The sequence below is a fragment of the Pongo pygmaeus genome, chromosome 6 (genome assembly GCF_028885625.2).
Source record: "Pongo pygmaeus isolate AG05252 chromosome 6, NHGRI_mPonPyg2-v2.0_pri, whole genome shotgun sequence".
Taxonomy (NCBI): Eukaryota; Metazoa; Chordata; class Mammalia; order Primates; family Hominidae; genus Pongo; species Pongo pygmaeus.
The window spans coordinates 136,106,996-136,318,761 of NC_072379.2; the positions used below are offsets into that span (position 1 = coordinate 136,106,996).

Here is a 211,766-nt window from a genome sequence, read left to right on the forward strand (position 1 = left end):
CAGTGGCTCTGGAAGTCACAAACTATGCCTCCCAAATCTTCAAGCCAGTAAGGCTATGGTTTGCTCTGAGTTCTTGTTACCTCCTTCTAAGGCAGCTGGAATTGCCCTCAGACAAAAAGCCATTTACCTGTGAATATCACTTGATGTAGTACATTTTTTTTTCACAGTTGACGCCTCTCTTGTTCCTGCCTGCTTTTATGCTATGCTTGCCTTTTAATAGTTAGATAAAATATTTTGTCAAGAATTTATACTTGTTTCCTGCAGGTGTATTAGTATGATTTAAGCTACTTCCTCATTATTGGAAATAGAATATCTAATACATATTAAAAATTTACATTTAGAAAATAAATATCATGTTACTATCAAGCTAAAATGATTAAATTATTTATCACTGCATCAGTTCTCAACATATGATCCCTAAAATAAGATATGTAAAGGAATGTTAAATTAAAACAAACAAAAAAGTCTTGAACTAAATTGTTTAAAAAGTGTCCTATGACACAAAATTAAACAGCTGTTTTAATACAATTATTTTCCTTACAGTTATCCTTTTGACATAAAAATTGTTTTATAAACTCAAACAAGTGCTATAAAATAGTAATCATTTCTGACTTTGGTAACTTGGTATTTTACCTTTTGGGATTATTATTCTATGGAAATCTTTTTGTGGAATTAATAGCCTGTAGAATAATATTTTTAAAAATGTTTTCTATTTCCATCCCCTAAGAGAACCATACTCTAATATTTTATATACTTTATAAATATGCATATTCTAAAGTCAAATGCATATTTAATACATTTATTGGTGATGCTATTTTTGTGTATAGTTTATGTACATTTTTGTATGTTAAAATGAACATATGCTAAAATTGTATTTAACTCATTAATCATTTAATGAGGAAATTAGGAGGATGACAAACCTGACTCAAAGAAACATAATAAACAGAATATATATCATATACATTCAGGGAAAGCAAAAATGAATAATGCTGAAATAAGATTACGCAACTAAATCCCAAACTAGTTCATCTTACAGATAGAAAATGTAAAACCTTTAGATTTATCTTCTTTTATGGAAAAAATCATTGCCATGTAATTAGCTTCCTACAAATTAACATCTAACTCTAAAGAGTTGTAATTTGTTTGCTGCTAATCAGTGGCAAGTCCAGCAAAAGCATATGTCCTTAGAGCAAGTAAATTCTTAAGCAAGTTTATTAGCATAGCATGACAATGAAGGTCATGCTGTCATCCTTTTTCCTTATTTCTAAGTTTACAATAATTTTTCTTAACAGTCCTTCCTAATGATTAAAAAGCAATCTCTAAGTGGTATTTAATTTATATAAATGGTATTAGAATATAAATGTTTGAAATCATTTATTTTTTCCTTTCAACATTATCTTTCTTTTGCATTAGATGGATAGACAGATGACAGATCGATCTTGTTTTATACTACTGCATGGTATCACATAGTGTGCTTTCACCAGGTGCAGAGCTATAATCTTGGAGCAGGGAAGAGTTTGATGTGACGGAAAAATAAGGTCAAGGGAGAGAAATCCGTAAGACAAGGCTGGTAAGGTCAACTAGGGACATTTTGTAAAGGTCACATGTATAAGTAAAAGTAATATTGTTGTTGAGGTTATACTATGTTACTGGACAAAGGACAGGAAGTGCACTAAACTAATCTCAAGGAAATAATTAAATGACATAAAGATACTCACATAATGTTACTCATAATGTTTTATGCAACAGTGAAAACTTGAAAAATAAGTCAGTGCTAAATATAGGCAGATGATCATGTAACTGAGAGTAGTATTTCAACTAGTTGATATCTTATTCATCAAAAATTACATCGCAAAGAGCTGCAACAGTATACAACAGTATGGGAAACAAAAAAATATATAACCTTAAAATATAATGATCAATTATAATGGTACATTTTAAAAAGCTTAAACACGTTATATTCTCAAGAATTTTACTTACAGAAAAATGTACAAACGGACTTGACACTACATGCAAGAGTCAAATCAAGTGCTGATAAGCTCAAAAATATTTAATTTTCTTTTTTGTTATGTTATGTAATACTGTGAATATACATGCTTAAGATTTAATCCAAATAATCTTCAATTACCTAAGAAATAGCAGATAATAATAAAATTTTAAAGTACAACTTATTATTTAAAATGTGTCATACTTTAACTGGGCATTTAAATGCAAGTCTGTGTTTTGCAAAAATTGAAGTTGGGCTCCTAATAGCCATGATCTTTAGACATGAGTCAACAAAAATTCTGATTAAAGACAGAATGAGCATGGTTAATTTGGACCCTGGCATGTGTAATAGCAGCGAATTGCCATAGTAGGGCATTTCTATAATCAGAAGGATTTTCCAGGTATGGCTTCTCCTTTACATATTTACATTGACTCCAAACCAAAATATGAAGAGTAAAAGGCCCATCGCATTGCTTACACAAGCTCACAGGTGGCTTAGTTCCAACTCTGCTGATTATGTCAATTAGGGCTCCAATAAAACTATTTTAGCCATTCCAACTCATAATCAAACAGTGAAAATATTTTAAAATCTGTACATTATTGGCATAATTAATAAAAATAAATAGTTATTTTCAATCTCACTGCATATAAAGTGTAACTTATCTTAGAGTTATAGAAAACTGAGATATACAGGCTATTTGATAATCAATCATGAAGTTCATCCCTTCCACCCACTCTGCCTTAAATTTAGAGCTGGATAAACTAAGTGCCCTACTCTATGAAGGGCTTTTCAAAAGATTGGTATCTCAGAAATCAAGTACATCAGTTTCTTATTTTGTACTATCTTCACCTTGGAAATACCTTGGTGCTTTTTCTCATCACTTATCCAAGAAATTATTTTCCAGATTCAAATTACAAATCACATTTGTGATTCTTTCTGTCTGGAAAACAATGCTGTCAAGTGCTAAATTAAATTATGTACACATCAGCAAAACACCTCGAGTTCTGTTGATTTGTGGTACTATACCACATATCTCTACCTCTTATGTTCTTCTGTTTTTCTGCTTTAAATGCGTGGAATTCTTGACCCTCTCCTGTCCTTTTCCTCTCTCCAACTTCATATTCTGGCTCATCTAGGAAATCTTACCAATCTGAGCCAGAAAGATTATCCAGTCAGAGATTACAGGAAGTTTAGCATATGCGTACCTGGTCAAAATGTAGTAAAAAGATTGGATTCCAATCTCCCACTGGCAGCAAGCAAAAAAAATGGATAAAATACACAAAATGATGTTTTGAAAAAAACTAGACATCAGGCAGCAAAGGACAGTTTCCAGAGAAATGGAACAAATATTGTGAACCCAGTGATTGCACATATTACTACCTTGAAAGAATTCCCAGGCACAGAGAGGAGGAACACAGAAAAATCCTAACAGACTTGCTGAGTTGAGAAAGCAGAACTCAGAATCTAGGAAGATTTTTCAGGACAGAGTAACAGAGAAAAGAGAGTGGTACAGAGGTAACACTGGAAATCTACAGAGGGTCCCCCTGGACTATTCAACTGAATACTGATCAACACATGCATGTGATAAAATAACTGAGACCAAGGAAAGAACCACTGTAAAGCACTTAAAAGCATAAGAGGTGAGAGTGTTCAGTGTTCATACAGGGCAGAGAATAGTGCTTGTTCCTTCCAGACAGGCTGAAAAATTATTATTTATAAACCATTGTGTAGCATACATGAAGGTACTTTTCTCATTAAGGAAAAGTAGTTTGAGCATTGCTCTGGTCTCATTTAAAAAATTGTAAAGGTTGGGTAGGCGCGGTGGCTCACGCCTGTAATCCCAGCACTTTGGGAGGTTGAGGCAGGTGGATCATGAGGTCAAGAGATCAAGACCATCCCGGCCAACATGGGGAAACCCATCTCTACTAAAAATACAGAAATTAGCTGGGCATGGTGGCACGTGCCTGTAGTCCCAGCTACTCGAGAGGCTAAGGCAGGAGAATCACTTGAACCCGGGAGGCAGAGGTTGCAGTGAGCCGAGATCACGCCACTGCACTCCAGCCTGGGCGACAGAGTGAGTCTCCGTACAAAAAAAAATCATAAAGGTTATAACCAAAAGGATCAAACTATCTCCAAGCAACTTAACTGCATTCCAGAACAAAGTTAAATATTAATAATATTTATGAAAACACCAAAATACCTAGCACCCAATAAGGTAAAATTCTCAACGTTTTCCTCCAACCAAAAAATACCAGGCATGCAAAAAAAAACTAGGAAATATGACATAGAGCAAGGATATAAATCAATTAATTGAAACAAAAACAGAGCTCAAGCAGACGTTAGAATTAACAGACTAGTACATTAAAAGAGTTATTATCACTACTACTAGCATTATTATTAAACTACTTATTAGAGATAAAAACTACAATGTGTTCACAAATTTTCAGACATAGAAGACAGCAAAAACCCCAAATCAAAATCTTAAAGATGAAAACTACAATGTATGAGTGAAAAACACACTGGGTAAGATTAAAAGATTAGACATGGGGATGGGCCAAAATGGCTGACTACAAGCAGCTGGTATGCACCATTCTCATAGAGAGAAATAGAAGGGGTGAGTAAATACAGTACTTTCAACTGAAACATCCAGGTACATGCATTGGAATGCATCAAGCAAACAATTCTACCCACAGAGAACAAAGAAAAGCAAGGCAAAATGACCACCTACCCAGGAGTAACATGGAGCCAGGAGAGCCTCCCTGCCTAGGGAAGTGGTGAGTGAGTGAGCAATCCCAGGGACACACGCTTCTCCCATGGATTTTTGCAACCCTTGGGTCAGGAGATCCCCTCATGAACCCACTCCACCGGACCTGCAATCTGACAGGTGAGCTATGTGGAGTTTTGGCTGAGCAGCTAATCAGGCACATGCAGAGCCCCAGAAGCTGTACATATTCAGGCTTCCCAACAAAAGTGGATGCAACTCCAGCAAAGCAGGGTTAGACCCCTGTGCTTACCCTTAGGCAAGGGGTTGAATCCAGGGGGTTGAGCAGCAAGGATCTGCAGGTCCTGCTTCCACAACATTTCACAGGATAAGACCCACTGACTTGCAACTCCAGCCAGCTACTGGTGTGGCAGCATTACACTTCCCTGAGATGGAGCTCCTATCCATAACCATTGTTGCCTCTGGTGCAGCCACCCTATGTAAAAAGTGGCCAGACTGCCTTGTTACACAGGACCCCTATCTATTCCTCCACACTCAGTGGGAACTCCCAACCAGGGTATCTAGCCACCCACACCAGTATTTTCCAGCTGGCAGCAGTTTCAGACTTCCCTGGGATGAAGCTCCAGAGGGAGGGGTGGGACACCATCTTTGCTCTTTTGCAGCCTTCACTGTTGATACCTTCAGGTGTTGGAAAATCCAAGGTGACTACAAAGTGGAATGGACCCCCAGCATACTGTAGCACCCCTAAGAAAGTGACCAGACTGTTATGTGGGATACCCATCCAGTACCCTCTCACTGGGCAGCAAAATGGAAAGGAAAGATAGTTATCAACCAATACAAAAACACACTTAAGTACACAGACCATTGACACTATAAAACAACCACACAAACAACACAATGACAGGATCAAATCAATATATATCAACACTAACCTTGAAAGTTGGCCAGGCTGATCTCAAACTCCTGACCTCAGGAGATCTGTCTGCCTCAGCCTCCCAAAGTGCCGGGATTACAGGCGTGCGCCACTGCACCTGGCTTTATGTATGTATGTATTTACTTATTTATTTATGAGATGGAGTTTTGCTCTTGTCACCCAGGCTGGAGTGCAATGGCAATGGTGCGATATCGGCTCACTGCAACCTCTGCCTCCTGGGTTCAAGTGATTCTCCTGCCTCAGCCTCCCAAGTAGCTGGGATTACAGGTGCCTGCCACCACGACCAGCTAATTTTGTGTATTTTTAGTAGAGACGGGGTTTCGCCATGTTGGTCAGGCTGGTCTTGAATGAATGTGTTTTCTTCACATTCTTGTTCCAATGGAAACCTGGCTATTCCCCAAGGGCAGTGCTTACTCTGCATTCCTCAATTACTAGTTTATGTGTCTCTCAACTCATGGACCTCTCTGTACTGCCATTTCTTCTCTCGTCTCCATCAGAAACTCAGCTCTAATCAGTAATAGTTGCATACACATGTAATCCTAGGTACTCAGGAGGCTGAGGTGGGAGGATCACTTGAGCCCAGGAGTTCACTGTTACAGTGAGCTATGATCACAACTCTGCACTGCAGCCTAGGCCACGGAACAAGATTCTGTCTCAAAAACAAAACAGAACAGAACAAAACAAAAAACCCACAAAAAACCCAACCCAGTGCTTTTGAAATATACATCACTAAACTACTGTGTATTGCTCATTCTTATTATTTGGTTTCTTGTCTAATCACATTTATTCACTTACAGTTTTAGTACCCTGAATATTCCTGAGGAATATAAAGAGGCAATAATTTTAGCCACAGACATCCTGGTTATATAGAATTGCTCCTGTGTAGAATAAAAATATATATGCTCTTTTTAGTTGAGAGGAAAATATGAAAATCTCATTTTATATAGCCTCGATTAGAGGGCAATATGTAAGACAAAGAATTCTGTTAGAAAGGAAAGTGTCACCCTGGACTTAGAAATCTTTTTTCATAGATGGTGTGTCCTGTGTTAGGTCTTACTTGGAAGAAAATTGAAGTAAAAAACAGCTTTAAGTAGCTGAGTAATTAGGATTAATTAGTAGCTGTTGAAAATAAATCCCTTAAGACTAAATTTCATTGAAGCCCTGTACCCTCAGCGAGACTTCCTTTCTTGATTGTTTTTTCCATTTAATATAAAATTTAAAAGATGCCCATATTGTCAGGTTGTTTTTAGTCATCAGACTGTCTTTAATAGCCTCTGATGTTATAAAACTGGAGTCATGAAATTGTTTCGCAGGAAATAGTGATAATTCTTTCAATAAACATCTGCTATTCTTATAAATATAAAAAAAAAAGAAAGTAAACATGCTAAATGGCCCATTTAAAAGCCACAGAGTGGCAAGCTAGACAAAAAAAAAAAAAAAACAAAAAAACAAGACCCAGTGGTATTCTGTCTTCAAGAGATCCATCTCACATTCAATGATACTCATAGGCTCAAAATAAAGGGATGGAGGAAAACCTACCACGCAAATGGAAATCAGCAAAAGCAGGAGTTGCAATCCTAATTTCAGACAAAATAGACTTTAAACCAGCAAAGATAAAAAAAAAAGACAAAAAAGAACATTACATAATGGTAAAGGATTCAATTCAATGAGAAGATCTAACTATCCTAAATATACATGCACCCAACAAAGGAGCAACCAGATTCATAGAGCAAGCTCTTAGAGGCCTACAAAGATAATTAGATGCCCACATGGTAATAGTGGGAGACTTCAACACTCCATTGCCAGTATTAAACAGATCAGAGGCAGAAAATTAACAAAGATATTCAGTACCTGAATTCAACATTGGACAAAATGGATCTGATAGACTACTGCAGAACCCTCCACCAAAAAAAAAACAAAAAAACAAAACAACAACAACAAAAAAAAGATTATGCTTTCTTTTCATCCTCACATGGCACATACTCTGAAATCAACCACACAATCAGACATAAAACAACCCTGAGCCAATGCAAAATAACTGAAATCATACCAAACACACCCTTGGACCACAACACAATAAAAATAGAAATCAAGACTTAAAAATTGCTCAAAACCATGCAACTACATGGAAATTAAACAACGTGCTCCTAAATGACTTTTGTGCAAATAATAAAATTGAGCCCAAAATCAACAAGTTCTTAGAAACTAATGAGAACAAAGATATAACATACCAGAATCTCTGGGACACAGATAAGGCAGTGTTAAGAGAAAAAATTATAGCACTAAATGCTCACATCAAAAAGTCAGAAAGATCTCAAATTAACAACTTAACATCACAACTAGAGCAAATCAACTCCAAAGCTAGCAGAAGACAAGAAATAACCAAAATCCGAGCTGAACTGAAGGAGCTCAAGATATGAAAAACCATTCAAATGAATCCGGGAGTTATTTTTTTAAAATATTAATCAGATAGATAGGGTGCTAGCTAGACTAATAAATAAGAAAAGAGATAAGATCTAAATAAACGACAAATGGGATGTTACCACTGATACCACAGAGATACAAACAACCATCAGATAATGCTATGAACACATCTATACACACAAACTAGAAAACCTAGAAGAGATGGTTAAGTTCCTAGACACATAAACACTCCCAAGACTGAACCAAGAAGAAATTGACTCCCTGAACATACCAATAATGAGCTCTGAAATTAAATCAGTAATAAATACCTAACAATGAAAAAAAAAGCCCAGTAAAAGATGTAGTCACAGCTGAATTCTACCAGATACACAAAGAAGAACTGGTACCATTCCTACTGAAACTATTCCAAAAATTGAGAAGTAGGGACTCCTCTCCAACTCATTCTATGAGGCCAGCCTCATCCTGAAACCAAAACCTGGCAGAGACACAACAAAAAGAAATTTTCAGGCCAATATTTTTTAGGAACATTGATGCAAAAAGACTCAACAAAATGCTGGCAAACTGAATCCAGTAGCATATCAAAAAGCTAATCCACCACAATCAAGTAGGCTTTATCCCTGTGATAGAAGGTTGGTTCAACATATGAAAATCAATAAATGTGATCTATCACATAAACAGAACTAAAGACAAAGACCACATGATTATCTCAAGAGATGCAAAAAAGGCTTTTGATAAAATTCAACATCCCTTCATTTTAAAAACTCTTTATAATCTAGGTATTGAATGAACATACCTCAAAATAATAAGAGCCATCTGTGACAAATCCACAGCCAACATCATGCTGAATGGGCAAAAGCTGGAAATATTCCCCTTGAAAACTGGCACAAGAGAAGGATGCCCTCTCTCACTACTTCTATTCCATATAGTAAGTCCTGGCCAGAACAATCAGGCAAGAGAAAAAACTAAAGGACATCCAAAGAGAAAGATAGAAACTCAAACTATTGCTGTTTGCAGATGACATGATTCTATATTTAGAAAATCTCATAGTGTTCACCCAAAAGCTCCTTCAGCTGATAAACAACTGCAGCAAAGTTTCAGGATACAAAATCAACATTCTCAAATCAGTAGCATCCCTATACACCAACAACAGCCAAACCAAGAGCCTAATCAGGAACACAATCCTATTCAGAATTGCCACAAAAAGAATAAAATTTCTAGAAATATGGGTAATCAGGGAGGTAAAAGATCTCTACAGCGAGCACTGCTCAAAATAATCAGAGATGACACAAACAAATGGAAAAGCATTCCATTCTTATGGATCAGAAGAATTAATATCATTAAAATGGCTATACTGACCAAAGCAATTTACAGATTCAATGCCATTCCTCTCAAACTACCAATGATATTCTTCACAGAACTAGAAAAAAATATTTTAAAATTCATATGGAACCAAAAAAAAAAAGAGCCTGAATAATCAAAGCAATACTAAGCAAAAAGAACAAATCTGGAGTCATCATGTTACCCAACTTCAAACTATGCTACAAGGCTACAGTATAGTACTGGTACAAACACAGACGAGTGTAACAGAATAGAGAGACCAAAAATAAGGCCACATACCTACAATCATCTGATCTTCAACAAAGCTCACAAAAACAAGCAACGGGGAAAGGACTTTATTCAATAAATGTTTCTAGGATAACTGACAAACCATATACAGAAGATTGAAACTAGACCCCTTCCTTTCACCATATACAAAAATTAACTCAAGATGGATTAAAGACTTAGATGTAAAACCTAAAACTATGAAAACCCCATAAAAAAGTCTAGGAAATACCACTCTGAACATCAGCCTTGGGAAACAATATATGACTAAGTCCTCAAAAGCAACTGTAACAAAAACAAAAACTGGCAAATGCAGTCTAAACCGAAGAGCTTTCACAGCAAAAGAAACTATCACGATTAAACAAAAAACCTACAGAATGAGAGAAAATATTCACAAACTATGCATTTGACAAAGGTCTAATATCTAGAAACTATAGGGAACTTAAATAATTCAACAAGAAAAACAATATTTTAAAAATGGGCAAAGTACATGAACAGACATGTCTCAAAAGAAGGCATACATGCAGCCAACAAGTATGAAAAAAATGCTCAACATCACTAATCATTGGAGAAATGCAAATCAAAACCACAGTGAAATACCATCTCACACATAAGTCAGAATGGCTACTATAAAAAAGTTAAAAAAAATAGCAGATGCTGGTGGGGTTGTAGAGAAAAGGGAATACTTATATACTGCTGATTAGGATGTAAATTAGTTCAGCCACTGTGCAAAGAAGTATGGAGATTTCTCAAAGAACTTAAAACAGAACCACCATTTGACCCAGCAATACCACCACTGAGTATATACTCAAAGGAAAATAAATTGTTCTACCAAAAAGACATATGCACTCATATGTTCCTTGCAACACTGTTCACAACAGCAAAGACATGGAATCCACCTAGATGCCCATCAAGAGTGAACTGGATAAATAAAATGTGGTACATACACCATGCAATACTACACAGCCATTAAAAAAAAAAATCACCTCCTTTGCAGCAACATGGCTGCAGCTGGCAGCTATTGTCCACAGTAAACTAATGCCAGAACGAAAACCAAATACCACATGTTTTCACTTACCAGCAGGAGCTAAACATTGAGTGCAAATGGACATAAAGATGGGTACGAGAGACACTGGAAATGACTTGAGGAGGGGGTAGGAGAGGGGCATGGCTTGAAAAACTACCTATCAAGTACTGTGCTCACTACCTTGGTGATGGGATAATTTGTAACAGCATCAAGCAATTTACCCATGTAACAAATCTGAACATGTATCTCCTAAGTCTAAAATAACAGTCAAAAAATGGGGAAAAAAAGAATGACAATGCAGTGTTTGGCTTAGTATATGACTAGAAGAGCACAAACATCAGGAAGGGAGAAATTGGAATGTATTACTATAATATTCTTACACAACACATGAATATTATTTGAAAATAGATTGTGTTAAATCATAGACACAAACTATGGACACTAAAAATGCAAAATAAATTATAGCTAATAAACCAATTAAAGAGATAAAATGGAATAATACAAATATTCATATAATCCACTCAAAGTCAAGAAAAAATGGAAAGTAAGCAAAGATCAGATGGAATAAATAGAAAACAAATAGTAGGATAATAGTCTTTAAAAATCTAATCTTATAAATAATTACATTAAATATAAATGGTGTAACTCTGCCAATTCAAAGGCAGTAACTTTCGAATGGAACAAAAAGCAAGACCCAATTATATTCTTTCTGCAAAAAACAATGCACTTCAAATAAAAGACAAAAATAAAATAAGTAAATGAATGTAAAGACTATGCCATGCTATCTCTAATAAAATGAAAGTTACACTGGTTATATAAATATAGAAAGTATATTTCAGATCAAAGAATATTACCAGGGAAGAAGAGAAAAAGAAGGTTTTACATAATGTTAAAGGTATAATTTTATGAATTGGACCTCACAATCCCAAATATTCGTGTACCTAATAATGCAACTTTAAAGTACATAATATAAAAACTGATCAAACAGGAAGAAATAGACAAATCTAGAAGTACTGTCGGATATTTCAGTATCCCCCTATAATTGACATTAAATGCACACAGAAAATTATTAAGGATCTACAGAACTTGAACAGTGCTACCAACCTACTTAACCTAATTGAGCTATAAAACACACTACCAGAAACGGAAGAATACACATTCTTTCTGAAACCACAGAGAACATTTACAAAGATGGACTATATTCTATCCATAAAGTTTAAAGGGCTAATGTATACAATGACATCTGATAACAAGAAAATTAAATTAGAAATCAATAACAGTCAGATATTTGAAAAATCCTCAAATTTTGGAAACTAAATAATTCATAGATAAAACAAGAAATTGAGAGAGGGTCAAAAATATTTAATAAAATAAAAATTAAAATACAATGTACCAAAATTTGTAAGATGCCACTAAAGCAGTACTTATTAATGAGAGGAGAATTTAGGGCATTAAATACTATAAAGGTACCAAATTAATGACTTCACCTTTATTTTAAGAAACTAGAAAAAGAAGAGCAAATTAAACTCAAATTTGTGGTAGAAAGGAAAGAATAAGTACTGGAGTGACAATCAATAAAATAGAAAAGACAAAAGCAAAAAATAAATGAAGCCAAAAATTCGTTCTTAGAATGAGTAATAAATGTGATAAACATTCAGTCATACTTATTAGGGAAAAAAAGGGAGAAAACATAAGTTAGAAATATCATGAATTAGAAGTGACATCATTGAAGAGTCTACAGATACTAAAAGAATGATAAGAAAATATATTTTTACAACCTTAACACCATACATTCAGTTACCTAGATACAATGAACAAATAAATTTCTTGAAAGTCACAAAGTATAAGTGCTCACTGATAAGTGAATACATAAATAAATAATGTTAATATATTGATATCAATTTATTAAGTTAGATTTGTAGGGGAAAAAAAAACTTCTCACAAGAAAAACTTCAGATACAGATAGCTTCACTGGAGAAGAAAATCAAACATTTCAAATAAATAATACCCATTATACACCAACTCTTGAAGAAAATTTAAATAAAAGAAATGCTTCCTGCCTTAGTCTGCTTTGATTGCTGTATAAAAATACCAAGACTGAATGGCTTAAACAACAGAAATTTATTTCTCAGAGTTCTGAAGGCTAGGTAGTCTAAGGTTAAGATGTGAGTAATATAGGATTCATTCTGAGTTCTCTTCTCTTGAGTCATAAGTAGTTGCCATCTCTGTGTGCCCACAAGACCTCTGGACACACAGAAAGGAAGAGAAGAAAGAAAGCAAATTCCCCCATGTGTTTTCTTATAAGGGCACTGATCCTATCATGAGGGTGCTAATCCTTCTGACCTCACTCTGACCTTAATTACCTCCCTACAGCCCCATCTGTAAATACCATCACACTGGGAGTTAGGACTTCAACAAATAAATTTTGTGAGAACACAAAAGTTCAATTCATATCACTTTCCAACTCATTCTATAAAAATAACATTACCCTGATCCTAAAACCAGTTTAAGACATTACAGGAAAAGCACAGACCAATATCCCTCATGAGTGTAAATACTAAAAATCTAAAGAAACTTCAAGAAAATTGAGCTCAATGACATATTTTTAAAAAGACAATACATCATGATCAAGTGGAATTTATCCTGGGAATGCAAGACTGGTTTATCAGAGGATCTGTCAATGCAAATCACCATATTAATAAGCCAAAAAAAAAACAAACAAAAAACCAAGTTACATATAATAATTTCCATGCAGAAATACTTTTGACCAAATTCAACTTCCATTTCTTTTTTGTTGTTGTTGTTGTTGTTGTTTTTATTTTGAGAGAGTGTCTCACTTTGTCACCCAGGCTGGAGTGCAGTAGTGTGAATACGGCTCACTGAAGTCTCAACTTCTGGGGCTCACATTATCCTCCTGCCTCAGCCTACCAAATCAACATCCATTTCTTAAGTATTTGATAACACAACGTATTAAATTGAGTAATAATTTAATTGTACATTAAAAATAACTAAGAGTATAATTGGATTGTTTGTAACACAAAGTATAAATGCTTGAGGGGATGGATAGCAAGTTTTCCATGATGTGATTATTATACATTGCATGCCTCTACCAAAATATCTCACGTACTCCATAAATATATAAACCTACTGAGTACCCAGAAAAAAATTAAAAATAAAATTTTAAACTTTCAGCAAATTAGAATTAGAATAGAACTTCTGTAACTTAATAAAGGGCATGTGTGAAAAACTTACAAGTAATAGTTCTACGTTATGACTTTGGATCTGATTACAGGCCTGTATTCCATTACAAAATCCATCTAACTGCATGCTTAAAATCAGTAAATTTTGTTTTATATAAATGATATTTCAGTGGATCTGGTGAAAAGTTACATTATAAAATCTCTCATGTAGAATATTATTTTACCTTGCACGCTACTAATCATTATCAGAACATCACCTATAAATTTTTATTGAAAGGGGCTTCTCATCCCCTCCACCACACACAAACTACTCCATTTTAAAACACAAATCATGACAAATCATTCCTTTCATCAAGAAAAATGGTGTCTATGTAACTTATTCCCAAGAGTTGTAATGTATTTTCTTCAGTGATATCTTCCTGCCAACAATTCATCATATTTTGTTTTCAGACCTTTCACAACGATATAAATTTTATGTATCAAAAATATTATAACAACCCATTTCTATGTATGTGTCAAATCTTTCCTCCTAATTATTTTATTTCTTCCATTTAATAAACAAATGCCCCTGGTTATTACAATTTGCTTTTCCCCTGGAGAGTTTTATACACTTTATTTGCACTGCCTCACCAAAATGATTAACAAGAATATCTTATCATTATTATTATAGTGTCCCCAGGCAGAACCTGAAGTCTTGCTGAAACTAAAAGCTGGCAGAAGCTATTGATATTTTTATACAGTTCCAGGTAAGACAATAGAGAGAGGTTAGCATAAAGAGCTGAAGCTATTTGGGCTTCTTAATGCAACATAGATGAAAAGAGTCAAGAATGTAGTCCCAGCGTACCAAAAAAATAAAAACAAGAAAATTAGAGCAGGTGATAGAAAACCCAGGGTCAGAACAAAACTGACAATTAAAGGTTGCAGATAACTGCAAACCAAGAATCAGAGACTTGAGAGCAATGTCAACAAATGTAGAGGAATTTGAGACTAATACATCAGTGAATTACTGGGATCTTCAGAATCAAAACAAAAATGAAATAGGAAGCATTCACAAGGTTTAAACTTGAAAAAGTATGCCTGGATCAAAGAACCTATTTGCAGATAATTACCCCCAAGTTTCTGTCTACAATCACTAACTTTAATCAAATGCTCCTCCGATATGCCCGTACTCACATAGGTCTTATTCTTCTGGCCCTGGAATACTTTGGACCAGAAAACAGATTAATGCAATGAAGGGAGGAGAATCAGAACAAACAGTTTAATTAAAATAACATTTTTAGCTGAATTCTCAAGGTATTTACGTCTAAACCAGATATCTTTCTCTCCTTTTTTTTTTTTTTTAGACAGAGTCTCACTCTGTCACCCAGGCTGGAGGACAGTGGCACGATTTCAGCTCATTGCAGCCTCTGCCTTCCCAGTTCAAGTGATTCTTGTAGCCTCCTGAGTAGCTGGGATTATAGGCATGTGCCACCATGGCCAGCTAATTTTTTTTTTTTTTTTTTTTTTTTTTAGTAGAGACAGGGTTTTACCATGTTGGCCAAGATGGTCTTGAACTTCTGACTTCAAGTGATCCACTCTCCTTGGCCTCCCAAAGTGCTGGGATTACAGCCGTGAGCCACCACGCCCAGCCCCAGATAGCTTTCTTACTTGAAATTTTTGTTTCTATCTATGCTTTGGCTTTTCTTACCATTTTGATGTGTTCTTGGTATCACCTTGAAAAGCCCTGTTACTGGTTTCTCCTTTCTCATCCCGATTCAGCTCCATGGATAGCAGACTAGAGTCGTAGCCTACATAAGAATGTGGCTATAATTTTGCATTTCCTTGGCTTCTCACTCTGCCCAGTCTTTATTTCACAGTAGCAGCAATCACATATTGACAAGACGTATTGTTTAGAAGACTTTTCTAAAACTTACAGAAAGTGCTTGCTAGAAGTATGTCTTGGATTATAATATCATTATTAATACAGCAATAGTGTTTAAAGAGTATTCCAGGATTCCAATGAATGTATTTTAGGCAACAGAGTTAAGAGCTCTTGTCCAACTGGGCTTGTTGAACTGTATCTCTAGTCATCATTGTCCCGTTTGTTCTTAATAGAGTTATCACTCGAATGAAATGAAATTCTGAGCAAAATAAAATAATTTGAGTTAGGTCAGGAAGAGAAGTTCTGATTTGAGAAAGATACATAGAGTTCAGAAAAGCTGAGAGAATCTAGAGAATCTCTGGGTTCTTTGTTCTTCCCCCTCACCACACAATATACACAGAAATTTACCCTTAAAATTTCATCTCTCACTTTTTTCTTATCATTAATATTTTTTTCCTATTTCACCATTTTCCTGAATTCTGTTTATATTTAGTCTACTACAGAATTTATTGCCTACTAGGTTGTAATTTAGAAGGACATTTCCTTGCAGATATATTCTGGAAGATGTCACTATCAGCAGCAGAAATTCAGCTGTTCTGACCAATAAGAAACATTCCGTTGGTCTTTGCACAAGAATGTGCCCACTTGGACTGTTTAATGAATTGTAGGTCTCACAAATTGCAGCCACTGTGTCTAAGGAATGTGCTTTCTCATTAAACAAAATATATTATTTCTAGGCCTCCGCCACACTCAAAACATACTCAATTTTCTTAATGACTCTGTAAGACAAGGTTTAGATAATACAGAAGGCATGGATATAGTATGATACTGAGGTCATAACAAATATTCAAAGTGACTCATGGAGTGTTAGCCACAGGGATTTGCCTCCTCTCTGAGGGATTTTGTTTTTGTAGGTTCACTCATAAAGATTAAAAGAAATAGGCAATGGGATAGTGAACTGGAAAATATATTTGAAGAGATAATTCGATTTCTATCCAGTGGCAAAAAAAAAAAAAAAAAAAAAAAAAAAAAAAAAAAAAAAAAAACCAGCTAGGACATCATAATACTGTCTCTGCCTTTTAATTCTCTAAGTGAAACGAGACTATCATGTAATAAATCTACTTTAAAGTGATTCTTTTAAAGGTAAAAAGTTGAAGGTAACCACACAGAAGAAAGTATTTTAACCTTATGAGTAATAATCTAAAATGGTTTTTGCATTTATGTCTAAAATAAATGCATTGCCGGAGCAATCTGACCAAGCAAATTCCTGTTACTGATGGGCAGAGCTGGGGTTCCTGTTGTAAGCCTGATGTGGCTGTCTTCCTCTCCCTGTTCCATTTCTAGAAGTTGTAATGTTAAGATGCCACAATGCCTGCTGATGGTACTAGACAGAGCATTGCAGATGTTCTTTGAATACAACAAGTCCTGCCTGCCTCATATACCCGTGAGAATAGCTGCAGAATGGAGGCCATGATTAGAGGATGGAATTCAATGACCATTATTCCCGCTTATGTTATTAATTAGAAACATTCTACACATAAACAAGAGTTTCAGAGAAGCCTGTTATTAATGTAACAAAGAGATCTTTACAGTATCTGCCATTTACACACACAGGGTTCTCAGTGATTCCCAGAAATTGTTAGTAACAGTAAAATCAAGTTGTTTAGAGTGCATGGCCAGATTTTTCTCATTTCCCAATCTCTGTGCAGAGCATGCTGGAATGAGTTATTGAGATAAACTCTAAGAATAGAAATACTATTAATGCATGCATGTGTAAAGTGCTTAACAGCTTGCAAAACACATAAATACCTGCTACCTCATTAATCTTCACAACCATAAGAGATATGTTACTGATATTATTGCCATTTTACAAAGAAGAAAAAAAAGGAGGTTTGGGAAGCATAAATAACTTTATAGGATCACATGGCTATTAAAAAGTGGAGTTGGAGCTACCATTTATATTTTTGATTGCAAGTGTAGGGGAGTATCTACACTGAACTAAAAAATGACCAGCTAGCTCCAAAATAGAAAATACCTATAATTAGGCATGGTCCTCTCAAACACAGCAAGTTATCTTTGCTGAACACTAGATGTACATTCCAGGCATAGAAGCAGAGAGGGCATTGGTGGAATTTGGTGCCTCTCCAAGCAGTGCTCCTTAGAATGCGATTCACATATTGGGTTGGTCTGCTGTTCGTAACTGGTCTCAAAGGAGATAAGTACCAACATGGAGAGTAAGCATTCGAAATGTGGCATGGCAACTTCACAGAGTAAATCTGTATCTGCTGAATGACAAAAAATTGGAGTTTATATTTTGAATGTCCTCTTAAAAAGTTTTACAAATTTTGTATTCATTTATGTTTATTGTATTTTACAAAAGGAGCAACCCACAACAAATTGTGGGAAGAAAATGGTTCCTCTCCCAGTTTTGCATGCATGAGAAGCTCCACTTCAGGGGAGACTCACCTTGCCAAGCTAGAGAGTGCATCTGTGTTCAAATTCCTCAGGGCATCCTTAACAAGCTGCGTTCCACTCTACTGAATTGGCTTCCCGTGGCTTCTCTCTGAAGAGCCCCTACATATCGTTTTCTGAGGAAACCGGAGTTTACACCAACATATCCTTCAAGGTCTGTAATGACCACTTCGGAAGAGTGGTTGCATTAGTTTTCTCTTGCTGTGTAAAAAGTTAGCCCAAACTCACTGGCTTAAAACAACACCTATCTATTACCTTACAGTTTTTGCAGGTCAGAAGGCAGGGCACACATAACTGAGTCCCCTGCTCAAGGCCTCACAAGTTTGAAATTGACATGTTGGTAGGACTGCATTTTCATCTGGAGTTCAAGGTGCTCTTCCAACTCAGGTAGGTTGCTGGCAGAAATCAATTTCTTGTGGTTGTAGGACGGAAGCCCCTGCTTTCTTGCTGTCAGCCAAGGAGTGCCCTCAGCTCCTAGAAGCTGCCTCAGGTCTTAGCCACTTGGAGCTCACCAGAGGCAGTTCACCACATTTGTTTTCTTCTAAAGGAGTGGGAGAGAGATTCCAGTGTGTGACCTTCTTTTAAAAGGGTTACCTGATCAGGTTAGGCCCACCCAGGACAATCTCCCTTTTGATTAGCTCAAAGCCAACTGATTAATAGCCTAATCAATGGCCTAGTATCCTGTTATGTTCATTGGTCCCAACAACAGTGAAGCCGAGAAGATTACACCTGGCATGTATGTTCAGATGAGAATTTAGGGTGCATTTTAGAATTCTCACTAGCACAGAGGTCAACACTTGATAAAAAGACACAAGGAAAATGCATTGCTCTATGGACTTGTCTTGCTACTCTCTTTAAAAAGTTTGTCTGGTAATACTATTAATTAAAATGTGTTACATTTCATTTATGTTGAACTTCAGTGATTCCATTCCAGACTCTTCCCTCAGTTTCAGATAAGGAAGAATAATCTCTCTTAAGAGGTGTTTTGATCTTAAAATACCAAAACAACAGAGTCTTTAGAGCCTTCATGCATCAAATTCAGACTCATCAATGTTTTCTACTGTGGCACTGCCAGATTGCTGGAATTATACTCATTACATCCAGTAGTTATGGGACTATGGGACTGTAAATGGGATAGAGCACATAATCTTAGGATGAGGTCAGGAGAAGTCAGACTTTGAAACTAACAAAATGGACACATAGCACAATGCATGACAGCATCTGTAACACTTCTTGGAGTGAAGTCTTTTAGATAATTTACTTTGGAAACTAAGGCACCAAAAACCAAGATAAAACGAAACAAACTACAATCTTAGAAATTATAATCGTTCTGTCACTAGGTAATGTTATAACAGGAGGTTTGAACATGAATAAAAAATGCTGGAGAAGAAGTCATCAAAAATTAGAATTTTGCAGTCTCTAGTACTATTTAAAGACAATGAAACAAAACCATTGACTTAAAAAAAAGAAAGCAATACCTGTGGTGGTTACATACAATATGAAGGAGTATCACTGAAGCTTAATAACTTTTCTCTTAATACCATTCAATTCTGTTCATTAGCAATAGGCACTAACATTTATATGGTACTTTCAAAAAGAATATTTCATGTTTTTATAGACACACTTCAATTTATTCTACGCTTAAAGTGTCAAAACCACCTTCTCATGATGGTTTGTTTTGTCAAGTAGATTGTCTAAGTTAAAAAGAAACAAAACAGACAAATAAAAAAAGCAAGCAAGAAAGGTACTGTATGCAATAGTTAGAACCCTTTGGTGCTACAACGAACAAATTTCTTCTAACTAAATTAAAGTGGCATTCACTAAAAGGATGACAAAGGACAATTCTTAATAACACATATAAATATCACACACAGATTTAAACACATGGAAGATTTTATGTAACTCATTAATTAATAAGAGAAATCATAGATGCTATAACTATTTCAAAAAGGCACTCAAAGTATCACACACTCAGTCTTATTAGAAATGCTGAAACATTTACAATGGATGCAAAAACTAATAAAACTGTTTCATATTTAATATCCACAGATTGATAATCAATTGCATTCCACCAGACATAATCTGGATTTCTATGGACAGGAATCATTTGCATTGCTATTGGATTTCTACAGGTTAACTTCTTGTCAGCATTGTGAAATAGCCTAGTTAAAAACAGAATAAAATGAAGGCAGACACGTCTATAGGATCAGACAATCCTTGGAGGTTTCAGCATTTCACTGAAATGATATCCAGCAATCTCTTTTGCCCATTTCAAAATCTTGCCCATGTATATAGAAAGATTTCCTAGACAACAAGTAAAGGATTCAGCAAGACTCCAGGAACAGGCCTGGACTGGCATGCATTATTGAATTTAAAATATATTTTGCCTCCACTTTGGCTTTTTACATGCTTGCTCTCTCTTGCTGAGTACTTATTCTCTCTCTTTCCAAATCCAAATAGTGGATAATGGTAAGGAACTAATTACTCTCAAGTTTATATGTGATATGTTGAAAAGCCCAGCCAACGTTTCTAATTTTTACGTTACAGTGATGCAACCCAATCTTGAGGGTACAGTTACTCTTAAATGAACAGAATACACTAAATTTTTGACCTGAGCAGCATAATCTGGACTTCTTTGTGCTCTACCAAAGAATAACTACTTAGTGAGGCCCACAGAGAAAGAAGGAGGTGAATCAGTTAACATTAACATCAGTGGAGACAATCATATTATCCTCTCAGCCATGGCAAAGGGCTGGAGGTGAGGAGGCTATTATAAACTAACTTTTACCAGTTTAGTGATCTTATATAGATTAAAAGTTGCAATTATCTGCCCTTTTGTGGGGTATAAATACTAAACTTAGAACTTCTAACTTTCAAATTAATGTATCTTTTTACTCAACCTTTCCTTTCCTAAAGACAGGCTTCCTGCTCCAGATTTGCTAACAGAAGGGGACACTGTGGGAACATCTTGATAATTGAGACATCGTTAGTCTAATTACTTATATCACACCCCTGCTTCACCTTCACCCTCCCCCATTTCTTGGAGAAGCATCTGCTAAATGTCAGTAGTTAAGATGTGTCAGACAGAATCCAGAACTGCATAGTTTAGTTTGCTGGGAGGTAGCCAGAGAGGAGAAGAGGAAGAAAAATATTTCTTTCTTTCAAATTCTTTTTTCAGTTGTTATGCTGATTGTTTTACAAAAGAGAAGAGTCCAACAAAAATCTAAAGATAGGATAATTTTGTGCCTGTGTGAGTATGCATGAGCACATTGGGGTGTGTGTGTGTGTGTGTGTGAGAGAGAAAGAGAGAGAGAGAGATTTGCCAGTCAGGCAAGAGTAAAGGTATACACACATGCGGGAAAAGGCATGACATCATTGGCATGATTCATTTGGTTGTTAATGATTTAATGGCTCTTTAAATAGGATGGAGAGTGGAACATATATAAAACTCAGCATACCACTTATACCCTGATGGATCAGACCTTAAAATATAGCTATTGAACCAGACGCCATCCATTTCTAGGTCTGACTACCTGGGGATGATAGCTATTACTAGCTGTTGATGGTCAAAATTATATATATTGTATATAAAATGCAGAGGTAATAAAAAATTACTTTTCTTCAAACACCACCACCTCATTTTCTAAGTAATGATGTCATCTATAATCACTAAGTATACTTATTCAATTCCACAGAGTGGTGGTTCTCAACTTGGGGTACCCTTAGAAGACAGAATTCCATTTCAGACCTACTGCATCAGAATACTCAGAGGAGAAGCCCATTTTCAAAACCCCATAACATATTCTTATCTATACCAGGGTTTGAGAACCACTTTAGAGAAGGCCCCGGGTCTCTCTGAGCAGCCAGATCTAGAATATCAGTAGCCCTTACTAGGGAATGGACATGTACAGTACAGGATGGAGATATAAAATGGGAAGAAAACAGTAATAAATGTTTTTGGAAAATAAGTAATCATGAAAGCACAAGTCATTTAATAACTTGTTCATTATTGTATAGAAAGACCAAGGGAAAATATAAATATACACATGATTTATCCTCTACCTACTCTGACTTTTAGTTTAGACCACCATTAACACGTTTCTCCTCACCAGACTAAACACAGGGAACTCTGTATTCTCAATGAGGGTAGGGACCTTGCTGTGCTCTTTGCTGTATTTTCAGTTTGGGGCATGTAATATGGAGTTAAATATTTGTTGAACAAAAGAATTATGTACTCAGAATCAGAAATAATTTTGGATTGTAACTTCTTTGACTTAGACACAATTTTTTTATTTTTGTTCTGTTCTGTTTGGCTGTGAAAGCTTCACTATTCCAAGAAATGATTATGGCGCAAAAACCCTTCAGGCCTTGTCTACTTCATTCCATCACCAGGGACATAGAAGAGCTTTTACTACTCCACAATGCCATATGCCTCTGAAGTCAAATGTCCCTCTGTGTTCCCTAATGGGAAACAAATTTTTCCATTTGTTCCCCATTAAAATAGTATAAAATTTTTCATCAAATTCATATTCTTTGCTCCAATATCTAAATTTTGTTTTCAGGGCCAATAACAAAAACGAAAAAGTAAAATAAAGTGGACAGATGCACCTTGTTCCTGCTCCTTTCCCCTGAGCATAGCTCATTCATGTATATATGAATATACATATTCCCCTGAGCATATATCATTCATATATATACACAGATATATATGTATGTATGTTTATGTATGCCAGTGTGTGTGTGTGTGTGTGTGTGTGTTTGTTTGCTTGTTCCTTACTAGAAAGATGTTACTTTTGGCCATGAAATCACCCACTTCTTCTTCCAACTGTAGCAAAATTAACAAAAGTGGAACTTTTGCTCACTTCTCTTGTTTCTATAATTTACTATGCGGTTCAGGCCTTTGGTTGAAACTGCTTTGAATTATTAAAGGGAACAACATGTTTTCCTTTAACTGAACATTTTACAACATTTAATAAACCAAAATTACTCATTCATAGAAATATATTTATTGGACATCTCCTATGCTTCAGGCACTGGGGATACAAGTTGAATAAGGCACAGTCTCTGGACACTTTCTAGGGGAGAAGACATACAATCAATGTGTGTAAATCAAGGATTACCATGTGAAAACTATCCTGGTAGAAATATTGATATGGTTCCATGAGAGTACAGGAAAAGGATAACAAAACATGACTAGATCCTAAGGAAAGACTGCTTAGTAGAAGTGATGCTTGTACTGAAGCTTCGAAGACGCCAAAAAGCTACATGATAACTATGTGTTGGAAGGGAGTAGAACACTCTTAAGGCAAATTGACAGTATTAGGTATGAAAGTGTGAAATATAGGAAGACATATTTGGGAAATTAGAGTCTGGTACAGTTGGAAAGCATACAGAAGTGTGGAGGGAGATTGCAATACGAGCAGTAGAATGAGATGGAGAATGTATGGCAATTGAACAGAAGTAAATAAACTGATGGGCAGAGAGTTCAGAAATAGACTCAAATATAACTTAGTATATGACAAAACTGTTAGTTCAAATATGAGAAAGGCAACTGACTTTTCAATAGTGGCTGGGGCAACTGGGTAGTCATCTAGGGCAAAAAAAAGAATAAACTGTAGCTCTATCTTACTTACAATAGCAAATTAAATTTCAGGTGACTCCAAATGCAAAAATCATAACATAAAGACTTCAGAAGAAAATATAGATAATGATTTTCTTATTAGTGGTGTCCTCTATAAGACATGACATCTAAGGTAAGAAAATATAAAGAAAAATGTTGAACATCCTGCCGTTTAAAAGAAGAGCAAGAAATTTTGAATGACATAAGTAGCTTAAAAAATTTTCTGGATATTAGCCCTTTGTCAGATGAGTAGGTTGCGAAAATTTTCTCCCATTTTGTAGGTTGCCTGTTCACTCTGATGGTAGTTTCTTTTGCTGTGCAGAAGCTCTTTAGTTTAATTAGATCCCATTTGTCAATTTTGGCTTTTGTTGCCATTGCTTTTGGTGTTTTAGACATGAAGTCCTTGCCCATGCCTATGTCCTGAATGGTAATGCCTAGGTTTTCTTCTAGGGTTTTTATGGTTTTAGGTCTAACATTTAAGTCTTTAATCCATCTTGAATTGATTTTTGTATAAGGTGTAAGGAAGGGATCCAGTTTCAGCTTTCTACATATGGCTAGCCAGTTTTCCCAGCACCATTTATTAAATAGGGAATCCTTTCCCCATTTCTTGTTTTTGTCAGGTTTGTCAAAGATCAGATACTTGTAGATATGTGGCATTATTTCTGATGGCTCTGTTCTGTTCCATTGATCTATATCTCTGTTTTGGTACCAGTACCATGCTGTTTTGGTTACTGTAGCCTTGTAGTATAGTTTGAAGTCAGGTAGTGTGATGCCTCCAGCTTTGTTCTTTTGGCTTAGGATTGACTTGGCGATGCGGGCTCTTTTTTGGTTCCATATGAACTTTAAAGTAGTTTTTTCCAGTTCTGTGAAGAAAGTCATTGGTAGCTTGATGGGGATGGCATTGAATCTGTAAATTACCTTGGGAAGGATGGCCATTTTCATGATATTGATTCTTCCTACCCATGAGCATGGAATGTTCTTCCATTTGTTTGTATCCTCTTTTATTTCCTTGAGCAGGGCTAATATCCAGAATCTACAATGAACTCCAACAAATTTACAAGAAAAAAACAAACAACCCCATCAAAAAGTGGGCGAAGGACATGAACAGACACTTCTCAAAAGAAGACATTTATGCAGCCAAAAAACACATGAAAAAATGCTCACCATCACTGGCCATCAGAGAAATGCAAATCAAAACCACAATGAGATACCATCTCACACCAGTTAGAATGGCAATCATTAAAAAGTCAGGAAACAACAGGTGCTGGAGAGGATGTGGAGAAATAGGAACACTTTTACACTGTTGGTGGGACTGTAAACTAGTTCAACCCTTGTGGAAGTCAGTGTGGCGATTCCTCAGGGATCTAGAACTAGAAATTCCATTTGACCCAGCCATCCCATTACTGGGTATATACCCAAAGGACTATAAATCATGCTGCTATAAAGACACATGCACACGTATGTTTATTGCGGCATTATTCACAATAGCAAAGACTTGGAACCAACCCAAATGTCCAACAATGATAGACTGGATTAAGAAAATGTGGCACATATACACCATGGAATACTATGCAGCCATAAAAAATGATGAGTTCACGTCCTTTGTAGGGACATGGATGAAATTGGAAATCATCATTCTCAGTAAACTATCGCAAGAACAAAAAACCAAACACTGCATATTCTCACTCATAGGTGGGAATTGAACAATGAGAACACATGGACACAGGAAGGGGAACATCACACTCTGGGGACTGTTGTGGGGTGGGGGGAGGGGGGAGGGATAGCATTGGGAGATATACCTAATGCTAGATGACGAGTTGGTGGGTGCAGCGCACCAGCATGGCACATGTATACATATGTAACTTACCTGCACATTGCGCACATGTACCATAAAACCTAAAGTATAATAATAATAATAATAATAATAAAAGAAAAAAAAAAAAAAAAAAAAAAAAAAAAAAAAAAAAATTTAAGGTGCTACTGACAAAATGGAAATATACACCTGCAATATAATTTTGATAACAGTGAATTTAGTAGTTACCTTTATTATCATTATTATTTTATAAATTTTTTTATCATTTATAGGCATCATTTAATTTAATCATTTCAATAACTCTGTATTCCTATTTTACAAATGAAAGATATATAAATCTCAGTAAGCTTGTTCAAAGTCCTAGAGCTAGTAATTCTTGCACTACAGTTTGCACTAAGCTTGGATTGATTCCAAAGCCTATGTACTTAAAAATTATAATACTAAATTATAAAAGGATAAATATCCATTTACACAAAAATTCCTATAATCAACGAAAACCAAAAAAAAGTATGTTAGAAAGAAAAATGGGTGAAGTATAAAACAGATGACACCTTCTCTTTCTCTCTCTTTTAACCCCTTATTACTCATACATTGCCATATACATAAAAATTGGCACTAAATAGTAAAAAAAAAAGAAAATATTTACTAATCAAAAACAAAACATAAAAATTAGAAACAAGATATTACTTTTTACCTATCAATTTGGCAAAGATTAAGAAAACTGATTTATCTACTTTGAAGATAAAGTGAGGGAAATATCCTCCCTGGTACTTTTAATGGGAGTATAAATATGCATAAACCTTTGAAAAGTATTTTGGAAACATTTACCAATGTTTTAGTTGTATATATCCTTTGACTCAGAAGTCACATACAGGTACATTTCCTCAATTGCTGATCAGATAAGCATGCAAATTTGCAGATAATATGCAGATAATTCATCAAATTCAAATTGTTTCAAGAACTAGAAACAATTTGAATGTCCAGCATTATGGAATTGGTTAAATAGAATGCAGTCATGTATCCTGGTTTTCCTAGGACAATTCCAGTTCATGGCTCTTGTTTCATGATGACTGTAAATAGGGTTCCCTTTCACTCTCAAGTTGTCTCATTTTGAAAATTAAAGTATAAGATCAGCTTATTTAAATATTTTAAACAATACATTTCTCTATGGTCATTGAAAATGACAATGTAAATCTCTATCATCTGACATTAAATGTCTTATGTAACATAGTTTTGAATTAAAAAGACAGTGTATAAAACAGGTTACAAAATATAACTACTATAGTTTTAAATATGTATAAATGTGTATGCACACTCATGTATTAGATATTTATTACTATCATAAATTAATAACTGATTGGTGGGCTTCAGGCAGTTTTTTATTATTCATATTTTTATAGTTTGAACTTTTACAATAAACATACGTCATAATAAATACAATGAAGCTGTTTTCATTTGAGAAGAAAAGTAGGTCATGAACATGCAGATATCTGGTAAATCAGATAATATTAAAAAAAAGTAAGTTAAACAAATTTCTTTGTGCCCATTAGATATTAAAGCAAACTCTTCAAGTTAAAATACATTTAGTTTCAATATAAAATATTATTTTTATGAAAAGGCACAGAAGCTTATTAAATTCAATAAAAGTTAATCTTATTACTAATATTTAGTAAAGAGATATATGATGGATGGATAGATAGATAAATAGGTAGAGGACAGTTCCAGAATTAAGCTACTAAGTATTTAGATAGATAAATAGATAGAGGACAGTTCCAGAATTAAAGCTAGCAAGCACTTCTTCCAGGAGCAGTTTGGCTTTTCCCCTGTAGACTCTGCCTAGGCTGGTGTACCCTGTGGAGCATCAAACATGTGTGAAGGGGCCAGCTGTGGCAGATGCTACTCCAGGATGACTTGAAAGTAGGGCATCCTTAACCCATCTGAAGAGGGAAAATAGTGGCACGCAACAGTCTGCATAAGGGTTTTTCAGACACCTTCACGTGAATGAGAAACCTGCCTCTAACAGGACCTCAGATGTCTGATAGAGCTATGTGACACCAAGATAAGTAATGATGTCTGCAAGGTGGTAGAATAGGATAGTCCAGTACTCAGCACTTCACAAAAATATCAATTCGAACAACTATCAACACAAAATAACACCTTCACAAGAGCTAAGAAAACCAAGTGAAAGATTACAGCATCTGGGTGTAACAAATAAATAAGAAAAGACTGATTGAAGGGAATAAAAACAGTTTCTCATTTCCCACATTATTCTTTCACTCATCCCAGGCAGCATGGCTCAGATGCCTATTGCATGGGAAAGGAGAATGAAATGAGAACCAGATTTTCCTCTTACCCCAACACAAGCCCCACCTCAGTAAAACTCAGTAATAGGCAGATCCCCACAGCCTCGTACTCCAGGCTGGTATCTGAAGACTTAGAATCCATCCAGGTCAGGCTCAAGCACCTGTAAATCTTCACTTCAGGCTGGCTCTTAACATATAGGCTCTAAATTCACTGCTACAAACCAGGTGACAGGCTAGCCTGGCCATTGATCACACCATATTGTGTGAACAGAATCTCTGAATAAGCTGACTGATGAAGGGTTTTCTCTACTGAAGGCAACCTGTAAACACTGGAATAAGTACCCACTTTTTCAGATGTACAGACAGTAATGCATGATCATAAGAATCATGAATGATCAACAAAATGTAACACCGTCAAAGAAACATAACAAACCATCAGTAACCAACTCTAAAAATGGAGATGTAGAGACTGCCTGACAAATAATTCAAAATAATCCTACTGAAAAAGCTCAATGAGCTGCAAGAGAATACATATAGAGAACTACATGACGTCAGAAAAACAATACATAAACAAAATGAGAAGTAAAACAAAGAGATAGAAATCATTAAATTCTGGAGCTAGAGAACACAATAGGTAAACTAGGAAATTCCATTAAGATCTTCAACAGTAGACTCTCAAAAAGAAAGAATCAATGAACTTGAGATAGGTCATTTGAAATTACTCAGTAAGAGGAACAAAAACTAAAAATAAAAAATAATGAAGAAACTATAAGACACTGTCAAGAGAAACTATATACATGTGTTGGGTATTTCAGAAAGAACATAGAAAGAGGCGGAAAGTGTATCTAAAGAAAACTTTCCAAATCTGGAGAAATTAATATCTGATTCCATGAGGCCCAGAGAACCCCAAATATATTAAAAGATATGTTCACCTAGACATAATCAAATTCTCAAAAGACATAGAGTTTTGAAATTTATTCATATATATACATATATATGCGTGTGTATATATGTATATGTAATATATTCAAAAACTCCTCCATAAACCCTGCTGCCCCTTCCCATGCCACTGCTGGAAGAGAAACCATGGTTAACAATTTTCTGCTTTTAAATAGCCTTTAAAAATAACCCAGTTAAAGGGAATTAAATGTGTACTAGTAAATTTCTGAAGCCACAGCTCTGCTGTAGATAGCATACTATAATATTAAAAACCTTTACCTTTGTCTCTAGCTGTAAGATGATAGGCAAGCTTCTTAACCTCTTGTGTAAAACAGAAATAATGGTGCTTTACCCTCAATGGTAATTAAAATGCATTATCAGTTGCTTAGCATAGCACATAAATAGCGGTTAACTTTACTAGACTCCTGAACTCCATGAGAGAAGACCCCCCTTTATTTTGTTTACTATTGTGTACTGGCAAGTGCCTGGCATATGATAGTACTGTCTCAAATTTTAGTTGACTGCTGAATGTAGAATTATTGACCTTAAAGTTGTGAATTCTATTTTGTAAGCTTTTAAGCCTTTTCCCTTTGTCAAGTGTAATTCTCCTCACAAAAGAAACTTTGAAAAAGAATGTTATTGATGACATGACTTGCCATATTCACCTAATGTGTTTTAATGGATTTTGGAGTATCAAAATGTATGTCCTCAATATCTTAATGTTATTTTCCTCTACTCAAAACTAGAAAAGGTCCTCATTTTCAGCTCAAATCCAGACTCTATTCTGGCATTGAAATTTCCATCATCAAGCTATACCAAACATGTCACTTAGACCTTTCAAAGTCTCAGCAGAAATTCCTGCTTTGAAGACCTCATTCTTATCACTCCTGGTGCACACCCATTTTCACTCCCTAGTAACCAAATGTGAATAGAGCTCTTGACCCATCCCTTCTCACAATCAGCCCCACCTTGAGGTCAGGGTCTTTATTAATCTCCATCAGACCATGAGACTCAAGGGCTGGCAGTTTGTCTTTTTCCATCATTGCATTCCCAACCTTGTACAGTGTCCTTCATGAAATACACATTTAATGAATGAAATCTTGGATTTTTTTTTTTTTTAGACGGAGTCTCCCTCTGTTGCCCAGGCTGGATTGCAGTGGTGCAATCTCAGCTTATTACAACCTCCACCTCCTGGGCTCCAGTGATTCTCCTGCCTCAGCCTCCCGAGTAGCTGATACTACAGGCATGCGCCACCATGCCCGGCTACTTTTTGTATTTTTAGTAGAGACAGGATTTCACCATATTGTCCAGGCTGGTCCCGAACTCCTGAACTCAAGCAATCCCCTTGCCTTGGCCTCCCGAAGTACTGGAATTAAAGGAGTAAGCTACTGCACCCGACTGAAATCTTGAATGGTTAACTTTGGTTTCCTATGTGTCTTTTTTCTAACGAGCCTCTAAACACCTGTAATATTTCTTTTGAATCTCCCATAACATCACTAAGATTCACAATAAATATTTATTCAGTTAAAAAACAGAAGGAATTATTTATTTTCTTGGAGCTTTACTTTTGGCATTTCAAAGACCAGTGTGAGACCAATTGCTAAACACCAACTGCTACTAAATCTTCTAAAACTGCTTTAAACTACCGCTGCCTTCTGTCGTTTAGCTGTAGAATAGCTGAGAATTACAGTAGCTTTAATGGGAAGAGATAGTGAAATAACAAGAACTTTTTCTAAAGTGTCTGAACTACCATAGCTTTTTGTCCTGTACTTACTGTCAGTGCTTTGAAAATGGGGACAAGAAGAAATTTAACTGGCAGAAGAAGGATGGAGCTGAATTTTCTTGTAATATTGGATGCTTGACTTCTGTTTTGTCCATACACCAGATTTTTTCATTTATTTTATAGAAAATAGATGTAAGAAAGTATTAATATGGAAGAATATACAGAAACAAAGCCAAAGTAAAGGCTTGGGGTTTGCCTGTCTTTTATTACATTATTTTTACAATTTAAACTTGTTTTCCTGACAACTTTTAAATGGAAAAAGACTGAAGGACAGCTGTAAAAGTCACTAGTTCTACAAATCAGAAATACATCTGTGCTCCATAAAACATCTGTCTTTTAAAGTTTTATCTTGAAATTTTGATATTTAGTTCTATTATTTATAATTAAAAGAAATAACATCTTCAAGTATTTTGATGGTAAATAGTATATTTTAAAATATAAATCAAGTAAGGTCATAGCTTTGAATAAGCAAAAATTCTCATCATAATGCAAATGTTAAAATTACTTTCAAAACTAAACATAAAAAAACTAAAAAGTTCATCTTATAGCAATAAACTTGTATCTGGATTACTTGATATCTAACTTAGCCTAGTTGTAATACTAAACAATCCACTTTTTCTTTTGATGACAGTGTTTAACATTCTTTCACTCATACTGAAATCAAAAACATCACTGATATAGTCATATCCACTCTACTATATCCATCTTTGCTCTAAAATTTTATGATCATATAGTTCTATTGAACAAATGGCTTTATTGCTACCTATGGTTCTTTGCTCAGTGTAAAAAGAAAAAATATAACTTGCATTATAACATTTATACCCTGTGAGTCCTAGCTGATATATGGTACATATACAAATGTCTATACTCAATGTTTCTACTTGCAAGATGAATGAGCAGTAAACATAGATGTTGCATGACTCGTTTAACCAGAAACGTCAAAAACTGACAAGCAGAAGGCTGACATCAACCTCCATAATGAAAAATCATGATTATTTAATCAATCGTTGTCAGCTTTTTAATGCTTAATTGCTGTGATTCCTTTCTCTTTCTAAATAAATATTCACTTTTATACCTAATTGATACTCATAATTTGGTATTCAAACCTAAAATGATCCTTAAGATTGCAAAAGCTCTAGGCCCCTTGAAACCTGGATTCTTTCTTGTGAGCAGTGATTGCCTTCATTTCTACTAATATGTTTATGAGATCATGAGAAACAGTGTACACATTCACAACACAGTAAAACTGAAACCACAGATTTTTCCCACTGTTCTTGTAATTAATGAAACATATGACTTGTTACAAACTGCCACAAAATTACTAGAAAGAATACAAGATTTTCTGAGTAATCTGAGACAACGTTAATACGCTGTCACCTTGTTTACCCCCTTGAATCAATAATCCCCAGAAAGTGAGTCAAAAATTTCCTTATCTCATGAGTACTTTGTTTCCAGGCTATTTGACTGTCATTCACCATCTTATCTGGCCAAGATCTCTCTTTCAGCTAGTGGGATACAATTTCCAGAAAACAATTAATCTGGATGTAAGGGGAATATGGATGACATATTTTGAGGAATCTTCAAGAGCATCAGGAACAGCCCTGGCATTGGGGTGTTCAGAGTGCACTTGATCCATTAGAGCAGAGAATCTAAACCCAGGGGAACCAGAGATCTATAGTATACAAGATCATATAAGACTGTATGCAAAATTTGGAATGCACATTAGTGAGTACTTCGTTTGTTTTTTCATTGAGATAACTGAGATCCAAAAAGTTTATGAACCTCCAATATGGAAAACAAACACACACAAGAACATAAGCTACAGTAGACAAGTTATAGTAAGATAGTAAGGAGGTAGTAAGATAAGGAGGTAGAGTCTAAGATAAGGAGGTAGAGTCTAAGGAGGTAGTAAGATAAGGAGGTAGAGTCTAAGGCCAAAACATCCTGGGTTATGATCCTGGCTCTCCCACTTACCAGCCATGTGGTATCCAAAGGTTACTGGGACTCCTTATTCCTAAATTTTCTTATCTGTAAAATAGGGAAAATATTAGTATCTACCTAATAGGGCTTTTGGGAGGATCAAATGAATGAAAATATGTAAAGTCTTGGAACAATGCCTAGAATATGGTGAACGCTATGTATATGTTAGCTATTATTATTATAAAATTCCGTTAGGCACTTGGAACAGAGTTTGAAACTTCAGGCTTCCAACTATGAAGCAAAAAAAAAAAAAAAAAAAAAAAAAAAAATGCCTTTTAGAGATAAGATAGAGAGAAGGCATTTTGTACCTGGAAAAAAAATGTGTCTGGAAAATAACTCTTATTTCTTTTTTTTTTTTTTGAGACGGAGTCTCGCTCTATCCCCTAGGCTTGAGTGCAGTGGTGCGATCTCGGCTCACTGCAAGCTCCGCCTCCCGGGTTCACGCCATTCTCCCGCCTCAGCCTCCTGAGTAGCTGGGACTACAGGCGCCCGCCAAGACGCCCGGCTAATTTTTTGTATTTTTAGTAGAGACGGGGTTTCACGGTGTTAGCCAGGATGGTCTCGGTCTCCTGACCTCGTGATCCGCCCGTCTCGGCCTCCCAAAGTGCTGGGATTACGGGCGTGAGCCACGGCGCCCGGCCTAATAACTCTTATTTCTAGAAGAAGGAATGGAAAATTTAAATATCTACTATTGCATGGAGTCTATAAAAATATTGAGGTTTTTAAAAGTGGATTTCAACTTAGAGAATTTTATAGAAAGAGTAACCTCTACAAATTTATGTGCATCCTGAAACACACACACACACAACTACAAAGCAGTCTACTTCTCTGAAATTAAATAAAAATACTTTTATGAAACAAGTAAGAAAACCAAAAAGAGAGCAAAGGCTAGTTCAAGGATATAACAAGGTACAATGGATGAGAGACACGTGGGATAAGAAATAATTTCATAGAAATTGAAAACACAGCTGAAAAGACAAATATCAATCTTCTTTGGCAGCAATAAGAAGCAGAATTGGCATTGTAGAATATTGAGTTGGTGACATACTGGTCAAACTTGACAAGTTGCGCATAAGCCAGAGGGAAAGAGAAAACAATGAAGAACACAACAGATAATGAGAAGAAATAAGAAAAATGCAAACTAAGGATAACAGTTGTTCCTCAATATGCAAAAAAGAATGGAGTCTAAAACAATAATAAAAAAACACAATTGCTATTTCCTTAGCTAAAAATCAAACAAACAATTAGAAAAATATAAATGTGTCTGGGTGTGGTGCCTCACACCTGTAATCCTAGCACTTTGGGAGGCAGAGGTGGGTAGATCACCTGAGGTCAGGAGTTTGAGACCAGCCTGGCCAACATGGTGAAACCCCATCTCTACTAAAAATACAAAAATTAGCAGGGTGTGGCAGCGGGCACCTATAATCCCAGCTACTCTGGAGGCTGAGGCAGGAGAATCGCTTGAATCCGGGGAGGCAGAGGTAGCAGTGAGCCGAGATCACACCACTGCACTCCAGCCTGCACTGCACTGCACTGCACACCACTTTCACTCCAGGGTGAAAGAGTGAAACTCCGTTTCAAAAAAAAAAAAAAAGAAAGAAAAGAAAAACATAAATGTTCTCTATGGAGAACGCTATGGAGGTTCCTCAAAACAACTAAAAATAGAACTATCATGTGATCCAGGATTCTCACTTCTAGGTATATATCCCCCCCAAAATAAAATCAATATATTGAAGAGATATCTGCACTCTCATGTTCATTGCAGCACTTTCACAATAGCCAAGATTTGGAATCAACTTAAGTGTCCATCGACAGATGAATGATAAACAAAATACAGTCTTTATCCACAATGGACTATTGTTCAGCAATAAAAAGAATAAAATCCTGTTATTTGCAAAAACATGGATGAGACTAGAGGATATTGTGTGAAGTGAAAAAAAGCCAGGCACAGAAACACACACTTCACATGTTCTCACTTATTTGTGGGAGCTAAAAATTAAAACAATTGAACTCATGGAGATAGAGAGTAGAATGATAGTTACCAAAGACTGGGAAGGGTAGTAGGGGAAAAGGACTCGGGGAGTGGGGATGATTACTGGGTGCAAAACTAAAGTTATAGTATTTGGTAGCACAACTGAGTGACTGCAGTCAACAGTAATTTACTACATATTTATAAATACCTAAAAGAGTAGAATTGTAATGTTCCTATCACAAAGAAATGATAAATACTTGAGGCGATGGTTGCCCCAATTACCCTGATGTGATTTTTACACACTGTATGCCTATATCAAAACATCACATGTACCACGTAAATATATATACCTACTATGTACCCATAATAACTAAAAATAAAACATTAAAAAAATGTAAAAATGAAGGGGGATCATCACATGCCAGATTAACTCAGTGAAAAGAAATCCACACTTTAATCTATGTAACTTTTTTCTTTTAGTTACAGGGCAAAAGAGAAACTCCTATCCGTGCTCAAGGGAAAAAATAGTAACACACAAAACAGAAGGCGCCATCATGGGAGTTGACATCCCCACAACAAGGACTGATAGGTTCAGCGCAAGGAGCCCCAGAGCCAGGATATTGGTCTACCTGAGGCTGTTGGTCAAACTGTACAGGTTTCTGGTCAGAGGGAACAACTCCACATTCAACCAGGTTGTGCTGAAGAGGTTGTTTATGAGTCGCACCAACGGACCACCTCTGTCCCTTTACCGGATGATCCGTAAGATAAAGCTTCCTGACCGGGAAAACAGAAAGGCTGTGGCTGTGGGGACCATAACAGATGACGTACGGGTTCAGGAGGTGCCCAAACTGAAGGTGTGTGCACTGCGCATGACCAGTCGGGCCAGCAGCGGCATCCTCGGGGCTGGGGGCAAGATCCTCACTTTTGACCAGCTGGCCCCTGACGCCCCCAAAGGCTGTGGCACCGTCCTGCTCTCTGGTCCTCGCAAGGGCCGAGAGGTGTACCGGCATTTTGGCAAGGCACCGGGAACCCGGCACAGCCACACCAAACCATACATCCGCTCCAAGGGCCGGAAGTTCGAGCGCACCAGAGGCCGACTGGCCAGCCGAGGCTACAAAAACTATAGATCCTATCCTTTTATTAAAGATTTTGGATGATGAAATAAAAGAAAAGAAAAGAAAAAGAAAATATTAAAAATAGAAAATCTAGCTATGTTGAAAACAACAAAATCTGATTTTACTTGCACTACTGCTATAGTGTCAGGAAACAACAAAGCAAACTCAATAGCCATTTGAATGCAGTAAAACTGTGTATTCGGAAACCCCAGGTGAATTAACAGAAAATTTACTAGAGAAACAAGGAGAATTCAGAAACTAAAAGGGCTGTAGCATGTCTTCCCCAGGTTTATGCTGTTTTAGTTACATTATTCTGTAAACTGGTTAGTGCACCTACAGAATTATTCAATTTGGTTATGGTTTTTGTGTTAGCCACGGCTTAAAATTATCCAATTCCTCTTCGCACTACCCATCTCCTTTAGTCATATTAAGTAATGAAAATTAAGGAACATTTATTTACGAGTCCTTGGTATGTTGGCAAAGACTGATCATACAAAAAAAAAAACACCTCTTTTGCTCAAAAAATAAAAAAAGCTTTGATAAATTGCAAAATGCAGACATTATCATGCAATAAGCTTTGATAACTTAGAAAATAAACCTAGAAATTAAACCAAGATTGAAACAAAAATAACCAAAATATCTGGAAGGTAAATTACTGCACAGGAACTCTTGTAATACTTCAAGGATTCAAATGTAGACTGATAATATGAACTGTACAAAGAGAAAAATGTCCCTAACTGTTTCACGCTCAAGGGAATGTTTCCTTCTGGCCAGCCACCAACTTCCATACATCCTTCTCTTCTCAGGGATCAGATGGCTCTGCCGGGATGCCTTCCTTGTCTTTCTGCCAGCTTAGTGATTGATTATCTATCTTTATTACCAAGTCAATCTGTACACTGAATGTGGAATGGATTCAGCAGTCAAAGGAAGAAGTGGAAAAACAAGATATGATACGGCTTAGGTAAAAATCCGTTTTAAGCAGCAGCATCCTAAGTCTATAGCAATCCCACTTGGCTGTACAAAGAGGTGAGCTCTTGTTTTGCATGCAAATGCAGAGTGCTCTCAAATGCTAGAAATATGTTTTTTACAGAGAGAGATATCAGCAGCCAAGTCACCCTCTTCAAAAATATCCCCCCAAAACAATAAATTAAATGGTTACGTTAAGAGAAACAGATAATTTCCCTCTGTCCCTTCCAAAATGGAATGTTATGGTGTGGCCCCTATGACTGAACACCTAGAGGAGTAGCAGTCCGAGAGACAGGATAGGACTGGATACCCATATAACCTGGGAATAAAGCTAGAAAACTGGTTGTGTTTTTTCCAAAGAAGCGAAGCAGCTGTAGAATATTCAAGTCCAGTCAAAATCTAAGCTCAGAAATCAGCCAGGAAAATAAAACTGTATTAACGTCACATAACTAGAAAAAAACTGTTGGCAAAAGAGAAGATTTTAGATCTCCATTATAGGCCCAAAATGGCTGTTTCCTACTCCTAAGCAAACAGTGACATTTGGTCTATTAAGAAAAAATGTAGGCCTTGAGATAAAACAGGATGTAGGGAAGAATTTTTGCATTTTTGTTGTTCCTTCTACTTCTTTATGAATATGAGATGGGGAAACTTAAAGAGGAAGAGCCCAGGAAGGGTTTGGGGGAGAAAGAAATGTATGGAATGCCAGAATAAGATTTGGGAGAAGAGAATGTGTTGCAGGACGATAAATACTTTGAAGGTTTTCTGTTGTTTTCATTCTAAAGGGTGACATTCCAAATAAGAACAAAAATGAGCAATGGAGCTAAAGAAATCCTACCAGACAGGTAAACTGTGGCTATCGCAGGTGCTCTTCCTTTGTTCTGTTTTAGTGCTTCACGCTTATTCGTTAACACATTGTAATGTAATTGTTTGAAGGTGTGTGTCTATTTTCATTAGACTCAGAGACTCAGAGGCGGGTCACCTGCTTGTCTCTTCGTTGTGCAACTTCCTCATGAAAATTACTGGTCATAAATATTGTCATATGTATCCTCAAACCTCCAACTAACAGCAGAAATCCCCTGCAAGCTCTTAACTGAGACACCTTTGAATAGCTTCAGTGGCTATTCAAGTGGCCAAGAGCTCATTACCTATACAGATAATTTGGGTGATTTAATGGATTAACTCAACTACTCAATTGGGTAATTCAAATTATTACAATATACTAAACAAAATTCCCTTTCCTCCAGTGGTTTTATCACACAAAGCTAAATGGAATATACCTACTTTGCAGTGTCTCTTTAAAATCTAACTTCTGCTAGCATATATCCTCTTTGTCATCATTATTATAAACAATTTATAGATGCAGAAACTGAGGCTGAAAAACATTAAACGCCTTACCCAAGGTCAGATTGCCAGGGTTCATGGCTGTTCTGGGACTTAAACTCAGATCTCTTTTATTTCATAATTTATGAACATAAACACTATGCTGTCCTGAAAATAACTACATTTTCTTTAAAAGCATCTTTTTATAAGTGGCTTCGACAGCACTATAAATCTCAAAATTCTTTCTCCATATACCATTTAATTTGTCAGTTTCTCCCTCAAAATGTGGCCCTGAAATTAATACAATGTTGTCAGTTAAAGACAGAGTTCAGGGGGATTATCACCAAATTTGGTTTGGACCCCAGAAATCCATCTTAGTAAACTAAAATTGTGTGGGTGTTACCAAACTTGTATTTTGTGATAAACAAAAGTTTCAGATTATTTTTATATAAATTTCTTCAAAGAAAGGTCTTCCCAATCTAGTTATAAAATTTATTGTTCTAACTAAAATGCAAGATCATTTATCTTTGTTAAATGTCATCATTTTGTATTAAGCCTGCACAATCATTTTAAAATTTGATTGTGACATCTATCATATTAGCTAGCCTCCGAATTTTACGTCATCTGCAAATTTGATAACCATGTTTTCTAAGCATTAAGTCATGTCATTGCTATAATATTAAAAGGACAAGATAAATCAGAGAGGTTACAAATATTCTGTTAGAAATGCCCCTGAGTACAAAAAGAACTAAACTTGTCTGGAAAAATTGCTCAAATTTGTAGGACGGTAATCCAGACAATACTTCGCCATATTATTAACCAAGAAACAAGAGTAACCTTTAGTTAAATGCTGTGTAGAAATCATCATACCCTACATGTCAACCCTTTCAAAACAGAATAATTTGTTCTTACGTATTCTTAATTAATAAACCCATATTGGCTCCTGCTCACATCATCTTTTCTACAGGCTCAGAAAACACAGGGTTAATAATACACCCTGAAGTTTTCAGGGAGCAAATATCATGTGCTTGGGGATCTTGTTTCTGAGAAAGGAAAACACAGGTCTTTCAGTGGAAGATACAGTGAAAACACGCTAATATTCTTTGTGGTTCCACTTTTTTTGTTTGTTTGTTTGTTTTTGTTGTTGTTGTTTTGAGATGGAGTCTCTCTCTGTCACCCAGGCTGGAGTGCAGAGGCACGATCTCGGCTCACTGCAAGCTCCACCTCCCGGGTTCACGCCATTCTCCTGCCTCAGCCTCCCGAGTTGCTGGGACTACAGGCGCCCGCCACCACGCCTGGCTAATTTTTTGTATTTTTAGTAGAGACGGGGTTTCACCGTGTTAGCCAGGATGGTCTCAATCTCCTGACCTCGTGATCCGCCCATCTCGGCCTCCCAAAGTGCTGGGATTACAGGCGCGAGCCACCACGCCTGGCAGGTACCATGTTTTTTAGTATTACATGGTGGTCTTTCATTTTCGTCAACAGACACACCCTGACCATTTTATCAACTTCACAATAATGTGTGCCTATCTTTTATGTTTGAATATTTTGAAAGTTCTCATTGTGTTACACATGTACAATGTAAGGGTGTTATGAAACCAGAAGACCGACTATATAGAACTGGCATAGAAACAGTCTAAATTCCTTAATATTGCCAAAGCAAGTTGCCATTCAAAATACATCTTGTTATTTCAAACCTTCCTAATAATTTACTATACTGGCCTAATCTTCAAAAAGATAAACGCATCATCCTATAGTACTTTATTTTAAAATCTATCTCCTCTTACAATAAGGATTTTTTAAAAGTTTTCCAATCAAAATCGTAGATTTAACCCAATATTATATTTGAACTCTTATTCAGTGAGCCTTTGTTTCAGCAGGCAGATGTGTGTAAGTCCTCATTTTACATTTTATGATTTTTATTGATTTTGACCTTGCATGATTTAGCTATTTCAGTCTGTCTTTTGTTTCTTTTGAAATAGGAATTGGCCTTCTCTGAACCTTCTCTGGATCTCCAAGGTTTTGCACGTTTCTTAGGTATGTTAATTAGGCATTCTTGAAGTGTTGTCCCAGTGGGGATGACTTAGGTCATTTGAGTCTTCGCCATGCAATGGGAACGTGAATCTTACTGCAGTTCCGTCAGGTTCCACATGATGGTGGCCTTGTCTCCGCAAACCGGACTTCAGGTCCCTGTGTGCTAAGTTTATTGGCCTCAATTTCAAGCTCTGGTAATAAAGCAGCTGTCAACTTGCCAGAGCCCCTGTGAAACAGCTGGGATTCTCAACTTGGGCTACATCCAACACCTGTGGCTAAGATACAGGGATTGTGAGAGAGAGGACGCTTGCCGAAAAGCAATGGGACTGTCTGAACATTCTCAAATTCTAATTTACTCAAGCATGTTTGGTTTTGAGTTTTACTTTTCTGTAGAATATTTTCCTAAAACAATTCGAATGTTGGGGATGGAGGATTGAGGTGCATAGTGAAAATTTAAATAATGCTGTGTTCTATACTGTGCTTATTAGGCTTTACTTCTAATCATTTACCTGTCTCTAGAGCTGTGCTTTCCGATACAGCCAACAAGCCACATGTTGCTCCTGAATACTTAAGATCTAGTCTGAATTGAGATCAGCAGTAAGTGTAAAATACACATGGAATTTCAAAGATTAAATATGAAAAAGATTATGTAAAAATTATACTTTAATATGAAAACATAATACTCTAGATATATTGGGTTAAATATATTACTAAAATTTATTTCACCTGTTACTTGTTATTTTTTTTAAAGTGGCTACTAGAAATTTTTAAATTATAGGTTACTCTCTTTGGTGGCTCACATTATATTTCTGTTGAACTGAGCTGGTCTAGAAGACTTGATGATGTTCACTAAACACTGAGAGTTCTTGTATTCCTTTGCAATATTTTTCTCATGAAATCTCTCAATTCCTTAGTGTAGTTATCAGATGTACCCCAGAATCTGAATTTTCAGGAAGTGTTGGAGGATACATTTTAGAAGGCTCCCAAAGAAAGCTTCATGATTATAACTGATCATCAGAATTATATGGAGAAAGCATTATAATTTATTTATGATTCCCTCTACAGATATGTTGATTCAATAAATGTGGGTTGTTGATATTTTGCTCTGTGTTTTTCTTTCTCTTTTCCTTCCTCTCCTATAGCTTTACCAATAAAGTAGGAGTGATATCCATGTAGGGAAATACTCTGTTGCCTGAAGAAACTGATGCGAAAGGAACATGATTATTAGGGGGTTACCAAGAGATATGGGTTGTTCTGGTGTTTCAGAGTAGGGCGTGTTCAATTATTTAATCAGAACATGGACGTAAATGAAAAATGAATCAATTCACCCTATGGTGTGAGAGGTTGATATATAACTATGAAAATTACATGGAATTTCTTCTTAATATTTTATTACCCCATAATTAAAAATTACATATATTGGACACACTTTAGATTGGAGAGCCATCAAGCCTTTCCCTCCATTACTTAAATACATCTTGTCTATATTTTGAAGCTGATGATTCTTCATTTAACATGTTTTCTTAGGAAAGAGGCCCCTGAAGAAGTAAAATGCATGAATGTGAAGTAGCCAACAGATTTGATGGGGTAGTTGGGGCACTTCTAAGTATCGCCTGAAGAAGAGGTGCTGGAATTCATTAGAAAAAACAGAGTTTAATAGGAAAGTATAAATATTTAGCAGAACTAAATTGAAATTCTGCTAAATATTTATACTTTTCTATTAAACCTCTATAAATTGATTTATATTCAATTCAATTGATTGATATTGATTTATATATTGATCCAGTCATTACCTTACCTGGCCATTCACCATATGGGTGCCTACATATGTGTCAGATGTTAAGGATAAAGCAAAAAAAAAATTAAAACGGTCTCTGCCTCCATAGATGAGCAAGGTCTCTCACACAAAAAATGCTCTTTAACCAGAAGATTGCCAGATGAAGGACATTTAGAATACTGTCTTCACTGTTGAAATACATAGTTTTAAATCCAGAAAACAATATAATATAAAAAGCTAATAATAACTATGCTAACTAATACTTTTTAAACACCTACTAGCTATCACAAGTAGTGCTAATTGCTTTCCATAGATTATTTCTCAGGAATTGCTTAGGAGAGGTAATATTATTGTCACTATTTTTGCTTATAGAAAAACTTAGGTTCATTGAGGTTAAGTTCAAAGTCACACAAGAATTACAACAGCTTGGATGTTAATGCAAGTTTTCTTGTGACACTATTCCCAAATCCATTGAAGACTGTACAAAGAAAATACATTTGCTTGGCTTTATAAAAAGAAAACATATTAATCATCCAACATGGAGCCTCACCAAGGATCAGAGCAAAAGTTTCCTTACCTTGTGAGGTAATGGGATTGACATCACAAAGAATGAAAAAAAGAAATTATTGTCATTTTTTGCATGTATTTTTCAGGAGTTGAGTTACTTCCAAATTATAGGTCACAGAACCAAATACAACTTTACAATATATATGTGTCCCACAACTTTAATCTAAAGTCAAAAATGTGAAGTCAACAGCAAAGTTTTTATTATTCCACTCTTCCCTTTCTGTACCTCTATTCTGGTGTCAGTATTATTTTCTGTTTCAAGAAGGGAAAATCATACAATGCAGGCTGGTCCAGGAACCTTGGCAAGAAAGGCAAACGTATTCAGTACTGAATCCTGGTAAATAGACAAGGGTAGAACATTCTAGAACAAGTTTAATTGTAACAATCTCCAAGCTAAACTGACTATAATGTCTAAGACTGTAAGAGTGCACTCGATTGGGAGGACATTGGTTATTCCAAGCATAATTCATTGCATCATGTATATTCTTCAAACTCTGCTTCATAAACTGGGAGAGAACAAAGCAATTGCATGGAAGACAAATGTTCCCCAAGGGAATTACACTTTTTATTTTCAGTATACAATAGATATGGACAGGGTGATATTCTTTGACTATAGTGCTGGGCTTATATCTACTTTACTAATTGCAATGTGTACTTGTATAGTTAGACGTTTGCTCAATCAGTACGCCCACCCAACATCCCTGAATGACACAAAACCCCATTTGTTCTAAACCAATATTGTAAGTAACAAAATTGCATTTACAGCTACTAATTCCTGGCCCAAAGCCACATTGTTCTAGTTCAATTGTTCAAAGATATGTCCTGATATCATTATTTTTTTGTTTGAAATATTTGCTTGTTTTTGTTCTCTAGGTAATCACAATGTTCTATTCTGTTTAAAGACCTCAGGTTAAGACAATAAAGAAAAATATATTTTAAAGTTATTTAGGTAAAAACTAATTTTCTTTTTTTTCTTTTTTTTTGTTTTGTTTTGCTTTTGTTTTTGTTTTTGTTTTTGAGACGGAGTCTCACTCTGTCGCCCAGGCTGGAGTGCAGTGGCGCGATCTCGGCTCACTGCAAGCTATGCCTCCCAGGGTTCTTGCTATTCTCCTGCCTCAGCCTCCCGAGTAGCTGGGACTACAGATGCCTGCAACCACACCCGGCTAATTTTTTGTATTTTTAGTGGAGATGGGGTTTCACCATGTTAGCCAGGATGGTCTCAATCTCCTGATTTCATGATCTGCCCGCCTTGGGATAAAAACTAATTTTCTATTGCTTGAGGATCTACAGTTTACAGGGCAAACTGACCACATATATGGTCGAGCCTCATTCACAAACTCTGTGTGTGCGAATTTGTCTACTCCCTAAAATTTATTTGTGACCTGAAAATAAATAATTGCAGCACTTTCACAGTCATTCATAGATGTGCATGCTCAATGTAGTGAAAAGTTTGGGTGGCCCAACATAAAGTTCCCAACTGTGGTAGAAAAAGGTGATGCTTTGCTTTCATGTTTTATCTCTTCTAATAAAAACATGTCCTTTTTCACAGCATATTTAGAGCTACATTTTTCACCTGATTGAGTTTTTTCTTGGTGAATTCACTGTTTAAATGGTCCCCTAGTATAGTGCTGAACTGCTTGCTGTCTCGTGTTCTTAAGCACAAGAAGTTTTGATGTGCCTTCTGGAGAAAATATGTGTGTTAGATATTCTTTGTTCAAGCGTGAGCTGTAGTAATCATTGAATCTGAGTTCAATGTTAATGAATCACAATCCATATCGAAGAAGGTGTCTTTAAACAGAAACAAACATAAAACAAGGTTATTTATAGATTGATTGATGAAAATATTGTGAACAGAGGCTCACAGTAACGTGTCTCTATAATTCTTCTGGGAGCAATGGCTTAGTATCCACTAATTCAGTGTCGATGGCACCTTTACAGCACATAAATACCACAAATAATAAGAATTGGCTGCATGCATCTCTCTATAGAAATTTGTTTTAATATAACAGATAATTATATTTTTAAAAACACATCTAAGATTATATTGGAGGCTACTTCAGTTTCCTAATATTTAATCGATAAATAGTATTTTAAAAGAAAAAAGAAAACTACACAATAGCATTCCTCAGCATAATTTGATCAAGATTATGCTCAAACGTGGAGAGATGGAGTAAAGATAGTGGAACAGAAGGCTCCACCCGTTATCCCACCTAAAAGGACACCAATTTAACAGTTATCCAAATAAGCAAAGCACCTTCATAAGAATCAAAAATCAAATTGAAAGCAATATCTGCTTTTAACTTTGTATCACTGAAAAAGGCACTAAAGAGGTAGAAAAAACAGCCTTGAATCGCTGACACCACTCTACCACAACCCCTGGCAATTGCAGGTGGTGCCGAGTGTCTCTGGGTGCTGGGGGAGGGAGAGCACAGCAATGTGAGGCATTGAACTCAGTGCTATCATATTAATATTGGAGCAGAAAGGAAAACTGGATCAAATTCAGCTGACGCCCTCCCCAGGAGGGCACATTTAAATCAGCCTTAGCTAGAGGGGAATTGCTGATCCCAGGGGTCCAAACTTGAGTTACCACAAACCTTGCCACCAAGGGTGAAAGGGCTCTGGGTCTCTAAGTAAACTTAAAAGGCAGTACAGGTCACAAAGACTGCAACTCTTAGGTGAATCCTAGGTCTAAACTGGGCCCAGAGACAGTGGACTGGGGGTGAGGGGTGGGGGTACACGACCTACTGAGACACTAGCTAGGGCAACTAAGGGCATTCTGATGTCACCCCTCACCTAACCCTAGCTGCACAACTTGTGGCTCCAAAGAGACCCCATTCCTCTGCTTTAGAAGAGGAGAAGGAAGAGTGGGGAGGACTTTTTCTAGAATTTTGGGTACCAGATTAGCCACAGCAGGATAGGACAGCAGCCAGAGCTGTGAGGCTCCCGTTCTAAGCCCTAGCTCCAAGATGACATTTCTAGATACATCCTGGGCCGGAATAAAACCTACCACCTTGAAGGGAAGGACACAGTCTTGGCAATATCCATCACCTGCTAACTGAAGAGCCCTTGGGCCTTGAATTAAAAGCAGCAGTATCCAGGTTCTACACCAGGGGTCTTGGGTGCCTCTCTAAGACTTGCTGGCTTCAAGTACTGGGTCCATCACAGTGGGTAGAGCACCAAGCAGGTCTTTGAGGTAACTGATTCTAGGACTTGACTCTCGGATGGCATTTCTGGACTTGCCTTGGGCCAGAAGGGAGCCCACTACCCTGAAATGGAAATTAGACAATATACTTCTGAATGACTAGTGGGCCAATGAAGACATTAAGAAGGAAATTGAAAAATTTCTTGAAATAAATTATAATGAAAACATAACACACCAAAACTAGTGGGATACAACAAAAGCAGTACTAAAAATGAAGTTTATAGCTATAAGTGCCTACATTAAAAAAGAGGAGAAACTTCAAATAAAAATCTAACAATGCATATTAAAGAACTAGAAAAGCAAGAACAAACCAAATCCAAAATTAGTAGAAGAAAATAAATAATAAAGATGAGAGCAGAAATAAATGACATTAAAGTAAAGAAAACAATACAAAAGATCAAGGAAACAAAAAGCTGTTTTTTGAAAAGTTAAACACAATTGACAAAAATTTAACCAGACTGGCTAAGACAAAAAAGAGAGAAAATCCAAATAAATAAGATCATAAATGCAAAAAGAGACATTACAACTAATACTGGAGAAATTCAAAGGATCATTAGTAGCTACTATGAGCAACAATTTGCCAATAAATTGGAAAATCTAGGAGAAATAGACAAATTACTAAACACATACAGCCTACCAAGATTGAACCAGGAAGAAATCCAAAACCTGAACAGATCAATAACAAGTAAGTGAATTGAAGCCATAATAAAAAGTCTCCCAGTAAAGAAAAGCCCAGGACCTGATGGCTTTGCTGCTGAAGTCTACCAAACATTTAAAAAAGAACTAAAACCATTCCTACCCAAACTACTCTGAAAAATAGAGAAGGTAAATACTTCCAAACTCATTCTGCAAGGTCAGTATTACCTTGATACCAAAACCAGACAAATATACATCAAAAAAAGAAAAAATCCAAGCCAAGATATCTGAAGAATATTGATGCAAAAATCCTCAACAAAATATGAGCAAACCAAATTCAACAATACATCAGAAAGATCATTTATCATGACCAAGTGGAATTTGTCCCTGGGATGCAAGGATGGTTCAACATACACAAATCAAGCAATATGATACATCATATCAACAGAATGAAGGATAAAAACCATACGATTATTTCAATTAATGCTGAAAAAGCATTTGATAAAATACAACTTTCTTTCATCATAAAAACCCTAAAAAATAGATATAGAAGGAATGTACCTCAACATAATAAAAGCCATACATGTCAGAGCCACAGATGGTATCATACCAAGTAGGGAAAAAAATTGAAAGTCTTTCCTTTAAGATCTGCTACACGACAAGGATAACCACTGTCACTGCTGTTATTCAACATAGTACTGGAAGTCCCAGCTAAAGCAATAAGGCAAGAGAAAGAAAGAAAGAGTATCCTAATTGAAATGGAAAAAGTCAAATTATCCTTATTTGCAGACTATGAAATCTTTTATTTGAAAAAACCTAAAGACTTCAAGAAAAAAACTCTTTGAACTGATAAATTTAGCAATGTTGAAGAATATAAAATTAACATAGAAAAATCAGTAGCATTTCTATATGCCAACAGTAAACAATATGAAAAATAATTAAAAAGTAATCTTATTTACAATAGCCACACATGAGATTAAATATCTAACAAGTAACGTGACCAAAGAAGTAAAAGATCTCCACAATAAAAACTATAAAACACTAATGAAATAAATTGAAGAGGACACTAGAAAAGGAAAGATATTTCATGTTCATGGATTGGAAGAATAAACATTGTTAAAGTGTCCATACCACCCAAAGCAGTCTACAGATTCAATGCAGTCCTTATCAAAATATGACATTCTTCACAGAAATAGAAAAAAAATTCTAAAATTTTATGGAATGAAAAAGGACTCAGAATAGCCACAGCTATCCTAAGCACAAAAGCAAAACTGGAGGAATCACATTTCCTGACTTCAAATTATACTACGGAGCTATAGTAACTCAGACACCATGATACTGGCATATAAATGAACATATAGACCATTGGAACAGAGTAAAGAACCCCAAAATAAATCCACACACTTACAGTAAACTCATTTTTGACAAAGGTATCCAGAACATACACTGAGGAAAAGACAGTCTCTTCAATTAATGCTGCTAGACGTATGTTGATTGCAGCACTATTTGCAATAGCAAAGACATGGAACCAACCAAAATGCCCATTACTGATAGACTGGATAAAGAAAATGTGGTACATATACACCATGGAATACTATGCAGACATAAAAAGGAATGAGACTATGTTCTTTGCAGGGACATGGATGAAACTGGAAGCCATCATCCTCAGCAAACTAACACAGAAACAGAAAACCAAACAACTCATGTTCTCACTCATAAGTGGGAGTCGAACATTGAGAAGACACAGACACAGAGAGGGGAACAACACACACCAGGGCCTGTTGAGGCATAGGGAGTGAGGGGAGGGAACTTAGAGGACAGGTCAATAGGTTCCACAAACCACCATGGTACATGTATCCTCTGTAACAAATCTGCACGTTCTGCATACATATCCCAGTTTTTTTCTTTTTAAGAAGGAATAAAGAAAAAAAAATAGAGTTACCATATAAAAAATATTAAAAATGATGCTGGGAAAACTGGATGTCTATATGCAGAAGAATGAAACTATAAGCCTATCATTCATCATATTTGAAAATCGGTTAAAGACTTATATCTAAGATCTCAAACTATTAAACTACTACAAGAAAATATTGGGGAGCCGGCTGGGTGTAGTGGCTCATGCCTGTAATCCCAGCACTTTGGGAGGCCGAGACAGGTGGATCACCTGAGGTCAGGAGTTCGAGACCAGCCTGGCCAACATGGTGAAACCCTGTCTCTATTAAAAATACAAAAATTAGCCAGGCATGGTGGTGGGCACCTGTAATCCCTGCTACTCAGGAGGCTGAGGCAGGAGAATTGCTCGAACTCGGGAGGCGGAAGTTGCAGTGAACCGAGATCATGCCACTGCACTCCAGCCCTCCAGCCTGGGTGACAGAGAGAGACTCTGTCTAAAATAAATAAATTAATTAATTAATTAAAAAAGAAAGAAAGAATGAAAGGAAGGAAGAGAGAGAGAGAAAGTGAAAGAAAGAAAGAAAGAAAGAAAGAAAGAGAGAGAGAAAGAAAGAAAGAAAGAAAGAAAGAAAGAAAGAAAGAAAAAGAAAAAGAAAACATTGGGAAAACACTCTAAGACATTGGTCTGGGCAAAAAATTCTTAAGTAATACACCACGAGCACAGGCAATCAAAGCACAAATGAACAAATGTGATCACATCAAGTTAAAAAGATTGTACACCAAAGTATACAACCAACAAAGTGAAGAGACAACACACAGAATAGGATAAAATATTTGCAAACTACTCATCTGACAAGAGCTAATAACCAGAATATATAAGGTGCTTAGATAACGTTATAGCAAAAAAAAAAAAAAATCTAATAATCCCATTTTAGAAAATGGGCAAAAGATTTGAATAGACATTTCTCAAAAGAAAATATACAAATGGCAAACAGGCATATGGAAAGATATTCAAAATTATTGATCATCACACCAATAATTACTCACCATCTCAATTATTAATCACTGATTTGCAGAAATGCAAATCAAAACTACAATGAGATATCATCTCACCCCAGTTAAAATGGTTTATATCCAAAAGACAAGCAATAACAAGTATTGGCAAGGGTGTGGAGAAAAGAGAACTCTTGTACACTGTTGGCGAGAATATTGATTAGTACAACAATGGAGAACAGTTTGGAGGTTCCTCAAAAAACTAAAAATAAAGGTACCATGTGATCCAGCAATCCCACTGCTGGGTACATACCCAAAAGAAAGGAAATCAGTATATCAAAAATATCTGCCCTCTCATGTTTGTTGTAGCACTATCCACAATAGCTACAATTTGGAAGCAACCTAAGTGTCCATTAACAGATGAATGGATAAGGAAAATGTGATACATATACACAATGGAGTATTAATCAGCCATAAAAATGAATGAGATCCTGTCATTTGCAACAACATGGATGGGAACTGGAGGTCATCATATTAAGTGAGATAGGCCAGGCACAGAAAGACAAACATCGCATGTACTCACCTATTTCTGGGATCTAGAAATCAAAAGAATTGAACTCATGGATGTAGAGAGTAGAAGGATGGATACCAGAGACTGGGAAATGTAGTGAGGGTATGAGGGGGAAGTAAGGATGGCTAATGGGTAAAAAACAAAAATAGTTCAAAGGAATGAATACAACCCACTATCTGATACCACTACAGGGTGACTATAGTCAATAATAACTTAATTGTTACATTAATACATTAATAACTTAATTGTACATTTTTAAATAACAGAAGAGTGTAATTGGATTGTTTGTAACACAAAGGATAAGTGCTTGAAGGGATGGATGATACCCCATTCTCCATGATGTGATTATTTCACATTGCATGGGTGCATCAAAACATTTCATGTACCCCATAAATACATATACTCACTATGTACCCACAAAAATTAAAAATAAAAAAATTAAGAAACAAAAATAAGTATAAAAGTGACCACTAGAAAAAAAATGCAAACCTTCCTAGATGCCTTATTTTTCTTACAAATCAAAGAGGAAAGAATATATATCTTGTAGTAAAAGGAAGATAGCAAGTATAATACAAACAATTATAAAATGTATGGCAGACTGAGTCAAATCATATTAATCATACTAATAAATATGAATAGCTTAACTCACCTAGTAAAAAATTTTTCAATTTATTACACAAAACAAGAAATAACTGTATGCTGTATACGTTAAACAAAATGATTTAGAAAGACCAAAGATGAATGATATAATAGCAGTAGCAATGAGAAAATAAGGGGTGCAATGCTGAAATCAGAAAGTGTAGAATTTTAGCCGATGTACATCAGTTGTGACAGAGAGAGTACTTTTTAATGCTAAACACCACAAGTCACAATGAAGATATAATGCCTACAAATCTCTAGGCACTAAACAACATATCAACCACTTTCATGAAGCAAAAACTATAGGATATTCAATATGACATAATTAGAAATAAAATAATGAGAGGCTAATGTACCATTCTCAGTACAAAACAGAGCAATTGGTCAATAAATAAAAAGAAGACAGAAAAACTAAAGAACATAAACAACCTACATATGGATATGTATCAAAATGTACACCCTACAATACACAAATTCACAAAAATGATCAAACATAAAGTTCAAAATCAAAGTTCACAATAAAAAGTCAGAAAATTTTGTAAACTAGAGATATAGTACTCTCCTATCACAATTCAATAAAATCAAAAATTATTAACAAAAAATTTTAATCTCCTATTAAACAACTCTTTGGTGACAAGGGAAAACAAAAAGTACAGAATTTCTTTAAAAATAAATGACAAGAGAAACACTACCTATCAGAATTTATTGAATATATTTTAAGCCATGATCAGAAGAAAATTAAATACATAAAACACTTTTATTAGTAAAAATGAAAGAATATGTATAAATAAATAGTAGCTCAATAATCTAGTAAAGCAGCACACCAACATGGCACATGTATACATATGTAACAAACCTGCAAACTGTGCACATGTACGCCAGAACTTAAAGTATAATAAAAAAATATAAATAATAATAATAATAATCTAGTAAAGTTAAATAGCAGCTCAATAATCTAGTAAACTAACAACAAATTAAATCAGAAGAAAACATGAGAAACAAGGTTAAAAAAAGTTAAAAGCAAAAATTATTGTGATAGTAAAACAGTAAGCCAAGTCACATAAGTTATTTTTTAAAAAATAAATACAAATATAGGCAATTTATTAGCTAACTTGACCAAGAAGAAATGAGGAAAGAGCACAAATGAACAAATTCAGAAATTATAAGGAGGAAATATCCAGTGAAACAAGAAATTAAAAATTACCACAAAAATCTATTTTAATTTAAGCATTAACATGAGGTAATTTAAAAATTACCACAAGGCAATTAACACGCTTATCACCTTGTTTACCTATCATTTTTATGGTCAGACTTTTAAAATTAAGTGTCTTAGTTCTTTTAAAATATGTAATACATTATTATTGACCATGTTAATTAATTTGATTTAATCATCCCACAGTGTGCACATATATCTAAGCATCACATTGTACCTCACGAATGTATATACATATGATTTGTCAATTAAAAATAATATTAATTTTAAAAATTACCACAAGGGCCTATTCTATGCAAATATTTTGAACCTCAGATGAAACGGATAATTTCCTAAATAAATATATGTTTGCAAAATTGACTCCATTAGAGTACATGTGAACAAAGTGAGCACAAAAATCGACTCCATCAGATAGAGGAAGATTAAACAGACCAAAGTAGATAGAAGAAATCAGTAAAATTCTTGGAAAACTACTCAACTTTGTAGGCATTTTAGCACCTTGTTCAGATGAATTCACATAAAAATTCTACTAAAGCTTTCAATATTCTGTATAAATTTTTCCAGACTACTGAAAATGAAGACATTTTCTCAACTTTTTAATGAAGTTATGAAGTCAATCTAGTAAAGAGAATAAAAGTAAAGAAAATACAGATTAATTTATGAATTTCAATGCAAACATATAAAATAAAATATTTACAGATTCAGCACTACATTAAGAAAACCAAATCTGATTTGTTCCAGGAATGCAAGTTTGGCACAACATTAAGAAATTCATTAATATCATACAATGTAAAACATAGTCCTTGACATTTTCTAGAATATAGAGATGAAATTAGAACTAAAAGATGGAAATATGAGAGAAAAGTGAAAAGATATGAACTATACCACTCAAAATTTCCAAAATTTAACCATTGGGAATTCCCAGAGAAGAAAGCTGAGACAATCTCAGGAAGAAAAAATTCAAAAATTGTTTTGTTTTGTTTTGTTTTTTAAAATATCCCTGAGATGGAGAAAAAGACCTTAAGAACAGATATCGATAGATGAGAGATAGATAGATAATAGATAGATAGACAGATAGATAGATAGATAATGATGAAACAAATGAGACAGCATTTAAATCATGGGTGAATCTGTATAAAAGATGTATGGGAGTTTCTCATATTGTTCTTATCAATTTCTATAAGCCAAAATAAAAAGAAACAAAAAAATCATAGGGAAACACTAATTCCCACAATATGTGTATTTCTTTTAGAGAATATGTAAACAAATGAATAGTTCTGAGATATGATGTTTATGTAATTAAATAACATATAAAATTGTTTTTGCTATTTATTTAGAAATATTTTCTCTTTCAGTATTTTATTGACCCAAATTACAAAATATGTTACAAACACTTGAGTAATAAAAATATGCTCCACTTAAGAGATGCCTGAATTAGGAGAAAGATAAACACATGAACCAATATATATGGGTTAATATATAAGTCCTATGTTAGTGATGCTACAAAGTAACATGGGAAAATTTTACCAGAGGAGCAAATAGGAATTTTAAGAGAAGCATACTAATGCAATTTCATTAGAGTTAGAATGCAGAAATATTCTATGAGATCCCTATTCTTGAGTCAACCATGAACACTGAGGATAATGGAGGTTTGAGGTTGAAGTGAGAAGCTATTCTTTAATTATGTCTTGAAATGCTGACTCAAGTGACCTCACTAAGACATTTCATCATGGGTTTTCTTTTGTTTTGGTTTTTGTTTTTGTTTTTTGAGACAGAGTCTCACTCTGTTGCCCAGGCTGGAGTACAGTGGCACGATTTTGGCTCACTGCAACCTCCACCTCCTGGGTTCAAGTGATTCTCCTGCCTCAGCCTCCCGAGTAGCTGGGATTACAGGCGCACACCACTACACCTGGCTAATTTTTGTATTTTTGGTTAGAGATCGTGTTTCGCCATGTTCGCCAGGCTGGTATCAAACTCCTGACCTCAGGTGATCTGCCAGCCTCGGCCTCCCAAAGTGCTGGGATTACAGGTGTGAGCCACCACGTGCGGCCTTCATCACGGTTTTTGATAACCATCTGACTAGAATTGAAATTTTCCTATTCATCTTTGTTTCCAACTAATTTCTTTTCTTGACTTTTCCAGTTGTGTCAACCATCCAATTACTGAAGAACCCAGACTCTAGTGTTCATCACTTTTATGCCAGTTTTTAAAGTTAAGAAAATTGTACATTATTATAAGCAGGTAAGTTTACCTTAAGTAAGTAAGAAAGCTCCCCAAAAACACATTTTTGATGATGAGAGACATTGTATATTTTAAATCTTATAGAAATTACATTATTACCAAAAAATTCATGAAAAATGGATAACAATGATGAGGGAAAAGGGTGAATGATACCTGACACTGAAATTTGAGCCTGAATCCCTGGGGTATATTGGTACAATGATCACAGAAATGTATGTTGTTTTGAGAAAAACTACCATTAATGGTTCTCCCCTTATAGGCACTAAATTGTATAATGACACACTTTGGTTTATGATTTCTATGAAAACCGATAATTTAATGTAAATATTATAACTATAAATTAATCGTATTATTCAGTATGTATATATTATACAGAACTTAAGATGGTAGCAGAGAAGATATTAACCAGGAATGTTCTGAGGTTAAAATATCAGTGGCTGGCAAAGCTATTGCCAGAAGAAAGTTATCTAAACTGATAAACAGGACCATTTGTCAAATCAGTTGAGGAAGACAGAAAACAAAAAAAGATGAGTAGGACAGCCCATCACGCATACATGGGAGTTGTGTCTCCCAAAATAGATTGAGAGACCAAGAGCTGGGATGACTGTCTAAGCAAGTGGCTTCCCAAAGTGGATAAAATTTTTCAAGCAAGTAACTTCCCTGTGGAGGTAACTGCAGGAATAATTGCATCATGAAAATACGTAAGACGTCTTCCTCATCTGTCAACCTTATCTCAGAGCTTCCTTAACACATACTGCAATCTGAAGTAAATTCAATCTCTTGTTAGTACCAATCATCTTCTCTTTCTGTCTCCCCACTCTTCGATCTCAGAATGTGAAAGTCATGTTTACAATGCTTGTTAAAAGTCAGGTCATGATTTCCCAATACCCTATATTTCTTTTATAAACTCAAAACTACAGACAAAGTAAAAGCAACAAAATACTTATTTAAAATGTGCTGCAAGAACTTTGCACTTTATTTAGGTTTTTGTCTGATAAAGGTAAAATATGGTGGAATTTTATCATTCTTATACAGACAATGCATTTCTACTGAAATCAACCAAGACTCTAGTATTGGATTTTTTAGGAGTCTTTTGATATTCCTGGTTCATATTGAACTTGTTTTCATTTAAAATCCCTAGGATTTTAATTATTTATTTTTATATCAGTAGCTGTTCAAGCTAGTTGCTCTCCTATTTTGTACACGAGATTGATTTTTACACACCATAAAAGCTTTTCTATTTGTTTACAGTGTTCACTCACATAATTTCTTGCCTCTGACTACACTGCTAGGCAGTTTGCATTCCCACCTGCATTATTCTCTGACCTGATATCTCTTCCTTTTCACGCCACTGCTAGATCAATGTTTCTCAAAGTTCCACTTTGATCATGTCATTTACATGCTTAAAATTATTTGATAACATTCTACTGTTTAGTGCATGATATCCAAGCTCCTCAGTCCACAAGTCAAAACACTGCGCAATCTATCAAAATACTTTCTAATGCTATTTTCCATCTCTTCTCTGCATAATTCCGTGTTCCTGACAATGAGCTTGTATACGGAGCTAGTTTTTTTGCTTTATCAACATCTCTTTGCTCTTCTATTTTGGTTTTTTCTTTTGGCTATTTTTAATTCTTATATTGAGAAATAATTGTAAAACCTTAGAAAAGTTGCAAGAGTACTAAGAGCACTGATATAACACTTAACCCAGATTTAGCTATTGATATAACAATAGCTTTTCATTAATTAATTTTAATTAATTAAATACGGAAATTTAATTCTGTATTTACTTCTTCGTTTTGCTCCATATAACTGGCCCACCTTCTATTTAAAAAAAAATTAAAAAAGAAATGCTTTCTATTAAATAGAACTTTTATTTTTATATAATTTTAGATTCACATGAAGTTTTACAAAATTATCCAAGGAAGTTCCATGCACCACTTACCTTGGTTTACCCAATGGCAACATGTGCAAATCCATAGTAGAATAGAACAAACAACATATTGACATTAACAGTCAAAATGGAGAATATTTCTGTCACAACAAAGATCCCTCATGTTTCCCTTCTGTAATCTTGCCCAGTTACCATATGCTGCTATCCTTTCCATATCCATTCATGTTATAATCTGCTTTCTTTTTCTATAATTTTTGTCTTTTCTAGAATGAAATATAAATACACTTATATGGTATGTAAACTTTTGCCACTGGACATTTTCCCCCAGCATAACTCTCTGGAGATTCATGCAGGTTGTTGCAGGTAAAAATAGTTCATTATTCCTTATTGCTGAACAGTATTTTGTGCTGTGGGTACAACGATTTGTTTAACCATTCACCTGTTGAAGGACATCTGAATTGTTCCCAGTTACAAATGAAGCACCTATGAGCATTTACATACAGGTTTTTGTGTGAACCTAAATCTTCATTTCTGTCTAATAAATACCTAGAAATACAATTGCTGGATTGAATGATAGCTGCATGTCTAGTTTTTTAACCAGCTGCCTAATTGTTTTCCAGAGTGGCTGTAATATTTTAAATTTTCATCAACAACATATGAGTGACCCAGCTTCTCTGCATTCTTACTAGCATTTAGGATTACAACTATTTTTATTTTATCCATTCTGATATGTGCAGAGTGATATATCATTGTGTTTTTAATTCAAATTTCTCTAACGGCTAGTGATGTTGAATATTTTTATGTGCTTATGTCTCATCCTCTTAAGTGAAATGTCCATTCATTCATTTCTTTTTTTTTTTTTTTTTTTGTTGTTGTTGTTGTTGTTGTTGCAGGGGGAGGGGCGGAGTCTCGCTGTGTTGCCCAGGCTGGAGTGCAGTGGTGCGATCTCGGCTCACTGCAAGCTCCGCCTCCCGGGTTCACACCATTCTCCTGCCTCAGCCTCCCTAGTAGCTGGGACTACAGGCGCCCGCAACCACGCCTGGCTAATTTTTTTTTATTTTTAGTAGAGACGGGGGTTTCCCCGTGTTAGTCAGGATGGTTTTGATCCCCTGACCTCATGATCCACCCGCCTCGGCCTCCCAAAGTGCTGGGATTACAGGCGTGATCCACAAAGCCCGGCCCATTCATTTCTTTTGCCCGTTGCTAATCAGATAGTTTGTTTTTTGAGTGTTTACTTTTGAAAGTTCTTTATATAGTCTAGATATTAGAAATAGGATAAACACAAAGAAATTCAGACCCAGATATTATAACAAAATTGTCGAAAGTCAAAGAGAAAATCTTGAAAGCAACAAAAGAAAAATGACTTGTTACATGCAAGGAAGCCTAATAAAATTAACATCAGAAACAATGGAGAGCAAAAGGCAGTAGGAAAACAGATATAAAGTACTAAAATAAAAAATTGTCAATCAACAGTCTTATAGCTAGCAAAACTATCACAAATGAAAGCAAAATAAAGATAATCCTGGATAAACAACTGAGAGAATTAGTTTCTAGCAGGTGTATCTTTTAATAAATATTAATGGAAATTCTTCAAGCTGAAAGCACATGACGCCAGACAGTAATTCAAATACACAGAAAAAAACAGCACTGGTAAAGATGATTATGTAACTTAAAAGGCAGCATAAATGCAGAGGTCTCTTTTCATTTCTCTTTACTGATTCAAAAAGCAATTGCATAGAAGTACATATATATATTTGTATTGTGGAGAATATTACAAATAGAAATGTAATGTATTTGACAATAGCACAGAATTAGTTTGCAAGAACAAAGCTCTATGGAAGAAAGTAATAAAACCAAATGGTAATTTGAATCCACAAGACCAAATAAATAAAACAACAAATAGTAAATAAGAAGGCTGGTAGTAAAAAGCTTATACATATATACTTGCTCTTCTTCCTTGTTTTACCTTTCTTAAATGATATAAAATCGTACATAGTAATAGTTAAAGCAATATACTTTGGGGTTTGTAAACTATAAAGGTATGCTATACACAACAATAATATCACAAAAATTGTGAAAAGGGAATAGAGCTATATAGGAGTAATGCTTATATATCTAATTGGAATTAAGATACTATAAATCTGAGAGTAAATTCTGAGAAGCTAAGATGTATGTGATAAGCCCTAAAGTAACAATAAAGAAAATAACTTTTAAAATATAGCTTAAAGATCATTAAATAAATTTTAAAATTACACAATAAATATTCCCTTAGTGCGAAAGAAAGCAGGGAAGGAGGGATAGAGGAACAAAAAGTAAAACACATAGAAAATAAATAGTAAAATGAGAGACATAAATACAACTTTATCAATAACATTAAATGTGAATAGATTAAACAATCCAATGATAATACATATGTCTGATTAAAAACACAAAACCCGGCCAGGCGTGGTGGCTCACGCCTGTAATCCCAGCACTTTGGGAGGCCGAGGTGGGTGGATCACGAGGTCAGCAGATCGAGACCATCCCTGGCTAACACGGTGAAACCCCATCTCTACTAAAAATACAAAAAAAAAATAAAAAAATTAGCCAGGCATGGTTGCGGGCGCCTGTAGTCCCAGCTACTCGGGAGGCTGAGGCAGGAGAATAGTGTGAACCCGGGAGGCGGAGCTTGCCGAGATCAGGCCACTGCACTCCAGCCTGGGCGACAGAGCGAGACTCCGTCTCAAAAACAACAACAACAGCAAACAAAACCCAACTATACATTGCCTGCAGGAAACACATTTTCTGTCCAAAGATACAAAGATTTGAAAGCAAAAGGATGAAAATGTATGTAGTATAACCATACAAAGACCAATCATAGCAACCCTGAAGAGACCATACCAATATCAGAAAAACATAGATTTTCAAAAGCAAAGTGTTATTAGAGAAAAGAGATACTGTGTATAGCCATAAAAGGATCATCCATCAGGAAGATAAAACAATTATGAACACATACACGCTGCCCAACAGAGCTTCCAAATATATGAAGCAAAACTGACAGGACTGGAGGGAAAAATAAACAATTAACAGTAATACTCAGAAACTTCAATACCCTACTTTCAATAATGGATAGAAAAACTAGACAGAAAATGAATAAGGAAATAGAAGACTGAATAACGCTATGTACCAACTAACCCTAAACAAGATCTATAGAATATTTCTTTCGACAACAGCAGAACATCATCTTATGTGCACATAAGATAGACCTTCTCCAAGATAGACCTTCTACTAGGGCATAAAGCAAGCCTCAGTAAATTTAACAGCACTGAAATCATACAAAAATGTTCTCTTCACTCAATGGAATTAAATAAGAAATCAATATCAGAAAGAAATTCAGGGAATTTACAAATATGTGAAACTTAAATAACACTCCTGAATAACCAATGAGTCAAATAAATCGCAAGGAAAATTAGAAAATGCTCTTGAAAGAATGAAAATGAAAACACGTCATATCAAAACTTATGGGATAGAGCAAAAGCAGGGCTTGGAGGGAAATTTAAAATATCCACACCTATATCTTTTAAAAATCACATTTTCTATATGTTAATTTCTATATTGTAGGATTCCATTTATATAAAATATCCTGACTAGGCAAATCTACAGATAATAAATTAGATTAGTGATTATTCATGGTGGGGAGGGGAGGGATATTTGGGGTAATTGAGGAATGACTGCTAATAGGTATGTGCTTTCATGATTTTGGGGTGATGAAAATGGGGTTTTTTCGTTGTTGTTTGTTGGTTTTTTTGAGACAGCGTCTTACTGTCACCTAGGCTGGAGTGAAGTGGCGTGATCTCGTCTCACTGCAACCTTTGTCCCCGGGTTCAAGCGATTCTCTTGCCTCAACCTCCCGAGTAGCTGAGATTATAAGCACCCACCACCAGGCCTGGCTAATATTTGTATTTTTAGTAGAAACGGGCTTTCGCTATGTTGGCCAGGCTGCTCTCGAACTGACCTCAGATGATCTACCTGCCTCAGCCTCCTAAAGTGCTAGGATTACAGGCATGAGCCACCGCTCCTGGCAGTTGAAAATGTTCTAAAATGTGTTGTATTAGCAATTTCACAACCCTGTGAATATTTTTAAAAAAAACCCACAATATTGAATTATACACTTTAAATGAGTAAACTGTACAATTTTACTTATATTTTAATGAAGGTCTTATATATATAAAACAAATTGGGCATGTTTTTGTGAGTTTATTTCTGGGTTTTCTGTTCCATTGATCTATATGTCTATCTACCAATACTGTACAGTCCTGATTATTGTAGATAAATAATACATCTTGAAATTGGGTAGAGTGATTCTTCGCATTTTATTATCTTTTCCAGGAAAAAAAATAGCTATTCTAGTTTATTTGCCTTTCCATATAAGTATGAAGATAATCTTGCATATATCTACAAAAACTCTTGCAGGGAGTTTGATAGAAATTTCACTAAACCTGTATATCAATTCAAAAAGAATTAATATTTTTACTTTATTCAGTTGTCTATTCCATGAACACAGTATGTTTTTCTATTTATTTAGATCTTTTATTTTTTCATCATTATTTTACAGTTTGCAGCATGTCTTGTATATTCTCTGTTAGATTTACATCTAAGAATGAAATGAATCTAATAAAGATTTGTTGAATCAATCTAATAAAGATTTGCTTTATTTTTTGCATAATAAAGATATCAATCTAATAAAGATTTGCTGAGTCATTGCAAACAATATCATATTTTTAATTTGTGTACGTATGATGGTGTACGTGTATATATACATTATATATGTTTGCTGCTACTATATAGATATAATAAATTTGTGTATATTTATCTTGTATCCTGGGACATTCCTGGATCCACTTATTGGTTCTAGAACACTTATGGGACAGGTTGGGGTGCTTTGTTGCAGTCTTGCAAGCACACAAGTCTGGGCTTCTCAGTCCACATTTGCTGGTGTGGGTCAGGGGTGGGATCAGAGTGTTTTCAGTGGTGTTTGGCTGGAGTAAACCAGCTATTGTCTAAATGTTTTCTGTTTCATTAGGCTGTCCTGCTCCTGGTCCTTTGGCTATATAAAGCATACTTTTGCTCTCTTCCTTTCCTTTCCTGTCCTGTCCTGTCCCGTCCTGTCCTGTCCCGTCCCGTCCCGTCCTGTCCTGTCCTGTCATTTCCTTTCCTTTCCTTCTTTCCTTTTTTTGTCTGTACCCATCCTGGTTGTTGGCTTCTTCAGCTTCAAGTCTGGGATATACAAAAAAAAGAAAAATAGAAAACCCACAGAACTCACCACTGTGTTGTTCTTCAAGTCCTGAAATTTGGCTTCTCTCCACTTTTCAGGGTATTTTTACATTTGTTCTATGTATCATGTTCAGATTTGTTCAGTTTACTTAGCAGGAGGATTAGGGAAAAGTATATCTAATCCGTATTCCCTGAATTGGCTGCAACATATAAGGCTTTTTTAGAACACTGCTCATTCATTTATGTATCTCCTGAGACTTTTCATAGTACATGGCAGAGTTCACCAAGAGTGACAGAGACCATATGCTCTGAAATACCAAAATGTTTACCATTTTTTCCTTTATAGAAAGCAAATATCAATCCTACTTCATGCTATAGTTTTCATATGCATTACATATACATATATTATAGACTAAATAGACAATATTTTTTGTTGTTTTAAACAGAACATGCTTTTAAAATATGAAGAATAGTAGTCTTTTATATTCCCTCCAGTATTTATCATTTCCAGTGCTTTTTATTTCTTCCTGAAGGTCCAGATTTTGATCTGATATCATTCTACTTCATCCCAAAGTATTTTCTTTAGCATATCTTATGATGAAATTCTGTGGGAGACAAATTCATTCTGTGTTTCTATCTCTGTGGGGGGGGGTGTGTGTGTGTGTGCGCACGCGCGCGTGTGTGTATGTCTTTCTCTGTTTCTTTCTGTCTACCCACCACTTGGAAATGTTTAACTTTAATTCTTGAAGAACGTTTTTGCTCATAATAATATTCTGCGTCTTTTTTTCTGTCAGCATATTGAAAATGTTTTCCACTATCTTTTGGCCTTCATAAAGTCAGACAAGAAGCCAGTGGCTATTTGAATAGTTATTCCCTGGATATAACATGTTATTTTCCTTTGGCTGGTATCAAGGTGTTCTTTCTGTGTTGGGTTTCACTAGTTTTACTGTCATGTACTTAGTGATTTCATTCATCTGTATCTTGTTTGGGTTTGTTTACTAACCTTCTAAAATTAGAACAATAAATCACACAAAAATATATTTTACACTAAATAGCAAAATTTTACAGCAATTGAAACATTTTCCCTTCAGTCTTTTTTCTCTCTTCTCTTTCTAGAACTTCAATTACATATATGTTAGACTTTTGTTGTTATCCTACAGGTTTTGAGGTTGTTTTCAACCACTTTTTTCTTAACATTTTCAGCTTAGTTAATTGCTATTGATCTAGTATACTCTTTGCTCTATCTTCACTTTTTTGTTAATCCCATAGAGTAACATTTTTATTTTAATAATAGCATTTAAAAATTACATTTTCTAAAGTCTATTTCATTGTTAACCATGATTTCCTTTATAACCATGAGTTTAGTTATAATTGCTTTCAAATCTGTGTAGTGCTAATTCCAATATTTGAATATTCTTGTCTGTTGATGATCTTTTGTGAATGAGTAATTTTTTCCCTTCTTTGAATATTAAATAATTTAAACAATCTTTTTCTGGGCACTATAAGGGTTATGACTATATTCTGTAATATTCTCCCAATGAGTAGCTTTTTGTTCATATACTTTAGAAGCCAATTATCTTGATCAGACCCAAACTGCCAAGTCTTGCATGCCATTTGACATCTTAGTACAGTTATTTGACATTTTTGACGGGCTGTTTTGAGTCTACCAATATATGTGAGAGGCAAGTGTCCGTCAGATATCTGGGGAGAGATTTGTACAAATCTTGGGAATCACTCTCTTTGGTTCTCTCCTTTCTAACATTCTACCATTATTATCCATTGGCTGTGGTTTCCCTGAATTTCCTAATTTTAAACAACTGCTGCTTTTCCAACAGAGATTATGTCTTTCTGCATGGTGAAGACTGATATACCCAAAAGCTGAAAAGCATAAGAAATGAAGAACTAACCTGTGCCTTGTTTTTCTTTCAAATATTGAAGCGTTGACTTTCCTCCCAAACCTCTGTGTTGACTCTCAAATGCCTTCAAATAATTCTGTTTTGTCATCTGTTCTTGGCTTGTAGTTGTTATCTCATGCAGGGTTAGTCCTGTACAGGCTTGTTCAGCCATGACAGAAGTGGATTTCCTGCCCCATGCCATTTCTCATTTTGCAAATTTGTTTTCTCCTTTTTTTAAAGTTAGGTTGTTAGCTAGTGATTTGTCTATTTTGATTATTTTTAATAGAATATTAATTTGATTTAAAGTTTTTCTGTTCTCTACTCTTTTATTCTTTCATTTTTCTTCCTTGTGCTTTCCTTTGATTTCCTTTTCTTTATTAAATATTGATGCTTCATTTATTTTTACTTTTATTGCTATAATTCTACAATGTTATGCATTTTCCTTTGGTTATGGCTTTACAAGTTTCCCGTAGCTTCTGATATATAGGATTCTCATTGTCATTATTTTTGTAAATAAATTATGACATCTGTATTCTTTCCCTCAAGAGTTATTTAATAAAAAGTTGAATTTCTTACCTAGTGGGTACAGCATACATTATTTGAGTGATGTTTACACTAAAAGCCCAGAGTTCACCATTATGCAAATTATCCATGTAATAAAACTGCACTTGTATCCCCTAAGTCCATTAAAATAAAATTTAAAAAGAATGCTATAGCTACTTCTCACATTTATTGTTATAAGTGCGAGTGTTACAACAATATAAATGTTACTGTTGTAACATAAGTAAGTTATAAGTGTTAGTGTTATAACAATTATTCAGTTCCAAGTATTAAACATTTCTATTATGAAAAACAGTTGAATTTCCAAGTAGACAGATTTTTTTGATTATTGATTTTATATTTGACTTCTATTTGTGTTGCATTGCAATCACACGAAATATTTCCACTTTGCGAAAACTAACGATGATTCTTGATACACAGTCAATTTTTAGAAATGTTTCAGGTGTGTTTGAGAAAATATATTCTCTATCGTCAGAATGTAATGTTTGTTAAATGTCTGAAAAATTCTACTTTACTGACTGTGTTATTTAGATCATTTTTATATCCACATTAATTTTTGTCTACTTGGCTTCTTTTATATTGACAATGATGTGTTAAATCCCATATTATTAATGGGTTTTTAGAAATCCTTTTTGTCTCATGTTGTGTCAGTTTGATATTGCAGTTGTTCTATTATTTGGCACATAAGTATTCATAACCATTATGTCTGTGGTGTTTTGAAAAGTGACTTTTAGCATTGAATATATATTGTGGAGCGCAGTTTTTAGCATTTAAAATGTGTCAGACTTTGTCTTTTTAATACTTTTTAATGTTAATTCTACTTTGTTGTCAAGATTGAAAACTCTTATTATTTCCCTGTTTCTATCAAATCTTTGTTCACTCCTTTAGTACTAACATTTTGGAAATGCTATAATTTAAGTGTATCTCTTATATAGAACAGAGCTGAGTTTTGATTTGCATGCCAATTCTAGAATTGGGTTATAAAAACCATTTATTTTTATTGAAATTTCTGGTAAATTTGATCTAAATTTTGTCATATTATATTCTGTTATGATCAATGGGTGCATTGTGTTATATTTACTATGTTTCTTTCTGTATTTAATTTGTGCTGTTGGCAAAATAATTGCCCCCTCAAAGAGGTTTGCATCCTAATCCTCAGAACCTGTATACATGCTCCCTTACATGGCAAAAGGAACTTTGCAAACTTGATTAAGTCGAGGATCTTGAGACTGTGAGGTTATTCTAGATTAATTGGGTGGATTCAGGTTAATGACAAAGGTTCTTATAAGTGAAAGAGGGAGGCAGCAGCATCAGAGTCAGGAGAGGAGATGTGACAATGAAAGCAGAAGCTGGTGAAACAATTGCAGGAAAGAGGCCATAAGCCAAGGGCTGCAGGCATCACCTCGAAGCCAGAAAAGGCAAGGAACAGATAGTCCTATAGAGCCTCCACTGTATGGTTGAATGCATGTGTCCCCTCAAAATTCGTATGTTGGAACCTAAGACCCAATGTCATAGTTTTAAGAGGTAGGTCCCTTAGGAGGTGACTAACTCATGAGGGCTCCATGACTAACTAGTTCCCTTGAGTCCTTTTTGTCCTTGTCCCTTCTACCACGTACCACGTGAGAACACAGCAAGAGGCATCATCATGGAAGCAGAGACCAGCCCTCGCCAGACACTGAATCTGCCGGTGCCTTGTTTTTGGATGTCTCAGCCTCCAGAATTGCGAGAAAATAAATTTCTTTTTTTTTGTTTATTTGTTTGTTTGTTTGTTTGTTTTGAGACAAGGTCTCACTCTGTCACCCAGGCTGGAGTGCAGTGGCATGATCTTGGCTCACTGCAACCTCCGTCTTCGGGGTTCAAGCAATTCTCCTGACTCAGCCTCCCGAGTAGCTGGGATTACGGGCGCCTGCCACCATGCCCGGCTAATTTTTGTATTTTTAGTAGAGATGGGGTTTCACCATGTGGGCCAGGCTTGTCTCAAACTCCTGACCTCAGGTGATCCCCCTGCCTCGGCCTCCCAAAGTGCTGGGATTACAGGTATGAGCCACTGCACCCGGCCCAAATTTCTATTCTTTACAAGCCAACTAAGATACTCCAGAAAGGACACAGCACTGGTGACACTGTGATTTAAAATCAGTAAGACTGATTTGGGACCTCTGGAACTCCAAGTGAATAAACGTGTTGTTTTAAGCCACCAGTTTTGTGGGAATTTGCTGCAGCCATCATGGGAATCTAATACAAACGAGAAAACCTTTATCAAGAATTATTTCTGAAGCACATAGTTGTGTGGTTCCTTCTGTCTCTAGCTCCTGCCTCTGTATATACTTTGCTGTTCCATAGTGTTAGAATTTAGAACGTAAACTCAGCCGCATTTTGTCATCTATATTAATAGTACATACCTATACCCCTAAAAATCTATGCATATATGTATCTACGCAGTCAAAGCATTCATAATGGCAGTATAATTTGCTGAATACTGGGCTTATAAAGTGGAAGCAGGAGAGATTTACACTAGCAGAATAAGCAATAGTGAGGAAATCTTCAGATATCACCTTTCTAGTAAATGCACTTTTATTTATCCCCATCCCCTCTACATCATTCTGGTTTAAGATTTTCATTAATCTAATATTTACTATAATTTAAGATATGAGATGGGGATATAACTTTAACAGTCCCTTTTTTTTTCAGAATAGTAAATTGAGTTTCCCAGGACCACTTAATAATTACTCTTTTCCCCCAGCTATTCTGTTCTATACTTCATGGAACTAAATTATTTGTTTAGTTATTTGGGGCTGAAGCACATCAAAAGATGGAAAAGTAGAAAAGTATTTTTAACACTCTAGTTTCCCCAATTTCACGTTTTGGCAATGATGCAATGAAAGGAGAATAAGAGAAATTAATATTAGGACAAATGGATTGGGGAAAAAAGTGAATTTTTAGTAGGAACTGAAAAGACACAAATATAAACACTCCTAACTCTGGAGAAAAAAAAATATTGTGACTAAGACTGATTATAAATGGAATTTCTATATACCGAGATCAGCAGGGAGAAGAGAACATGAGTACATTTTGTTGTGTGAAGTACTTTCTGTTTTGTAACAAAAATCATGTTATGCGTTATTTTTTTTTCTTTTAAATAGCCTAAAAAAGAAAATGAAGAGAAAGGTCTAAATTTCAATTAAGCATGATTCTGATTTTCAGGTGTGAAGGTTTCTATTGGGAAAATGCAGATTTTATCATTCTAGACTCTGCAAGTGTCTTCTATATAAATGATTCATCTTCTGAATGAATTACTGGAATCTAGATTTCTACTTCAATAACATAACACTAATTATCACCATTTAAAAGAATCCTGGTGCTACCTGACTGCCACAGTCTCTTCTTTCTACCCCAGAAACCACATTACACCCTAAGATCCACTATGTATTAAAATCCCCTAGAATAAATTTACCCGGGTATTTTATCTGTTTTGTTCAGTGCTTTATCCTCAGGACCTAGAAAAGTGCCTAGTATGTGGTAGGTATAAACACACGAAAATAACAAATGGGAAAATTAATTAATCAAATTGATCCTTGAAAACTTGATTCTTTTTAGAATTGGACCTCACAATTAATACATGTTTGGATTTGGTCAAATCATAAGCCACCTTAGGGGTGTATGAAATACATTAGTGAGAGGAGTCTTGGCATATTGTTGTGACTCTTCTCTATAGGCCAAGTTTGGTGGTGAGACTTGTTGCTATCAGACTGGGTAGTCTGATTTCAATGAGGGCAATGTGGTTCCTGGGTGTCATGAGCCATATGGAGGCACTAATTTAGCCAAAACAAGAAATATATGAATCCTGGGATGAGAAGCAGAGGCAACATCAGTAATAGGAAGAGTTTTCTTGGCAGAAAATTTTGGTACTGGCTAGTTGATCCTGGTATCCCTAGAACTGATATACATGGACATCCTACTAAAGTTTTACTTAATTTGTGTAAATACAAAATCAGGTTTGGTGAAAAGACACTGACTACAATCACTACAATTACCAAATGAAGCTGAGAGTTTAACTGAACCACGGTTGCACAGACACCATTCTCAACTACTTCAGGTAAGGGGGTACCTCTTGCAGTAATGATATTATGGGGTTCAAAACAACCTGCAATTAACATTAAAAAGCAATTGCAGAAGAGAGATATTAGTGATATAGCAAAACTCCACCAGAATCTTTGTCTTGCACTTTCCTGCCTCCAGAACAATCAGTAATAAATATTTGTTGTTTAAGCCATTCAGTCTATGGAAATTTGTTACAACAGCCTGAGCTGACTAAGACAGCAATATAGGTCATGCTTTGTTCTTTGAGGCAGCCAAATGTGTCTGTGTGTGTGTGTGTGTGTGTGTGTGTGTGTGTGAGTGTGTATAGACACTCATTTGGCAATACGTTGAAATATTATTTAAATAAATAATAATTTACATAAATAAAATAGGACAGTTTGATTTGTGTTCTTGGATAAGAAAAATATGTAAGAGATTTTTCTGGAAAAATCTTGTATTAACCCAGAGGGCTAATACAAATTGCTGTGGATTTTATCCAACTAGTCAAGGTATTGATAGAAATAACATGTGTCATATTTTTTCACATTACCCAGATATTTTATTCCTTAATAATACTCACTATGCTTAGTTTGTATTGGGGATCACTAAAAACGAACCCATTATGCAACAGGATGGCAGAAGGAAAATAAGTCTTCCTTTGCTACATGTTCCGTATCTCTCCCCTATTGAATTTGCTTTCTCAAACTGATCTCTTAAGTAGCCAGAACATAGCCTAATACTGTGATGATAATGATACAATCCATTCACACGTTTTCTATGAACCTTTATGCAGTTCATATGAGTACTGTGAGGAGTGCCATTTCAGTCTTGAAGATTTTGCTTGATATGTAAGAACTCTTCTCTCCCTAATTATCTTGAAGTCTCTCTTTTCTCTCTATTCCCATAAAATATGAGAAGAGGCTTCTTTCAGCAGATTATTGAAGTTTGTTTCATAGGCCACTTACTGGGAATGAGATTTCCTTGTGATTTAAATTCGATGTGTTTCCTCACTTGCGTGTAATTCTATTCACCTCAACAGATATCAGAAAAAAGATGGAAATATTTCTATGAATATGTACTGTATTACCATAAAGTTGATGATATCGTAAATGATTTAATATAAAGTACTTTCTAGTCTGATAATTTTAATGACCTATATCAACTGTAGAAATTTCAAAAACAGTTACATAACATATCATTATTACTTGGAAAAAGCAGTCTGCACATGAGAAATCAACCTCTGGGGTAGCATTACATTGGCTCATATTCCGTGGCTCAAGAACTGACCCCGGCTAGCTCAAAGACTGAATTATCAGCAATTCATATTGACCACATATTGGCAGTGTGGGCTTACATTAACCATGTTGTAGAGCTGACTTAGGAAAATAATGATCTCCATGTATTAATTATGAAAATAACTGCATCTTGGGCTGTAACACTAACTTTGACATGGTATTGATTTTCTTCCTGTATGTGGTATGGATATATTCTCCTTGAAATCGGTGCTGGCGTGTCAGTAGATATGAATGTGGTAGGAGTTTGACTTAAGTGTCTCCCTCTCCTGCACCTCCTCATGCTTGCACTGCAGTGTGGACTACTGCAACTCCCCTTTCTGTGTCCTAGCCATCTTTCTCACCTCCCTCTCACACCCTCCTTGCTCCTAGTTCTAATTGGAACATCCCTGTAGGACAACATTGTGACATCAATCTTATGCCACTCAATTCCCTGATCTAACAGCCATGCTTCTTTGTCAGTTGCATTTGCATGAGACTTACTGAGCACTGACTTTGTAGGTTAACTTTCAGAAAGTAATCTATTTCTTTTTAAAATATACTTTCCAATTCTTGGAAACTATGTCCTTCAGAATCCAACTACTGACAATAGGTAATAAACAAATGTACCTAACTGAACAGATATTGAAATAGAAATTGAAATGTGGTAACTTAAAGTAAGCCTGAAAAGAGAAACAGTTATGAATTAGAAAGCAGAGTTCATGAAAGCCAATAAAGGAGCTGAGTTTAAGGTGGATGTCAAAGAAAACATTTTTATGACTCTTGTGAATGACATGATTTCCTTTTGAGAACCATAGACATATTACCAACACTAAACAGTAGACAGTAAAGTATAAAAAGTGATCAATACATGTTATAAACAATTTTCCCAAACTAGTGTCATTTTGTAATGAAAAAATGATATTGCAAGCAAGAATAATCACTTCGATATGAAATTAATTTTCTGTCTTATGTAGAGATTAATATCTACTTCCTCAGACTAAACTAACCTTATCCCACACATAGACAGAATCTGTGTGCTCCTTAATTAAAGTGTCATTGGTAACATGGTCCATGAGAGCCTGGGGGAATGTCTATGACTTCTGCTTTAGAGAAGAGAGATTCCCGCAAAGTAGAAGAATCTCAGCCACAAATAATGGTTGTTCAATATAAAAACAGGCATTAAAAGGAAAGGTAAAGAATATGGTCATTTATCTATTATCTCATTTAATATGTGAATATAATTTTTACTTTCTTCAGATGTTCTAGCATCCTCCAGACTTACATATCTCATAGACATAACCAAATACTTGGGGCAAGGGGCAAGTAATCCTCAATAGGCTTGAGTGTCTTCAATGCCAAACAACTCAGTTACCTAAGTTTCTTTCTTTCCTTCTTTCTTGCTTGCTTGCTTGCTTTCTGGCTTGCTTTTTTTCCTTCCTTCCTCTTTCTTTTTCTTCTTTTCTCTTTCTCTCCCTTCCTTTCTTTCCTTTTCTTTCTTACTCTTTCTTTTTCTTCCTTTTTCTTTTTCCTTCTTTCTTTTTTCTTTCTTCTTTCTTTTTCTTTTTCTTTCTTTCCTCTTTCCTTTCTTCCTTCTTTTTTGTCTTTTCTTTCTTTCTTCTTTCTTTCTCTTTTTCTTTCTTTCCTCCTTCCTTTCTTCCTTCCTTTTTTGTCTCTTTCTTTTCTTTCTTTCTTCTTTCTTTTCTTTTTCTTTCTTTCCTCTCTCCTTCCTTCCTTCCTCTCTCTCTTTCTTTTCTTTCCTTTTTCTTCTTTTATTTTCTTTTTTCCATTTTACTACCTAGCAACTAATCTCAAGAATTGGGATATTGTATATTTCAAGGAATCTGGGGTAGGAATAATCATACACTATAGGAAAAGAAACAATTTTAAAGTATCAATTAGTGTAAAGGTTATAAAAACTTCTGAAGTTTCTTTCCTTCCATATCATAAAAATGTTATTCCCATCATTAAAACAACTATTATTTGAGTGGAAGGAATCTTGGACCTTAGCTACTTTTCCTCAATCTAATAAAAGACTGCCATCTACAAGAGACAAAGATGTGTGGATAATAAGTTTATTTTCTATTTTTCTATGTGAATTGTATAAAATAATATTTTTTAAAGTCAAGTTTATATTCATAACTTAAGAAAATTTAAAAGTTTGACAACACCAAGCATTGACAAAATAAAGGAGTAATGGAAACTTCCATACTTTATCAATGAGGATGTAAATTTTATATGACAAATTTGCAAGAATTTCCTTGCTTCAGAATCTCAAGGGCCTGTCTTGTAATTCTTTCCTTAGAGTTTTCCACAGGGGCTTACTGCATCTTTTCTCACTCTAGACATACATTTGCACTGCCATAGCATCTGCAAGATTATAATGCCCAAGCTTCAGGGCCACGTGCATTACACCCTGGACCTGTTACTAAGCCCTTTTCTAATAAGTAGGGCTTAGATATATGGACCTGAACAGTAACTGCTAGGTGGAATATGCATATTTTCCATAACCCAAGAGGCGTACCATGTCTTTCTCTTTCTTTTTTTTTTTTTTTTTTTTTTTTTTTTGTGTGTGTGTGTGTGTGTGGTAGCAGATGCAAGATGAAATAATTTGTTTCACTTTAGAATGATCGATACCCTGGCAAGCCCCTTACTATTGGATCTTTAAAAACTTCACTGAAGTTGCAGTTTCTTGAATTTTCATAGGGTATATCTCCAACTTTCTGGAATATAAGTGTCTTAGGAGGTTTCCCACTTGCCAGCCACCTCTTGTTCATCCTGCCTAGTTTCCTCAATATCACTGATATAAAAGATTGGCTTGATATTCTATGGGATGCCCAGGGAGTCCAAATCTCCTTCAGACTATAACAGAGAATGGGAGAATTTATATAGTCCTGTGGCAAAACTATAAATGAATAGTATGTGTTCCACAAATCCAAACTGTTTCTAATTTGTTTCCTAATTGGAATCAAAAAGAACACTTTTGTCAAATCAGTGGCTGCCTGCAATATACATCGGCCTCATTCATCTGCTCTACAATGACCCTAGGTATGGCACTGCAGCTTCAATGTGGATTTCTTGCAGTCTACTACAATAATTGTTCAAAGTCCTTTTATTTTGCAGCAGGGAGTGGAGCAGACTGTCAAAATAAAGAGAGGTAGGAACCACTACCACATCCTTCAGGATTACAATGGTGGCAATACTCTTTATGATTCCCTTTGAGAATATAACTCTGGTTTTGATCAGCTGTATTGATGGTGGTGGGAGGGCAGTTTCAGAGGTTTCCTATGATAGTGTTTACTTGAGCCCAAGAATTCAATGTAGGGATTACTCCAACTGCTAAGGATATTCATTTTAACTCTCTGCTGTGGGACTCAGAAAATGACCTCTGGGTGGGTCTGCAGATGCAATGGCCCATCTGTGACACAGACTTTATCCAGGGCACCAGTTTTTACTTGTTCCTATAAGCCCCAACTCAAGCAAGGGGCCATGATGATGGTCATCCTTTTAAGTGCCCATAGATCCAATGGAGGAAAAACTAAAGGGATCATCCTGGTCTTTTCTTGCCACAGTGTTGCAAAGTATTTCCTTCAAGTGAGTCGAGCGGCCTGAACATGTTTTCAGTCATTGGGTTCCAAATATAAAAATTAGCTCAGATTTAGGAACTGAACAAGGAATCATAACTATTTTGAGGGACAAGTGCCCCCAGCTCTTCTATTCATAACTTTTTCTGGTTGTAGACATTCAGTGTCTCTGATATCACCTGGCTTACCTTACAATTTTGCTGCTAAGCACACCAGGTTCCATTAACCATTTCCTAAATTCTCTGAAGGTAGAGTCCAATTGGTTTCCCCTTGGGCTTTCCTCATCATTAGGTAATTGCATCCTTCTGGCTGTTGGCTTTTAAGCATGAGCGGTCACTGAATTTTGCAGTGAAGCTGGTTCCTCTTACCAGTGCATTCATGATGGCCTTGGTGAATGGCACGTCCCATGGGCCCAAAGCGTAACATGATCCTCTGTGGCTTGTCTGGTCTCACATACCATATTGATTTCAGCTTCGTACTTCTCTAAGCTTCTCAATATTTTTCTATATTATCTGTCTTGAAAACTCTGACGTTTTTGCTTCACTCATTGTGAACTGAATCCTTGCTTTCTACAGGATTCTTAGAGCCACTCTAACAGTGAGTTTGGTTCCTGGGATTCTTGCCAGGATGTTAAATCCTTTGTCCCAAGAAAGTTTCCGCAAGTCATTGAAATCTTGCTTATCCAGTATTACATCATGTTCCCCTTAGCAGAGTATCTGAGCAGTGCATTTTCTCAGCCACCATAGAGACACAGCACCATATAAAGATGGTGGTTTCAATTTATACACTATATCCCATGGTTGCCAAGCAAAATGCAGGATGCACAGTTAAGTTTACATTTTAGGTAATCAATGAATAATTTTTTATTTTATTATTATTATACTTTAAGTTTTAGGGTACATGTGCACAATGTGCAGGTTTGTTACATATGTATACATGTGCCATGTTCGTGTGCTGCACCCATTAACTCGTCATTTAGCATTAGGTATATCTCCAAATGCTATCCCTCCCTCCTCCCCCCACCCCACAACAGTCCCCAGAGTGTGATGTTCCCCTTCCTGTGTCCATGTGTTCTCATTGTTCAATTCCCATCTATGAGTGAGAACATGCAATGTTTGGTTTTTCGTCCTTGCGATAGTTTGCCGAGAATGATGGTTTCCAGTTTCATCCATGTCCCTACAACGGACATGAACTCATCATTTTTTATGGCTGCATAGTATTCCATGGTGTGTGTGTGCCACATTTTCTTAATCCAGTCTATCATTGTTGGACATTTGGGTTGGTTCCAAGTCTTTGCTATTGTGAATAGTGCCACAATAAACATATGTGTGCATGTGTCTTTATAGCAGCATGATTTATAAACCTTTGGGTATACACCCAGTAATGGGATGGCTGGGTCAAATGGTATTTCTAGTTCTAGATCCCTGAGGAATCGCCGCACTGACTTCCACAATGGTTGAACTAGTTTATAGTCCCACCAACAGTGTAAAAGCGTTCCTATTTCTCCACATCCTCTCCAGCACCTGTTGTTTCCTGACTTTTTAATGATCGCCATTCTAACTGGTGTGAGATGGTATCTCATTGTGGTTTTGATTTGCATTTCTCTGATGGCCAGTGATGGTGAGCATTTTTTCATGTGTTTTTTGGCTGCATAAATGTCTTCTTTTGAGAAGTGTCTGTTCATATCCTTCGCCCACTTTTTGATGGGGTTGTTTGGTTTTTTTTTTGAGTTCATTGTAGATTCTGGATATTAGCCCTTTGTCAGATGAGTAGGTTGTAAAAATTTTCTCCCATTTTGTAGGTTTCCTGTTCACTCTAATGGTACTTTCTTTTGCTGTGCAGAAGCTCTTGAGTTTAATAAGATCCCATTTGTCAATTTTGGCTTTTGTTGCCATTGCTTTTGGTGTTTTAGACATGAAGTCCTTGCCCATGCCTATGTCCTGAATGGTATTGCCTAGGTTTTCTTCTAGGGTTTTTATGGTTTTAGGTCTAACATGTAAGTCTTTAATCCATCTTGAATTAATTTTTGTATAAGGTGTAAGGAAGGGATCCAGTTTCAGCTTTCTACGTATGGCTAGCCAGCATCATCCTGATACCAAAGCCTGGCAGAGACACAACCAAAAAAGAGAATTTTAGACCAATATCCTTGATGAACATTGATGCAAAAATCCTCAATAAAATACTGGCAAACCAAATCCAGCAGCACATCAAAAAGCTTATCCACCATGATCAAGTGGGCTTCATCCCTGGGATGCAAGGCTGGTTCAATATACGCAAATCAATAAATGTAATCCAGCATAGAAACAGAACCAAAGACAAAAACCACATGATTATCTCAATAGATGCAGAAAAGGCCTTTGACAAAATTCAACAACGCTTCATGCTAAAAACTCTCAATAAATTAGGTATTGATGGGATGTATCTCAAAATAATAAGAGCTATCTATGACAAATCCACAGCCAGTATAATATTAAATAGGCAAAAACTGGAAGCATTCCCTTTGAAAACTGGCACAAGACAGGGATGCCCTCTCTCACCACTCCTATTCAACATAGTGTTGGAAGTGCTGGCCAGGGCAATTAGGCAGGAGAAGGAAATAATGGGTATTCAATTAGGAAAAGAGGAAGTCAAATTGTCCCTGTTTGCAGATGACATGACTGTATATCTAGAAAACCCCATTGTCTCAGCCCAAAATCTCCTTAAGCTGATAAGCAACTTCAGCAAAGTCTCAGGATACAAAATCAATGTACAAAAATCACAGGCATTCTTATACACCAATAAAAGACAAACAGAGAGCCAAATTATGAGTGAACTCCCATTCACAATTGCTTCAAAGAGAATCAAATACCTAGGACTCCAACTTACAAGGGGTATGAAGGACCTCTTCAAGGAGAACTACAAACCACTGCTCAAGGAAATAAAAGAGGATACAAACAAATGGAAGAACATTCCATGCTCATGGGTAGGAAGAATCAATATCGTGAAAATGGCCATACTGTCCAAGGTAATTTATAGATTCAATGCCATCCCCATCAAGCTACCAATGACTTTTGTCACAGAATTGGAAAAAACTACTTTAAAGTTCACATGGAACCAAAAAAGAGCCTGCATTGCCAAGTCAATCCTAAGCCAAAAGAACAAAGCTGGAGGCATCACGCTACCTGACTTCAAACTATACTACAAGGCTACAGTAACCAAAACAGCATGGTACTGCTACCAAAACAGAGATATAGATCAATGGAACAGAACAGAGCCCTCAGAAATAATGCCGCATATCTACAACCATCTGATCTTTGACAAACTTGAGAAAAACAAGCAATGGGGAAAGGATTCCCTATTTAATAAATGGTGCTGGGAAAACTCAATGAACAATTTTTTAGTATAAATATGTTCCATGCAACAATGAGGACATACTTATACTAAAACAGCCATTTGTTATTTATCTAACATTGAAATTCAACTGCGCATCTTGTATTTTATTTGCTAAACCTGGCACCTTAAATGTCGTAGAATTCTGTGCTAAAACTCCACAGGTATATTCCCTAAGTGTACACCTTAACTAAGCTTTTAAAAAGTGATTACAAGCTTCTATTGGATGAACAGCTTCAGACAATGGTATATATTTTAGGACTATTGAATCCTGTGGTGATTCACCCATTGTAGTGCCTGTTGTTTTTTGCTGAGAATTGTGTCCGTTTTTTGAGGCAATATTATAAGCATTGTCAATAAACCAGGAATTCTATGAGCCCTTGAATAATGAGGGTAGCAGAGAAGATAGATTCATATTTAAGATGTGAATCAGTGTGAACAGGGATGACTTGGCTGGATCTCGCAGAATGTCCCGCTCCAATCCGAGTTGGGTGCATACTTCAGGGCCACTGAATATATGTGTACACGAGGAATATTTTGGAAGAATATACATAAAAATATTAACATTATCTCAAGAAAATATTGAGGAGTTATCAGGTTTTTCCTAATATACTTTGATTTTGATAGATCCATTAAAAAGAAATGAATAAAAAAAGAGAAAGAAACAAGGGCAGAGCTTCCACTAAGAATCTAATTCTCATTTATAATTTGTAGGTAGTTTTTCTTTATCTTGTTTCCCTAGTCTCCAATCCTTGAATTAACCTAATAAAACAAATAATCATTGTTATTTTATTGTAAAATAATTCATGATTTTTGCCTTATCATTGAAGTGAAGACAATTCCTTTATATTTAAAAACTAGAATATAAACATGTTTATAACAAAGTACAAACAAAAAGTACAACAGAAAATATAATATGGCAAAATTCGTAGCTGCTATTAATGTATGCATTAAGGCATATTAATGTGGAAGTTACTGCACAGATACAATTGAAGGTTGATATTTGTACATATTACCTACTTAAGGGCATTGGAAGATACATTTTCTTATTCTGTGTTTTATAGCTGTTATTCAACCTAATAATTTATATGTGAATAGCAGAATGGAGTCCAGTGGTCTTGATTTAAATATGGTTAATTACTATAGTATATATTTACATAGCTTTGAGTTTATATAATTTTTATTTCACATAACGGTGGGTGGAAAAGCAACTCAGATGTTATTATTGATACAATTCCTATGTTCTTCTGTTGTGAGTGTCTTCGGACATGTTACTTAACCTCTCTGCATGTTAGTTTTCTTAACTATAAAATGAAGCTTTTATTAGCCCTCATATCTCAGAATTGTTATTAGAATTAAGGAGATAATCCACAATAAGTACTTATAACAGAATTTTGAATCTAGTAGGCACTCAATAAAGTTATTATTATTATTGTTTTCAAAGCGTTCTATATTTTTGAAATTTATTATAGAATTTGATTTATAGGAAAGGAAAAGTATTTTTAAATATTATTATTTACTGTTATTAATGTCCACTCACCAGAAGTTGTCACATCTGCAAATGTGCATAATATATAATTGTAACTAACTTTCTATATATTAAAAAGGTTGAACATGAGAAATGTTCAACTGAGAATTAAGAATTGAGAATTAAGCAATTAGATGGTAAAGTGTAAGAATTGTCAGATGGAGATTGGATTATGAAATCTAGCCTGAACAGAGATTTTAACATACCCTTTTAGAGCACAAAATTGTTGACAACTAAATTAATATATAACACAGAATAATGAGTATAAAGGAAACTGGCTAAAGAATTGGAAGAGCCTGTAATCCCAGCACTTTCGGAGGCCGAGGCAGGTGGATCACTTGAGGTCAGGAGTTCAAGACCAGCCTGGCCAACATGGCAAAACTCCATCTCTACTAAAAGTACAAAACTTAGCCAGTTATGGTGGCGCACACCTGTAGTCCTAGCTACTCAGGAGGCTGAGGCAGGATAATTGCTTGAACTCTGGAGGTGGAGGTTGCAGTGAGCTGAGATTGTGCCATTGTAAGCCAACCTGGGTGACAGTGGGAAACTCCATCTCAAAAAAAAAAAAAAAAAAAAAGAATTGGAACAAAACACTGTGGTTAATCTAGTGCAAAGAGGACAGAAGAACCAACAGCACTAAGGAGAAAAGAAAGTGGTATATTTGGAGCCTGGCATGGAAGACAGGCTAGTGTTTGGGGAAAAAAAGGCAGGCCCCTGTCTGAAAACGTAGTGAGTAGGACCACTACAGTGTGCAATTGACATAGATGCATTACACCTCTCTAGTCTTGCCTATGCTTGTGGCCTTCATTAGAACAGGGCTCTTAATTAATGGGTACCTGAAATGAATTTGGGGCACATAACTTAAGCAGCGGGGAGAAACATGCTTATTTTCACTCATCTCTAACTAAACTGAGATTCAACATTTTCTTCCATTGCAAAAGTGGATAATAAACCACGACGGTATTTTTTATTTTTTTCATACCTAGAAGTTGCAGATTATCTTGTTACAGTTTTCACAAATATATATAAAAGTACCATCTGTATGTATCACTACTTTCAGTAATTCTAGACCCTGTCATTTCATGTGTTAATAGTGAAGCAAAATATTTCCTTATCAAAAATTTGTTTTCTTAATATGGTGACAACTCTATTTCAATGTCATTGAAATAATTTATAATCCAATATAATTTAGCTCCAGCATTTAAAAACACTATTCTGTGGAAGGGTATGTAGGTTTCTCCAGACTGCCAAAGCGGGTCATGGAGCAAAAACTGCTCAGAACTCCTACGTTACAACTAGTAGTTTGGTTTTAGCAAGTCCCACCCCCTCTCTATCAAATTAGTTCTCCAAAAGTCTCCATTGAACTCCAGCTATTAATTAGTATTATGTATCTCTAGGATTCTTAGGTAAATGGTTCCTATTGTTGCATGTGTGGACAAGATTAATAATTTTTACATCTCTTTTTTCTGTTTTTCTTTACTCTCTCTTTTGTCCATTTTCATTCCATTAAAATAAATTCCCTATCTCAGCACACAACTGAAGATGAAGGAGATAAATTCAAGTAGTTAGGGAAGATTCAGAACAGCTTATATCTGGAAGTAGGGAGCTCTACAAAGGGATGAAAGTTGCCAAAAGGAAGGAAAAGAAAGGTAGGCTAGGAGGGAGGAGACGGAGTTTCAGACAGTACTGTAGGAGGAAAGACCAGCAGAGCAGACAGAACCCAGAACCCAGCACCTAGAAGATAGAGGAGTAGTAGCCAGAAGTTGCCCAGAAGCTGATATCAAGGAAGTCCAACAAGAAGTAAAATGTAACCCAGAGGACATGGCAGCAGGTATTTAAGATCAGGCAAAAATACAGCAGAGATATACCTTAAAACCTGGAGATAAAATTTGCATCACACAAGTCTGTCCAGAACTGGTAAGGGATTCAGAATAAACCTGCCCCTGAGCTGGTGACGGTACCTGAGGGGAGGAGAATTAAAAGAAAAAACAGAGTCCAGTCTTACAAGGATTAGAATACTGGGCTGAGTTTCAACCAGGGAGTAGGAGGTTGCAGTGAGCTGAGATCGTGCCTCTGCACTCTAGCCTGGTGACACAGCAAAACTCCGTCTCAAAAAAAAAAAAAAAAAAAAAGAATACTGGGCTGAATATAAGAAAGTTAATTAAAGACAGAGTAGAAAAGGGTAATAAGCTGGAAACTCTCTCAGGTATAACACATGACCCTAATTCTTATACCTGGGGCACAATGTGAGCATGACAGAAGTAAGACTGGCTTGATGCTGAATTTTCCATTAAATCAGATCATTTTAAATAACTGAGGAGAGGATGGTTCAAAAAGCTTATACTGTGACTGAGTCTTCTAGTCTGGGTGACCTGATTTATGTTAATGGGAATGGAGGGATATGGAAGCAGGACACCAGGAAGTTTATGACAACTTGTCAGCTCTCGAAATCGGCTTTACTCTCTGAGCAGTATCCACTTTGTATGACGTTAGGCCCCCAATGCATGAAGCAAAATGTGTTATTAAGTCAGATCTCCTTGGATCACAAAGAAAATAGTATGGCAACAGTGATGGAAGCAGAGAAAAAGCAATAATCGAGTGAGAAAATAATTGGGTAGCCAGAGGCAAAATCTATGACAAATCCAAATGGCTTTCATTATTTCTCAGTTGGAAAATTCCAATAACTTCCTAAATTGCCTTCCCATCTTAAGTGCTTCACTATTCCAATTTATATTATAAGCCACTTCCAGGCGACAGACTAAAATTCTTCAAGTGTAAGTACTGTCACTCACTTCAGTCTTAGTAGAAATACTAATAACTCTTCATTGCCTAATAAGCTCCTTTTCTTTGCATTCACATTTCTGTACAGGACAGACATTGACTCATGTCAATGTGTACTTTCTACTATTTCTTATTGTTCAATATTTTAATATTGAATATTTAAAATAATTTAATGTTTAATATGTTAATACTTCATTTTTAATATTTCATTTTTATTTCTACAAGTGTGCCTTTCTTTGAATAACTGCCCTACTTAATCCATTTCTGTCTGATTCTGATGGGCTGCTGATTGGTTTGGCTCTGTGTCCCCACCCAAATATCACCTTTATTGTAATAATCCCCACTTATTATGGGAGGGACCTGGTGGGAGGTAATTGAATCATGGGGGTGGGTTTTCCCATGCTGTTCTCATGATAGTGAATAAGTCTCATGAGATCTGATGGTTTCATAAAAGGGAGTTCCCCTGCACATGCTCTCTTGCCTTCTGCCATGTAAGAAGTGCCTTTGCTTCTCCTTTGCCTTCTGCCATGATTGTGAGGCCTCCCTAGCCATGTGGTGCGAGTCCATTAAACATCTTTCCTTTATGAATCACCCAGTCTCGGGTATGTCTTTATTAGCAGCGTGAGAAACAGACCAATACAGCTGGCAATATGAAGACCATCAAGTTTTGACAACAGAGGTGCCACACAGTCCAAGTTAGGCCAACCAGAGTTGCTTTCTCAGGAGGAATATCCCAAGAATGCAAAGACACACAGGGACCAAAACTGATTGGAACTGAGTCATGCGAAAAATTCTTGAGATGCTGAGATGCTCAAAGTACATGTGTCTTTTATCTTTCTCAATGTTCCTGATCTTCTATCCCTCCTTCGGCTCTCTACTCAATTCTGTGAGCCACCTAATATCCTTTTAGGAAAATTCTTTATACACACACACACACAAACTTCAGTTTGAGAATAGCAGTTTCTATTGCTTGCAGTCAAAAAATGCTGAATGCGAAAGCATAAGGGTGGAGAATGGAATTAATTATTGAGTTAATATGTCATAAAAAAGCCATAGGACTGATATTAATATTTTAAGCTGAGAAATTAAGAGGCTATTGATATATAGTGGAGAGCCGGTAAATAACGTTATTGACTGGACTGCCTGGGATACTAAGGGTAAAATTCTTCTGAACTAGTAGTTGTTGCAATAGATGGATAAACAAGAAAATGATGTGCTCAATGTTAAAATTTTCAACTTGAGGCATGGACTAAAATCTAGAGCCTTCCTGTCACCATGCCCTATGCCTTTCTTTTGACAGCTGTCATAGGATGGAGGTTGATGAAAACCAAACTCAGAAATGAATCATGTTGCTTGCTAAATTTGATAAGGTGAATTGACACATATCTTACATGAATCTTGAGGATAATAATGGGATATAAGCTGTTTAGGAGTTTTATTAGTAAGGATTTTAGGAACCAGAAAACCTGAACCACCAAACCTCTCATCAACATTCCTACTTTGCGTCCCTTGCATGAGGAAGGAGTGTCTCTCACAAGAAAAATAAAATGATTCCTCTAGCACCCAAACCTCGATGGGGCCTCATTTCTCATTGCTCTGATGATCTCTTCCTCCTTTTTTCCTTTGCTTTCTTTACTTCATTCACCAGCTCCTTGTTATTCCTGGAATTTGCTAGAAACTTCCATCTCACAGCTTTTGCACTCGCTGCCCTCATGGCTCTCTCTGCTTGAAATGTTCTTTTCCCCAGGTAACTGCATGAGTTGCTCCCTTGCCTCCGCCAGGCTTTTGATCACTGGCATTTGTCTGCTTCAGGAGGCCTTGCCTGGTTACTGCATTTAAAATTCCAACCCTTGCCCAACACTATGCATTACTCTTCACTGCTTTCTTTCTATTGTATTTACCACCATCCAACATACATTTTACTTTTTTGTATACTTTTTTCCAAAACTTGTCCTCTGATTAACTATACCTCCCAAGATTCACTTTCTTATGTAGTCACCTCTCCTAAAATCTAGGCTGGACCTGGGACTCGATTTAATTATTAAAATGTGGCAGAAATAGTGTGGGGTCAGTTCCTGGCCTAAACCTGAAGAAGGCTTGGTGGCTTCCAATTGTGTGCTTTAGAGAGTTCTATGCTGCCACATAAAATGGTTGGTTACCCTGGCATATAGACCATGGAGAGACAGATGATGCCATGTGGGAAGAGACTACATGGAGAAAGAAAGAGACCTAGCCATTCAGTATCCCACCCAAGTCCAATTTTCAACTATTTCCACAAAGAAGTTAGACATGTGATGGAGACCTCCCTGCCCCTCAAGCTGACATTTCATAAAGCAAAAGAACCACCACAAGAAGTCTGGTCAAACCACTGGGAGAATCAGGGAGTAATAAGATGATTGCTGTTTTAAACCATTAGGTGGTTTGTTATGCAGCAGTAGATAAACAAAGCATTACTGTCTTCTGTGTTCCCCACAGAAATGTAAATTCCATGAACACGGATTTTTGTCAATTTTGTTCTTTCCTGCATTCCCAGAATCTATAAAGTGCTGAGCATTTAATAAACATGTTGACTAAAGGAAAGCATGGATTAGTTAATGAATTTAAACTAGTAATAGTAGTCTATGGGGTGAAATGCATAATCAGAATTTGGAAAAGGAAATATACCCAAAGAGATTTTCAGGAATTAATCACCATAATCTATATAATTAACATAGAATTGTATTTGTTCAAGTAGATTTTGGAGAATGAAATTTCTAAGAGGATGGAATCTTATTTGGGATATGTTATAATTTCTTGATAAGGATGAATTCACCATAAAGTCTGAATTCAATTTTCTACCTCTAGTCAAGTTTCCTCATTTTTAATTGATGAAAACCGAACCCCAATATTACTAAAAAAAAAATACCTTAGATGGCCAGAGAGATTTAACCTCAATATAAAGGCAAGGCAGTCAAAGATTTCAGGCATGCTAGGTAAGAGCAATTATTCACATCTTGCCCATTCTTCTCCTGAGTACACCTCAGAATCTCTCCCTTCATCTCTGCTATGAGACAATAGAGTGATGATTCTCTAAATAAATCAGAACTTCCCTTATTGGTTATTCTTTTTTGGTCTGGAAAGCTTGAAATCTAGAATGCTAGAAATTCAACTGAAGTTTCCATCAAAATAAGCTCTTTTATCCTAGCTGGAAGTGGAGAAACTCTGCTAATCAGGCCAGGAGGGGGCAATTAATTCTGAGTTGATGCGGGCTTGTTAATCTTAAAAGCACACCACATGAGGAAGGATTTCTTTTTCTTGGTGGGCATGGTACTTCACTTTTACCCTAGACACAGAAAACACTAATGTTTTGACTCCATGTCACAATCTAATTCATCGGCTCCCTCAACATACCTCCAGATATTGTAAAGTTTTACAGCATTTACAGCAGCATGCTGCTATGACTTAAGTTGGAAAGAATAAATATTCTAGATTGGATTGGTAAGATAATGTGCAAATGGCAGGAGTTAAATCTTGCAAAAATAAAGAAGCGTGTTACAAATGAAGACTTTCACAATAGTCAACAGAACTTCATATTTATTTGGTTGGTGCAAAAGCAATTGCGGGTTTTGGTATTTCTCTTTTAAGTAATGGCAAAAGTAACACACCCAAAGTGAAGAACCATAGTAATTTGCTCTCCAGGACGAACATTATGATTCTGTTATAGATCTTTGATGCTTTCTTCCCCTAGATGAATACTGAAACGTCTTTATAAATTCTAAATATTTTGCTAGTAGGTCTTTTCTCATATACTTATGGCTACCCTTTTCAAAGAGCATTTTTGAAGTATGCTGATTTATGATTATGCATCTTCCTCATCTAATCTTCCTTAACTGTCATGAGGATCTTCATCCCCCTGCTGACCACAAGGTAAATCTAGGAGTATATCTGGTATTATACTCAGATGTAATATAAAGTTTGTAGGATTGGGTGTTAAAGAAGTATCTTCCTGCAATTCAGTTCCTTTAAATGGAAAAGTTTCATTTGTATATTCAAAGTTTGTGCTATCACCCACAATATCAGTCACCATAGTAAATTTTCCTGGGTACAATGAGTGGGGACTTGTGAAGATATCCCCTTCAAAATGAAGAACAAATTATGGACTTTACAAACCCTAACAATGGAAAGAAAGTACATTATCTCATAGGCCCCCTTGGATTTTGGAGGGAACATATGCAGTATTTGAGGTCTTAATTGCCCTACTTACCTGTATCTGAAAAGCTACACATTTGAATGAGTCCCAAATCAGAAGCAGGCACTCCAGTTGGTAAAAGTAGATTTTCCTCTTGTCTTGTGTGACCTGGCAGATCCAATGATTCTGCAAAGCTTGGAATCTAGAATGCTAGAAGTTCAACTGAAGTTTCCATCAAAATCAGCTCTTTTATCCTAGCAGGAAGTGGAGAAACTCTGCTAATCAGGCCAGGAGGGGGCAATTAGCTCTGAGTTGATGTGGGCTTGCTAATCTTAAAAGCACACCACATGAGGAAGGATTTCTTTTCCTTGGTAGGCATGGTACTTCACTTTTACCGGAAAGCCCCCAAAAAAGATAATTAGCAGAATATTTTAGAGTTTCAAAGTAAATCACACTCCTATGTCAGTCACAGTCCTAGCAGGTAATAGATGGCATGCTCAAATAAAGAGTTTAATCAAAGGGCTATTTATAAATGTGATGCCCAGAAACAGCAGTAACCAGGAGTGCTGTTTACTTCTTCTGTGCACAAAGAAGTGTAAGGAGGGAGAAGATACTAGAAATACATACTAGAAATACAATCAGGATGAGAGGGAGAGAGAGAGACAGAGAGAGAGAGAGAGAAGAGGAGGGGAGGGGAGGGGAGGGGAGGGGAGGGGAGGGGAGGGGAAGGGGGAGGGGGGAGGGGAGGGGAGGGGAGGGGAGGGGAGGGGAGGGGAGAGAAGGGAAGGGAAGGGAAGGGAAGGGAAGGGAAGGGAAGGGAAGGGAAGGGAAGGGAAGGGAAGGGAAGGGAAGAGAAGGGGAGAGAAGAGAGACTCTTCCCGATAGGTACCAAGAACTTAAGAGATACAGCTATGGAACCAAAGTTCTCTTCCCTCCGTTCTTCTGTTCCCTTGTGATACTCTTCACTTGCTAGAGCCAACGGGAAGTAGAGGGCAAGGGGGGCCCTTGATGAAATTCACCTGGGTCAGGGGACGTGGAAGCAGAATGTAGATGGTGCAGAGTGGATCTGTATGGGCAGATGGAAGGCATTTAACACCACCTCTCTAGTAACTATTCTCTTTTTGATGAATAACTCCAGATTGCTTTTAAGTCTAGAAACTGAATTACTATCCACAGGACATCAGATAATCATGTGATCTGACTTGGCCAGCATGATTTTGGCATATTATGAGCTCTCTGGCCATATTTAGGGTATGTCTAGCAACACCCATCCACTAGAAGAAATAAATAACATATATATATCTGGTCACAAGCAGACTTAGAAGGTTTAATAAGAGGAATGATCAATTCCTGCTGGACTGCTGTTCTCCTGTCTCCCACTTCTATGGCCCCTTTGGGGATTCCTTCTGCCCAATGGACAAGGAAAGAAAAACTCTAGGTTCTTGCCCACATAACTTGGTCTCACTAAGGATGATTCTGTAAAGCAGTGGAAAAGAAAGGTCCTTCCACTGGGCAGAGGTTGCACCAGTATATTTCTTTCCCTAAAGGAAAGGTGTCCTGAAATCAGTATCTACACCAATTCTTGCATAAGAGATAAAGTCTGACTAAATGTCAAGTGTCTGTAAGAAAAAACAACTCAAGTAGAGATTTTGATCCATATGTAGATAATAAATTAAATTTAATGGATTGTAACCAACTTTAAGAAAATGAAATACAAGAGAGGAAAAATGTCAGTGTACATAGCACATAGCATTGAGAAATATTATTTTCCAAAACTTGTATTTCATTAATCATTTTTGCATGTGTGTGTGTGTGTGTGTGTGTGTGTGTGTATGTCTGCATGTGTATGTTGTAGGGATGCTGCCTGTCAATGCCAAATTCAATTTTACATGATGGTAGAAAGTGTTGTAAAGAAACCAGCTTAAACTTTAAGTAAATCAGCTTAGCTATACTAAATAAATGTTGTATGCTGCTAACATATATAACTGCATCTTTTTCATATCTTTACTCTTAAAATGCCCCTTTTATCTTCCACCAAATCCAGTCCATCCTTCAAGGGAAATATCAACCCTGAATTCTTTATGAATTCTCTAACTACTCCAGCCCAGTGATTTCTTTGAAATTCTTGGGTCTTGTCCAATCTTAATAATTACTAACCTTATATTTCTATTATTTTACATTACAAATGCTTTCTTTTAATTTAAAAAAATCTTTGTATATTCAGGATCTACAAATAAGTGAGTTTGAAAGCTAGGAATTCTAAATTTTATTTGTTTTCTTCCCAGCATGCCTAACATTACATTATGAAGATAATTGTAATTAATTGAATATGTTGATTGTACCACTGAAATAATTAATAAACAGAAGGACTAGTCAGGCCCTTTTAGTATTTTTAACTTTATCTTACTTTTTAATGCTATAATATTATAATGTATCCAGCCTTATAGAAAGGTATTTTTCAAAATAGGGTGTATTATTACAAAATAATTTTCATAGGGAAGTTTCTCCATTTTGTAGGTTATATATGGACCTTCTATCTCTAAGATATTAAAAAATGTTCATTTTTCAATGGTATGGCATTAAAACAAAAATGCTAATTTACAAACAATGATGGTACATTTTTCTATTAGAGAAATTTTATTATGATAACTAATAATAATTTCTATCTGTTCTCAAAATGATCAATGCTTAGTAGTGCTCCTTCATATCGATTCAACATGTGAAACACAAGTGAGATAAAATGTAGGTTGAAAAAGGCAGAGATTGCTCATAATACCAGCAGTTGCTGATGTAGAAATAACAGATAATGCTTGAGTATATCTGACAACTCCAAGGATAAGGACAGCAAAGATTATTTTTTCTAAAAGGCCGGGAAAAAAATGTTTGCTTAATCCTGAAATTTAATTGTATATTTCTTTATAAAAGTCACCACGTGATACTATCCAATAGCTCAAAGAGTAGTATATACTTTATTCCATCTTCATTAAGAGACAAAATTTAAAAGAAGATACATTCTTTTTTTGTATGTTGGTGAAGGGTCTTGTTGCTAGTTTTGTTCTCCCTCAAATTGAGTTCAGGGTTATATCCTGGTGCAGTATTCATTCAATCCTATGATCCATGAGGAACACATGAGAAAATATTTACAACTACAACTGCCACGATAACAAAAAATAATAACCTGATATTCATGGTGACAGGAATAAGTCTTCAAGAGCAGCTTAATTTACATTTATCATGTTCTTTAAAAAATAGTGTGGTACCTTTTTTTTTAAACAGAAAGATTATCAGGCAAAAATGACTACCTTAAACGCATGCAATTTTTAGGATTTAGATGTCTAAAATTCGTGTCATTCATTGGAAATATTTCAATCTGTTGATTATTCACAGTAAGGGATGCATTCATGTAATTATCCAAGAATCTCATAAACAAAGATACTTGAAGCTTTGCCCTATGTTTGATGGATCTGACAATCAAACAATCAAAAAACGGAAAAAATTATTCTCTGTGATTATTTGTCTTATGTAAAATCTGTATCTCCACTAAGAGCAAGTTGAATGTGTGGATACAATCTCTATACGTTCTCTAAGTCATCCCAGGAGTTGAGGGATAGGATGGTCAAGATTTTTCATGTTTTCATTCGCTAATAAGGTATAATATGGCTTCCATGCACATTTTCAAAGAACAAAAGAAAATATTAAGTGACAATCTACATATAAACCCCTTTAGCCAACCCCATGAGTAACTTAATACAATCATTGTAATAGATACATGGGTAAGAAATACATCAATGTTCTGCCTGTTATGGTTTTGTTCTTTTTTAAAAAAAATCGCTTTACAAAAATTAAATGTTGGGAGCTAATTCTTTATTTTTCTTTTTAAATAATAATAGTTTTTAAAGTAGGTCTGCTTTTCTCATTCGTACTGAAATGCTTATGAATTACATTATTTTACTTGTGACCCCAACAGGATGACGCTTTTTTACTTTTGTTTCTCTGCTTAGAAGAACAAAGGATTGGGAAGAACAGAAATAGTAAAGGACAGGTGAGTTTCTAAGGGTAAGACATGTTTTCCTCTGATTAAAAATGCTCCATATCTTTTATTTCTGGTAGAATTACAGTCTGCAAGTTTTGAAACAGGCATTCCTTGCTGGATGCTTAGAATAACATTATGCCCTTTTCTTCTTATATTAATATATTCCAAGGCTCTTATCACTGTTTAAAAAGTGGTTTGAATGCTTTGATATTCTATATCCAAGGATATTGATCTGCCTTATTATTTTTGGAGAGGTTAATGAAAAGAAAGTCCCTTTGCTTCACTTTATTAGAAAACCCCATGACTCAATGTAGATAAAGTTCTAATTTTTATATTTGGAAACTATTTTTAAATAATTCAATTTGCAAAAGACAGTATTTTCTGTTTCCTTTTTCAGTGCTTTCTATAGCCTATTTACCTCTGTTCTTCACTTAAGGAAATTGTAGAATAATTAATTTAAGAGTTTCAGAATTATGGAGCCAATAGATGTTACAGAATCTGTATCTCTTATTCTTAAAGAAGTATCTGTCTCCTCAATGGAAAAGAACTATAGCCTTTTCTTTCTCAGTAAGATTTCTCACGGTCAAGCATAATTATTCCATTTTTTTCATATCCACATCTTCCCATCCACCCAATTTAGGAGAAATTCTCTTTAAAAATATTTAGAGCTTTAAACTCTGGTTGAGTTTCACTTCTACTAAGTTAACAAGATGTTAATATGTCATTCCAGGAATATATGAAGTCAAAATGTCTATCCAAGATCCTCTTCTTCACAACCTATATATAGGAGAATATGACAGCATTCATATATCCTGAATAAATTAGAAAGTCTAGATGGCAGATCATGGACTCCTTAGCCTCCATAATGGTGTGAGCCAATTCTTCAAAATAAATAAATATGTATATATCATTTTAACTTACAAAAAAAAAAAAAAGAAAGTCTATCAGAGAACAAGTGTGAGGGATACCAACTCTGAGCTGAATAAGGACACTTTCTCATCAGGGAAGATTTGTTTTTGCCTGCGTCTTGGTAAAGTTGCTTTTTACCCTCTCAATTATTGGACAGAAAGTTTGTCTTCCCCCTAAGGCCATTTAAAGGAACACAGACGACTTCTTTACATTTTCCTTCCCTTCTTCAAGGCTTAATGAACTTTAGGGTGAAGTGTATAAAGCCCAGAACAGAGAGCTTGCTCAAGAACACTGTGAAGTGCCCGATGACGATCTATTTTTTCCTATTTGTGAGAATCAGAGATTTGGAGAGCTTGTCCTTTCGCATTTATGTTTCAACACTTCAGTGTGACTTAACAAGATGTTTAAAGCTGAGACTGGGGTAGAATAATTCTTGAGACTTAAGGGATGTTGAATTTCACACTCTATATAAGGGAGCTTAGCATACCAATCTTTGCTTTAGGGGAGAATCAGGGAGCTATTCTAGGGTTTGCTAAGTATCATAGTTGACACAGCAGAGAAATCTTTCACTTTTGGTTTCCTGCCATGCCCTGTGAATAAAGGAGTATGCCAGTTACTTACAGGACTGTTTTTCCCTTGGGAGATTTAGTTCTAGTTCACCTTAACTCATTACTGATTCATGGGCTGCTGTTTTTGGCTAAATGTCTTAGAGGAGCAATGTTAGCTGAGAGGCTATCAAAATTTGCAACAGGCTCTTCCATCATCCCATCCCTTTGGAACTTCGCTGTCAAAAAATCCACTCAAAACGCTGCCTTTCTTTCTTCTCTTCCATCCGTCCCCATGAGTACTTTTTCCAATTAAGGTCAGCTTGTAAAAGGACTACATTTATTATTCATGTTTCTATCATTTGCACTTTACTAGGCACTCTTTTTATTAAGCACCAGTCCATAAAATGCCTGGAAGTTCATCCTTTTTTTCTATTCCCCACTGACAGTTGGCTTTGATGTAGAGGGGAGAAATGGATCTGCTCAACATTTCTAGCTCAAGTGGAGTCTTAGGCTAGATGGCAAAAGTAGTTTAGCTGCTAAGACCCTTTGGCTGCATCATTAGACCAGCATGTAATTATATATTTTATAGATAGCCCAGGGTAGACTGAAATCATCATGTCCCAAAACGGACTTAGCAATTATCTTGGTAGAAAGGTGTTTGTTTATTGAGTCTTATCACTTTAGAATTAAAGAGTCTGTCAAGAGAAATACTTTAAAGATAATCCCAGAGAATTTTCTATTATTCCCTGAATAATAGGAGAACAGACTTGTTTACTTAAAAATTGGGCTTAGAGGCCAACAGATAAGGAAGTTGTACAGATAGCCTTTGGCACTCATGGCATGTAACAAAGTGAAAATTTTTGGTTTATGGAAACTAAGCCCAAACTACCATTTTGCACATCATTACAGTGATCCTGATTTGGACTGGTGCTAGCCCAAATATATCCACTATAAGAGCATTTTCCTGCTCCACTAAACCCTAGACTATTGTGAAATTTTTTTTGAATTCAGTAGTACCGATTTAACCTATTAATTACTGATAGAAAATACAAAAAAAAAAAAAAAAAACTGTGTGAACTTTATGCCCAAGAGTGACTTAGCTAATTTGTATGACAATTTCTCTGTGCTAATAAGTTGACTGGGGGAGCATAAAAGACTAAAGGGGAGTAGGGTTACAAAATCACATTATTGAACACAAAAACAACTTTTTTTCAGCATCACCTTGATTTATTTTCCTAGTATTTCTTTCCTCAGATGGAAAAATAATTTCATCAAGAAAACAAATGCTTCCGCCAAAGTGAAAGAATTTTATGTTTTAATGCTTTTCTTTAAAAAAAAAAAAAAGTCAACACTGAACTAGAACATGCTCTGCTTCCCCACCCCCATTTTGCTGACTACATTTTAAAAAATCTATTGGCAGAAAACAAGATATTTTCTTCAAATAGAGTGATTATGTTTTATTGCTATTTTGTTTAGTATATATTTTTCTCAATTGGGAAAAAAGTCTAGGTGAAAAAAATTACCTAAGAAGAGAAGTAGTTTACATAGTCATAACATTTAAATTGCTGGCCAAAAAATGTAAAAAAAAATTTAATGTAAAATGTCACATAACTTCAAAAAACTTACCTCAACTGTCTATCATTTATCATGTACTATAAGTCAACTTCCTAAACAAGATTACAGTCCTTTATTATAAGCCCCTAGTGGTACTATAGTATACATTTAAAAAACGCTACTACAAAAATGTTCTTTTCTTTTTGTTCTTGCTTATTGTGCACTTAGCTATAGATAATTTTTGAATACAAAGCCTACGGTACATATAAATGCAATAGTTAACTGATCCTGTTTGCTGATGTCCTTTTTATGTTCCACAGGTGACATCTTTTAATCCAGCATCTTCTCCTGTTTCTTGCCTTCTTTTTTCTTCTTCTTAGATTCTGCTGTGATTACAAAAAAGAGAGAGAGAAAGAGAGAAAGAGAAAAATGTCAAGTTACTAAATTGCAGGGAAGAAATAGCCACATTTCTTATAATTGACCAGGAATGAAAAAATAAGATTGATACACAAGTTGCCTGCTCTTGGTAGTTCTCTTGGCAAATTGAGAAAAAACTATGTGTGTGTGCATGTGTGTGTGTGTGTGTGTGTCTGTCTGTCTGTCTGCTTTTGCCAAAAGAGTGTCTGTGAAAGTAGGCAGGAGGAACATAGCCTGCTTCTGTGTTAATTCTATAAATCCCTGTTATCTTACTGGTTGCCTTTGTTGGATAGGCAAGATACTGACTTGGGGTCCTGCTTAGAAAATAGAAATACAGCAGACATCTCTTAGTAAATTACCCAGGTCACTGCTCAATGGAAAGCTGTGAGAGCTCTGCTTGGCACCTCATTTCCCCCATTCCCTTTCCGTGGGACTCTTTAGTAATATATTTTCTGAGCAAACAATTCCAAAGTGGTTCCACTCCAGGTAGGCCCTCTGCTTATATATTTGGCCAGCTATCTATATAGGAAGAACCAGCTATAAACCATATGTACTCTCTCTGGAGCTTTGCCTACAGGAACTCCCAGTTTGGGGTAAAACAAATGGAATGTGTCAACATAGGCTGTAGGAAAGTAAAACATTGAGGATTTCAATCAAAAGACTCAATTCTTTTCCATTCAGCCATCTTTCCACTTCTCTTTTCCTAACAGGAGAATGCAATGTAGAATAGAACACATCTAATTTGGCTCCAAAGACAAAAATGGTCAGAATCACTGGGCTAGCAGGTGAGGGGATATTGATAAATATTTCTGAGTCACTTCTCCAATTTGGTCCATAGTAGTGGCAAAAATATACTGGTTAAGTACAGACTCTGGAGTCAGACTGCTGAAGTTTAAATCCAGGCCACATCATTAAGTTACTGTGAGACACTGAGAAAGTTAATTAATGTATTTGTTTCTTATATTATTCATCTTTAAATAGGCATATGAAAAGTACCATAGCATATGATAGTAACCATAGGGTTTATATCCAAATTAAACTTGTTCTATAAAATCTACTGAGAACAGAACATGATACAATAGCATGTGCTCAATTAAGGTTAGCATTTATCACTAGTGTGATAATAGAGCAAGAACAAGAAATCATTACCCTGTATAATTAAAATCCTTAATCATCATCAAGACATATTGATTGAGCAGGTCAATGAATGTGCTAAGCAACATAGGGTCACCGTGACAAAAACAATGACCAACAGGGATGAGGTCATTGTTCACTGGAGCATACAGCCTGTATCCAAGAGGACCATAAGACTTATGATGACAGAAGATACGATATGATGCCAACCAGAAATAATGTATATTTCTCAGCTCATACTTAAGTAGAGCTGGAAACTTTTCCATTTCTATGTACTATTTTCATGACCTCTTCAAGTAGGTTCCAAAGTCCATTACACACTAGTAGTACTTCTGTTCAATGTAATTGTCCTAATCTTGCTTTACTGAAACTTCAAGGGTACACCATATGCAATTGGGTCAGGAGTTTCTAAACCCAGGCTAAATTGTTGTCCATAATTGTATTCATTCCATTCATGCCTTCCCAAGTTTGCCCCATTTCTATACTAAAGAAATTTAACCTTTCACTCTCTCTAGTTTTGTTTGTTTTCTCAAATATCTTTCTTTCACCCTATGAGAGGTGTAATGACCAGAATTTCCAAGTGAAAGATACCTTTTAGGTGAAAGGAGACATTACGTGTAATTTCTGAAAAATTATTCAGTGTCTGAAAATGTAATAATTCCCAATTTTTGGTCAACATTTTAGGCAACAGCTATATATTAGGATGGCATCTTCAGAGAACAATGTAGGATTTCAACTACATTGAAAACCAGAGACCTAACTCTGGTTTTCCCTGTCTCAGTTTCCTCATGTCCCTTCCCGGAAAACTGTCAGGAACTTGTTATCTTCTAGGTCTCCAGTAGAGTGGATATCTAAGTAGCAATTTTCATATTTTGGCTAACATGTTCCTATTTCATACATAAGTCTGAGCAGATGACATACTAATCAGGTTCTTGTATAAAAGTTTCATAAAACTTAAAATTATTCTGAACATTGGACACTATTTTATCTGCTAATGTAAGGTTGTCCATTTCAAAGAACACTTTGGGAATAGGAACCTGTCACCAAATTCTTCTTGGTAAAGGCAAGAGCACATTCTTAGGTAACCCTGAACCTGACATTGGTGTTTTATTCATTAATTGACAACTTGCTAAATACCAGGAAATCAACCATTTGCTTATTAAATCTGCACAATGTCAATCAACTTATTCTTCTGACACAAGTGGCAAGTCATCATGGCACTGCCCGGACACCCTGCAGAACTTGAGTCCACTCTGGGCTCAATCTAAAGAGAAAAATGAAGAGTCTTCAGTAAAAAGTAGTGGAGGGAGGGAAGAATTCATATTTGCAATAAGGTCAGTTTAGTTGCTTACGTAACAAAGTGTTCAAATTTTTGTGAAAAAAAATCAGGTCAGTAATATTTCTTCCAATCAAAAGCAGTTTTTTGTGACTTTTATGTACATTCAACTGACAGACTAAATGAGCTTTGTCACTGCTTATCTCTGTGGCCTCAAAAACTTATTAACAACCTCTCGATCTTTACCTAGTATACATGAGGGGTTTAAAATAGTATCACAAAATCTATGACCTAGAAAGAACATGGTCCAACTCCCTTATGTAACAGATGAAGAAACTGAAACATTCACATTGCCCCTCTTTACTTCCATCTTCATACTTATGCTTATTTTAGTTCCCCAGGTACATCTTTTCTGTTTGTCTGTTTTTTCTCTCTAGTCTCTGGCCTTCAAATTCACTCTTCATTTCATCAACCCCACACTTCCACTACGACCTTTGTCTCATTAATGCCTCCCATCCTTCAGGTACCAGCATTGACATCACTTCTAGTTTGCTGACCTCTCAGTCTGAGTTAGAAGTTGTTTCTCTTTCCTGCTTTTGTTAGAGCACCTATCCCTAGCATTGTAATTGCCACCAAAATACAAGCTGTGAGAGGGTGCAGTTTCTACTCTCTGTTGTACCTCCAGCCCATGGCACAGGGCCTTGTGTATAAAAGCTGATTAGTAAAGCTTTAGTGAAAATAAATGGGTCCATAACATGGATCCACCCATCTTCCTTATGAAGGTTCTTTGAATTTTCTTTGCTTCTTTCCATCTTATCCTTTTCATATTATTTCCTCTTGGCCTGAGTGTTCCTTCTCCTACTACCCCAATTTGCACAGTCAGCACCTAGTCATCCTTAAAATCTTAGCCTCAGCTGCATTTTCTCAGGGAAGCCCTCCAAGAGCTCTCAGATAAGCAGATTCCATGCACAGACACTCTCATTGTGCCTCTCATTGATTTTTCCAAAATTAGAATTGAACTATTAATTTTGTCTCTAATTATTTAGTGTGTGTTTTTCCTTTCCTATGACAATAGAGACCCCACCTGTATTTTGCATCCGTATATTCTGTGTCTGGGACATAACGAGCACTCATGAAATACTTGTTGCATGCAGAGTGGATAAATGAATACTTGAATGGGAAATAGTTCAACCCATTACTATATAGAAAAGAGTATTTCTCAAGGAAAGTAAGGAGTGTAAATCCGATTAGAATCTTGACAAATTTCAGTCTATCTTTAAAGACAAATATTTTATGAAGAAGAAAGTTTACAAACATACGTATAAGAAATTTATCCAGGTTTCTTAACACTTTGTCTTTAGAATAGAGACCTGATTAAACTCTGTGGGTAAAACTGTCACAGTTTAGTTGCCTTTCAAGGTTAGAGTGAGAGAAATGTTTACAAAGAGATGTGGGTCACAAATTAGCCTGGAGCAGGGCTATAATTAGTTAAAGCCAAGTGCTTTTTTATTGAAGTCATATAGCGGCTACTCTAGAAGGTTCTGAGAGCCAATAGGATTCCTACCCTGATGTGAACAGTAGGGCACTTTAGTTCACATTGAACAGAGCCAAATCAAGAGAAGGAAGTACACATACACCACACATCAAATAACACCCTGGGCCACATGTTCCTTGTCCCTGCCTGGATTGAGGCTGCAAAGCAGAAATGGATGTAAACAGAGAATGAGCCATTGTCAACATGTGACAGTAAAGGGCACCTGCCTGAAAGGTGACTTGTTCTGTTCCTACCAGGACATCACTACACTGGAATCTCACAGCAGTGCCTTGGGTAGATTTTAACTTCCTGGGTTTTCAAACTTTCATCCTTTCTTTGGCCAGTTTTTGAGTTGATAGAGGATAGTACTCATAATAATTGGGATACAGAGATGAGAAAAAATAGTAGGTGTGTATTTTTGTAACTTTGTGGAGTTTTTTAAAAATATAACTACATTGTTTTAAGATATGTTTGAGAGTGTTCAGAAAGTCCTAAGGCTTTACTAAGAAAAAGTACTCTAGAAAGGATTCAGGCTTCTTATATTGCTATGAATCATAGGATCCAAAGGGCCACATTCACCATATTCTATCTAGAAAACTCAGAATTTATCCAAGGAAATTCTTTCAATGCATAACAACTCCTGATAAGAAAGAAGACAGACAGTGATATAGTTTGACTCTTTGTCCCCACCCAAATCTCACCTTGAATTGTAATCCCCATAATCCCCATGTGTCAAGGGCAGGACCAGATGGAGGTAATCGGATCATGGCGGCAATTTCCCCCATGCTATTCTCTGATAGTGAACGAGTCTTATGAGAGTTGATCATTTTCTAAGTGTCGGCATCTCCCCTGCTTGCACTCATTCTCTTTCCTGCCACCCTGTGAAGAGGTGCCTTCCACCATGATTGTATGTTTCCTGAGGTCTCACCAGCTTTGTGGAACTGTGAGGGAATTAAACCTCTTTTCTTTATAAATTACCCAGTTCTGGGCATTTCTTCATAGCAGCATGTGAATGGGCTAATACAGTAAATGCAGTGAGAAGAATGAGTAGAAATTAATATGAGCCATGTTACAATAAGTTCTGAGCCCATGTGTTTTTTTCTATGCTGAATAGAAAACAAAATCTTGATAAATGCTAATGTATTAAGTGACACCATGGCCTTTAGGTACAGTGAGACGATGAAAACATCATGAAGTTTTGTTAGAATCATACTAAGAACTAAGCCCTAATCTAGAGAATTGGTTCAAATAGATATTTGCCACTTACCAGCTCTGTGATCTTGTGCAAATCAATCATTCTGCCTCTGTTTCCTATAAACTGGGGATAATAAAACCTATATCCTCCTCAGAGTGCCATTGTTAGTATCATGTGAGATTACGTCCTCTGCAATCTCATCTCACCACTAATATTCAAAACACATTAATTTATTGATTCAGCAAATATACACTCCATCTCCACTGTTTTAGATGCTAGGGCATAAAGGTGAACAAGACAAAACTCTGCCTTCACACAGCTGACATTACAAACAACACTTTCAAGGTGGCTTTATGGGAAAGTCTTTCAAAATTGTAAAGTGCTTTAAAGTACATATTTATATTAAAGATCATGGGTATGTGGCAGCTATTTTTATGGTTTTGAGACCTAGTTTTCTTGTTGCTAATTTACTACTACAATCCAGAGACATGTGTTGTGAAAAACAGAGCAGCCACAAGGAGAATGAATTACTAGAAAGAAAGAGTATACCTACAGTAGATTTACCCTGAAGGAAAAGGAGGGTTTCTCCTCTCGGGGTTATTTCATTCTTCTTAAAAAATATTAATTACTTGTCTCATTTAAAAAGTATTACAGACTCATATAAAAACCAAAGAAACACACACACACACAGACATACAGATATATATATATACACATACACACACACACACACACACACAGAGAGAGAAATTACTCATAACTTCACAATGTTGAAACAACACTTTTAACAATGAGTTCTATTTATGTTTTCTTTCTATGACTTTACTTAGGAATATATGGACAGTTGTTATAGTATTTTATGCTAAAAATTCAATTGTATCTATTTTCCATGCCATTGCATATACTTTGAAACGTGACCAAGTAACATTCCTTTATATTATCCTACTCCATATATTTTGTAACCTTTCATCTTTTGTACATCAGTTCAATAGTTCTGACCTCTTGTTATTATAAAAAATGATGCAATGCTGATTTTGTTCACAAATCATTGAATGCTTAAATTTTGCCTTAGTATAGATTATTAGAAAAGGATGTACTGGATCCAACGGCAGGACTTTTTAAAAACTCTAGATATTTATTTTTTGAAAGGAAGTAGTAATTTAAATTCTTATCAGCAATTTATATGAGTCTGTCACAGCAAAGTTACTCTTGAAAGGCAAATAATCAAACAACAAGCATCATCTGTTTTCCATCTTTTCATAGGCCCTTTGGAAATAGAATTGCCATGTAGTTGGTATAAGTAAACATCAACTCTCCACTTTCAATATTAAGAAAATCTGGGAGAAATCAGATTAGAAGTGGACCTTAAGAGAAAGACATCTATTTAAAGATTTTTCAAAGACCTTAAGGGGGGATGTTTTTCAAGAAGTAAGAAAGTTGAGAATTCTGAAATAAGCTTATCTCATATTCTCAGTAAAAGGTCTTGCTTTGATTACTTATTTTCAGATGGCCTGCTGTGTACACAGAAAAACTAAAAAGGAAATTAGGAGATGAAATGATTTCAGATTGAGGGGAGCCAAGATTTTAACTAAAGTGACTCAGGCCCTGTTTGCTGCTGACTTAAAGTGTCTTTGGGTCATTAAAGCAGTGGGAGGAAGTATTGATTAGAATAGAAATACAAAATGTGCACCTTCTAAGAGATAGAATTCACTTTAGCTAAAAGAAGCTAAAGTCATTCAGAAATGCACATTGCAGAGGTCAAGAGAGACAGCTGAAAAGGAACAGCTGGAGGCATACCATCAAGACCACTGAAAGTTCACTTTTGGAGACTTGTTCAATAAATCACAAGGACTTATTACAGAAAAAGGATCATATCCCTGTCAAACGGTACTATCGCAATGTAAATATGTTCAAAAGCCTGGATATCACCAAGATCCTTTTAATGCTTTGTGAACCTATTTAAAGTAACTCACCTGTGCTTAAGAATTAACTGCCTAGTCATCTAGAACTACCTAATCCCTCGCCCCATGTCAGCTATGCCTCAGAACTGATAACAAGGCTTGTCGAATTGTGAACATACAGCTCAGTGATTCAGGAACTAAAATCCAGGTACTGGTTGGCTAGGCTGCCTAACATGGCACTATTCATTCAATTTCCAAATATTTCAGTTTAAATTTGAGTAGCATAAATTAAGTGGCAAAATACAGAAACATATTTCTGTTAAAAATCAAAAGTATAATCTTTTAAACATTTGCTTAATGTATTATTCACAGATATAGTTCAGTCCAATGCCTATGCAATAATTTTGTTGTTTCTTCTTTGATTTCCTATTTTGTAGCATCACTTGCTTCATTTCCTCTTTTGTGGACTCAATGCATTTACTTCTATGATATGTGTGGAAAACATGTGTACATGCATACTGCCCCTCAGTGCTACCCACATGCTGATACTTTGCTTCATCCACACCTCTTCTTTCTCTCACTGTCCACCTTCCTCTTCATTCATCAACTCTATTTCATAGCAATACCTTCTACTCCTGCTCAACTATCTGCTCTTCTGCACTCATTTGCTTTCTGATATCAAGTATATGTGAATAAAATATAGTACATATATTTGTGTCTAGATGCAGACTAAACACATCTAGACAATTTCAGGAACCTGTTTTGTCCCCACTCACTTTGGGAGGTGACTCAGCATTTAACTGCATCTCCTAAAAATAGAAAGTTTAGCTATGAAAGCACTAGTGAATAAAGTAGATTTAATAGAAGTTTTAGTGAAGATGAAATTACTTCATCAACCATGCAGAACAAAATTAATAAAAGTCCCCAACATGTCAGTTATTTTTCAAATCAACTCACCAGTTGCATCAGTAGACGAATCCATCTCCCTTCACCCAAACACTCCTCTCTACCATCTTTTCAAACTCTCCCCACTCCTGTCTCTCCATTTTCCCTTCTTTATAAGAAGGAATTGAGATATCTATAGCTTCTCCAAATCATAAAGGGCCCGTTTAGGATGCACTTTCTTTATACAGTAGAGTCAGGGGTGGGGGAATCAGCCACATGTGAACATGTTGGGATCAGTCCCTGATCTGACCCATACACACATGTATACCAAGTAGAAAATTGTCACTTAAACTCCTAGTTTTAGCTCAAAACATGTATACCGTCCTTATTTGTTATTTACAGACACACATACACATACACAGACAGAGAGAGAGAAAACCACAGATGTGGAATTAATGCTGAGTTTCTTTTGTTTAGCAAAAGCCTCTGCCCTTCCTCAATCCGTAGACCACTCTCAAGATTTTACACTTCTTGACAGTGACCATCCCACACCACAGATTTACCGACCTCTATACCTAAACACAAAAGAATGATTTATCTCTAATATGACATTTAAATATTTAAGAGCTTATTTCTGCAACAATGAGGAGCTTATTTCTGCAATATTGAGGGCAGAGGTAGAAAATTTGCCTTATTATAAACTATTGTAAATTAGAAATGAAATGTAGTATTATAAACAGTAGTAAGTAGTTCACACTTAGCTAATCATTAATTTCTATGATCATATCTAATGTTTACTCTAATATAATATAGCCAGTACCACTAGGAAATCAAATTATAATCTGTGAAAAAAGGGCAAAGTTTGAACTCCAGTATATTTAAAATTTTGGTAGGTACAGTCCCATAAATGTTTTTCCTATTCATTACCAAATAAATCTTTCTTTTGGTTCAAAAAATTATAGATATAGATATAGTTAAATAGAATCAGTTATTATGGCCTGCCTTGCATCCCTCCTGAAAATTCAAACTGAACTCCTAACCCTTGTATCTCAGAGTGAGAACATATTTTAGAGATAGAGTCTTTACAGAGGCAATTAAATTAAAATGAGGGCATTCAGATAGACCCTAATCCAATATGACTGGTGCATTTACAAGAGGAAATTTGAACACAGACACTTATAGTGAGGACACAAGGAAAAAACAGCTGTCTATAAACCAGGGAGAAGGGCCTCATAGGGCACCAACCCTGACAATACCTTGATCTCAGACTTTCAGACTCCAGAACTATGAGAAAATAAAGTTGTATTTAATCTACTGAGTCTATGGTACTTTGTCATGACAGCCCTAGCAGACTAATGCATCCATGAATTCGATTTCAGACTATATTTCATTTTTGTGTATCCTTCAGAGCATCCTCATTAGCTGTAGAGGTGAAAAATAGGATGTTAGTGTATTGTTATTTTTAAATTTGTCCTCCAGAATTAAATTAATTTTTAAATTTTAAGTCATTTAAATATGTAACTTAGGTGCTAAGCAATATAAGGTTTTATGCTCACCAGTGATTTCACAAATCTTACTGCATTAATTCTTTCACCCCCCTTCAAACATGTCCTCCCAGCTGTAAGCAGGTGAGCTATTCCCCACCACGTGACTTCTTCTGCCCCAAAAGACCAGCAATCTGTCTATAGCAGCAGCAGCAAAAGGTAGATCTGAAGATCTTTCTCTATACTTTACATATTTTTAGACAGCAGCCTTCAGAGCAGCTTAATTTATTACTTTTGTACATCTAGGTGAAGATCTGAAAATGTTTTTTTCTATTTTCTGTAAGAGTAAAAATAATTTTTGAAAGCCTAGCAAGAGAAAGGGCCATGAATGTGTTAACCTGCCATCAATATCTGTGGGCCTTGCCGCCTGCATGCACGAACACTAGGACGCTAGAACAATTTTACTTCCTTCTTGCTCTTTGGATTCCTGATGAGTTCTTCTACAAATATTGTTTACTCCTCTAGAAAAAGTCTTTATTATTTTATTTTCATGGCCTCTGTGCACTGAGCAACAACAAGCCTGCTCTGATTTCCCTGTAGGTTTGCATCAGTGAGAAGCAGAGCGGACTGGGAGTGTGCCAAGTGTCCCCACCAGCAGTTCCAGTTACCAGGACAGCCATCCCTCAAATCGTGGTGAAGCACCAGAATTGCTAGGAATCTCATAGCGGAGGGAAGACAATCATGAATCCAGGCCAGGGCCCAGCCTGGGAGAGCTCTGGGTTAACAAGTCACCTTGCTGTTCACCCTTACTCTCAAGGAACATAGCTGCTTTAAAGAACCCTAGATTGAAAATGCAGCACTAAGAGTGATCATTTGTTTTCAGAGTAATTTTTATACAAAGACAAGCTCAGGCCAGAAATTATCCAACAGGGCTCAAACAGTCATAAATAACTCTGAATATGCTTATATGAATGTTTAGGATTATCATGGAAACAAAAAACAAATTATTAATTGCTTTTAGAATACCTAAAGAGATCCGGCAGTGATCACTTGGTTTGGGAAGCACTGGTACAATGGAAAAAAACTCTGGAAACAGACTGTCCTGACTTCAAGTTCAAGTCTGATCATTCACTGTCTGGGTAACTTTGTGCAAGTTGCAACCTTAGTGTGTTATTTTGTAAAATACAAATAAAACTACTTTAGGCTGTCATGCGGTTTGAGTGAGACAATACAGGCTAACAGCTTAGTATAACGCCTGTCATATCATAAATACTCAATAAATAGGATATACTTTTACAATACTCAATAAATAACAACAGGTACAACTTAAAACACAAGCAGAAAGCCTCAATTCGGAAGTTAGAAGACAGAAATGCAAAAGCTTCAGGAAGCAAAAAGGAGGTCCCGAAACCCAATAACTAATACGCAGCCTTCCTTAGTACTAATTACTCTATAGCTGTTTTGTGAGTACACAGCTAATAACCCTCTGAGCATGGAATGTGCCCAGGGAGATGAAAGCAGACACACAGTTTGAAGTAAACCTACAAATATTTATAGCTGCTAGTTCTCACAGCTGCCCCAGCAATTAGGACCAAAAATTCTTCAATAAGGAGGGGAGTGAAACACACAAATGACTCTGATTCCAAGTGAGCTCACTGTGCCTTCAGTGATTTCTCTACACATTTTTGAAGCCAGTGTGAATGATGCAGCCTAGTGAGCTAGACCAGAACAATTTAGTTGGACACATCATTCATTCATTCAAGTCAGTATTCTTCCTTGAGTTTTCTCATGGGCTAGGGACTATAAGATGTAATTTTCAAAAGTGAATAAGATGTAGTGTACGAAGAGTTTGCCTGTTAGGAGAGGGAAACATGCCCTCGGTTCAGCATAATGGATGCCTTATCACAGGAGTGACACGTCCTCTCAGAGGAGACTGTGACTTAATATTTGGGAAGGGAAGTCTGGCAAGTTTTAACACTGATCCCTTTTCTAGTCATTGAGCAAAACAAGCTCTTTTTGACCTGAAGGACTTTGAACTTCCCCTTGTTTCGTTTAGAACACCAGTATGGCTAGCCCCTTCTCTCTCTTCCAAACCAAATTCAAAAGTTACCTTGTCCAAGAGGCTTTCCCCGATTACTCTATCTCACGTACTCCTTTCCCATCACTCTATCACTTGGTTCTGTCTAGTTTTTAAGGTCACTTATGCCAAGAGGCATTTACTGATTTAGTTATTATTTATTTCTCTTTTTCCTTCGTTGTCTACCCACCACCACCACCAGTAGAACACAGCAGTCAGAGGGAAGGAACCGTGTTTGTCTAATGTCACTAGCACTTAACATACTGTGTGCTCCATTGCAGGCTCTTAATAGATTTTATACAAACATGAATACATTAGAAACAATGCTAAAGGACTCTCCACTTCTCTGTCTCATAGCATTTGCCAGTCTATGTGGCACACTGGAATTTATCCCTCTGCGTCTCCTACTACACTGTAAGACCAGTAAGGTCATTAATTTATCCCTGGTGCTAATTAGAGTACATAGCACTTGCTCGCTAAAATATTTGCTGAAAGAACAGTATAAATGTATGAAAGAACAGAAGAAGGAAAACAGTTCCAGGTTTCAAGAACTACAGATGCAAAGAAAGGGACACATAAGAAATCATGGCCCAGTCTGCTGTCTCCTGGAGTTTGGGAGTTTGGTACGGCTGGGGCAGAGCTTGTAAGCAATGGCTAGAGAAAGGATCAGGCAAGTGTCCAGCCAGGAAGATACATGAGCAAGACAGCCTGCTAAGGAGTCAGGACGGGTCTAAAATTCATTCACTTTCTTAGGTAAGAAACTGAGATACCTGTATGGAATGACACAGAGGAAGGAGCTGTGCATGCTGCAGGAGCTCTAGAGTCGACTGCCTTGCATTTAAGTCCTCTGCATATTAGTGGTATAACCTTGTGTTAGGTATATGTATTAGTTCATTTTCACACTGCTATAAAGACATTACCTGAGACTGGGTAATATATAAACAAAAGAGGTTTAATTGACTCACAGTTCTGCATGGCTGGAGAGGTCTCAGGAAACTTACAATCATGGCTGAAGGCGAAGGGAAAACAAGGTACATTTTACATGGCAGCAGGAGAGACAGCAAGAGCAAGGAAATGCCACACACTTTAAAACCATCAACTCTCGTGAGAACTCACTCGCTATCAGGAGAACAGCAAGAGGAAAACCATCCCCATCATACAATCACCTCCCACCAGGTCCCTCCTTCAACACCTAGGAGTTACAATTGGAGATGAGATTTGTGTCGGGAAACAGAGCCATATCATTATCTAAATTCTCTATAGCCTCAGTTTCCTTGTATGTAAAAATATAATAGTAACTATTTCACAGAGTTTTGTGAATATTAAATGACAACCTGTGTGAGCAATGCACTAAACTTTACCCAAAACACACTAGGCTCTCCACAAATATAAACTATAATCACTATTGTTGTAATCACCATAATTCTCCTTTTGCCTGAAAAGGTGCTGAGGGTAAAACACCTACTTCAAGAAATTCATTTGGAAGAAAGGAAATAGTCTTTAAAATACTGCATATTACCAAGCACTCTTACTTATAGTGCTTCATTTTGCTTTATAACAATCCTATGGTATATTCACTGTCAACTCTAATTTAGAGAAGACAAAATAGGTATCATTCTACTAAGAAAAGGACAGAATTAGATCTCCCCACTTCTAGTACAGTATCACGGATGGAAAATAAAACATAGGTGTTGAAAGATGTTTTCACAAGCAGAATAAAAAAGAAATAAAAACTTGAGACCCAACGGAGTACAAGTGTTTTCCTCTGATCAAGGGGAACAGAATTCCCACAGGGTACCCCATGCTGCCTCTTCTGACCAAGTACAAGGGCAGTAATCATCAACCTCTTCAGGCGGCCTTCGAGGGGAGGGAGCCAGTCCCAGGCTAGACTGTGTGGGATTCTGCCCCCTCACCTCTCTCAACACAGTTAAAAGTCTCCCAGCCTAGCAAAGCCCATCCATACAGTGTTGCCATGCTCACTCCTGAGGGATGTCAGAGCCCAGAACATAGACAGAAATGTTGGGGGGAACTTCTTTTATCTTTAAAAGAACTAACAAAAGAATCTATTTAGCTGGGGAGAGAATTGAGAATGCTGGGAATATCACTTTCCTGACCCCTTTTTTCCCATTTAATAATCAGCTGCCAAAAGCTGTGTCCTGCACACAGTTGAGTCTTGCACTTAAACAGTTTCTGTTCTTTTGATCTTTAAAGATGAATTGTCAAACATAAGAGAGGGGTAGGCAGCTTTCCAAAAAAGAGCAGCAAGATGGCAAAACTTTTAGAAATAGCTGGGAAGAAAGAAAAAGAATTGAGGTTATCGAGAGCAGGAAAATTGAACAAGGATCTGGTAACAGCAGCGTGTGGCTTGGTATGGACAGCAGGAGGGACTGACATTCATTCCCTGACTCAACTGTAGCATAGACATCTCTCCCTGTGTACCCATCTCTGCCTGTCCCAGAAACAATCTGAGAATTCCCCTTTTCCAGATAAACTTGGTGGCTGGCTTATCTGTACTAAAAAGGGCTTCACAACACCCTTCATTTATGCATCTGATTTAAAAAGCAACAACTAATAATTGCCAGGTGAACAATAACCCAAGATACTAGAATGTTCCAAGATGATCATTAGGCAATATCACCTGTGGCCTGAAGAAACCTCTCAGCTCTCACTTGAGCCTCTCACACAAGCCCCAGCCCCTGCTTCAGCTTGGCTCTGCACTCCAGTGACAAATACCAGAAGCCTGCTCCATGGGCTGCACCATCCCCTGACCCACACAGACAGGACTGCCTATAGAGCCACAGCACCCCCACAGACGGGTCCATCCAGGCAGGGATGCTTGTTCTTGCCATCTTCTAATTCCATAGTGAGCCGTCATCTAAGGGGACCACTGAAAAACACGTGCAGCTTGGAGAAGAGTTATTTGACCTCTGAAGAGTTCTCTGTCGCCAGGCTAGAGTGCAGTGGCACGATCTTGACTCACTGCAACCTCTGCCTCCTGGGTTCCAGCGATTCTCCTGCCTCAGCCTCCCAAGTAGCTGGGACTACAGGCATGCACCACCACGCCCATCTAATTTTTGTATTTTTAGTAGAGATGGGGTTTCACCATGTTGGTCAGGATGGTCTCGATCTCTTGACCTTGTGATCCGCCCACCTCAGCCTCCCAAAGTGCTGGGATTACAGGTGTGAGCCACTGTGCCTGGCCTGCTCTGACAGTTTATACAAAGCCATTAGCAGAGACAGACTCTATTTTCCAACTTTCTTGTTTGCAGATCAATTATTCCCACAGAAAATAAAAAGTGACTGGTAATTCCAATGAGGAGAGACCCAACTCTCTGTACAATGGTGTACTCAACAGTTCTAATGTAAGATTACCCTTGGCAATTTTTTCCCCATGGAGTATCATCAATGCATCATCTAGCCCCACAGGAGAGAGGGGTAAGTCTAACGATACACCCCACCACATTCTGACATTCTTGCACACTGTGGTAGATTTTCTCACTACATGCCATGCAAGACCCTTGAAGCTTCCCTTCTTGTGTTTAGAGGTAGAATCTAGAGAGTTAAATACTCATTTTCCAGGCTCCTTCACAGCAGGATTTTCCATGTGACCAAATTTCTATTAAGCATACACGCTTAAATGAGATGTGGAGGTAGAAGTGACCAACTAGAAGCAGGCGCCAAACGTGGGGAGATTGGATAGTCCCTCAAGAAAGGGGGTAGAAGTGACTGGTTTTGAAGGGTCACCTGTGGCGGACTTTCCAGTGTTCAGTTCTAAGCACTATATGTGCTGAACAGACAGTAATTGCAGCAGAAAGGTTTCTGATAGATCACTGACATGTGGTGTGAGCAGATATTTCTCCCGGATCTGTTGACTTTAGCTGCATTATTCCTGGTCTTGCAGTATCCAAGCCAGATCTTTGGCCCTCCTGGAGATTCTTTGAACTATGTAATACCCCTGAATAGACCTCTTCTGCTTAACGAGCTAGAGTAGATCTCGCTGTATCTAAAAGCTTTTGACAGATACAATGTTTTAACTAATTTAATTAATCTATATTAATGAAACTCAATCTCTTTTCTTAAGAAATTAAAATCTCAAGTGTCTAACACAATTGTTCACCTATTTATCCCTGCCAGACTCTGGTAATCATTAAGCAAATTCTGCTACAATCTTTCAGTCAAGCAATGAACCTTTCCCAGGGTAATGCTGCCTCCATCTCTGGGAAAGCTAAATTCCAGATGTGCACATTTCAATTCTTATTTCTGCATAAGAGCATGAATATTCTCTCTGCTTCTTAGTATATAATATCAAAGTGGATAGCTAAAAGGTCTCTTCAGATTTCTTTTTATTATACTTTAAGTTCTAGGGTACATATGCACAACGTGCAGGTTTGTTACATATGCATACATGTGCCTTGTTGGTGTGCTGCACCCATTAACTCGTCGTTTACATTAGGTGTATCTCCTAATGCTATCCCTCCCCCTTCCCCCCACCCCACAACAGGCCCTGGTGTGTGATGTCCCCCTTCCTGTGTCCAAGTGTTCTCATTGTTCAATTCCCATCTATGAGTGAGAACATGCGATGTTTGGTTTTTTTGTCCTTACGATAGTTTGCTGAGAATGATCTCTTCAGATTAAGTGGGATTCCAACCCAAGAGAATCTTCAAACAGGGGTTTCCAACTTCATATCTAGTATCATCAAAATTGCAGACTGAGGCTAGAGTGTGGAATCTGTACAACATTGACATAGCAATAGGAAGGATTGCTTCTATACCTCAAGAAGTAATGCTGTTAGAATGGACTATGATGAATTTTAAGGCAATTTTTAACCAAACTCTGCAGGATATTTAGTAATTCCCTGGTGTTTGTATAGCAACTCTCGATATTAAGCCTCCTAACCAAGTCACTTAATCTTTTAGCCTTATTATTACCAATCAAATAGCAAAGATATTCTCCAGCCTTTCCGCAATTTAATGTTGGGTATTCACAGATTTGCCAACATCTTTATGTTTCATTCTAAAATGTAAAGAGTATGATTTTCACACTGAAACCAAGTGGTTTGCATATTAATCCATGGCCATTTCCCAAAACAAAAGTGGTCAGGAACTAAGTAAAGAAGTTCTCTAAAATGAAAAACAAACAAAAATCAAACAAACAAAACAGATCCTGATCATATGTTTGATTAGAATGATAAAGACAGGAAAAGAAGGCACTTTCTGACGATGAGCTGAGTGACTAGATTATACGTAATACAGTTATGCACCACATAGCAATGTTTCAACCAATGATGGACCACATATAGAACTGTGTTCCCATTAGGGTACAGTGGAGCTGAGGAATTCCTATCACTGATTAACATTGGAAGGCGACGCATTACTCACATGTCCGTGGTAATGCAGATGCAGATAAACTTACTGCACTGCTAGTCTTATAAAAGTGTAACACAGACAATTATGTATAGTCATAATACTTGACAGTGATAATAAATGACTATGTTACTGGTTTATGTATTTACTATACAATACTTTTAATCATTATTTTAGAGTGTATTCCTTCTTCTTACTAAAAAAATAAATTTAACTGTAAAACAGCTTCAGACAAGTCCTTCTGGAGGTATTCCAGGAGGAGGCATTGTGTTACTGTCCCTGAAGACCTTCCAGTGGGACAAGATGTGGAGGTGGAACACAGTGATGTTGATGATCCTGACCCTGTGTAGACCTAGGCTAATGTGTGTGTGTCTTAGTTTTAACAAAATGTTTTTAAAAATTAAAAACGCTTATGGAATAAAGATATAAGGAAAGAATATATTTGTTATAGCTATGCAATGTGTTTGAACTTTAAGTGTTACTTTAAAAGAGTCAAAAGTTAAAAAAAATTTAAAAGTTTATAAACTAAAATAGTTACCGTAAGCTAAGGTTCATTTATTGTTGGAGAAAGAAAAATATCTTCTCATAAATTTAGTGTAGCTTAAGTGTACAATGTTTATAGAGTCTATGGTATTGTACACTAATGTCCTACGCCTTCACATTCACTCACTGTTCGTTTAGTGACTCACCCAGAGCAACTTCCAGTCCTGCAAGCTCCATTCATGGTAAGTGCCCTACAGAGATGTACCATTTTTTCTTTTACATCATATTTTTACTATATCTTTTCAATAATTAGACATGTTTAGATACACAAATACCTATCATTGTGTTACAATAACCTACAGTATTCAGTACAGTAACATGCTGTATAGATTTGCAGCCTAGGAGCAATCAGCTATACCTTACAGCCTAAGAGCACAGTAGGCTACACATCTACACTTGCATAAGTGCACCCTATGATGTTCACACGAGAATGAAATCACCTAAGGATACATTTCTTAGAACATATCCCTGTTGTTTGCACCCTATGATGTTCACACGAGAATGAAATCACCTAAGGATACATTTCTTAGAACATATCCCTGTTGTTAAGTGACACATGACTGTAATTAAACTCATATTTTGAAAACTACTGATTTTCCTCATGACTGCAATGCCCTTTACTGATCACTATAAAAATTCCCTTTCCTATAATTCTCATGTTTGAAATAAGGCAGAAAAATGACATCAAAAGAGAACAAAACCTGGAACTGACTCCACTACCAGAAAACAAAATGGACATGGATAAGTCATTGATTTTCTCTGTCCTCATTTGTTATGTGGATATTAGATCAGACATTAGGCAAGGTCCCCAGAAGCTCAACCCTTTAAACCTTCTAGACATAAAGATTCATCTAATAAATATGACCAGCGCTGCACGGGTTTACAATACCAAGAAGCAGCATTGTGCAGTTGAAAAGGCAGTGGGTCTTTGGTATCAGTCTGACTTTAAATTTGAATCTGGTTGCACCGCTTGCAAGCTGTGAAACCTCAAGTGAGTTGCTTAACATTTCTAAGCCTATGCTTTTTCATATATAAAGTAGGATAAATAAAATGTATGCTTAAAGTTGCCTTAAGGCTTAAATTAAATGACTAGGAGCTCCTACCCCAGTGTCCAATTCAAAATTAGTGAGTTCCCTACTTCTCTTTATCTCCTTCACATATTGAATTAATGTAAGAAAAAATGTTGATGATGTACTCTTTCCTGAAGGAAGAAAATAATTTATAAATGCATCATTTTGAGAAAAGTTTAGTTAAATGACTACTGCAGCTTCCACCCAAAATAAAGGAAATCAGTATATTGAAAAAATGTCTGTACTCCTATGTTTGTTGCAGCACTGTTTATGATAGCTAAGATTTGGAAGCAACCTAAGTGGCCATCAACGGATGAACAGATAAAGAAAATGTGGTACAAATACATAAGGGAGTACAATTCAGCCATTAAAATGAATGAGATTCAGTCATTTGCAACAACATGGATAGAAATGGAGATCATTAGGTTAAGTAAAATAAGACAGGCACAGAAAGAGAAACATTGCATGTCCTCACTTATTTGTGGGATCTAAAATCAAAACAAACTCAAGGACATAGAGAGTAGAAGGATGGTTACCAGAGGCTAGGAAGGGTAGTGATGGGTGATTGGGATGGTTAATGGGTACAAAAAAATAGAAAGAATGAATAAGACCTACTATTTGATAGCACAACAGGGTGACTATATAGTCAATAATAAGTGTACATTTTAAAATAATGCAAAGAGTGTGATTAGGTTGTTTGTTACTCCAAGGATAAATGCTTGAGGGGATAGACAATGCATTCTCCATAATATGCTTATTTCATACTGCAGGCCTGTATCAAAACATCTCATGTACCCCATAAATATATACACCTACCATATATCCACAAAAATTAAAAAGAAAAAAGACAATGTTCATCTTCTCCTATTTCAAAGGAAATTAAAATCCATGGAGGTTAGTTCATACCCCTTTGTGATTTAGGTGAGAAATCAGCAGAATACAAAAGATAACATGAATTTAGAGTTAGACCAATCTTGGCACTGTCATTTATTAGAGATATACCCCCAGTCAAATAAATTAACCAGTGTTCCTCAGTTTCCTTTATAATTATACCCACCTGCAAGGATATATGGGACTTTATAAGTTACTATATGGAAAACACCTAGAGCAATGAATAGAGTAGAAACTGAATAATGATAATGATAGCATAGATTCCATTCATTACTATTTGCTTTCCCATTGATTAGTAGAATGTGAGCTATCTTGAAGTTAGAGACATGCAAAGGAAAAGCTATAATAACTATCCAAGTTTATTTGAGAAAAATAGTACAAAAATAAATACAACTTACATATGCCAGTCGTTACATTTCGGTTTAAACTAGGAAAAATATGCCATGGAATGTGTATGTGTGTGTGAGTGTGTCTGTGTCCCCTACAAAGATTTTATATCTGACACATCTCCCTGGTTCAACTCCTACAATAAGAATATTCTTTTTTCCAGGCACGGTGGCTCACACCTGTAATCCCAGCACTTTGGGAGGCCAAAGTAAGTGTATCATTTGAGGTCTGGAGTTCAAGACCAGCCTGACCAACATGATGAAATGCTGTCTCTACTAAAAAAGACAGAAAAATTAGCCGGGCGCCTGCCCATAATCCCAGCTACTCGGGAGGCCAAGGCAGGAGAATCACTTGAACCCAGGAGACGGAGATCGCAGTGGGCTGAGATCACCTCACTGCCCTCCAGCATGGGTGACAGAGTGAGACTCTGTATCAAAAAAAAGAGAAATCATTCTTTTTGCAGAGTGTCTCAGTGCCAAAACAGCATTTATAAAACTCTCCACTGCTGAGATGGAAAAGATTGGTTAGTTTTAACAAAGGTGTGTTATACACAAAGGGAAGGATGAATGTTAATGACCTGTAAATTGCATAACTGGTAGTTTGAAACATAGAATCACTCATAGTAATCACATTTTCAATTAATTATATCAATTAATTATATATCATAATTTATTTATGTATGAATATTACAGAATGTCTACCCACTTGAAATATTTTTAGTGTCATTTTTTCAAGCTGAAAGCCTGAAACAAACTTAACCTTCATTACATGTTATTAGATGAGATACTGTATAAAGGTGAAATATACACCAGTTCAGGTAAAAGGAAGACTTCACTTATTTCCTAAATATCCTTTAGGGTTCTCTCTTAATCATGTTCCCTGCTGTGTTCCATTTATCCCAAACTTTTCAACATTTTATGTGTTCACCCAGCCCCACCATCTTCCACCTAATCATGTCTCCACTTTTTCTCCCCTATTATTAAGTTGAATTTTCTCTTTCCCATAGGAAAGAACAGGATAGTGCACGTGTGTGTGTGTGTGTGTTACATGTGTATGCGTATGCGTATGTGTGTGGTCTCTTGTCAATGGATTCCATACTAGAGCAGTAGTTCTCAATTTTGGCTGCATCGTGAAACCTTCGGAGATGCATTTACAATTTTTAAACTACTGATGCTGATTGGGTTAGTCTGTGCTATACTTGGGCACTGGGAGTTTTGCAAGTTCCCACAGAATATTCTAATGTGAAGCCCAGGTTGAGCATCACTGTGCTAGAATGTGGAAGCTTCTTTAATTTCTTGTCCTTTCAATTCTGTATTTATGCTGAATGTTTTGGTTCCACAGCTGGATTAAAAATAAATTATTTTGACGACAGTAACTCTGAGTTCCGCCATTTTTGGAAATGTTTCACTTAGTAGATATGGCATTGATTTTGCTTAGATTTCTGTGGTTGCCTCTGGACAAATGACATTTGGGAAGTCGGCATAAGTACTCACTGCAATCACTCCAGCCCTGCTTCATGCCTTCCAAAAACCATATGACAATAGGCAGAGATTTCCGTGATCTGGAAAGGGCAGCCTGAACCCTAGATTCACCATCTGCTGGTCCAGCCTGTACCTGGCCATCCTGAAGTTGGAGATAACCATTTTTATGGACAACTCCAGCAGTGGCCAAAAAGCCAGCCCTGTGAAAAATAAAGTCCTTTCTGGCAACCAGAAGGAAACCAGCCAATCTTCCTCAGCTTCTGCAGATTTTTTTTTCTATTTTTATTTATTATGAGCATTTCTTACATGGTCATTTTTCTGAATCTCTCCTTACAATTTCTCTGGCAGTATGAATTTTCAGGACCACCTTAGAGTTAAAATACATGAGTAGAGGCCAAGAAGGTATTTGAATTTAGAGTTCATTGAGGCCCATTGTATTAGTTGGCTACAGCTGCTATAACAAAGTACCACAGAGTTGGTGGCTTAAACAACAGCAATTTATTTATTTACTGTCTTGCAGTTCTGGAAGTTACAAGCCTAAGATCAAGGCATCTGTAGGGCTGATTTCTTCTGAAAGTTCTCCCTGTGGCTTGTAGATGGCATTCTTCTCCCTCTGTCTTCACGCAGTCTTCTATGTATTTCTGTGTCCTAATTTCCCTTCTTATAAAGACACCAGCCACACTGGATTAGGGCCTACCCTTGTGACTGCATTTTATCTCAATTACCTCTTTAAAGACCCTGTCTCCAATACAGTGACATTGTGAGGTACTGGGGGTTAAAACTTCAGCATATGAATTTGGGAAAGCACAATTCAGACCATAACATCCATGATAAAAGAGTTTATTTCCCTCAGTTGGGATCCTTGTATGTATGAATTAATGGCCATAATGATTGTTTTTACCTTCTCCAGAAAGAGAGCAGAGCCTGACTTTCTGGGAGATACAGATCTCTGTCATTTAAAAATTCTGTGATGAATGTAGTTGGTAATCAAATTGAACTCAAAAAATACAAAGGCTCTGCAAAGAAATGCAGAACCCATTAAGTTATGCAGTGAATAAAGGGAAAATGTAAAATAATTTTCCTGATTTTGTGAAAACTGTATTTCAGATAATCTGGGAGAAGTTTGATTTAAAATTGTCTCCTTCATAAACATTCTGAGTTTGTTTTTCTTGTCAGGATACAGTTCCAATTAAGAGTTTGGAACATATGGTCATCACACAACTGTCTTTGCTGGCTTCTTTTGCTACGTTATTTGTTTGGGTTAGGAGACTGTACCAATCCCCTCATCTATGCAGAGGACTTCAGTTTGCACTCACAGACTGCCTGCTTCAAAGTATTTTTGTGATTCTCAGTGTAGGGGACTTTTTCAGTCACTCTCTTCAGGTAATTCACCTAATATTTCCTTCTGGAAAATGTGGGTTTTCCAGATCTTGCCTGAGTCCATCAATCCATTAAAATTGTGGTATAATGGCAAGGACTTACCTTGAGGTTTGGGCTTGGTCAGTTTGCCACAGGGCTTGGAGATGGTGACAGTCTTCTGGCATTCAGCATTGTGCAGGGCTCGCTTCAGACTTCCAGTTCTGGTCTTCAGGGCCGTGTTTAGGTCACATTCTCCCCAGGCCTGGAACTGGTATTTGCACTCCGCTAAAGGCAGGGTAGAACCAAACAGAAATCCTTGAAAGATCCTATTGTACTTCCAGGATAATAAAGGCACACTTTTGTTTGTAACATTTTTTATTGAAATAATTATAGATTCATGTGCAGCTATAAGAAATAATACAGAGTGTATGCATGTGTATTGAGTTCTGTTCAATTCTATCACATGTGTAGATGCATACAATCACCATCAATATACATCATTAATATACATTAATATACACTATTAATATGCAATCCCAATGCAACAGTGGGTCATTCTTTATAGTCATGGCCTAGCTACCTTCCTCCTTCCCCACCTCCTTAATCCCTGGCAACTCCTTTTCTGTTCTCTAGCTCTATCATTTTTCTAGCTTAAAAATGTTGCGTAAATGGAATTCTACAATATGTAAACTTCTGAGATTAGCTTTCTTTTTTATTTAGCATAATGTCCTGAAGATCCATCCAAGTCATGTGCATCAACAGTCTGTTTCTTCCTACTGCTGAGTAGTATTCCATGGTCCCAATGTACCCCCGTTTGTTTAACCATTCATCAGCTGAAGGACATCCGAGGTGTTACCAGCCTTGGGTTACTACAAATAGAACTGCTATATAAGTTCATGTATAGGTTTTTGTGGAAACATCAGTTTTCATTTCTCTGAGATAAATTACCAAGAAACTGCTGTGTTACATGGTAAATGCATGTTTCATTTTGTAAAAAACTGCAATACTCTTTTTCCACTGTGGCTGTACCACCTTACAATTTCCACTGGCAACATAGGAGGGATCTGGTTTCCCGGCACCCTCACTAGCATTTCGTCTTGTCACTATTTTTTATTCTAGCCACTTTGATAGATGTAGAGTGATATCTCATTACAGTTTCAATTTCTAGTTCCCTAATAAGGAAAAGATGCTGAATATATTTTCAGGAGTTCATTTGTTGCCTATGTATCCTCTTTAGTAAAATGTCTGTTAATGTTTTTTCCCCACTTTCTTATTGAACTGTTAGGTTTTGTTTGTTTCTTGTTGTTGTTGTTGTTTTGTTGTTTACTGTTGAGTTTGAGAGTTATTTAATATTCTCAATGTAAGTCTTTAAGATAGACCTTTTAAACTTCTTGTAAGTGGGTTTTTAAGGTGCCCATATACAATTTAAGACCAAATGTACCTGTTCTCCATCACACTTTTACAGAACTTATCTATCTCCATTCAAATAAAAAATACCCCAAAGATTACAGAGGGAGAAAAAGACACATATGTATACATCCATTATCCTTCCTCACTTGTCTATGGGCCACAGTGCATTTCCATAGAACACAGATAGGACATTTCAGGCATCATGTCCCACCATGGCTAAGAAAGACAAAAAGTCTGGATTGTGGAAGAAAGAGGTTATTTGAGGGTCCAATACTGGATATAAAGTTGAAAGTGTTGAGAGATCCTGTCTCAGATAGATAGATCAGGCCAGCATAAGACTGACTCCAGTCAGTGGGAGAAAGATTTATGAAACGTGGCTGTGAGCAGCCCTGCTGAACTCAGTAAGTGAATCTGTGAACCTGTGTGGAGGATGGGGAGGGATCAAATGAGAGAGAAGGTCTGAAAGTGACAGGGAGAAACATGGAGAAGGAGGAGAATAAATAAGAAAAGGGGAAAGGAAAAAATCAAAGGAACTTAAAAATAGAAGAAAAGAGAGAGAAGACAGATCAATTAACATTATTCAGAAGAATCAAGGATATATTTTATGTCCCTTTGGAAAGGCAGTGATTCCCAACCAGGAATGATTTTGACCACCAGGGGACATTTGGCCATAGATATTTGGAGACATTTTTAGTTTTCACATCTGGAGTGGGTGAGGAATGCTACCGGAAACTAGCGAGTAGAAGCCAGGGATGCTGCTAAATACCCTAAAATGCACAAGACAGCCTCCACAACAAATAATTGCCTGGCCTGAAATGGGACCAGTGTCAAAGTTGAGAAACACTGGGGTTGGGAAAGATGTCTGGTCACTTTGTGTCTGGTAAGATAAAGTTATTTAAAATAAAAAGTACTTATCCTTAAAAAGACATTTGGTGGAAAAATTTGAGAATTATCTCAGAGTAGGAGATTAACTCATTAGCATGAGGCTTACCTCCAAATTGCTTCTTCCAGTTGCAGGGGATCTTACATCTCTGGGTCTTCATGGTTTGCTTGCACTCAGCTCCAGTCCGAGTGCCCTCCCGCGTGCCCAGCCCACAGTCTCCACTGGTGGGCACACACACACTCCACTGCCATTCTCCACAGTCAGACTTCTTCACTTTTTTTTCTGAATGAAAGGAAGAAAACCTAATCAACATACAGAAAACTCCTTAACTTCCAGATATAACCAAGTTCATTCCTGAGCACCTTAATTGCAGGATCTGTGTTTTTTTAATCTGTATCCTTATTGTCTAATGAATAATAGAAACATGATGAATATTAACCAAATTATTGAACCAATGAATGATCAAGAGAAGAGAGAAAGAAAACTGAGAAAAAAGCTAAAACTAATGTTAATTAAACTCCCTCTTACTATGTGCCAGAGACTGTGCTAAGTGATTTAGTGGCATCTCCTTTTAGAAGCAAACATTTCTATAAAAGAAGAGATGGTCAAAAATAGTTCTCCTAAAAATGGAGAAAATATTCTATTAGAAATAACAGTTATCAGCTGGGCGAAGTGGCTCATGCCTGTAATCCCAGCACTTTGGGAGGTCGAAGCAGGCAGATCACAAGGTCAAAAGATCGAGACCATCCTGGCTAACATGGTGAAACCCCAACTCTACTAAAAATACAAAAATTAGCTGGGCGTGGTGGTGCATGCCTGCAACCCCAGCTACTCGGGAAGCTGAGGCAGGAGAATCACTTGAAACGGGATACAGAGGATACATTGAGTTGAGATCGCACCACTGTACTGCAGCCTGGTGACAGAGTGAGCAAATGAGCCATTTCAATGCAAGTTGTTATTCCTTTCTCTGTCTTGTAGAAGGAATGACATCATACAAATATGGTGGATCACAGATTTAAACAGACTGTCAGTTCCACAGCCTACTTATGACTTTGGGAGTGGCACAGAGAAGGTGCTTTATCTTCTCTGTGCCTCAGTTTCCTCCTCTGTAAATCTGAAATTAAGGAGAAAAACAAGTTGCAGTGCATTTTTTTTTTGAGGTAGAGAGGTAAATAATAAAGCACCTGATTACCGGTCAATGTTCTATACATAGTAGCTGCTAATTTGATCATTATATTAATGATCATCATCGTCATGCAATCCAGGACATACAATGGGAGAAAAATAAGACAGGATATTTCTTAGGTTCCTCTAAGTAATTATTTTTAAAAAGGGAAGATTGAAGGAATAGAGAAATAGGAAGGGAGAGAGGCAGAGTAGAAGAGAGGAAGGAAAAGCAGGTAATTAGGCTAGATGGACATTCATCAATGAGGCATCTTGCCTTCAGAACCCTACTGCTTACCTGGTTTCTCTTTCTTCCCTGCTTCAGCAGTATCCACAGCTGCCAGTATGAAAATGAATGCCAAGAAGGCAGCTGCAAATTTTCGACGCTGCTGCTGGTACTGTTGAGCCTGCATTCTAGGAATAAAGAGAGAAAGAGAAGAAGGTGGCATTAACCTAAGTCAGAGAGGAAGACTCATTGAACTCCTTGATGAAAAGGCTCCACTTTCCATTTCTGGAATGTTAGATTTCAGGAAGATTCATATCAATTATCTTGGGTAGAATTTTATCTATTCTCACCAACAGCCATTGAAATAAGTGCTCTTCTGCAATCAATCACGTATTCACTGACAAAACGCAACAGTTCTTCACTTAAGACTTCACAACCATTTGCTAAGTATGACTCAGAAATTATGGAAGCAAAAGAACTTTGAAGGCATGCATTTGAACACAGTCCTACTGTCTTGCTGATAGCATCACTTGGTAATATCGACAACTACAGCCATCTTCAAAATTCCTGACAATATTAGAAACAACCACAGCAATGATATTGCTGTACACAAGACCAATTTGAGTAGACATGATGAATGAATTACCTATACAAGTATATGTTTACCGTTTCTAATTAGATGCATACACAACAACCAACATCTCTGACCTTTTTAAAATCATTGTCATAATCATCACTATCATCTTATCATTATTCCATTATTTATTGATCTAATAAAGAGTGAATCCCAGAAGTAGAGCTAGCACACCTGTGATACATATCAAACACAATGATAAACTCACATGTGCTAAAAATCCTCTAATCTTAGGATATGGTGAAGTCTTTACACTCACTCATAATAGGAAATGCTCACATTTGATGTGAATCAGAAATCCCAAGATATCATTAGAAAGACTCTCCTAGAACTTGAAGCCACCTGTGACAGCCTAGTGTCAATATGGTCACTTGGCCAAAACACCCTTGAGAAAGTCTCAGTCCAAGCTCCAGGACGACCCACTTCCCAATGGCTACACCATATCATGGCTGCAGCAACTTGCCTGGCAGTTATTGAGCTCCATCTGCTGTGTTAGTGGTGTGTTATACTTCATGTAAAAATGGTTGTAATGACCTATGATCATAGGCTGATAATTTTTTTTCCAGAGGTAGTAATAGATTAGTTTAGGTGTTTTAACATTCTCTTTAGTGTGAACAATAAAACGTTTCATGTATATAAGGGGTTGAGATTATTCTGTTCTCTAATTTATTTTCCTCATTGAAAAATATCTATGAGATGATATCCTTGCCAGTGAATTTTTCTCCTTTTCTGTGGCATTGGATATGCTGTCTCTTATTAGTGTTTTTTTTATTTATTTATTTTTAATTTTACTTTAAGTTCCAGGATACATGTGCAGAATGTGCAGGTTTGTTACACAGGTATACATGTGCCATGATGGTTTGCTGCACCTATTGACTGGTCCTCTAAGTTCCTTCCCCTCACCCCGCACCCCTCAACAGGTCCTGGTGTGTGATGTTCCCCTCCCTGTGTCCATGTCTTCTCAATGTTCAACTCCCAGTTATGAGTGAGAACATGTGGTGTTTGGTTTCCTGTTCCTGTGTTAGTTTGCTGTGGACAATGGCTTCCAGCTTCACCCATGTCCCTGCAAAGGACATGATCTCATTCCTTGTTATGGTTGCCTAGTATTCCATGGTATATGTGTACCAAATTTTCTTTATCCAGTCTATCATTAATGGGCTTTTGGGTTGGTTCAATGACTTTGCTATTGTAATAGTGCTGCAATAAACATACGTGTGCCTGTGTCTTTATATTAAAATAATTCATATTCCTTTGGGTATATACTCAGTAATGGGATGGCTGGATCAAATGGTATTTCTGGTTCTAGATCCTTGAGGAATCACCACACTGTCTTCCACAATGGTTGAACTAATTTCCAGAATTTACAAGGAACTTAAACAAATTTATAAAAAAACAAAACAAAACAAACAACCCCATCAAAAAGTGGGCAAAGGATATGACAGACACTTTTCAAAAGACATTTCTGCAGCCAACAAACATGAAAAAAAGCTCAACATCACTGATCATTAGAGAAATGCAAATCAAAACCACAATGAGATACCATCTCACGCCAGTCAGAATGGCAATTATTAAAAAGTCAAGAAACAATAGATTCTGGCAAGACTGTGCAGAAATAAGAATGCATTTACACTGCTGGTGGGAATGTAAATTAGTGTTGTTTTTTAAAATTGATGACTTTGGATTCCAACATATGGATGAAGCATATTTCACTTATCAATTAAAATTAATATTTTGAACCTTTAGTTTTTTCCCTGAATCACAAGCCTAGATTAGCTACTCACCATCTCCAGCACTTTCTGCAATATAAGATAAGGTGCTTTGTTCTTCCTCCTGAGGCTAAATTCTTATTATATCAGATTGGTGCAAAAGTAATCATGGTTTTTGCCCTTAAAGTAAAAATCGCAGTTGCTTTTGCACCAACCTAATACCTCATGAATGGTCACACAGAAAAGTTTCTACTGATTCTGAGGCTTTTCCTGCGCTTTTAATTGGGTGTGAATGATAAAAGAAGCCAGTCTAGACTCACAGGTTTGCAAGTCTTTTCACAGTTCTTTGAGTTGGGCACTGGCACATCAGTGCTACTATATCTTTCATAATGTACTCGAATGTCATTTAAAATTATTAAGTGTAAAGTAAACCAAAGTGGAAGTCCTTGAGCTTTCTTTCCCCAGAGGCTGTCTGAAAGCCTTCTTTCTGCCGCTTTGGCAGAAACTTTTCATTTCAATTGTTTAAAAGGGCAAATTACTTTTTTGATTCAGAACTTTTAAATTACAATATATTTCTTTCCAAGTTAAAATTTACCTGCATTTTCAACAATTACTTACAAATATCAGAAGTATTTAGGTTATTGAGAATTAGATTACTGTGAGAATCTGGAAATTCCCATGGAGAACGCAGAACTCTTGAGAGAACTTTCTGCCCAAGCCATGGGATGCTCCTCCATAGTCCTATGATACATACAACAGGAAGAGAGGCCAGAAGCACCTCAGATCCCACTGGAGAAATATGATAACTTGGCAGAAATAGAAAGACTCTACCTTCCATAAATAATACAATAACACACATATACACACACATGCACACACAGAGTTATCCATGGCAAGGTGCTATCACTGGCAAGTTTTAACCTCAGCATTTCTAGTTTTATATTGTTAAACTCTTGTTTTCATCATTATTTTCAAAAAGATTTCTCTTAATCCAGTTCTATTCACTGATTTCAAGGAAAAAACACGCAGGCCAGAATTTCCAAATCAGATAAAATTTTTAGTATAGAATGGTCTACTAAACAAGTCATTATAACTGAAATATGAGCTGACTGGAAAGAAGGAAAGATAAGTACTGGATGGGAGTTGGAGAGAGAGTAGAATGGAAATACACTCTATCTGCCTCTAATGTTAATTTAGAATAATTCAGAATATTAAGAATTGAGTAAATGCTGGATTTCAGCACTTAAATCTTCCAAGAAAAAAATGCACACAAGTCCATGTGTACAGTGGGTCACCTGTGTACAATACGTGTTCAACAACAGCTTTGAATTGAAGAACATTGTTCTTCTCAACCTCTTCTCCCCTTCCTTCTATTTTGCTCATCATTCTACTTAAGCCTATATTTTGAGAGCTTAGATGTTTCTGGGTAGAGAAAATGAATAAAGGTTGTTTGAAAGAAGAGAGTAAGGAGTTTTAAAAATGCAATGATTAAATTTATCCAAAAATTCAGGTATGCCCAAAACAATACCCAACTGGCCTGCTGGTGCCTTGCTGTTGTAGTAAATAGTTGAGTAATTAGTATATGGACAGATAACAGTTCCCCTTGCTAGTGATATTTGCATAGTGGATTGTTTATTTGTCCTTAGCAGCAAGTGAGGGCAAAAGCTCTTCCTGTATGAAGTTTAACCCTACCTGTTCTCCAACAGACTGAGTGCCAAATGAGAGCAGAGGCAAAAACATTGATTCTAAGGAAGTGACCAGGATCGTGGCATATTTTTTTAATCTGGGGAAAATAAAATAGTGCAAGAATAAAGCCTTACTAAATTGACTCCATTCTTTTGAATAATTTACTTATTTCTCACCCCCTTTTTCTACTGCCATCATTCTTGTACTTGCCCTAATAGACTTAGCTGCATATTAACAATTAATTTGAAGACTACCATATTTGGGTGCTGGGTGCCTGGAAATTATTGTTATCTCAATGAAATCTGAAACTCAATGATTAAAAGACATTAAAGAAATCAACTTTAGGGGAATGTGTTTATCTATTAAATCTCAATCTCTTTTCTGGATAAATAGCTGATTAGGAAAAGAGAGCTCCCCTTTTCCTTAGTATTTTAAGGAGATCTAGAATTTTCAAGATGGTAATATCTAAATATTAGATGGTAATATCTAAATACAGGGAAAGGATGCTGGAAACTGTACTTTAGCGACCTATTTGGGGGATTAATACAGGATCTGGAGGCAAAAGCTTTGGCCTAAACTTCAGCTATACCACCTACTTTTTGAGTGTCCTTGAACAAATTACCAAATCACAGCGGATTGAACTGTTTTGACATCTGCAAAATGGGGGTGGTTGTAACAATTACTTGAGAGACTTTTCATGAAGATTACAAGATACAGACATAGAGATAACCAGAATATTAAGAAATATAGTATTAGTTGCTGAATAAAATTAGTGTACCCCTTTACTCTTATTACTTACTACAAAGAAGTGCTTTTTTATTGAAAAAAAAAAGCATTATGCTTTATCTAGTATTATCCAAAAGCAAAACAAAACAAACAAAAAGGGACAGAGAGAGAGACACGATTTAACTGAGACCAACTGAAGTTGTGTTCAGCCTTATCAGGACACAAATTAAATCTGCCTTTACTTCTTGGAAGCTTAATAAGAACTCAAGGACCTTCATCCCCGGTATTTCTTTTGAGTTCGCTGAAGTCAAGAGGTCCAATGTTGCAATGTTGATAATCAGGAAATATGTAAATGCAATTAAACTTGTATGAAATGAGAAAAAACATCTCACTTTGCAACTACATATTATACCCTTCATGTAATAAAACTATTACACCTCCCACTTTTTATTTAAAGTACCTAAGATTTTAAAATAGCTACTACTCATAACACTTTTGGCTAGTGAAAAATACCAGCAAAACATGGCATTAAACAGAGGAATGAAGAGTCATAATAAAAGATTGTCTCTGCCCTTTGTCAATACCTGGGGATGTGTAATTTACCAAAGAAGTGCTGGAAACAATCAGTTTTGAGAGTAGTCTCATATGACAGTAAATGATTTGTGATGCTTCTGCATTACTTGTTTCACGTTGCCAGATTGTTCTAGATATTGTGTGATTCAGTTGCATAAACTCTCGTGAAATAGTAATTTTCTGACCTCTTTATTGTAAAACAAAACACAAGTTATAGAAAAACCACACAAACCCACTAAAGAGCTTAGCAAATTATTGTAAGATTTTTCCAGTCACGTGAGAAGGCTTTACATGTTTCCCATCCCAATGACAGTCTCATCCCTCCAAAAGTAACTCATATAGTAATTATTTATTTGTATTATTTGAAGGTTTTATTCAAGGGTGCTTCCCTTGACTTGTCTAATTTTATTTTATTTTATTTTATTTTTAAACTGATACATCTTTCAATTTGCTTTTACTATACAGGGTTACCCTCCATCATTTTCTTTTTCTTGCTTTTTACTTTTACAAAACCCAGGCCACTTAATCATTAGTATCCCATATTCCAGATTTTGATGATTGCAAATTCATGGTGCAATTCAATATTCTCTTCAGCTGCAAATTGGCAGCTGGATGCAGAGGCTTAATCAGACTCAGGTGCTATCCCTTTGGTAAGAATGTAAATAACATTGCGTTCTTTCACCAGGAGCTACAAAATATTTGGGTTTTGCTCTTTTGTGATGTTAACAGCCATTGGTACTTAATAAGTATGGATGGGGGTTGCAAAATTGTGATATTCTCATTCTAGTCTTTCATTTTCATACAATGCTTAACATAATTCCATATAGAAATGTTTTCCTTCATCTAATATTTTGTTCAGCTGTTTAAAGTTCATAAAGATATATAGGATAAATGCTTGATTCTTTCCATTTATCTAGTTTTCAAGGTTATGAATTTGCTCTCCACTATCATTAAAATATGGCCAATCAGTTTTTCTTTTTTTAAGGTTATTATAAATTCATGCATTTATTCATATTTGATAGGTTTTAAGCCATCACATTCTTTTTATCTTTATTGAAGCTCTAATTGTCCCATCTTTGGCCTGTGTAAGCTTCACTAAATTAAGTTGTCTTGTGAATTATTTTAACACTAGCCTTATAACCTTTTATAAGTTCCATGCTCTCTGGTATATCAAGATTTTCCAGGTCTATCCTTCAAGAATCTTTGTTTGTTTATTTTGATAATAATAAATGATATTTTAAGACCAAAATCTGGGCACTAGGGATGCTCAGCTTCAATAAGTTTGTCTTTATTTCCAGCCCATTTTCTGTGAGCAGAGTGAGGAAAGGACAAAGGAAATGATAGAACTAAATATAAAATTAATGATTTGATTATCTTATATTACATAAACATTAGTCTTATGATAATAATATTAATACTAAACCCACCATTTACGAATTTTAAAAGCAGTTAAAATGATTTTACATAGGTGATCTCCTTTTGGCTCTCATTTTTATAGTTGCTTGACATCTATGTAATCAGACATTTTCGTTACATACTTACAGGGGCCAAGGGAAAATTTCCCCTTTGCCCTGTGAAGGTTACCTAAAAATCACTGAGAAAAGGTAAATAAATAGGAGAAATGGCATATAAATTTATTTGATCATATTTTTACATGACATGGGAGCATTCAGAACAAAGACCCAAAGATTCAGGAGAAAACTATCTATTTTTATGCCTAGGCTCAACAAAATATGGACAGCTGTGTAGAAGTATGATTACGCAAAAGGTATAATCTAGTGCTAACAACAAGTTGAATGATGAAACCCAGCAAAGACTGCGTGTTTAGAGTCTTCTTGTTCTCTCTCTGTGTACCTTTGCTTTCTCTGCATGTGGGGCAGCACTCTCTCTGGAATGGAGATCTTATGATTTATACTCAAACAAAGTAAGTCAGATAATTTCTTTATGGCCAGTTTTTACACAGAAAGGTGTAGGGAAGTTAGAGTAATATCTTTAGGTTCTATGGCTGGTTTTGGGGAAAAAGAGTTCTAGTTTCTACGACATGCCTTGTGGAAGAGTTTCTATGACTATTCAGAATCTATTTTACTTTCCCTTATAAATATAGTATTGTTTTAGCTGAGATGCCCAAGGGATTTTTTTCTGTAAAGTACAACAATTTTCCTGAAAAATAACTAGGTGTTTTTCATTTTGGTTAAATATTTTCAGACAGTAATGAGATCTTTGCTTTGCTTATTTTCAATATTTGTCATTTTATCTCAAATCCTTTTTATATTTTTTATTTAAAAGCAATTGCTTTTTTATCTTCAATTTATCTGAAGGTATTACTTGTGTTTATTCAATCTTGTGTCCCTTCTAATTTAGTCTTCATTTCTAAAATAGATTTCTTATAATTCTAATTCTTTCCTAGTTTTGTCATCTCATTGCTGAGTTTTCTAATTATAATTTGTGATGCTCTTTTACATTTTATATTGTTTTCTTAGTGTTTTCTAACTCATTTTGAAACAGTAGGTTACTGTAGCAGGAGGAGCTGCAGACAAAACCCTTCAGACACCAAGATAGTGAAGGGAGTGGCTTTAATCAGCTGGGAGCATCAGCAACCTAGCGTCTTAAAATCCGATCTCCTCAGGTGCTCAACTTCTGTCCCTTTTAACGGCTCACAACTCTAAGGGGATCCACGTGAGAGGGTCGTGATCAACTGAGCAAGCCAGGGGGTAAGTGACAGGGGCTGTGAGCACCGATGGTCAGAGTGAAACAGAACAGAACGGGAGGTTTCACAATGTCCTTCCATACAATGTCTGGAATCTGTAGATAACAACAGTTGCTAGGTCAGGGGTGGAATTTTAACTACCAGGCTTAGGTCAGGCAGGCCCAGGCCTGGTTTCAGATCTGGTTCCTTGGTTTCAGGTCTGGTTCCTAGGCGCTGGGCTACCTGCCTTTTTTTTCGCTTCTCTTTCCTTTTCTGAGTATAAAACAATATGAGAGGGTCTCTCTCATCCCTCATTTCCCCCCTTCAAGACTCTCACTTTTTATTAGTTGGAGTTCTCACTCTTATTTTTGCTACTTATGTCTTCTTGTGCAATAGATTGATAGTGATTCATAGAGTACACTTGTGCTGAAGCATTTTGGTGAACCAAGGTAGCGATGAAGCTTTTTATCATTTGAAGAAGTACAGGTAGCAAACAAGGGAGCAGTAAGCAGGTTCCTATTACTATTATAACTCTTATTATAAGAGTTTTAAATTTTCTTAGTGCTGGGAACCACCTTCTAAACATGGCTTCAGGGTCGAATCTGTGCTACACTTCTACAGGCACATGTGCCAGTTTTGTCATATTTTTAACTATGTCTTTAACTACTTGCCTTTGATTATCTATGTGTAGACAGTAATTAGTAAGGTTAAATTTCTTATAGACCTCTCTTTCAGCTGCTAGCAAGTAGTCGAGAGCCAATCTATTTTGATAGATAGCATTTCTTATCTGAGTTTCTTGCCGGGCCAGAATAGTCAAGTCTCGACCGGTTTTATTAGTGATGATTTCTAAAACAGCTTGCAACCATATGATTCAGTTGAGCATGTAAATGGGGGTCTGGTATCCCCATGAGACATCTTGTGCCTAAGTACCAGGCCTATAATATTGTATGATTCACTTAGGGGGCTATTCATTATTTTTCAATTTTTTTATAGCTATGCTTTTCTTTTTGCAGGAAGCATAGACAGGGAAGCCCAGGAGTTCACCTGTTTTTATGGGTAGTAGGAAGAAAGATGGTTTAATAGTGCCAATAACACAACTACCTGACCACTGGTCAGGCAGCTTAGCGTAGGTTCTATGTCCACATATCCAGTATAGCCTAGTGGGGGCTGTCCAGTCCCGGTGGGATTCTGGGTGGGCTTAAACGGTCTGCAACTTTGGAAATTTACTGAATGGATTTTTATCTGTGTGGTTTGAACTCCACCATGTAACTGTTTTTGTGGTACTATTACACAGTTTTTGTCCTAGGCAACTAAGTCATCCTACAGAATGAGTGAATTCTTTCCTTTTTCTAGCTATGCAATATTGTCCAACAATTGAGACTTTTAGAACCTAGAAATGATCAGGGTGATTCTTTAGGGTTGGGAATTCAACAGGAACTGGGTCTGTAGGCACTAATTCTCAGGCTTCTTATGGCCATTGATCTCCTGTTACAGTTCCTCCACAAACATAACATTTAGAGACTGCGCTACATACCTTGGATAGAATAGCATTATGCAAACAAGTTTCTTTTAGAGTCCTGGTACACTTATAATAACCATAAAATAATAGGACTGTAGCAATCTTTTATCCTACCTCAGTGACTTGATGTAGATACTGGGAACAGCTCTCAGTCTGAGGAAGGTCAGTTGAAGTCCTTACTGTGCAAGTCCAAATTTTAAGGAAAATGAGTCCCACGATGAGTTTCCTCATGCTTCAGCCATGCGTGGACCAGTCAGCTTCCGGGTGTGACTGGAGCAGGGCTTGTCGTCTTCTTCAGAGTCACTTTGCAAGGGTTGGTGAAGCTGCTCCCATTCACATACAGCTCTCAGTCTACTGATGTTTAAGGATGGTCTTGAAGGTTGGGCCCACTAGAATAAACTGAGTCCAATACCTCTACACAGTTATGTTCAACTGGGCTTTCTGATACCAGGAGTAAGGTGGCGGAGTTTAGGGTGTTGCAAACTTCAATGGTTATGCAGGGATTTTCACAGAGCAAGCTTTGGTATCTAGTTAGTCTAGTATTCATTAGCTAATGATGTCCTTTGGTATTTGTTAAAGTCACCACAGGATGGGGGGACTTTATGTTTAGGTTTTGCCTAAGAGTTAGCTTATCTCCTTCTTATGCTAACAGGGTCGTTGCTGCCAGGGCCCTCAGACATGGGGGCCAGGCTTTGGAAGCTCTGTCTAGTTGTTTTGAGAGATAGGCCACTGGCCTTGGCCAGGGCCTTACAGTCTGGGTTAAAACTCCAACTGCCATTTTTTTTTTTTGACACATAGAGTGTAAAAAGTTTTGTCAAGTCAGGTAGCCCCAGGGCTGGGGCGGACCTGAGTTTTTCTTTTAACTCATGAAAAGCTTGTTGCTGTTGGTTGTAATAGATGTAGTTTATCTAATTTATATTTTTATTAACTGTCACGTACTAAAATACTGACCTAAATCCTGTAGCTATTTGATTTCAAGCTTTAAATTGATCTGGTATTCCTCGTGGGACTCCAACTGCGTCTAAATGGACGTGAGAATAGAAAGACCTATAAGGGGCTTCTCTCGCTTTATGATGTCTTATTTTTTTTCTCCTTCTGGTTGATGAAATGCCAGGGTGAAAGGGATAGCCAATTGGACTAAAGTATAAGTGCCATCCAGTTATTTGGTAGAGTGCCCAGTAAAGGTCCACCACAATATCACCACACATCTGCTTGGGGATGAACAACGGCTGACTGATTGATAAGCTCGTGAAAATTCTTAAGCTCATCACATCCCTTCAGGTCTCCAAGGAATGCTAAGTTTCCTCCCTGTCGTGAGAGACACGAAGTGAACTTAGTGTTGGGAAACGGAGGTTGGATGGCCCTCGGGGGCTGACCCGCAGGATGCCAGACTTTGGGATATAGCAGAGAGAGCTTGGCAAGACTTATTAATCCAGGCTGTAGAATCCTGGAAAAGAGCTACCATGCAGCCCCTGCCTGGTGGACTGGAGGACCACATTAGTGGAAGGGGGACAATCAGGACCTCTGGCCTGCCATGTGCACAAGCATAACAATTGCTTTTGTTTAACATGCAGATGGAATGTTTGATCCGTTCCAACCAGGCATTTGCATCTTGGTATGCTGTCTTAATTGCCAAAGTTTGTTTTAACTTTTTAACTTTTACGATCTTCTTGTGAAATGAATGTTTCTTTTAGCACCTATTTTTATTAGTTTTTAGACCAAAGAAAGCCAAATACCATTTTACATTTAACAATGCTTTTTGTATGATTTTTATACTAGATAAGCTAAATTTTACCTTTATATTACTGTGTTATTAATGTTAAACTTAATTTTAATAAAACTTTGTAGACATATTTATCTAATTTTTAATGTTTGATCATAAGTAAGATTTTATAGACTCTTTTTAACCTTTTATAATTTTTGTTAAAGAGGAGATTGGTGCTTTAAGAAAAACCTGTTGCATTTTTACTTTAATGTCCAGTTCACAGAAAAACTGGATGATACCTTTTTAACTTTTGCTAATATGTTTACACACAGAATTTTCTTTACAATTAACGTTTTAAAACTTGCTTAAACTTTCAAAACAATGTTTTTTTTAACTTTTTAATGTAGGTAAAAATCCACATTCTTATGCCTCCTTATAATCCTTTTACCAAAGGTATATTTTACTTTCCTTATACACCTTGCACATAAACTGTTTCTTCAATAGTACTCAGGAGGCCTTATTACTTTTAAATTATACAACATTTTTTGCATAAATTTTTTAATAACATTTTTTTCTTTCACAACTTTAGCAGACAATTCTTCGACATGTCTCAACTTTCTGACTTACTACAAACATTTTTTTTAAAACAACCAGTTAATTTATTTCAGGACAAGAAATTACCATATAACACTCTTTTTACATAAATTCTGCCTCCCGTCTTTTTTTCCCTTTTTTTTTTTTGAAGATAACCATTCTTTTTTTTTTTTTTTTTAAAGCGAACTTTCTTTATGTCCATGGACTAGACTGTCTAAGGCCACAAGATTATAAGTTACTGTAATAAATGTTACACTGTTAACTTTTAGCAAACTTTACTTTTGTTGAAAACCTTGTAAGTTTGGGATTTCAATTATCCTTTGCTATTAATAAGACCTTGTTTAGTCTAAATTAACTTAGAATTGGTATAGATGCCCTTTTTTTTTTTTTTTTTTTTTTTCTGTTAGCAAAGCAGCTGCCGCTGCAGATTGAATGCATCTGGGCCATCCACAGGTTACTGGGTTTAGGATTTTCTGATAGGAAGGCCTCAATGCTTTCGGGATACGCCCTTGTTTACACTGACAACAAAGTGGTATTAGAGTGTTACAGGGTTACTGAGAATACCTTTAATTATCAATTATAGGTTTTAAATTTGCCTTGGCTTTTAAAGGAATCGGGTATATTTTTTTTTCTTAAACTTGTATATTTCTCTCTTTCTCTTGTTCTTTCTCTCTTTGACTTTCTGTCTCTCTCTCACTGACTTTCCTTTTGCCTCTGTCTCTTCCTCTCTTTCTGCCTCTTTCTCTTTTCTTGACTCCTTCTTTGTCTCTCTGTCTCTTCCTCTCTGTCTTTTCCTCTCTCTCTTTGCCTCTTTTTCTCTCTCTTTCCTGTCTTTCTCTCTGCTGGTCTTTCCTTGCCTCTGCCAGCTGCTTGCGCTGTTCTCTTAACTACTGTCGAGGGGAAGGGGATCTAAAACCAGCTGTAACTGTCTATGTATGGAAACTGGTCTGCGTGCCTTGGCTTACAGGTTACCTTGTGCCATACCTCTGAAACAAGGGACCTGTCTAGGCTTCCTTCTGATGGCCAACCCACCTCAAATGCTGGCCAGTCTATTTCACACAAAGTTCTAAGTTTTCCTGGTATCATAGTAACACCGTAATCTCCCTTAAATCCTTTCTTGAAATTTTTCAACATAGTTCCTAGTGGGGTGGGCTTACTTGGTACCTGACCCATGTCTCCTTGAGACAAAACACCACGCTCACACCACAAGCACACTACAAAACAAAGAACGGGTAAAAAGGGCACACACACACTTTTACAGTTTACGCCAAACCAGAATCAAAACCAAAATCAGAGTATCAAGAAATCCAAGCCAGGTCAAAACCAAAACCAAAGTATCAAACAATCTAAGTCAAGTTAAAAACAAAAACCAAAGTGCCAATACAGGCACACCGTGGGTGATCAGGCCACGCTTCCGCTCGAATGGAGTAGGCAAGTTCCCAAGATCAATCCTGTCCAGCAATTCAAACCAAGTCAAAACAAAAATAAAAACCAAAGAGCCCATAAAGGCACGCCGTGGGTGATCAGGCCACGCTTCCACTCAAATGAGTGGGCAAGTTCGAAAGACTAGTCTTACAAAGTTTTAGACGTCCGGACTCCAAGTGCCAAGTGCCAGTTCCCTCCCAGTGTTCAGCCACTGTGTTGATCCTCCACGGGGGCCTGCCACACACGGCTCTGGTGAGGCGTCCCACCGGGGCAAATGCCTACCCAGGAGCGCTCTCAGGATCCACATCGCTCCGGCTGGTTGGAGTCCCCCGCAGGGATGTTCCACAGGGCAGGCTAAAGTCACCTAAGGAGCTGCCTGGACCTTCCATTACTCACCTCGCTTGCCGATCAGGGAACCAAGAAATGTAGCAGGACCAGCCGCGGACAAAACCCTTCAGACACCAAGATAATGAAGGGAGTGGCTTTAATCAGCTGGGAGCATCAGCAGCCTAGCGTCTTAAAATCCGATCTCCTCAGGTGCTCAACTTCTGTCCCTTTTAAGGGCTCACAACTCTTAGGGGGTCCACGTGAGAGGGTCGTGATCGACTGAGCAAGCCAGGGGGTACGTGACAGGGGCTGTGAGCACCGATGGTCAGAGTGAAACAGAACAGAACGGGAGGTTTCACAATGTCCTTCCATACAATGTCTGGAATCTATAGATAACAACAGTTGCTAGGTCAGGGGTGGAATTTTAACTACCAGGCTTAGGTCAGGCAGGCCCAGGCCTGGTTTCAGATCTGGTTCCTTGGTTTCAGGTCTGGTTCCTAGGCGCTGGGCTACCTGCCTTTTGTATCACTTCTCTTTCCTTTTCTGAGTATAAAACAATATAAAACAATATGAGAGGGTCTCTCTTGTCTCTTATTTCCCCTTAATTCTTTCCTAGTTCTGTCACCTCATTGCTGAGTTTTCTAATTATAATTTGTGATGCTCTTTTATATTTTATATTGTTTTCTTAGTGTTTTCTAACTGATTTTGAAACAGTAGGTTACAAAGATTTTTGTTGTTCTGTTTCTTGAGCATATTCAGAAATTCTTGAATTGGCCATATAAATAATGGTCTTCCCCTTTTTCTGTTCATTCTCTCCTTTTAAGTTACTTTGTATGAGATTTGACCTCAATACATTTCTCTTGTTCATATTTATGTTCACATAGCTTTTCTAATTTCACAAAATCTGTTCTTCTGTTCTTTCATATGATGGTGGAAACATGGTATCTATCTTTCTGAGATTTTCAGGTTCTGTTCTCTTCTTTTATCTAGTCTTTCTCTTTCTCTTTTGTTTTTATTGTTGGTCTCTTGATCAATTTTGATTTTTTCACAGCAGTTTATCCTTACAGTGAGTTCCTGCCCCAGAAGGGAGTCCTGGTGGGTCAGCTTTTATTCTCACATTGGCTCACCATGATCTACGGTGCACTTGTGTGAGCTGTTTTGGGTTCTCCCCTGTCAGATCTGTCTGATGTTGCTTCTCCCTATCTTGTTTTGTTCAAATACGAATAGCATGCATGTCTTGTGGTTACTAGTGGTTTGCTCCTATCCACTTTTGCTGTCACGTTTGTCAGAGAAAAATTTATCCTGATTTTTGCTTTAAATCTTGACCATGGGTTTTGGTCTTGCTATCTGTCAAGCTGCTTCACCTTTTTTTTTTTTTTTTTTTTTTTGAGATGGAATCTCGCTCTGTTACCAGGCTGGAGTCCAGTGGCATGACCTCTGCTCACTGCAACCTCCACCTCCTAGGTTCAAGCGATTCTCCTGCCTCAGCCTCCCAAGTAGTTGGGATTACAAGTGCGCGCCACCCTGCCCAGCTAATTTTTGTATTCTTATTAGAGATGGGGTTTCGCCATGTTGGCCAGGGTGGTCTCGATCTCCTGACCTTGTGATCCTCCCACTTTTGCCTCCCAAAGTGCTGGGATTACAGGTGTGAGCCACCGCGCCCAGCTGCTCCATCTATTTTTATGTGAAGATTCAGGAAGTTTCCAAAACTATCCTGACACCTCTTTCCACCCCAAATTAACACATTATTTCATTAAACATTTTGGAGGCACCTACCCTATGCCAGCCACTGGGTGGTATTCTCAAGACACAACAGTGACAAGTGATAAGACAGATGTTTTGGCTTGTTCTCATGAAGCTTGCACTCCAATAAAGCATCAGTGACAAGTAAATAGCCAATTATAATTCACTGTCCTCTCATAAGAAGTACAGAATGTCATGAAGTACAAGGGAAGGGCAATTATTTTGCATTTCCCTTTTTTGATTGTCAATTAATTTTAAGACAGGGATTCAGTTAAGGCCAAAGATTTAACTTCCCTGAAGTTCTCTATAAAGTGAACAAAACCACTTACAGCTAGAAGTTCTTTTATAAGGTATTAGATATTAATAAATGTCCTGATTATTTTAGTCATATAGTCAAATGCTTGTCTTCTTATTCACCAGAAATAATTTTATTTTAGTTTAAGAAAGTACAGTATTCATTTAGTTAACAAATTTATTTATAGTACTTACCATATTCAAGGATCTGTTTTAAGCACTTTACAAATATTGACTCATGGTAATATTAAATGATATTTGGATCATTACAAATAGTGTATCCATTTACTAAATTGTTCAAAAACTTTGTAAGAGTTGCAGCCTTTGTGGCATACATTATTCTAGGCAATAAAAATAAGGAGTTGAACAACACAGACAAGATTCTTGACCACACGATGCTTATATTTAGTGGGCAAGCTAGAAAATAACATGGAAAAAAATAGACGAGTAAAGAGATTCATACACAAGGTAATTTCTGATTGTGGTAAATTTGTGACAAGAAAATTAAAAATGATATCATAAAGAGTGATCCAAGGAGGACTATTTAGGTAGGGGGTTATGGATGGCTTCATCCTATGGCTAAGAAAGAGCAAGTGAGGTAAGGTATCTCTACTGAAAATATTTTGCATCATGGACTCCAAATTATCACTTTTCCTTCCTCGTTATTCTCTTCTAAGACTAGAAGGCCTCCAAGATTTTAACATTCTGCTAGAATTCGGTAGTTAGCCATCCATTTCTCCTGATTGATATTGTTCTCCCCACTCTGCATCCACATAATCTTCCTAGCTTTGACCAACATCAAACAATTTCTCACTGTTATTGGCTCACTAGCAGGCAATCTGATCAAACCTGAAATCGTACCAATTCATAATCTGTATTAATATCCAATGTCATATAATTTCAGAATTAAAAACAAACAAATCAAGAAATGTTTACATTTCCCAAGAAAAATAATGACCCTTTTCAAATTTAAACATGATATCACAAAGTGTTCTTTTCCCATGTGTTCTGACTTGGTAATATAGTAGAAAATCCGTTTTGACTAAAAGCATGGAGGCTTATCACCTCTGCTCCCTATTAATCTTTACGAGGATGAGTAGGCTTCATGAAAACTGTCTTCTACTTCAAATTCATCTCTAATTACACAGAAGCACACAGGCATAAGAAAGAAACAAATAAATCAACCAAAACAAGTATTCGAAGGAAATACACTGGGTTTTCTCTTTATAATATAACTGTGATAGTAAAGGTATGTTTGTTCAATTATTCTGGGGAGCCCAATAAGTTCAAAGAGGACTTGGCTGTTTGTATTATTCCTTTACTGCTTTAATTTATTATAATTGAAAAAAGCTGGAGACTGACTTTGAGAATCATAGAATTGTTTAGTTTCCTCCTAATCCTTTTCATGTCTATCTGCTGCAACGTGGTATAGGGGAGCAAATAAGAGTTTTAGACCAAGTCAGAGCTGAGTGAGAATCCCAACTCTGGCTAGGGAATGTGAAGCAATACATTTACTTTCTCTGAAACTTATTTTTCTTAGCAATAGATGTGGATATAATATCTTCCCCACAAAGTTTTGGGATTAGAGATTACGTATGAAAATTAAGCAACACAGTTCCTGGCACACAGCAGACCCATAATATCTTTTCTCAATAAGCTTTTCTAACTTCAATTGCAGCCCTTTTGCCCCTTCATCTTTAATTATACAAAGTCAATAAATGGACACAGTGGATATAATTTCCCGATACCAGCATGCCAAACACTGAATGTTCCTTGGGTAAAAATGCAATCCAGTTCTTCTTTTTACCAGATTATTGTACTATCTTTGTAATTCATCTTCCTGTTGTCTTTCTTATTTTCTTCTAAACCACAATCTGCTGAGACCAAGATGTCTAGACTATCTAAAAGCTTTCCTTCTTGGAGGCACCTTTCAGTCTGTCTTTTCCACTCCTGCACCCGATCTATGTATCTTTAGCCAGAAAAAGGTACTTATAATTATTTAAACCCAAAAACATTTTAATCAACTGATCTTTTGCTCATGCTATCCTGTGTGATTAGAAATTCTTTCCCAATCCCCTTTCCTGGCAAATCCTTATCACTGTCCAAGGTTTAGCTCAAGGCTTTCACCCTCAGCAAAGCCTTTGCCAGGATAACAGTATCTCCATCTCTGGAGCACATTGTGCCACATCCATCCCACGGACCCTCCTCATTCACAACCCTGAATGTGAACGTGGCATATTATTGATTTCATAAAATGTGGCATATAAAACTGAAAAGGAAATGACATGAGCCATCCAGACCGTTATATTTAGTAACTATCATGTCTTTAAATCTCTTCAGTTTCTCTTATTTGATTACCAATGCTAGCAATTGACTTTCTTTTAAGGAGTTATTTCTCTCTAAAAAAACAAAACTAGAAATAAAATAAAGTCCCACATTATAATTGTAATACATAAAGGAAGTAGAGAATAACAAAGCTGTCCTGAAAGGTAGATACTGAAAGTCCACTATAGTTCCTTACTAGCTGTTTGATTGGTTCACATACACTAGCCAATAAGTAAATTCTCATCTGAGAAAAACTACCAGTAACACAAGTCATGGACGCTTGAGGTCCTATTAGTATAACTGACATTTAGAATACTGTCTACCGATGAAGTTCTATCAAAAGCCTTTGGATAATAATGTAATTTTCTGTGCAGGCATGTGTGATTGTGATTGTGTTTGTGTGTATATAATAGTGTGTGTGTGTATACACAAACACTTGTATTCATCTTCCTTCAGTAATCAATACATCCTTTAAGGGAGAGAACATTATCTCTCTGTTATTCATTTGTAAGGTTTAGAACAGTGTTGACACATAGATTTCATTTATATATTTGTTAAATAAATGAATAAAATAAAGAAGAAAAATGGCCTTGGTAGCCAATATAATAACTGACTGTGGTATCTAAAATAACACCCACCTACACATCTCTGTTCCCTTACTGGGCTTTACTTTTTCCTTAGCATGAATTAATGTTGGATGTTGTATTAGCCTGTTTTCACACTGCTATAAAGAACTGCCTGAGACTGGGTAATTTATAAAGGAAAAAGGTTTAACTCACTCACAATTCAGCATGGCTGGGGACGCTGCAGGAAATTTACCAACATGGCGGAAGTCGAAGGGACAAGGCAGCAGGAAGGAGAATGAACGCAGGAGGAACTACCAAATACTTATGAAACCATCAGATTTCATGAAAAATCAAGTAGAAGGACCATGTAAGCAAATGTGTGGAGGTGGCATTTATAAAATATTCAGTGACAAATGTGTAGAGTCTAGAGTACACAGTAACAAGGAACAGTGGATGGACCTCAAAAGAAGACAGTGGAAATAAGTTAATCCTGGGAGTTGTGAGGGGGAAAGGAATAGAGACAGAGTCATTAAGTAGTCTGGAGAAGAGACAAGGAAAGACCACGGAGAGGGGAAAAGGCTGTGAGTTGTATGAACATGACTAAAACCCTAAGTTACCACCAAGGGGTCAGCCGCCATATTCAAGAGTTCGTCAAGATATCCTTTGCATAGTTCTGTGGTTATTGTCCTGTTTTGTCTTTATTTTTATCAGTTTTGTGGGTGTTTTAGGTACTTCAGCGCACTTTTGCTTATTTGTTTATTACAAAAGTACTATAATTAGGAGTCCAGAATAAGCACTAAGGCCTCAAAATTTCAGAAGCACACACAAACACACACACACAAATAGCCTCTTATTTTCTTATTTTCATTTCATTATTTTTATCAACAGAGCACTAGTGTTTCCACAAGGAAGCACCAAAGGCTGCAGCAAGGCATTAAGAGGGGCCTGAGAAGGTGCCCTGACCTCCCTGCCACACCCAGTAGCGCCCCCTCCTTACCCCAGCTGTGCCTAGAGCAGCTCCTCCTTCACTACTCACTGACTTCCTTGTAAAAGTCCATTTGTCAAAAAAAGAAAATACATTTAAAGTCCACTGGTCTACCCAATACCAAGGTCTATCTAGTTAGGAGATACAATAGTGACACAGAACAGTATTTTTTTAATATACTTTAAGTTCTGGGGTACATGTGCAGAACATGCAGTTTTGTTACATAGGTACATATGTGCCATGCTGCTTTGCTGCACCCATCAACCTGTCACCTACATTAGGTATTTCTCCTAATGTTGTCCCTCCCCTAGGCCCCCACCCCCTGACAGGCCCTGGTGTGTGATGTTCCCCTCCCTGTGTCCATGTGTTCTCATCAGAACAGTATTTTTTTAAAAGATAGAATAGGAAAAATGCCTCACAGATGGTGATGTAAATATGAAATCTATTATTAGTATGAAAGATGCCTTGCTCATATTAGGTACTCAAAAAATATTTGTGAAATTATATTTAAAAATAGAAATTTTATAGTTAACTATTCTATACTTTGTAAAGTCTGAAATGATTTCATCTTGTCATCAAAGATCAAACACATAGCCTAACAAGTATGATTATAATCATGAAGAATTTATGATAGAAAATCATAAGGCATTGGAGGCCTATTTTAATATGGTGGAAAGAGAAAGGGTTTTGAAGTCAGAATTTTTCACACTGGCTTCATCACTTCTTATATGTAGGCAAAGTAGTCAATTTCTTTTACTGTCAGTATCCTCATCTATGGAAACACAGAGTTTTCATATGCACACTTATAATTTGTTTGAAGAGTACAGTGAGATAACATATAAAATGCCTGGCATCCTGTGAGACATGTATTCAGTTCTCCATCAATGGTAGCCCTTGTGGTTCTTTGAGGAAGAGAGGGGACGTGAAGAAGTGTATATCTCCCCCAAAAAATGTCAGAGTCAGCTTCGCACAGAAGGTGATAATGCCGCCTTTTAAGATGGTTTAGACTTTGATAAGTAAATCTAGAATGGAAAGCATTTCCAATGGAAGAAATAGAATAATCCAAAGTTTCAGGTGAGAAATCAAGAGACCAGTGTGAAGTATATAGGTCAGTTTTGTAATAAAAGAAGAAAGTATGGTATAGATGAGCTGAAGCCCCAGAATTATCATTAGTATCAGCAACTATTTCGTAGACCACCTACTATATGAAAGATAATATCCCAAGTTATGAGGGAGATACAGATGGGAATTATATGTGATATTAGAAACCCTACAAGATTACAGGCTCATTAAGAGGATTCAGACAATAAGATTATATACCACGTCTTTGTGCGAGATATAAAAATGCTGTAACTAAAAGCAAAGTGTTTATGATAATATTCTTGCCAAAATCTCTTGTGGGAAATTAAAAGGACACTTCTCAACTTTTGGCAGTAAATCTTTTTTAAAAAAAAAAAAAATTGTATTGGCAAACTGAATTAGGTTCTGAAGGCAAGACTCTCTAGTATTGGCAAGTTGCAAATAAATGCCCCATGTTGACTAAAAACACAAATCCATAATCGTTCAACCTAACTCAGTAAGAAACCACATTTAAAAATGTATAGATCTCAGCTTCAAATGAAAAGGTATTTCTGTCATGATTCTACCACATTTTCATACACTTCTGAAACAACTCAGTATAGCTTTCTTAGCTACTGACTTCAGATGGCATTTCTAATAACTGGTGGCTTTATTTGTTCAGATGAAGTGACTCAATTAAAAACATAATTAACAAAACAGCATGCAGGTTTTCAAATTTACTGCCGTACAACTAAGCAAATGAAGAGTGTCCCACATTATTATGTATTTGGGAGGAAGTAACAAATATCTACTGTGTGGCTGATCTTGGTTATGTGTGTGAGGCAGAAATGTTGCAGGTCAGCATCAAGCCCCAACTCAGAGAAAAACCTCTCCTACAAAGGTCAAACACCCAATGAAATTGTCCATCTGGGAAGTGAGAATTTTGAAGACAGACCTAAATTTGTTAACTGATCTGTTACAGACTATTAAATTTGTGCCAGAAAAAGAATTGATTATTGCAAGACAAGTTCCTGAACGACCCTAGAGACTCAGCTCTTCCTCCTTTCTCTATTGTAGTTCAAGGGCAACTGCAGAATGTGCTGCGAATGCAACATCCTGAGATAAAGAGAAACTATTAGAACAGTTCAGGCTCTGTTCTCATCCCTCTTAGAAGAGGATGTCCTGCAATGCTTTAGCTCGGAAATTCCAGTTACCCCAGATATAAAACCAGGGTGAAATGGGTTTTGAGGGCCCCTCAGCTGCAGTGTGATATGGGGCACATGTACACAAGACTTCACCTGCCTTGGGCAGTTTTCATGAGGTTGGGGACCTGCCTTGCCATTGATTCCAGGCTTCTATTGTCCCTTGCTGCCTATCTGTGAGTAATATAGTTGCTTTGCTTCACTTGTGTGAGTGTTTTGTTTCACCAGACTCATGCAAGTTAACTAATACTGGTGCATGGTATTGGTGAAGTCTTTAGAGTCCTCTCCTAGGATGTACACCAGTGCACAGTGAACTTGCTTCACAATTATTGCTTTTAACAGAAAAAAAAAAGATCACAAAAAATATTTACTCAGTAAAGTTTGATTGTGTCTGAAAAGCTGTACCAGTTTTCTCAGTCTGATACTTAGAAATATCAGAGCCTTAATGAAATAGTATTCTATTTACAGTTCAATGGAACCACTCAAAAAAACTACCAGAATTGATAAGTGAGTTTAGTAAAGGGTTACAGGATTCAAGGTGAGTACACATATATAAATTACACAACTATATGTTTACAAAATATGTATCTGTCAAATGAATTTTATCTATAACACATAAAGAATATTTACAACTCAATAGTCATAAGAACACTTAATAAAGACTATGGGCAAAAAAACTGGACACTTTATCAAAGAAGATACACAGATGGCAAATGAGCACATGAAAAGATGCCCAGCACTATTAGGAAAACTCTTCAATATGACACCACTATGGAGCCCACTCAACTAACCAAAATTTACAGACTGACCAAACCAAGTGTTGGCAAAAATGTGGAACTTTAACTCTCATACTTTACTGGTAGGACCATAAAATCATTGCAACCACTATTGAACACATTTTAGATTTTCCTTAAGGATATTAAAATACAGCTATCATACAACCCAGCCACTTTTCCCATGAAAAATGAAAACTTAGGTCTGCACTAAGGCATACACAAATGTTTATAGCAGCTTGCTTTATTTGTAATAGCCAAAAATGGTAATAACCAAAATGTCTATCAACAGGTAAATTGATGAATAAATTGTAGTATAGTCAAACAATGTTATCCCAAGCAAGAAAAAAAATTTTTTTGAGACAAGGTCTCACTCTGCCACCCAGGATGGAGTGCAGTGGCACAATCATGGCTCACTGCAGCCTTAACCTTCCAGGTTCAAACAATCCTCCCACCTCAGCCTCTCAAGTAGCTGGGACTACAGGCACATGTCACCACACTTGGCTAATTTTTCTATTTTTCATATAGATAAGGTACCACTATGCTGCTGAAGCTGGTCTCAAATTCCTGGGTTCAAGTGATCCTTCTGGCTAAGCCTCCCAAAGTGCTTGGATTGCAAGCATAAGCCACCATGCCCAGGCAAAAAATATGTATCTAGATAGATAGATAGATAGATAGATAGATAGATAGATAGATAGATAAATAGACAGACAGATAGATAGATGCAGTAGCATGTTGCATGATCTAAACTAAAATATTAAACACAAATTCATTTTTTAAAAAATGACTACTAATCAGAAAGCAAGATTGTCAAATTAGATAAACAAGCAAGACCCAATTGTATGCTATCTAGAAGAGATCTATTTTAAATATATATATTTTCTAAAAGGTTGAATCTGAAAGGATGGGAGAAGTTATTTCACAGAAATAGTCATGAGAAAGATGGTGTGGCTCTAACAGTATTAGTCAATTTCGACTTCAAAATAGAATTTACAAAATAAAGAGGGTTATTTTATAATTAGAGAGGTTTATATTGATCTGAAAAACATAACAATACCGAATGGATTTGCAAACAACAAACTTTCAAAATACAAGGATTAACTTGGCCGGGCAGGGTGGCTCACAACTGTAATCCCAGCACTTTGGGAGGCCAAAGCAGGTGGATCACTTGAGGTCGGAGCTTGAAACCAACCTAGCCAACATGGTGACACCCCATCTCTACTAAAATTACAAGAACTTAGCCGGGCATGGTGGCGCACACCTGTAATCCCAGCTACTCGGGAGGCAGAAGCAGGAGAATTGCTTGAACCTGGGAGGCAGAGGTTGCATTGAGCTGAGATCACACCATTGCACTCCAGCCTGGGTGACAAAGTGAGACTCCATCTCAAAACAATAACAATAATAATAATAAAATAAACAGATCAATCCAGAATCATAACCTGAAGTTTAAAAACAAACTGAGAAATTCACATGAGTAGAAAAAAGTCAGTATGAATGAACCTGACCTGTTACCAAAACCTGAAAACATATTACAAGAAATTATATACCAATATCCTAATAAACATAAACATTAAAATCTTTTAAAAATATTACTAAACCAAGTCCAACAAATACAAACCTAAAGCTAATAAATCATAGCTAGTGATGTTTACTCTAGGATGCAAGGTTGATTTAACAATTGAATGTCCATGTATTTTACCACTTTAATACAATACTGAAATAATGGAGAAAAACCGCATGGTCATCTAATCAGTCAGAGGAAAAATATTTGATCAAACTCAATACTATTTCCTGATGAAATTAAGATTCACTAAAATTAGAAAACTGCTGTATTAAATTTTCTTTCACATTGGAATTTAATAATTACCCAAGTATGTTCATAGAATTTAAGAAAAGCTTCCAGAGGAGCATAATTTTGAGTTTAGTCTAATATAGCAGATTAAGTTAGAAGAGGAAGGACCTTCAGGAAAAGATGTAGATTTGAGTAAGTGTGATCTATTTCAGACGTCAACAATTAGTTAAATATTGCTGGAGCATCCATGAGAAAAATTGGAAATAAGAAATAAGCTATAGAGGTAGAAAAGACTAAGCTTATGTTTCTTGCTTGTCATATACAAGGGTTACGTAAAAAATTTAGTGACGCTATATTTTAAGAAATATGGATCCATGAAGAATTTTGAACAAAGAAAGGCCACTATTAGATGTGAATTTCTGAAAGAACACTCAGCAGGCAATAAGCAGAGTGACTGGAGGTTGATGAGGCTAAAGCCAGAGGGGCTGACAGAGGGCCACTTGACATAGTACAGGTCAAACATTACAGACTTAAACTGTGACTTTGAAAAAAGTTGCTGAGAAGAAAATAAGTTAAATTTTTTAGGAGATAAACTTATTGGACTTATCAAATTAATTGAATATTTGATGAAAGGAGAAATCTAGGATATCTCCCAGATTTCTGATCCTCAATCCAGAGATAAATTGTCAACATACAGAATATGGGTTCATAAACGGCTCCCTAAGTAATGCATGCTATGAGCTATACTAAGGAAAATAGTCTAAGCATCTGACATATGTTAAATGTGATTTAATTCTTAGAAAATCTAATTACTTACGTTCTTTTACTCTCCCTACTTTTAATAGTAATAATTATGGCTTACATAAGTAAGTAAAGTTAAGGAAAGGTAGTAAAGTTCTGTTTGGATACATTTAATTTAAGATGCCAGTAGGACATCTGGGTTGAAATAGTTGGTAGATATGGCTCTGGAAGAGAGCTCTAGTCTGGAGATAGAAATTAAAGCATTGTTAAAATATATTTGAGTAAGTAGGAGGATTTAGTATTGCCCAAGGAGACTACCGAATAAGAAGACATAGAGTAAGGACTGAAGAAGTAAGCAAGAGGCGAGAATTTTAGTTATATAAGTGAATTAGGGGACTTAGGGGTAGCAGCCAGAGGAGAAATAAGACACAAGCAAAGAGAGCAAACAGAAACCATGCAAACTGGGGCTGTGCGTGGTGGCTCATGCCTGTAATCCCAGCAATTTGGGAGGCCGAGGCAGGTGGATCACTTGAGGCCAGGAGCTCAAGACCAGCCTGACCAACATGGCAAAACCCTGTCTCTACTAAAAATACAAAAAAAAAAAAAAAAAAAAATTGCTGAGTGTGGTGGCACGCGCCTGTAATCCCAGCTACTTGGGAGGCTGAGGCCCAAGAATCAGTTAAACTTGGGAGGCAGAGGCTGCAGTGAGCTGAGATCGTGCCACTGCACTCCAGCCTGGGCAACAGAGCATGGCTTTGTCTCAAAAAAAAAAAGGAAATTTTCAAAAAAATAAGAATGAAGACCAAGGCCAAATTCTTCAGAGAGGTGATCCCTAGGGATTAGCAATAAAAAGTCACTAATAACCTTAATGAGAGGAGTTTTAATGAAATTGTGAAGTTAAAATATCATATAGCCGTTCAGAAATAATCATTCATTTAAGATAACATTGGTTTAGAGACTATTTCTTGACTACTGGATAGCCTGTGTTATTCAGCCAAGTTATGTTAGAACAGCCTAATAAATATGCCACGTGACCTAATGAAAGTCTTCAAGAGCTCATAGAACATAAAGGAAAAGACTGTCCAATGTCAAGAAACCAAGTGCCAACTAAGGGGGCTGGTATCACTCAAAAGAAACTTAGAAATAGAATCCTATGTGATTGTTTCAGATTTTGGTTAAAGTGATAAAGCTTTTACTCATAAAAGAGTAAGAAATAAGAGACCATCTCATTGCTTTCATTTATGATTCAAGGAGCTCAAGGAACAAAATCAGCTACTGTGTGCTTTTATAAAGCTCTAAGGATGATATCTACACCTCTCTTCAGAACCTCTTGCTGTGCAAGGCTACTCTCAGGGCCAGTAGTGTGGGCCTCACCCAGGTGCTTGTTAGAAATGCAGACTCTCAAGCCTTACTCCAGCACTTTTGAATGAGAATTTCCATTTTGATGAGATTAAGATCCCCAGCTGAACTCTTATTTCTGCACATGAAAGTTTGAGAAACTCTTCTAAACCACAATTTCTTTAAGAATAAAAAAATTCAATGTTTGGTAATTAGTTGCTTGATGACTTATTTAATTTATTTATGGCCCAACTTCTTCAAATAAGTGTTTAAGACACTTTTAAAGATATATATGCACTCTAGAACAATTTAAAAGTAAAAAAATAAATAAATAAAGACCAAGGGAAATAAGAATAGGAACATTTAATAACCAATATGTATGAAAGACTTTGCCTGTGCTAAGAGCTTTATATCTTTTATTTTCACAATAACTTTAGAAAGTAACAATATTATTTCAGTTTTACAGGTGAGGAAAATGTGAGTTAGAGAATTTAAGTAACTTGCCTAAGATTACAAAGTGTTATAAACAGGGTTTGAACTCAGGCCTGCTTAACACCAAACTACACCTGTGCTCTCAATCACAAAATTAAACAGTAAGGTCAAAACATAAAACCTGTGTGTACTCAAATCTATTTATAATGACTTACTCTACATTTGGCTTTAAATGTTCTAGAAGCTCATGTGAATAGAAAATATCAGTGATTACAACATTCAGAAAGTCTGTATTTAATTTTCTGCCTGTCATAACATTAACTGCGTGGTAGAAGAGAGCTATCACTTTTGTTTTTAGAGAAGCTATGTATTCTTACAAAAGTATGAGCTATGTAAAACCTCAACAGAATGAAATGCATACCATGACAGTAAGGTCCTGTTTCTTAGCTAATGTGTATATACGATATATCCAGAGAGTTTTTAATATTGTAGCATAATCTTATACAAATAGATGACTTTAATTTATTATTTTTAAATAGAAGACTGATTATTATTCTGAACTAGAAAATGAGGAGGTAGGTGTACAAGCAGTAGCAGAGAAGCAGAACAGAGAGTCAGGAACTTGCTCCCTCATCATGTCCATCAGCCATGATAGTCAGAGCAGCCAGCCCCTTAGGCTTTTTGGAGGCCATTAAAAATATTTGAGATATAAAGAAAAAAAATGATGTAACTAAAACAAGAAAATACCAACAGTTGAATTAATAATGTGATTAAAAATGGGTACACAACAAAGCATCACATTAATAAAGTATGACATTTAACAATCAGAAAGTTTGCTATATTTAAAAGTCATCTTTAGATTAGATTTTCTCTCTTTGCAAGGATTTTTCAAAATACTTAGTGATGATCTAAAAATAAATTAATTGGAGGCAAATAATTTCCAAAAGCAAAATTGCAAATAATTTCTACTCCAGAAAATGTAGGTTTGTATGTGTGTGTATGGAGACATATGTATCTCCCACAAAAATATTAGAAGTCCTGGCCCTTAGCATAGGTACCAAAGTGAATGAGGATGAGGCTACTTGATTTCCAGAGCTCCTAGTTTCTCCGCTGTCTGTAATTTAGGTCGTGTGCTAGACTAGAGTGGAGCAGGAAATATCAAAGAGCCTGAAGGCTACCCCCTCCACTCCCACCTCCACTCCACAAATGATGTAAAATCCCATCCCACACAGTTCCCACACTGCTAGGAAGTGTCCACATGGGTACTAAGGCACAGCAAGGTAAAGATGAGATGTGTATTTTCTTCGTTTAGCTGGCAAAAAATAGGTTATTAATGCCTGGTTCCATACGAGGAACAAAACCCTAGAATAATCGAACAATTGCCCAGGAAGCCATTTGGATTGAAGTTAGCTACTCCTTCAAGAACGGAAGAGCTGAACTTGCCAGCTTTGATTTGCACGCCTTTCAGCTACTATTTCCAGCCGATTCAGTTCATACAACTCCAGCTTTCATTTAGGGCTGAGCTCATTGACTAAAAAAATAAAGAAGAACTGAAAAAAAGAAAAAAAACGAGAAAAGAAATCAAGGAAAGGCTTCATTGATTATTCAGAGTGTTGCTTTGGGAAAGAGAAAAATCTTGTTAGAAGCCTGGCAAACTTATTTCATTAGAGACCTAGTGACATCTTCCGAAACTAGAACATTACATGAGGTTAGTTTAAAACTTCAAGTGGCCTTATAGTTTGATAAGGATACCCATCCTCATCCACTCTGCTACATTATTTGCATTCTTCACCATACTTTTCGCAATGGTGTAAGATTTGCTACTAAAAAATATGCCAAAAGAAAGAAAGAAAGGTGACTTATTAGAAATTAGAAATGCTAAAATCAGGCACGGTGATTCTGATCACTCACTGTATCCTCTAAAAGCCCACTTTTCTTTTCTTCTAACATGGTCATTTGGACCTCATTTTCACCATCCTCCTCCCTCATACACATAGTCCTACTCAATCTCCTTCTACCTAATGATTTAATGCATGCAGTGTTGATAAATGAATGTGAAAATGAGCATCAGATTTTTTTTTTTTTTTTTTTTTTTTTTGAGACAGAGTCTCTGTCGCACAGGCTGGAGTGCAGTGGCGCGATCTCGGCTCACTGCAAGCTCCGCCTCCCAGGTTCACGCCATTCTCCTGCCTCAACCTCTCCGAGTAGCTGAGACTACAGGAGCCCGCCAACACACCCGGCTAATTTTTTGTATTTTTTAGTAGAGACAGGGTTTCACCGTGGTCTCGATCTCCCAACTTCGTGATCCGCCTGCCTCGGCCTCCCAAAGTGCTGGGATTACAAGCGTGAGCCACCGCGCCCGGCCGAGCATCAGATTTTATAATGGTATGTACGAATCGATTGCTTCCTGTCCCTTCAGGAAGACCCTTCCCGGTCTTCTGAAGTTCTGCACAGTTACCATGTCAAAAAGGAAGAGGTCTTTTATTTTTCTTTCTTTTTTTTAACTTTCTTTCCCTGGAAGCATCAAATGCTCCCGCTCACTGACCTCTCTCCTTCTCAGAAATAATTAGCCTAAAAGCTAAAACTACCATGGAAATTTATCAAAGAGTAACTAAAAGATCAAAATGGTTTGATCATGCCAAATAAACCTCATTTAGTTCTGTGAGAAAGTGGTTAATAATAGTGATGTTATTGCCATAGAGTATCTTGGTTTCAGGAAATTATTTGACAAATACCCTGAAAATATACCACTAAGATAATGGTGTTTTCGTTAGGCAATAATATTATGAGGTACATACACTGTTAGATGACTACATTCTGGAGAAGTCAACTTGGAGAGGTGGCTACAAGAAATTGATAGAAGATTCCCTCCTTCACTTAATAATTAGAATAAAAACATCAAAAGGATTCTAGTTCAAGCAGGAACATAAAATTGGAATAAATGTGGAATTACATTGGTGAGAGAATCAATATTAACTATATTCTCAATGAAGTAAATACTGACTTGAAATAAATTAACATCTAAGAATAACTTTAAAATCCTGCATTTGAATACATTTAAGTCAAAAACTTAAATAAATATTAGAAAGTAACTTGTTTCACATTGGTTCATAGGATACACTGACGGTATTACCTGACTACAAGTTTAATATATATATATAAATGATAAGTATACATAAAAAAGCAAAGCTAATGAGCAAATCAGTACATTCCATTTTTGAGAAGCTCAAATTGGTAGAAAGTTCTTCCTTATATTGAGCTGGATTCTATACACTAAATTTCACTTAATTTTTCTCAGTGAGAAATGAGGTTGAATTCCTAGCAACTCATACATAGATAATAGGATACAGAATTAACTCTAATTATAATATAATGTATCTGATGTGACTATGAAGCAGGAACTAACACTCAAATAGATTAGAGACTATTACCTTGCAGTTGCAAATTTTAACTGAATTTAAAGTAGTTGCTAACCTAAGCCAGGCGCGGTAGACCACGCCTGTAATCCCAGCACTTTGAGAGGCCAAGGTGGGCGGATCACCTGAGGTTAGGAGTTCGAGACCAGCCTGGCCAACATGGTAAAACCCCGTCTCTACTAAAAATACAAAAATTAGCCAGACATGGTGGCGTGTGCCTGTAGTCCCAGCTACTCAAGAGGCTGAGGCAGGAGAATCACTTTAACCTGGGAGGTGGAGGTTGCAGTGAACCGAGATGGCACGATTGCACTCCAGCCTAGGCAACAGAGTGAGACTCCATCTCAAAAATAAAAATAAAAATAAAGTAGTTGCTAACCTAGATCACAGTATTTCCTTTAGACCATATAATAACATCTTTGTTTAACTGGAGTGTAAATCCAGCAACTGCGTGTATCTAGAAATATGTGTCCTATATCCAGTAAAGTGCCTAGGCACATGGCAAATGGTGAATAAGTGAATGCATTTTAAAAGACTGACCAGCCAAACCCAATGAAACAATAGCATGTGGCTGATACTCTTAGAATATCAATCATTATCTTTTGAATTTTATGTATATTCTACAGTCTTGGTTATCTGGTTTTCACATACATAGGAAATAGAAGGAAGGAAAATAAATGCTACAGCCAAGTATATTGGTATCCAATCAAAATAAAAGAAAACATGAGGAAATTATTTTTTAAAACTCATATGCACCTAGTTTAGAGTCATTTAGGGTGGAGTCAAATAACTCCCAATAACTCAGTTTACCCTAATAGAAGCACCCACAGACTTCACAATATTGATATTAAGATAGATAAAGTCATTGAGGTATATTTATAAGGCATTATAAGGCATTTATAAGGCAATAGGGGAAAGTATTGCAATACGTTTTATAAGACTATACCTGCAAGGTTTGATAGTTAAAAAATTAGTACATAAAGGCATGAACCCTTAGCTCTCTAAAGAAACCCCACTATTCATGGTTACTTGCTCCCTCTGGTCTACTGTTTCATTACACTTTTAGAAAATCTCGATAGCAACTCATGTTACCAGCTTCCAGTAAGAGATCTTTCTTATGATCAATTCCTATTTTCACCTCAATTATCATAATAACCCAGAGGGGTAGAATAAGAACATCATATCCAACTTATGTATATGTAAACCAAATTAACACACATAAGAGTAAAACAGGAGAAAAGTGAGCCAGTCTATCCATCGAAGATAAATAATTTCCTTTTTACTTAATTATTCATTTAGACTGAACAAATTTATAGTGTGAATGCATAATAAATACCAGGTACCAGGCTGAGTGATGCAAATGTAGAGATAAGCACCTCGACTGGGAAAATACATAAATATTTGGAAGAATAGTTTCAGAATGAGTTAAAAATCAGAAGTTACCATATATATGGTACTAAACTTTCTTCTTCAAAGCATGTTTCCATACTTAGTTGGACTAAATAAGCCTTAACTACTTTTCAGCCCCCAACTGCTATGATTCTATCTTGCTCAATTCTACAAAATCACTGTGAGATAAACATGGCAGGCATTGTTAATTTGCAGTTAATGGACTATAAAATTGAAGATTTAATAGATTGCATAACTTACTCCCAACCACACAGATAGTTAATACCAAAGCCAGATAAGAACTTAACTTGATTTGAGTCCTAATTATTCTATTTATTATGTAAAAACTCTCATTCGTGCTTCATGAAAGTAATCATCAGCTATCCCATTTCATAGATTGAAATCTCTGTGCTATGTTTACAAAGCAGCACATTGAATAAACGAGGCTTGTTCCCCCAAATGATGTAATATTTGCTGTTTGGTTAGTAAAAAGTTTCTGCTGCCTCCTTTGGCATTTCACATGCACAATTTATGAAAGTAGTTGCTAACCTCTACTTATAGTGCTGCTTTCAAATAACTTCTATTTCCAGAGGACTTGTAAAAAGTAATTTAAGTGGCCCAAACCTGATCACTATGTATATTTAAAGCTTGTCAGCTATTGTTGGTATGACATGGAGTTCCTTTCTGCTTAGGGTCACCCAGGATGTGAAATAAGTAAGACAAAATATGCTTTTTTTTTTTCAGAGAATTTTAAAAAGGGAGTGACCTTAAATTGGTCCCTAAACTCCTAATCCAACAACCAGAATTTGTTTAGTTCTGTTATATACAAGATTCTGTGGACATATAAAATATACTATACGACCCTCATCCATAAAGAACCTAGACTAAAAACTTGAAGGTTTTCATGAACGTGTAACAGTGCCTATATTCAACATGACAAAATGTTCCATATAAAAGTCTTACAAATACATGATGATCTCACCTCAGTTTGAACTCTCTCTCTGATTACTTGATGACAATAAAAGATCTGATATTGTGTCAAGAAAGAATAAAGAAAAAAAAGGGCTTACATTGTATGTGCTCCAAAATGTCTATAGTACAGTTCATTCTGAAGCCGGGGGGGCGCTATTAGATGACTTATTTTCTTTAATAATGTTTTTTCCAGATCATAAAAGACATATATGATAATTACTTTCAACAGTTGAGTTCCCCTAGAAAACCAACCAGAAAAATCTATTGACTAAGCAAAGCTAATTTTATTAAACCTACCACAGCAGCAAAGAGGATAATCTTGACTACATCTTAGTGTCTCAGAAGGAATAGGTAAAATAGGATATTTCCAGGGCTGTGGGGTCAGGTCTCAAGTGGTATAAGTTGAATCTTTCAAAGCAGGGAACTGATTAGGATTCAGCAAAGTTCACATTATAATAGTTTAGTGAGGTGAAGGTCTTAAAGTGAGTCTTAATAAATGAATTGTTTAATAAACAAGCTGTTGCCCTGAATAATTTGCTCAGATGAGTTAATTGTTTGGATATATTGGCTTTCAAAAATTTTATGATGCAACAAAGTTCTGAATTGGTTATACTGCCTCATTTTCCTGGCCAAACATTTGGTAAAATAATGAGAGTAACTCAGGAGCTCTGCCTGGTTTTCATCTCAATTTTGTCCCTCAGTTCTCCGGAGACATGAAACACACCTTGCCCACCCAGTTTCCTAATATGTTAAATGCAATTTGTAATTATTGTTTATGCTTTAAAGGATATCTGACCACATTCCAGGAGCCTCCAATGAAAACAGCACAGATTTTTATCATCAGATGTAGTTACTGAATTTTATCTAAAGCTAAACGTGTTTTTTAAATTTAGCATTGGGACCTTACAATCAAAGAATAAATATTTGCATAGAGATGGAAAAAAAATTGCTTCTCAGTCTTTTGGCTAAGATCAAGTGTAGAGATGGAAAATAACATTTATTTGGGGGGAAGAAGCCTTTTATTTGAAGTTTGAAAACTTTCGACCTATTATTCCTCAAGAAAACTAAAGTTATACATAACGTATTCATTAATAATGATATTATTAGGGGAAAAGATTTTCAGTAAAAGTACAACAGGGGCAAAATCATACCTTCTGCTGGACGGTGGATTTAATTTTAAAACACCAGGAGAATATTTCAAATCAGATAATAACAAAAGCCTCCACACTGGATAATAATATAAACCTCCCCACTGAAATAATGTTAAGATTACTACTTATTTTGCACTTATATGCAGGTGCTATGGTAAGATGTGTTTATATGCACACATAGTCTTATTTAATAGTCGCAATCACCTTGCAAAGTAGGTAGTATTATTACCATTTACAGATGGAAAAGAGAATCAAACAGGTTCAGCATGTCACTCAACTCAGGAGAAGTGGTAAAAGCAAGATTCAAACGTGGTATATTTGACTTCTAAACATATTCTCAAGATTAATAAAAGAAGGGAAGATAGCTATTGTCATGAAATTAGAGCCTTGGTATTGAAATGTGATCTCTCAGCACCCTAGCACTTTATCTTTCAAATGACTTTTACACTGGAGGGTTTCTTTTTTATCAAAGGGAAAGAGCAGTCCTGTGAATCATTGGAAGAGAACTTTGGCTTTCAGGTGTGTGTTAGGCAGAATTAAAAGATACTCCCAAGAACACACGACTTCGCTTATCGATCGAGCAACCACGAATCCAAGTGTTGCTGTAAAGGGATTTCACAGATGACATTAAGGTTCCAAATCAGTCAACCTTAAAATAGGGATATTATCTAGGTGGCCCTGACCTAATTACATGAGGCCATTAAATCTGAGTCTTGCGGTCAGAGACAGAGAAACTCAGAAATTTCAACTGCGAGAGGGAGCTGGCCCAAGGAAATTCTGCTGGCTTTGAGATGGAAGGATCACGTGGCAAGGATGGTCTCTATGAGCTAAGTGGCCCACAGCTGACGGCAAGGAAAGAGGGACTTCATTCTTGCAACTGCAGCAAACTAAACATGGCTGATGATCTGAATCAGCTTGTAAGTTTGCTGTTCTGCAAAATTTCCAGAAAGAAGCACAGTTCAACCACCATCTTGATTTCAGTTTCAAGACCCTAATCAGAGAACTCAATCACATCATACCTGAACTTCTGATTTACATAACTGTGAGTTAATCATAAGAATTGTTTTAAGTCATTACATTTATAGCAATTTGTTATATGGTGTATTAGTCTATTTTCATGCTGCTGATAAAGACATACTGGAGACCAGGCAATTTACAAAACAAAGAGGTTTAATTGGACTTACAGTTCCACATGGCTGGGGAATCCTCATCATCATGGTGGAAGACAAGGAGGAGCAAATCACGTCCTACATGGACGGCAGCAGCCAAAAAGAGAGAGCTCCTACAGGGAAACTCCCCCTTTTAAAACTGTCAGATCTCTTGAGGCTTATTCACTATCATGAGAACAGCATGGGGAAGACCTGCCCCCATGATTCAATTACCTCCCACCAGGTCCCTCCCACAACATGTGGGAATTCAAGATGAGATTTTGGTGGGGACACAGCCAAACCACATCATATTGCAATAAAAACAAATGGTGTTCTAAATACTTTTAGGAAACAAGGGTTAACCTGTGATTAAGACTTTAATGGGTCTTCTGGTTAACTTGAAAATGAGCTTGCTTTATCTGTAAAAAATATGATAAATTTCCTGCAAACACATTTGCAAGAAAATATCAATAGTAGTAGGTTCATCAAATTCCTCTGATCATCTGATCATATGGAATTATAAATAAATAATGGTTATATTAATAATATGTAAGTAATGCTTTTGAGTGTCCAATGTATTACCACATTCATTGTATCACCTAGACCTTACTATAACCAAGTAGAGTAGACAAATTATTATTATTATCTCTTCTTATAGTGCAAGAAATAAATACACAGAACATGTGACTGACTCAAAACCAACTTCAAGAATTTAGAGGTGAGCTGGGGTGGCCAGTAGATGACATTCAAGGGCTTTTGACTTCCCTCAAAACCACATTTTATTTTCAGGGCTGACTTAAAATGTTTCAGCAAAACATGGGGTTATGTTCCGCTTTCCTATTCTCTTCCAATTTCAAAAAAATTAAAAATAACATATATTTTTACTTGAAATAAGTGTTTTTTACCCCACATCAAACGTTTCTCTTCATCACACAATGTGGAACATTTTAAAGATATTTTTTAAGCAATATTCAAACTGGTTTTGTAAAAGTTTGAACTATGGTTTCAAAATGATTGAAGCTGAATGATGAAAAATTGTCAGTAACCAATATGGGATTCATTAAATACATCTATAAAATATGACTAATAGTTTTGCACAAAAATTGTGATATATATTTATTCCCATAAGAAGTTGTTGATTCTGTCTGTATATTACAAACCCATTTTGTTTAAAAAAAGTACATATGTATAGACACACATTCACACACACACACATGCAATATGCCCATTTTTTGAAAGAAGTTATTTGTGGAATGTGGGGCATTTAAAAATACTTTTCAAAATTTTATACATTTTATAAATGCTATATTTTATACTACATATTTATTGTCAGAAAAAATGGCACTAAAGTCATTTTCATTTCACAAAATAATTTGATTGAAACTGTACATCAGTCTAGTTGTCTCAAAGCAACATTATAATTTTTTTTTCTTTTTTGCTTTTATTATTATTACTATAGACATATAACTGTACATATCCATCAGGTACAATGTGATATTTGTATACATGTATACAACAAATTATCAAATCAGGGTAATTAGCATATTTATTACCTTATTTTTCATTTCTTTATGTTGGGAACATTTAAAATCCACTCTTCTAGCTATTTGAAAATATACAATAAATTGCTAATTATAGTTACCCTATAGTGCTATAGAACACTCAAACTTATTCCTCCTATCTAGCTGTATTTTGTATTTCTTAGCCTACCTTTGGCTATCTCTTTCTTCCCCCTACCCTTTTCTGCTTCCAGTAAACACTATTCTGCTCTCTCCTTCTATGAGATTGATATTATTAAATATCCAAAAGTCTTTATGAAAGTTGAGAATTAAATGTAGAGCAGGGCTCACATCTTCATCAAATCTCTCTTTGTTCACATGAAGGCAGCTGGGCACCTGTACCTCACAGGCTGGGCATCTACAGCTTTAGTGACCACTGCCTATGGGTCTCTCATTGTCCTTGACCACCAGTATTGACTTGAGTATCAAGTGCCAGTTGACGTCCCCAATGACATCCCAGATGTGGTCAGACACTCAGAGTACCCAAGTGAGCCTGAGGCAACACTTATGTCCTCTGACGTAAGCGCTTCATATACTATGAAAATGCCATACTCTGAATTGAGTGTCCCATCTGAATTGCTGAAACATAAATTTCTAGCCAGAGGCAGTGAAATTAGAATGACTGTGGGTTCTTTCGACATACTTGAGAAGTAGATGTAACTTGGCTAGGGTTTCAACCCCTCACCTTTATTAGAATTAGATCCTTTGGCATCCTCCTCTAGTAACCCAATGGCATTCAGTCTCTGTGTTCCCTTGTGTCTGCAGAATAAAACTAGGATTCTGATAAAGTATGAGAAACCGTCAGTCTTTGCCTGCCCTGAACCAATAAAAATGCACATGAATTTTGCTACTTTATGTTCATTGCCACTGATGTAAACTATGGCCATACCTTGTTATTGGTGGGGGATTGGTTCCAGGAGCCCCGTGGAAACCAAAATCCATGAATGTTCAAGTCCCTGATATAAACCAGTATAGTATTTGCATATAACCCACACACATCGTCTGCATACTTTAATCATTTCTAGATTATTTATAATACTGATAGGATTTGGCCCTGTGTCCCCACACAAATCTCACCTTGAATTGTAGTAATTCCCATGTTATGGGAGGGACCTGGTGGGAGGTAAGTGAATCTTGGGGGAGGGTTTTTCCTGTGCTGTTCTCACGGTAGTGAATAAGTCTCATGAGATCTGATAGTTTTATAAAGGAGAGTTCCCCTGCATACGCCCTCCTGCCTGCCACCACGTAAGACGTCCCTTTGCTCTTCCTTCATCTTCTGCCATAATTGTGAGGCCTCTCCAGCCATGTGGAACTGTGAGTCCATTAAACCTCTTTCCTTTATAAATTACCCAGTCTCAGGTAAGTCTTTATTAGCAGCATGAGAACAGACTAATACAAATGCCTCATACAATGTGAACGCCATGTAAATGGCTGCTATACTGTATTGTTCAGGGAATAATGACAAGAACAAAAGACTGTACATGTTCAGTACAGATGCAACCGTCTGTTTTTCTCTCCTGAATATTTTCAATTCAGGGTTGGCTGAAATTCACCCACGTGGAACGCACAGAAAGGGAGGGCTGACTGTATTCCATTTAGGGTCAAGTGGGCGGGTGAGTTTTGCCATGTTGGTGGGGTCATTTTCCGAAAGGAAAAAAAGTAATCGAAATGTGAAATAACACAGTATTTTAGAAACTTGAAAAAGAAAATAACTGAATCTTTAGTCCTAACACCCTATCAGAATTGTTTTAATTTCTAATTACCTTCTATCCTTTACCCACATGCATATTCATTCATTTTTACATAGTTGCCATCTCATGACACTTACCATTTTGCATTCTTATCAAAATGTAACAAGCCACAAGGCTTTCCTTTACTCAAACCACTCCTGGTCTTCTAAATTGGTTACCATAAGTTGGGTCTTGTGATGGAGCTGAACACCTGAATTGGCTTAGGCCTAAAACTGCTCAACAGTGAAGCTGAGAGATGAAAGAGAAAAGGTAGAATCCATAAATAGATGGAGTGAAACTAGCTCCTACTTCCTGACTGAAGGGATGAGACACAGGTGATTGAAGCTAGTGTGTGTACATATGGGGGCAGCCATCCTTCCACCTCCCAAGCAGTATAACTATACTGAGGAAGAATTTAAAAAGCAAACACCCCTGAATACCTTTAAAAGTTATTCCTCATACAATTGACAAAGTTTCTGGGCTAGCATACTTGAAATGCTAGTAATTAGAGTGGAGTTACTTGTGCAGGGTGCTGAGGAAGACAGAAATATTTTATCTTGGAATGTGAAGCTGTGGATGATTCTACCATACTCAGCATCATAAAGATGGCAAACTCATGTCCTGACTTTACTTTTTTTAAAAATAGACTTTATTTCTAGCACAGTTTTAGGTTCACTGCAAAACAGAGTGGGAAATAGAGATTTCCTGTATACTCCCTGCCGCCGCACATGCATAACCTCCCCCATGATCAGCATCTCCCACCAGAGTGGTACATATGTTATAATTAATGAACTTTCGTTGACACATCATCACTCAAAGTCCATATTTACATTAGGGTTCATTCTTGGTGTCGCACATTCTATGGATTTGGACAAATGTAGAATGTATCCACCATTATAGCATCATACAGAGACGTTCCACTGCCCTAAAGACTGTCTGTGCTATGACCTCTCTTTTTAAATGGAATTATTTAAAATTGAAGGAAAAAAAGTTTTGATATATCGTGCAAGCAAAAAATGTTGACGGAGTATTACAAGTGTATCTTGAGTCTGTTCTTATACACGTATTTACAGAGTTTCACCGTCTTTTTCCCCTTTTATTTTACTTCCTAGAAAGGAATAATACTCATTTAGGAAAAATTTAGATATATAAAGGCTTCTATATTTTAGACCTTAGTTGCAAGCTGATTTCTTTTTATTATTGTTGTTGTTATTTTTTGCAGCTTAGCTGGATGGGGAGTTCTTCATTCTAGCCATAGCTCGGGTGTTGAATACAGTCTGCTTAGGTCCTTAGTAGGGCTGGTGATGGCCCATGAAGTGCCCTTGAACAAAATTTCAGAAGGCACCTCTTCCTCCAGGTGAACACAAGCCCACACAGGAGTACACTGGGCATCATACAGAGAAGTTCTCCCGACTCTCTCTCTGGCTTGGGCAGCCTTGTGCAGAGCACAATTTGCATCATGATGGACAATAGCCTTGGTCCTGACATTTAAGTTTCCTTTTAAAATTTAGACTCTGTCTGCTTTGCTTGGCAGTCAAGTATCTAGTCAAAAGCCAAATTAGAATCACCTACTCCCTACCAGGCCATCTCATGCCCCACCAAGAGAGTCTGGCCTGTTAGCAAGTTTCTCTGCCATCCACCTCAGCCACCAGAAAACAGGCCAACTTGCAGTTACTGAAAAGCCCAGTATATATTGTGTCTTGAACTCCCCTCAGTACTTCTAACTACGTATCCTTGTGGCATGTGTATTTGTACATTTGGAGAAATACGTAGAAGGCAAATGAAGATGTATGCCATTTCTATTAGCCAAATTATTTGAAATAGTAATAAAGATGGCTGTTTTAAGTGGGTGTGGGATTAGGTATGGGCGTCAGATATCACTGCTGTTTTGTTTTTCTTTTTTTATATAAAGTGGCTAACAGAATTTTAAGTTGGAACTCATGCTTTCAGAGAGTTTGGCAAACAATAAAAAAGAAATAAAATAACTTGCCCTGGGTCACCCATCTGGTGACTTATGTTGATGACAGAGTCAATCTTGTATCCCAACAATCTAGATCTCTCCTGTCTAACACAGTAGTCACTAGCCACTTGTGGCTATTAAGCCCATGAAATGTAAGTAGTCAGACTGGAAATGTACTATAAGTGTGAAGTACACATCAGATTTTAGAGATTCTATGAACAGAAAAAAATGTAAAAATATCTCAAACATACTTATTCATTCAATCAGTCATTACACGTAGAACAATGAGTAACACAGGCTCAGTCCTGGCCTTTGTGGAGCTTGAAGTATAGTAGATATTATTCAAAGTATTCTTTTTTTATTGCTTGGACTTTCATATGAATCTTTTGATTATATATCTGATATTGATTATATATCTGATATTCTCAAGGCAGACACCATTGTAGCTCTGCTGAAATATCGAGGACAGGGATGTGAGCTAGGAGTACCTTACCAATTGCTGCCTGGCCAAGATGAAATTTCTCGTCTGTTCTAGAGCCTCATTTTTAAATGAAATAGGCACTAGTCCCATGTGACTGGTGAATACTTAAAATGTGGCTAGTCCGAATGGAGACATGGTGTAAGTGTAAAATACACATTGAATTTCAAAAGCAGTATGAAAAAAATGAATATAAAGTATATCATTCACAAGTTTATATTGAGTTAGATGGCAAAAAATATTTTGTATATATTGGATAAAATAAAATAAATTGTTAGAATTAATTTCATCTGTTTATTTTTCCTTTTTTTCACGTGGTTTTAAAAAAATTAAGATTACGTATGTGGCTCACATTATATTTGTATTGGCCAGTACTTCATATACTAATTTTTTCCACTTCACCAGTGCCAATAAGTATGTTAAATGGAGCTTTGCCCTCCGGAAAGCTCTGGAGCAAACGGATGAAGAAACTTGAACCTAGCTAGGGAAGTGTCAGCTGCCTCAGCCCCTGCTCCCACCTCTTTTTCTGCTTGAAATGAAGCAGAAAAGAAGGGTCACTTGAAGGGTCACTAGTACCTTGACTGATTAGTGAACAAGATTCAAAAGCCTGGGTAGCATGATGCCTCAGAGAGGCAGTAGAGTTTAATTGGAAAATTTCATTCCTTTGGTCTCAGAGTTCTTTCTCACTTACTTAATGAAAATTCCAAAGCAAATCATCAGATCTTGCTGAATCTCCATCTCTTTAAGTATTAAAAGAATCTGTCCTCTATTTCAGGTAGAATTGTAGCAAGTGAGATAAACGTATGTGAAATTATCTGATAAGCTGTAAACCATATTGCCATTATCATCATTTATAATAATCATGATAATAAATACTTCTGTAAGCAATCAAGAAAAACTGTGAGAGGTAAAAGATCAAAATACCATACTCCTGGAGAAATTCCAAAACCAAGAAAAATTCAGGTAGACATATTAAAACACTAATGTATAAATAGAAAGGTTGACAAAGGAAGAAGAGAGTTAAGGGAATGGGAAACAAGAGTGAAGGCAGGAGAAAGAGTAGAGACAACTTGGTTTTGGAGCTCACATCTCTACCAATTGCCAGATGCCAGGAGATCACTTTGATATTATCTGCCATTCCAATGAATATTCCCTTCTAGGCTCTATTAAAAAACAACTGAATAAAAATAAAACCCTCACCCTATTTATATTGTGGCCAATTGTTTGGGGATTTCTGTGGTGGCAGGGGGTGGAGAGTAGAACTCTGATTTCACACTGCATAAGTTGAAGCTTGTTGAAACAGAGGGGACTCTGTATAATTTCTGGCTTAGCAATACCAGGCACCACACCACTTAGTCCATAATTGCACACTAGTGAAACACAGAGGCTCCATTATTTTTCTGAGGATCGGAGCTGATCCTAACATTCCTGGCTCTCCACCAAACCCCCCAAATCGAAGCAGATTGGATGGCCTAAGAAGTCCTATGTAGATATAGGTTATGCTTGTAGTTGTCTGGGAAGTTTGTTATAGTGTGGAAAGTGGAGCTATTTTATGCTTACTTGAATGCACAAAAGATTCAAAAAGTATTCCAAATCAGAGCTAATTTAAATCAGCAAATACATTTTCCAGTGTGCGTGGCAAAGAGGTTGATGCCACAGGGAAATTCATAAAATGGAAAGAAACAGACTTTGCCCAAACAAGCTTGCATAAGATATGGACAGATAAAATAATGTTGACTAAAATACTTTTAAAAATAAGACATGTTATAAAATAGTACATGATCTTTTTTTCTCCAAAAAATCTGTACCATCATTTTGCTCACATAAGCATAGTTAAATTTGGTTTGGGTATGGTCTGTGGGATAAAGGGGTATAGGCCATTACATATGTGGAGGTGGCGAAGCCACTGTGGATATCTAAGACACTGTGAGTAAACCTGTCTAAACAGAATGGAAGTTTTACATAGCAGCACTGGAAGAAGAGTCCCAGCAAGAGGCAGATGGCATACTCAAGTGGATGCATTGAGGATAATTTCATGAACGCATTATTTAAAATTGCATGAGCTGAGTTAAGGAACACCAAGGAGAGATGTTGGAACATACTGAGATGAGCAACAGAAAAAGATTTACCACCTTTAGATCTGAGGTGGAAACTAGAAGGGGTCATTGTCAGAATCTACAGAGAGAAGGAGAGAGCAGCCTGAGGAACAACCTGTAAATACTCACAACAATAACAACAAAACAGGCAATGAGGGAGAGAAATAAATAGCCCAAGCGCATTCTTATCCAACACTTTGAATTCCCGACAGTTCCTCTATTGGCCAAAGCAAGCAGAAGGCAGACGGCAAACGAATCTATTGATTTTTCCATGAAGGTCAGCCTCCTGATAGAGCAGAATAAAGGTGGTAGGAGAGTAGAGCTGGAGGTGCAAATAGAAGATATCTAGAAGAGCTGATAAGTTAGATCAAGGGGATATCCAAGGGGCTAGAAGCTTTCCCATGGTGGGCAGGAATGGGGAATGTTCCCAGGTGTCATTTACTGTCTGCACCCACTAACCCTGTCACAAGCTTGTTCCACATCTATCTCTTATTGTTCACGTGTCAGAAATAGCTCACTCTGCAAGAACAGGGACCAGAAGCTGTCCTACTGAGTTCCAACATAAAGTACCTGGGTCAAGGATTAAGGAACAAGAATTGATAAAACATAGATCCACATGCAACTTTAAGAGCCTGTAAGGATTCTTAAGTATAAAAACATTATTGTTTCTAATCTTGAATTTTTGACAGTCCTGAGGTTTGTGTTAATCCAAATTTTGATTAAATTTTGATTGAACTAATCCTCAACTCTGTATTCATTTGTTCAGTAAATATGCTTTAGATTTTCTTTTTCTTTTAACTTAGCCAAATATTGACCTGAAACTGTCCAAAAGTTTACTGAGTTTCTGATTAAATATTAAACAGAAAAAATGACTCCAAGCTATTTAGTATAGTAGCTTCTCTAATGTGGAAATTTATTTTTTTGCAGATTTTCTGATCCTTCCACAGGTTTTAACATAAAAATAACTAAAGAGTTATAAACCTCTTATAATTCATGTTAAAAAATGCATGGGCACTGGGTGGCTAGTCACTGAGACACAGTGAGATCTGGTCAAAATTCTGTGCACACTCTTGGTGGCTCAGCACACCGTATTGAGAACAGATTGTTTCCATAGAGGCTCTACTTTATTCCTAGCTCTGTTGCCTATAATTATTGTAAAGCAGGACTATTTCCTGCCTTCCTGCCCAAAATAGCAGGAAGCATCCAACTCTGTCAACTCCCTTTGCTCTTGGCATCACCTCTCTGCAGGGGTTAGGGTTTCCTGCCAGGAATTTCAAAAAAAGTAACTGTTTTGGTTTCTTATCCAAAATTCAGCTTGCGAGCAAAGAAATGGAGCAAGATCAATAATATAGCCAGGGATTCGGAGAAATTACATGGCTTTAGGCCTGGTTAATAGCACCAAGCCGGGGCTAGACTCATTGTGAGAATCAGTTCCAGGTAAGACTTGGTGAGCTTTGGAGTAATTGGAAGCAACTGAACACTCTAAAGAGTGTTTTATTAAGTACCGATAGCAAAGAAAATATTCGTTACCCCTGGGGTTTAATGAAAAATTGCACTCAGCATTCCTACACACTTCCTCTATGGACCCATGCTACGTTTCCATGGGCACATCGTATTCACAGCCAGAATACTGTTCATCACTAATATGCCTAGCCCTACCTCCAGCCTTTGGTAGTTCCTGAGGTCACATCATTTAGGCATCCGGTGCCTAAAATGAATGTTGTCTAACTACAACAAAACTCTCAACTATCATAGCTAACATTAATTGGATTTTGTTGTTGTCGATGGTGGTGGTTATTCTTTTTGGCTCTAGGCATAATACTAAATGTTTTATATGCTTGTATCTCAGTTAATTTTACTATAACTCCATTAGGGGATGACTGTTAGTCCCCATTTTACAAACGGGGAAACTGAGTTTTAGAAAGATCCAATCATTAGGCCAGGTTCATAAGGAACAGAGCTAGGGCTTGAAGTACGCTGTGCTGCACTACTCCCCATAGGGTCCCCATGGTATGCCCCTCTGAGACCATTTAATGGCACAGTGCACAATAAAAAGAAGACTTCCTCATGACACCACCAAATTTGAGGGGCAGTTATTTCCAAAGAGGAGGCAGAAAGTGCTAAAAACCATGCTCTGATATGAAAGACACACTTCCATCAAATGTACAAGCTTTAACCTTCAAGAGAGACCGTTTCCTGACTCCTCACCCCTATGCCTGCCCTTGTGAAAGAGACAAACATCTTTGTCTTTTCTGATTGTACACTCCTGGTTTTTGTTCTGTGCTTGAGAATCAGCCCTAAAGAATTAAGATCTGACTCTTTTGCCAGAGACCCTGTCCTGACCCTAGAATCATGGTAGCCCCCAGGTAAGAGGCATTACTCATTTAAAAGGCCAGGGAAGATCCAAATCCTCATACATGCCAAATACTCAAAAGTCCCCATCATTGGGTCTAGGTTTAAAATTCTTTCATGGAAAGCCTATAGGCTTTCATCCCAAGTCTTTGGGCTAAGCCCATGAGGAAGAAAAGCCCAAGATGAAGTGGCTGCCTGCCATGGGAGCAATGTCACTTCTCTCTTTACAACACTAATCTTTCTTTCTCGGTGGGTAGACAGATGATAAATAGATGAACAGGTAGATGGATAGAACATTGGTATTACATTAAAATTCACAACTTAAACATTTTTATATCTTTTACCCCATTTGACTCAGAATTTTGTGACCATCAGAGTGGCCTTAGGGCCTAAGGCACAGGTCGTTGATTCTAGCAGCATAATTTGAGAAGCATGAAAATTCATCAGCTATTTCAAATGAATTTAATTTTCTCTTAGTTCTTCATGCATTCATTCTTATGGATATTTATCAAGTGCTTTGTAGGTATCAGCCCAGGTGCTAGGGACCAGAGACAGAGCAAAACACAGTGCAGTACCTGCCCTCAAAGATCACATCCTGGTGGAAGAAACTGACAAACAAGCTGACAGTAACAGAGAGGATATTGGGGCATCACGGAAAGAGACAGGATCAAGAACCTAACTCTTCCTTGGGAGGCAGGGGTGGGTTAGGGAGGTTTTCAGACACAGTAAAGCCTGCCAAACCTGGAAGACATGAGCAGGTATTAGCTAATTTGATAGCAGAGACAAAGAGGTGCTTGGAACTGGCAGACTACTCAGCACAGCGGGTCTCCCAAACAATATAGGGGTTTGCAGAACAAACTCCCCTAGTAACAACACAAAGGCATATCTTCTCTATGTCTCAAATTCTCTTCACAGAGCTTTGATTTTCCCCTGACTCCACCCTGCTTCAGCCCCAAAGAATCATTAACTCCAATTTCTGAGTATTACCTTGCCCAGCTGAAGTTTCCATTTTCAAAATCTCATTCTGAATATGGTGCAAAGTTCATTTGACCTATTCTTGCCATCTTATTGGGGATGAGCTCTTTTATGTTTTCATCCTTCCACCTCTACCTTAAGCTGAATTCTCATTCATTCCCCATTCTTAATGCTGTCCAAACAGCCTCTTAAAGGATAGTTTGGGTAATTACAAAGAAGTCAGGCCTAGGTTCCAGAGATAAAACGTATAAAGAGTATAGTACGGTATTTAGTACAACGTAGCTTCTGCTAACAACATCCATACATAACTAGAGTCTCCTAAACAATTTGCAATATGTGTCAGAGTGAAAAATAAAATAGGCAATGTGGGGAATAGAGTTGCATAAGAAACTAAAGCAGGACTATAGGGAAAGACTGATATGGGGAGAATGCAGGAAAGAGAGGGCCCTAAGTGACCACGTGCAACCCAAAGGCAGTGTAAAGACCACTGGAGGTGGTAGACAGGGTAGGCTGCTCATAGCACCTTACCGTAAATGCTCACAAATCCATCAGGAAGGAGACAGCTGTGAGAGTTGACATCGTGAACAACTATGACATGTGAACCAGTTCATGTAAAGATTGGACTAGATGTTTTAAGAGAGAGGATTAATGAGCTATATTGGTCAATTCAGATAGTATAGCAACAACTCAAAGGGTCCATAGCTTTGCCCTAGGATGCCAAGACAAGCTGAGAAATTGTGTATATTAAGTCAAAAAAAAATGTATAGCAAGCCTACCCAGTGCAGAACACCATGCAGAACAGAAGCTTAAATGTTGGATTCCCATGGAAAGTATCAATGAGCTCCTTTATAGACACAGAATGAGCAGGACTCTAGGAACTCAGATTAAAACAAACAAACAAAAAATCAAACATGCTAACAGTTTGCTTACTCTTTGAACTCAGTAGAAAAATCATGTTTTATCCTGTTTTGTTTGCTTTTTGATTAAAGTAAAAATTTTAAAATGTATCTTGGCATCTGAAGACAAAGATCTAGCTAGGTAGAGGTAACCGTGAACCTCTTTACTCTTGTGTGTCAAAAATTCAGGATACTAATTAAAATGTTAGTATATGTTCCTTAAGACTTCTAGTAACTGACTATTTTTGTTATTGTTTTTTCAACATTAAATCTTAAAAGCATTCTTTTCATGAAATCAATAGCATTAACAGTTATTTCTGTATAAAGTAAAAATTATCTGGAAGTTTAAAAGAAATCAGTTGAGTAAAGAAAGAAAGTAAACCCTAATAAGTCACTTTATTTATATAGTAATTGTGACTTAAAAAGATGTTGTGCATATTATCATATTTGATCTCAACCGTTTTGTGAAGCACACAGGACAGCTTGTATTATCCCCATCTTCCAGACATGAAACGTAATCCTCAGAGAAGCTAAATGCCATCAAGAATTTGACACAGCTAGTAAGAAACAAAACAGAGGCAACGTACCATGTCCTCTAAGTTCTAGTTTCCAAGTTGCATGAACCTTGTCAGTATGGTAACATAATATTTAACTACTGGTAAAAGGAAGAATGTGGTTGCTTTTAAAATAAAAATAAGCAGTTATAGCAATCAGCCAAAATTCAATGAAAAAAAATCAGAAGGATAGATTAGACAAAGCAATGAAGAAAGGAATTCAGAAATGGATGCAAAAGAATTGGGTTTATTACCAACTTATACCAAATATCACAAGGACTTTTATGGAACTATCAGTGCCCTCCTCCACTCTCCACTCTCTGGGTATGTTTTCCAGGTTAAGATTTTTGACAAGGAATGTCAGAAGTTGTCCAATATTGTTAGTGCTGTTATTGTAGTGAAATTTTGTTAAGAACAATGTAATAGTGGACTCCATCTTATACTTATCCGCTGCTTTTATAATTTTAAGGCATTTACATTTGAATTGTCTCATTTTCTTCTGTAGGGAGGTAATTGGAACATATAGGATGCGCCATTTAATGGTAGAACACAGTTGCATAAATAGCTCAAAATAACTCAAAAGTCTATCAGTTCAGCTCTGCTTTCCCTATTCTCAATGTAAACTGTATGCAATTTAGTTCCTTCATCAAACAATAACTATTGCTTGTATGGTCTCAAAAAGAAAGTATTTGATGTTCATGTTTATTCATTGTATAGTATTTATTGTAATCATATCAATAAGGCACTGTTTCTATGAGCCAGCTGCATGAGACATGAAAATGTTTTGTTTTACAACATTCTCACTGTATTTTTCATTGTTGCTGTCATAATGGAATTTTATTGTATATGGCTCTGAATTCCACTATGTGTTTCAGACTTGAAGAGTTTACTTGCAAGATTTATTCCCTGTGACAGTAGTTTACAAATAAGTTCCACATCTGAATCACCAGTTATGAGACCCAGCAAGAAAAAATTTTATTTCCCAGGTAATTCTGATGAGCTATACAATTTGGAAAGAACTCTTCTATGTAATATCCTTTTATTTTATTGTAGACTCAGGTTGAACCATTGTATTTTGGGATTCAGTCAGATTATAATTATTATTATAATGGAATCCTTTCCCCCAGACAAAACTAGAAGGCTAATCACATGAGACTTATCTTAGTATGACTCTCAATTTGCATTAAGATTATTTGATATAAACCAAGTACTATCCTAGCATATAAAAATGCTTAAGATATAAAAAAACTCATAAATTTTTTTGTGTTCATCATTTACCATTTCTACACACAGTTATTAAACACTGTAGATGTCTGTGTTATTGGCATAAAGACAAATAAAATGGAAAGTAACCCCTTAAAAAGTCAGTAGGAAAATCATAATTTGATTCTGAGGTTAATCCAATTCTCATCAAAATTATATTTAGGGTGTTAAACAGCACAAATGAAAAAGCAAACAAATTTAATTTGTTGACTATTTCTATAGAATCTCTTGCAATTTAACTCTGAGACAACCACTAAGAAACTAAACCAGCTAAGCTTAAGTTCATATATAACGCCCAAAAGGATACTAATAGCCTCTTCAGTGCTGGTCTTGAAAAGTCTGTAAGAAGTGACAATAAATTGCATATGTTGCATTCCCCCCAACACAAAAAAAGATTTGATATTGCAGAATAGTTTGCCACATAATTAAATTGTTTTAAATAAAGTTGCATATAAGGTGGGAAAGCTGCAATCTTCTGTACCTAGACTGCACAATGTACTTCAAGTCCAACCCTTGGGAAGATATGCAGCGTGGTTCAAAGAATAATGACTCCCATACGGAGTTACCAACCACTATCTTAAAAAACACTGCAAATATTGTTAACTGACCCCAAGATTTGCATTATTCTCCTTTCCTCTGATCTTTCCCTTCTTTTTTCTCCTCCTTCCCTTTGCTTTGAGCCAAGTACTTGCACAGTTACTTTGGGTTACAATATGTTATCCACAGTGCAAACCAGAAACTTTAATTCAAAAGGTGGCCACTCTTGACCTCTGACCCTGGTGCCTCCCACCCTGCTGCTCTCTTCCACTTTCTGTCTCCATGGAACTGAATAGCTAAGTGGAAAAATGGGAGCAGGCAAAGTCTATAGCTATTCATAGACCACCCCGCTCCCCCTCCCCATCAAAAAAAGAGAGAGAAAAAGATGAATGAAACTCATTCATCAATAAGCAGGAGATGAAGAAGAAAGCTTTATTGCCTAAAAAGAGAACTAAAAAACAGGGAGGGCAAAACAGAAGGAATGCCAAGGAAAGAAATGGAGGGAAGTAAGGAAGTTCATGTGGAATGCAAGCTGCAAGTTCTCAAAAATAAAAACTCAGAAGATGAAAAGCAGCACAGCACATCTCTCCAAACTGAGTTATATATAAGGGGTTAATAGTTTCAAAAATGAATTCCTACTACCTGTTTTACATCTTCTTAAAACAAAGGTATGCACCTAGAGGAGAAGCAAAAGGAAAAGCCACAGAACCTCTGAGCTTGTCTTCTTTAAGCATCCTGGTGGCGCTGTTTGGGAGCTGACAGAAAAAAGACATTTGCTAAGAGTTGGGAACTGAGGACTCCCATAAAGTCCAACACTCATCTAAAGGAAATTATTTTACATAGCAGAGAGAAAGTTATAGTGGCTATATTATTTAGACTAGTCATGCAGTTAGTCTGTATTTTAACAAGCATGGCTGGGCAATTCGATGTGCTCAGAACTAAACCACAACATAAGAAAGTGATGCAAATCAGACTAGCCAATGTCCTCACGTTCAACCAAGTTGGTAACAACACAGAAGCTGACACACACAGAGTATATCCTCTCAGTTTGAGAATGTTAGAGATTAAAATATAAAAATCAGCACTAAATTCAGATCAACGTCAAAACTAAGTAGAGCTCAATAGTTCTATAGCATTCACCATCTTCCTCCTCCACAAGATGTAAACTTTCTTTAACCTATTAATCATATCTGAAAACCTATTTTGTCTTTATCATATGAATGCTGGCTCTGAGATTAGTACACCAAGGCATTTTCATTCTGTATGAATCAGAGTAACCACCATATGCTTCAGATCAAATATGGTGGGGCAAGAAGCCGTTTCTATCACCTTTCAAACTATTCTCCTTTTACCAAAAGGACATCATCTACACCATTAGGGCTGCATAAAGATTGTTCTTGCAGAAAATAAAGTTCCCCTACTTCCTCACTGACATATTCCAGCTACTTTCAAATAGATTTTTAAATTATCTCATCAGGATATGTGGCATTAGTCCTAAATAACTTTTTGCATTCTTCCTCTTATTTCATCTCTACTGACAGTCTCTGACTATATTTTCTAGGACTGTCAGATTTCGAGAATATAAGAAAATGCATGAAGAAGATGATGTATTACCATTGGAAAAAGATAAAGAGGCTGACAGTCAAATTGGCGAATTGAAATGAGCTCAAATCAAGTGGCAACCTTATGGACTTCAAGTATACAGAGTTACCACGACCTGGAGCAGGGAACTTGAGCATCTCCACAAATTACAAAATAGGACATAGAAATAAGTGTGGAAGAATTCCTCATAGAATAATCAGAGATTCTATCCATTGTCACTATAATAAGAAGGGAACTGGAGATGAATCTGTAGCAAATACTCCTGTAAGCGCCCGCTCCCTGCACTGCTTCCTTACCTCCTCCCCTTATAATTCTACAGATTCTCATGAAAAGAACCCAAAAAGGGACTAGAATGCAGAGGCAAAGTGGATTCAACTCATTTTGGGCCACTGCCAGATTCTCATTAGGTCCTGGACATGTGAGCCAATGCTGATTTCCATGGCTGATCTATCCTAAATCTGCCCTTCCTGAAACACTAGCCTTTGTCCTTCCAGTCGCCCTCTTTAAATGGGGATTTGGGTGAGAGCAATACCAAGGGGACTGTCATTATTCACCCATTATTATGAAATTGATGGGCTCTAAGTCTCTCTGGTTGAAAGCTTTGACAGGGTGAGATCACATTGGATTGCAGAATCATTGCTTTCTCTGGTAAATCGGGTTACAAATGAGAATGAGAGTTGGGAGGGAGGGTAGAAAGAAGGATAAAGGAAGAGTGTTTTTCCTCAAATTCACCTCACTTCATGCTGGAGTGAGAGGCCATCCATACTCACGAAAGGCTAATTATATAAATCAAATGCCCTGGCTGAGTTTCCAACCCCCTGGGAGCAGGGAGAGCTAGGAATAAATGAGGTCTTCTGCAAAATGAAAGAAACCCTTTGAAAAAATGCCAAAGCCAACACAGCTCAACTCACCAAATTTTTTTTTTGTAGAAACAGAAAAATCTGAACCAAGGATAACAAAAATAGCTGAGTTTTCATCTTCCAGCAGATTTGGAAATGTATTCACAATTTATTTACCTCCTTGCTAGAATTTATCTTTACATCACTAAATATGACAACCCTTGAGCTAAATATATCTTCAAAATAAAATCTGACTTACTGTTTTGGAAAGATCACATTCATGTTAGTATGTCATGAGAGCAACCTATTATTAGGTAGCCAGGACTAAATGTGGTGGGAAAATCACTGCACTAGAAACAGGGATATCCACCTTTAGTGCTGGCTTTCCTATTCCCTGGCACACAATCTTGGGTGGTTAGTTCACCTGCCAGTGCCTCGCATTCCTCATATGAAAATAATGGGTTTGAGGTCCACTAGCAACCCTTTGAAGAGTGCCAATTTTCCATACATGCCAGAAGCAGTCAATGCTCAGTAGAGAAACTGAAATTCAATTAGGTATCAGTGGCATATGTGGCAGCTACTTTGAATAACGAATTTAAAGTTTGGGCTTTGGTTCACGTTGACATTTTATCTTCCCTATGGACAGTTTCAGCCTCCATGAAAGTTTATTCTTATTCTTGTCCCTCCTCATTGACTCTTCATCATGCTGGGCCCACTGAAGCACAGCATCTGACAGCTGTTCGGTTCCTGACAAACTAAGTTTCTTTTTAGGGCAACTCAGAAAGGTACCTATTCATATTGTACTAGTAAAGTTACCATTGAGTTTCCAAACCTGGTACCTGAGAGTAATTCAATATATGTTTGCTATAATAGAAGAAATCATTACACAAATTTTTTAATGAAAAGGCCACCTAAACTTGATTTAAGAATGCCTCTAGTTGGATGAAGAGCTGGCTTAGTCACGTTGATTTCTATTCCAACAATTCATTTTTTAAATTTTTATTTCTGACCACAAACAGCTCATTAAAATTCACTCCATAATTAAGAACTCAAACTAAATATGTCTATGACTATATATATGTATTTAATAAATATACATTACATCCACAGATATGTATACACATATATATTTAATGTGAGTAATCTATTTTGTTGTTTTCTGTATGTAATATGGCTTATGATTCTGAGATTCAAGTTGATAGTGTGCTTTAACAAACACAAACCAATACCAACAACCCTGCCCAATAGAAAGGTAAACTAAGTAATTTGCCCAAAGTCACTGATGAAGGGCAGAGCCTGAGGCAGAATGTACCCTTGTACTCCGTTTCCAACCCCTTCCACAGCTGCTTCTACTCCTGTGCTTGTTCCACGCTAAATGCCATGAGTGAGAGGGAAAGGATATTACAAGATTTTCTTTGTTCTTTGGAAGGGAGAAACAGCTTCATCTGTTCATGAAATCTCTAAAGCACCTAGGATTCTATTTGCTGTCCTCTTTTATTCAAAGGGAAGGGTACAGGATCCCTACTGAGAGACACACCTATGTCCTTGCAATCTTACTCTTTCTGACTTGATTTTCTTACAGCCTGAATCTTTGTCTAGCCCAGAGAGAGGAATAACTACTTCTCACTGAGCCAATTCATTGTTTATTATCTTTTTAAATTTTATGCCCTGAAAAGCCATGAATTGTTACTCAAAAGTCATGAATTTTATTCTCTTTTCCTGTGCTCCACCCTCTCTTGAGTACTAAATTATGGTTTTGCCTAGCCATCCAAAGGAAGAAAGGTTATAGGAAAACTGGACTTACCAATAGGAAAAGAAAAATCAGTACAGAATGAATCCTGCTATTTAACATCACTATGTCACAGAAATACAAATGTACATACATACATATATACAAACTACAGTGGTGACTAGTTTCTCAATTTGGATGACTAAAACCTTTTGAAACTGCTTGAGGGATTATCCATCTACTTTCTTTCTTTTTCGTGGTAGATTCTGCCAGGCTGCTATTGGGTGTTGGGGTTCAGAGCTTGGTAAGGTGAATTTTTGTGACAGATATTAATATCATGGTAGGGTGATCTGGTAATAATCACAGTCTATATCCTAAGAGGTGGTGAGGATTAAACCTTTATGGCAGGCAGATGATGACCAAGGACAAGATGCTCTTGATCCAGTCTTCATGTCTCCATCTCCCCCCAGCACACTGGCTCTCAGTAAGTTCCCCGGGGCATAAACACTAGTCTAGGGATTGTAAATATTAAGCAGGGACAGGAAGATTTGAATCAATCAGATAACCCTAAACTTACTTGGTTTCCCTAAATTGTCTGAGACTGACATTTTGACCCCTGACAGGCCCAGATGAAAATTAAGTTACCTCTAAACCTAAGAGGTTCACTTATTCTACCAGTTCAAATGATCATTTGATGCTGGGACTGAAAGAAAAAATAAGAAAGACAGGATGCAAAGTACATACTGAAATAGATCCTAGAGCACAGTAAAGAGTGAGGGTTAGATACAATTTCTCTGTGACCCGGAGGACTGGAATGGCCGAGGAAACTGATGTACAGCCATACCTTGGGGATACTGCACGATGGGATCCAGACCACTTCAATTAAAGTGAACACCGCAATAAAGCAAGTCATACAAATTTTTTGGTTCCCCAGTGCATACAAAATTTATGTTTACACTACACTGTAGCCTATTAAGTGTGCAATAGCAGTATGTCTTAAAAGAGTATTTATCTTAATTTTTAAATATTGTATTGCTAATATGTGCTAATGAGCATCTAAGCCTTCAATGAGACATGATCATTTTGCTAGCAGAGGGTCTTGCCTAGATGTTGATGGCTGCTGAGTGATTAGGGCAGTTGGTTGCTGAAGTCTGGGGTGACTGTGGCAATTTCTTAAAATAAGACAACAATGAAGTTTGTCACATCAATTCACTCTTTCATGAATGATTTCTCTGTCTCATGTGATAGTGTTTGATAACATTTTACCCACAGGAGAACTTCCTTCAAAATCGAAGCGACTCCTCTCAAACTTTCCCACTGCTTTATCACCTAGGTTTATTAATATTCTAAATACTTTGTTGTCATTTCAACAATGCTCACATCTCCACCAAGAGAAGGTTCCATCTCAAGAAACCACATTCTTTGCTCAGCCATAAGAAGCAACTCCTCATCTGTTCAAGTTTGATCATGAGATTGCAGCAACTCAGCAATATTTTCAGGCTCCACTTCTAATTCTAGTTATTTTGTTATTTCCACATCTGCAATTGCTTCCTGTACTGAAGTCGTGAGCCCCTTAAATTTATTCTTGAAGGTTGGAATCCACTTCTTCCAAACTTTTGCTAATGTTATTTTGACCTCCTCCCATGAATCAGGAATGTTTTTAATGGCATCTAGAATGATGAATCCTTTCCAGAAGGTTTTAAATTTGCTTTGCTCAGATCCATCAAAGGAATCACCATCTATGGCAGCTATTGCCTTGCAAAATGTATTTCTTACGTATAACTTGAAAGTTGAAATGACCCTTTGATCCATAGGCTTCAGAATGAATGTCGTATTAGCAGGCATGGAAACATTAATAAAATCCTGATACATTTCCATCAGAGCTCTTGGGTGACCAGGTGCATTGTCAATGAGCAATAATATTTTGATAGGGATAGTTTTTCTCAGTAGTGGATCTCAACAGTGAGTTTAAAATATTCAGTAAACCACGCTATAAACAGATGTGCCATCATCCAGGCTTTGTTGTTCCTTTGATAGAGCACAGGCAGAGTAGGTTCAGCATAATTCTTAAGGGCCCTAGTATTTTCAGAATGGTCAGTGAGCAGTGGCTTCAACTTCAAGTTACCATGTTTTTTTTGTTTGTTTTTTTTCTTTCAGACGGTCTCATTCTGTCACCAGGCTGGAGTGCAGTGGTGTGATCTCGGCTCACTGCAACCTCCAACTCCCTAGTTTAAGGGATTCTCCTGCCTCAGCCTCCTGAGTAGCTGGGATTACAGGCACGCACCACCATGACCAGCTAATTTTTCTTTTTTTGTATTTTTAGTAGAGACAGGGTTTCACCATGTTGGCCAGGATGGTCTCAATCTCCTGACCTCATGATCCGCCTGTCTCAGCCTCCCAAAGTGCAGGGATTATACGCATGAGTCACCACCGCAGGCCATCTAATAGAAGTCTGTTTCATTTACATTGAAAATGTGTTATTTAGTGTAGTCACCTTTATCAATGATCTTAACTGGATCTTCTGGATAACTTGCTGCAGCTTCTACATCAGCATTTGCTGCTTCATTTGCACTTTTATATTATGGAGATGGTTACTTTCCTTAAACCTCATGAACCAATCTCTGCTGGCTTAAAACTTTTCTTCTGTAGCTTCTTCTCTTCTCTCTGCCTTCATAGAACTGAAGAGGCCGGGCACAGTGTCTCAAGCCTGTAATCCCAGCACCTTGGGAGGCCAATGTGAGTGGATCACTTGAGGTCAGAAGTTCAAAACCAAACTGGTCAACATGGCAAAACCTCCTCTCTACTAAAAATACAAGAATTAACTGGGCATGGTGGTACACACCTGTAACCCCAGCTACTCGAGAGGCTGAGGCATGAGAATTGCTTGACCCTGGGAGGCAGAGGTTGCAGTGAGCTGAGATCATGCCACCGCACACCAGCCTGGGTGACAGAGGGAGACTCCATTTCAAAAAAAAAAAAAAAGAATTGAAGAGAGTTAAGGCCTTTCTCTGAGTTAGGCTTTGAATTGAAAAAAATGTTGTGATTGGTTTGATCTTGTATCCAGAACACTCAAACTTTCTCCATATCAACAATGAGGCTATTTTGCTTTTATTCATGTATTTACTGGGGTAGCATTTTTAATCTTCTTCAAGCACCTTTCCTTTGCATTCACAATTTGGCTGTTTGGCATGAAAGGCCTTGCTTTTGGCCTATCTTGGCTTCTGATATGCCCTTCCCCACTAAGAGTAGTCATTTCTAGCTTTTAATTTAAAATGAGAGATGTTCAACTCTTCCTTTTATTTGAACAATTAGAGGCCACTGTCCCATCGTTGGGTTACTAGTTGGCCTAATTTCAATATTTTGTCTCAACAAATAAGGAGGCTCAATAAGAGGAAGAGAGACAGGGAAATGACCTATCAATGGAATAGTCAGAACACACACAACATTTATCTATTTTAAGTTCGTCATCTTATACAGGTGTAGTTCATGATATCCCAAAATAATTACAACAGTAACAGCAAGATCACAGATCACAGATCACCATAAGGACATAATAGTAATAAAAATTTTGAAATATGGTATAAATTACTAAAATATGACACAGAGACACAAAGCGAGCATATGCTTTTGGAAAATGGTGCCGATAGACTTGCTCAATGCAGGGTTACCACAGATCTTCCATTTGTAAAATATGCAATCTCTGAGAAGCACAATTAAGCGAAGCCCAACAGAATGAGGTATGCCCATATATCATCAATGGACCATGTCATACAAAGTTGATAGACTTGGTTTTAAGACACAGGTGGCAACTCCTAATCCCTAATGAATCCATAAAACCTACCTGACATTGCCAATGAGAGAACTGTGATGTCTCCACATTTAAAGGACAAGATATTAATTGCTGTCAATTTTGAGTGCCAATAGCAAAGCCAATTTTTTAATTATACAGTTGTAATCATTTTCCAGTGAAAATGAATATAAATTAGACTGTGCAGCAATGAGGCATTCAAATGAATCCATCCGCGCTGCACATTTCTTAGAACAGCTTTGCTTAATTGTACTTTACCTCCTTTTCTACCAGTGACAGAGAGCAGGTAAATGAGACAAGGAACTAAGCAGCGGCAGCCTACTAAAATGAGAAATAGAAGATGCACAAAGACACACTATGCCTGTTGACAATTTGCTGGGTGGTTTATTCCGCCCGTTCACCTGATGCATACTTGCAATCTCCACAGGTTCTAAGCTACACTTTCTCAGCTTTCCAATTCAGCTTAAATATTTATCTTTTGGAAAATTGTTGCCATTAAATTTTTTTTTTTTTATCATTCCTCCACCCCTCTCTCATATTTATTGAAAAATGTGAAGCTATTAACCACTGGAGAGATTTTCAACACCTGGTCGAAAAATAGACAAAAAAGTAAGAAAAAGGCTAGAAAATGCCACTTTTTAAAATAAAAAAATTGAAAACTCTTAAATTTTCAATAAAGTTACACTCCAGTTTAAAACAACTACCTATACAACAAATGTATAAAACATACAAATTGGGTAGTGAATGAATTAGGTGATATTAAAACTAATTCAGACTAATTTACTACTCTTTACCTGCCACATAGTGTTCTTGTGATAGTCAAACAAAAAAGAAAAAAGACTAAATGTAATGAAAACTGTAAAATAATTTTATACTGTGATATTTAATATTTTATATACTCTGCCAGGTGTTCTTTATAATGTGGTATTGTTACAAAATACTTCTAGGTACTTCCTACAGGTTTTTTAGTAGATTCCTTTATCTCCCTTCGGGTCCCCCCCCCCCCCACCCATCTTGTTGAATCTGAGCCCTCTTGGCAGCCCTCACTCCCCACATGTGTCTCCAGAGAGACATTTCACTGAGGGCCTTCTGATTTCCCCACCTCCAAATATATATCGTGTCTCGGCTTGCTCAATATCCACTCCAACTCTCTTCCAGCAAGCAGAAAGGGAAAAGCAAAAAGCAGAAAACGAAACAAACTTTTAAAAAGAAATAACAACTACATTTCCCAGCCTCACTCACAACTGTTTTGCAGATGACTTAGGGAATTGCCATTCAGATGCGTTCATAAGGGAACTGAGTCATGCGGGGACACAGGCACGGTGTGTGGCATCCGGCTTGCAGGTGAGGACTGTGGCTCTGCAGTGTGTTTTTAGGAGCTATTCCCAGAAGTCCAGCTTTGAATTTATTCATTCAGCTATCCCAGTAATTGTGGGAGCTAGCTCTCCCCCTTAATCGATCTCTCACTGTTTAAACTATAATAGCTGGAGGAAACGTTATTGTTTGCAACTTTAAAAAATTGACCTATACTCACTCTTTCCCTTATTATCAAATTCTGCTCCCAGCCAACACTTTCATAACTATCAAAGGATTAAATAAATTCACACTAAGTTTTTAAAATTTCAACTCACACGAGTAACTAATTTGAAAATCATGAGGCAAGGTCCTCGCTTATCTTCTACAAGGTTATAAGAGCTAATGTACTACAGATATCCTACCTGTTGTACTGATAAGCTTCATTTAATCCACTTAGAAATTCAAAAGAATGTATACCTCCTTGGAATTTAATATCTCCTCAGAATTGGATGTTCACCATGCACAGACCAACTAGACTGGGCCAGACATAGGTTTATTATTCAACCTTTTTCATCAGGTGCTGGTTTCTGAGAAGGGTCTGAGAAATCACATTTGGAAAGCAGAAGATAATCTCACCTATTTTATTTTATTTTATGTATTATTTATTATATTTTCATCTATAATTCTATTATTCAGCTGCTGAGTGATGAGAGAGACTAGAAAATCTCATTAGAAAGGCAGAAGAAAATATCTATTTTTAGAGTCATTGTGGCTCAGTGTTAAACTATGAAGCATTGCTAAAATTTCCAGAAGGCACTATAGTACCCTAAAAGACACAACCCCAAGACAGGCTTTCCAGAATAGGGCATACATTGAGTACTCCATTCATTAAAGTGGCCTTAGCAGTATCATGGATCATTGTTCTTTTCTGCATGTATTAACTTACTTTGTTCCACGTACTACAGCATATGGCAAAGACGAATAAGATCACCAATGAGGTACCAGCAACTGATGGAAGGTAGATATATATAAAAATATGTGTAGCACAATGCAAAGTTTACATGGCAGAAGCAAGTGAAAAGTGCCACAATAACAGACTCTCAGGAGACTGGATGGGCTTAGAAGTCAAGGGAAATTGTATACACAGATGTGCCGTATACATTATGCCTATTTTTATGGTATTATCTCTCAGGTCCAAACCCAGCCTTTTACGTGATGCTTTTTTTGTTTTGTTTTGTTTTTTGTTTTTTTTTTTTTAGACAGAATCTCGCCCTCTCGCCCATGCTGAAGTGCAAGCAATGGTGTGATCTCGACTCACCGCAACCTCCGACTCCCAGGTTCAAACAATTTTCCTGCCTCAGCTTCCCAAGTAGCTGGGATTACAGGCACCCACTACTGCACTCAGCTAATTTTTGTATTTTTAGTATAGACGGGCTTTCAACATGTTGGCCAGGCTGGTCTCAAACTCCTGACCTCATGATCCGCCCACCTCGGCCTCCCAAAGTGCTGGGATTACAGATGTGAGCCACCGCACCCGGCCCATGTTGCTTTGTGATACTAGATGACTCCCCCATGTTTTATTTCAGTTACATAATTAATAACTTTAGACATTGTTAACTATTATTCATGTTCATTCTCTCTGTTAAAGTAATTGACGTGGTGTATTTCTTGGCTGATCCTGACACATAGAAATTGGTAGCCAGCACAAGGTCAGGAATCAGACGCTCATAGATAGGATAGAGGGATTGGTTTGGCTGTGTTCTTGTGCTTGAACGGTGATGGGCTCCTTGCCAATGCAAAATAGGATGCTAATAATTATGCCATGCAATGGTATCACCATTAATCAAATGAACACCTGTAGTTGATTGTGATAAATTACTTACTGAAGAAAGTGCCTTAAGAGCCCAGATGGCTGCTGTCCTTGACCATTACGAAAGTAATGATGACTGTGAGGACTGTGGTGTGGGATGGATTCTCCTGAATGTCCCAGAACACTTACAGAAAAAAAAAAGTGCAAGTTCATGTCCAAATTCTTATCACAAACCACAGATGAGGACTTACGTGGTAGCCTTAAATGAATCTCATCTCTTGTAACCTCTGGGCTGGTATTATTGAACAGCAAGCACAGCATTTAAGTGTGTGTGTTGCAGAATTACAAATTAAGTTGAAGTCACAGTTTCATCAATTCTCTCATGGGCAAGTTGGGACATTGTTTGGAAAGGGAGTTCCTGAAATGTGGAAAGGGGAGATCTAGCTGGATTCGAACACCCAGGATCTTAAACCACCTAGTGACTCTGGGCTTCCCTCTCACACCCCTTACTGACAGCCTGCTGTGGAGCCAACTGAGAAACAGAAATGTGCTCTGCAGGGTCACATCCCCAGCACTCCAGGGTAGAGTATAGAAGGGCGGCTTTGGAGCTGGGACACTAGAATGTAGTAAAAGTATCCCATGGTATAGCTGATGGGAGGTGGCATTACATGCTGGGATGGCCTCGGTATGCAGTTCTGTGATCCTAAGTCTCTGCCTCTGCCTCTGGATTTGCATATTGAAAATAAAATGCACTGTACTAGATTGGTAGCCTCAATTTATTTTAAGTAGCAAAAACCTCCTATCAAATAAAACCATGTCTAAAACTCCAAAATACACATCTGATAAAAAATATCTGCTCTGATCATTTCTTGTGCTAACTGGGTGATCTCCTCTTGCCTGCTGCATCTACCCTGAGGCACCTCCTCAGAATCCGCAGGCTCCACTGAATATAGTCAGTAAACCTCTGAATAGAATCATCTCTTAAGGCCGTTGTTGCTCTCGAGGCAGCTCATTCCAAGATTCTCTCTTCAGGTCTGAAATACTTTTCCCAGACGATCAGTATCATGGTCACCTGGGAACTTGTTAGAAATCAAAATTCTGAGGACCCTGAACTCAAACTGCCTCAGCTCCATTCTCAGTCTCTCCATTCATTTCTGTGCAAACTTGGAGCAAGGTGCAAATCCTACACCTCATTTTCTACCCTGAGAATTTTGATCTTGAGGGCGTCGTCCATATTCAGGGAACATAAGTCTTACAAGAAAGTCTCTTTGGAGGCCTAACAAGTGTTCCTGAGAAATTCAGACTGAAGCATTTTTCATGATTGCATCTGTCAAGTGGTGTAATGGAAGAGAACTTTATAAAGGCAGGCCAAGGTCACCTTTCATTAATAACAGGGGCCTCATGCCTTTCAAACAGGAGGCGGCAGATTTTGAAAATGACCCATGCCAGATACCAGAAGATCGAGCCGTCCCAAAAGAGAGTGAAGATTACTTTCCTTTCTGCAGAAAATGGCCAGGCAATTCAGCAAGAGCATAAGCAGGAGAGGAAAGCCCTCCTGGGGAGCATTGGGTTGCAGACTGGGCTGCCAGAGCATTACCTTTCCAGCAAATTAGCCAGCTGCCGGGTTTGGTGAACATCATAAATCTCTAAGAACAGGGCTGCACTCATGAGGTAACCCAGGTGTTTGACTGTCTAAGATGTGGAAATACGCAAGGCAGTGGCGCCTGTGCCAAATGGGTCACAGCCACCCCTCAGTGCTGGAGTTTCCCAGGCCCCTTAGTGGAACTGCTCACAATTAACTGCTTTGTCTGTCCCCAAGCCCGGCCTCTCCATTGGAGGTGGGGTTCTCTCCGGTTGGTGGTCTCTCTCTTTCTCTTCCCATCTCTCTCATTTCCACAAATGCATGCAATCTTAATCAGAAATTACATCAGTCACCTAGAGTGTTTATGAGGCTGTGTTTGTGAATCTATCACTCCATATGTCAGGCTTGATGAAAATCGGCCTGAGTAAGTCGGGAAGAGCAGAGGCTGGCCATTCAGATTGAGGCTCTGCTTTCTCTGCTCCTGGGAGTTGCCTCCAGCCATGGAGGGCTTTCTTCACTCCACCTCTGGGTATCCTTGGTGCAGAAATCAGAATATGATTTTTAGGTTTTTTTCCTATGTGGCTAGTGAAAGTTAAATTTTAATATCAAGAATTTTATAAATGCCTAAGCACCTCCAAAATCATAATGACTTCTCCTTTAAATTTTCTAACTGAGAAGTGGGTGTATGTGGGTAAAGAGTGTGGGAGGAATCCTAGAGATCCCCCATATGGCAACCCCTATACTTCACATCTCCTGACCACATACCGGCGAGTGCCATCTTTGGGAAATCCTATAGACTTTGGAACTTTACTGAGTTCCTTTTCATCCCAGAAACTGTAAAATGTTCTCATCCTACAGCATTTGTTGTATTTATTTTGATCGTGTGTTTATTTTCTTTCTGCCTCTGAATTGTATAGGGCCTTCTGGAAAGAATCCTGTACTTAAATGATAATTATATGTGGGGCATTCAATATGCAAACAATACTGCATTGTAGAGAACTCTGGTTTTATTTTTCAGGGGGTGGGGGAAGGCGTCGTCCCTCTCTCAAATATTTTAGTTTATAGTCTTTGCAGGAAGATGCATCAACTGAGGCATGAGTGACCAAAGACAGGTGAGTGAGGTTCAGGATGAGTAAGTACTCTGGGAGTTCAAGGAGTGGGTGGCCAGGTAGGCAACAGGGCTGAAAGAAAATTTTCTAGACAAGATAGACTTGACCCTTTCTTCACAAGAGTAATCATGGCCAGGCACAGTGGTTGAGGCCTACAATCTCAGCACTTTGGGAGGCCAGGGTGGGTGGATTATTTGAGGCCAGGATTTTGAGACCAGCCTGACCAATATAGTGAAACCTCATCTCTACTGAAAATTTAAAAAATCAGCTGGGCATGGTGGCACATGCCTGTAATCCCAGCTACTTGGGAGGCTGAGGCAGGAGAATTGCTTGAACCTAGGTGGCAGAGGTTGCAGTGAGCTGAGATCATGCCACTGCACTCCAGCCTGGGCAACAGTGTGAGACTCGTCTTAAAAATAGATAAACAAAAGAGTAATCTAGTGGCCGAGAGCACATTGAAGAAAAGGCTGTGAATGAACCAGGTATTTCAGCACTTCATCTCTCTCATGCTGGCCCTAATTGTAGAGACTTCAAAGAGCAGAAAAGTCAGGGAGAATCCTTCAGATTCTTTCATACAGCATTTTATCATCTGTGGCTCCACATTAAGTATTAACTTTTTTATATATTTGTGCTCATCGTATATAATTTTAAGAAAATAAATGGTAGGCTCTAAGTTTCATTTAACTTTGTATTTCCAGGACTTTGAAAGATGAGACAAGTAAATGTGTATGCTGCGAACGAATACGTGAATGAACAAATGACTACATGCATTATCTGAATGATATGATCCTCCTTCCCCATCTTTCTGGGTGTCTGCCTTCATTCACCGTGAAGCTGTAAACACAACATTGATTTTGGAGTCAGACAACCTAAGTTCAAATCCAGCCTTTGCTAATTACTGGCTGAAATCATTGAGAAATCTACTTAACCTACCTGAGACTTCAGTTTCCTTATTTGTAAATGGAATAGTAGTGCCTCAAGTGAGATAAGGTATGTAAAAGCAGTAAGCATTGCCCTCAATAAGTAGAATAAACTCTCCCTCCCCACCACCATCACCAACATCAAGATTCTTTGTCTGCTTTCTGGCATTTTAGTGACTGCTGTCGTGTCTCTTCCTTTTTAAATTACTGTAGGGATACGTTTTTCTGATCCATCTATCTTTCTCTCTACTTTATCCACCACTCTCTACTTTTTGTCCACCTGAAAAGACCTAAGCTCTCTAGTTCAACAGACACCGCATCATCGCTGACTACTTGAGTTCTGGAGTAATAGGAAATAATTGCTTTCAAAGTGTTTGTATTTGAAACCCAAAGACCTTCTGCAGTTTACTTAACACCCCTCAGCCTCAAATTCCTCATCAGTAAAATGGGATTAATTAGTTTCCACACTTTACAGAATTCTTGTGAGAACTAATTGAGTCATACAGATAAAGCCTTTATCAATCTCTGGCTTAGTAAATGTGAGATATTACAAAGGGTAATCTTTTACTTTCTTCCATTTGTTCTCAGAAAGCTTAAGTCTCCAAAAAGGGCATTAATTTAATACCCACAACCTGAGAGTTCTTTGGGGAGTCGTTCCTTAAAACTTGACATTGAATCAAGGCACTCCAAGGGGCTGAAAGCGAACATCTCTTTGTCATTTCACCAAGACCACAGTCCTCCTCGTTCAGCTGGCAGATGGTTTTTTAGCCATTCAGCTTCCTCTATAGTCATTGAAATGGAAAACCCAGGATGTCTCCCCTGTGGGGTTTTGTTTTCCATTTTATCAGGATCTCAGAATGTCTCTGTGTGTCCACAAAGGGTATTCAAACCTGTACAGATAAGAAGCCGGACAAACTGCCAAGGCTTGGAGACCCAGAAGCTGGGGGCAAGACCTGAGTACTTTTGCCAGAATGCGCTGGGCGGGTACCTGCACTCCAGCTTCATACAACTTTGCTGGGACTCCTTGACCTTATGGTCTTGTACATTTAGGATAGCATTCAAGTAGCTTATAGTGTAACATCCAAGCGCCAAAGGGAGTCTTACATGGTCTAGGTCAGTTTTTCAGTCCATACTCAATACTCCTAGGTAATCCCCTCCACATGTATTCTGCTAATTAAGAGGCCACATGTCTGTATGTCCATGTTCCCAGGATATTCAAAAAGGCAGAAAACAAATCTCTCTCTCTTTCTAGCTCCAAAATTCCCTTGCACGATATGTATCTGCTAGTTTGGAAGACATACATATATGCATTCATATTTAAATGACAATCATTGAGTATCCTTAATTGTGTGATTATTATCTTATACCTTTATACCATGGGAGAATAAAAGTCTTCTAATTTTTTCTGTTTCTACTCATCTTTCACCATAATTCGCCCACACACTCACAGGCACTCTCTCTTCCCAATGCTCACACTTACTTCTTACCTTCCTGATGGAAAGAGTAAGACCCACACATAGGACTATAAAATCTTTCTCTAAAGCAGAACATTTTAGTGTCAACTTCAAAATGAAGACTCCATTTTCTAACTAGCTCATCTACTGTAGTGCAGCTATAACTGGATCATTTCACACTTCTAGGAAATTTAGTACTCTGTTTTCCTCTTAGAGTTTAATACTCTTCCTTGCACAATCAAGTATGCAGTGACTTGCATTTATTATAGAGATTTGGAGCACTTTTGCTCCATGGCAAACTTAAAGCTATTGTTGACAGAAATAAAAACGGGAAACATTCCCTGGGAATCTGTTTAGATAGGAGAAAGAAAGCTAAAGCAAAATTTAGAATTTTTTTTTAAAAAAGGACTCCAAATACGGAATAGAGAAAAATGAACTTTTATAACATAATAGGTTTGGGGATTTTTTTCCAAGTTTGCATTATACGCTTTCTCGTGATTTTCTGACACTGGCTTGTCAATTGAATTTTATTCCTAACAGCAGTTGCCTTATGGAAACCTGCTCTGCCTTCTCTAGTCCTGCAGCTCATTGTCAACCTGCCCCACAAGATACCTTGTCATTCCTCTTCACACATCTTGATATGGTGGTTATTCATCTTGCCGAGCAAGCTGGGATTGGAAGAACCCTCTGTGTTATAACTTCTGGCTTTATTTTTCACAGACTCAAAGTAAGCTTTGAGGTCAACTGTGCTGTGGCTGTATAATGAATATTCAACAATGTACTTTGTGTCCACAGGTGTCCCATTCAGAGCATCCAGGCTAATGGACAGTTAAGGAAACGACCCAACAGCTATTAGGGCTCCCTTGCTATTGCCAAGCTTGTTTTCATGCTCCAGGTGGTACTGAATTATATAACAAATGCACAGCTAAACAAGCAAACACCCTGCATGTTCACCACGTACTCTCTCCTCTAAGCTCTGAGGTTAATACCAGTTGTCAAACTGGCTTACGGGAAGGCATTATACCTGCTCACAGCTTGGCTAAGAATCAAAGAGATGTTTGTTTTCAAAGAATAAAATCCTTTACACCAAATATGGTTTGCATCTTTCTTTGGCTTTAATACCGTTTTTAACCACATCTTTTATATTGACTTCTCCCTCTCACAGTTCATATTTCATTACCTAAAAAAGGTAATCCAATGTCTTTATTCATGCTCATGTGTTAATTGCAAAATTAGTGGCAATATTTCTTCTGGCACTAATAGTGTTTATCATTGATACCACGTTCTTAGATGGTAGATGTTCAAAGATATTTTATATATAGGTTTATAATTTTTCCATGACAATGTGATTTTTGCTTGATATGAAGATTGGGTGGCTTTTCTTCTGTTTAATCACTACCAGAAATAATTTCTTCTTCTTGTCACAACACTATTTAATAATCATTTCTCAGTAGCGCTATGGCCACAGCCTTTGGAATTCAAATATGTGGCTCCAGATTTAAACATATGTAATCAGCAAAAATGAAATATTGTTTAATGCTTAAATTATGGAAAGTTACCATAGCCTAGAATTAATGTTCTATTTATAAATTAATTATTGGCTTTGAAAATTTGTTTTACTTAAAATAGGCCATATGTGACTAGGATAAGTAAAAAAAATGTTTAATATTGATATTTAATTTTCAAAAATACATTGTACAATAAGTTACAAAGTAAGAACTTTGGACTTAATCACTGAAACAGTTATTTTATCTCAGCCCAGGAACAGAAACATGTTTAGTTGAAGCTTAGAGGTCTTCCCTGGCACTCTCCTTCTTAAACCACCCCTCTTTCCCTCATACAAAGACTCATTTTCTAAGTCATTATCCTCTTTTATTTTCTTCCTTACTACTTGCTGAAATTTTGCCTACTTATTTGCTTTTCCTTAATTGAGAATGAAAGCTCAGCGAAAGCAGGTACCTAATAGGTGTTTACTCCTGTGCTATCAGGGCTTAAAAGAAAAACATGTGGGCATTCAATAAATATTTGATTGAGGGAAGCAATGGATGGATGTTTTCAACTGGTGACATCTATAGCCCATTTTAAAAATATAAAACATATCAGTTCATATAGTTATTTTTTAGGAGTGACATATGAGTTCTGGAGTAATACATTTGCTTTCAAAGTGTTTATATTTGAAACTTGAGATACACAGGCAGTTCTTGCTATGCATAGTAGTTTAGGACCATAAAACTGACCTTGTTTTAAGATCAACCTTAATTATCAATAGGAAAATTATGTTTTTTTCTATGACCTATCATTAAAAACTCTGTTAATTATAAATGTATAGAAAAATTAAAATATAGTAAAATTGATATTTATTTAGTATACTGCCACATAAAACATTAGAAATATTGAGATGTAAAGTGTTTGGTTTTGCAAAGTATTTATCAAGAGTCATTAGAACGGCTTGCTTTTCTTTTTTCATAGTACACATTACAATACAGAGTAAGCATTTTTCCGTGCCTTGGCAAATCATCATACACTTTTCTAGATTTGGATTAGCTTCCAAATCTTCATTTATTCTTCACTCTTTCAGTGTCATAAAATAAATCCAAGAATCCATTAAAGTGAGTTACAGCATCAATTCCCTCAGGACACCTTCATCCTCTTAGTCATATCTGATTTCCTTATTTACAGCTATTAATTTGCCTTTACTAAGTGCCTTTGGCCACACATGGAGAGTCTCTCAAGTGGCACTCAAGTGGCAGCAGCATCAATGTTCCCACCTTCAGTTACTTCTGTTACTCCACTTATGTTTGATTTGAGTTTCACTTCCAGGGTTAAATTATTTCTTATTTCTTGCCTGTACTTTCATCTTTGCTGGCCAATTTCTTCTTTGGGTTACCAATTTTTGAAAAACATCTTGTGAATTTATCATTGTGAGACAAGGAGGCAACAAACATGGTTTGTTGCCTGTGTCTAAAGTGAATAACAGATTCACAGTGACCAATTACAGACAGACTATGAAAGAAGGGATGTGATGGGTCACCAACTATAAAGCAAATTTGTTATGTATGTCGTGATTTGTAGATTGAGCAGCTAGCAGTGAAATTTGTATTTATGCAGTTTAAGTATTTTATATACTTCTAGTTAATACATTAATAAATTATGTTGTTGGGAGACTGGTGTGAATTAATTTTACTATGGTAAAGTGAAGACTGTCAGTAATTTAAAACTTCATTTCTTTGCCAGACTTTCAAATGATGTCTGAATACCTTAATGTATGAGAGAAGCTACTTTCAAAACATGGAAAGTTGAGTTTTTACCCTTGGAAGTCACATATGAAAAACAAAGAGGGATTTTGCTTTCTTAATGTCTTTCCCTGTGAGACAGACAGCAGTAGATATTTAGTCATAGCCATAGCCTAAGTTTAAGAAAACAAAATGTTATAATTGTGTAGTTATATGCTTGAATTTACTAATCAGGATTATCACAATGGTCTCAAACTTGATCATGTATTAGAATCACCATGAGGGCTTATTAAAGGGCCAGATTGCTGGCCCTACCCTCAGAGTCTGGGGTACTAGCTGAGAATTTGCATGTCTAATGAGTTCTTAGGTGAAACTGATGCTGCAGAGCCACCAACTTAAACACCTAAGAGGATTCCATGGAGAGAGAGAAGAGAATACACAGATCGTAATTTAGGAAAAGCATAGACACTGAATCAAAGAAATTAGCGGGATCTTAGAGATCTTTTAGTGTAGGTCCCTTGTTTTACAAATGAAGAAATAGAAGCCTGAAAAATTCAGGTGATTTAATACAAAATTAGCCAATTGTAGAGGCTTGTCTAGAACATAGAATCTATTATATTCCAACAAATTCTGGAAGACTGCTAGTGCCATAGTAGGTCATATTTTCAATAGATACATGCCAAATATATTACACACACACAAAATGGTTCTCAAACTTTAGTGGGTCTGAAAGTAGTCTTGTGGCCTTGCTAAAAATTAACATTCTTAAGCTGGGCACTGTGGTGCATGCCTATAGTCTCAGCTACTCGGAACGTGGAGAAAGAAGGATCGCCTGAGCCCAGGAGTGAATTCCTGGGCTCAAGCTGTAGTGTGCAATGATTATGCCTGTGAATAGCAACTGCACTCCAACCTGGGTAGCACAGTGAGACCCTGTTTCTAAAAAAAAAAAAAAAAGAAATACAAATTAACCTTCCTAAGCCCTCATCTAAAAATTCTGATTCATAGATAAAGTATGGGGCGCTTTGAGACCACAGCCCCATGAGATTCTAAAGAACAGGTAAACTGTTCTGTAAGAGACAATGTTCTACGATTGTGTAAGCTGATGTTTTAAGCCAAATAATCTACACACAGAAAATAACAAAACACCAACTTTAAAAAAATTTTTTTTGCAAAATACTTTCACAAGCTATGATAATTCCCTCCAAAGATCCTGTAAGGTCAGTGAGGCAACTGTCACGCTCCCTTTTTGAAGAAATCTTGGAGAAGTCTCCATTCTGGGAACCTCCTCCTTCTCATCTATGGAGAGGGTAATAATACTAAAATGGATCTCACAGAATTGTTTAGAGGATAAAATGAGATGAGATATAGGAAGGCAATTTGTGAATAGTAAAATATTACATGGATGTCAGCTGTTAATGGAAAGCCAAAACAGAGTATGAATTGTTTCAGAGTATGAAACAGAGTACGAAATATCAATTGGGTTATCTGCAGATAAAAGAGTTTTAATTGTACTGTAATAGGCTCATCCTGCAGTAGCTTCCTGATTGGTCAAAGGAAACAGATAAGGCAAAGCTTCAGTGAAATTGCAAGATTTTACCCTCCCAGGCCCCAAATTATCTGGACCAGGAATTGCTGACTAAATCTGAATCTGGAACAACATTAAATATAATATGCCCTGTGTTAAATGGCTTTCTTAGAAAAGAACTTGTCTGATCTCTGTTCCCAGGACATTTCCTGTCTCTTCTGACTGATAATTAAACTGGGGATTGGAAACCAGACAATATTTACTTCCTGAGCATTCTTTTCTTTTAGCAAAGCTGAAAAAATAATTTTAAAGGAAGAAAACTGAAAATGATCCATTTACCACTGATTCTGCCCTCCCTAAAAAGAAGGATCCCTGGAGTGAGATAAAGAAAATATAGAAAAGTAAGGGAGTGTCTTCACATCCCAGCAGGGCACGTGGAGGAGGAGGAGGTGTTGACTATGGACAGCAAGAAGAAACATCACCATCACAAAACACCCACCCAGGACAGGGGCCCTTTCAACAAGGAGCATAAGAGACTGTTTCTGCCTCTGATAGAAGCCCAGCATTTTGTTTTTCTCCACATATTTTAATCAATATTTACCAAGCCATAACAATCTGGCTTTCACTGTCATCCTGGGGTTGAGTTTCATGAGTAACTACCTTTTCCACTGGCTGCAGAAATAATGACTCCATATATGATTGGCAGAAGGTCATTGATTTGAGCATAGGAAAATGAGCAGTTTCAAGAAAAAAGCTGGCATTTCTGCATGAGTGAATCAGTGCAAATCTAAAATGCAGTTACTGAAATTACAGAAGCCTCTCCTCAGCCAATTGGCCTCTTGGAAGACATGGCCTCAAACCGTTCCATGTGCATGTGAAATGTCTAGACGTGATTATAGAGTTTTCTTGAGAGCTGATGCATCCAAGGAACATTTAAAGTAAGAAGCAAAGTAATAAAAAACGTTTCTCAGAAAATAAAAATTGTTAATATGGCCTTACCACATTTTCTAGTGAAAGTATGTTGTGAATGCTCAGGAGGAAGAAGGTACAGTAATGAGACTAGAAATTTACAGCTTAGATGGTAGCCCAGTCACCAATTACCAAGTGCTACAAGCCTGAGGCTACTTCTCATTAAAAGGCGTCCCAGGCATCGAGGGTGTCCACAGTTCAGAGACCTCAGACGCCTGCACCTAGTTCATGCCCAGTTCTTAGGATAATCCTGTCTCTCCACAATTTCTTCAGGCTTGCAACACTCTCTTGCCCCAAATCAGCTCTTCCCCTAGATTTCCCCTTTCTATCAATGGCACTAGAATTCTCCCAAATTGATCAATGTCAACATCTCATTTTTTACTCACCCTTCATGTACTCACCTCCCATTATAATGTCTAGACTACAGATAGCCTTTATTTTACCTCATGGTATGTCCAGAAAGAATCGGTCTTAACTACCTACTTACACCAAGGCATCAGCAATTCATTTATTTATTCATTCATGTGTTATTGTATAAAGTATTGGCTAAGAGATCTATAGTGAAGTGGGGAGAGATAGTCATTTAAAGTAACTGTTATGTAAGAATGAGTAAGCATTCACACAGTTGCCTCTACCAGAACTCACACTTTCTTCCTTATATTTTTCAATCTTTAAACACAAGTTAGGAGACACCACCTCCTGGAAGCCTCCCCTGAATCCACCCTCAGCTGACTAAAATGTCTCTCCAATTGGTTTTTACAAATGCATATCTAGTTCATTGCACTGAATGAAATTGCACTGATTAGCTGTTCATGTGCCTGCCTGCTCCCCCCAGTTAGACTGTCCTATTCAAAAACAGGGACTGTGTCGTATTCATCTCTGTATTCCTGATACTTAACATAGAGCCCAGCTCATTGTGTGCATTGCATATTTTTAAATGAACACATGAATGAATGAATGAATCATGAATGACTATAAAAGGAAACCATAGAAAGTTGTGTAACAGAGAAAGGGGTAAGTAATCATTTTAACTAGGGCAATAAAGGTAAAATTTTCTCGGAGGTGACGGTATTTAAGCAAACCATTGAAGTATACACAGGATTTCCAGAATGTAAAAGGATCAAGGGGTGGGGTAAGGGGTGGTACACAAAGCATTACTTTTTAAAACCTAACTGATTCTCTCCACCTCTGATCTGTTACTTCTTTAAAAATAATATTTTTATGCCTTACTTTTACCAATTCTTTTCTTCTCTGTTGTGGAGAACCTTCAGTGATTCCTTACTATCTAATTTGATATAATTCAGGCAGCTTAGCTTTCACTTGAAGCGTCTTGCTATCATTCCTAACATTTTTTTTCTAACCCTTGCTTCCACTCTTGGCCACTCACTCTTTGCACAAATCAGGCCCCTCCGTTTTCTGTCTCTGAGGTCTTGCCTTGGATCATCTCTTTGGCTTTCCTCTTTCTTCATGTGTTACCTGGGATGCTTTCCCCACGTCTTTCTGCCATACACAATGCAACCCTGCCTTTGAAAATCCTACCCTTTCCCAGAACTTTGGGATGCAACAGGAGGAGAATCGCTTGAAGCCAGGAGTTCAAGACCAGCCTGGGCAATATAGCAAGACCCCATCTCTAAAAGAAAAAGAAAAGAAAATCCTGTTCTTTACATGCAGCCACCCTTTTCCACTCCAGACCAGAATGTCTTCCTTCTCTGAAAAAAAACCACCAAACCACTCTTTTATCATTTCATTTTACATTTGATTGATTTTCTAGCTCTAAGTCTGCTTTGTCCCTTTTATGAGGATGAAACTAAGATGCCTACAGGTCAGGATCATGGACAGTGTCTTGTTGGAACATGCCCAGTGTCTCAGACAGATGTTCTATTGATTAAAAATCCTTGACAACTGAAGCAGCCCTCTAAGGATATATGAGATGCTCTTGACTTCAGGGGGACACCTTGTTATTCAGCTACTGGATGATGGGTGTGGGTACTTGCAGTAGATTTAATCTTTAATTCAGTGAGAAGAAATAAAAATTATATTCTCAGTTTGGTAAGGAAATCACTAACCATATTATAAAATAAAAATGTCTTACTTCCCTGTTTCAGCTGTAGAATTATAGCTATAGTTATTTTAACTTCTTCCATACTGCCAGATTAAAGACCCTTTTAAAAATTTTTACCGTGTGACTAGCCCTTTAAGATAGATCACTGCTTTTACCCTAGCTCTTGTAATCCTGGGGTTCCTTCATGCTTTGCAGCTTTCTAGGTTTTTCCCCTTGTCAAACTACATCAATACCAGTCTCAAACCTGAATCATAAAAGACATTTTAGAGAAATAGAGGCTCAAGGCTCATGTAAAGGAATGACCTATCACACACAACAGGCTGCAGGGCATGGAGAATCCATCACCTAACCTTTCCCAGCCTCTGTTCATCTGTGTCCCACTGTTGGATGTCCAAGCTTGACAGTGAATGCTTTCCAATGGGAAACTGTAGCAGGATTTTTTTTCCCATCCTTTGGTCCCTATTGTATGTTCAGCTGCACTGGAGCTAGCTGCTAATCAAAGCCAGAGACTCTCAACACAAACAAACCCGGCATTGTGGCCTCCCCCAGGGACAGAACACAGCAATCCAACAAACAATTTAGTCAGGTGATGGCAGGCTGGAGAAACAGACTGAGCAGCTCCTAGACACCCTCCTGCTTGTACTCCCAGCAGTCCCTTTCCTCAGCGCAGGCATGTTGAAACGCCATGCCAGGCCAACTGGTGTTTGAGAAAACAATGGGAATGAAACAATGGGCAATCATATGCAATCAAGGAGGGTAATCTAACAGCAGCATTCCTTATCCAAGACATGGTAATCTCTTGATCATAAGGAGGTAGAAATAAGTAACATAGTGTGAAGAAATATTCCTGGATACTGGCTAGAGGGAAGAAAGGAATCGTGAACCAAAATATCTTCAAATACTCACTGGACCCTTGACATTGAATAGGGGAATGGAGGTAGAAAAGTACGACGTTTAAGAATTTTGTGGCTAGAAATATTTGGACTACACCCTCAGTTCTATTTTTTACTAGCTTTTGATCTTGGACAAGTTACTTCTGAGACATAGTTCCCTCATTTAGTAAGAAAAATAGTCTTTACCCCATAGGGCTGTTGGGAGCATTTAACCCAGCACTGAATGTAAAGTTCTAGTATTGAACTGTCCACTGTATAGAAAGCACTCCAATAAGTATTAGCTATTATGACAGTATTATTAATGCTGGTGAATTGTGCTCAGAAATTTTAAATGATGAGAAATAATAAGAACAGAAAGCAAGGCCTTCAGCTTCTAGAACTAGTTGGTGATAAGGGAGCAAGTCTCCTTGCTCTTGGTAGTTCCCAGGAACAACGTCTTAGAGGTGCTGGCAGGTCTTGATTTTGACTTATTGCCATGGGTCCTCAGAACACAGCAAGGGAAGTTAGGGACCCCACTGTCCAGGGTGAAGGTAGAGGACAAGGTATGCCTTCGGACAACTGCAGGAGCTTGGCTCCAGGTACCTGAGCGTTGATGATGGAATCATCACCTAAGTACAAAGGACAGAGCAGAAGAAAAAAGCTGCAGATGCAAAAGAAAATGATTACTTATGTCACAATTTTGCACTATGGCATCCAGTTAATATTAATCCTTGCCAGAGTTTCTGGAGGTCCAGACATGGGACAAGAGAGGAATAGAAACTAGTAAAAAGTTACTCCAATTCTATGCAACAATAAGCATGGATTGAGTACTATATGCAACTGGCATATAGTGGGTACGCAATCATTTTCAGGAATATCCATACTCAATGCATATTCAGGAATTGGTAAAGTGAAAGACCTAGACGCAATCGTAGGAACAAACAATGAGGTTCAGCAACAAGAAACATAGCCAGTGAAACTCAAAATTAATACAGTGGCTTCCTTTAAATATAAAAGACAGTGGTGCAAGATTAGCAATTGAAGTAGCTTCTTATGGAAACCTCCAAATGAAAATAATGCCAGTTGATCAGGTGCGGTGGCTCACACCTGTAATCCCAGCCTTTTGGGAGGCTGAGGTGGGTAGATCACCTGAGCTCAGGAGTTTGAGACCAGGCTAGCCAACATGGTGAAACCCCGTCTCTACTAAAAATACAAAAATTAGCCAGGTGTGGTAACATGCGCCTGTAATCCCAGCTGCTTGGGAGACTGAGGCAAAAGAATTGTTGAACTCAGGAGGTGGAGGTTGCAGTGAGCTGAGATCGTGCCACTGCACTCCAGCCTGGGCAACACAGCAAGACCCTGTCTCAAAAAAAATGAAGAAGAAGAAGAAGAAGAAGGAGAAGGAGAAGGAGAAAGAGGAGGAGGAGGAGGAGAAAGAGAAGGGGGAGAAGGAGAAGGAGAAAAAGAAGAGAAATACCCAACCTAAACTTTTTTCTGAACTGAAACAGAATGTTGAACATCACACATTACAGCAAATAGCAATCAAGGCAGAAAACCAGCCCCCAAATCTAGAAGGCACATGTGCAGCAAAGCCCTGGCTGAAAGAACCCTGATGTGCTCCAGCCCACCAAAAGCACATTTCAGTCTCCTGCTTTTATGATCCGCCACTAAAGGTGGGGAGGACATAAATGAAAACAATGCGTTAGACAGTAGAAAGGTTTATGGAAGAGTTGGCTTCAGGGACCAGATTGTCCAACTCCGGGCTCTGCACCCAAGATTCCTCAGGCCCTGTTTTGGGAAGGAACTCTTCACTAAAACAGCAGATATTGCTTTGTCTTGAAACACTCCCTCTGAGAAAAACAAGAAGAGGACCAGGTTTGCTCCACAGAGCTGGAGTTATTTCATGGGACTTTTATGGCAAGAGGCATCTGGAGCCGAGGAGATGTGGAAAACAAAGAAGGCAAATCCACCCTAGAGGAATCTCCTTAGGATACACCATGACAGCCAAATGGGCCATGAGGACCCTATGGCATGCTCAATACTTCCTTTTTAGTGGCAGAAGCCTCAATGCTATCTAATAGAATTTTCTGTGAGGTCTGAAGTTCCTCTGTCCAGGAATGGGGCTTCTATCTATGGGATTCTTGTATGTTTTCTCTAAAGCCTCAGTTCAAGTCCAATGCTGTTTCTTTTGTCTTATTGGTCTTGCTGCCTTTGACATAAAGGGCTTCCATTTAACATCTTGTGAAAGAATGTCACTGGATGAGACATTAGAAACCCACAGAGTCAGCCTGCTTTTAGGAAATGTGGATCTGTCTGTTTAGAGAGAAATTGGTAGAAATCCACATCTACCGCCTTATTCCTGCTGAATTGCTTCTAATCTGCTTCTCCAAACCAAATTCATTTATTACAGCCTTCAAGTACATCTTCAAATCCCCAGATATCACGTATCAGAAGGCAAACTGTCATTCCCTAACCATCAGACTAAAGCCACAATTTAAAAAGGCTAAAAATCACTTCAGGCCAAAGTTGGTGGGAATCCCAATACTGGCACAGATACTAAACGCATTTGACTTTCACTCCTCCTCTGCGATCGGGAATGTGGTGGTCAAACCCAAATTTGATCTGACTCACTTTAAACTCGAGCCAATTGTTCACTAGTCATTCCAAATAATAACAGAGCAAATAACTCCCTGAAGGATGCCAAGCCCTGGAGTGACACGCATCAAAGAGGTTTGCTGATCTTGCAGTTTACCCACCTGCAGTGCATCAGGCCCACTCCCTTGGGCCCCACAGCAACTCCAAAGCTTCTCAGGCTCTTGAGAGGAGCTAAGGGGTTAGATCCAACCTGGGTGGGACCAGGCATCTGTGTCTTCCCTGGGGAGACTTTTACCCTTGGATATATGGAAGGGTCCTTTAGGGTAAGAAAGAAAGACCTTGTGTACTCAGCTTGACCTTTAATTGGCACACACTGAGTTCTCCAGGATTATTTGTTCCCATCTAAACAGCACATCTGCAGGGACAAAGACTTTTATTTGTTTGTTGCTTTATGAGATGTTTGTTTGCTTGCATTTTTCCAGTGCTGGCTCTTTTATGAGCATTCATAACATTAATTTACTTAGCATTTTTTATGATTCTAATTTACCCATACCAAGCTAAATAAATTGAATTTCCATCTTAATTGGCTCATTTGGTAGAATCAAGTGCACATGTTAACATGTGCATAGCTGTTAAAACATATTGCATGCATCAGTAACACTGTTAAAAAGCAGGACACCCAATTATGCATCTAACTACTTTTAAAAGTTACGTCAGAAAAACTGTAAAGGTATATCAGGGTGCTAACAGTGGTGCCTATTTTAAGAATTATAAGTAAGTTTTCTTTTTTATAAAATTTGAATATCTTGTACCACGAACATGTATTTTTCTGGAACGGGAAAAATAATGTGTTTCTTCAGGTACATTTGTGTTTTCCTAATAAGAAACATCATAATGGAAAAAAAACAATATTTCATTATTTTTCACATGGTTAAAATTAATCAAACTTTTCACACATTTGACCTGCACTGAGCTATATTTGAGATTCTGCATATTTCCAGAAACATTATTCAATAATGAAATGTATATTGTAAATAAGAAAAGATAATGGGAAGAAAGGCTTTATTTTATTGTTTCAAGATTTAAGCACAGACACTTGTTAAAAATAATCTAATAAACTACCTGTTTTCTCTCCTCTAGCAGCTTGCTCATTTGAATTCCCTGGAACATATCTAAAGAAATACATTGCACAGAGAGGGCAATTTTTTTTTGTAATAAATATTTTTTGAGGAGCTGACTTGACCCTTGAAATCCAGTTCTTTCAAGATGCAAAGTATGTTTTTTAAGCCAACAATCTGGTGTTCATCAGCTCACAAATTAAGGCCACCATATGTTAAAACCTCAGAGATAATTCTGCTACTGGGCATAAAGATCCCATGGCTAGGTCTTGAAAAAAGCCATATTCACATCAAATAAGAAAACCATTATGAAAACACTGTTCTAAAGTTTTATATGGTTTCTGCTATAGTTTGGACGTTTGTCCCCACCAAACCTTCTGTTGAAATTTGATTTCCCAATGTTGGAGGTGGCGCCGGATGGGAAGAGTTTGGATCATGGGAGTAGATTCCCTCATGAGTAGATTAATGCCCTCCCTGGTGGGGTTTGGGAGGGTGGGTAAGTGAGTTCCCACTCTTAGTTCCCCTGGGAGCTGATTGTTAAAAAGAGTCTGGGACTTTCCTGTCTTTCTTGCTTCCTCTCTTTCTGTGTGATGCCTGCTCCCTTTCACCTTCCACCATGAGTGGATGCCATCTGAGGCCTTCACTAGATGCCCAGTCTGGAAACTTTCAGCCAGCAGAATCATGAGCCAAATAAACCTTTTTTCTTTATGCATAACCCAGCCTCAGGTATTCCTTTATAGCAACACAAAACAGACTAAGATAGCTTCTATTTGTTTTACCCTGAGTGAAGATTTTCTGTGTTACCTAAGACTGTTACTACAATATGTTCCTTATTAATTAAATCTGGACTCTGAAGCAAAAAGCCCTGGCTGTTTCTCCGGGCAGCCCCAATGTCTTCAAGGAAGTCACAAAGATGGATGATTCCTGGTCTAGTTCCATTGTGGTATGGAAGGAAAGAGTCTAATGCAGTTATAGATGTTAAAATGTGAAAGAAGGGAAGACTCTAACACTAAGTAAACAAATTACATATATCTTTTTCATATTAAGAACGAAGTTTTCTAAACACTTTTCATTAGTTTTTAAAGCAAATGAAGAAGGCAACATTTGGATCACTTACACCCTCTCCAAGAAAGACCCCAGCAGAACCACTGGTAAGGAGGCCCAAGTGCAACATCTGGCCAGGGGCTTTTTACACCTAAGGGAACTTCAGTGAAGTCAATAGCAAATCAGGAGGCGTTCGCAATTTTCTTTCATAAATAATCATACATGGTAAATATTATTTGGTCACAAAGATGTAAGTTTTAGAGGCTTTTGCATATAACATACTGACAATGATGCTCATCATTTTTATTAAGCTATGGACATCATGACTGGAGCGTTCTGATTTGTCTCCTGTTCCCTCAAGTTTGTTGAATTAAACTGTTGTGGCTTGCTACTCAAAGAGAGGTCGCCAAGCTAGCAGTACTGCAGTCACCTGGGAGCTTGGCAGAAAAGCAGACTCTGAGATTTCATTGGAGACCTACTGAATTTTGGCAAGAACCCTGGGTGACTGGTATGAACATGAAAGTTTGAGAAGCACAGTTATCCAGCTATCACGTAAATGAACTGCTGCTAGCCAATTACTAAGGCTTATATTTAGTGAGAATAACCAATTTAAAAAATGTGACATGTAGCTTTTAAGACACTTCAGAAGGAACTATAACATAATCTGAGGTAAAAGAAAGCATGCCTGTTTCATTTTAGCCTCACTTAAGATGTCTTCTCGCTTTTTTTTTTTTCAATATGACTTATTTCTTTTTCTTCATTCCTGTCACACATCTTACCTCCTCCTCACTTTGTCAGTCAAACTTACCTTCAAGCAACTTAGGCAATCTCTGGGTGTCCTAAGAAAATGACAATGACAATAGCAGGATTGGGGAACCAGAAAGGCAGAACTTGCCCCACTGACTTTATTAAGTTCAGTTCACGTTCAGTATAACAGTTTAGAGCTTAAAGATGTTGCGTCGTGACCACTGACCTTTACCACCAACCTATGAGGTTGGCAAAACAAGTATCATCATCATCATTTCCCACTTAGAGCTAAAAAACCTAAGATTCCAGGAGATTCAGTGACGCATTCAGCAGCCCATACCAAACAACAGGTGGACTGTGGTGAGACGCTGGTTCCTGACTCCAAACCTTAACTCCTTCCCTGGACTGAAGCCTCTATCAGCAGGGGTCAGAAAGAATGTGGTTATGAGCATCACTAAGGTCAGCAATAAGGTGCCTGTCTCTTGGATTGGGAGTCTCCTGTATGCAAAATGCTCTCCTAGACCTTACGGGAATGGATAAGGTCAAAGATTCTGTATTGGAGACTTTGCCTGCCCAACTCCCAGGCCTTGAGCATGATCACATGTTCCGTATGTTTCCTTCCAGAAGAAAGGATTTTCAATCTGCATTTAGAGAGAAGGAAGAAAATGGTATGAGCATGTGGAGGGGCGAGGCCTTTCAAGAAGCATGGAATTCCACCTAGGATTTTGCTTGTATGTTTGTTGCAGATGCCAAGTGGGCATGAGAAAGAAAAGCAATTCAGGAGCGGGAAGAAGGGAGGACTTGCATCTGGTGCTGCTTCACCATGATCATCATTTTCACCATCCTGCTCAAACACTCCCAGCAATCAGACTCTATGTTCAGTACTTCACATTGATTTTCTCAATTACTACTCAGACGTCAATCCTGGAAGGTAAGTATGTGCTCCCATGTTAGAGATGAAAACATTGAAGTAAGGAAGACCACAATATTTGCTCATGGCCACAGAGCTACTAAGAAGTGTAGTGGTTTATACCTCAATATTTTGGACCTTGGAGCTCAAGTATTGACCCGTTAAGGCTACTGCTTCTAATGTATCATCTGTATCCATATGCCCTGTCATATGTCCAGGCTCCTTGATTCCACCTCTTAAATCAGAACCTCTGAAGATGGGCTCCAGGCAGCTGGAACCTACACATGACGCTAGTTAATCTGATAAACATTGAAGACAGGGATCTGCTGCCATAGGTTGTTTGACCTCTAACTGTACATACATTGGATTTGGAGTTTGACATGAGAGACAAATGGGAGATAAAATCTATTTATTAGCCTAAGAAAGAGATGGCATTATATTACAGAGGAATAACTCAAACTAGGAATTTTAAGACTTTTGTTTTCATATCTGTATATCATTGAATATGGCCCCCTTAACTTCTCTAAGCCTGCATTTCTGTATCTATTTTTTAAAAATCCCACTCAATCTACCTGAGTAGAGTTACAAAAATATGATGAAAAAATAAATGTGAAACATTCTGAAAAAAAGGCCTTATAGCTACATAGAAGTTATAATGAAAATAATGCTTCAAATGACTAGCTTTGTCACTTTGAATAATATGGTTTGTTAAAGAAGAGGTAAGTAAGGTTTTCTCCATTCTGGAGGTAGTCTTGAATCAGAAACTATGAAAAGTTTAAAATTATCAAGGTGAAATATGATTAGGAAGACACTCTAGAGAACTGGCAAGCCTATATGACATTTGGAATGAAGGGAGTGCAGGAAAGAGAGTGGGAGAAGTTTCTGGAAGTTCAAAGTTGAGAATGGGAATGCTTGGGCTTAAACAGGAAATTGGCACCAGGTTGTTTGGTAAGGCAAGGGGATTAGGCATAGAACACAGATGGTCAAGGTGGGTGGAACAACATGGGCAAAGAGAATGAATGGCATTTAGAGCTGCCTATTTATTTTCTCACTCATTTGCCATCTTCAATGGTTCTATGCTAAATACGCTAGGGTTCTTGAGAGAATGAGAGACAGCCCTTGCCTTAATAGGGTGCACAGGTTGGACAGGGTGGGGCTGGTGTCAAATGGTGAGAAAGGAGGAGCTGAAGTCACTATAAGGGGTGATGGGGAGACTTCGAAGACAAAAGAAGGGAAGAAATATAGTTCCACCTAGAGGGGGCATTTGCCTTGGAAAACCTTTGGTGCCTTCAATTTCTGACTCAAGATTTCACCCAAATTCCACAGCTGAAGTACAAGGATTTGCCTTCTTTCCCTTCATGTATATGTTTTCATTAAAGGACACTCTTCTCTTCTCATATAAATTTTCCTGAAAAGGACATCTACAGGGAGTGCCATGTCTTAAAAATTATAGTGACTCTAAATAAACTCAGTCTGAATTCTTAAGATGTCACTTCCAATAATTTGTTTCTGCTACGTTATGTGGCAAATGTGAAGTGAAAACACAAAGGAATTAGGAGTTCAATTTCTCTTCCAGAATAAACAGCATTAAAGGAACAAACAGACATAATGCTTTTGAAATAGATGTTGCGTACCATTTAGTCTTTTGTGAGCTCCACTTTCCTTTTTCTCATAAAAATGTGATCCCTTTGTCATTAGAACTGCTTAGGGCAACAATTGTACATATCTTCCTCTAATCTGTGTTGTAGTAATTAGTGTTTTAATGTTCTTACATATGTATTGAGTAGATCATTAGCTGCTTGAAGACATATTTATTTGTCCTGTGTCCCTCATCACACTACCTACCATATAGTATGTCAGTCACTATCCGTAAAAGTCTGGTAGGGATAAAAATAAAATAACAAGAAGTCCTTTACTTCAATCTTCTCCTCCAAATAAAATTGTGCCTGAATGATTTCCTTCAGTATTCATTGAAAAAATATTAAAAATGTGAGTCTAGAGCTCATTAGAGAGAATCTTCCTTCAATTATCTTCAGATTTGAGAATTTTCCTTGTGAAGGAGTTAAAGCTCAAAGAAGAGTTGTGACAATACTAAAGCATTTGGAGAGGAGAGAGGAAGACGGGGAACTGAAATATTTGGAAATAAATGTACACATTCGGAAGACAAGAAAAGAAAAAGCAAAACAAAACGTGAAAAAAGGAGTGCCCAAAGAAATTAGGAAAACATTAAGACAATAACATATCAAGGAGGTTACAGTACGAGATAATCATAAAAGGTTGGGATTAGCAACCTGTGACTTTTAAAGCATCTTTTCCAGAGATGGGTGAGGCTATAATGGATTTTAATTGAGATCTCCTTTAAATACATTTCTAATAAAGAATTTCACAAGTTCACACCACTGACCAAACACAAAGTATTAGATACTGTGAAACCATGGAGACAGACACCATGTTCTATTTCTTAAACATGCTACATTGTCCAGCACAATGTAGTATTAGGCATCCAACATATGTACAATAAATATTGTTAAATTGGCTGGCCATAGGAGCAAGAAAAATTGTATTGTTGGAGTAGGACCCCGGGAGGATGTGATGGAGATGAGTAACTCCAGCTGCGCCGCTACATTGATGTTGGGAAACTGAGAAGAGAATGAGGTCAACATTGCAGTGATAAAAATGTTGCCTGACCCTTAGCCATGGTCTTGAATCAAAAGAAAAAAAAAATGGGGGAAAAATGCCATTGAATCAGTAGAGAGGGCACTAGTGTTGAAAACATCAGCTAGGAAGATCCAAGCTTCCAAGAATGCCAACATGTGGGCAGGCATTCCTGGTACATCCGTACATAGAGAAATGTATGCCATCATAGCAAGAGGGAATTGGGCAAGACGTTCTGGGACCTTGGGTGGGAAATAGTGGCAACCGAATTAATGGAGAAATGAGAGAAAAGGGGGGGAGAAATAGGTAAATGTAAAAGCAGGAAGAAAAGGGAGCAAAGGGTTAGACACACAGAATGCTATTTGTGCTTTAAAATGATGTTTTAGCTTTTGCTAAGAGCAATTCTTAGAATTAAGAGCCCAATTATCAGTTACTATGACTCACTTTTTTCAAGATTAATATACAGCACTTGATTTTTTGTTACACCATGTGTGAAGTTAAAAAAAAAAATCTAACAATTCTATTTTTAGAGAACTGGATATGATTTTTTTCTGTTTGAGATATCACTTTATCTAAACCCACTATGAAAAAATGGTTCAATAAATAAAGCCTAGAAAAATGAATTAAATTTTATTCCTAAAAATATCTCAAATGTGAAGGAGTCATTGTATTCCTTGTCCACCCTGAAGAAATAGGGATTTGTGGTGAATGTGATCTACATAATTAAGTCCACAATATTACCATATTTATAATACCGTCTGATAATGTTTCATCATAGCTACCCTTTTAAGCTACTGTTTTAATTTCTTATTTACTAAATGCCAAAATAGAAAGAAAAAGAGGCTTGTTATATTTTACAATCTAGAAATATTGTAATGACACCATGAAAACTATGCCACACACTAGACTGGCTTGAAGTGGATGGAAAAAGAGCCCAGTGGGTGGAAACTTGAATTGTCCATAAACATCACAAGGAAAAACAACTTTCCATGAGGCCATGGCCCAAATTCCACTTAAGCCAATTGACTCTGGATGGAAAAAAGCAAGCCCAGCTCATAAAAAGAAAGTTCATATCTGAGTATCATTTTACTTCCCCTCCCACAGCAGTGACATGACCTTGTGCCAGAAGGAGGCAAAAACTCTTCGATTATTCATTTAGAACAGAAGCCAGAGAAAAAAACATTCCTCACCCTTATGGAGAAGCCCAACTCAACATCACTAGCAAAGCCATGAAACAAAAGCCATTGGAGGGCTCCCACTCAGCCTCATGCTCCAGAGAAAAGCACATCTCAAATTGGGCTGAGGTGCACTCAGGTGTGGAGGACGTTTGCACTCATCACATTGGGTGGTCTCAGTCCGGACACCTCCTTCCGGAGAGAAGTCAAGAACAACTCCCCATATCATTATGCTGCCATATTAAAAAGCATAATTGTTTAGAGAACTGGAATTTGTATTCTGAATTCTGACTTCAGGCCCTCAATCTCTTGTAAAATTTATCACACCATTTTCAACAAGCCGGGTAAACTCAGTTTTGTGGGAAATTTTTGAATAGTAATTAAAAACGCCACATCACAAATAGGAATATGATCAGAATTCATGTGAGAATGCCATGTAAGTGAGAAAGCAAAAATATCTTCAAAGGAAAAATAAAACATTTAAAGTTAAAATATTTGATATCTAAGATTGATTTTACTAAAAAAAGTGATTCAACTATCTGGGGATCTTATTTCTCTCTGTTGTTTTCAACAACTAGGTTTTTATGAAATTTTAAACCAGGCCATTGGCTTGACCGAAATTTTTTTAAAAAATGAAAATGCTCATTAAAAAGAAATGTAGAACTTGTTATGTGTTGCTATATGTGAAGCCCAAATAAGGCACATGGAAAATATCAATAAATTAATACATTTATTAAACCAAATCTCATGATCTCATGCAAAGAGGTCTAAAAAAAACAGAGAATTATATATAATACATATAATACATTAGACTATAAATATAGTTAGGTATACCTTATTACTCTAATTATCTATAATATCTCATTTAAAGTCATAATTAAAAAGTCATGTATCTAATAGTACCTTTATTTATCTCAAGCTCTACCTTTGAGAACATAATGCATTTGCAACCAGAAGCAAACAGCTGGAACACAGCACCTAATGCTGTTATATGTGGCTTCAGGTGGGAGTTCCTTATAGTGGTTTTTCACTAAATGCAGAAAAAGATGTCCTAAAGGGAACCAATGAGCAGTGGCAGAAAAAAGATCACCTTCTATTTATTTAAAGTACAACTAGAGAACGTAAGCCCCAAGTTTCTTAAAGCACAAAATAATGGCATTAGAGGTTTTTTTTAAATAATATAATTTTTTAAAATCTCATCTTCTAATTTAAATGAAAAAGTACAAATATTGCCAGTCTGAAATAACTCATGTCCCAAAGGAAGAAAAAAATATTCATTTTAATTTCCTCTGAATTTAACTGGACGATATTTTTTAAATGACTTGGCCTTTAAAGTGCATAATTTACTTAAAAGGAAACATAATGAAGATGGAAAATACAGCCTTATTTTCTGTGTTGGGAGACTTCTCTTTTGTTTCATTGTCATTAACTTTCAATAATTCTACATATCAATGCATTCCCAGATAATTAAGGGGCTAAAATGGGCCCTGCTGTTTCATCAATTCCACATTTGCCTAGGATCATAAAATTGTTTCATTATGTTATTAGTTCAAAAGCTCTTTTTGGTAATTCCTGAATCTCCTCCCAGACCCCTCTCTCCAGCACACACACACACACACACATGCACACGCACACACACACACACACACATCACCCCTTTCTCAAGCTGCTAAAGCAAAATGCCTAATAACTCTTAAAATGAGAGATGCTCAAGGACTGGAGCTTTAACATTTTCTCCTCTTAGGCCCCTACCCCTCCTATTTTCTGAATGTGTCCCCAAACTTACAAAGCAGCTCTTAACAGACACAAGGGTGAGTTAACACTAGAGTGTATATAAACTGCATGTGTGTCTTCCTGTAAGTGTGTGTGTGTTGTGTCATGTTATGTCATGGAGAAAGGGGTGTGTGTGTATGGAGAGGAGAGAGGAGGTTTCACTTTCCATCTATTAAGAAAGGAGTTGAATATATTCCTCTCAAAAAATATTTTCTTAACTTATTAGAAACAACAACTCAGAAACTCTAAATATCTAGTAAATTAGTAACAAATATATCCTAAATTTATGTGGGTCAAATTAAAAGTTTAAGGGACTATGTACAGGGCAGTTCTTTAAATTTGCATTCAAATGAGAGATGGGACTCCAGGTGTGTCTTCTAAACTTTGGACTTAACCATTTCTGGAACCATTCCTGGGCTGTCAGGTGGGAAGACGGGTGCCAGTAGTCCTGTGAGAGACGTTCCATGTCAGCTAGCACTGGGAGAAACAAGACGCCACAGCTTACCTAGAAATGCCAGCTAAGAGTCATGGGCTGGCGGGCCTGGGGCAATCAGAGAATCAGAGAGAGGCTGGGAAAATGAGAGCTGCTTGTTCAGGCTGCCTTACTTTCTTTCCACCTACCCAGCCAGAGACACACCTACTAAAGCTCCAGGTTTTACAAAAAGCAAAGATGCACTCCCCAGCCCACCCTGTCTGGCTCTCCAGCTAGTAGCTGGAACACGGTCCAAATGCATGCTTAACATCACAAAAACTTCTTTCATTTCACTTATCTAAGCACACCCGAACTAACCTAACCTGAAATCCCAAAAATATGCCTCCCTTGGCCTCTGGAGCAAGTCAGTTTTGAAAGCAGTCCTATCAGCAAAGACACCAGGCAGCCTCTCTCACCCCTACCACCATCATCTGCTGGCACCCAGAAAAGTGGCACAGGGTGAAAGCAAACTCGATCGAAGAGCCCTCCGAGAAATCGTACATTCCTCTCACTTACTTTGAGTTGCAAACGTCCTCTCTGGCGCTCAGTCTGCCTTTGTTGCAAGGGGCGAGGTTGCTACTGCTGAGTCCAGGTACCCGGCTCGCTGCAGCTCCTGCTTGGGCGGCTGCTGCTCTCCCCGCCTTCTGGACGGATGACTCACTGGTCTCTTTCTTCCCCTCTCTCTACTTTGGATTTTCCTCTGCTCTGGGGCTCTCTTGGCGGGATTTTTGGATTGGAAGGCGGGGAACCTGATCCTGCCTTTGACTCAATTACGCCCTGACAGGGAGGGAACGGAAGGGAAATGGAGAATGGGAGGGATAAGAGGAGCGGGCCAGGAGGACGCAGGCTGGGCGAGGGAGGGAGAGCGCTTTGCACTCGAGAGCTGATTGGGAAGCTTATTAAAAGCTGAATACTCCAGGGGCAGTCTCTCCCCGCGGAGCAAGAAACAGGATTTGAACCAAGAGGCCATGAGATGATACCTTGTTTTGTTTTTAGCAGAGACGAAACACAACATTTCTTTTCCAAACTCCACCCATGATCTATTCTTCAGATGAGTGCAAAGCCACTTTGCCAAATAGGATATTTTAAATGGACAATTTATGGCATTTTAGGTTACATTTTTGGCCCCTCACAATTCTTTAATGATATTCAGAATGGAAAAGCACTCTCTTCAAACCAGCCTCTTCTTCCACCCACGAAAGCCCTCCCTACACACAGAGGCAGTTACCCAGCTGTCAGTCACATCTCACCTGCAAAGCACAAAATGTACAAAGTAGTTTTTCTCAATTGTCACAAAGAGTGGCAGACGTCTCAAAGTTCCCAATTAAGTGCTACTTACCTTTAGGGAGAACTCTTTCCTTTTTCGGTTTCCTTGGTGCCTTTAGCAACCTATTTAGTAACATGCCTTTGACACCCAAGAATTTAGAGGATTCGTCAATGTAGCTCAAACTCTGAGGTTTGTAAAACTTGGAGGCTGGGCTTTGTGTCTCTGGAATTTTCATTTCATTCAATAGAGGAAAGACACTAAGGCAATGCATAGGTAAATATTTATGATATAGATGAGATAAAAGTATTGTGTAAAAGGATTAAGATGTATTACACAAATTCACCCAAACATTTTCGAAATGTAAATTTCGAGATTTTCTGCCACTCATCAGCTTTTCCTGCTCCTTGGCTAGCTCCTTTTACCTACTTTTACTGGTCAGCTTATCATTTGATGGCATCCATCCCAAACTGGTTGTAAAATAGACTCGCATTTTTCATAGTTCTGAGGTTACATCCCTTCATTTCAATTTGACAAATATTTATTAAGCAACTTGTTTACTTAGAACTATCCTTAAACCCCCAGATTAGAAGCATCGTCTTGTGGCAAGTAGTTTTTAGGGACTTGGGGCTCTTATATTGACTGCTACCTGTAGAAATGTCCCTTGGACAAGTTAGCTGGAACCAAAGACGTGGCTCTACAAACTCAATCAAGCAGTCAATCAAGCTTTTCAAAAGGAATGGCATCAGAGATGCACTTACACACCTGCAGTTTATCCCCCTTCCCAAACTCTTCATACATATACCACATACAATTCTCAAATGAAATAACTAAATAAGGAAGCTGCGTTCCTTTCTCCTACACACAGGCTTCAGGTTACCTGTTTTCCTTTTGTGATTCCACTTCCGTATGAAGCAAGCAGAGTTTGTTTTAATCGGATTTCACCTGCATAAAGTGTGGAGGAATGCACAGTATTATTTTTATTAGCAGTTTTCCCAGTCCGTTTACTGAAAAAGGTGTCTCAGCATTCTATTAACACTCCATAGGGGCAAAGTTTCTAAGGCATTGAACAAAGAGCTATCCATTTTCTTTCTGTTCTTCAGCTTTATCTTAACATATACGAATGTAACATACAGCTAGCTACCAGTTAGGTGAACAATGCTGGCTTGATTGAGGTGTTCTCCATAGGGTTGATAAAGTAAGCATGAGATTCCCATGATTTCTACTCAATTACATATGTTACATCAAAAATATCACCCTTTATTCAGATGGGTATATACTAAAATTACATACATCAGTGATTATCAATTGGGAGCTGTTTTGCCCTCCAGGAAAAGTGGATAATGTCTGGAGATAGTCTTGGTTGCCGCAAGGGTAGGGGCGACCTACCCCTTGGATCTCAGTTGCAAGAAAGAATTCAGGGCAAGTCCATAGAGTAAAGTGAAAGCAAGTTTATTAGAGAAGTAAAGGAATAAAGAATAGCTAGCTACTCCATAGGCAAAGCAGCCCAGTGGCTTCTGGCTGTCCATCTTTTTGGTCATTTCCTGATTGTATGCTAAACAAGGTGTAGGTTATTCATGAATTTTCCTGGAAAGGGGTTGGCAGCTCCCGGAACTGAGGGTTCTTCCCCTTTTTAGACCATATGTGGTAACTTCCTGACATTGCCATGGCATTTGTAAACTGTCCTGGTGCAGGTGGGAGTGACTTTTGGCATGCTAATGTGTTATAATTAGCATATAATGAGCAGAGAGGATGACCAGAGATCACTCTGTGGCCGTCTTTGTTTTGGTGGGTTTTGGCCGCCTTCTTTACAACAAGCTGTTTTATCAGCAAGTTCCTTATGACCTGTATCTTGTGCCAATCTCCTATGTCATCCTGTGACTTAGAATGCCTAACCTCCTGGGAATGAAGCCCAGTAGGTCTCAGCCTTATTTTACCCAGCCCCTATTCAAGATGGAGTTGCTCTGGTTTAACCGCCTCTGGCATCTCCACAGCAAAGAATTATTTGGCCCAAAATGTTAACAGGGCTGAGGTTAAGAAAACCAAATGTTATTCACCATGGTATTTTAAAAATGCAAAGACAGATTAAAGAGAGGTGTTTTTTTTTAATAAATAGAAATTTATGAGATTGAGATTAGTCATAATTTAATTCAATCCAGCATTTTCATCAAAGTTGAAGTAGAATGTTTTTTAATCCACAGTGAAATACTCAATTTCAAATCCAAACTTCATCCTAGGGCATAGTCAAGGGTCTGTTGATTCCGGAGTCCAAGTTATTTCATTCATTAGGCTAATATTCTTTAAGAACTTAAGTCTTTAGCTTAATAGAGCCATGAAGAAAAACTGTTGACAATCCCTACTCTCAGATAGCCTATGTTGTTGTTCTTTCTTTCTTTCTTTTGAGATGGAGTTTCACTCTTGTTGCCCAGGCTGGAGTGCAAAGGCATGATCTCGGCTCACCCAGGTTCAAGCAATTCTCCTGCTACAGCCTCCCGAGTAGCTGGGATTACAGGCAGGCACCACCATACCTGGCTAATTTTGTATTTTTAGTAAAGATGGGGTTTCTCCATGTTGGTTTGTCTGGTCTCAAACTCCCGACCTCAGGTGATCCACCCACCTCAGCCTCACAAACTGCTGGGATTACAGGCGTGAGCCACCGCGTCCAGCCCTATGTTGTTGTTCTTAATGTGTCAATTAAAATTTTTTAATAGATGTGATAAGTAACATGAAAAAATAAGGCAATGATGGAAGATAAAGTGTCAATTTGGGGGAGAAAAGTCTCCTTGGGATGATATTTGACAGAAGACTTAAAAGAATTGAGGATGCTGGCCAAGTAAATATTTGGGGGAAGAGCCTGTAGGCCAAGGCATCAACAAAGGCAAAGACTCTGAGGTCTGACCTTGCCCCAAGTCTTTTGGGGAAGAAAAGGAGGTCACCATGGCAGGAACTCAGTGCGAGGAGGCAGGCATTAAGGGAAGTAACGGGCCAGATCACCTAAGACCTTTGTCCACTGTAAAGATTTTCATTTTTGCTCTGAATGAAGTGGGAAGCCATGAAGAGTGACTAAACCTGACTCTGATTTAAAACGTCCTCTCTGCTGTGTTGAATAGAGCACAGGAGGATGAGGGTGGAAGCAGAGAGCCCAGTAGGAGGCTACTGCACTAACCCGCTCCCCAAAAGTCTTCCCCTTGTTCCTGTTTCTTGTGCGAAATAATTAACTCCAAACTTGCCCTTTAGCACTTTCTCTGCCCACACAAGCTCCTGTCAGCAGTGACTTTGGCTTGCTAATGTCAGTTCTCAGCCTCTCCAGGTGTAATGAACATGCCCCTTGCATGAGTGTTACCAGGCCAAAATATAACTAATGCAAGGTGATTTGAAATCACAGAAATCATAACATCTCCTAAGGGTATTTTGAAAATGAGGCTGCTGATTTTGCAGTGGCAAATGCAAGGAGAAGTGTGATCAGCATGAAGTTTAAAAAGGTGAAGGAACCTGATGAAAAATTTGTCGGCTTGTCTCTTGGATTGCCTACTTGACAGGATGTTTAGAGTCTTGATTACCACTCCAGGTTCTCCAATATCCCTAGAATGTAAAAGGACAGTTCATCAAACTTCCACAGCGTTCTAGAAGCCCCATTAATACATCTCTCTCCCCGTCTCTGAAATATGTGAAAGGTAATAAAAACAAACCTTTTACTTTGTTTTTTACTGCTGTGACAAGATTACAAATTTTACTTCTATATTAGATATATTTTATAATAATTATGATTTTTTATTAAAAAACATAAAGCAAATAAAAATGGCTTAGAAATTTTAGGAATTTATCTCACAAACAACACAAATTGATAAAGTCAATGCTTCCAAGTCTTCAAGAACTGAAGTCTTTCTATCTTTTGACTCTGCATTTACAAATTTGCAGCCCAATGCTCTTCAATATGGTTTCAAGGAGCTCCAATCGTATTTGGCTTTAAAGGTTTAAAATAGACCCAAATTCTAGTGCAGAATAGGTCAGCTTCTCTAGTCACATAGCCATACAGACTATGTCAGCACAAGGAAGAGGCAAACAGAATTTGGGAAGCAAACAATGCCTGCTACAATTTCTCCCTAAAAAGTTATAAATTTTGACTTTATCAGTGTCTTATGCATCTAAGCAGCTTGACTTAAGACCCTCAGTCTTGTATTTTTTGTCGAGAACTTCTAAAATCAAGGTTCTGAAAGAGCAGGTCTTGGACAATGACCTTATTCAGACTTACACAGAAAATTAGACCTGAAATATCAAAAGAAGTTTGATCACACATTACAAGAAAACAAAATATACAGAGCAAAATATAAAATGAACATAGATGCAAAAGTCTTTAACAAATATCGTATCAATGCAATTAATGTATAAAAAGTATAATACTGTGTGTCATATTAGATATTTATTTCAGGAGAGTAAGTTAGGTTTTACATGTAAAAAATAAAATTCATATTTACAGATTAAGCAGGGGGAAAAGGGAATATATTAATATATATAGGAAAAGCATCTGACAGAATTCAACATCCATTCATAATTTAAAATTCATCAACTTAAGAATATGAATGACTACTCTTGTTCTGATAAGATATCCATAGAAAGCTAAAGGATACTTTCCACCTAAAATCAAGAAAAAGCCAAGAATGGCCACTCTTACCACTTTTATTCTATATTGCATGAGAAATCTTAGCCAATAAAATAAGTCCAGAAAAAGAAAAAAAATGAGAAGGAAGGGCACAGTTGGCTTTATTTTCAGATAACTTGAGTATATACATAGACATCCATCAAAAATGCACAGAAAAGCTTCTAGAACTAATTTATGACGCTACGTGGATACAAGTTAATATTACAAAGATCAATTTTATTTATATTTCTAACGATGAACAATTATCAAAAGTATGAAATACTTGGTGGCTTATGCCTGTAATCCCAGGATTTTGGGAGGCTGAGGTGGGCAGATCACGAGATCAAGAGATTGAAACCATCCTGGCCAACATGGTGAAACACCGTCTCTACTAAAAATACAAAAATTAGCTGGGCATGGTGGCACCTGCTTGTAGTCCCAGCTATTCGGGAAGCTGAGGCAGAAGAGTTGGTTGAACCTGGGAGGCACAGGTTGCAGTGAGCCGAGATCGTGCCACTGCACTCTAGCCTGGCGACAGAGTGAGGCTGTGTCTCAAAAAAAAAAAGAAAAAGAAAAAAGAAAGAAAGAAAGAAATACTTAGGGATAACTTTAGCAAAATATTTTCAAGCCTTATTCATTGAAAACCACAGAACATTTCTGAGATAACTTATAGAACACCTAAATAGAGAGATTCATCATATTCAGCAATTTGAAAATTTAAGATTGTTATGACATACATTCTTTGTATATTTATCTATAGATTAAATATCATTAAAGCCAAATTCCAATAAGTGCCTTTATAGAAATTGACAACCTGAAACCAAAATTTATATGGAAGTGCGAAGGACATAGACTAGGCAAACCATTTTTGAAATAAAAAAGCCAGAGGACTCTACTTGGTCTCACTATAAACCTACAATGATCAAGATTATTGTACAGTACTGGCATAAAGATAGACTTATAGAACAATGGGAAACAATGGTCAGTTCACAAATAGAATCAAACATTTTTCAATGGGGAAAGGATAGGTTGTCCAGCAAATGATGTGACTATATGGAAAGACATAAACTCTGAGATCATAGAAAAAAATTAACTCAAAATGAATTAAAGGCCTAAACATAAAAGCAAATGCTATAACATTTCTACAATATAATAAGAGAAAATCTTTGTTATTTTGGGGTAGGCAAAGATTTCTTAGCTAGCATGTAAAAAGTACAAACTGTTAGTAAAATATTGATAAATTAAAATTTTGCTCTTTGAAAGCCATCATTAAACATAATAGGCCAGGCACAGTGGTTCACGCCTGTAATCCCAGCACTCTGGGAGTCCAAGGCGGGAAGATCACTTGA

General features: G+C 37.0%; 1 protein-coding gene, 1 non-coding gene and 1 pseudogene across 4 annotated transcripts; 2 read left to right on the top strand and 1 right to left on the bottom strand.

Moving 5' to 3' along the window:
* Window positions 1-35,193: 35,193 nt before the first annotated feature.
* Window positions 35,194-35,796, top strand: LOC129041595 (large ribosomal subunit protein eL18-like; annotated as a pseudogene).
* A 55,086-nt stretch (window positions 35,797-90,882) lies between these two features.
* On the bottom strand, window positions 90,883-205,406 carry PTN (pleiotrophin). Of its 3 annotated transcripts, none has more exons than XM_054496874.2 (5): window positions 205,031-205,406; window positions 117,984-118,099; window positions 116,630-116,803; window positions 114,352-114,513; window positions 90,883-91,614 (listed from the first exon to the last, which is right to left on the bottom strand). In XM_054496874.2, the coding sequence occupies exons 2-5, from the start codon at window positions 118,096-118,098 to the stop codon at window positions 91,562-91,564; spliced, it is 504 nt and encodes a 167-aa protein (XP_054352849.1). In that variant the 5' UTR covers window position 118,099; window positions 205,031-205,406; the 3' UTR covers window positions 90,883-91,561. The 3 variants fall into 3 exon arrangements, with proteins under 3 accessions (XP_054352849.1, XP_054352847.1, XP_054352848.1); XM_054496872.2 differs by having other exon boundaries at window positions 90,883-91,617; XM_054496873.1 differs by lacking the exon at window positions 205,031-205,406 and adding an exon at window positions 131,562-132,095 and having other exon boundaries at window positions 90,883-91,617.
* LOC129041815 (small nucleolar RNA SNORD81) lies at window positions 150,507-150,582 on the top strand. Its single transcript, XR_008503951.1, has one exon. It is a non-coding gene; the product is annotated as a small nucleolar RNA SNORD81 (small nucleolar RNA).
* Window positions 205,407-211,766: the final 6,360 nt, after the last annotated feature.

Excerpts from the sequence above, each read along its gene's own strand:
- PTN (XM_054496872.2), bottom strand. The coding sequence starts at position 118,098 with ATGCAGGCTCAACAGTACCAGCAGCAGCGTCGAAAATTTGCAGCTGCC. Across the intron at positions 114,514-116,629 it reads CTGGAAGAAGCAATTTGGAG|CGGAGTGCAAATACCAGTTC; the intron begins GTAAGCCTCATG and ends CCCTGCCTTTAG. Across the intron at positions 91,618-114,351 it reads GACCAAGCCCAAACCTCAAG|CAGAATCTAAGAAGAAGAAA; the intron begins GTAAGTCCTTGC and ends TTGTAATCACAG.